The sequence below is a fragment of the Larus michahellis genome, chromosome 3 (genome assembly GCF_964199755.1).
Source record: "Larus michahellis chromosome 3, bLarMic1.1, whole genome shotgun sequence".
In the NCBI taxonomy this organism is placed as follows: Eukaryota; Metazoa; Chordata; class Aves; order Charadriiformes; family Laridae; genus Larus; species Larus michahellis.
In genome coordinates this window covers 129,982,183-130,215,599 of record NC_133898.1, presented here as the reverse complement: position 1 = coordinate 130,215,599, position 233,417 = coordinate 129,982,183, and the positions used below count along the sequence as shown (strand labels likewise).

The following is a 233,417-nucleotide window of genomic DNA, read 5'->3' as shown; positions in this document are numbered from 1 at the left end:
AATTAAAACTCTCCCTGCCAGCCGGACACGGTTGGGAAGGCGATGGCGTGGTACCCGACATCCCACCGGGCTCATCCTCCCCGTAGCATCTCCACGTGGAGCCAGGATTTGGGGCTGGGGGGGTCACACCACATCCCTGGGTCTGGCTTCTTGTTTTTAAGATGGAAGGAAATATTTCAGACCGATGCTGTGGTTTTATTTCATATCGGGAGCGCCGGCCGTTATTAAAACCAATATTGAGGGGGTGTGATGGGCGTGCAGAAATGGGCCACAGGGGAAGCCTCCCCAGCCTGGCTGATCAACATCGAGGGACTGGTCCTCGGGGTCGGCGCCAGCTGCGACCCTGGGTCCCCAACTCTGGGACGTCCCAGGGTGACGCGTGGGAGCACCGTGGGATTTTATTCGGTTGTAATTCCTAATGCAGGCGCAACCAGGGTGGACATCTCGAGTGTTTTCTCACCGAGGGATGACAACAGCCCATATTGCTGGGATGGAGATGGTCCCAGCTGCCTCTCGCCAGTCCCTTTTCCCAGCCCCATCAGAGATAAGGGCTTATTTAGGACACAGATATAGAACCATAGAATCATGGAATGGTTTTGGTTGGAAGGGATCTTTAAAGGCCATTGAGTCCAACCCCCTGCCACGAGCAGGGACATCTTCAACTAGGTCAGGTTGCTCAGAGCCCTGTCCAACCTGGTCTGGGATGTTTCCAGGGATGGAGCATCCATCACCTCTTTGGGCAACCTGGGATGGGGTCTCACCATCCTCACAGCAAAGAATTTCTTCCTCAGATCTCATCTCAGTCTCCCTCTCTCAGTGTAAAACCCTTCCCCCTCGTCCCATGGCTCCCCTCCCTGCTCCAGAGTCCCTCCCCAGCTTTCCTGGAGCCCCTTGAGGGACTGGCAGGGGCTGGAAGGTCTCCGCGGAGCCTTCTCTTCTCCAGGCTGAACCCCCCCAGCTCTCTCAGCCTGTCCTCCCAGCAGAGGGGCTCCAGCAGCTCTACTGAAAGCCCCAAAGACACTTCTTAAAATTGTGCTAAGTTCGGAAACGCGGCCAGGCAGAGTTAAACAGGAGCAGGAACAAAACGTGGGATGGCCTGAAGTACCCTCCCCCCTGAGAAATTTGCCCCTCCAGCTACGCAACCAAATCTAGTCGCTTTCTACAAATTAAAATACCAAATGGCTCCCTTTTCCGAGTCATTAAGGACTGTTTTGGTTTATGAATTTCTGCAGGTGAGGTGGGGACACCCCCCCCCAGCCCCGACCCGTGCTTCAAACCAAGAGAGATGAGCTGGAAACCAGCCCGCCCATGGTGACACCAGGTCCTCTTCCTCCTCCTCCTCCTCCTCCTCCTCCTCCTCCTCCTCCTCCTCCTCCTCCTCCTCCTCGGCGGGGTGCGAGCCCCGAGCCAGGGCTGAGAAGAAGGGGGTGACCCACCGTTCGGGGCGATCCTTTGGGATGGGGGGACAACATCGCGCTGCTGCCCTTCCCGAGGCGTTTGACGCCACCACCTCTTGGGGGGGAGGGCTTCACCAAGACCCTGGTTTGGGGGGAAGCGGGACCTGAGTGGGGCTGGGCACCCTCTCGGTGTCTGCCAAAAATTGCCCAAAAAATTGTTTGGTTTTTTTTTTTTTTTTTTACCATCGGAGACAAATGGGGGGCAGGGGGCGCAGGCAGGGGAGCGGATGCACTTCCCCGCGTGAATGGCCTGGCGAACCACGGCGGGGACGCGGGGACAGACCGACGGACGGACGGGGGGGACAATACGGACACGGCCGCGCCCCGCGCCGCGTTTCGCGGAGGTCTGTCCTTCGCGGGCACCCGTCGCCCGCCGCAGAGCCTGCTGGGAGTTGTAGTTCTCCCCCACGCTGCCACCGCCACGCAGGCGCAGAACTTCCCTGCCCGGCCCTCTTCAGCCGGGGAAGACGAAGCGTTCGCCGATTGGTCCGGCAGTGGCCTCAACCCCCTCCCTCTCCCCTCCTCTCTGACTTGTGATTGGTTCGTCCGCGACTCCTTCCTTCTGGTTGGCTGGCTGTGCCCAGTGGGCGGGGTCTCGAGGCCGTGGCGGGAATTCCGGCGGCGGCGGAGAGGGCTGAGCGCGAGCGGGTGGTGGTGAGGGGGCGTCGGTTTGTGGGGGCGGCTGGGGAGGGGGCCTGAGGTGGGCCAGGTGCTGGGAAGAGCTGGGCCTGAGGGAATGGTGGAGGAGAGGAAGGTGCTGGGGCAGGGATCCCAGGTGGGGAAGGGAAGGAATCTTAGGCAAGGAGCAGGGAAGTGCTGGGCCTGAGGAGATGGTGGAAGGGGGCTGAGATGGCCACGGGGTCTTAGTCGAGATGTTGGAAAGAGCTGGGCCTGAGCGGCTGGTGTAGGTGGGGAAGGGCTGGGGAAAGAGGCTGAAGGGGAGAAGGGCCTGAGGTGGGGCAGGGGTCTGAGGTGGCAAAGGGAAGGAGTTGTAGTCAAGGAGAAGGGAAGAGCTGGGCCTGAGGGGATGGTGGAAGGGGGCTGGGGGTGGGGAAGGGGGCAGGGGCTTGGAGGGGAAGGGGGCTGGGGAAGGGGGCAGGGGCTTGGAGGGGAAGGGGGCTGAGGTGAGATGCTGTGAAGAGCTGGGCCTGAGGGGCTGGTGGAGGTCGAGGTGGGGAAGGGAAGGAGTCTTAGGCAAGTAGCAGGGAAGAGCTGGGCCTGAGGTGATGGTGGAGGTGGGGAAGGGGCTGAAGGGACAGAAGGAGCTGGGGGCTGAGGTGGGGCAAGGGGCTGAGGTGGCGAAGGGAAGGAGACTTAGGCAGGCAGCAGGGAAGAGCTGGGCTGAGGGAATGGTGGAAGGGGGCAGGGGGCTTAGGGGAGATGCTCAGAAGAGCTGGGACTGAGGGGCTGGTAGAGGCAGGGGAAGGGGATGGGGAAGGGGCTGAGGTGGGGCAGGGGCCTGAGGTGGCCAAGGGGTTTTAGTTGAGATGTTGGGAAGAGCTGGGTCTGAGGAGATGGCAGAGGCGGGAAAGGGGCTGAGGGGAGAAGGAGCTGGGACTGGGGGATGAGGAAAGGGACAGGGCCTTGGAGGGGAAGGGGCTTAGGTGAGATGCTGGAAAGAGCTGGGCCTGTGGGGCTGGTAGAGGCAGGGGAAGGGGCTGAGGTGGGGCAGGGGCCTGAGGTGGCCAAGGGGTCTTAGTTGGGATGGTGGGAAGAGATGCGTCTGAGAGGATGGTGGAGGTGGTCAAGGGGCTGAGGTGGGGAAGGGAATGAGTCTTAGGCAAGGAGTGGGAAAGAGCTGGGGCTGAGGAGATGGTGGATGGGGGCTGGGGCGAAGTGGGGTAGGGAAGCGGGCTGAGGTGAATAGAGACGGGGAAGAGGCAGGGCTGGACCTGGGGAGGGGGTGTGGTTATTCCATGGGGCTATGGTGGGAGTGGGTTTGGGGGGAGGATAGGGTTTGGACTGTGGTGGGGGCTGCTTTGGAGAGGAGGGGTGGGGGCTGAGGGCTGGAGAGTGGGGAATAGGGTAGGAAGAGGGTTGAGAGGGCTGGGTGAAAAGATGAAAGATTTGGGAAAGGAGCACAGCTGGGAGATGTGGCTGGAGGAGGGAGGGGGATTAAGAAGGAAGCTGGGCTGGGAAGAGGGAGGTTAGGTTGGGTCAGCTGGACCGAGAGTTTGCGAAGGGAGAATTTGGGTGGAAGTGGGGGCTTTGAAGGCAGCAGCAGGTGGGGTAGGGTAAAGGGGATTGGGAAAGGAACATGGGGGGCATGAAAGCAGAGAAAAAATGAGTTGGGAGAGAAGAATTAATGTGTTGATTAAGGAGCTAAACTTGGGCTGGTGTTGAAGAGCTCTGCAGTAGGGAGAAGTCAGATGAGGGACTAAAATGGGAGTGGGATTATCAGGGGATAGGGCTGGGGAGGGGGATTGAATGAGGGATCACGAGAATTGCAGGGAGAGGCTGTGCTAGAGAGTGAAGTGAAGAACAACCTGGGGTGGGTGGCCTGGGAGTGGGACAGGGAGCTAGAGGTGGAGGCGAAGTGCAGTGTAAGGCTTGTGAAAAGGGTTGGAAGAGGGTGAGCTGGAGAAAGAGGGTGAGTATCGGGGAATGGATTGGTAGAAAATTGGCAGTGGAAGCGCAGGGACATGATGTGGCTGTTGATGGATAAGTACATTTACAAGGGGGGAAAGTGAGGGTGAAAGATTTGGTGCCAGACGGGTACTTCTGGCTAACTTTATTTCTTCAAAAGTCAATTCTGGTAACAGTAAGTTCAGTGGTTACCCAGGAGGTCTTGTCTTCCCTTTCCTGCCCTGCTTAGGAAACGTGTCTATAATAACTCTTTTTCTTTCTCACTAAGCTTTGTCCACTGTGGACAAATCGATGTCACTTCCCAGGTGGTTGTATCCCACTGTGCAGTCAGGATTGTACTTGATAATGTCTCAAAGTTGCCATGGATATAGGCTTTCTCTTAAAACCCCGTTTTAGCTGTCAGTCCTTGTGCAGCTGCACAATATAGCGATGGATATACTGCTAAAATTGATTCCGGTTGGAAGTATTTGCAGTTGATCGTTGGTAAGCTGCTTTGTTTGGGTGAGTTTTAAGCTTTTTATCCCCTTCTCTTCCAGGGTTTTACTGCAGGTGACAACTGCTTGCCATGAGTTCAAATATTTTCCTCTGATTTGCTGTTCACTGGGCCAAAGTGAGGGATGGCTACAGAAGCCAAGTACAGCATCGTTCGAGAAGTGGGCCGAGGGAGCTATGGGGTTGTTTATGAGGCCATCGTTAATCAAACTAGAAGCAAAGTAGCTGTAAAAAGGATGCACTGTAACGTGCCCGAAAACGTAGAACTGGCTCTGCAAGAGTTCTGGGCCCTGCAGAGCATCCAGAGGCAACACGAAAACGTGATCCAGTTGGAGGAATGTATCCTGCAGAATGGCCAAGTCTTTCAGCCAATTAGTCATCGATACAGAAAATCAGACAACCATTTGCTGCTAATTGAGACCTGCCTGAAAGGGCGGAGGTGCATGGATCCCAAATCGGCCTGCTTCCTGTGGTTTGTGATGGAGTTCTGTGACGGTGGCAACATGAACGAATACCTGCTGTCTCGCAGCCCGGATGCTCAGCTGAATAACAGCTTCATGCGGCAGCTCAGCAGTGCCGTGGCTTTCCTGCACAGAAACCAGATAGTGCACAGAGACCTGAAATCCGACAACATTTTGATTTCTCATAGACGTGGAAGTCCCATAGTAAAGGTAAGGGAATAAAACTTTGCTGTAACAAATATCTGATCTACATGCTTATGCATCATGTGCTTTGGAATGAGCTTTTGGTCTTGTGATACTTGTAATAAGCGTACTCAGGACATCTGATATCAGTTGCGGGCTTTTTTTTTTTTTTTTAGGAGTCTTGGAAGGAAGTAGAGGTCACGATTCACGATGATGTGTTTCTGTAACGTCTTTCATCCACTGCTTATCCTGTTGAGAGGAGCAGTTCAGGGCTGTTGAACTTGTGCACGTTAGATAATCATAGAGATCGCAATCAGTCAAAAATGAAGTAATATTTTTCTGTGCCCTTAAACTTTAAGAGTGTACTGCCCTGTTACAACAGCTAGTGCTTCCAATATTGCTGCCTCAAGCACATACTGATGTTTCAGGGGAGGTGGGGAATGTTTTCATGCTCATGTTGGTGCCCTATTGAGGTAAAGACTGAAAGTCTGTTCCAGTTCTCCAAAAAGTTGGGTCCAGCTCTCTTCTGAACTTTCAATCCCGAGAGTTCCAGTAGTTACGAAGTAAAATAATAGGTTGGCGCATTCAGATAATTCATGTCTTGACCATTCAGATCAATAATGGTATTTGTACTTCGACCTGTAGAGCCATCAAGGGACACTTAAATCAATGTCATCTTAATCGCTATGGGTAATAATGGTAATGCAGGAGATTCAGTGCACTCACTGTGGAACAGTAAGAGCCATTTCTTTGTAGATGTTGTTCAAGGTATGTTTATGCCCAATTAGATGTAATTAGAGTGAACTTCACAGAAAGATAACGATGCCCATCTTAGGAAGGGGAACAAACAACCAAAAAGGGGTTGGGGAATGGACAGCTCAGAGGAAATGACCAGCTCTTTGTTTCACCAGGGCTGCCACTCCACGAGTGTCAGTGCCATGCTCCGGTGGATTTCAGAGCAGATTCACTGTGCTGCTGTTTGTAAAGACACTTGTAAATGTGATGTTTGTGAATAAGTTATTTTGCTTTTCTTCTTATGCATTGCAGGTAGCAGATTTTGGCCTCAGCAAGGTGTGTCAGGGGAAAGGGAACGTGAACCAGCATCGCTTCTCCTCTGCGTGTGGGTCCAACTTCTACATGGCTCCAGAAGTATGGGAAGGTCACTACACTGCGAAGGCTGACATATTTGCCCTTGGCATCATTTTCTGGGCTATGGTGGAGAGGATCACCTTCCGAGACAGGGATACTGAGAAGGAATTGCTCGGTGAGGATCAGATCAGTGCTGTCCTGTTGTCAAAGGGCATTCTGGATCTGTAGGGAGGTGTTTCTCCCAGGCACAGTTAAAAATGCTGTGGAACATATGCTTTGGATGTGGCTTTTTCCAGGAATTTGCAGGCACTTTGCAACCCAAAGAAACCCAAAGTTGGAGGGTTTTTGGGTGTTTCGACTTTTTGTTTTTAAGAGAACTGCAAAGAAATCTTTTTCTTTAGCACGAATTACTCCTAATTTGGTTGCTTCTCATGCGGGGTTCCCAGGTCTTGAAGAGACAGACTAAGGCAGAGGGAATGCTTTATATATTTATAAATTGTTTTATTTGGAAGATCATTCCTTCTGCCAGAAATGCTCTGTGGGATTTAAAGGTTAAGGGAAAGATCGCTTCTGGCTTCTCTGCTGTCAGGCCTCCCTTACCCTAAGGAACGCTCTTCAAAAATGGATTTGGCCCTTATTGTCTCTAAAGAATTGTAGGAAAAAAACCTTGAAGCCGTTGGTGAGGCATTTGTCTTGCAGCTATGCTCTTGACAGAGGATTTAGTATCCGTGTGCCTCCATTTGCTCAGAAATGCTTTTAATGCTCTTAAAACCAAAACCTTTCTGGAATTGGGCTTATGGGTTCGCATGTATCCTTGACTTGGCATAACCAAGGGATGGGATCACTCGGAGCACTGAAAGGATGTTCCAAGGAGCCAAATAATAAACTGGGAAAGGATGTTTAGATAAGCTTCACTGCCATCTGGCTGAGTTTCCTCACAGTTTGGAGATGGAAGATCTCACAGGGATGACTCCTCCGATGGCCTGCTCTCTGCCTCTCTCCCCGCCTCCGCCAAATCCCCCACATATATCCACGCTTGAAATACTTTGTACTAAATGATTTCAGGAAAGTATATTGCAGTGGAAAATCCATCTCGAGAGGAGAGAATGCCAGTCAGGCACATTAGCATAATAATTGAAGACATCTACCCAGGCTCTGAGATCATAGTATACCTGTCTGTCTTCCTTTTAAATGTTTAAATTCTTAAAAGGAGTTTCTGCGGAGGAACTTTGAGACACTATTGTGCTACCCCTTTAATTTATTTTTTTTTTGTCTTCAAGTAGGCTCAGTTCTAATTCTATTATTTATTTCTTTTTTGAAATGCCAAATATTGATAAATGTTTTAGTTCCTGCCTACAGAAACAAGCAAATGGCTGCAGCTGAGACCAAAGCATGAACAGATTTCATTAAAGCAGCTACCCGCCAACTTGAGATAAGGAGTTTGCAGGGCCAACCTTGTCTATACACAGACAGGTCACTGCCTTTGAAACATTTATTCTTTGCCTGGTGCAGGGGCAGAACAGCTTGAGTGAGCAAAGCTGTTTTTACTGTCTGTTTTGGAAGCCGGTTAATCATTTTCAACAACCGGTGAAATTATTTAGATTACCAGGAGCAAATTTACATTTGCCTTCCTTAATCTTGCCGAGGAGAAGTTGGCTAACGGTAAATGGCATATGCTGTCATTTTAATTGAAAACTGTTTGACTAACTGAGCAAATAAGTTTCGTGTTTAACTCTTTCAAGTCATCTCAGCCAAGTACAGTCTCCCTCCCTCTCCTAGAGCTTAGGAGTCTGCCGGTAAGGTGAAACGGAGTAGGATGGAGGAAGTTCATTTCAGCAGCATGTTTTCTCTGCAGATGGTCCATATAACTGCCTGACGAGCACCCCGTGCTTAAACTTGCTCCCTCTGTTCCATGCATGGTTACGCGCACAGCCTTGTGCAACATCTCGATTACTTTTTGAAAGTAAAAGCCTCTTCTGATAACAACCTCTCCCAATGTTTGACTTGGCATTCACCTCTTAATAAGTGATCTTTCCGGTAATGGTTCGGATGTGGTTTTTTTTCCAGATTGTCTCTCTGTACTGCACATGACAGCATTTTGTGTAGACTTTTCTCTACCTGTATAACCTGACTCCTCCTAATCTGTGTTCAGGAACTTACATCTGCCAAGGCAAGGAGCTTATTCCCCTCGGAGAAGCATTGCTGGAGAATCCCAACATGAAATTAAAAATCCCCCTGAAGAACAAGAGGTCCATGCCAGATGATCTCTGCAAGCTCTTGCATGATATGCTGGCTTTTAACCCAAAGGAAAGACTGGATGCCTTCCAACTGGAAGTCCGAATCAGGCAAATCTCCTACGGCAAAAAGCGTCAACGCTCCGTCTCATAGAGACGAAGGACGTTCAGGTTAGTGTCTCTGCCAGGCCACTCCCTGTTTAGTCTGAGCTTACAGGGGATTTGCTGTTATTGACCTCCAGAGCAAAGCCCTCTAAACCAAATGTGACCTGTAGCGGTTCTGAAAATTCAATGATAGACAAGTACAGTCAAACTAGAAGAAGAAAAGACTTCGATAAACGTTTGGCAAAAGGAATTTAGTTGAAGTGTGTCTAACAAACTTTTGCCTCTTCAGTGGTGTTTGTTCAGGAAATTGGCTGTGTACCCGTATTTGGGCCAGCCTGTCCTTTACCCTAAACCTCATCTATTTCCACAAATGAGGACAGATTTCTGCCTTCACCTCCAGCTTATTTGTTGCTTTTACAATATATTTGCTAATTAAATACGAGCTGAAGTGTGCAAAGTTACTGTATATTTGTAGGTGTGCATCTTAAATATGGTATTCGGATACAATAGTAACTGTCAGATTAGAGACAGATTTTATTTTATTTTTTTAATTAAAAGCACTGTTAATGCTCAGAGCGTATCAGAACTGGCCGCACCAGATCACAGGGCAGCTTCCTGTCCTGAATTGTGTAAGGCCTTGAAGATTGTGTTGGAGAAGGCTGGACTGGAAATCTGGTGGTCTTGCCCAGTCCTGCAGTGAGACTGTTGGTTTTATGTGCCCGCTTTGAAAAAAGATTTGATCCCCTAATCATTATGAGTTCTTGATGGCTTCTTTAATATCTGCCTTGATGGAAATCTGAATGTCCAACATAAAATTCAAGATGGTCTGTCAGATTCCGTGTTTTTAAACAGAGCAATTAAAATACAGAAGGGAGTTTCCAGGATTTTCTAGGCCTGTCTTCTGCTATCATGGGCTTCATACCCTAGAATTTATTTGATAAATGCATCATAAGAAATAAAGGGTTTGGTGTCTGAGTCACCGAGACTGAGAGCATCTGGCCGTCCTTATAGCTAAGGACATTGTCCTTTGCAACACGAATGCATTTCTGATCGGTTTAATACTCTTGATCTTGTGACAGACTCGTGCTTTAGCTTAAAATGTTCTTCTTCTTCCTGGGTGTTTGCCCAGTTGTAACCTTAGCAGCATTTCTTCCCATCCAAGGTTTGCTGGTTCCATGAAGGTTGGCTTCTCCATCTCCAGATATTTTCTGCCCTTACTCTAGACGAGCCTCTTCAGGTCCTGGTAAAGCGCTCGCATTTACTATCTAGCCTGGAAATATTCCTCCTGATGTATTCCAGGATCGCATCTCTCCCCTTTCATACCTAGATCACTTAATCCTCTCATAATTACTTTGTATCCTAAAGCCCTTTTTGACTTGATTTGCTTCAAATCAATAACATTCTGGGTTACAGCAGTTACTTTTGTTCACAGATGAATGACCTTATGTTTTCTATTACTGAGTTTCATCCCCTGGCAGTTAGAAGAAACGGTGAATGACCCTGAATATTTCCTCATCCTTTTTTATAACCGTAATACCTCCAGCTTTGTGTCATCAGCACACTTCGAATTGTGCCAAGGCTGTTAGTGAAAATGTTAATTAAACAAGTCTGTTGCCAGTGCCAATCTTGATAAAACTCCACTCTAGCCTCTTCATTTCCAAATTATCCGTTTCATTTTTCCCTTGGGACAGGTTAACTGCCTTACATCTTCCTTTTTCCTAATCCCAGTCTTCTCCTGTCTATCTAATACTTTCCTGTGTGGTACTACATCAAATACTTTACCGAAATCTCCGTGGACAAGACCAACGCTTCTTTTTATCTATAAAAATCAGTTCTGTCGCTGAAAACTACTCAATGAGTCAGGTAGGATCTGGAGTTCGGGGACTCTGCCCTGAAAGAAGAGGCCTGGCATACTGTAATAGCAACAGTACCACTAGTTGGCAGGCCAGCCCTGAAGTGGTTCGCCTGCTATAGCGGAATTTGCAAGGATAAAGAGGGAAAAAAAAGCTCTAGCGGCACAGTGTCAGGCTTACTTCTGTTGACTTTCCTTTTTTATTATGAAACTGTAATGGTAAATAGGTTTGCAGACTAGGTTTGGAAGAAAAACGCCAACGCAGTCAGGACATATCCCTGAAAACCCTATCTGTCTCAATTCTCTTCATTTATTTTATTTTCCTGTTCGGCAGGAAGCTAGCCGAATTACCTACTCGCTTTTGGCATGTAATTGGAGTTGATGCAGGAATGGCTTGTGGCACAGCGCTCCACGCCATGAGGCGCTAGGCTCACGCTGTTGAAAATGCCGTCAGCTGCCGTGTCAGCATGGACTGAAACGAAAAGCAACTCGCCTTTCTAAAACGGGGTCGCCTTAAACACCGAGTCATGGAGGCTTCAGTCCAGAAAACAGCCCCATTTCATATCCGGCTTTTCCAATCTAAAATCGGGAGTAGCACAGCAGTCGAAAAGGGTTTCTCGCAATGCTAAATCTCAGTGCTTCAGAAGAAAACTTCCAATGGCGAGTCCAAATAAAATAGGAGATGCTTTTTTTTTTTTTTTTTTTTCCCCCCCCTGTAATGCTTTGTTATCACAGGGCAATGAACTCTACAGTGTAGGGCAGCCGAACTGTAAGTCTCCACAGAGCAGCGTGGAAAACCTCAAAAAGAGTTTTCTTTCATGAATTTAAAGACAAGGGTATGGATATAACATGTCATTTAGGAAGTCCTTAAGTTAAACGTTGCTCAGAACTGTGATTTTTTTACAGATGAAAGCCTGCTTGCGTACCTGCCCTGCGCTCTTCCCTCGGCGTGTGTATGTTAGTGATGTCCCCGAGGCAGAACAGTGGGACAGGGGACCCTTGGTATGGGCCAGTGCTCTCAACAAGAAGTATTTTTATTTTGCAACTTTGATGCGTTTCCTTTGCAGGTGTCGTGTCCCGCTGTGATCTGGAGGCCTCGGAGGTGGCGAACAATTCTGCCCTCCTTTAGAACAAGCAGATTGATCAGAAGACCGTTGCCAGCTTCTGGTTTTCCTGAACGGTTATATTTAAACGGACAATAATTTTATTTATTTGTACAGTAATTTTAAGAGAAGAACTACAAAAAAAAAAAATCTGTTTTTATGCAAACCTTCGGTGTTTTTACATTTGCGTTCTTTTAGGCAGTGGGTAGCGTAGGTGAAAACTTGGCTGAGGTGACCTTGACTGTCTGGCCACGCTCGGCAGAGTCGTAGAGGAGTTTCTGAACTTGCTCTTTTTAACCCAACCCTTGTGCATCCTTTTGTCGCATCTGTCCTGTGGCCGCCCTTTTGAAGGACGGCACAGAAACGTGCAGAAACCGTCAGGAGACGGGCTTCTCTGCCCCACGGCGTGTTGACTGCCTTTCCAGCCCTGGTTTCTCACTGATAATGCCGTGTTGCTTGTCCTTGGCACACAAGTTGACTTTTGGAGGTTTAATTGGAGCTTTTTTTGTACATGTTTAATTCTTCGCTCCGTGTTGCTTGGCCACGTAACGGAGTGATGTCTGCTGAATGAGCTGGCAAAGTGTTCCGTGTCTATTCTGAAAAGTTTGAGCAGAAACAAAAATGTATTTTCTTCACAGTAGCTTTTGAATATTCTTGCTTAGATTAACTAAAATGCTTTCTTAAAATAAATACAAAGAATGTTAAAGATGCCAACTCTTGATTAGAACGTATGCGTCACTAACACTTAAAGTAGTTTAAGGAATCATGCTTCCTGCTGTGTTAGCTGCTTGTGCCAGCTGTTCTTACAAGGGAAATGAAAAGGACTGAACTGGAATCTTGGCAGGTAAATGGGGAGTCTAATTTGCACCCTGTTTGAAAAATATTTTAATGTATCTGTAAACTACTGCTGATCTTCGCTTTTCTTCAGGGGCTGGGAGCTCCTGGAAAAGGTTCCTCCTGTGCTCCTCTGTTGTGGAGAGGGGAAACAGCCTCCTTCGGGGACAGCTTCCTTTTGTGGGAAAGGAATAAACTGCCAAAAGAAAGGGAAAATGGTGAGCCCCTCTGCGCCACCTGTGCCACACAGAGGACAGAAATACATATATTTCTCTTAAAAATAGATTATATATTTCTTCCTCCTGTCCTAGGCTCCGAAGGCTGTGGCTGCAGTGTAAAAGACTGTATCATAAGCAGTGTGTCATAAGCCAGATTCATGGAGAGGATCTTTCTTCCTGCCATGACTTTATCCGGAGGCTCCGCTGGCATTCCCTGGGGAAGCGTAACATTCTCTCACCTGTAAAGTATGTTTGTCCCGCACAAACAAGTGTTAATTGGCCTCTGTCCCTGTACCAGATAACAAATGGGCTACCCAACAGGAGTCATCCCTGAAAAGAGCTGTTGTGGGAACACAGAGAAAAAATAAGTTAATTCAAATTGTTAAATTAAACTTGACTTTTGCATTCGGCGAATCCCTAGCCTGACGGCAGTAGCGCACGGGAAGCGTGTGCGGTGATGATAGACACGGTTGCTTTGAAGCTCATTCAGCTCCCGACACCTCTGTGCAGACGGACCGCGGGGCGACCGGGAACGAGCTGGAACTGGGGGTCTGGGTCTTTTGTTGTTCCGAGCCACCGTCACCCCCTTCTGGAGAGCACTTCTGTCCTTGGGTGGGAGACGGGTCTGGCTTTGGCTGCAGCTCTGCACCAGCAGCACAGCCCGGCCTCGCCTAAGACTAGTTGTTGCCTTGATTTCTAATTCCTCTTGGAGTTCTGGGGGATCATGACTTAGGACTGTGGGCTGGTTTCCCTCTGCACAGCTTTCGGTTGCAAATACTCCTCTGCTTTGCAGAGCTGCTGGTCTGGAGTGAGGTTTCTTCATCCTCTTCTTTCTAATCCTGCAGCTACTCTTGTCCGCTTTCTGCCGCCTCTCCTCAGAGCACGCTGCTGGGCTTCCAGGGCTGTTTTCCATTGAGACCGGGTCCGTTTTTCTGGGCTACAGATAGGTTTGCCCACCCCCGCAACACCTGAGAAAACTGCAGGGCACAGGAATGGCTGTTTACTCATTTTCTTCCTTGTTTTGCCGTTAGGTGAGTGCCCTCACAGCTGCTAGATATTTTTGGCTAGTCTGTACGTTCGCTTTAATTGCTTGAAACTCTGTATTTTTATAAATTAATAAAATGTGGTGGTGTTTTTTACTAACGCGTTAAAAATGTGTGGTAATACCGAGCATCTCTTTAGAATCACATGTGACTTTTTTTTTTTTTTTTACATTTTTTTAATAGGTACCACAATTTAGTGACTCTAATACCTAGTGAGTAAGTCAATGGATATGCAGTGACAGGCTCTAATTTAAGTGACTACTTGGTAGGGAAAAAGGGGCGGGGGGGAGAATCCTGGAGCTGCTGCGCGTAGCTCTCTGCAAACAAGCTCAATATTCAAAAGCGATCTAAAGGGTAAATGTAATGTCTGTAGCCGGGAAAGGAACAAATAAAATGGAAGAGTGCATGAATCCGTGGCATTCTCCTGTTTCAAAAGCTGTAGGCAGCTCATTAATAATAATATAGCTGAGAGAAAAAAAAAAAAAAAAAAGAAAAATACAGAGAAGTTTGTCGAAGACCTACAGTTTGGGGATGGGGGATGGGAGGTTTGTTAAACTGTGTGTTATGGAGGAAACGAACTCTTGTTTATTGAGTGGGTGCTCCCCACCTTGTGCTATGAGAACCGGGGGTGGGTGTGTGTGCGGGGGATGTGCAGGTTTCAACAAACTCCTGGTGACCGCAGAAGAGTCGGAGGGCTTAAATCGTACCTACTTGTGGAAGAGAAATCCATCAGCGGTTCCTCAACAGTGGTTTAGAGCAACCTTTGCTTCAGGGAGCCCATAAACCCTCGCTCGGCAGCTGCCGGAGCCGCGCTCTCTGCTGCCCTGTTTGTAGACAGTTTTTCTTCCAGCTCCTGGGAAGAGATGGCGACGGTGCCGTCCCTTCTCACCGTGCAGGCTGGAGCGGGGCCAGAGAAGGGCAACGGAGCTGGTGAGGGGTCTGGAGCACAGGTCTGGTGAGGAGCAGCTGAGGGAGCTGGGGGTGTTCAGCCTGGAGAAGAGGGGGCTGAGGGGAGACCTTCTGGCTCTCTACAGCTCCCTGAAAGGAGGGGGTAGCCAGGGGGGGTCGGGCTCTTCTCCCAAGGAACAGGCCATGGCACAAGAGGAAACGGCCTCAAGTTGCGCCAGGGGAGGTTTAGGATGGATATTGGGAACAATTTCCTCCTGGAAAGGGTTGTGAAGCATTGGAAGAGGCTGCCCAGGGCAGTGGTGGAGTCGCCATCCCTGGAGGGATTGAAAAGCCGGGCAGACGTGGTGCTGAGGGCCATGGGGTAGTGGTGGCCTTGGCAGTGCTGGGATGATGGTTGGACTCAGTGATCTGAAAGGTCCCTTCCAACCTGGGCGATTCTGTGATTCTAAAGCGCTGAACCCTAAATATTGCTGCCTGTCACTCCCGTCATGGAAGAGTATCTGGCTCTTGGTGAAAATTGCTGCTTTGGTGACAGAAGGAAGACGTTTGCCAGTGACAGCTCCTCGTGTGGCTTCACATGGAGGAAGAGACCGGTGCCGTCAAGGGCCCAGCGCCCAGCTCGCGGGGCTTTGAGGACGATGATTTTTGTCCCTAGGTCAAAGCACAGGCAGTGGTGACTAAGGATGAACCACTCCATTCTCTTCCCTATGGTCATCATCTCTCCTGAAGAAAAGAACGGAGAGGAACGTGCATCCGTGATTCAGCCTTGTATTTTGAGTGAGCGGATGCCGAAAGTGAAGCTTTGTTGGGGAATAAACGTGTAAGTTCTCCATTTTCCTTCTCTCCCCTGCGATGAGCCTCATGTGCGTGGGAGCCCTTTGTTAGCGCGGCCTCTCTAAATGCCGGAGTTGTCCATCACGGCAGGCGCTTAAATTGATCGCTTTGGATTAAGGACGCTTCAGACTAGTTAATTTTTTTTTTTTTTTTTTTTCCCAATGGGACAAATAACATCACTCACTGAGACGCGAGAGAGCTGGGGGCTGAATTTAGCCGGGGAAGAATTAAATACTCGCTGCCGTCCCCAGTCAGGATCAAGTCAGTCAATACTATTCTATTTTTCTCTAAAATTAAGCATCGCCTCCAAATCATTAATTAGCAGAATCCTCCATTAATCATCCGTCCCAGCGCATCCCGCCAGCCAGCAGAAGCAGAAGGTCTTTTTTTTTTCCTAGGTCTCTTAAATACATCACCGTAGCTGGTAGTTTTACTGCTGCTGGGCAGCTTTTTTTGGAACTGAATAAATTCACAGGTCTGTTAATCACAAAGAGGAACGAAGGCGCTCCGGACGCCTGTCCGGGAGCAGTTATCCACAGGCACCCAACCCGCAGCCGGAGGTGTGGATGGTCCCGAGGGGGGACGGAGGAGCCGGTTGGATGAAGTGTCCCCTCTCAGCAGGGGCGCGGGATGAGATAAGGAAAGCCGATTTCCCGACCCGTTCTCCAGGCGTGGGGAGGAGGCGGGACGGCGCGTCCGCTGCTCCTGTCATCCCGCTTCGCCGACCAGAAACGTTCCCTTCGCGAAGGGTTCAGAGGAAGACTTTAATTTCTTCACGGCTGGAGAGGTAAGAGCGAAGTTCTTGACTTGCGGTGGGCGCAGAGGGGAACCGGCGTCACTCGTGGACTGATCGAATCCAGAGAAAGATTTTCTGCAAAAGAAGGAAAATGGGGAAACCTGCAGCTTAGCCCATCGGCGATGGCTACAGACTGTTTCCTAATTAAAACCTGTAGCACTGGAGCGCTCAGGTCACGTTCGTCGTTCCTCCTCGCCCACCCTAAACTTCTGAATGTGTCGCTCCTTTGTTCCATCAAACGGCTGCCGCCTTCCCCCCACCAAAGCAGCCCGTTTCCGCAGCGCAGAAACCGCGAACGCTGTCTTTGCATTCTGTTTGCGAAGCGTGATCCAGGTCCTCTCGCAGGCGAAACGCAGAGACACCCACGTGCCACGGCTGACGTCGCGCAGGAACATCCCAGAGAGAGAGGAGCTGGAAAGGTAACGAGCTCGTGCGGCTCAATCCATCAGTCCCTCTTGTTCTTTCAAGATTCTTCGTACACTCTTAATTGATTTTGCTGCGGCTTTTTGAAGCTGGAAGCAGCGGTTTGCTCCCTTTTAAGCTTCTTTAGCTTTCCTTTATTCTCAAAGAGCTGCAGGATCAGAGAACGTAGATGAAATTGTTTTTAAATGGAAACAACGTGCAGTCTACTGGCACTATTCACACCTCCCCGCAGCGCTCCTGCTCCGCACGGCCCTGCGCCTGCTCCCGACTCCACGGGCTCTGCGCAGAACGGCCTGGGGCACGAAGCGAGCAGCTTCCCTGGGAGACGGGGGAGAGGGAAGCTGGAAAGCACCACCCCGGCGGGTGCTGATGGACACCCCGGGGCGTAAAACCCCACAGCCATCGACACCTGCCCTCTTGCAGCTTCCCCGGAGTTTCAGTTTTTGAGAAAGCGGTTTTTCAAAGTGGCTTCGTGGGTGTCTTGCAAGCTGTGCTGAGCCGTGCGGTGGGGCCCAGCCCCATAGCGAGTGACGGGGGCACCCATGTGCCAGATCAAGACCCTGCTTTCAGTGCCCTGCTACCTCCGGATCCCCTAATCCCAGCAAACCTTCCGGGAGAGTCGGCTCCCAAGCGAAACAGAGGCACCGAGGTTCACTTAAAGGAACTATCCCAACAGGAGGTGAATTCCTAGAACCGCCCCGATACACGCGACGGGGCAGGAGCTGGAAATCCCGCGGCAGAGGAGAGGGAAGGGGCTCCTAAGGATGGTCCGGCATGAGGAGGTGTGTCCCAGGAACAGCGTACTGGGCTTGTGTTTCACCACCGCTGGCTGCCCGGGAAGTGATCGGAAAAGGCCGTGGGATGCATCCAGTCCTTCCGGGGAGGAAAATACATATATGTAAGGTTTGTATGGTGTGTATGTGGGGCTCGGCCCTAGATCTGGCGCCCAAGAACCATCAGTGGGTGCGTAGGACAACTGCTGGCAGACATGGCCAGAACAAGGCTTAAATTTAATTTTCATCACGTCATCAGCTGGAGTTGGACAAAAACCAGATCTGCACAGGTTCTGGGAGGAGGCATAAATGGAAACAGGCGCCTCCAGAGGAAGCTGCACCCATTGATTTAAGAGGTTTTGCTTTTGTTTTAACCTTTTCACTTAAACCAGCGCCGGCTTCTGCTGAGGACGTGCTGCAGGACTTCAGCTGTCAGTTCGTGACCGGGTAGTCTCAGCCTTTTGCTTACATCAAAGATTGAGGGTAAAACCGCCGCGTTTGGCTTTTTACCCCAACCATAAACAAACTGAAAGAGGGAGGAAAAAACCCCTAAAGCCAAGCGTGTTGCTGCAGGAGTTTAAGAACCACCGAGGGGGCTCCGTGGGTCAGCGCAGGGGCTGGCGGCCTGTGGAAGGGGACCCGGGGCGTGAAATCCCGCGGAGCCGCGGGCGCCCCTGCGCCAGCCGGCTGAGCCGGGGGAGGGACAGAAGGGGAAGCAGGCAGCGACGTCGATAAATCGATGCCAAACCACTTCTTTCCCCTTTGGAAAAGGACTCGAGATGAGCCCAAAGAGTTCGTGCTGCTCTTTACCCAAGGTCTGAGCGGTGCCGTTTTACCTCGACTTTGTTTTTCCCGAACCGCTGACTCCTTATGCTTATTAACCAAAGCTGATGAGCACAGCCGGATCGTGACTGCTGCGTTTTTTTAAAATCGGGCTCCTTTCTGGCTGCTGCTTCTCTTCATTTAATTTTCTCCTTTTCTTACAGATTCGCCGCAGATCCCCCGAGCCCCTGGCGTGACTGCTTATTGCACTGGAGGCGGGAGGCAGCCCCTGCTGCTGCCGCTCCGAGGATGCCAGCGAAGAAGAAAAACAAAATCCCAGCTGGCAGGGGGGGATCGATCCTCGAGAGCGGGTCAGATCCCCACCACCCTGCGCTGCTGGGCATTCCTGGCCCCTCACCAGAGCGGCTGCCCACTGTTGTTCAGTGTTTCTAGGTTACTTGGTTGGGTTTTTTTTTCTTTATTTCTCTTTGGGTTTTTTCCCCTGTTCACTTTTCTCATAACGAATAGAACTGCTGGGGCCTCGGGAAGCACCTGAGCTAAGGGTGGCTCAGGGTCAGCAGCCGGTGGCAGGATGTGTCGAATTAGAACCTAGAAACAGATATTCTTTTATTTTCCCCAAACTGAGCAGCATCTCTTCTGCTAAATTCATCCCATTCAGACGTAGAAGGGTCTATTGGATGTAAAAATTGCCATTAACACTGTTGACAGCAGAGCAGCTGAGCCACTCGTCCCCGGCTTTGCCATGTTTATCTGGGTGTTGGTGTCTTCTCGTTTTATGGCTCAGTTCCTGTAACGGTGACGCTTCACCTTGGCCATGTTAGGCTTGAACACCTCAAGATTTTGAGGTATCTCCCGGCTGCTCTTAAATTTCCAGCATCCAGCTGCTGTTAGGCTGTGGTCAGACATCCTTCTCCTGGAGCCAGCGCTTCTACCTTGTAGGAGCTACTGTCTGGAGTCGTTCCAAAAGCCATCGGCACATCAGATCCCCTGGCTCCCGGCAACAGCTTTTTCTTTTGCCTGCAGACGTTCACAGAATCCCAGACTGGCCGGGGTTGGAAGGGAAGGGCCCTCTGGAGATCATCCCGTCCAACCCCCGGCCACAGCAGGGTCACCCAGAGCAGGTGGCACAGGAACGCGTCCAGGCGGGGTTGGAATGTCTCCAGAGACGGAGACTCCCCCACCTCTCTGGGCAGCCTGTGCCAGGGCTCTGCCACCCTCACAGCAAAGAAGTTCCTCCTCATGTTGAGATGGAACTTCCCATGGTCAAGTTTGTGCCCGTTGCCCCTTGTCCTGTCCCCGGGCACCACTGAGAAGAGCCTGGCCCCATCCTCCTGACACCCCCCCTTTCAGTATTTACAAGCGTTGATAAGGTCCCCCCTCAGTCGTCTTTTTTCCAGACTGAAGAGACCCAAATCCCTCAGCCTTTCCTCATCAGAGAGATGTTCCAGTCCCCTCAGCATCTTGGCAGCCCTTTGCTGTCCCCTCCCCAGCAGTTCCCTGACCTCCTTGAACAGTGTTGCTGAATCCCTGTGTTCACCCGGTTCATCCTCCCTGAGCTGGGCTGTGTGTTCACTCGCGTCACTTCACGGGGCAGGAGCCACTTCTGTTCCACAAAGCTAGGGGCGGGGAGGACAGGTATCGCAGGGGGATGCTGTGGCCAGCAAGGCAACCAGCTGGAGGCACCCCCGGGCGCGTTTTTGCTGGGGGATACGGGACAGGGGGCCGTGCAGGTGCTGTGGCGGATCTTCGTGGGTTTTTTGTTAGACCTGGACAAGTCGGGTGATGCCCATCAGGTCCTCCAAGCTCAGGCTGAGCTCAGATACAGAGAGGACAGAGGGGTCCAGAGGTGCCTGAAAAAACGTAGGCATGGAATCATTTAGGTTGGAAAAGACCCTCGAGATCGTAGAATCCAACCGTTAACCCAGCACTGCCAAGCTCACCACTGACCCGTGTCTCTCTACATGTCTTAAATCCCTCCAGGGACGGTGACTCAGCCACTTCCCTGGGCAGCCTGTTCCAACACTTGACAACCCTTTTTGGTGAAAAAAGTTTCCTAATACCCAATCTAAACCTCCCCTGGTGCAACCTCGAGGCCATTTCCTCGTGTCCCTGCCCGTCTCCATGCTGCTAATTCAGAGATCGCTTGCAGCCAGGGCAAAAGCTGGGGGCAACAGCGTGTCCCCAACGGGCTCGTGGTACCCTTTACCCGAGCTTTGCCTTCTTCGCAGGTGGAGCCTGTGCTGGGTAGAGCCACCTGGATGCCTGCATGATCCAGGGCAGCATCTTTGATCCCTCCTGAAGCTTCCAGCCACCCCGTGCTGGTGGACGAGAGGCTCCACATGAGCCATCAGCGTGCGCTGGCAGCCCAGAAAGCCAATCGTACCCTGGGCTGCATCAGGAGAAGCATGGCCAGCAGGGCGAGGGAGGTGATCGTCCCCCTCTACTCCACTCTCGTGAGACCCCACCTGGAGCACTGCGTCCAGTTCTGGAGCCCCTACTACAAGAGAGATACGGACGTGCTGGAACGTGTCCAGAGAAGGGCCATGAGGATGATGAGAGGGCTGGAGCACTTCTCCTATGAGGACAGGCTGAGAGAGTTGGGGTCGTTCAGTCTGGAGAAAAGAAGGCGCCGAGGAGACCTTCGAGTGGCCTACCAGTATCTTAAGGGGGCCTCCGAGAAAGCTGGGGAGGGACTTTTTAGGATGTCGGGTAATGGTGGGACTAGAGGGAATGGATTAAAACTAGAGATGGGACGATTCAGACTGGACGTTAGGAAGAAGTTCTTCACCATGAGGGTGGGGAGACACTGGCACAGGTTGCCCAGAGAGGTGGTGGAAGCCCCATCCCTGGAAGTTTTTAAGGTCAGGTTGGATGGGGCTTGGAGCAACCTGGGCTGGTGGGAGGTGTCCCTGCCCAGGGCAGGGGGTTGGAAATGGATATCTTTAAGGTCCCCTCCGACCCTAACGATTCTATGGTGCTATGACGATGCCGCACGCCACCAGGAAGCAGGAGGTACGAGCTCCTCAGGGTCCATGAAGCAGCAGCCGGAGGCAGTCCCACATCCTCAGCAGGGTCCTTCTGCCAGCAGCTCTCCTGGGCGAAGACGGGCTTCCTCCCTTGGCCGTGGGGAAGCCACAACCCGCTCTGCAGCCCTTGTGCTCACAGCGGGAGAGCTCGGCAGGCGCTTTACTACTCGCTCCAGCACTGCCAAGGCAGGGCCAGGAGATAATTTTAAAGCAATAAGGAAAAGGCATATAAATAGAAGCAGGAGAAATATTGAAGCTGGCAGAGCTTCTTTTCACGTCACAGACACAAGAGCACAGCAATGAAATCACGGCGCGAGCCCCGGTGCTCCTGCCCCGAGCAAGTTATTACGGCTTGAGCCGCACCTGAGCTCCCGGCCACCGTGCGCCGCATCTCGGCCACGTCCCGCTGCAGGCAGGCAGACAGCGCTGGCGTCCCAAAAAAAGTGAGAGCGGGAGAAACGCGACAGGCTAAAATTAATGCAGAAATGAGCGTGACTCACCTTTTTCTTCTCCTTCAAAGCATTCGAAGCCGGTCACCGCCGTTTGCCCGGGAAAGGAGAGCGCAGCTTCCATCAATGACTCGCTTTCTTCACGCCCGCTTGCTTGTTTTCCTGACGGGCCGCGCAGGAGCTGGGCAGAGGCTGGGGAGCACGACCCTCGCCGGGGCGCTCTTGCTGGAAAGCATCGGCCTCAAAACCCGTTTGCCTGACGGAGGCCGCGACTATGGAGCGGGGAGGATGCGGCGCGAGCGCCCACTCCGCAGCAGTGGCCCCAGTCCTCCCTTGGCACCATTTTGACTTGGAACAATGAAATTTGGGGCCTTCCCAGTCCCGGATTTCATTTCCCTAAGCGTGGCACCGACCACAGCCCTTGGTCTGTTGGGTTTTACAGGCATTTTGCATTTTCTTGACTCTGTTCATTTTCTGGTCTGTGGGTTTTGGGTGGGTTTTTTTTTCGGTCTTCCATCTAGGAGGCTTCAATACCCTCCTCCTCGACCACGTCCCGCAGGAAAGATGCCGGGTTTGGCCACTGAAGGCAACGCCGTCTGCATTTAGCCGACCTCAGACTGCAGCCCCATTCACGGCTGTGCGAGACAAGACGCATTTCAAAGCCTCTCTCCCTTTTGCGATTAATTACAGCCCGTTTCCTACACGACAGCTCCCCAAGAATGAGGTACCTGTACGGAGACGGATGCTGCTCTCACGGAGGAGGAAAAAAAAACAACGCCAAACCTTAATATAATAATCCAAACTTCCAGAGTACCGCAAAGAAGAGGTGAGAGCCAACTGCGCAATCCCTTGGCGTGGCCGAGCGGTTACCAAGACCCTGCGACTGACCAGCTGGGCCAGGGAAAAGCCAACCCAAACCAAAGTTTTAGCCAAGCTAAACCGCAGCTGACAGTTTCTCTTATCATAAACTTTTTGGTGCTCCGCGTTGCTTCCTCCTCCCTGCACCCCCAGGGCAAGGCCCTCCGCTCAGCTTCACCCAGGGCCATGAACTTTAAAGCCCTGTGAGGGGGGTGGGGGGGGGCAAAACCCAACGAAACACAAAAAACCGAGACCGAAGATTTGTTTGATTTATTTCCTGGCAGGGACCGCAGGAGAGGTCAGCCATGGAGCCTGCCAGCACCGGGCCTGCATGGCGCCTGACCGCGAGGTACTCGTTGCAAGGCGGCACTAATGCCACGGGCACCGGCCGGGCCGACGAGCGTGACCGTGTCCGTCGTGTACAACCCCCTTCGGGAAGAGCCGCTGTCTGTACACCCGCGCTGTCACAGAGACGCTCCCCGGGGGCAGGGATACCAGTAGGAAACTGGCCGCGTGCCTCAAGCCGCATCCGCACCCTCTGGGCTCCCCAGTTTGTTATTTGGCTAGCTGGTCCCACGCGGTCACCCCATACTAACGAAGTCTGGCTCAAGGGGTGGCCACGAAGCTTCAAGCGCCACATGGGAAGGATCTCCCAGGAGGGTCTCACGTCTCCTTTCTGCCTCCCCTTTTCTGCAGCCAACGATGGCGCAAACCGTACCAGGCCTCGTGGCCGTGCGACTGTTCGTGCCCCGTGTACTTCAAACGCAAGAAAGCCTGGAGCCCTTCAGAACAGCTTTAGAGGGAAGCGTGGTTTTGCTTTTCCCGGCCATGCCACGGCAGCCACGCCGCAGGCGCCAGAGGGCCCCGCAGGGAAAGATCTTGCCTCAACTTATGTCCAGGCACCCGCAGACCCCCACCAGCCTCACTAAAACCCGCGGAGAATTCACACGCAGCCACTAACACCGTCCCTTCCCCAGCTTCTCCGTGGGCGCCTGACGCTTGCCCATCGGGCAGACACGCAAAGGGTGAGAAGCCGCAGCTCAGGCTGCCATCGCGGGACCTGCCCTCGAACCATCGCGTCCCCCAGGCCCTCCCAGCGTGGTTTGCTCGTGCCCTGGCAGGGACCCGGCTGCAGAACCAGCGGCCGAGACCCCCCGACCCCATCCCAAAGCCCAGGGGTGCGGCCGCCAGGAAGACGCCTCGGAGGAACTCCCTGTCCCCGACGGAAGCAATGGCTGGGAGAGAGGTACAAACCAGCGATTCACCTGGGCTGCATTTATATCCAACGGCCAAATCCATACATCCCGCTTCAAACCAAAGCCGAGCCTGTGCAGATAAGCCCGCAGAGTTTCCCAAAAGCTGAGCCAGTGCAGCATGAAATCACCCCAGAAAGAACACACAACGGGGAAGCTAAAAATAAGACACTCCCCCCCCCACCCCCAAAAAAAAAATCACTTTATTTCTTGATAAAGCGGCTAGTAAACTCAAAATGCATTGGCGCTATAAAAAAACCAAACCACAAACCATGCTTTCAGACGCATGGAAGCGGTGAGCTTTTCTGGCCAGTACCTGAAAAAAACCTGGGCTGTCAGAGCTGAAAGCGTCGGAGTGATTCAGAATTATGTCAGGGGTACCGGAACAACAAATTTGGCGGAAAATTTTAAGGATTCTGCGGAGAAATTGCATCCCCTCTCAATGCATCCCTTTCCACCTCCTCTGCTTTTACGGCGTCAGATGCTGAACGTGCCCCATTTACCAGCGTCTTGGAGGAGGAAAAAGAAACAGTTCAACAAATCAAGCAGCGAAAGGCTCCATCACCCTTCTTTAAACCCAACCTCGCAGGCGGCTCAAAGGCGCCCGGGGTGTAGGCACCAACGAGCTGGTCTGTGCTTCTGCGCTCCCAGCCCTTAAACCACCGGACGCCGGCGTTTACCTTCACTAATGAAAAAACTTTATTGCCAGGAATTCCGGTTCTCTCCAGCAAGGATGTGCTTTTTCCGCGCTGCCCGGGCAGCTTCGCCGCTCGTGCGTCAGCCGACGTCAGCGCGGTTCTGGCCGCTGACCCCGCGCGGCGCAGCAATAGATCACGGTGGCAGAATCGCATTTACTGCGCGGCACGGCGCCGCCGCCACGAGAGCCTTCCTCCCCGCGCCGCTCCTCCTCCGAGTTAATCACGTGTGTCTGTGCGCTCGTTATCGGCGAAGTTTCCAGAAGGCTCCTGACAGACTCATTTATTAGAGTAACACCCAAAATGTCAACTTCTCTACAAGCCGCTACTCTGGATTTCAACCCTATTTTTGATTGAAATGCTACAAAAATGAAGCGGAGAAGGTCAGAGCTCCGGCCGCTCCCTTCTGATTTTGTTAAGTCAAGCGAGCAGCACCAGCCCCGCTGCTTTTGAACCCCCCGAATCACTGGCACTGAAGGACACCCACGCGCCCTGGGCTGTCCCCACCCCACCGAAGGGCTGGGGAGAGGCGAGGAAGGTGCTGAGCTCTTCACCCAGGGTCACGGCTCACTCCTCTTGCAAAAAGCAGCTTTAATTTTATCATTCCTGATAGAATTCCCGATGCCGGGAAAAGGCAACCATCACACCTACCTCCAAGGAGGACCAGGGGGAGGATCTGAGGAGCCATGGGAAAGTCGGCCTTGCCTCTGTGTTGGGAGAGATGGGGACCAAACCCTCCCCAAAGCCCTCTCCTGCCGTGGAGGAGAGAGTTGGGAACAGCCAAGCGGGATCCCCCAGGACATCGTGCCTGAGCAACCCAACTGCCTGCTGGGAGGAGATGAGGGCAGCCAGGACAAGGGAGGGACATGGATCTTGTACACCACGACCTTGCCGAGACCTCTGACACTGCTGCCACACGGCCTCCTCCTGCCCAAATCACTGGGTTACGGGCTGGAGAAGCGGCAGATCGGGTGCTGGAAATACAGACCAAGAAGCTGGAGCAGAGGCCATGAGGATGGTTACGGCTATGGAGGACGTGATGTACAAGGAGAAGGTTGGAGACCAGGAGCAGATTTTCCCAGAGCTGCCCAGTGACAGGCCAAGAGGCAACGGGCACAAGTTGAAACATCATAAACTCCTATCGGATATTACGAAAAACTTTTTCAACACACAGGTGGCCAAATATTGGAACAGGGACCTAGACGCTGTGGACTCTCCCTCCACATCCATTGAATACTCAAGCATCGCCATCCTGATCTAATCGGACCTGATTTGTGTGGGGTTGGACTACAGACCTCAGAGGTCCCGTCTAACCTCAGTTACTCCACGCTTGTGTGTCACTGTAGAGAGTTTATGTCTTAATCTCAATTCCTACCCCCAGCAAGGTAGGAACGCCAATCCTCGTGGCATCCTACTGTAGAACCATCAGATGGTATCACTTGGGCTGGGCAGAAAGCAGCCAAGCCCAGCATAAATAAACACACGCACAGAAAGAACTGATCCATGTTGCAGAATAACCCGCGCAATTTCAACGCTGGAACATTAAAAGCCCGCTGACGGCATCGCGGAAACAATGCATGTTCTTAGTTCCACCTGCCCTTCAGTCCTCTATTGCAACGCAGAGCCCATCCCGCAGCTCCGGCAGGGTGACGCACCCTGTCCTGCTCAGAAACGCTCGCCCCAGAGGAGATGCCCCATCTGCTGCCATGGGCTCTGGCATCAGCAAGTCCTTGGCGGTTGGTGGGCTTTGGTTTTTAGCTTACGTCCATCACCTTCAGCTTTCTTTCCAGGATGAGTCTCGTGGTGAGGAGCTCCTGGGGCATCAGTCCAGCCTCTTCACCATGTAGGGTCCCTCCAGCTCGTAGCCGATCTTCCTGTAGTAGTTCCTCGTGCCAACGCCTGTGAGAAGAACGACAAAAAGGTTTAATTCAGCGCGATGACAAACGAGTTGGAGAAGCTACAGCCAGGCAGGAAAGTCACTTCCATGGAGGGACGGCGCCGAAAGGAGCTCGGCCTCTCCGAACAGTCGGTGCTGGGCCACCCCAGCCGCTGTGCTGGAGCGGGGGTGTTTACTCATTAGCATCTGGACCAATTATGGTGGGTTTTAAGGGGGGGAAATGCAGGAACATCGCTGTTCTATCTGCCCTGAATCACGCACCCTGTTCTTTATCCTGAGAAAGGCTGCGAGGCAGAGAGGAAGCGACACAGGAACAACGGTGAAACGTGAGTCAAGGGTTCAGAGTACCCCAGGTCCAACAAAACCCGAAGACAGGCTCTTGAGAGGAGGCGGCCCAGCTGCCGCCATCATTACCAGGAACTGAAGGGCTCTAAAACCCGACAAACTCTGTCCAACGGCTCCTAGAAATGAGCTCAGCTCCACTTCAGATAGACGAGTGGGCTCCGCGGCCGCAATCCAATTTCCTCGTTGAAAAGGAGGGCTTCCGAGCGCCTCAGTTCTCCAACAGCCTCTTCCCTTCTCCTTCCTCTCTTAATGAGACCCCGCAGCGGCCGCAGGCTGGGCCAGCCCGGCCCCACCGACCCCGGCTGCCTCGCAGGCAGCATCCTGCGGCAGGGCAGGGCAGGACGGGTCCATCGCAGCCGCCTCCCCCCTCACCTTATCTAATTACTCACAGATGCAGACATTAGTCATCGGGGGGGGAGGAGGAGTTGAGCATCATGGCATCATTGTCAGCGCAGCTGGTGGGTAGGGAGAGAAGGACAGATAGGACGCAGCTCTCCATCAAGAAAAAAGCAGCCCCTCTTTCCTCTAATCTCATCCCTCCGGCCGGTTCCTGGAAACTGCCAGGGCTCGAAAATGGCTCTCCAGGAATCGGGAGGCAGCATCTCCCATCTCCCGTGTGGCGAGTGACCCGGTGCAGCTGGTAACCCCTTCCTGCCCGCACATCGCTGCAGCAATTTCACCCATTGCTGCTTTGACAGATTTGTTTAAAATAGCGTTAATTTATTTTCTGAATGCACATTAAATCAATCACCGAACCACTTAAGGACCACAGCTCCGGGCAACCCCCAGCCAACATCCTAGAGAGGCATTATATTATTTAAAGTATTGAAGAGACACCTGAAACCCAGACCTGAGACGTCCTCGTGCTCCTCATTCCATCTGAAGCTGGGAAGAGCTTGAAAAACCACAAAGAACTACAAATTGGGGAAGACCCGAGCAAACACCCAAAGAAATTCTTTGCTGTGAGGGTGGTGAGCCCCTGGCCCAGGTTGCCCAGAGAAGCTGTGGCTGCCCCATCCCTGGAGGGGTTCAAGGCCAGGTTGGCCGGGGCTTGGAGCAACCTGGGCTGGTGGGAGGTGTCCCTGCCCAGGGCAGGGGGTGGCACTGGATGGGCTTTAAGGTCCCTTCCAAACCATTCTATGATTCTCTGATATTTACTTCTAAGCAGTGGCAAAGCCCCTGTGACATCGCAGCAGAGCACCATCCTCAACTAAAAACACCGTGAAGGGACCCAAATTCCCCCAGTTTCAGCAGGAACCTGAAGCCGAGGAGAAACCCAGGTCCGCTGCACACAGGTCCACTCCCTTTTCCTCATCTCTGCCCGGGAGGGTTGGGATCTCTGACCTGGAGTAAAATAGCCCCTTTATCAATATTGTGCCTAAAAGACATCCTCCGGGTCTGTTAGCAGAGATGCTGGGCTACGACATACAGATTTGAGCAGTCAAGCAGCAGAGCCACCCCACCCGTGGCGCTTAGAAGGATCAGTGAAATCTAAAGCTGGAGAACAGCCCTCTTGAAGCTAAAGGACAACGGAGTAATTCAGCTGACGGTGTTAAAAACACCTCGATCAAGAGTTATTTAGCACGTTTCCTTTTTTCCTAAAGCCCTTGGGAAACGGGGGGATTTTCAAGAAGGCAGTTTAGGTTGCGTCGGAGCATCCTGCGTTGCCTCCATTAATCTCAGAGCTATTAAGCGGCGCTACTTAAGCACCAACTCTTCCTCGTTTGAGGGCAACGGGTTCAAGCCATTAACAAGAATGATGATGGAGTTGGCCGGCCCCGTGCCCTAGCGGTCCCACGCTGTGTCACTTCGCGAAGCATCTCAGTCGTCATCTCAGCCCTGCTCGGAGCAGTAACGTCTTGCACAAAATTGCTGTCCTTCAACAGGAAAGTCTCCTATGAAGAGGAGGCAGGAGACGCCTCAGGCTGAGGGCTACAGGTGAAGACACGGGGTGGTTTCCCTGCTCTAACTCGGGATGTCTCGCGAGCTCCAGTGCTGCAGGAACATTTTCAAGGCAAGAGGCTTTGGAGGGGAAAAGCTCTCACCAAGACACCCCAAAAAGCAGCCACCGGGTTTGTGTCCAGAAGGGTGGAAGCCAAGCGTCCAGGCTCATTGTCCCCTGGACCACCAGCCCGTAACACCACGCTGCAGCGCCGCGGGACGGTGGCAGGCTGCCCAGGCACAGCACCAGCATCCACATCTGGAAGCAGGGAAGAGCAGGGAGATGCAGAGGCACAAGCCAACGGGACACGGAGGCACAAGCCAACGGGACATGGAGGCACAAGCCAACGGGACAAGGACTTCTTGCCATGTCACCTGGCGTAGCAGGAACGGATCAGTAGATGGAAGCACTTGGTGCTCAAGCCCACGCCTCTGCACTGTATGTGACTGTGGGGGGGACTTCAGACTAGATTTTTGGTACCCCGGACTGCACATCCCCACCTCACATGTGGTTTGAAGTTGGCCAAAGAGCCGCCCACTCAGACCCCTCTGCCCCCTTCAGAAGATGGGCTGAGTCTGATCTGCACCTGGAGCAAAGCTTGCCGTTTAGTTTCCTCTGAAAGGAACCGTGCTGAAACGCATCAAAACCTGCCCCCGCGCCAAACTGATGCGCGAGTGAGGATGAGGATGGGACTCCCTTCAGCTGCTCTGAACCCAAAGGCTAACAAACCCAGCCTGCGATGTTCGCTAGGATGCCATTAATACAAAGGTGTCTCCTTGTAGTCAGAGCACATCAGGGAAATCGCAACCCGAACGGGACGACGGGTGTTTTGAGATCAGCATGGCGTGACTGGAAGGGAAACAGGGTGTTGAAGCATGGAATTAAAAGCAGGCTGCCAGCCAGGAACCATCCGCAGCCCTCCTCATCCATGAGAGAAGAGCAACACAGTGGGCACTGCTAAATAGAATAAAAGAACCTGTGGGACACTAATAACTGCCTGTAAGTCATGCAGAAGGAATTCAATCTTCACAGACCTCTCCATTGTGAAATTACCGCAACTTTGTACGAACGCAAAGTCCAAAAAAGCAAAGCTGTGGGACTAGGCTGCTGGCTTCTGATCACAAGGAGAGCATGAACACGCAGTCCTAAGAAAATCAGAGCTACAGCTATTAAAACAACGCGCCACTTCGTCTGCTCACGAGGGTTAAACGCTGGAGAAGCCACTCGGAATGCCCAGCATGCCCTCAATACTTGGCCATCGAGCACACCTGGAAGGAAGGTCTCGACGGCACACGTTCTCTTCCCAAATCTCTGCTGCTCTAATTTACAGCAAACGTACGACAGAGCTGGTGGGACCTGTAGGGGCACTGCTCTTCCCACCGCTCCAGGTCACACCCACGCCTTCCAGTGAAAAGGAGCATCACCCGAGAAATATCACAAGGGAAACACGGCGCAGGAGCGGAAGAGTAAGCCCAAAAGCCGGCCCAAGGAGGCTTTTGACTTTCAGAGCCAGAATTGGCTGCGTTTCTCATTCTGCGTCTTTAAAACAGGGTTTTAAATTTTAAATATTCTGTATCACACTGGGCAGGAGAGTTCAGTTTGAACTCGGCGGAGCAGATTTCAACCAACCCCTTCCAGACTCACCGCCGGTGATCTGGTTGGAGGGCAGGGGCTCCGACCACCCCTGCCTGGACGGAAACCCATGGCCAGGGGCCAGCCAGGGCTTTTTGGAAGCGTCCCTCACCGCAATCTTCAAATGACACATCCTCTGGCAACGGCTGCTGGTTAATTTAATCGCCTTTTGTTCTCATCTTTTGGAAGATCTGAATAATGGCGAAGCCTACTGAGAAAAGCCCAAACCCAGCTTTCCACCGTCATATTCAAACCTCAAAATTAGTTAAAATAAATGTAAAAAGTCTGCCTGGAGCAGGAGATCGAGAAAGGTGACCACGGCGCCAGGGTTAAACACTCTTGTGGCCCTGAAGGACGAGCAGTTGGCACGGGACTGCTAGCCAGAGGCCGGCAGAAAAGAGATTTCACTGCTCACGTGCAGCATCCCCTGCCCGTGACCTTTTCTGTGCAGAGCCCATAAATACACCCTCTGACTCAGCCCTGCCGCACAGAAATATCGCCATGCGGCACCCGCGGCTGAGTATCCTCAAAGATCCCTTCACCACGGCTCACTAGTCACACAACTAAGTGAAAATGAGATTGTTTTCAGGATCATTAAAGAGCTACTAATAGTTCATAAAATTTCCATAGCAGAGACTTACTGAGGCACACGAGAGGCTTGTCTCCGCACGGGCCTCCGCATCTTTTGGCAACGACTGAAATCTTTTCCGAAGCCGCACGGTCGAGGCACATCGTGTCTCGCAGCTTCCGTCCCCCTCAGAAATATTTCTTAGAAGCGACCGGCGGGGCCCTGCGTGCAAGGCAGCCAACCTGAGTCACCTGAACTTCCCAAATTGCCTCCATCCATTAACGTGCCAGCTGCAAATTCTGGTGATAGCAAAGCCTCTTCCAGGTTTTTTTGGGAGTAATGACCCGGCTGGGAGCTTTGCCTTGGGAAGGGAGTGCCCCGGGCTCTCTGCGCGGACACCCAGATGGTCTGGAGGATCTCTGCGAGGAGGATTGTCCTTCAACGGTGCTGGGAAAAGGATTCCTGGTTAGTGCTGGTAACAGGACAGGAAAGGGTGATGCCATGTTCGCCAAAGCACTGTGGATTTCACCCAGAATGAGCAGAGCGTCTCCCGCCAGGCACAGGGATCTGGGATGGCCACGGCTGCTTCTCTTGGGATGAGAAAGGACGTTCCTCCCCCCGTGACTGCCAGCGTTGCTGCACAGCGATGCTCTACGAGGGCAACGCTCTGCCATGGCTGGAATATCATTTTTGTGGTTTCGAAAAGGCACAGAGGAGGAAGGAACAAACCCTTCCGCGGTCACATCCAGGACTTCCACAGACACCGGTAAAACACAGCGACGGCACAGAGCCGGGCAGGAGGCTTGGAAGCCGCTGCCGCCACGGGACAGACCATAGACATCTGCATTTTCAACCCAGCTAGAAAAGCCAAGAAAGAAAACAAGAGCTCTGAGAGAATCTCCTCGGCTTCCAAGCGTGTCTCCATGATCAGGCGGGGGCTGCCAAAGCATGAGGAGGATTCAAAGGCCGTCATTCAGAGATCACACAGGTCACATTTTAGAGTCCCTCAAGACTCGAGGTCGGGTGACTTGGAGCCCGACGTCAGCGGTGAGCGAGCAAACACAACCCTCTTTTTACCACGGGTCTCGGTGGAGCCTCAGCTACTGAAGACGAGTTTTAGGTTTTTCTTTATACTCCTTGCTTTGACCTCCAGCAACCCCTGAAGACGCTTCGCCAGCTGTGAAACAAACGCCTTGTGAAATCCACTGCTCTCCGAACCCCACACTCCGCGCGGGACTTCACAGCGAAGCCAACACTCACCGGCACTTGGCAGCCACTCGGGCAAGTGGCCAGAGCTGGCTCCGGAGCGAGCCCTTGCTCTTTTGGAACCGGCTGCCCCGGGCAGTGGTGGAGTCGCCATCCCTGGAGGGATTTAAAAGACGGATAGACGTAGTGCCTAAAGATATGGTTTAGTGGTGGGTTTTGTCAGAGTTGGGTTGATGGTTGGACCCAATGATCTGAAAGGTCCCTTCCAACCCGGGCAATTCTATGATTCTTCAAGTTGACCTCCTTAGGTGAGGAAGGGGCAAAACTCGGGTTTCAAATCTGTTAGAATGGTAGGAAAATAAGATGAGAGAATGTTTTCTTGTCTACCATGCACTGCCCAAAAAACCACACACCGCATTTCCGAACTGATGCAGGAGTTAAGAGCGCACAGCAGATCCATCCACCGACAGGTTTGCTTCGGCATTCCCACTTTTCCCAGCGCTGGATTTTATCTTCAGGGAAAAACACGAGGCCGTTTCACGTGAATCACTAGTGAATCACGACCAACCGACCGCAGAGAACCGGAACAATGGGGAAAAGGCAAAGGATTTGAGATAACCAAAACGCCTTATCAGCACCAGGGAAACGGAAAAAACCAGCATTCTTAACACTGCTGAGAAAACCTGGGCACGTCAGGGCAACCAGGAGAAAGCTGTTAAGTTAAAAGTTAGGGAACCAAGGAACAATCCTTACATCAATCCCTGCGGCAAAGATTTTTTTAAAATTAATTTATGGGTTTTTTTTTTTTTTTTTAAGATTAGATAATTTGCAACTCATTTCCCCAAAGTTCCTAAAGATTCTGGGAGATAAAAATCAGACGAAAATTAGAAGCAGGGGCTTTTGGAAATGTTACCCAGTGTCTCACAAATACAATACTCTCAATTTTCAAGTCAGCATAGAACACAAACATGCTCATTTCTCTTTTAAAACAACAGATTCTGTTGAGAATTACTGAGAACAACTAATACTTTGTCAGTCGTCAGAAAACATAATCCAGGCAACGCGAATGGAAAAGAGGAATACAATAATATTTTTTTTTTTTAAAAGATGATTGAAAATATTGTAATTTTAACAAATCTGCTTTAAAAAAAGGAGGGCTGGAAACTCTTTCTGGTATTTTTTTGCACCCATATGAACATCGTAGCGCTGGGGGCGGACGCATTTTCCCCGCAGAGCGACTCTCCCCGTGCGTTTCACCAGTCTCCGGAGGGACTAAATCCAGGGATGGGCGAGTTCAGCATTTCACGACCTCCCGCTGCTGCAGCAACCCCAAAGAGCTAATTAGCCTCGCAGTTAGAGTTGTGATTTAGACGTATCTTTATGTACTTAACATGATTGTTAATATCACTGCGTGTGAAGCACTTCATAATCCTTTCTCTAGCCAGGGCTAAATGATCGGCAGAATTAAACCCACCGACAGCAACCCGTGTTTAGTCTGGGCGTTGCTGTTTGTTGGACCTGGGAGAGAAATCCGCCCCTGAAAGCCTCTCTTTTTTCTGTCAAATCCAAGTTGTGCTTTCTTCCCACCCAGATCACTTCCCCCAGATTTTAAATTACTATTTTCACAACACCTCTGTCTAGCAGGGAGGTGCTGTCATCGCCACGTCCCAGAAGAAGAGCCAAGATCCCAGGCAGCCGGGTAATTTGTCTGAAATCACAAAGCAAGTCTGCGATAAAAAAAAAAATAAATACGAGTTTTGAACCCTTAATCAGCTCTCCAACCCACTTCACTACTGTAAAACGCTGACGGCCTTTCAGATTCCAGATTGGATTATTTTTGAAGCCATGACCCACAAGCAGAAAGCCCTGAATATCCCTAGCATCCCTCCCCCCCCGCCCCGGCCTCCCACGCAAATCCAATCCCTGCTCCGTTTAAATCCACTCTGGATTTGATGCAAACGCGAAGAGATGCCGTCCCTTCCTGACAGAGCTGATCCTTCCTCCGACTCGCGGTCAGCTCTTGGGCGTGCTAAATAAAAATGAAGGAAGAAGCCACACTACGTAAACAGCACAGGAGACCTTTGCTCTTTATACACTACAGATTTAATTTACATTTAACTCAATTTAAATCTAGAACGGCTTGGCATGCTCTAGGACCTGGCCGATTTGAAGAACTCTTTTCTTCCTCTCTTCTATCTCCCACGTGAAAGGCGGCATCCCCTCATTTACCTTCAGTCCTCTCAAATGGAGATCTCTAATGCAGCAAACGAGGTCCCCGCGTGTGCTCCCAGTTCAGCCTGTCGTCGCCCTGTCCCTGGCTGCAGAGCGAGATTCCGCAATCCCTTTAGAGGAACCACCTCAACTTTAAAGGTTAACACGAGCCGCGACAAATCCTTCTGGAACAGAGCAGCGACACTGACTCACCGGCGATTTCAAGGTGAAAGAGGGATGTTTGCGGACACCAGCTCCGGAGGCCAGCTCTCCCAACTCCCCAGGAGAGGTTTGTCCGACATCAAAGCACCAAATACAATTTAACGGGGACTTTCTGGAGTGATACCAGGCTGGGAGCCTTTGTGGGGTACGGACGCACCAGCCCCGCTCGGGAAAGGTATTTTGGCTGTAAGGGTTACAGTACCCCAATAGAATAATTTAGTGAACGGCTTATGAAGTTTTTTTGAAACAAAGCAGATCAGCACACTTCCTCCTGTCCCACTGCAGAGTTTGTGTCCAGAAGGCCCAGAGTAATACGGAAAACCACAGCAAAAGCTTTATCATGTTAACAAAGGGATCGCTCGGGGATGTTCTGATTTGTTCTTAGGGCCAAATCTCAAAACCAAGACTGTCACCAATCACATTTTTTTAAAAAAACCAATTAAATGGATGGTAGAATTAAAGAACTGATTTTACAGCGTTCCGCTTTTTGGGTGCCTCTTCGCACGCAGGAGATGCCCTGGCTCGAACTGATTTTTAAACGGCAAGTCTGCAGGTAAGACCCATCCTAGAGCTTCCAGATGGTGAGACTGCATCTCACTGATCTCTTTATTAGAGACGCAATATTTCATTAACGACCACGCAGGCCCGCCCAAACCCAGCTGCACTGAGCGCATCCGCTGTCAGGAGAGAGCAAGCCACCATGCCAAGACCGCCTTTAACCGCGACAGATGAAGCCAGAGCTGACAGATCTTCTGACTCCAAACCAAGCAAAATTAAATATTTAAGAGCTAATACCGTAACTTCCCTTACACTTTAACAAAGTGCTGCCATCAGTGTGCCACCAGGCATCGAGAGAGACAGGGACAATGAAAAGTGTCTGCTACTCAACCCCAAATTTGTCAAGTTATGCGTTTGTGGGATTTTAGATCTACAGGCTACGTAATGTCTTGAAGCTTCTTCCAGCGCCGGTTGCTGAAATATCCAACCCAGCTGGTAAGGAATTACTGAGGGACTGGGGATTTAGGATGACTCACCAAGCATGTGAGGCATTCGATCGATCTTCTTTCCTATGGGCTATGAGATTTTAAACGCCAATGAAGAAACACTCAGCAATTTTGAGAGCGAGCCTACCACTCGTTAAATCAGCAGCGTCCCCTCGCACCTACTTCATCGGAGAATCACAGAATGGTTTGGGTGGGACGGGACCTTCAAAGGGCATCTAGTCCAACCCCCTGCCATGGGCAGGGACATCTTCAACTAGAGCAGGTTGCTCAGAGCCCCGTCCAACCTGGCCTGGGATGTTTTCAGGGATGGGAAAGCCACCACCTCTCTGGGCAACCTGGGCCAGGGGCTCACCACCCTCACCATAAAAATACAGCACACAGCTTCAGGAATTTGTTTTGGTACCTCTCCAGTGTGGGAAGGTAGGGGACAAAACCAGCCTTCTCTTCTGAACTTCCCCTTTCACTCGTCAGAACAAGAAAGAGACCATTAGTGTTATAAATACGATGTCCCTGCACCAAAGAACAACTGAAAAGGTTCCTGTAGATCTGCAGTTTAACGGTGCAGATTGCTACATTAGATGTTAATGACTTCTGGTGAGTAAAAGTAGTGTGAGAAAAGAGGAAGAAGCCCCCAAATGCCTTGGGGGAATCCCTGCCATGTGTTCCTACAAGCGACAGCCACACTCAGCAGTTTAGGTGGCTCCACCTGAAGCTTATTACTGCATGTATTTTTTAAAAAAAGCATCAAAACACTCAAAACCCAAAAAGATACCGATTAAAAAGAAGTGAGAATGACCAGGCGGGGGAAAATCCTTTATGACCTCTTCTTGGTTTTGGATCTATTTGCTTTATTGTCCCTTTTTCAAGTTGCTGATGAGGCTCCTACAAGCTCGTGTGTTCGCCCGGACCCAGCAGCGAGCGGAGAGGGTCACTCGAGCATCGCTTACGTTTGCATCTCTGCAGTGCAACGAGGCCCTGAAAAGGCTCCGGTGTGGCAAATGATGAATTCATCCAGCTAATATAGGTTAATACCAGCTTGCCTCTCGCTTCCAGATTTTGCCGACAACACCCATTTACCTGCTCTGCACAAACAGTGCTCAGCTTCGTTAGGAACAAAGCACACCGAGGTGGGCGGCTAACCAGGACTGGGCACGCTACGGGCGATTTTTCTCCGTCTCTTCCCCAGCTACTCGACTCCTCTGATGATCTCCGGCTAATGAAGCGGGCCGGCGACGCTCGACATCACCCGCTCCTCCACGCCTACCATTCAGAAATCCATCCTGCCTTCCCATCGCCACCTTCAGCCTCGGCGCACTCAGGCGTGAAACATCCCTGGCCTGTGTCCATGTTAATTTTCTACTTGACAGAACACAAATAGAAACCCGGTCTGGGGGAAAACTGATCATCTTGCCGCATAGTAATTAGCTTATAGCAGGGAATGGCAGCGGTGCCAGACCTCCACACCGCCGCGATAAGGCTGCTACGTCACCGGGATGGAGCCAGGCTACAGTGAAATCTCGCTGCAGGGAGACGTTAAACCACCGCTTCAGAAGATGAGGCGTGCTGGTGCGGATTTGGCTGCGGTTCCAGACACCTCTCCAGTCTCGGGAGTAAATTACCAGCGAGGCTCGTTTAAAGGCTACCGGAGACGGCGGAGGCACGGGCGACAAAACGCCTGCGCTTTAAAGGAGAAAGGGAAGGGTGCTTATTAATGGACCTCGGTGCATTCGGTTTGAACAGGGCAAGCACCTGCGATAGGGGAATTCAATCTCATCCCCCACCTCCCCGAACCAGCGTCTTCTCTACAGAGATAAGGAGACAATCCTGTTGGTACAAGCCAAGCTAGCCCGCTTTCCCGATGCCGGCATAAACAGATAATGCTGACAGACGTCACAGCAGATACTGCAGCCGAAAAAGCTCTTCCGTGCAAGAGCACTGTATTTCCAGAGCTGGCTCTTAGCGTTTGAAAAGTAATTTGCAGTCTTAACAACGTATAAACATTTGGGCTGCGCGTTGCTGGTCCCTGCCCTCGGAGCAGCCAGCAGCCTCACCCGCGGCACCGCAGCTCCCGGATCCGCCATGCCACGGAGGCAGCTCACCTGCTGCCACCACGGATCACCAGTAAGACGCCAAGCCTTTACGGATGGCAGGGCAGTATGAAGGTGCTGTCGCCCTCCTTGCGGGAGCTGAGTTAGGCTGAGTAGACAGGGATGGAGACAGCTACTCAACAGCTGGATCCCTCCAATTCCTCCGCTGTCAATAAAGGCCGTACTCAGTGGTGGCCCCATCTTAACTTCAGACAAGAGGTTTGGGTTACAGAGGTAAAATAAAGAAGCCGTGTACTGGCACTGTTAAACGCCGCTGGCACTGAAACCACCAACCTCTGCTGTGTCCATAGAAAGTGAAGTTGGAGGCAGCTACCTGTGCTCTGCACGTGTCACCGGTGTAAAGTTTAGAGGAAAGTGACTTTGACACACTGAAGATGTGTGAAGGGCACGCAGAGGTGGACAGTACAACTAGGGTTTGGAGACGGCAACATTGAAAATCCACGTGTAAAGCCAGCGGCTATCCCTGAGACAGGAGGAGACAGATCCTTTTCCAAAAAACAAAAAACAAAAAAAAAATCCCCAACAAGAACAGCAACAGTTACACGCGGAGTCAAAGCGAGATATTTCGGTGCCAGGACAGGATGTCAGTTTGGCACAAGCCCAGCACTTCTCACAAAGAGGAGCAGGAGATTAAGGATTGGCAAGGAGCTAGCAAAGCACAACAGCCCGGAGCGTACCCGGAGCCAGGAGGAGCGCAGCGTAAAGACGGGCTGCCCAAGCTCTGACGCATGGATGTCTCGCGCTCGGATTGCTGAGCCGTGTGTCGGCACGGGCTGGCCGGAGCCACCCGGCTATCGGCCAGTGGTGCTCCAAGGCTTCAAGGTAGAGACATGAAGGCCACGAAGCCCAGCCGGAACGACAGCGGCACCTTGGCTGGCTCAGCTCTGGGCTGTGTCGCTTCCTCCCTCCTTGGATGAGCACCCGGGCTTTACATGGTGGTGTCGGGGGGCAGGTCCAGGGGCAGTAAGTCCTCATGAGCGACGTTGAACGTGCGCACGCTGCTGTCACCCTGTGCCGCTGCCTTCACTCACTCCCACCCTTCTGGCTCCGTAGACCTGCCGATTACAGCCTCCCTCCAGAATTCCTAGATTGCTGTAACACATGACGCATGCATTAAAAGAACAGAAATATTTGGGATGGAAACTTTCCCAAACCTGCACCTGCATAAGCATTATTTAAGTTCACAAAGACTCTTTCTAAAAGGAGGTCGGGAAGCATTTCTGCCACCGCTTCTTCACTATCGCGTGTAACTACGGTACTTCAAAAGAGGAAGGTATCAGCCTTGCAATTGCTGAGGTGCTTCAAGTAATTGTAAAGCACTGGCTTGAATCTCTCCGTTGTCATTGTCATTTTGGTGTAAGCACCAAAATCAGATGACGACACCAGAACAATTCATTTGCTGCTCAGAGGAAGCACAAAGGACCCACAACGTATGAATTAATTTGAGCACAGCCAGCCAGGAGCTTGATGCTTCTGTCATTTCGAGGGGGAGGACCCAGGACTTCGAATATTTCAGAATTTGTTGCATGTTACATTTCACATTCATCACTGGTGCTGTTTTGAAGAAACAGTCTGAAGTACTTGCTGCAGGATTAGGGTCAGAAAGGGCTAATTATGGGGTGTCAAGCAGCAAAGACTAAACAAGGCAATAGGAACCCTCAAGGAGACAACAGGAAAGGTTTTAATAGAGGACCGTCCTTTATCCACCTTCACCTACACCGACATTTACTCCTCCCAAGCTCACGGTAACACGGTGAGGCAGCACAACCAGCCCCACACAGCTTGTGGAAAAGGACGGGAGATAAGTTTTATCAGCTGTTACAGGCAGACAGACTGGCAAGGCAGAAAGATCCCCCGAGGGCTATCAGATACAAAGGCACCCTTCTCCCACTCTAGAAGTCCTTGGGCAACGAACAGCTGGAGGCCGAGAAGATGCTTGCGCGCTTACCCGGTATTTACTCCCTTCCCCAGGCCCCCAGCATCGGCACCGTCAGAAATGACATACTGATCCGACCCGCTGCCGCCCGCTCACGTTCTCCGGGCAGAGGCAGAGTCTGAAGCAAATACGCTGCGAGTTGGACTAAGACACGAGAGGTACGAGGGCTGCGTTGTACTCACGCCGCGGCGGGAATGCGGGGAACGAGTGGGTGTTTGTCCTAAATCATCCTCTGGATGCTGTGCAGTTTCTGATAAAAAAAAAAAAAATCAACCCTGTATTGCTTGAGTCATCGCGTGGGACCGCTCGCCACTGACTCCCAATGGGGACGACCCTGGCGAGTGCTGACACCTACGGACCGCAAAACGGCAGATACAGCCTCAAAATAGAGCTAAGAAAAACCCCATCCCAAAGAGAAAGAGATACAGGGCTGTAGACTGAATGGTAAAAGAGGAATGGAAGGAAGAGCTTCGCCAGGGACTGGAGTAGCAGCATCGCAGCAAAAGGAGAGAAAACCCTGAATACAGAATTCAAGCACCGGCTATTGCCAAAAAGGAAGACGTGATTATAAATTCAGCAAGCTTACGAGCCCATCCAGTAGCCTCAAACACCAAGGTTTCTCACATTTTCAGTGCCTAAGGACTTGTGGACATCAGAAGAATAACATGTTTAAAATTGCTTCAGTGTAATTTAGGTTGGGGGTAGGGGGGAGCTTTCTTTAAAGGGAAAAAAGATGCAAATTCAAAGCAGGTACAACGAAAAGCGAAAACCCCCCCAACAACAAACCACACCACATAATCAACAAAAGGCAAAGAAAACACAAACGCAATTACAAATGCTGGAAAATGGAAAAACAGACATTTCAGATCAGACCTCCCCAGAGCTCTGAATAATGGAGTGATGCCTCCAGGGTCTACCATTCAGCTACCCAAGCCTGCATACTAATATACTACTCACATCAGAAGAGTAGAAAGGCACCACTCATGCAGAAAATTACCTTAAATGAGCAACGACTTCATGATAAACAAGCCGCTCGCTTTTTTTACTTTGCTCTTTGATTTAGGTGGTGTTGGGGGGGGGGGGGGGCACCTCCTCCCTGTCGCTAAGGAGCAGACACGGCACGCTTCTGGCTGGGCACAGAAACCTGGCGAACAGGCCACAAAACCACCTCGGGATTTTTTGTGACTATTTAATTCTGGTTGGTTTGGTCAAATTGTCCAGATACGAGATTGCATCTCTGGGGGGAAGGATGTACCTTGCCATCTTGGCATCCAGGGTCCAAAGCATCCAGGATGGCTAGCATCACTTTAAACAGAGCAGAGAATCCAGCCCGTGGCAATACCAGACGTATAACTACGGCATCACACACAACCCGAGACCAGAATATCTATGGATGATGTTGTTTCCCATCCCATCGGGACCCTAATTTCCCCATGTGCTGCCAGAATCCAAAATGCCCGTCCTAACCTGGCTTGCAAATGGCTCATCTTGCCTTACAAATGCTCTCCCGGTGCGTTTGTCATTGACTCCGTTGTCGATTAAATGCACTTCTCCCACCGGTCCTCTCCAAATGAAGTGATATTTAACTAGACCCACCAGGAGGCAGCTGCTGTACAGCCTCGCCCGCCTTGTGCATCATTCCCCGGTTCATCGCCCGCGATGACTCCTGGGTGCCCCAAACAGGGGACCTCAGATTTTCCTTTGTTTGCGAGTAACCTCACGTGGGTTTAGGTACTGTCGTTATAAGCAACGACAATCCTCTTAAATCCTGCCGCACCTTTTTCCTTTTCTGTCCGTAAAGCGAACATCCCTAAGAGAAGAGCTAAAAGACTTAGGATGAGAGCACAGGTTCAGCTGAACCTGTTTACTCCAAGAACAGCAGGGAGAACAGAATGCTTTGGAAAGAGTCTGCTGGGAAACTCTGAATTACTTTATTTTTTTCCCTCGGAGTGCAAGCTAATGTGCCCTGAAGAAGCGCAGGAACTGATGGCATTCATTCGCGCAGTCCTAGCTGGAATGTGCTTTTAAAGGAAAAAAAAAAAAAAAAAAAAAATCTGCTCCCTGTCTGATGAATACCTCCGCTGGTGACGCAGGGAGAGGTCCTCACCCTGCTGCGGGCACGGCGGTGGCAGCTGATGAGGTGCACAATGTCACCCGGATCGCGGGGTGAGACCGGTTAAAGCAGGGAGGAACGTTGGTCTTTCTCTACCAGCCTTTCCAGAGGAACAAAGCACACCGGAGATAAGCCCGCCTGATAAACCAGAAGGAATTCTCAGCTAAAGCAGCAGCCGAAAAGCCGGACCGCAAGCGCGCATCAAATTTGGGTTATAAACATGACAAAGATGAAACCCACAACTCCACGAACTCTACGCTCGAAGCTTTGACTAAGAACAAGCTTTAAGCCTTTAACCCCTGGTGCCGCCTTGAAAAGGAGGATTACCACTCGTGGGCAGGGGAAGCGCAGTGCCGGTCAAACAGGAAGATTCCCATGAAAGAAAACGATATTTATTTTTAAATCCCCCAAAAGTGCTATTGCTGACAGTTCTGATTCAACGCTATTTATACTGCTGTGCGTTACAAGTCACTAGGAGGCGAAATCACCTTCATTTTGTCATTAATCTGGTTTCTAAATACCTCCTACCCAATCTAATTTCAGAATTTGTGGGGTTTTCAGATGTTTGGGTTTTATCAACTTGGCTTGAGATTGGGAAAAGGGTTTTTGAGGAAGGAAGAAGCACAGAAGAGGTTTCCCCATACGTTCAACTCCCCCTCAAGTAGATTTTGTGTAGGGTTTGTCTTATTGGTTCTCCTTCTGCCCATTCTAAGGAAAACTCCCGCAGATGGGGACCACACAAAGGCCTTAAAATAAATAAATAAATAAATAAATAAAAAAAAAATCAAGGCAGGTCCCCACTTTCCCAAACATGCTCAGCTGGGACAGACGCAAGACAGGTGGAAGTCTCTGGTCTGTATTACGCAGAAGTCAGGCCACATTATAAATCGTCGTAAGATGTGTTACAGTATATAATATATATAAAAATAGCTTCCTACCAGAACAGCCTCACAGAATGCTGGCTCTTGCAGAAATGCCCTTGCTTAAGGACAGCAATATTCCTGTTCACGCCTGCACCGAAATCCCAGTTAATACAGTATCAAGCCTGTTTTCAAAGCTGTTACATTATTAAACCATCAAAATTGAAGTTCATTACGAACTAGGGGATTGTACACAGCAGCTATTCCACAGCACCAATCCCCTCGTACGGGGTTTATCCTTGGCTTCTTCCAAATCCCCCTAATTAATTTCTTTTTTTTTTTTTTCAAAGGCCATCCATCTGCAGCAGACAAACATCAGAGAGTCAATTCATTAACATTCCCGCATTTCCACTCATCTTGGGCCGCTTCTTCTCTTATTAATAGCTAGCAAGATTGGCAGCTCTAAAAATAACCAACCAGCGCTGGAAGCCAAACTCCAGGGAGCCCTCCCGAACCCCATCAATCCTCCCAGCAACACTTCCCAGTCTTCCTAAGGTCTCCCGAGTACGCCCTGGCAGTCAGCAATCTCCGAGGCAGCCCATGAATCAACATCCAATATGAACTACGAGACGCTGATTACTCAAGTAATTCATTACTTCTAGGGTGACCAAAAGGCTGTTTACACGAGGAAATTAGGGTACTTTAGCCTACCGTCAAACGTGCCCTGAAACTTGCCCGCTGATTTATTTGCCGGCTCAGTTTCTCTCACCCTTAACGTTCTTCATCGCAGGAGAATTTAACACTGCTATGATGCATCGGATTCACTTTTAGAAAGTTCTGAACCCCCGTTTTCTCCCTAATTGCAAAAGGCGAAGGCAAGACTAGCACAGTTTCCTTAAACACATAAGACAGTGTGCTCAGGCAGCACCAACAGCCCGGGAGATGAGTCACCGGCTGTAATGAACGATTTTATCTCTCGTGGAGACTCCAGAAAACAGGTGGTATTAGTTTAATTTCTATTCACAGCCCCGCGATTGTGGATTCCGGGCTGCTGCAGCAGGCTTAGGAGAAAGATGTTGGGATCAGTCACCCCAATCTGATTATTATGGTCCTACCGATCTTAATCGGGAGGCAATCATGAATTACTCACTTGTTTCCCATTTACATGTTTGTATCAAGTGATTTTTACAGTACTGCCTGACAGAGAACGTAAAGCCGCGAACGCTTCCCACTGAAATATGCCACTGACTCAGCGCGGAGGGGGAAGGAGCTTTCGCCCTCCTCGGAGCAAGAAACGGGCAAGTACAAGACTCCACGCCTGACCCAACCAAGGGGACATCTGCATTCGCAGGCAAGTGAAATAATGTTTAATTAAGAGTATTGACTAGGTTATACGTGGGAAGGGAAGGAAGCGAGCAGAGGGGGAAAAGATTATGTCTGAAGTCCTCCAGGGAGTCTGGACAAAAGGAAAATTGGCTCTGGCAGCTGACATGCTCTGCCATGGGGGAAAGAGGTTTCTAATGAGTGAGGCTCTGATGGACACAGCCTGAGATGTCAGCAAGTGTTGAATACTGCCTTGATCAGGGTGGGCAGCAGATCAGCTGGACAGGAGAGAGGCGTTTCTAACGTAACCTCAGTAAAAGCGGATTAGTCATACAGTGTTTTTTTCCTTTCTTTCCTGTTTTTCACAGAATCCCAGACCGGCAGGGGTTGGCAGGGCCCTCTGGAGATCATCCCGTCCAACCCCCGGCCAGAGCAGGGTCACCCAGAGCAGGTGGCACAGGAACGCGTCCAGGCGAGGCTGGAATGTCTCCAGAGACGGAGACTCCCCCACCTCTCTGGGCAGCCTGTGCCAGGGCTCTGCCACCCTCACAGCAAAGAAGTTCCTCCTCACGTTGAGATGGAACTTCCCATGGTCAAGTTTGTGCCCGTTACCCCTTGTCCTGTCCCCGGGCACCACTGAGAAGAGCCTGGCCCCATCCTCCTGACACCCACCCTTTCAGTATTTATAAGTGTTGATAACGTGTTTGTAACGACTTGTAACGGCATTGCCTGTTTTGGATGCTGTCCACACATACCTTCATCTGAATTTACCTTAATCTGGCTTGAGTTAAATGCATTTCCAAACCAACTTCAAGTCACGCTTCAATCCAAGGCTGTGGCAAATAATCAGCCAGATGCTCTTGGACCACTCCGGACTTAACCAGCTCCCCAAATTCATTCCCCAAAACGGGTGAGCGGGCCCCCCGGCCAGCTGCATGAGCTAGAGATGGATGTTGGGCGTCACACGTCTGGGGAGACAGAAATATCTTCAGCGATCAACAGCGCCAAGCCAGGCTCTGCCATACAGCAGGATATAGGGGGCACCCGCTTCGGGGTCCCCAGGAATGGGCTGCCCTAAAACAATCAGTACGAGACGCCCCGACTCAACACCAGGCTAGGGAACGGCCACAGATGATCATGGAATCACTGAACGGGTTGGGCTGGAAGAGACCTTTAATGATCATCTAGTCCAACTCCTCTGCCATGCTGACCGCTGCTAATTTCTAACCCCAGCCGCTAATTTCTAACCAGAGCTGAACTGGAACTGATCTTAGAGATGAGCTCTGACCTTTAGCCAATAATTAAAAGCCCTTCATGCTGTCCTGTCTTAAAAATACATGTATTTCTTTTGGAAGAAAACAAAGAGAGAGTTTGCCTGGTGAGGGGCTTTGTAGGATGTCCAGGATTGGTAGGACTAGAGGGAATGGATTAAAACTAGAGATGGGTCGATTCAGACTGGACGTTAGGAAGGAGTTCTTCACCGTGAGGGTGTGGAGACACTGGAACAGGTTGCCCAGAGAGGTGGTGGAAGCCCCATCCCTGGAAGTTTTTAAGGCCAGGCCGGACGGGGCTCTGAGCAACGTGGTCTAGTGGGAGGTGTCCCTGCCCATGGCAGCGGGGTTGGAACTAGATGGTCTTTGAGGTCCCTTCCAACGCTAACGATTCTATGATTCTATGCTACTTAGACATAACTTTCCTAAAAATTGTTAAGAGTACAGGAATTCAACCATCCACCCCATCACTTTGCAGAGCGCAGGCATCAGCGTGGACCACGGACCATTCCCTGAGGAGTTTGAGTGTTCTGGCACTATTTAGTTGAGTAGTACTGATGTAGCCGTTAAGTGCAACACTGGAAAATACTGTTGAAGAAAGGCCACTGTCAAACAAAACACTGCAACAAAGCATTAATAAGAACAGGCAGTCCTAACGAGATAAAGCCCTGTGAGAGACATCTTCAAAGCAGATCTCCTTTACACGCTTCTCTCTAAAAAGCAGTCAAAATTTTGCAATATGTCGGAGACGCAACCTTGCAGTGAGTTCCCAGATTAAAAAAAAAAAAACAAAAACAAAAAACAAAACTATTTTGAAACCAAAATTAGCGAAACCAAGTTCATCCTCCAATGGAGAAAGAACTTCTGGCTGCATTTTTATTTCAGATAAAACCTAGAGGAGAACCGCAATTCAAGTGGTAACATCTCCAAGGAAACAGCTGGAAAACTTGTGGTCTTTGCAGATGCCGTAGTATTCTGTATTCAAAGACAAACTGTACCAGATTGTACTTTGCACTCCGGGGGAGAAAGAAAAAAATAAAATAATAAAAAAAAAAAAAAAATCACAGACAAGGTCTTAGTAAGATGCCACAAACTGTGCATGCAGCAAAACAAGACTTCTTGCACGGCATCTCAATGCAAAGGATGTATTCTTCACATCGGTTCGCTAAAATGCAGCTAAAATTAGCAACATGAATGCTTTCACAAATCGTTTGCTAGTAATTGCTGTACGTTTGCTGCTCTTGTCACCAGAAGTGTTCTTTAGCACAGAGGAACCGCGACTCCCTCTCTCCACGCATCCCAAGCCAAGATGCTACAAGCAAAACCGAATGAAACCAACCGAGGAGTGGCGTGGAATGGACGTTCCTTCGCCGTTTATGAAATTCCCAGTTCAAATTGACGCCCACGCAGCAGCTACAGGGAAACGGGACTGGCACATGTCTTAAGCAAACAAGAAACAGGGAATCCAGAGAATACCGAATTATCTTTAGGCACCCGGGCACTGCCTGCGCGCTGCCCTCGCTCGTGCTCTGGCCCTTGTCACAAGTACTCGTCGAGACAGTGCACTGCAGCTTTCCAACACCCTGGGACGTTACACGGCTGGAAATGCACAGAGAGGCTCTTCAGCACTCAGCAGCTTGGATCAAAGTCGAGGTTTTCTGCTTTTCAGGGTATTTTAGCGGGGTGGCACAAGATTATTATTATTTTTGAACAGTCTATACCACAGTTATTCTGTTTAAGTCCCCCAGGATACATTAATCTTATGCCAACAAGAGTTTCTCCTCCCATACAACTCGCCAGCTTCCCCAGCTATAAAACCTATACGCCTGCAAAAGCTTTCCACAGCTACCATAACTGCTAATGTAAGAGAAATTAAGGTAGTCCCGACCTTGACTTCACACGCACGCCATGAACCGATGCCACTCTCAGTCACAATGCCTTGAAAATGAAGTAGGAGAAAGGGCTGCAGCTCTTTCTTACATCGCTCCCTTCTTCATGATCATGCTTAATGTATCCTAAAAGCACATCTGTCCGCCCTAATGACGCTACTTGCAGAAAGACTCTAAAATGGAGGCTGGCAATTTTCTATCCTCATAAGCTCTTGGAAAGAAGCCTTCGACAATAACAACCTGCGACGGGGACAAATCAGCGAGGTCGGAAGAAGCAGCGTTTGGAGGAGGAAAAAGACACCCGTGGTCACGCAGCCCGTCTCCTTCGGCACCGAGAGCAGGACGGTTCCCCGCAGCGCGTCCTCTGGGACGCTGCTTACAATAATCGTATTGCCTGGACAAAGCTGTGATGGAATTTGACTCCATTACGAAGAAGCACCTGCTGATGCTCATCTTCCACCTAATACGATGAATGGTCACAGCGTTGGCGTTGGCTGCAGTGGGTTTATTTTCAGATTAAGGTATATATTAAAAAAAATAAGGGATAAAGCAAAGGTACCTGAAATTACAGCAATTTTCCACGACCCGTGCTCCTCCTTGGCTATTCTTTCTGCTTCTTCCATTAGCAACATACCAAATCCCTACAATGGGAGAAATAACAGGAAGAAAAGGTAAGTTCTGTAAGAATAGAAAGCGTAAGCAAGGTCAGAATGTAAGCATTAGTACGGTTTCAAGAGACCCATATTTTTGGCACAAGAATGATCAAAACCTGACTGCAGGAGAGGGCTGGAGAAGAGGTGTACCAACACTAAGCTTTACAGTGGAGCCCTCTCAGGGCTTTTTTCTGATCATGAAACTCCCCACGGGCAGTTCTAGTGCCTGAATGCTTCTCCATGGCAGGAACAGAATGAAGTTAAATCCACTGATGGTAAGGCAAGGTGGTACGAAATCCTCTAATTCCCAGCACTGGACAAGTCTACCCTGCTGAGACAACCGATCCTGAACAGCAATCGCCCATCCTAACGTCTGCGGTAGGGAACGAAAAAAACTCAGAGCACCAACTTCAGATGTGATTGCCCATGCTGTCACAGAATCACAGAGTGGCAGGGGTTGGCAGGGCCCTCTGGAGATCGTCCCGTCCAACCCCCGGCCAGAGCAGGGTCACCCAGAGCAGGTGGCACAGGAACGCGTCCAGGCGGGGTTGGAATGTCTCCAGAGACGGAGACTCCCCCACCTCTCTGGGCAGCCTGTGCCAGGGCTCTGCCACCCTCACAGCAAAGAAGTTCCTCCTCATGTTGAGATGGAACTTCCCATGGTCAAGTTTGTGCCCGTTACCCCTTGTCCTTTCCCCAGGCACCACTGAGAAGAGCCTGGCCCCATCCTCCTGACACCCCCCCTTTCAGTATTTACAAGCGTTGATAAGATCCCCCCTCAGTTGTCTTTTTTCCAGACTGAAAAGACCCAGATCCCTCAGCCTTTCCTCATCAGAGAGATGTTCCAGTCCCCTCAGCATCTCGGTAGCCCTTTGCTGTCCCCTCCCCAGCAGTTCCCTGTCCTTCTGGACCCGGGGAGCCCAGAACTGGCCCCAGTACTCCAGGTGCAGCCTCCCCAGGGCAGAGCAGAGGGGGAGGATGACCTCCCTCCACCTGCTGGCCACACTCATCCCAGTGCCATCCTGACTGGGGACATCAGCCGTAACCAGTGTGGCCAGACACTACAGACCCAGAGACGGGCCCTGCTGCTGTTCGCTTTTCTGATCCACATCTCGCCTTAGCGCCTCGCAATCTTTATTTCCACCGCCCCTGCAGAAGCCGGGAGCTGTTGCCGTGCTGGTTTCAGGATGAGGAATTGAGGCTCGCAGCGACCTCGGGGCTGGTGGGGGCTACATCAAACGGCTCGAGCTCTGCACCGCTTGCCCAGGCTCAGCTCCCGACACGGGAGATGCCAAATGACAAAGAATCGCAGAAGAACACGGCCACGTTCTGCACCAGATCCACACCTCTATTTATGGTTGGGAATCTCGCACAGCGGGAGAGCTACTGGAATCACTACAACGCTTCAAAACAAGGGAAGAGCCTTTCCACTCTATTTAACAACTTCGCCGTCCTCTATATCTGGGAGTAATTGATTGGATTAATTCGCTCCTGCCAGTAGGATGCAGGAATTCTACTGGGCTCTTTGTTCATCCGTTTTCCGGACAAGATGTACAGTGGCGACACTGAAGCAGATGTGATTTAATTCTAAAAAAAAGACATTTAACACTTACAGGCATTTTTAAATAACACACAGAAATCTTCATTCTAAAACATCCTCCTAATCAGAAATTGCCCCCACAACTGTGAAGAACACTTTCTGATTAACCTCTTGAACACTGACTATTCCGAACGAACATGAGTGCGTCATATGCCATGAAATTTCAATTTGCAGCCTATTTTAATGTTTGTAGTCAGCTATTTGCAATTGATTTTCTCTCTCTTTTTTTTTTTTTTCTTCAAATACCTAGGATTACTGCTTTTTCCTTCCTGAATTTTTAAGTGTTAACTATTTTATAGTGGAAACATCCACTTCTTTTTTCATTTTTTTTACTTTTTTTTTTTTTTTCCTCCCAGCCACTGCCTTATGGTCACACATCATCAGCGTCTAGCAAAACTGCATCTTAATGCATATACTCAGGGAAAGATTAATAAATAGAAGGGAGTTAATTTAAACCATCAGCCCCGAGCACTTCTGGCAAAGAGGACAAACTGATTGCTTTTTTTTTTTTAAAAAAAGCTCAGTCTAAAGATTCAAAACCTACCAGGGCAAAATTTAATTCGCATTTTTGCTCACCGCAAGCCACGGCATGTTATGCGCAGCGGCAGGATAAGGTGCAATTTTCATACGAGTCACCGCAAGGAATTAGAAACACAGCTTTCCACTCCATTCTCACATGCTTTAAGATATATATATATACGGAATGACCTCACAAGTGTGTCTGAAGCAAAAAAACTGTCAGACACAACTAAGAGATGTTGCTCGGGAGTCTCACCCATCACTTAAACCGACACATCTCAGAACCAAAGTTGGGTTTCTTCTGTTTCGGTAGGAAGAATGTATCCAATAAATGCTCCTTGGGAAGAAAACTGGGTAGTACCAAAGAAAATCGCACCTTCCCACACGTAATTATTTCAGATTTCAGAAGTGAAATTCATCTACCGAACACGATCAATTTCAGAAGGAAACAAAAAGGCACAACGGATGTATCTCCTTTGTTTTGCTTTTACTCAGGGAAGTCTGATGTGGCGCACAGGATATTAAAGGGAAGATACTTCAGAACCAAAGACGCTCAGTACTCGAAAGCCAAATTAGCACCAGCGTACAGGAGCTCGCATTGTACGGGCACGACGCAATGCCGATAGCGTTCAGGCATGCTTTTTTTCATCTCAGAGCAGTTGCAATTGCCTAAACACAATCACAGCACGATTTCAGCAGCCGAAATGCAAGAAGGGGCTCAAATTCAATTCTGTTTCTATTGCAGCGGGCTCTAATCCAAGCAACTGAATGAATCTCAGATATTAAATAAAACACTTCTCCAATTACGCTGGGGGAGGGAAGCAGGGCGCAAGGAAGAGGCAGAGATGACAAATAAAGATGGCTTGGGGTACCTGGTGCTGAAATTTTGAAGGATCCCGACTGCTGACAGGGACCACGCTCCCGTACACGTGCAATTCCCGGACAATGGAAACGCCTCCTTTCAGCTCAGGTCTGAACGACTCCTCCGAACACTTCCGCAGGCGTAGAAGGCCAACGAGAATATCCTGCTCTGGGTCTTCATAGGAGAGGAAGGTCTCCCAGCCACCATTAGCCACATAATCTCTTCTAACTAATTCAATCTGCACAAAGAGAAGCAGCGATGATGAATACAAAGAGGAAAAGAGAAAGGGAAAAAACTTCTTTAAAAATATTTAAGCAACATGTTGAACAGACCAAAACCAATTTCATGGATCCATAAACTATTATGATTCAGAGAAAACATGAAGGGCTTTCTTAAAGGCCAATTTAACTCTAGATGGATTTCAGCAGTACTGGGTAAGAACTGCTGTTACTGCAGTCCTATTAAAGATAAACCATGCGACTACTTTAATAGAAACGTATTTGCCAACGGGACAGACCTACCCTTCTATCCCTATTTGCAAGCGTTCCAGTAGCTTGGTAACCCACATGCTCACCCGTTTGTACCCGTTCAGACACCTAAAGCCTACGTTTCTTGAGTTACTCTGGTTTCATAATCACTGCAAGATCAAGGACAGGGGGTGGGATGGGCAACTCTTGCCACCAATCAAGGGACTTGCTCTAATTGAAATTCAGCTGCAGTTACAAATTCCCTGACGTAGAATGAGTAGTTTTGTATCTGCCTTCGCTACACTTGCATTTAGGTCCACATCTCTACTGCTTTGCAAAAGAGATGGCTTGAGATTTCTACGGAGCACGGGTCTCCCAAGCAGCTGTCAACTTCTTTAATAATTACCAGTTAGTTCTTTCGAGCGCCGCACAGGATCTACCTACAGGAGCAAACCATGTACTGCAAGAGGAGTGGATCTGAAAGAGTCGGTGTTGAGTGAGCATTGCGTTACGTGTGCCTTACAGAATCAGCGGGAAGGGTTTTTTACCCATTCAGACAGCACTGAAGACACCAAAACCATCCAGACGAGCACCCTGACAACTGCCCAGCAACAACATAATACTTGCCTCAACTCCCATTTTCGGTAACAATCTGGGCTAAGGCAGCTCTGAGGATCACAACAAAGTGGAAGGGAAAAGTGAAATGAGAGTTGGCTGGCTGTGGAGAATACGATAAAGACCGCGCTTGGGTAGAAGAAATGACTTCTGCAGAGCACCTAGAAGCTATGGAGAGTAACTGGCGGGTAAGAGGGCAGAAAGAAAACTTCTTTTTTTGGACAGTCCTGACCTACCATCACCACGGAGCAGCTCCAGGACCCAAGATGAGACTCCCTTATGCCAACATGAGACTCGATCAAATCTCACGTAACAGTAGCCGTGTTTATCTGTAGCAGAGTTAGCCCTGAGTTCATCTGATGTAACCTGTAGCCGATGATGATAATGTCACATCTTTGGTGACATAACGAGTCATTCTGCATTTTGAATTGCTCTGGTATAGCTGAAAGCCCATCCTTGCTGTAGGGACTCCCTTGCCCACCTGTAACAACCAGGTGCCATAAGCAGATCAAAACTATTTCCCAAATTTCCTGGCTCAAGAGAGGAGTGGCAGCAATGGTTCGCCATATTGAGAGCCCGATGACAACACAATAGGTGTTGGGGGGGTTTCAGAGGAGATTAGTTTTGGTGTCATCCCATGAACCAGGCACCCATCACCAGCTGCCGTACCTTAGGTGCACGCCCAGAAGGCGCTTTCTAAATCAATCTGAAAGAAACGAGGTTTCTACACTTCCTCATGCTTTCAAAGTGGGGATCAATTGGAAGATTCGCTTCAAAAGCACACCCCTGACGTGAACTAAACCCAGCACCCAGATACACCTGCCGTCATTTGAACAGACTCCTTTAACTTCAGGAATTCAAAAGCGAATGGAAAGCGTCAGCGGAGGCACTGGTGTTTCTGCCAGTTACATCCCGACAGCACAGCACAGGATTGATCCCTACGTACACCTCACCATGCTCTTCCCAGCGCTACTATGAAGACTGAAGCAAAGGACCTTAGCACTTTTTCTGCAAATTCTCTAATACCCCCAAATCCATGAATTAAAGATTTGTTTACAGAAAAGCCATGAGGGATTCTGTCGCCTGCCTGCTCTACTCCATGACGAAGCCTGGGTGAACACGGCTCACAATTAAATCCCTCGCTGACTACAGACGCAAGGCTCATTTCCAGGCTGACGTGCGGTGCCCAAGCAGACGTCTGCCGATGTGCCAAGTTCTCCAAGAGCAGAACTCCACTCCGGCTTGTGTGTCAGGACGGCTGACACACGCGGATCCAGATCTACCACTGGGTACATAACCCCACCACTGAAATGGAAATGTACAGGAAAATAAAAGAGTGTCACATTTTTTAAAATACGCAGATTCTGCAGTTGGTTTACCTATATGGAGAAGCAGTTAGGTTGAAGCTTACTGCTAATGCATAAAGAAAGCAGAAAATAGTATTAAACACTGCTATACCAAGAGTTCGAAATGTCAAGCTTGGAGAACTCCCCGTTTCTCCTGAGGACAAAAGAAAACAAGTAGAAAACATGGCTCCATTGCTTGTCCTCCAGTAGGACCACATGCCCTGTTATGCCCACAGCCAGTTTGAAACCCACTTGTAGAGAGAGATGAAGCAAGAGCACAGGAACCTCCACCAGCAGGCTTTATACTGTCTGCGCGTGCATTTTTACAGCACCATAAGCACGGACCAGAGATGCTGATCTGCTCAGAGAAGTCCCCACTGGATTGAGTTTTTTTTGTTCTCCCCACTTCCCTGGGCACAGGTTTCTAGGATACGTGAGACCCCTCTCCAAGGGTTTTCAGGGACTCATGAGATGGTCAAAGCCTTTTCCTTCTGGGATACTGGTACAAACGGGGCAAAAGCCAGCCTGAATGCCCTCCTGGGCAGTTGGTCGCCGCAGTCCCCAGTGTCAGTCCCTCGTCCATAAACCATCCCGTGCGCTGGGTAAGAATAACCCTCGCCAGCTTGGGTCACCGTCAAATGTCCAGCACAGGTTGTTTTAAACTTACTTTGACAAACAAAGGGAAAACCCAGTCGCAGATTACACTCTTAAACTAAACCAGCTACTCCCAGCTTAAAAATCGGCCTTATTCCTACTAAGGCTCTACATTGAGATCATTATCTTGATACAAACCCCCCGCTTTGCTTGAACAGCAGCTCCTACATCTTACACTTTCTGCTTTAACGCTACCGTAGGTTCGTATCCGTAACAGAGCTGTCATTGCCCCTCGCCTTTCAAAAACTGTCAATCCAACGTCTCTTTACAGCAACAATTCACTCGAGCGCTTTTAAGGCTCTTACGTAGCACTACGCAGCCTTAACCGTTCCGAGAGCAAGCACATACCTTCCGCTGCTGCGGAGAAACGCCGCTAATTGAAAAGGCAGCTCAGAGACAGCTCTGTAAACAACCAGCTACCGGCAACTAATCTACTTTAAACTGATTTTGTAAAAAAAAAACCCCAAATTTTTAAAAGCAGACACACCATCGCCATGATAAAAATACATAGAGCCCACTGATCCTTAACAGGAAGAAGGTGCAGAAAGTGTAACTAATTACAGCAAGCGATTAATTTACTTTAGATCTGACATGATAGCCTCTCTTATCAATAGGATGTGTTGTTTACTTATGGAGCCGAGGAAAACATCATACCTTGTCATTAGTCTAAAGCGCATGAAAAATTATACCATCTTCAGAATATTTCTCTTGCTTGCTGTCATGATAAATTTTGCGAAGACTACATAATGACATCCTCCTGCCACTCAGATAGATGAGTTTAACAAAGGGAATTTTCAACATAATGTTGCTTTGAAAACCCGGTGATAAGCTATTTGCTAACTACTCAAGAAATTTACAATTTAAATTAGATTAGCACCGCTGACAATAGACATCTTTGGAAGCAATTTCGTGAGATGACCGCAGACTAGGTACCAGGAGCGGAGCACAAAGACTACATGGCCTGTGTAAAAACAAGTCCGGACAGACTCAGCCCTTGCAGAAATACAGTAAGAAGATGATAATTTATTTGGGAGCGTTATACATTTCTATACGTTATACCCAGTTGTGCAAAACAGGGAGCATTGCACTCCATCTGAAGTCACATGATGGCAGGAGAAAAACAGACTATGACTCCTAGTAATCTCTGGTTTGCAAAGTGAGAACATGTTTCATGGGCTAAACACAGAGAATATTCATTCTACTTATCTTCTATCACCAAACTCAGAGCCTCCTTCAAGCCTAAATAATCAGTGGAGCTTCCAAAGGAAGACAGGACCTCTGTTAGGAACCTCCTTCTGTGCTGACACTTAGAAAGCCCAACCCCAGTTTAGTGGCTCACGTTTGCCAAGAATGGTTGGACCAAAAGATCCTTGATGTCCCCTCCAACCCGGTATTCTATGATTCTTTAATTTAGAACGTGGCTACGTGCCCATAGCAGAGAAGAGAGAGAGGGACGTCACTGTCATTCTGATTCAGCTTCTTATCTGGGGGTGGCACTATCTTCTGCCTGGAACAAAGAATCCTTGTTTCAAAGTAAAGGAGAGCTATGATGAACAAACTCCACAATCATTTCCAAGTCCTTCCTTAAGGTCAACAGAGGAAGAGGAAGAGAATACTTCGGGGGTATGATTTATTAGTCACAGTATACATATATACTAAGATGGATCTGATCCTGTATGATCTTAAAAAGTTCATCTCCTTGGATCATAGAATCACAGAATGGTTTGGGTGGGAAGGGACCTTAAAGATCAGCCAGTGCCACCCCCTGCCCTGGGCAGGGACACCTCCCACCAGCCCAGGTTGCTCCAAGCCCCCGCCAACCTGGCCTTGAACCCCTCCAGGGATGGGGCAGCCACAGCTTCTCTGGGCAACCTGGGCCAGGGGCTCACCCCCCTCACACCAAAGAATTTCTTCACAATAGCTCATCTAAATCCACACTCTTTTAGTTTAAGACCCTTCCCCCTCATCCCATGGCTCCCCTCCCTGCTCCAGAGTCCCTCCCCAGCTTTCCTGGAGCCCCTTGAGGGACTGGCAGGGGCTGGAAGGTCTCCGCGGAGCCTTCTCTTCTCCAGGCTGAACCCCCCCAGCTCTCTCAGCCTGTCCTCCCAGCAGAGGGGCTCCAGCCCTCCCAGCATCTCCGGGGCCTCCTCTGGCCCCGCTCCAACAGCTCCGTGTCTCTCCTGTGCCGAGGCCCCAGCGCTGGAGGCAGCACTGCAGGGGGGTCTCCCCCGAGCGCAGCAGAGGGGCAGAATCCCCCCCTCGCCCTGCTGCCCACGCTGCTGGGGATGCAGCCCAGGCTGCGGGGGGGTTCCGGGCTGCCAGCGCACGGTGCCGGCTCCTGTGGAGCTTCTCACCCACCAACGCCCCCAAGTCCTTCTCCTCAGGGCTGCTCTCCAGCCATTCTCCTCCCAGCCTGGATTTGTGCTGGGGATTGCCCCGACCCAGGTGCAGGACCCTGCACTTGGCCTGGTTGAAGTTCATGAGGTTGGCATGGGCCCAGCTCTCCAGCCTGTCCAGGTCTCCCTGGATAAATGGATGCCATACATGGCCATGGACCTCCTGACAGCTCCCTGGAAGGACTGATCCCTCCTTGTAACTACAGTGAACTGGAGGATTAGTGTCCTAAATTGGATGCTTGAAGTTCAGCACTCCCCTTTTTCTTTTCTATAAAATAAGCATAGCAATCTTTTTGTGGTCTGTTTTAGGAAGGAAAACCACAAGTTATGTCTCATATACTAAATGGATCTGCTCACCTATGTATATATTCATACATGTGCAGAAGCGTATTTATCTGTATACTGTTTGCCTATACAAACACGCACATTCACAAAAAAGGCTATAAATTCATCTTTCTAAACATTCATTCCTGTTCAGCACACACACATTGTGTTTTTGGTATTTTCTAAATCCCAATTTGTAATGAGGAGTGAGAAAAGGGCAGGCTGAGAAGAGTAAGAAAGAGCTGCTTATTTTGTTATAACAGTACAAATACCAAAATTACTGCTGGCTGTAGTCAGTTTACTGAACATGGTGGTCCATAAATTTCAACATGTGACTGCACTCAAACAAAAGACATCGAAAGCTGCTGCGAAAATAAATGGAAAATTGGATCCAGCTACAAAGGCAAACCGCAGGATTGGACGTGCAACAAATGGGTCCCAACGCCTCCACACCAAACCCATATGACAAATTGTGTCTCAAACAAGCTCCTAGAAAAAAAAAGAAGAAACACAAATCTTACCTGATATGGTCTCACTTTATGGTGAATTTCTTGAATTCCAACCTCTCTTGTCCTTACATCACGACACTACGAAGAGAAAGGAAGGAAAAAAAAAATTACAGAGGAGAAAAACATTAAGCTCTGAAACACACAGATTTCCAGCCACCTATTGGGTTCAAAACTAAACTGTAATAGCATGAAGTTGCACGGATGAATTTCAAATGGGTAGACTTCAAAATAAAAATGCTCACCGATCCATCCCTAATATACCTCAGAAAGAGGTCTTAGTGCTAAATGGAAAGACATGCTGGCAAAAATCAATTCACTAAGCAACCATTATGGCTCATGAGGAAACGTACCCTTTGATTCACAAACAGCAGGGTCTGGAGGCAAAGTCAACATACATGAAGGCACAACAGGGAAAAAAAAAAGACTTTGGCACAATCCGTTTTTACCCTTCATTGGGAAACACTGGCAAAATCTACCCTAAGGCACCAGAGAGGCCTTAAAAAAGCCAGTTTTTGAATCTCGGCAACCCTCTTCTTGCTTTTAAATGAGAACGGTTACAGAAGTCCTACCCAAATATCAGAAAGTAAAGCTAACGCTGATCTGGCACCCACAGAGCACCACTGAGGCTTGGGACCAACGGCAGAGAAAACAAAGAGAGCCAAAAGAAATCTTTTGGACAGAAGACAGAGGAGATGACAAGGCTCCAAGCTCAGCGCTTGGGAGATGGGTTATAGCTTGCACAAACTTGTGTGCTCCTCAGCAAAGCCAATGGAAGTCGAGTAATTTGGCACCCACTCACATAAGGGAAGGGCTGTGATAGCACAAGCACTCCCGCTGCAGAAGACCCTGTGCATTCACCTCTCAGCGGGTTGATCGTAAAGTCCAATGTTAAACTTAACCCAACATTTGTCAGTAAAGCGCAGCCACAATAGTTCTACCCAAAGCAGCTGAGTTGCAAATACTCATTTCATTCCACGAGGGAAGGAAGATAACCTCCAGCAACGGGCTAAAATTGCTCTAACAGCAACACCACCAACCTGCCCATGTATTTCCAAAAGCCAGACTTTTAGACAGGGAATGAATGTGTGAAAATCCAATTCACAGAGAGACTCAAGAGTACACAGAACAAGCACAGCTCTATCTCATGCCCTGGCCTCCTCTGAATACTTTTAAATTCCATTATCAACATAAAGTGACAATCTCCCAAATAGCATAAAAACACAGGCTGGAGAGCTGGGCCCATGCCAACCTCATGATCTTCAACCAGGCCAAGTGCAAGGTCCTGCACTTGGGTCAGGGCAATCCCCAGCACAAATCCAGGCTGGGGGCTGAAGGCATGGAGAGCAGCCCTGAGGAGAAGGACTTGGGGGTGTTGGTGGGTGAGAAGCTCCACAGGAGCCGGCACCGTGCGCTGGCAGCCCAGAACCCCCCCGCAGCCTGGGCTGCATCCCCAGCAGCGTGGGCAGCAGGGCGAGGGGGGGATTCTGCCCCTCTGCTGCGCTCGGGGGAGACCCCCCTGCAGTGCTGCCTCCAGCGCTGGGGCCTCGGCACAGGAGAGACACGGAGCTGTTGGAGCGGGGCCAGAGGAGGCCCCGGAGATGCTGGGAGGGCTGGAGCCCCTCTGCTGGGAGGACAGGCTGAGAGAGCTGGGGGGGTTCAGCCTGGAGAAGAGAAGGCTCCGCGGAGACCTTCCAGCCCCTGCCAGTCCCTCAAGGGGCTCCAGGAAAGCTGGGGAGGGACTCTGGAGCAGGGAGGGGAGCCGTGGGACGAGGGGGAAGGGTTTTACACTGGAAGAAGGAAGATTGAGATGAGATATTGGGAAGGAATTCTTTGGTGTGAGGGGGGTGAGCCCCTGGCCCAGGTTGCCCAGAGAAGCTGTGGCTGCCCCATCCCTGGAGGGGTTCAAGGCCAGGTTGGACGGGGCTTGGATTCCCGGTGGTGTCCCTGGGGGACTGGAGGTGGTGGGAGGTGTCCCTGCCCAGGGCAGGGGTTTGGAACTGGCTGATCTTTAAGGTCCCTTCCAACCCAAACCATTCTGTGATTCTCTGCTTTACAATTTCCTAGCTACACAAACAGCACAGAGGCAGAGAAAAAAGGTAGAGAAATAGGCAGAGAAAAATCTACTTTGCATTGAGAACCCCAGAACTGAGAAAGGACAACATATTCTGGGATGATGCTTTAAAATTCTGTGTCCCAACTGCATATCTCCACTTGCACTCAGTGGCCGGCAATCACAAAGGCCGGCATCTGGTCCCTCCAACAAGGCTCCTCAAGAATTTCTTTCCAACGACCGCAGACAGGAGCTGCAGTGTCGACAGGACTGATCCCCATCCCTCAAACGCACTCCTCCCCACGCCATTCCCCAAAGATGGAACTGCCAGAACTGGCTGATCTTTACTAGTGAGCCTGCAAATACATAAGATTCCTTCAAGTCCTTTCCTTGCCTTGGCCTTTCCCTCTCCTTTTCCAAGCAGAGAGACGAGAGCATAAAGCATATTTATAATTTTCTCCTATGACACAAGAAGAACACAACCGTACCTCACGTTTCAAGCTATATCGCAGCAGACTGTTTGGTTCCTCGTTCCACCAGCGGCAGTGTTTCTACCTCACTACAGTAAATTCTATAATCATCTGCACGGCAGAGATATTTACAGATTCGGTTCTTTTAAAAGAGATGACTGCCAGCCTGACAAGCCCTTTAACGGTTCAGCTCAGACCTGACGGCCGTGGATCAGCCATCCCTGCTTCTCCAGCTGCTCTCGATCAGGTTCAGATCAAACGGTGTGGTTTTAGTATCGAACCCAGGGAAGAGTTCACTAGTAGCCCTGAAGAGCTGGACTGAAAAGGCTTCACTGCGCCACGGAGGTTGTCTCCCCTGCCTGGTTTTGAAGTGAAAAGTCAGCAGGAGGGACGGAAGCTTCTGTGGCTGGCAAAGCTGCCTGCCAAATCCCAGCTCGCTACTGGAGAGAGACTGGGAGGAATGATTTAAGCAGAACATCCACGGCATCAGCTTAGGAGAGATTAAGTGGTAAGGAAAGCCCAGCTGGAAGGAAGACAGCCTGGAGTTTCTTTTCTGATCTTTGCACCGCAACGGGAAGATCCAAGTGCGACGGCAAAGGCAGTAAGGAGCTGGATGGAGCCTAGAGAACTATCCATGTTGAATACCAAAAAAATAGGTCAGCAGCACAAGCTGATGTGGGACTACAGGCACACATGCAGTAGCTGAAGACTTTACTATTGCTGGACGCTGTAATGCCTTAAAACCGCTTTAAAGAAAGGTGAGCTAGAAAGAGGGAGCGCTAAATCCCAACACGGACGCATGGAACAGTTGTGGTGAGGATCTGTCCCTGCCCAAACAGCAGGACACCGAAGCAATTAAAACCCTTTGGAATAGTCTCAAGGAGCATGGGGTTTGGGTGATGTTTTGCCTACGGAGAAACACCCCAAGAAAGGCAGAATTTGGGCATCATTTTACTGGCGGATTTGCAAGCTGTGGCTGATAACCGGGTTTCGGAGGGAGGTTCAGAGAGAGAGAGCGGTGTCAGCGCAGACCGTGGCAGGCACCGTGAATGACGACTGCTGCAGCGACCTTCCGAGGAAAATCAAGACTGGGTGGAGGTACCTCCTTCTGACTTCAAATACAAACGCAATTCCTCCCTCCCCCTCCTCCTCTCCACCCCCGCTCAGATTTTTATTTGACCTTAAAAATATCAAGAATATCAAGTCTCATTTGTTTGTGCTGAAATCTCTCTTGCAAGATTTCTCTGGCCTCAGACTAAGAGCTTCTCTTCCAATTGTCCAGTCAAATAAGTGCACGCGTGGGAAAAAGAAAGGAAGGAGAATTTCTAATAGCGTAAATTAAAAAGAAACCTTCCTGCCGTCTCTCTGATTTAATGGCTTCATTCCGCTAAAAAATGGAATATCACAAACTAGTTACCAAGTACCTTCAGGAACAGGGGGAAAGTGCTCAACTCAAAATCAGCCAAACAAAACCAGCTTTTCAGAAGTATCATCAAGGTGCTTTTTAGTCATTAACATTTATTTGAAAGACCTTCGCAGATTGTTTTAGTTCAGCAGCAAACCTGGCTTTTAGTGTCTTTTCTAGGCATTACTTTCCTCTCTGCTACTTTGTGTAAAGTCATCAAGCAGCTCTCTCTCCCTCAATACCAACCGACAAACGTTTTACCTGCGTCCCAAGATCTTTCATCCTGGCCAAGGCGAGCTCTCTCAGGTTCCCGTGCTCCACTCCAGAGCTGACGAGCGGCATTGGGATATCTCTGCATGTAAGAAGAAAAACAAAAACCTCAAACAACTGCATTAGCAGACCATACACCATAAAGTACGAGTAGGGTCACCTAGGCCAAGATCCCAAATAGCAGACCACAGAACTTATGGGAATTACCTTTGTTTCAAGTCTTTGGTTGAACATGAAATAACGCAGACAAAACACAACTAAAAGCAGGAGAAAAATGAGGGGAAAAAGCTACAGATTTTACTTCAGTAAAAAGGCTTTTACCATCTTGAGAAATAGGTTATAATTTTGCTCTCAGTTCTTTGCTTGGAAGTCTGGAAAAAAAGGGATCATCCAGCGGAGCCTGTGCCTCGCCCGGGACTCCAGGTCGGATGTTCTTCGTGGTATCTGTTGCTGGAGACCAGCAATTGGGAACCAGGCCGCCTCTTTCCGCAGCCTCCGAGGTGAATGTCCACCAGGGAAAACGCATCATAATCAGAACATTTTTATATTGGGACGCTAGCTGCTTAAAAGTGAAAAAGTTCTGTTCAGCAAAATGATTTGCGGCAAAGCCCGGCCAGAAAGTTCAGGGCCTTCCTATGGGAATGTAAATCATGAGTCTGCAAATGGCAGAACTCCTTCCCTCAGTTTTCCAAGGGAGCTATTACAATTAATTTTGAAGTAAGACCAGGTTTGGCTTCTCCACAGCCTTCCAGGGCAGTTTGTCCCGCTAGAGATTACGCAAGCCGGACACCATCCCTTAGGGAAAGGAGGATTTACACATCCAGATCAAGCTGAAAAAGAAACATGTGAGAACTTGAGCAACACCCACCTTCTATCTAATGCTGTACTATACCAATTTGGTGATTCCAAATGCTTCTCCCTCTCCCTGCTCAAACTCCATCCTGGCAGCCCTGATAACACACCACCCAAGTGTAATCCAACCCCCCCCAGATCTTCTAGAGGACTATACAAATATGAAAGACAACAGGTTGGTCTCAAAACAGCGCTCAAAGTTCCTTGGTGAGTATTCCTCCTTTTTCTTTATCTATGTGAGCATTCAAGAGAGTAAAGAACACAATATCACAAAAAAAACCCCATACAGAGAATGGAATGGTTCAGGGAATTGGTAATGTAATTAACTTAATCCATCTTGGTTCAGTAGCGATTGAAAGTCATCACCATCTAGCAGCTGTCTGATGACCTCTGTAAAATGTATTAATTGATCTACTCAGTTCCTTGAGGACTTGCATTCACACCATGGCCCCCATTAACAATGACTATTTTTGGCAGTAGCTGTATGAAAGATAAAAGGTCTTCAAGGGCCCCAAAGGCCTGATCCTTGCGCTGCTTCAGCCTTGTAGAAGGTCTGAGACACCGGCAAGAGGGGGCAAGAAACGGAGTTTTCCTTTACTGGTAAGAATGAAAACAAGGGCTTCAAGACTCCGATATTCTCCTCCCATTTCAGCATCGCCCTCCAATTTCGGTACAATATGCCCCAGCGTAACGGAGGTCCTGTGCTTTACTTTCCTCCCCTGTTTTCCCTGCTCCTCTTTCTATAAAGCCAAAGGGCGTACGAAAAATTCCTCGCCTCTTACACTCATGTGCCAAAAAAAAAAAATCGAGGGAAAATACAATTAGCTAACCAGTTCATTTATTCAGTGGATTTCTTTGAGTAAATAAGACACTGCAGAGCCAACACAACATACTTCAAAGAGCTTCAATTAGAGGAAATGAGCACTTCACATTGTGGCTAAAGGACACACTAGAGGAGAACGGCATTTTCGTCAGGGTATGTTAGATCTACAGTGATAATCTCACCAAACGCCTTTCTTCTAATTATGGAACAACTCCAAAAAGTCAGGCTGGATGTATTTTCCCTACAGGGACACAGATAAAACATCCTGACGTCTTCCAGTACCAGGTCTTTAGCTAAATCCACAGTCTGCTATGAAACAGTAAATGAAATACTGCAAATAAAAGACAGATTACAACACGCAGTAACTTGAGCCTCTCTCATCTGCCTACTAGGGAGCAAGCTAAATTAAAATATGAATGTGAAAAATAAGCTTTTAAGAAAAAGAAAGCACGAAATAGGTTTTCCATCCTCACTTCAGATTAGGGCAGAGCATTTAAATAAGTACCCTGCGTGCATCAGGAGTGCACACACTAACTGCCTATTTTGAGTAGCCACAAGACAGCATTGTACCAGCGATTTCAGGACTTGTTAAAATGCTAAACAAATTCAGGGATACGGGGGATTAAATCCTGACCTGATTAAAGTTAATGTGCAATTTGCCAGAAGCTTCAAAAGGGCCTGTTTAATCGATTTTTCAAACATTCTGCTTTAGGACACTCGTGAAGCAGTTGATTGAAGCACAGAGTGAAGGTCTAAAGACCTTGGGTCTGCTCTCAGCTCTGACTTACACGATCTCAGCTGAGTAAGATATTTTATTTCTTCATACCTCCAGCTCCCCATCAGTAGGGTGACAACAACATTAATACAAAACACCGAGATCCACGAAAGAAAAAGTCTCCAGGTGCGTGGCACTACTCCTGTCATTTCACACCTTCTCACGCACCAAAGCACCTCGGTGCTAATGAGGTTCACAAACACTGAGGATAAACACGGTATTAAGCATCTCTGACAGTGGCATAGAGTGCACCCTCAGCAAGTTTGCCGACGACACCAAGCTGTGTGGGGTGGCTGACACACTGGAGGGAAGGGATGCCATCCAGAGGGACCTGGACAGGCTGGAGAGGTGGGCCTATGTTGACCTCATGAAGTTCAACCAGGCCAAGTGCAAGGTCCTCCATCTGGGTCGGGGCAATCCCAAGCACCGATACAGGCTGGGCAGTGACTGGCTTGAGAGCAGCCCTGAAGAAAAGGACTTGGGGGTGCTGGTGGACGAGAGGCTCAACATGAACCACCAGTGTGCGCTGGCAGCCCAGAAATCCCCCACAGCCTGGGCTGCATCCCCAGCAGCGTGGCCAGCAGGTCGAGGGAGGTGATTCTCCCCCTCTACTCCACTCTCGTGAGACCCCACCTGGAGCACTGCGTCCAGTTCTGGAGCCCCTACTACAAGAGAGATACGGACGTGCCGGAACGTGTCCAGAGAAGGGCCACAAGGACGATCAGAGGGCTGGAGCACCTCTCCTATGGGGACACACTGAGAGAGTTGGGGTCGTTCAGTCTGGAGAAAAGAAGGCGCCGAGGAGACCTTCGAGTGGCCTACCAGTATCTTAAGGGGGCCTCCAAGAAAGCTGGGGAGGGACTTTTTAGGATGTTGGGTAACGGTAGGACTAGAGGGAATGGATTAAAACTAGAGATGGGTCGATTCAGACTGGACGTTAGGAAGAAGTTCTTCACCATGAGGGTAGGGAGACACTGGAACAGGTTGCCCAGAGAGGTGGTGGAAGCCCCATCCCTGGAAGTTTTTAAGGCCAGGCTGGACGGGGCTCTGAGCAACCTGGTCTGGTGGGAGGTGTCCCTGCCCATGGCAGGGGGGTTGGAACTAAATGATCTTTAAGGTCCCTTCCAACCCTAACGATTCTATGATTCTATGACAGTTACAACACACTCGGGAAGATATCTTCTCTTCCAACCAGACATTAGCAACAGCATCTCTTTTTTTTAAAAAAAAAAAAAAAACCAACAACATATTTAACTTGGTTTCCTGAAGCAGAAAGCCTTCTACAGCGTTTTGTCAGTGACACCTCTCCCATGCTCACCTGACTCATTAAACTGATTATTTTCAGCACGTGACGGACTACAAAAACTTCGGGTCCCTTATATTTCTGCAAAACCTGGTACTAGGGAACAGAGATCCCCAAAAATGGTCCTAATAAGGAGGGGCATTGATAGTTCAGTTTTTTTCTGGAAAACCTAAAGGCACATACCAAACGGCGAGTCCGTATGCAGAGAGCTCAGGATAAGCTGCCGTCTGGGGCACAAGCTGAATTTGAAAGGATTTTGGGAATAGAGCCTGAAATGCAAGACGTGAAGGATGGAGGACACGGGGCAGCAGATTGGAGGGAGACGGAAAGGGGCATCAACGAAAAAAGGGAAAAAAGTTGTTGTCCTCAGTGAAGCAGTGTTGGGAAGAGGCCACAAATGTTTTAAGAAATCTGGCTTTGTTCATTATTCTGTAACAGAGTCACACAATGGCCCTGAAAGCAATTTAGATGAAAGTAATAGCTTTTGGACTTTGCACTGGAGGTGTAAAAATCTGTAATCACCACGAACAAGTTTCACATCACATGAGCCGGTCAGTAAGAAAACAGCTATTCCACTGGAACGTAACAACTGACAACCGTGTGACAGCTGGATGGAGGCTGCTGCTGGTGACAGAATCATAGAATCACAGAACGGTTCGGGTTGGAAGGGACCTTAAAGGCCACCCAGTGCCACCCCCTGCCCTGGGCAGGGACACCTCCCACCAGCCCAGGTTGCTCCAAGCCCCGGCCAACCTGGCCTTGAACCCCTCCAGGGATGGGGCAGCCACAGCTTCTCTGGGCAACCTGGGCCAGGGGCTCACCCCCCTCACACCAAAGAATTTCTTCACAATATCTCATCCAAATCTCCCCTCTTTCAGTTTAAAACTGTTACCCCGTGTCCTATCATTACACTCCCTGATAAAGAGTCCCGCCCCGTCCTTCCTGTAGGCCCCCTTCAGGTACTGGAAGGCCCCTATAAGGTCTCCGCGGAGCCTTCTCTTCTCCAGGCTGAACCCCCCCAGCTCTCTCAGCCTGTCCTCCCAGCAGAGGGGCTCCAGCCCTCCCAGCATCTCCGGGGCCTCCTCTGGCCCCGCTCCAACAGCTCCGTGTCTCTCCTGTGCCGAGGCCCCAGCGCTGGAGGCAGCACTGCAGGGGGGTCTCCCCCGAGCGCAGCAGAGGGGTAGAATCCCCCCCTCGCCCTGCTGCCCACGCTGCTGGGGGTGCAGCCCAGGCTGCGGGGGGGTTCTGGGCTGCAAGTGCTCATTGCCTGCTCATGTTGAGCTTCTCGTCCACCAGCACCCCCAAGTCCTTCTCCTCAGGGCTGCTCTCCATCCATTCTCCGCCCAACCTGTATTTGTGCCTGGGATTGCCGTGACCCAGGTGCAGGACCTTGCACTTGGCCTGAAATCATAGTCAAGCTCAGGCAAATGAGCACACCAAGGAGAGACTTTTCCAGGCCCATGTTCCTTAGAAGGAGACCTGCTAGGCTACAAACTCAGGCTGTCCTCTAAGAATAACCCTCTTTGGTTTAGACAGCACCATGAATGAATGATTCATTGTGTCTAGAGTGGAATCGATGAGGAAGAAGATGTGCAGGGAGAAAAGGTAGGAGTTTGCCTTTAATAACGCTTCTACAAGTGATCAAAGTGTTCAAGACCAGGTTGGACGGGGATTGGAGCAACCTGACCTAGTGGGAGGTGTCCCTGCCCAGGGCAGGGGGTTGGAACCGGATGATCTTGAAGGTCCCTTCCAACCCAAACCATTCTGTGATTCTATGATTCTACGATGTGAAAAGTCTGGGGGGAATTTCTACTTGATAATGTCAAGGTGAAATTGCCCATAAGCCGTGGTTTGCCACCTTCACCAGCATTACATCCTTCTTCTCAGAGTTCAGCTACAGCCATCAGTTTCTCACAGTAACAAAGATCTGAAGAAAAGGTCTCCTGGTCACTGAAACGGCGTCTCGGTTACTACAGACTGATGGAGCACAATCACATTCAGAAACCTAATCAAGCTTCACCATACTCACGTTTAGCTTCTCTTCCTCTTTGGTAACTTCGGAAAGCTACTCCATAATCTCAGTCTTGACCAAAAATTCCCAGCTTCCTGCCTGGTTTTATGCAAGACTACTACTTATTTTCTTGTTTTCTGTCCAAATCAACGTTCCTATTTCTTAGAAGGTTATTTTCCTTCTCTCATTGATTTGCAGAGGTCATTTATGCCCACATCTATCCTTCAGGCAGAAGACTGACGCTCTTCTGCACATATTTCCACAGTTCATTTTCTTGAAGATGGGAATTATTCCAGACAAGGTCTTACCAAAGCCTTGTCTGGCTGCTGCATTAATACTTTCATCTCTAAGAAGAGTTTTCCTGAAAAAAAAATGCTTTTCACGGCTGCATCCACCAGACGCTAAGAACTTTTGCTCCTCGGCTATTTTCACATGGTGGTCTCATGGTCCACAGAAAAACTCCCTCTGAGTTTGACCTCCCTCAAACTTCCCTGAACTGCATCTCATCCCACCCTTACCACTCCAGCTTCACCACCACTAGGATCCTACTGGTGCATCCTCTCTCTGTCAACGATGCTTCCCAGCCCTGCAAGGTTTCCTCAGTGCCCTATAACTTTTTGTGTCGTCGTACATAAATACAATTTGGAGCAAGATCAGATTTTGAATGGACGTTTGAGAAACTCCACTAATAAACCTGAGTCCATACCTTTGGACTTTGTCAAAGCCACCTTGTGTTTCTTGCCTACAGCCACTTTCTTCTCTACCATGTTTCTCAGCCTATCTCTGCTCCATCATATTTCTGATAGGGCACAAAATCAAATGCCTTAGAGAAGCGCAGGCAGGTGATGTCTAATGCACAAGGCTTCCTCATTCTGCATGCTCTTGGAGAGCTAGGCATTGGCACCGTTTCCAGCTCGTGGAGCTGGAAGCCAACTGGGTATTGTCTGCACATGCAAAAATAGGCAAGTACGCTCTAGCCTCCCTTCCTAATATCAGTCAGAGGTAGGAGATAACAGAAGCAAATTAACCCAAGGAAGACCCCACACTGAAAATACAGTGCTAAACGGAAGTATTATCTATCGTCCTGGGAGGTGAGTGTTGGAAACAACGGCACGACCATGGTACATTTATGAAAACCCTGCAACACCCACGGGGAAAGAAAGGAAGTCTCTGTAGCCAAGAAAAATGACACACCTCGCAGCTCCTGCAATAAATATAGGAAACTTCACCCACAGTCAAGAGGCAATTATCCATCAATATCATTAAAGTCCTACGTATGCCACATCCTATGCTCTCGTCTGACTGGCAACGAAAGCGAGTCCTCCAGAAATCTTGAAGTTTCTGGGTGCATTAGAGAGGCAGTTCAATTTAAATAGCTTCTCGTTCTACTTGGCGTTTCCCATTATGAATAGAAAGGAAGCAGTTTTAAAAAATCTTTAGCGCATTAACAATTACGGCCGAAAAACAATAAAAGGTTGAGTCAGACCTTGCTGTAATTAAAGTAAGAATCCCTCCAAGTGCAGTAAATCAATATATAAGACCCACCACAGAAAATTACCTCTGAACACGGTACACACGTGTCCACGGTGGGACAAGGGCCAGGATTCTGGCCACCAGATCCACAAGAGTGCTGGGGGGGTAGCTCTTGTATCTTCCAGTCTTCCAGAGCTCGTAGAGACCAGTGCCTCGGATCACTAGTGTCGGATAGAGCTTCATGCCGTCTGGGCGAAAAGCAGGATTCTCAAAAAACTCCTGCAAAAACAGAACCAAAAAAAAAAAATGTGAGTCAGGGCAAAACAAACTACATTTCCTGGGGCTTCAGCGGTCTAGCAAAATGAATTTCAAGACAGATTTTGTAAAACACAATTGTAAGTACATTTTAAGAATTACTGGCTTACATTGAGTTGCCAGTATTTATGTGTTTACGACATTTTTTGAAATAAAAGAGCACGTTCTAGATTTAAAGAGAAGGCCACTAAAGAAAAAGAATCCATGTGAGAATGCTACGAATCAAATCTGTACATTACTTCTACCTTTCAGCATGAATTCAATAGATATCACACCATTTATTGTAACAGACTCTGCTCAGAATTAGAACAATAGAAATGAGTGTACTTATCTTCAATCTCAGCAGACCACATTTAGAGATTAATCAATGTGTCTGGGACACATCATTTGAATAGCAATGAAGAAAAACAGATTTATTCTACAATGATGTTCCGAACAATCCCGGCAAACGGGAGGACAAAACGTATCTCCTGCTAACTTCTATGACTAAATCCCAGCACAGAACTGCAAACTGAGCAGCACTAGCTCACATTACACAACAATCGCTTTGGTTTTTTTCGCAGATGAAATTTCAGTAGTGACAATTAAAATAAAATCACGTATTAAAAAAAAAAAAAACTAAAATCAACAACCAGGCAAGGCACTCCGAACAAAGCAACCGCTAAACTGACTTAAGTGATGACATGGCTCTCGTTATAAGAGAATCCACGGGCCAGATCTAATACTGGACCGGACTGTTGCACACTTGAAATCCACCACGTGATCCCTCTGCAGCATGGTATTCTCATAGTAATAAAAAAAGAAATAATGTAAGTTTGTTAAGCTGAGTTAATGGCATACTGTGGTCCCACCAGTTGCCACGCCAGCTTTGGGACTCACCACCATCACTCTGCTGAAGTGCTTCAACACATCCACGTGGCTCAGACCCACTCAGACATTTTGCTACGTTTCCAACCACTGCTGTGTGTTAAACCAGCTCCTGGAGCGCTCCAGTGAACCCCGATGTCGGAATAAAGTGCCATCAGCAGCCTGCTGGGAGCAGGACCTCCACCCTGGGCAGCACTAAGCGGTTTGCTGGCTCCCTCGGCTTCACAAACCCAGACTTCGACACAATAAAAAGCAGGAAATGGTTTGCTGCCAGCTTAAGCACACCAAAATCATAGAATCACAGAATGGTGATTGGAAGGGACCTTAAAGATCAGCCAGTGCCACCCCCTGCCCTGGGCAGGGACACCTCCCACCAGCCCAGGTTGCTCCAAGCCCCGGCCAACCTGGCCTTGAACCCCTCCAGGGATGGGGCAGCCACAGCTTCTCTGGGCAACCTGGGCCAGGGGCTCACCCCCCTCACACCAAAGAATTTCTTCCTAATAATCTCATCTAAATCTCCCGTCTTTGTTTAAAACCATTCCCCCTTGTCCTGTCACTCCAGTCACTGATCCAGAGTCCCTCCCCATCCCTCCTGTAGGCCCCCTTTAGGGACTAGAAGGCTGCTATAAGGTCTCCCCAGAGCCTTCTCTGCTTGGACTCAAAGGCACAGTAGATCCAGCACAAGGACGGGAAGAGACGAGCAAGGTCAGAGAAACGGCAGGACCACATCAGCCCAGGCCATTTCTGGCAGAATCCCTGCCTAAGCCTGGGGCCGGCCCCAGCGTCCTCTGCCCTGCGTGCCCACGCTCCTGTGCCACCCTCCCTACTCTGCCGCGACGGAGAAAAACGGGCCAGAGAGCTAATCCCACTGGAAAAAGTAACCAGTTTTTTTCTTTTCCAGGCAGACCAGCCTCCTGAGCCATTCACACGCATCCTCACAAACAGAGACAGGGACAACTGAGCTTAAGAGACAAAACAAGATCTGGACCGTGGATAACGCCCATGCTGCTGCTGGAAAATTAACTGTCAAATCCTGCATTCATGGTCTGATGAAGCTTCAGCCATCCCCGTCCCAGCAGCACTGCCAGCATAAGGAGCAGCACATCCTGCATGGCCCCATAAAGAAAAAAACAACACAATGGGGAGGTACCGCTTTTACATTTTGTGGTGTTGTTTTAACTCGGATCAACTCACTGACTCGAGTAACCTGCAGCTCTGCAAAACCGTTGTGCTGAGAGAACCCCGTCCAGGCACAGCCTCGTTGCCTTCACCTCGTCACAGAACTGCTAAATAATTTGGCTCACGCAGAAAGCGAGACCCACGTTCTCTAGCCTCAGCCTTCAGGAGGGATATCTAACTCATTTCTCCTCAAAGAGCATCCAAGACACAAGACCAACCATCCCAGAGGGGTAACACCCCTTGTATCCCATTAAGCTGTACAGTAAATGGTTTACAAAGAAGTTGGACAAAGGCAGATAAAGACAGATGACTCTGAACGCCGGTGTCTAGGTGGTCACTCTGAAGCGTGCATAGATGCAAGGTTGGTCTCCTCCTTTCTGCAGGTTTGTTTATGTGCTCTTTAAACACTCCTGTTCGTCATGAATTTCACATCACCACCACGAGATGAAAAAACGTACTTATCTTGCCAGCTCCCTGAAATAATAAAATCATCATCCTCACCTCTGAGGATTGGACATAAATGGCTTATTCAGAGGCTGGTTCGTGCTGCGGCTCCACAGGCAACAGATGTGATGGCTCCCTGCCCTGCCCATGCTTCCAGCCACGCCGCCCTGCTCCCAGTCTAGTGCCAGTGCCGATTCCTGATGGACCCTTGACCAGGATGACTCACCTCACTGATGTGAGAGAACCCAACATGCCTTTTGGGGAGAGCGCTTTTCTTTTGCTCCAGTGTTTCGGGGCGGTCTGTTGAACACCACTGGTGAATCGTAAAGCATCTCCAGTTGGAAGGGACCCATAAGGACCATCGAGTCCAATTCCCAGCAAGTAAGTAGGGTCAGAAGCAGGATCTGCCCCCACGTGTCAAGCAGGGAACCATTATGTCTGCTTAATGCATCTCTTGGAAGCGTGTGTCCTCCCTTCTGCCCCCACGGCTCAGTTTGACTTTACAGGTCAATACTGTCGCTGGCGGCTGTCAGAGAAGGTAGACATTGTAGTGACAGGGCGAAGGGGAATGGTTTTAAACTGAAAGAGGGGAGATTTAGATGAGATCTGAGGAAGAAATTCTTTGGTGTGAGGGGGGTGAGCCCCTGGCCCAGGTTGCCCAGAGAAGCTGTGGCTGCCCCATCCCTGGAGGGGTTCAAGGCCAGGTTGGCCGGGGCTTGGAGCAACCTGGGCTGGTGGGAGGTGTCCCTGCCCAGGGCAGGGCGTGGAACAAGATGATCTTGAAGGTCCCTTCCAACCCAAACCATTCTATGATTCTACGACCACTCTTACCACCTCTTCTGTGCTGGCCCTGGTGTGTGTCTGATGCTCAAGATGCAAAGAGGAGGGGAAAAAAAAATAAATCCCTGGACTCATTTTCAAAGCAGGCGGCTGAAGCAGGCGTGCAATCCAAAGTCATAGAGCACAGGAGGTAGCGTAGGGTCAGAAAAATAATTCCGAATCCTGTTGCCCTGGAACAACCCAAAAGGACGGACTTCCATCTTTTGTGGGTGGTTAGAGGCGCTCTAATGTAAAACAAAGCAACTGTGAAAGAAGGAATAAGGAAATCGCGTAAGCGGTGAGTGTTCTAATGAGAGGAGCTCTACGGCCAAGCGGCACTGAAGAAGAGAAAGACATTAAGGTAAGGAAGCAATGATGCTTCCCCAATGAGATATAGGAAGGTAAAGAAACCACTCCAGCAAGGAAAGAAAGGCTTCTAGTAAGGTTATGTATTAATATTCGCAACAATACTGAACCGAACACAAAAGCATGTATGATTCACCACTCAGAATATTTAAATATTCGCTGATTTACATTGCAGATTAAAGGCAGGCATCAACACAGCACTAAGGTTAACGCCACCCAGCAGTCAAAGGCAAGGTCAGAAGTACAGGTTTATAATCACAATGGGAATTTTGCCGCTTCGTACACGTGGCACATTTTACGTCAATATACGAAGCCAGCCGATAACGCTACTTCATACTTCAGCAATGCTGGCGTTAAAAAAAAACAACGTATTTTCATATTTATTTCTTCAACTATTTCTCAAAATCCTCCTCAAGTTTAATTATTTCAAAAGTAATTAATTTCAAACAACGTAACAAAGCGGTGTCTCCTTTTTTTCCAAACCCCTTTTTCCAGCAGTAAACTTTAAATAGCTTCTGTAAATCCCAATATTTAAAGGCTTAACCTTTTCCCATTTACAAACAGTTTTGATTAAGTCTCTCATGAAAACAAAGGAACTATAAAATGCTAACACATGCCAAGCTTTAGTAGGAATTGTAGCCTTTTCTTTTTTTAATTAGACACCTTAAAAGGTGTCTTTGACTGATAAAAACGTTCAGAACAGTTTCCTGCCAAAACAAATTCAATCCCTAAACCAACATTTGTTCCGGAGACCACCATCCATAGCGTCGCTGGAGTCAACAGGAGGCTTTCCATCAGCTCGAGCAACTCAATGGGGGCTTAAATCCACTTAAATGGCTTAAATCCAGTCTGCTAACGCGCCGTGAAGTTAAGAGGTTAAAGATGACCTAGAGAGAAAGGATCCTTACGTATTTCCAGTCTTTTTGAATCACCTGAGGATGCGGCATAGTGCTCTCGCGTGCATGAATATTCCAGAAGGAAGCACATGCAGCTTCAAAGCCACTAAACCAATTTTCTTTGTACTTGAAGTTTCCTCCCCTCCAGCTAAAGACCGTGAGCCAACTAGCATTTAACACGTCTCGTATAATAAAGATGGATGCTAGAGTAAAATTTTAAATTTGTGCATGTAGGCGACGGACGGGACGTGAGAGATTATTGTAGTGGTTTAATTGTAATTAAAAAAAAAGGTCAATTCCGATCAGCTGAAAATTAAAATGATCTGGAGGTCCATAAACACAGGCTTTTTCATACCCTAAAATAATGTTTCGCATAACCTTGCCCAATTTATGTGGCGTTAGAGAGAAGTTGAGTACTTTCTCACAGTAAATAATATAACGAGTAACCAGAGAATCCTGGAATTCACAATTTTTTTTGCTTCACCTGAGCTCCATTAAACATACTTTACTTGTAGGAACAGCTGCTCTGTGAACTACAAACAATGAATCTTAATAAGATCCCATCAACACACATTCAGTCTACAAGGTTATACAAGTTAGCCACTAACATGTTTTATGAGAACAGTAATTGATTTTAGTAGCATATGCCTTTGGTGTAGACGTTCCCTGTTATTAAAGCTAATGGCATCTATAGGATCCATTCATCCACCACCTCATAAACTCGGTGCCACTATCGGGGTCCAACGGGTGTAAAATTAGTCATTCAGATGCCAAGAAGCCACCGATTTTTCCATCAAGGCAGACGTACCAAAGCCCGTGATGGAATCCTTTTGTCCAACAACCCATCAATTGCTTTGAGTCTTAAAAATGGCATGACATCGTCATTACTGTCCGAGAAAACAGACATTAGCTGAAGCCCAAAAGTCAATGTAACGCTATGTGACTCAAACAAAGATCAGAATATAAGAGGAGACGGAACCAGGAGATGAAGTTCTGAACTCAAATATTTCACTTTCACGTGCATTTGCAATAACCTTTTTAAATAGAAACGCTGTTAGTCACCCTTGTATCTGTTCAGAGTTGCAACAGAAAGGTCAACTGACTTGGGCTCATAATGAGACCACGCAGCGGTTTGGTCCCATTTTCAAGTTCGGTGACACTAAAAGATCATACCTTGCAGTTTTAATCTGATTTTACTGACTGCTTTAAGTACAGAACAAATTAGAAACAAGTTTTGAAGACACCCAAAAGCTGCAGTTCTCCCCCTCACTCCAAATGGATAAAAAATAAGATATATATTTTATGGGATTGCACTTCATCTTTTTACAGACCAAAGACTCAGTTACCATCTTCAATCTTATCAGTTATAGGAGAAGTGCAGCAATTTTTTTAAAGTGATTTACTAAAATGTCAGGTTTTCTTAAAAATAAATGTCATAAAAACATATTTTTTAATGACTGTCACTAGAAATCAGGTGCCACTCAACCCGATTCTTGAATTGGTTCCTTTACTATAGTCCCTGCATTAAACAGATGATTAAATTCCTGTCCGACTACATTAAGATGAACATTATCGTAGCGCTCCATATTACAGCATCCCTTATCTCCATCAGCTGTATTATTTATAACTATGAATACTGGTAGCACTTGAAAGCTACTGCGTTGAATGACACTTCCAACTCTACAGGGAGCGAACAATCACTTAGTAGTTTAATTATATGCATTAACAGAAGCATGTGGCTCAAAAATGTGGCTCCGTTTTAACTTGAAATTTGCATTTTCCCCTCTTTCTTGTAAATGCCATTCTAATTAAAATGTAATGATAGGATCTGCGTTCACTGATACCGACAACGGCCTACTGACCGAGAAGCGTAGACTAAATTGCGCCTTTTTACTGCCTTCGGAGCAGCCTGGGAACACACACATCATCAAGCGCCAGTCGTCAACTGGGAAGTCAAATGCGGCGCCGACAGCAGGCGGAGAAGTGGTCATTTTAAAGTCACTAAACGTCAATATCTTCCAATTATGTGACCTGAGACTTCCTATTAGGTGACCAGAACATAGCAAGATACTACTTGGGAGCTGCGCTGAACACCATCTGTTTACAGACTCTGACTTGCGACAAACGAGAAGGTTTTAGATCTAGCTTATCGCTCAGTGGGATAACGATGAAAGAGAATGGTATTTACCATGATACATATTACACATGCGTATATGCAATCGTATACACGCTGGGTGCAAAACCAGGAGAGCCCACCTGAATGTGAACGCACTGCAGACCATCCAGGAACAATAAGGAAGAGCAGTGTCCTCTACGAAAGGGGAGCAAACTCTCCCGTATTTCACCTGCGGCAGCCTGGAGCTTGTTGTTGTGCTGACTGCGTGCACAGCCACTCTTTAGCTGACACTTATCTTAAATACACAGAATACAGGCTGGAGAGCTGGGCCCATGCCAACCTCATGAACTTCAACCAGGCCAAGTGCAGCGTCCTGCACCTGGGTCAGGGCAATCCCCAGCACAAATCCAGGCTGGGCGGAGAATGGATGGATGGAGAGCAGCCCTGAGGAGAAGGACTTGGGGGTGTTGCTGGGTGAGAAGCTCCACAGGAGCCGGCACCGTGCGCTGGCAGCCCAGAAACCCCCCCGCAGCCTGGGCTGCATCCCCAGCAGCGTGGGCAGCAGGGCGAGGGGGGGATTCTGCCCCTCTGCTGCGCTCGGGGGAGACCCCGCCTCGAGTACTGTGTCCAGCTCTGGAGTCCTCAGCGCAAGAAGGACACGGAGCTGTTGGAGCGGGGCCAGAGGAGGCCCCGGAGATGCTGGGAGGGCTGGAGCCCCTCTGCTGGGAGGACAGGCTGAGAGAGCTGGGGGGGTTCAGCCTGGAGAAGAGAAGGCTCCGCGGAGACCTTCCAGCCCCTGCCAGTCCCTCAAGGGGCTCCAGGAAAGCTGGGGAGGGACTCTGGAGCAGGGAGGGGAGCCATGGGACGAGGGGGAAGGGTTTTACACTGAAAGAGCGTGGATTTAGATGAGAACATTGTGAAGAAATTCTTTGGTGTGAGGGGGGTGAGCCCCTGGCCCAGGTTGCCTAGAGAAGCTGTGGCTGCCCCATCCCTGGAGGGGTTCAAGGCCAGGTTGGCCGGGGCTTGGAGCAACCTGGGCTGGTGGGAGGTGTCCCTGCCCAGGGCAGGGGGTGGCACTGGCTGGGCTTTAAGGTCCTTTCCAACCTAAAGTGTTCTCCATGAATTAAAATACAATTGGAACATTTTTCTAATATAACCTGGGGAATCCCCAAAGTTGCCTTGGGTTTATATAAATATGGTATATTGATACTACTCGAGCAATATATACCAGTGTTTCTGAGGTCCATCAGGTGTTACCTGTCCTCAATGAGCAACACTTCAGTAAATCCCATCACTGATGTCTGATACAAAGACAGCACAACAGGGCAACATTTTTAATTAGGCTCTTCTGAAACACGTATGTCACTCTATATGTGGTGTCATGAATCTCTATAAAACTGATTCAACGTTTAACGTACAGGAGAGATAAATCAAGTCATTTCTGCTTAATGCCTGCACTCATGACAAAGTCCCCTACAGATGGGACGACGGGGCAAAAAGTTTCTAAAGCAGATGATCCACATTTCCACCTCTCCTGAGAGCACCTGTAAAGCTCTCCTCCCTCTGCAATCGAGGGAGGAAAGACCATTTTTCAGTTAATTGTTATAAATTTCCTTCACTATTGACAACTACGGACTAAAATCCTTTTAATTCCTGTCACATTCAAGCTGTCAAATTTCACCATACAGTATACAAATATGATTACGGAAAATACCAAGACAAGAAAAGTGACACAAACCCTAACATTTCTGCCATAAGAAGGTCAGTTCTGTGACAATGACCAGTATCTATTTTTAGCCCATCTGCCGGCAAATTTTTTCAACGCAAGCATATATTAGCGTATAGAGGAAAAGCATATCAGGGACTAGCACGGTAATGCACGGGAGGTAAAACAGAAAAGTTTGTTTCGTATTAATTTTGCATATTCATTTGGCTAGTCCTTGAATTCCTAAATATTCAAAATATTGACGTTTATCAGTAGCACATCACCAAAGACCTTGATGGGTCTCACTGAACTATTACAATAGCACACATTAACAAAAACACATGGGTTTGGTTGTTACTTAACAGAATAATCTACACGCTTACTTTAGGATGTTCTGTAACGCCTCACATGTAGACTTGGAATGCCCAATAACCAAAGTGGATTTGCCTGCTAAAGTCCAGAGCGAAGAGGGAAAAGGACCTTGTGATTCACCCTTCAAGGTGCTGCTGTGTCTCCTCCCGTTCCCAACAGCCTCAAAGCCCCCAAATCCACATGCCAAAGGGAACTTTTCCAGAGCGTCTAACACAAGTGAGTCCTCACAATCTTCAGATTGTGAAGAAAAACTTCTTTGCTGTGAGGGTGGCAGAGCCCTGGCACAGGCTGCCCAGAGAGGTGGGGGAGTCTCCGTCTCTGGAGACATTCCAACCCCGCCTGGACGCGTTCCTGTGCCACCTGCTCTGGGTGACCCTGCTCTGGCCGGGGGTTGGACGGAATGAGGGCCCTGACAACCCCCACCATTCTGTGGTTTTCTATGCTTCAGCGAGAACCTTTATCACATCAAACCCAAGAATTAATTGCCTTTGGGGTGCAAAGCAACAATTGCGGTGGAGACAAACTAATTGACCAAGGGATTTAGGTCTGGAAAAAAGACGACTGAGGGGGGATCTTATCAACACTTGTAAATACTGAAAGGGTGGGTGTCAGGAGGATGGGGCCAGGCTCTTCTCAGTGGTGTCCGGGGACAGGACAAGGGGTAACAGGCACAAACTTGACCATGGGAAGTTCCACCTCAACATGAGGAGGAACTTCTTTGGTGTGAGGGTGGCAGAGCCCTGGCACAGGCTGCCCAGAGAGGTGGGGGAGTCTCCGTCTCTGGAGACATTCCAACCCCGCCTGGACGCGTTCCTGTGCCACCTGCTCTGGGTGACCCTGCTCTGGCAGGGGGTTGGACGGGATGATCTCCAGAGGCCCCTGCCAACCCCCGCCATTCTGTGATTCTGTGACAGGAGCATTTAGTCCACTGACATGAAGCTGTCCAGCGAGTTACCTACCAAGACCATGCACCTCAGCATCATAAACACCTTAATTCTCTACCTGGTATAGGAAACTGCTGCTGCCAGATGAGGAGGGAACATGTCCACCCCCCATCCCATCCCTCCCACGGTCTCTTTTTACCCCCGGACTGTCAGGATCTACAGGTCACCTCCTGTCTAACACTCTTGGATAGTTGCTCTCTCCAAGTTTGCAGAGAACTTAGCGCAAGGAGATCCTAGTCTGCGACTGTCCCCGGCACTGCTATGATACAACTCAATAATAAGAAGAGACATTTAACATTTGGAAGAGGCTTTGGGCATCGGCAGCATGACCTTGGAGCGTGGTTTTGACTCCTGAACACAGTATCTATCCGAACACCAAGACAAATCTCTCCAGATTGTGCTCACTGCACCGAGCAGTCCCATCTGCTTCGTCCTGCAGGTGCTCCAAGTGAGTCTCCATTTATTACGCAGTTTTGGAGAAACCCATGAGAATACCTCAATCAATTTGCTGTGAAGTTTCACCTTCACTTTTACCAAGTGCAGAACTCTGGTCTTGATGTTTCTGGAAGGGTCAGCTTTCCCCTAGGGCCAAGTACAGGAAATACAGCATTTTTCATTGATTCAAGCACACAAGTTTTGCAACACAGATCCCTGTAAAGCATGTCTTCTACCTTAAAAAACATTGCGACCAGCAACTCTATAATGGTTTTAATAATCTAATCCTCCTTCATCAGACCTCTCCTTTCCATAGGGAGCATCAATACAACCATGTGCTCTCTCCCACCCCACTCAGCCCTGCAAAAGCTTCTCTCATTTGTGTTCCCAGCAAAACCATTATGCTTTTCCAGTATGCTTTTTTTTTTTTTATTAAAACAACAAAACACCCCACACAAAACCAAAAACTAAGCCCTCAAAAACTTAATTTGGACATCACGGTTCATCCACTCTGATGACAAGCATTCAGTTATGCAGTTGCTGCTGCTGCTTTGTGTTAAAATACGTATTTTACTGAATGATGCTCTTTTTGCCTAAATGCCTGGCAAAGTTGCAGTCTCTATCCAAGACGCATCCCTTTATTCCTGCGCCCCTTTCCATTCGGCTGTAGGTTCCCAGCCATATGTTCATTATTGACTTCAGCAGCAAGGGGCCTTCGAGAAAGAGCCCCAGCGAACAACTTCTGATCGCCGGCTTGAAAAAACCAGCACTCGATTAGACAGAGCGACTGTACGAACCGACGCAACACAGCATTGTCGGAGGGTTGTTCAGTGCAGAAATGATCTATTGGTTCAGGTAGAAAAAGGGTCTCGATTGTACCTTTGTATTTAGCAGAAGCTTTTTCTGAATGGGAGGCTATTTTAAAGGTAGTTTATTGTTATTACCGTAACTTTTACGGCTGGCATGCTGGAAGAAAAGGTGCGTGCAGACAAAATGCTAATTCAGAAAGGCAAAGGAAGCAATCCGAAGATCCATAATAAATACAGTTTTTCCACACAGCCTTGCAATTCATCATGTCCATACTAATGGTATCGCAAGACGTACTGTTTCTACGCAGTACGGTGGGAACGCAGCTAATGAAAGCCCCATCCTTTGCATTTTCTGGTTTAAATTGTGACACCCTACCCGCATGATGCGTGGATCCCCAAACGATGCAGAAGAGAAGGGACCAGTTGTACCTGGACCGTTCAACTGGTTCAGCTACTCTGCTCCCGCACGCCGGCACACCGAGGGCTGCAGCTTTAACTTCCACTTCTTTCCTCTGTCGCACATACTCAGGCTGACCTGCTTCACGGGAAGCACACCCAGAGCCGCAGCCAGCACAAAGGCGAGCAAAGGAAAGTTATTTCCACAAAGACGCCGGAGAGGGAGAAGAGCACGGAAGCTTCGTGCGCACAATTCGACCATCTGCAGAAGCGGGCGCACACTGGGGCTTTATCTAGATATTTTATCCGCAGAAGTATGAGTGCAATTATCTGTGAAAATAGTTTCTAAAAATAGCCTGTTCCTTACTACCGCGATTCTCATTAACATAAAAATTACCACGGCGTTGGCCATAGTTCATGAAACTATAATTGTTTCCAAAGCGAAGAGCTTTTCAGCTCTAACGTTTACTAGGACTCCAAGAGAAGCTCTAGTAACTGAAAGACTGATCATTAAATACCGCCTAATCTCTTTCTGTAAATGTGTCCCTGAAAAAAAAAATAAAAAAAAAGAGACGAGAATTTTTCAGAGGTAATGCTGGCTACCTGCCAATAACAGGGTTTCAATGAGATCTTTAGCAGGAATTGAAAGGAAAATCATTTACCCCACTAAACATTTCAGAGCTATATTTAAAAACACAGATAACTGTCTTCCCCAAAGAGTGAAAATCAATGTAGATCAACAGTTTAACTGTCTTTTATTACAGTCATTAAAAGCTCCTGATAGAGGTGCAATATATTAGTTTCATTATGAATTTCATCTCCTTGATAAAAATGAGAGCCCTCGGGAAAAGTGTCTCCTTATTTACAGCTGGAGGTGATACAACAGTATTTAAAGTTTTACAACAACATCAAATACATTGCAAAGGGAAAGGACGCTCCTATTACCCGCTGCATGACTCAACCGTTATTTTTCTCTCTCGTGTTCAACACACCCGAGGAGGCCGTAGCCCTCCGCATCCCTTACACTCGCATCGTAGATGCATCAGACATTCCACTAAAATTAGCCTATTTCTGGGAAATGCTTATTTTACAATTCAGAAAAAAAACCAACCCAAACAGCCTGACACATGACTGTAAGACAAGGAACTTTCACCAGGCTAAGTCATTTAATGACTGCATTTTACTTAAAGAGCACAAGAATGGCTCTGCTGAATTGAACCAAACGTCTCCTCAGCCTGGTACTTGTCTCCAGTACTGACCATTACACGGTGCTGCCTATCCTTTTACCCTCATCATTTTATTTATGAGAGACTTTAGATGGACAGAGTGAAGCCACAGGACCTCCTCGTGGATCTCCGCCAGGAAAAAGGGCTTCTCGGCAACGGAAGGCCTATCTGATGTTCCTGGGCAGCACCCACCAGCTCCCACGCGCCTTCAGAGCTGGAGGGTTCCGCCAGCAACTTGCTATGACACTTCCTCTGACGCTCCCCACACTTCAAATTTCTAATCTTCTGGCTCTCCTCCCTGTTTCCTTTCCTTTTTTCTGCTCTCCAGATTTATTTCATCTATGAAGGGTCTTTAAGGTCGTTTGAGATGGGCTTACAGCTAGCCCTCCCGGAGGACCAAGAGGAACAGCAACAGTAAATCACGCTTAGGCAAAGACCATAAAAATAAAGTCAAACATAGCAATACCTTCTCAATTAATAAATGCTACTGGCTTCATAATATTTATACTAGAGCAGATACAGTTTGTCGATTACACTATTGCCACTCAGTGCCTCTGCAGAAACATAATGAGGACTTAGTAACAGCATCCCGGGAATTCTTTAGCCTCCTAAAGTTTTTGCTTAAATCCAAAGTTCTGCTTGGTAGCCCTGTTGGCAAGTGTGATTCATGAATCCTCCCAAGCATTTACCCCTAGAGTCACCTCATCTCTCTCGTGCCACAAGAGCAAAGCTGAGTGTTTATCGCGTTCCACAGAATGAGGTGTCTGCTCTGGTAACAATTCCATTATTCCCGCTGAGTCCTTGATTTATTCGAGCTATTATTCTAATTATTTTCTCCGACCACCTGCTACGTGAGGCACTGCGGAATCGGTCTTATCCGTTACGCTTGCGTTTGCCAACAGTAAGCGGCGGCGTGTGAGTGTGTGTACGCGTGCGCTACCTGACACCCCCGGCACAACCACATGGGTGGCAGGAGGAAGCAGAGCGCGCTCCCTCCCTGCAGCGCTTTCCCGGCTGTGGAATGGGGTGGAAAGATCTGAAGTAGAAAGGAAATCCTCCGAGGCTATAAAAAGAATCAATAAAAAAGGGAAGCAGAGAGGCACGACGCGGGGAAGGAGTGGGGAAGCACAACGTAACGGGGACACAGGACTAGTATATCCGCGCCGTTTAAAAAAAAGGAACTGTAATAATCTTCACGATGAAGGCAGGCAAAAAGCCAACCTTCGCTTACCGTGAAAAAGAATATATACTTATAACGAAACATCTAATACACTCACTCCTATCGATAAATTAAAGTTTTGAACCAATATTAATAAACTCTCCAGGAAAACTATACACACAGAGGTTCGAAGACCTAGACATGCTTGCAAAAGAGTAACCGCTGGGCATCCTAGCTGCTGGATGGAAGCAGCAGGAAACACTCCGAAATCAATAGGTCATAAGGGACAGAAGCAACGTTACTCCTGAAGCCGTAATTACCTGTTCAATTTGAAGAAGCACCCAGTATTTTTAGTCCGCAGTCAGCACAATCAGCAAGTTATTACCTTCCCAGGAGAAGCCCCTCTATTTAATATATCAACCGGTAATGAAGGCAAGGTGCTTAGACCTCCTTCTAAAGTAATTTTGGTTCCTTTTTGTCCTACCTTTCCCCAGTCTGAAAAGCAAGGCGGCTAGACAGGAGGTTAGTATCACAGCAACTGACTTATTTTTTCCAAACTACTACAAAACCAAGAATCTACAAGGATCCTTCATTAGCCGCAGGTGTCTTTGTCCCAGAAAGTCAGAGGTATCACATAGGAAGATTATATTTTTTTGTGAACTAGGAGAATAACGCCTAAAAGAGCACAACTGCTGCTCATGAACACCTTAGGAGTGTTGCAAGAACACACCACGTGCTCTCCACTTGGTTCCTCTCTTCCACGTCATTTTCACGTAGTAAAAGTGTCTAAATATTTACCAGCATGGACTAACATTTATACAGCACAACAGATAAATAAGCTGGTTTAATAACTCAGACCCAGGATATAAAATTTTAAGGTAGGAAATAGAAAACGTGCTATCTAGCTGAATCATGGGGAAAGAAGGAATCACTGCTGAATACTTTTATTATGTTCACCGGTGCAGGGCACTGGGAAAAAAAAAAAAAAAAAGAGGGTTGTTTTCACCCTCTTTTCTCCTATTAAAGACAAAAGTTCTTTTAAAAATAAATTACAAAGCATTTAAGATGGGATAAGAAAAGCAGAGGCAGAAGGTAAAAGGAAGAGGATAGCTGTCTCTTGTCTCCCATTCCACCTCGAAACATGTCACAGTGATCCACAACCTCTCCGCCCTCATTCCCTGCAGCTCCATTTGCTGTAACGCACAGTGATCACTTCGCCGGGCATCAACTCTGCAGCTGCCTCTTTCTTCTCTAACCTCTCTAACACGGGCATTTTTGATTCCTCCTTCTCTCCTTTCCCATACTTCCTTCTCTTTAAAAGAACACAGCTATAATTCTTCTCCAGGTTGATGTGATCTATCACCTCTTCCCCACCAGCCCCCCTCTCCAACTCCCATTTTTCTTCCTCACTCCGGAGCATTCACATCACTTCTCGAGGGCTTCATCCTCCACGCTGATTACTCATCCTCCAGCTCCTCATCGGTGCGTTCACTGGCATCAAATCCAAATTTGATCTGCAAATCCTGCTTGAAATTTCTGAATTCATTACCAGGGCTGTCACTTGAGCTGGTCTTCACCCCATCACCCTCTCTGTAATCTTGAATTCCCCCTCTTAAATGATCACCGGGTCTTTTTTCTCCTGCTCAGCATTTCTCTTTCCTGGCTCCCCAATCAGCCTTCTTTTTGCCAGTTCCAACCCATCATCCCCAAATTCTCATCTTGTCTTACCCTTTCCCTTTTGCTTTGGGCCTCATTCCCCTCTACTCTCACTTTTCTCATCCTTTTGCATCATAATGTGTGAATTCCTTCCCGACATGTTCCAGAACTGTCCCATTGTCAACACTTTTTTTCCCAGCTCCTAAAGCCAAGAGACGTCTCTGGCAGAAACAGTCTAACAGGTTGACCTTCTCTGCTCTGTTTTCTCCTTCTCTTGCTTTTCTACCCTCAACTATTTTCCCAGCTTTCTTTTAACCACGCCCCTCACAATTCCAGCCTTTTCATCACATTCTTGTCTCCTCTTTCTGAAAACTTTGCCTTCTGCCTTTTCTATTTCTGCAAAAATTGTCATTCATAAACGGACAAGATACAGGATGGCATTACCCTCCCCGTAACAACCCCGCTGGCCTGCAGAAATGGGAGGCACTTCAGCATCACTTGAAGTGACACCTTTTAAACAGACTCCTCAAGTCTCCCGCAATGAAACAGGAGCAACTCCAGACCCGACAGTGGAAAAGCCTCAGCCATTTATCATGAATAAGCAGCAAAGAATAATAACCACTAAGTACCTCCTATAGAAGCTTGTGCTTCTGCCTTAAATAATTCCTCCCTCTTCAAGTTTTACATCTTGCAAATACCTGAGATTACTGTCTCTTCTTTGCTGGATCTTGCCCAGGGTTATGGAATCACAGAATTGTTAGGGTTGGAAGGGACCTTAAAGATCATTTAGTTCCAACCCCCCTGCCATGGGCAGGGACACCTCCCACTAGACCAGGTTGCTCAGAGCCCCGTCCAGCCTGGCCTTAAAAACTTCCAGGGATGGGGCTTCCACCACCTCTCTGGGCAACCTGTTCCAGTGTCTCCCCACCCTCATGGTGAAGAACTCCTTCCTAACGTCCAGTCTGAATCGTCCCATCTCTAGTTTTAATCCATTCCCTCTAGTCCCACCATTACCCGACATCCTAAAAAGTCCCTCCCCAGCTTTCTCGGAGGCCCCCTTAAGATACTGGTAGGCCACTCGAAGGTCTCCTCGGAGCCTTCTTTTCTCCAGACTGAACAACCCCAACTCTCCCAGTCTGTCCTCATAGGAGAGGTGCTCCAGCCGTCTCATCATCCTCGTGGCCCTTCTCTGGACACGTTCCGGCACGTCCGTATCTCTCTTGTAGTAGGGGCTCCAGAACTGGACGCAGTGCTCCAGGTGGGGTCTCACGAGAGTGGAGTAGAGGGGGAGAATCACCTCCCTCGACCTGCTGGCCACGCTGCTGGGGATGCAGCCCAGGCTGCGGGGGGTTTCTGGGCTGCCAGCGCACACTGACGGCTCGTGTGGAGCCTCTCGTCCACCAGCACCCCCAAGCCCTTTTCTATAGGGCTGCTCTCAAGCCAGCCACTGCCCAGCCTGTATCGGTGCTTGGGATTGCCCCGACCCAGATGGAGGGCCTTGCACTTGGCCTGGTTGAACTTCATGAGGTTGGCATGGGCCCACCTCTCCAGCCTGTCAAGGTCCCTCTGGATGGCATCCCTTCCCTCCAGCGTGTTAGCCGCCCCACGCAGCTTGGTGTCGGCGGCAAACTTGCTGAGGGTGCGCTCTATGCCACTGTCCATGTCGCTGACGAAGGTGTTAAATAAGACCAGTCCCAGTACTGATCCTTGAGGGACTCCACTCGTCACTGGCCTCCACTTGGACATGGACCCATTGACAGCCGTTCTTTGGGTGCAGTCATCAAGCCAGTTCTTTATCCACTGAATTGGTTAGAACTTTCAATCTTTTAGTCAGTGTTGCTATTCTTCCACCAAAAATTCTCTCCAGCTTATATATTACTTCAGTAATGACACGCCTGTAAAGAACCCAGAACTACAGCTCCAACTTCATGAGATAGTGAGGAAGGGACTTGGGTTTTGCCGTACTCTGCATCCCAAGTAATTCTATGAAAGCCCAGGCAATGTGATGTCCACCCTCCGTCTCCTTCAGCATTATAAGGAAATAATCCAGGAGCAACAAAGTCTGGGGCAGGAATTTTGAGTTCATTTTCAGCTCTGTCACTGACTTCACCTCTAGTTTCGTGCACACCTCTTTGCGCCAGCCTCGCGCTTTGTCACACGAACATCATACTTGCTGAGAACTACGACATTACGTTTATGAAGAGCTCAAGGAATTCTGCACACAACCCCTCACAAAAATTGCCTACCACGGTTTTCAGAATTCCCTTCCCGTACTGTACGGCTGCCGTTTCCATTGCTTCTTTCTAGCTGTGCCTGTTTGCAGCGTACCAAGATAAACCACCGCCTTCTGCCTGTACTTCTAATCAATATATTCCATCGCATTGATAGTTTTTTTAGTGCTAGAAAGCACCTAGTCTGACCTTGCACAGAAATATCATATTAATATGATACAATAATATCAAATATACCCGTGATTCCTGTATCACGACTGCAATTTCTGCATTACTTTAAGACGACGACCAATTTTGACTTAAAAAAAATTAAATAATGAAAAAAAATATCTACCATGCTACCAGAGAGTGGTTAATTCCCTAACACTGTTTACCATTATGCTCTTTTTTCATTTCAATTTCTCTGGAAATAATCTTATATTTTCTTCCACATCATTGATACAGATATTGGATAGCAGCGAGCCAAGAACAGAGATGCTATCTAATACACCTATACACTCTACTTTGCAATTAACTACCTCCGAGATAGTATGCTTTTAACTTTGAATCATGTACTATTCTAAATCCAAGGAAAGAAAACCACCTTGGAAAAAAAAGTAAGAGCTCTAGTTAATATCGGAAGAGCTATATTCCACTGAGACCCGAGTGACTCAGTCTTTCATGAGGCAAGGATATAATTTTCTGGATGAAGTAGTTCAACAAATCTTTCTCACCCTCCACCTTCAAAAATGATTTTTAAATTATTTGTCCTTTAGAAACAATTCTGGCCTGGATCGTAACTAATACCTGAGCCCAGAAAGAAAAGCAGCATTAGATGAAAAGGCTGGAACACACTAGAAACTCCCAGTTATTTTAAGCCATACTCACAACAAACTGGTCCATGTCCCTCTCAAGCCCCATGTTTGGTAGATCAGGCATCATGTGCGCCACCACTTTAAACCCGGCATCCTTGGCTAAGTGAAAGGACTCGCACACAGCCTTCACGGTGTGACCTCTGGGAAGAGAAAAAAGAGGGTCAGGATCACACAGTAAAGGACGTATTTTGATACACTGATTTGAGATGGGTTGAGTTTTATTACCAATTTATCACCACTCAAGTCTTGGAACATGGCTGCTAATAAAGGAAACTACACCAGGGCTAAAAGTAGTCCGGTTTGCTAGTTCTGTAGCAGGTGAACCCCACCAAGGCCACAGCTATTCACATCACAGCCTGAGAAACTTTGGGAACCTGCTGAAATTTGATTTGTAAAGCAATGACAGAAGCTGATGCAGCAGCACAAGCTAGGACACACAGCACGGAACACTGTGTGCAATCAAAATGAAGCATAACTAGAAACAAACGCAACAAAAGAGCAAAAGGAGAAGGAGGATGAGGGCTGCATAAGACGAGCCACCTAGGAAATCATCCTGCAACACCCTTGCCAAACTCTCAAGTAGTCCCTTTAGAGAAACACAAACTCTTCTCAAGTTCCGAGAGGTGCGAAACCTCCGAAACATAGGCTGGACTGGGACTCTTGAAGGATTCCATGTTTCTTCTCCACCGACATCAAACCAAACCGAGTCTTGCTCTGCAGGAGCTCAGTGAGAGTGGGAGCACGAATGATTGCCGGAACAAAGGTTGAATCTCATATAACTCATTAGCCTCAAGCAAACTCCTCCCTCCTTCCATCTCCACAGTTCAGGAGCTGCCTTCTGCCTCCACAACAGCAATCGCTATCACTGCAAAGAGCTCCTAGGAGGTCCCATCACACGTGGCCAGTCTTCCCACAAAGTCCTTGTTTTGCTCTTCCCCAGCTGGGAGGGCTCTTCCACTGACATTTGTGGACATTTCCATCCTCTCAGCATCTGCCACCTTCTTCCCTTTTGAATCCCCGTTTTCCTCCCATCCCATTTTCACACCAGTTCACCCCATCTTTTGGAATTCCTTGCCAAAAGCTCAGCAGGTGACGACTCTTCTCCTCGATAGTCCTTTGGATGAAAAATTAACACCATCTGGGCATCTTTACAAATGCATGCCTTCTCTCGCGACCTAACATTAACCAAACCGAGCAGCTACATCCCTTGTTTTAAGGACCTCTTCCTTCCTCTCTACTGGAAGATTCCGCCTCTGTTCAATCCCTACACGTAGTTTTATGACTACAGTTTTATTTATGATTTTTTTTTTCCAGAAGTATTACGGTGTTTTTCTGAGACTGTTCAAGGACAGTATTACTCAAGACCTTGAGTAGCCTGAGGGGAGTAAATGGAGACTTGCTTCATAAATAAAAATTATTTTCTTATTAGAAGTGGAATTTGAGCTGCATCAATAACTTGATTATTTGATGCCTAGATCTGTTCTTGAATATTTTTCTGCCTCACAGCCACCAAAAGCACTCAGAAACCTCACTAATGACTTATGGAACATAATAGAAAGTAATTTCCAAACAGTTAGCCTAATTGGTTGTAATCTGACATTTTGCTACAAGCGAAATATTAAAAGTTTAAAGGCAAAACACATCCCCCACAAAGTAGAAGAAGAACAGAAGCAAAATGAGGTCATTTGAAAAGAAAGAGAAACTTGAATTATCCTTCTCTAAAAGTATATTCCAATTCATTGTCCTACGAAGTTGGAGGGAGATATTTGAGGGAACAGCCTGCGCTCTCCCTGCTCTGGGACAGCCTGCAGCAAAGCCTTTCAGGAATTCCGCAAGCGGCTTTGAAAAGCGCCCAAAAAACCCTTTACAAATATAATTCTATACAGAATTAACTTCTCAGTGAAATCAAGTCGATAATCTACCACTGCGTTCTTCTTCCGATTCTCCAGCAGGAAAGCAAGGGTTCATTAGCAAACGTACAAGCCAGGAGTGAGACAGGGCTTTGAATGATTTATGGTACCAGTTCTGACGTGACAGGCAACACTGGAGGAAAACCAAAGACGACTGAAGCGATAGCTACGCGGGGTTTTACAGTTCCACCTCAGGGTGGGACACCTCTAAAAGACCTGAGGTGAAAAAAGCATTTTAAAAGCTGAAGAGAAATTAATTGTTAAATTTACAATCTGCGTCAGAATTAACCAGTAATGAATACAGCTAGTCTAAGAGCGAGATTTAGCTGCATTCCCGAGTATGGATCTTTTCCTTTGGAAAGCTCTGACATCTAGAGGAGGAAAGTACCACCTATAAATATTAGCTCTTAACTCTTGGACTGCTCAATAAATGGCTTTTCCCACCTACTGAGACCTGGAGCCCGACCATTTCATAGCAGCGACATCCCGTACTTCCATGCACCAGCAATACTACAGCTAAACCCGCAGCGGGAAACTCATTTGGGATTCTTTAAGCCTCTGAAAGAAAGAAAGCGTCCAACATTTTCAGTTTTGCACTACTGCCTTTAAGGTAGGTATTAACAAAAATGTGCTTTGCTTATTGAACCATAATCTCTCTGTCATTACGTATGATTATGGTTATTAAACATCTTTGGTAGGTGACTGGAATACGCAATAAGGACGACGGCAAGTTGTACGAGTGTCAGAAGTGAAAAAAAAACAAGAAAAAAACCCCACTTCTTTCAAGATCTGAACAGAATTATGAGACTGGCAATAAAATAAAATTAAAAAAAAAAAGAGAGATTGTTCATTTCACTGCTTACAGGCAAGTAAGGAATTGTATTGCGCACTCTCCTACGTAGGACAACTGTTCTTTTAGCCATAGGTCCAATCTCACAAGGAATAAATCACCGGCCTCTTGCGCATATATTTTGCAATCCCTAGAGATACTGTATGCCTTAGAATGACTGTGGTTAATCCATCAACGGGCGTTGTTTCTGGCTACAGCTCACCCTCTGTACTTGCCAATGTCATCTCTCCTCTCCGATACTCAGCAGAAAGAGGTACCTGGTGCAGAGAACACGCTGTTTGCTGGTAAAGTGCCTCCAATGGATTATGCTGCGTGGTATCTATTCAAGGTAGGACAAGAACTATGAGGTCTCCCTGGGCACATGTTCTACTTCAAAGCTGCATTTATTTATGAAGCAGTTTAAAAAAAAAAAAAGAGAGAGATGTACGATGCAGGAAAATAATATGATTTTAAATTAAAACATCACAAATAACCCCATTTTCTCAAGTCACGGTCTACACAATACCACAAAGAAATCCGTGAAGCCACTGCATTTTATTAGTTTTTCTTAAGAGACATATGGGCACACAAGCTAGGAAGTGAGCTAAATGTCTCAACGTTCAACGTTAAGTGGGTGTTCAAGCAAACAAGTCATGACACGCTACTCAAAGAGTATTCCAGAAAGCATTCAGTGAGCAGCCACTGAAGCTCTGAAGCTTTCTTTCTTCTCACCTGTTGGTGTCCCTGGCCACGTCCTCATAGACGCTCTGCACTCCGATCTCCAGCCTCGTACAGCCGTAGGACAACATGTCACTTAAATGCCGCTTCAGGCAGTAATCTGGTCTGGTCTCTATCGTTATCCCAACGCATTTTGTCAGGCTTCGTTCTGAATACCTGCAAAAAATCCATCCTCTATTAAAATTCTGAAGTTGTCACAAGTGACTTCAGAAGAGCTGCCAACACCTTCCAGGTGAGAGTTTCTAAGTCACTACAAGAATTAAAATCCAGGTTAAAAACCTCAAAAATCCCAGCAAGGGAACCCTCAACCTTACTGCAATGTATGGATGAAACGATACACAAATATACACACTAATACAAGTCCAGGGTTTGCTTTGTGTAAAAAAAACTGGACCGTGGCAGCCTTGCAGGGCTTTTTTAAGCTGTACATGTTAGGAAGATGCTCCCAGACCAGACTGAGCCTTCAGTACTTGGCATCTGGAAAGGAAAACCTGGGAGAAAGGGGAAATCAGAGTAGGCAATGAAACACGTGTTCGGTTTTGGAGACAAACCAAAGGGAGAGCGTGGCACAGTCGGTACCTTTTCGTTTGATTCCCACGGTGTGCAGATAAATTGCAGGGACTGGGACAAGATCCAGCTGCGTTCTCACAAGAAAACGTACAAGACTGTCTATGAAAAATTCCATAAATCACAGCCCTTTGTGAGCAAGTGGCATGCTTTCAACTTCACTGAAGTCTAACGCTGAAACAAAATTCATTGTTAACCTTTTTCCCCCTCCTCTCCCATTCATCACTGGATGTCTAACAGAGACCAATTATTCCAGCTAGTAGAAAAATCCTCTACTGATGACAAATGGTAAGTTACTGACCTAAGAGAGAGTAAAACAAAAGAGAAAAGGAATCTAAAGCAGTTTTGAACCAAAGTTCACAAAGGAAACTGTCAATCAACATAACCTCCAATACCACCAGCAAGGATAATATTCCTTTCCATACAGGAATCATTTCACTTGAACGCCTTTCCTGCAGAATACGGTGGTTGTATAACTGAGAACTGCAGCGCGGGAGAAAAGATTTACAGCAGGAAAAAGGAAACAACTTCTTTTGAAACCATTTGAAACTGCAGAGATAACCTGGCTAATTCCCAAACTGGGACGGGGGCAGGATTAACAGCCACTGTTGGAGAGGAATATCGGTCTCTTTAATGGTCCCAAATGATGAAGACCTCAGTATTAATATTAAATGTCGCCAAAAAGAGGACACCTCAAGTACGAGAGAGATGTTACGCTGATACCTGGAAGAATATCGCACACCGAAATCATGATGGCTAACTTCAGCTCTTTATTAGGTGTTCTATAGAGATTCATCATCCAGTTTCCAGCTTCGGATGTCTGGAAGCTTCTGAACCAAAATAAAGCTCCAGAGCCTACCTCAGGTCATGACGGAGGTTCAATTTGACCAAAAAAAGCCCCAAAATCCCACCACCCTCAAAAAACCCAGCAAAAACACACAAGTGGCCTCAGACCCGCAACCAAAACTATTAACTCCCTTCAAACTGTTAAAGCCTAAGATCTACAAAGACCAAGATATTTGGGGGATAGACTGTAATGGCTGTCAAAATAAGCATCTTAAAAAACCCCAAACAACAAAAGCCACGTAAAACATTTCAGAGTTTGTGGCTCACTAATCTGACAGATTAACAGAACAATTGTTTATCACGGCAGGGAAAACATTGCCAACGTGTGATTCATTAACATCAGAGTGAAAAAACTGCTCATTTTTAAAGATGTGACTTGCAACAATTAAAAGAGAGACATTTTAGCTAAGGGGCGGGGGGGAAAGGCACCGAATAACGCACCCATCATGCCAGAGGGTACGCGCTCATATTAAGCCCCTGCAATCAGCCTAGAAATACTGAGGGGAGATAAAAATAATTATATCCCCCCCACCCCCACCCGGAAATTTATGGCTACGATATAAAATGCTAAATATAATGAACACCAACAGACCCTAAACTATAACATCTACTAGGGGCACCAAGAGGATTTCAGTAGGGTGTAAGGGCCATAAAGAGAAGCGTGTCTTAACGATAACTAGACAAGCAGGACAAAATTGAACCCAAACCAGATAAAGCAACAAAGACGGCGTTTCCAAGAAAAGTCACGAGTCTCTTCAAACCAGCACCTCTGCACGGGACAGACGTTTTCAACTCCAGCCCCAAGTCCTCCAGCTCTCCCCAGCAGTCCCAGAGACTCGGGGTGAGAAACAGAGCGCAGTCTTCTCTGTTTTATTAACGTGAAATAAAAGCTTGAATCACGTGGTCCACATTTAATAAAGACTACAGATTCCTTTCAACTAATCGGAAAGAGAAAGAAGTGCGTGACAGCCAACCTTCCACGGAAGATGATTCTGGCAACACATCACCTGATGTTCCATCAGGAACATCACGTTCCATCATTTCCTGAATAAAGAAAGAAAAAATTGACTTTTCTTCTGTCTTTTCTCAACTTTAAACTCTCATTTGGATACTCAACATTGTTCCTACCTGCAAAATGAGCAACTCTATTTCATTTGAAACCTAATACTAAAACTAAGGACAGGCACAAATTGTAAGATTAGAAGTTAAGAGGCCCAACACAGAGCACCAGCAGCGGACATCAGTTAAAAGCTTTACTAGATTTACATAACCTGACATTTTCTGGAAGGAGTTATCAAAGAGTACCCATAAAAGCTGCACCAATGATTATTATGCAGCACAAAGCTGCATTACGCAACCAAGTTGAATTTTTATTTAAAAAAAAAATAAATCTGTCATTGTTTGATGTTTAGTTTCAACACTTTCCTACGCACGGCCAGCGCCCCCTTCACTGACCAGCCCGATGGTAACCTATAAGAGAGAGTCCAGATACCCACAAAAAGCAGGAAATTCTATATAAAAAGTTATCTACTAAATACAGGATTTACATCAAGACAGACGCTGATTTTTTTTTTAATGATAGAACCATAGAATCGTTAGGGTTGGAAGGGACCTTAAAGATCATCTAGTTCCAACCCCCTGCCATGGGCAGGGACACCTCCCACTAGACCAGGTTGCTCAGAGCCCCGTCCAGCCTGGCCTTAAAAACTTCCAGGGATGGGGCTTCCACCACCTCTCTGGGCAACCTGTTCCAGTGTCTCCCCACCCTCATGGTGAAGAACTTCTTCCTAACATCCAGTCTGAATCGACCCATCTCCAGTTTTAATCCATTCCCTCTGGTCCTACCGTTACCCAGAGACCAGGGCATATGAGGAGAGGCTGAGGGAGCTGGGCATGTTGAGCTTGGAGAAGAGGAGGCTGATGGGAGACCTCATTGCCCTCTACAACTCCCTGAAAGGAGGGTGCAGAGAGGTGGGGGTTGGCCTCTTCTCCCAGGGGAATAATGACAGGAGCAGAGGAAATGGTCTGAAGCTGCGGCAGGGGAGGTTTAGGTTAGATATCAGGAGGAATTACTTTACTGGAAGAGTGGTCAGGCACTGGAACAGCCTGCCCGGGGAGGTGGTTGAGTCACCATCCCTAGAGGTGTTTAAGGAACGTCTAGATGTGGCACTTCAGGGCATGCTCTAGTGACAGAGATTGTAGGGTTTTTTTTTCTGTGTGTATGGTTGGACTCGATGATCTCAAAGGTCCTTTCCAACCACGAAGATTCTATGATTCTATGACCCTAAAAAGTCCCTCCCCAGCTTTCTCGGAGGCCCCCTTAAGATACTGGTAGGCCACTCGAAGGTCTCCTCGGAGCCTTCTTTTCTCCAGACTGAACAACCCCAGCTCTCTCAGTCTGTCCCCACAGGAGAGGTGCTCCAGCCCTCTCATCATCCTCATGGCCCTTCTCTGGACACATTCCAGCACGTCCGTATCTCTCTTGTAGTAGGGGCTCCAGAACTGGACGCAGTGCTCCAGGTGGGGTCTCACGAGAGTGGTGTAGAGATCTTGCAATCAAATTGGCAAGATCCCTTATTTTAAAGCACAGACAGGATCCGAGACAGGTATTTACCAGCCAACAGAGAAAAACACAAGAGAAAGTGATGTATGTTTAAGAGCAACACTCTTTTTAGTGGAGAAAGCTTTTGGATTATTTCGGTTTCTATTTTTTAAGTAGTATATCTGTGAAATCTGATCCTGATTTGTAGGTCTCAAGTCAGATTTGATTTTTTATTATTAATCAGTGATTTATGTAACAACTTATAGTGGATTGGCTATTTCAAGACTGACTTTGCTTATTTCTTACTTTCAGCGCCCAGGTTTCATCCTAACTGCCCACTGGAAATATGGTGGTTTCCCACACCTCTAGCAGGTTGGGCAGGCACCTTTTTGCCCTGGCAAATCCATACTGAATCCTCCCGGCCACCTTCCTGACCATGGAAACAGCTTCCACAAAGACACGCTCCATAACGTTCTTGAGGACCAAGATGAGGCTTACCAGCCTGTAGGTCTCCTTCTCACCTTCTTGAAGGCCCACAGGACATTTCCAGTCAGCTCTTGGTTTTCATGACCTCTCCAAGGTGGGATGGAGCTACCTCACCCATCCCCTTCCACAGACCTGCATGTGCCCAATTTGCCGGTGATGCCAATGCAATCCTCTGCCATGGGTACTACCTCTCACCACCTAGAAAGAGCAGATCTTGCAGATAGACTGAGGCAGAGAAACAATGCATACCTCAGCCTTTTCCTATGTCCTTCATCAGTGAGCTGCCTGCTTCATCCAGCAGATCCACATTAAGGACACAGACCTGTTGGAACAGGTCCAGAGGAGGGACATGAAGATGATCCAAGGGCTGGAGCACCTCTGCTATGAAGACAGGCTGAGAGAGTTGGGGTTGTTCAGCCTGGAGAAGAGAGGGCTCCGAGGACACCTTATAGTGGCCTTCCAGTACCTAAAAGGGGCCCATAGGAGAGACAGGGAGGGACTCTTTATGAGGGAGTGTAGTAATAGGACGAGGGTTTAAACCGGAAGAGGGGAGATTTAGATGAGATTATTAGGAAGAAATTCTTTACCATGAGGGTGGTGAGCCCCTGGCCCAGGTTGCCCAGAGCAGCTGTGGCTGCCCCATCCCTGGAGGGGTTCAAGGCCAGGTTGGCCGGGGCTTGGAGCAACCTGGTCTAGTGGGAGGTGTCCCTGCCCAGGGCAGGGGGGCTGGAACAGGATGATCTTTAAGGTCCCTTCCAACCTAAACCATTCTATGATTTTCTTTGGTCTTTCTTTGCTGCCTGATAGTCTTGTTGTCCGACAATCTCTTTGAGTTTCAACTTCAATTAAGGTTTTCTAATGTCCCCTCTGCCCGCCCGTCTCCCTCCTGGGCATCCCATACCTCCTTCTACTTCCTGCACGCACTCCTTTTTTCATGTTTGAGCTCCATCAGGACCTCCCTGTTAAGCAAAGCTGGTGACCTGTCGTGCCTGCTTTGTTTCCTGCACCGTCTTTGCAATTTGAGGCAAGATCCTGGAAGAACAGCTCAGCTCAGCTCACCTGGGCTTATTCACCCTTCAGGGTGTCCTCCCACGGGATCCTGCCTTTAGGTTCCCTGGAAAGGTTCAAATCTGTTGTCCTGAACTCTGACATCTTTATTCTGTGACTTGCTTCCCTCAGGATCTTAAGCTCTAACATCTCAGAGTCATTGCAGCCAAGACCGCATCCTTCCCACAACCAGCTCTTTGCGAGTAGCAGATCCAGGAAAGCGCCTCTCCTAGGCACTGGATGAGCCAACTATTTCAAAATACCATTATAATGCGCTCCAGAAATCCCCTAAATTAGCTGTGTTCCACCACGTTGCCCTTCTGGCAGGTATCGGCTTATCAGACTAGATTCAAGGACTTTTGCGTATTTTTCATTAAGTGTGTATATTCTAGTGTGCTTACATCATTTTCATACCTTTTTTAGCACCATCTCCAGTTTTTAAGCAATCTTCTTGTTGACTTTGATACCAAAAACAGCCACTACTTTGCAGACACACCAGTACTATATCCAGATGGAATATGATTTGCCTATTCCTATCCAATTTTCCACTATTTATACAGTCAAGGGTAATTTGGCTGCTGAATCATACAGAAAGCTCATGATAATGCGACTTAACTCCTAAGTATTTTCTAGATATTTCGCTGCTTCTCAGAATAGAATCCTGCACCATTCCTAGAAAAACAGCTTTACATTTTCCCACAAGAAAGTACACGGCTTGCTCGTATACAACTTACTATGGAATATAGGTTTATCCCTTATTTGCCCATCTCCAATATTGATAGCTCCTGCCAACCCTTAGAAATTACTATTTTAACACCACTATTAAACACAAGGCCCAGAGGCAAAACCAACAGAATCCTATTAGAAATCATTCAGGTCAATGACAATAATTTTCTGCTATGCCTGTTTTGGAAACCAATGTAATGGGTGACACGTTGTTCTAGTCTCTTTTTTAAGGTCAAAATATCTCACTGTAGCAGGTCAATTCTCTTGCAGAAGTTTATGCATATTACACTTCATTTCTCCAAAAAACCCCGTAAGCTCACTAGCAGGATACAGTGACTTATCATGATAACGGAGATGATGGATTTGCCTTCACTTAATCTTTAAAAACAACAGAAATCTAGTCACATATCCTGCAGGAACAGCACGCTAGCCAAGGCAGATATGAAGAGGGAACAGACTCTATCCAACTAGGCAGACAGCCTGAAAAGCAGATATCTAGAGCTCTGAAGAGAGTGACTCAGGAGCCACAAGAGGTTAAGATGACCTTGTTGATGACCAAGACAAGCAAAACTATTATTAACCGAAGACCAAAAGAAGTAAGATAGAGAAAGCCCTGAGGAATTAGATGAACCCAAGCTGAAAATTCTGCTCATGACAGTCTCGTATATACAAGTTCACCTGATTTCCACGCTCATTCTGACGTATTTGTGATGTGCATTTCATAGAATTATACAGTCATAGAATTGTTTTGGTTGGAAGGGACCTTTGAGATCATCGAGTCCAACCATTAACCCAACACTGACAAGTTACCACTACCCCATGTCCCTCAGCACCACTTCTACACATCTTTTCAATCCCTCCAGGGATGGCGACTCCACCACTGCCCTGGGCAGCCTCTTCCAATGCTTCACAACCCTTTCCAGGAGGAAATTGTTCCCAATAGCCATCCTAAACCTCCCCTGGTGCAACTTGAGGCCGTTTCCTCTTGTGCCATGGCCTGTTCCTTGGGAGAAGAGCCCGACCCCCCCTGGCTACCCCCTCCTTTCAGGGAGCTGTAGAGAGCCAGAAGGTCTCCCCTCAGCCCCCTCTTCTCCAGGCTGAACACCCCCAGCTCCCTCAGCCGCTCCTCACCAGACTTGTGCTCCAGACCCCTCACCAGCTCCGTTGCCCTTCTCTGGACACGCTCCAGCCCCTCCCTGGACACAGCCCTCGAGGTGGGGCCTCCCCAGTGCCCAGTCCAGGGGGACGGTCACTGCCCCACTCCTGCTGGCCACACTAGTGCTGACACAGGCCAGGATGCTGGTGGCCTTCTTGGCCACCTGGGCACACTGCTGGCTCGTATTCAGTCAGCTGTTGACCAACACCCCCAGTATCCCATTTCTTCTGGAACCTGAGAATGGAGATGGATTTTATCTTCCGAAGCAACAATAAACACCCTCCAGTATTTCTCCTCCTTCCCTGGAACAGTCTTATTTGTTATCTGTAATACAGCAGCGCTGAGGAACCCCATATAATCAAAAGAACAATCAGAAATCAAGACAAGTGTATAACATAAGATGACAGTGGGGCAATTTTAATAACAGACTGACCGCAGAGGTAAATTATGCAAATAAAATAGATGCTAAGCCATACAAACGGAGGAAACGAGACACAGAGAAACCTTAAGATTCGCGCAGACATAGCTATTGTGAAGTCAGTTCTTTTCTGCATGATTACAGAACTGTCTGAAATTGGGAGAAGTAAAGGAGAGATTATTAATTTTAATCATTAGAGAATATTTGACTGAGTTTTCGGACAGAGCTGGTACTTTAAGCAGACTTTCAAATCAGAGCCTGCCTTTAAAATAAGCTCATTTTTTTCAGATCAAAAAGGCACCCACCTCTCCAGCAGACACAGCAGTTTGACACAGAGTCTCAGAGACTTTCTCACTTCGAGAAAAAACAGACAGCTCTGGCATAAAACAACTCCTTTAACAAAGCCTCTAGTCGCTCTCGATTAAACTTTGGTCTACAGACAAAAGCCTCGCCAGCTAAGAGACCTGAACGTCAAAGGCTCAATTATTTACAATCCATACCACAGCAGCTTCCAAACGCCCTGCTTGGGATCAGGGTGGCAGGATGCCAGACGGCACAGAAAGACTTGCCTCATCCCAAGAAGCTCAGAAAAGATAAACTGTAAGAATAAAGCAGGTGGGTTAACGCAGTGGGTATACAGCCTGTTAATCACACGCCTTTACACCATTTATCTGTTTTAAACGTTTCAGAGTAGGAGAGTACATAAAGAGGAAGCATACGGAGAAGTAAAAGAGCAGAAAAAGGCACTAGAAACAGCAGAAACAGTTCAAAGGCAGCATCAAAGAGAACCAACCACCAAGAGCAAGAAGTTTTTAAGGGAAGGATCTAGAAGAACTCATCCAACCCAACAGTACCCAAAAACTTGCCTGCAGGACGTTCCAGCATTACTTCAAAAGCGAAAGAAAACCTTCTTGATGGTGAAGATGGACTTAATTATGAAGATGCTCATATCACTTGATCACGTTGCTGCCAAGGGATTATCCAACAGGAACAATTTCCACAAAATGTGGCCCTCCATACTCATACACATCGCAATGAGTGGTCACAGCTTCGCTGGGAAGGGGAAGGCATTGCTGCTCATCTACCCTTAGCCTAGCCCCAAAACCCAGAGCTGCAAACCTGCCTTAGAAGAAGAGGTGCTTGGGGCCTTCTGGAAAGAGGGAAGTGTCGGAGGGCTGGGTGGGAAAATGAAGAATTGTCATCAGTGACCAAAGGAATCCTCACCAGAAAGTTCCTGGCCTTAACTTTGTGAACGACAGTGGTTGTGATCATCCAGCATCTCAAACAAGTCTAATACCTTGAAAAAAAAACAAAACAACAAAACAACCTTCTTGTTGCCCTTGACTACAAGGAGCGTGGTCCTAGGTGTAGCACAGGTGTTCAAGACAGACAATGATGTCTATACAATAACTAAGACAAAAAGTGACACCACTGGTTCCTGAAGGCTAAACTGCCGATATAATACACTAGTATCTTATGTACCACATCACAGAATCATAGAATTGCCCAGGTTGGAAGGGACCTTTCAGATCATCAAGTCCAACAATCAACGTAACTCTGACAAAAACCACCACTACCCCATGTCCCTCAGCACCACGTCTGCCCGGCTTTTCAATCCCTCCAGGGATGGCGACTCCACCACTGCCCTGGGCAGCCTCTTCCAATGCTTCACAACCCTTTCCAGGAGGAAATTGTTCCCAATATCCATCCTAAACCTCCCCTGGCGCAACTTGAGGCCATTTCCTCTTGTGCCATGGCCTGTTCCTTGGGAGAAGAGCCCGACCCCCCCTGGCTACCCCCTCCTTTCAGGGAGCTGTAGAGAGCCAGAAGGTCTCCCCTCAGCCCCCTCTTCTCCAGGCTGAACACCCCCAGCTCCCTCAGCCGCTCCTCACCACACTTGTGCTCCAGATCCCTCACCAGCTCCGTTGCCCTTCTCTGGACACGCTCCAGCCCCTCAAGGTCTTTCCTGACCTAAGAGGCCCAAAACTGGACACAGCCCTTGAGGTGGGGCCTCCCCAGTGCCCAGTCCAGGGGGACGGTCACTGCCCCACTCCTGCTGGCCACACTAGTGCTGACACAGGCCAGGATGCTGGTGGCCTCCTTGGCCACCTGGGCACACTGCTGGCTCATATTCAGCCGACCAACACCCCCAGGTCCTTTTCCACCAGGCAGCTCTCCAGCCGCTCTGCCCCCAGCCTGGAGCGTTTATGGGGTTGGTGTGACCCAACATCCTCACCTATTACTTAAATGACCTCCTTTTTCTTGATCTCTAATAGCTCTGCTTTATCACAATGCCAATCTCTGAAACACAGCTAGCAAAAATTAACTCAATATCTACAATTTCCTGCTAGTAAACAGAACAGGTGCCATCTTACTCATCCGACATGTTTCCAAAGTTGCACGTTTGATGATTGCCCAGAGCAGATATTTCTGAAAGCTCAAATGCCAGTTATTTGGCTTTATAGTGCTCCCTTTTTATTACAACATTTCAGCGTTTTCTTTATCACCACTACCAGGAGTACAGCAGACCGCTTCGGTTTCTTAGCAGCATCACTTTCCCAAGGTTCAGTTTTCAAAGACTGAAAAAACTTACCAGTTACTTAAAATGCAGTCATTTATCGACTAAAATATAATTTCCCAACTTTGATAAAGTAACGGTATTTACACCTGCTAAAAGATAAGCGAGAATAAATCCTTTTTTTTTTTTGGTGAAATGCCACTAGCAGATAAGTCATATGTAATTATGCTGTGTCACTTGGTGTTAGAAATCCAGGATAGGATCTGTGTTCAAAACAGTACCCCTCCTGAAGCCAAAAAGCCCTAGAACTCACCAGTTTCCCCTCTTTCTTAATTTGTTTACCAAGTTGTAACCACAATGAATGGATGCGACATCTGAAAATCCTCCGAAGAAAAAGCACAGCACGAGCAGAAGCGGCGGAGTTATGTTAACACACTCCAGGCCTAATCAAAGTAGGGCTATTTGCAGGGACTAATTAAACGCCTGGCTGTAACGACAAGAAGGTAATGGCTATAAAGGGAAGGGGGTGGGGGTTTGTTTGGTTTATTTTTATATCATTCACAGCTTTCATAGAGCAACGTCATGTAGAGGACCTCCGGGCAAGGAGGCTGTAGCGGTGCTGGAGGGACCCTGCCGTTCCCAGCGGAGCCGTGCACCGGAGCTGCTCCGCTCTCCCCATGCCAGGCTAATAAATGCACAATTATTTCCAAAGCCATAATCACTGCCTGTTCTCAGAGGACATCTGAGCAAGCCGTGAAAGGTCTGGCTTAGCCCAGGAGGCAAAAAAAGGACACTGAACAGAAAGCCCCAACAGGACCTTCTAACACTGCAGGCTTTTTTTCTAAGCGCCCATCCATCACGTTCAAGGCAAGAGCAACACAGATAATGGTTTTTTTCAGCAGCATATTATTAGCAAACCACACCCGAAAACACCAGCATGAATAAGCATATGCTGGAGTGAAATATTTCAAAGAAGCAAAACACGTGTGCGTGGCTCTAACAGGAGCCGCGTAGCAACCCGTTTTTTACCTACCTCTGTCAAGACTAAAGGTTTAAGGGAAAAAGGCTAAAACAAGGCTAATATGGAGCGTACTTATCTCCTCCTCCCTTATGTTAGCCCTCTGCCTTTCTCAAACCTGTCTGTCTTGGTTTGAGGTAGAACAGAACCAAGTTTCGGTTCGGTAATTTTACTTCTTACCGGTGAGCGCAGCCAAATTATAGTCTTGGAGACCGAAGTCGTCACATTTTTCCCAGAACAGAAGCAGCGACATGAGCCACCAGCTTCCTGGCACCGAACTGGAGTGCCAGTAACAAACTGACCTGGTCTGGAGATGGAACAAGGGACCTGCACGCTCCAGAAACACAGGAACAGCACCTGGGGCAAGTCCAAAGGTCTGTTTAACCCAGTATCCCAAGTCCAAAGGTCTGTTTAACCCAGTATCCCACCCACAGCCATTGCAGATGCTTAGAGCACACCAGAGGGAGCAGGGCAAGCTGCAGCGCTGTTTTCCTTGAATGCGCTCACAGTTGCCAGTTATTTCCTCTCCAGGGGCAACCTGAGCCGGAGGCGATGTCTTCAGTAGTAGTGGGTGTCCTCAGGACTTAGCAGCTCTCAATGGATATTTTTCCCTACGAACGCGTCTGGTCACCCTTCAGCCTAACTGTGGACTGCACAAAGAAGCGCCTCCTTTGTGTTTAATTCCCATTTCATCTGACAGCCCTAGTTCTTCTGCTCTAGGAGATAATCAACGTTTATTCCTTTTTTTTTTTTTTTGTCTTCTCCATGCCGCTCAGGATTTCATACATCTCTATTATATCACTCTCAAACATTTTCTCCCCTGTTCCACAGTATCGTTTTCCTCCTCCCCTCCCTTATTTTTAAAAAGAACCGAGCGTAGGTTCAAGCTGTGAAGGCACTGCCGAATTACGTGGCAGCGTAACAATATTTCCCAGTTTGCTCTCTATTCCCTTCATTATAATTCCTCACACTGAGTTGGTTTTTTAACTAATACCGAGCATCAAGCCTGTGTTTCTCACAGTTATCTACTTGAAAATCTTGTTCCTGAGTGGCATTAACCAACTTGGAGCTCATTGTTCTGTAGTAAAATAAGGAAAAAAATTGATTATACACATCGCTCTGTATCTACATTAATTTTCACCTGCCCCTTCACACTCACCCAGCATGGTCAAGACCACTTATTCCAGCAGAGATTCCTCTGAGACACCACTAATGACTTTCCTCTGTTGTGTAAATTGATCATTTATTCCGTCTTCTAATATCTTTCTGTTATTTAAGCATGCAAAGCCTTCACTCTTATTCCCACAATCTTTACAGAGGCTTTGGTGAAGGACCCCATTTTTGGAAATCCCGATAAAGTTACACATATTTGTCAAACACTTCAAAGAAAATTACAACCTAGACGTTTCGTTGAAACATTAGCCCATTTCGAGTAGCCAGAGGAAAAGAGTTCATCTGCCAGAAGATGAAAACGCGTACAATGGAAGTAAGAATCTTGCTAGACTCGTTCTACGTAAAGAGGGAGGTGGTTTGCTTTTTTAGCAGCTAAAGAAAACAAAAACTTTTATCCCAATAAAGGCAACTGAGGTCCAACACAACAGCAAAACACAACTTTTTCCAAGATGTCTGAAAGAAGAAAATACATAAAGTGCTTGTAAAATGTCCCCTTCCTGAGCCCATACTCAATCTATTAAATGAGTGTACACAGTTTCCTTCACCATGAGCCAGACGCTTTAAATTTCAGACTAATACATGAATGCTGGTAAAAAAACCAAACATGCATCCATCTTACATGTGGAAGATGCCGGTAGTCCAACACACCGCGCTGATCATCCCAGCAGCCACGACAAGCCGAACAATGAGCCACACGTGGATGAAACGACAGGTTGGCTGCCTGTGCGCTCAACCAGCCATTCTACAACTCCCGTCCTTGCTCCCAGGACACTCGTACAGACTTTTCATCTCCTTGGATTACTGCTAATGGCATTTGAAAATGACAACTAAAGAAAAGTAGCCTGAAAGTCTTGATAAAACCGCAAAAAGAAGCGGTTCAGATGACCAGAAGCTTGAAGGCGCTGTGAAGCTCTGGGCTCGCTACAGAAGAGGGCAAGATATTCCATGCAAACAGCAGCTCCTCTCCTATTTAAGAAAAGAAAATAGTTTACTAGTAACTACATGCCCTCCCAGGCTACCAAACACACCAAAATCACTTCTGAAGTGGGAAAAAAGCCCACGCATGAGAGTTATCGAGCCCAAACAGTATTATTTCCAAAACCATTTGACAGTTTATGATGCAGAAGAAAAGCTTAGAAAAAAAAGTATGCTCAGCGCAATGCGAGAAAACTGGAGACACTTTAAGCTATGAAGTTTTAGAAAGAATCAAATGCATTTCTCAGTAACAATTTGGGAATTTCTGACCAGTCATCCAGGACAGGCACTAAACACAGAGTCTTTGCTTTAAGCATCAGTTCTGTGCAGCGCGGTGGCCTTAACCCCCCCAGTATTTCACGGGGAGAAAAGCGGAAGGCTGTAGGCTGCGTTTGGTTAATATTTCATTTTGGTCAATTTTTCCTTCCTGGTATCTTTTCACCAAGCAATATAAAAATCTAAAAAGCAGCAGCTCTGAGTCCCATTTCAGCTGTCCCTCGTGTGGATTCCAGTACAATTTTATTTGACCTTTAGTTAAATTCCACCTCTCCCAGGCAATCGATAGCAGCTATTCCCACAAGACAGGTTTTACTCTACGTCCCTTTCTCTTTTTATTCAAGCGTACAGAAGCGGATAACACACCTCATGAAAACAAACCATGTCGCCGCAGTGACAGCAAAGTGCCAGCAGCTCGTCAGCCTGCTACGTACAGCGAAACAAAGGCCACCAGAAAAACTTGCACGAGGGGATGCCCAAGATTCGCCCTTGATTTCTCACATCTTTGCTCTGCAATTTCGTTCAGGGAAACCTGAGAGAGCAACAATTTAAAAGTCTGATGCCAAATCAATATGATCGACGATTAGGTCATAATTATATAGACCGTTTACCACGGAAGAGTCAATATACAGTTATAAAAGCAGGATAAAAAGGGATTTGGGAGAAAAACACGACACAACAGTCTCTTTTATTAAATCTAAACTGAAGCTCAAGGTTTTCTTGCCACAGTTGATGAGAGAGTCAGCACTAGGTGAGACTTACATGTATTAAAAAAAAAAATATCTAGTTCCAATTTCATCTGATATTGACTCACTGTGGCCTAGGGAAAGTTGCATATTCTTAGTAACAACCACTTCCGAGCTGTTATTGAGGAAAATAACCGCTTCTGCTGCTGCGGTGCTGCATATAGTTCCGACAACTCAACGCCCTAAAAGCTACTGCTGCATAAAGGCAGTGTCCAGTAAAGACCTTGCTTTGTAGCTTCCGCATCTACTTATTAAACGGAATTCATCTCGCCCCCATCTGACACTCCGATATAAGCATTTAGCTTGCGGAAGGAAAAACAGCTTGACTGCTGTTTTGAGGAAACAAAGAAATTGTATCAATAAAATTATAAACAGAGCTAATAAAAAGCAGTCATCAGCCACAACTGCCAGCGAAAGCTACGGTTTCGCTCATCTTGTTCTCTTGCCAAAGCAACTTCCTCACCTCTAAAGCTGCAATATGAGCTCTCCCAAAAAAAAAGTGCTACAAAAACATACACGCACTTGTTTTCTCCGTGCTTGTAAAAGCAGATGTTCAGGAAGATGCTTCCTGCAGGAGACTGCCAAACTGATGGTGCCATTTCCCGGCTCCATTTGCCGTCCATCGCAGCTCCAACGCAGCGTAAGGTGCCGACAGCTACTCAACTATTAATGGTGATTGAGCTCATTGCTTTGGAAAAGTATTCCAGTTTCTAGCTGCTACAGTCACTTAAAACTGCTCAGACATCCCGCGCAACTCCAGTGAAGATGTGTTGGTCCCAAGGAGCAATTCCTACTAAAGAGTGAAGCCAAACATTTCCAAGCATGGTGGCAACCCCTGCGGATGACACAGCCTGGCTCAGATGAGACAAATCCAGCAAAGCAGAGACAGAAAAAGAGTACAGCCAAAGGTGAGCAACCACTTGGGTCTTCCTAAAGGTGGGGAAAAACAAAGAGCTGGAAAGGAGAATGGGACCAAGAACCAACACTAGAAGAATCAGAGTCACAGAATGGTTTGGGTGAGAAGGGACCTTAAAGGTCATCTAGTTCCAACCCCCTGCCCTGGGCAGGGACACCTCCCACCAGCCCAGGTTGCTCCAAGCCCCGGCCAACCTGGCCTTGAACCCCTCCAGGGATGGGGCAGCCACAGCTTCTCTGGGCAACCTGGGCCAGGGGCTCACCCCCCTCACACCAAAGAATTTCTTCACAATATCCCATCTCAATCTCCCCTCTTCCAGTGTAAAACCCTTCCCCCTCGTCCCATGGCTCCCCTCCCTGCTCCAGAGTCCCTCCCCAGCTTTCCTGGAGCCCCTTGAGGGACTGGCAGGGGCTGGAAGGTCTCCGCGGAGCCTTCTCTTCTCCAGGCTGAACCCCCCCAGCTCTCTCAGCCTGTCCTCCCAGCAGAGGGGCTCCAGCCCTCCCAGCATCTCCGGGGCCTCCTCTGGCCCCGCTCCAACAGCTCCGTGTCTCTCCTGTGCCGAGGCCCCAGCGCTGGAGGCAGCACTGCAGGGGGGTCTCCCCCGAGCGCAGCAGAGGGGCAGAATCCCCCCCTCGCCCTGCTGCCCACGCTGCTGGGGATGCAGCCCAGGCTGCGGGGGGTTCTGGGCTGCCAGCGCACGGTGCCGGCTCCTGTGGAGCTTCTCACCCATCAACACCCCCAAGTCCTTCTCCTCGGGGCTGCTCTCCAGCCATTCTCCACCCAGCCTGGATTTGTGCTGGGGATTGCCCCGACCCAGGTGCAGGACCTTGCACTTGGCCTTGCTGAACTTCCTACAGAACTAGAAATATTCAATAGAACTTCATATTGATCTAGAAATATAAGTATCTTGCAAGAAGTGATGCTGCATAAAAAAAACAGCACAAGCTCAAGGAGGCAGAGATGCAGAAGGAAACACCTGCAATGGAGCCAGGATTCTCGGTGCGGGATCCAGCTCTTGAATGCGAACATCCACATTGAGCCAGGGCTCCCATCTCCCGTGGGAGTCAGTGGTGGTCGCGTGAGTGGAGCCAGACCCAGTGCGGGTCCCTGCTTCAGCATGAGCTGGATCCCTCTCTGGGCTCTGCCGGCCGCATCTCGGCTGGCTGTAAGGGGAGATCAGGCACCCAGTTCACACAGAAACATCTGAATTGAGCTGTCTTAAACCACAAGCTGAACCCACATCTCACCTCGGAGCTGTTAGAAAAAAGGTAAATCTTATTTATATCAAAGGAACAAAGGCCTTTCCCACTAATTTTAGGATTTTTAGAGCAGCACACAATCTATCTCTGGAGGCGAACCAGGCAAACCTGAGGGATTCTCTTGCAGAAAGAGACAAAAAGTGGATAATTGTATAATGCCAAGCCCAGGCAGAGGGTGACCAAATTAAGGCTGTGCAACCACCCCCAGCGCTGCCAGCTCCCAGCTTTTTGAGTACTTGATTTCACAAACTGATGGGCCACGAGGAGGCACAGAGCCCCAGAGCGCATTAGCTGCAACACATTGCAGAAAGACGTATTTCAAAAGCAAACAGCCTCTACTCTGCCTCGTACAGCCTTCGCAAAGCACTCGCAGGAAAACCACTTCTCAACATCCTTCCATAAAAGCATGAAAATGAAACCTGCCTTTTTTTTTTTTTTTTTTTTTTTTTTGCATGCCTACTGCACCCACCATGTTACTAGAAAATGACTTTTCTTGCAAATTAATTTAGGGCTGCTGAAAGGCAGTCGATCTCAGTTTACAGTATCAATGAGGCAAGCACAGCACAGCTGAGGGAACCATAAACCGCATCTCACCATTTTACCAGCCTGTTTTCATTTGGGCTGGAAAGCAATCTCTGCCGAAGGAAGGAAAAAAGGTAGTGCAGGTCCCACGTTACCTCTCCAGGGCATGGGAGCATCAGTTGAGGATCGCTTGCATCCTTACGGAGCTCAAAGCAGTCGCTAATGTTTGATCTTCTGCCCGCTTAGAAAATGAGAATACAACAGCAACTAAGGCAATGCTTCTGTAATACGAGGATGGTGCAATACTTTCTGTGTCAGGGAGGAAATTAACCCAGAAAGCTTATTTAGTACACGCCACGCCGTCTCTTCGTGCCATTACCTTTGGATCACCAGCACAATTTGAACTAGAACCAAAAAATAACCAAGCCAGGTTCATACTCGTACAGGTGACCAAGCCATGAATAAAACTCCATCTCCAGTTTCCAATCCCCGTTGACCACTCGAATCCCATCCTAGCATTAACGTTTTAGCGCGGGTCACTGGAGAACTTGTTATGCTTGCCAAATTACACACGCACAGCAGCGAAGCAGCAAAAATGAGAAAAGTATTCCCTTTGGCAGGTGTTCAGCCGTAATTTGCTGAAAATGTACAAAAAAAAAAAAAAGGCACTGAAATTCATTATTTAGCTTTGACAATGTCATGACCGCTAGGGCCATCATGCTTTTCACCGGCGTAGGATAAAATACGGATCAATGGCATTTACAAATATTGCTAAATGTGGTGCAGCTCCAATTTCTGTTATGAATAAACACTACTACCTCATAAACCTTTGACAAAGATGTGTTTGGTTCCAGTATCCACCTTAGAAAACCTAAAGTCACGTAATATCAGACGTGCTGTTGGTATGAGGGTATGGCTTCTGCATACCCACCTTCCCTGCTCGGCTACGTTTAGTCACAAATCCGAGTATTTTACATGCAGGAGAAAACGCGGCGGAAATACTGAACAGGACAGATAACTGGGTAGGCAATCGCTTTCCATAGCTGCAGGAGGAAAAAAGATGAAGAGCTACTCATATCAAGATCAGGATCTGATGAAGTGACTTTCACTTACATATTTTCCAAATAAAACACACCGCAGCAGCTAAAAGTCGGGTCTTGCAGTAGAAAATAAGCAACGCAGAAGTAACAGTGTACCAACAAAGGCCAGCCAGCTTTGGGGTAAATTTCCTCAATTTCTGCAAGCTGGAAAGACATTATCCATACTGAAGGCATTTAGGGGTAAACACTCAAGCAATAAACAGGTTTTAATGGCAAACATGGCTCCTGCCCCATGGAAGAGCCGCATCCAAAGCTGGAAAACACAGAAAATCTGCCTGCTTCTCCAGAACATCAGGAACTGGTCTCCAAATCTCTGGGAACAAAAGGAAATTTAGGCAGAATCTCTGTTGTAAACGATCTGGCACTAAAACAACAGCCAGTTATCTCCTGCCTGGCACCGAGGCGCAGAAAAATCACTGCCCAGCCAGATGTCCGGAGGGATTTGACAGACAAGCTCTGATGGATACGGCCACAGCAATTTGCAATGTTGCTGCCTCCTGCTATTCGCTTCCTTCTCTGCCAGAAGCCGCTGCTGGCACAGGAGGGGATGCAGAACGGGATAAGTACCCACACACCTCGGCTGCCCAAATTACCCCTAGAACAGGAGCTTAAGCCGGCAATTACAGCAGTTTGTGCCGGAGCTGCTAGAGCTGCAAGAGCCTACCTGTCACAGTACCTACTCGTTACGGCGAGACAAGAGGTGAGATCTGACTATCAAATTCGGGCAATTTGTAGCGGGGCACTTTAATGGGTTGGGCTCCCCGCAGCCAAAGAAGTAGCGGATCTTCTTAAATGGCGATCCGTTCCAGATGACATTAATTTGCCACAGGGTGAACTCTGGCAGCTGAAGGGTGGACGACTGCGATTAGCTGCCTAGTTTGGAAGTGGTAACCTCAAGCGGAGGGTCAAGGTAGATAAAAGCAGAACAGTATCCTCTTAAATCGCCCCAGCATGAATCACTGGAGCTGGGGAGTCAAAGCCCTGGGTTATTTCTGCTGGAGTCACAATTAGTACTCCGAAAGCACAATTAAGATACATTAGTGTAACAAGCAAGCGTATGTCAATCGAGCCATCTGAATTGTTAGGAGAGCATCTTCTTTGCCTATACTCACCGCGAGGTAAAGCATGTTTGTTTAAATCTCTTTGCTTGAGATTCACCGTACCATAGAATTTCTCACGAGTGGGGCCAGAGAAATACATCCATCAGGCCCGTTGCAACAGCCCGGCATAACACGCCCGCTTGCGCCCCACAGAACTTCACTGCGGGTCTGTGCCCTGAAAGGCAAGCTGCCGGGCTAAATCTTGGTAAAATTACAGCAGCAGCAAGACCAGACTTACCTGCAGGAACTTCCGCCTTCTAACAAAACTCCTAAAGTCCTATTTGGGAAATTTAGAAGAGACTTACTTGGAAAATAAACCTTTTGAAAGTAGGTTTCTTCCTCGCCATTGAAAAGCAAAATTATGAGTTGCTTAGTTGTCAAGCTTCGCAATCACTGTATTTCTGCAGCTTCTGTTGGAAGAATTACTGACGCATGAGACCCAACGTGGATATTTGAGAATGGAATGTAACGGTCTTTCCAGAAAACACATCATCTGATAACCACCCAAAACACATTTTGCACGGGTCCCTCTGATCTGGCATGTTCGAGAACAGTGATTTCCAGCTGGGTTTTAAAATGCGTCAGGAGCTCCACATATCAAACCAACTGCTGCTGGAACTGCCAGTGCTTGGCGTTGTTTTTTTTCTTCCTTGGATGGGCTGAGAGGTCTTAAACTGGACACACAACAATCCAGCCCTAAGCAGCGGTTACTCAAAACCTGTGTCTTCTCTTTCACGAAGGCTCTAGAGTGGCTGGATCTGTCTGCTGACCGCTTGCCAAAAGATCAATACGGCTTTTTGGGATACCTGAAAGAAATTTCCTCCTGCGTAATGAAAACACTTGTGGCAGCGGGAAGCATTGCTGCCTGCTCACCGGCCCAGCAGAAGACACAGCTAAGGGTGGAAACACAAAAGGACACTTGGCAAAAGCGATCGATGAGAAGCCGAAGAAAAAGGCAGTCTCGGGGTGTCATCGTCGGGTATTAGGAGCTGCAATTTCTCCAGGAGGAATCAAACGCAGCCAACAGTACTCACTTTGGCAGGTTCTGGGCTTCAACGCACGATGCAAGTGGAAAATGACCCTTTTAAGAGGCTACTGACTGATGAGTGGATGCGAAGCTGAACCAGTCTTGGATTACAGACCTATTATGGAAATAGTTATTACGCCTGCTGTGCACCTGAATATTGGCTTATAAATATCAGGTACACAAGACACTTGAATTGCAGAACATGAGGTTCCAGCAATTTTATCCCCTTCTCACTTTGCCATTAACAACGTGATTTACGACCAGACTGAACATCAGACAATGCATGATACTGTTAGAATAATTTTTTAAAAAATAATTTCTGTGCATTTTTAAAGACACTAAGAGAAGCCAGGCTTGATGGTGCAGTCCAAGGAGCTGCACGGGTGCAGAGCCTGGGGGAAACTTTCTGACACCTGCCTTTCGCAAGACAGGCGAGTTCTCCTTCGGCCTCATTCACTAATTAAAAGTCAGATCCTGGCTCAGAGAAGAGGTGCTCAGCCCTTGGAGTTAAGTGGTGAGTCACAGTGGCAGTTAAATATGCCCAGCACCTTCCATGACTCACGGGTCAGGTGAGAGGAGCAGAAGGCAGGGGAGCAGCAATTCTCATTTGCATGTGTATTTCACACCTTCTTGGTTCACTGTCCTCAGGAAAGAGCAAAGGCAGCCGCAATCAAGTCAACGCTTTGGCTTGATGGGAACAACCCCCAGAGAAAGATGTATTTCTCTACTGTACAAAAAGAAACATCTTGTCTTACAGTGATTCTTTACAGTGATTCTTTAGCAGTAATTACAAATCCCCTCCTAAAGAAGGGATGCCTATCATCAAGTCCACAGCCTTGCCTGATAGGCATCCAGAAGCGCATCGAAATCTCCTTCGTGGTGTTCTCAGCAGCTAAAAAATGAAAGCTTCTCAGTCTCGTTGCACACCCTCTACAAAACAGATCCTCTCCGGCTCTGCAGTTCTTTACTCGTTCCTTGGCCAACTTATTTCTCAAGCATAGCAAAGCACCTCAAGCAAAGACTTCTGTCTGAATAGTCTAAAAAGTGTTTATTACCTCAATAGGGAGGTGCTACAGAAATATTAAACACCAGCAACACTTTCTCAGGGAAGCTGGTTCTTTCCTCCACTCGCACCAGAGTCGCTATGAAAGCCTAGCAGTTTCTGTTTATCTTTTTAAAACTCACACTTTTGGTTGGTGAGTTCATGTATATAAATACAGTCACTTCTACACTCACTTGACTTCCACTCATGCGGAAAGCATCTGCTACCGCTTTATAAATACAGGTATAAAGGGAGTTCTTTACACCTCCCCAGTGAGATGCCCAGTTTACCTGGAAACAGCGTAAAGCAGCAACCGAGCTTAGATGTTCTGAGCCATCCCATGAAGATCCTGTTCTCTCCACTGACTGTAAAGCCACAGTTTCAGCCTTACTTATTTCCCTGAGGAGAAGGACTTGGGGGTGTTGGTGGGTGAGAAGCTCCACAGGAGCCGGCACCGTGCGCTGGCAGCCCAGAAACCCCCCGCAGCCTGGGCTGCATCCCCAGCAGCGTGGGCAGCAGGGCGAGGGGGGGATTCTGCCCCTCTGCTGCGCTCGGGGGAGACCCCCCTGCAGTGCTGCCTCCAGCGCTGGGGCCTCGGCACAGGAGAGACACGGAGCTGTTGGAGCGGGGCCAGAGGAGGCCCCGGAGATGCTGGGAGGGCTGGAGCCCCTCTGCTGGGAGGACAGGCTGAGAGAGCTGGGGGGGTTCAGCCTGGAGAAGAGAAGGCTCCGCGGAGACCTTCCAGCCCCTGCCAGTCCCTCAAGGGGCTCCAGGAAAGCTGGGGAGGGACTCTGGAGCAGGGAGGGGAGCCATGGGATGAGGGGGAAGGGTTTTAAACTGAAAGAGCGTGGATTTAGATGAGAACATTGTGAAGAAATTCTTTGGTGTGAGGGGGGTGAGCCCCTGGCCCAGGTTGCCCAGAGAAGCTGTGGCTGCCCCATCCCTGGAGGGGTTCAAGGCCAGGTTGGCCGGGGCTTGGAGCAACCTGGGCTGGTGGGAGGTGTCCCTGCCCAGGGCAGGGGGTTTGGAACTAGATGACCTTTAAGGTCCCTTCCCACCCAAGACATTCTGTTATTCTATGACGCTATTTGGCAGCAGCTGGATAGAACAGTGCCCCAGCACCCCCAGGACAGACGTTCCCAGTCCCACATCACTTCTCTCATATAGGCACCACTGGGTTTGCAGCTTTGTGATTTACCATGAGGCAGACTTACCGTAAGACTCTGTTATCTGCAAGAAAGCCAGAAGCCAACTCAGAATACCAGCTGGAGCCCAAGGGCCAACACAGTTTGAGGACTTATTTCTTTAGTCAGCCTTGCAGTGCCGGTTCTTCCTGGTAAGGAACAGGATACACCTCCATGGCAGGCTACGCTCATACCGTACTGGTTGCAACTGCACAGAGTCACATCCTTTTTATCAGATTAACTGGGACCAGAAGCTGCAGTGGGCTGATCATGACAAAGTATTATATGAAGAAATTCAAACCTACGTCAAGCGGAGGATGCCATACTGATGAGCCTTTCGGTGCTGCCCAATTCAGACCGTACAGGTCAGCATTCCCACTGTCACCGGAAAGATAGCATTGGACATAGAAGCAGAGCTCAAGTTTATAACAAAGTTAAGAAATGATTGGACAAAAAGGGGAAAAAAAAAAACGTGTTTGCAGTTAGGTGGACCGAAGTCTACATAGGTAGATGCTGCACGGGTTTAATCAAAGGTCATGCTCAGAAAGACTTTTTAAGAAATATCCTGGCTGAAGTCTTTTTCCCCATTAGGGAATCACTGTACAAAATCTAAAATTAACTAACGATTTGCACAAAGAGGAAAAATTTCAAGGCTACCATAATCACATTCAAAATAAGGAAAAAAAAAAAAAAGGAGAAAATCCAGATCTCAGGTTACCGCCTAACGCGGTACCCGTGATATAAACCAAGTAAAATATCGTCAGTATTCCCCACGTAGCACGGCCTCTGTTGATGGAAGTAGTGAGGGGAAAGGGCTGAATCCGCATGTACAAAGAGAAATAAATTCAACCTTGAACATCTATTCCAAGTGTCATTGACCATCTCAAAACAGCACCGCAGTGACAGTTCAACAGCTAAACACAAGCAGCACAAAAAGCAAAAGGTCTGATTCATCTTGATCCCAATTTTCTCACCTCTAGAATATTTAGGAAGTGCAACTTGAATAACTCCCACATACCTCCATTTACTAAGCATTTCACATGAATTTCATGTTAAAAATATAAACCTTTATTTATGTGCCGGAAAAAAAACCCACAAATTGTTAGGGCAGGTTTTGTCACATTGCTCGATGTGCGTGCTTGCAGGGCAGCACACCGACTTCAGAGTCACTTCAATTTTGCATGCCCTTAAAATTACTTGGCCACACGGTCTGCGTCATAAATAAGTTTCCCCAATCTGTAGAGCAAAGGACAGGCTACTTGAAGAGCAATTTTAGGTCCAATAAAATTAGCTAGACACCTACAGCAGAAAAAGTATGGAATAACAACATCCTGAACCACCTGATGTACACACAAGCACAGCACTAATTTGAACAATGAACCTGCAAACACCACCCTTCTTCCATAATGGGCTGTGTCCTTCTGCGCTCACAACCAGGGCACTGGAGCAAAAGAAAAGCAACTTTTTTTTTTTCCTAACTTGTTCGCGATTTTACCTTGATAAAATCCACTTGGAAAGAGCAGCATAGCACTTTTTGTCTGGTCTTTGAATGACAAGAAAAAAAAAAAAAAAAAACAAAACCCAAAGAAAACCAGCTGTTTGCTGCCCTCCAGAGGAAAACAAAACGAAATTACAGCTTTGAAATACGAAGAAGCGAGGCAAGGGCTAGTCCTACTCAGTTTTAAAACCACTTTCTTTAGTAGATGATAATGGTACCAAGGAAAATCATCTGCACTGAATGATGACAAGGTATGACAATAAAACTGTCCGTAGGGATGCTCACCTAGTTTTAACAGCTCCAAAACGTCAAATCTCTCTTCAAATTTTTCTTCTCACTTTTATACTGCAAAACGCACTGAAACGTTATGTATTTAACGTTCCAAAGCACACACAAATAAATCAGCCTCTGATTTTCAGTTCATCAACTGCAAAATGAGACGAGGAGCATCTCCCTGTCACACCGAAATACTGCAAGGGTAACTGTGTTTGATGCTGGAAGGGGCCGGGAGCTCCTGAGCCCTGACGCTCTCGGGGGTGAGTCATCCCCTACAGGAGCTGACGTCTGGCCTCCCTCCAAGCCAGGATCAGCTCCCCTTCCCGGCCAAAGGAAATAAATCCCATGGCAATGGGATTCGTCACAACTCCAAATCAAGGTGATGAGGCATAAAAGGTAGAAGTCCAGATGGAACGCCAAGAAATTAGAAGCAGCTTAGCATTTCCTACACGAGAAAATAGATAAACCACCGCTCTATCTTCTGCTGGTGCTATGCTGCAAGTTGAGCTACAAATATTCTGTGCCTAAACACATATTTGGATAAACATTGCTTTTCAAAGAAGAAAAAAAAAGTCTGAATTTTTAAATTCAGTATTTTCTGGTTTTACATCAGTTAAAGAACACTTCTAAATAATTAAATTAAAGAAAACCAAGACACTTACCTGACGGCCTCTGCTACGTTGTTGGAAGTGTGACCTGATAAGGCATCGTGAAGGTTTCTGATGAAATAATCTCTGTACTCTTCAGGCAGGGCCATGAACGTTCCACCCATCACAATGAACTCTACTTTATCCACGCTGTGCCCCAACTGCTTCAGCTGTAAAATTAAAAGTACCAGGGGAAAATTACCAATCAGGGACTTATCTAAAAGACTTCTCCAAAGCCCCTGACATTCTTACACTGCATTTCCTTCTTTAGTTGTCTTCCCTTTTATGAATGACAAACCATTAATACTTTCATACGCATTTCTTATAATCCCCCCCCGCAAAAAAAATCTAAAAATTATTTTTCTACTACAAGAACACAGGACAGATATTGAGCCCAGCGTAACAGGTTTTCTCGACAAAGCAGAATTATTTGAGGCTAGCATCTTGCTGACGGGAGTTACACGGGTTCCAGTTTGAAGCTAGCTTAGATACGGCCAGTAGGAAAAGTTTCCTCACATTTGCTTCAATCTAACTAACTTTCCTTAAAAACTTGGGGGAGAAAAGGACTACACTGAATCCATGGAGAATTTTCCAATGGATTTGGATATGAACAGGAAACCAGTCAGAGCAGAACAGGACTGAGAAACTCTTCAGGTCTAATTCTCCAGCGGAGACCTCAAAAAAATCATTTTGGTAGAAAAGACACTATTTCGGTACTAAATTCTCCATGGAAGTAATTATCAAGAACTAGCGGCTGCCACAAAAGTTCAGTACAATTTTGTTATAATGGGGTCTCCTATCAGTAATCAGGTTATTGTTCAGAACAGATGACATGAGAGGTTCAAAACTTGTCATTTATCTAACAGATATGACTGTTAGACAATTAAAAGGTCTAAAAATAATTCTTCTACAGGGATCAAGTCAGGCTAACGTAGAATAATAGAATCATGAAACGCTGAGGCTAGAAGGGACCTCTGGAGATCACCTAGTCCAACCTCTCTTCTCAAAGCCGCATCGGCTGCAGTAGTTTGTTCGGTGCTGTGTCCAGACAGGCTTTGAGCATCTCACAGGATGGAGATGGCACAAACCTCTCTGGGTAGCCCGGTCCAGCGCTCGATCGCTCTCACAATTAAAAACTGTTTCCTGATGTTCAAATGGAATTTCTGATGTTTCAGTTTGTGCCAGTTCTGTCACTGGGTACTGCTGAGAAGAGCCTGGCTCCACCTTGTTAGTGTCTCCGTCTTCCTAGCATCTCGCAGCAGGTATTTATACACACTGGTAACATTCCCCCAGACTTCTCTTTCCCAGCCTAAGCAGTCTTGGGTCTCTCTGCATCTCCAGAGATGCTCCAGTCCCTTCATCATCTTAGTGGCCCTTTGATAGACTTGCTCCAGGATGTTCATGTCTGTCTTCTTCTGGAGCACAGAACAGCTCTCCAGACGGGGCCTCACCACTGCTGAGGCCAGAGGAATAGAATCACAGAATGGTTTGGGTTGGAAGGGACCTTAAAGATCATCTAGTTCCAACCCCCTGCCCTGGGCAGGGACACCTCCCACCAGCCCAGGTTGCTCCAAGCCCCGGCCAGCCTGGCCTTGAACCCCTCCAGGGATGGGACAGCCACAAGGGAAGGATCCCCTTCCTTGACCTGCTGGCAACATTCCCCCAAATGCAGCCCAGGAGGCTGCTGGCCTTCTTTGCCTCAAGGCCACAATGCTGCTCATGGTCAACTTGGTGTCCACCAAGATGCCCAGATCTTTTTCTGTCAAGCTGCTGTCCAGCTGATCAACCCCCCAGCACGTACCGGTGCCTGGGGTGGTTCCTCCCCAGCAGCAGGACTTGGCATTCCCCTTTGTTGAACTTCAAGAGGTTCCTGCCATCCTATTTCTCCAGCCTTGTCCAGGTCTCTCAGGTTGTATCATTAGAGACTGGTCTCCCGCTGGACTTAACGCTTTCAGCCCTTTCAGGTCACCAGTTCAGGGAATTAAAAGCATTATCATTATTTTCATCACAACCACAATGCATTCCCCTTTCACTGTAAAAATTTACCTGTTCCACTCTATGTCTTGTCTGGAGATAGGGGTCATATCTAGCCCGAATGGCCCTCATGGACGTTGGCTAAAAAACACGGAGAGATCCATTTTGTAAACTTTTTTTTTTTTAAAAAATCACAGTGAAAAAGAACAAAAGACAACTTTCAGCACTGAAATGCTTCAAATTCTTTAAATGCTAATGGACCCTACAGTCTTCAAACTTACAACCAGAGAATCCATCCAATTGTAAATTTGGATTTGGCTCCTTTTTTATCCGTAGATGGTAATAAGATATAAAGAAAATGACACAGTTTTTGAAAGTTTTAGTGCATTATGGGAGGATGGATAAGGAATCTCTGTCATGAGTCTCAAAAAACACTGTAAAAAAAACCCCACAAACAAAATGTTTTTCAAAATACAAGTTTTTCTGTCCTGTTCATTTCAGTTTTAATTCACTTGGACAACAGTTATCCAAGCAGTGTCCTCTAGAACTCATTTTAAACGTCAAATATTCTTTCATCTAAACGTATTCTTTCAACTGAAATCCCTAATAACTTACTTTTTATATTACTAGCTGATGTAAGCCTATTAACAATACTCTATGGTAAGGTTTTCAAGTTATCTTGTGTATCCTGGATTCATCTGGTGTTTCATATCTGTTACATTAAAAGCTCTAAAGGATGAGGACTCTTTAAATCACGCGTAACCGCCACATGCTGTTAGTACGAAACAAATGAACACAACATATCCAAACCAACATGAATTATAAACTAATATAAACATATAGAGGATTTTCCTACTTTGCACTAATGGGACAAGTTTCAAGCCACTGAAAAACAAATAACAGACAAAATCCATACTAAAAGGAGGCTGCATCACCGTTTACCAAACTAATCCCATTTGTATTTGACTACTTTATATCTATATAGCTACCTACAATAGCCATGAGTTGTTCTGTGAAAACCAGTCACAATAATTTAGTCACACCAAGATCCTTTGCTATCAAACTTTCAGCAGACAAGAGGATACTGCCATTTTGCTTGTATATATATATTTAGCAAGATATCACCGCAGATACAGACATATCGGGGCATAGATGTAATTTCAGAGGCACTAACAGCTGAAAAATGGGCTTTTTTCCAAAGCTTGACCTTTGTTAATTGACTGGGTCCTGCGGGCTGGACAGGACTGAAAACAGGTCCAGTTAGGGCAGGACGCTCAGGGCTGTGTCCAGTCAGTGTCTGACTACGTTTAACGACAGAGATTCCAAAACCTCTCTAGATCCCTACTCAAGTGTTTGACAACTGACATGTTAAAATATTCTTTTCTTACACTGAGGCACGATTTTCCACATTCCAGCTCATCTTTGTTGCCTCTCATCCTTCCACGGGGCAGCTCTGAGGAGTCTGGCTCTGCTTTCTCTGTTCCTTTCCCTTAAACCCACATTGAGCCTCAAGTAAAACTGTATGTTTCTGCGAGACTGTTCAGTTAGGAACACTTTGACGCAGATTGATAACTGCTGCTGTAGGAATCACAGCTAGCATTCATTTCAATAAAGTGCACGCAGCAGTGTCCCATGGGAGACAGCAATGTCACCTTCAACTGCTCTTATTCCCTCATCGCTTTCCACAGCCGGAGATTCCGATTAACGGCTGTTCCCCCACCAGCAAGTCATGGGGTACAGCCACGATGCTCGCTCCTGCTCTACAGCGTATTACGCGTATAACAACACAACAGCAGCAAGGTGAGGAGAAAGAAACAACTGCTACAATAATTGAGAAGAATTTCTAGTCCTGTAGTTGAGCTGCTTTAGATCTTGGAAGTTTATGAAGTCTGGTTTTGTTTTTTATTCTTGCAACACAGGCGAATTTGTAGAAATACTTGGCAGCCTAAGCCAAGTTTATAGAGAGTGCAGGCAATGCATTATGGCAGACCGAAATAATACCTCATATCCAGTGTAAGACTGTGTTGAATATTCAAAATCAGAATCGGGGCCACCTGGGCAGTATCTGCAAACAAAAAAAGACAGAAAACAGGCATCAAACTCATACAATTGAAACAACTTAATCCGTCTGCCTGAGGTACAGGTACACAGGAGGGTGCAGGCTGAGCAGACACTGCTCTAACTACCCCATCTCTCATCAGAAACGCAGGGGAACACAAATTCGAGACAGCCCAACCACGGCAACACGCTAACTGCTCTTGGGAGCTCTCCTATAGGCAAAAACGAACCCACAAAAGGAAGGCCTTATTAGCTCAAACACTACGGTACCTTCTTGCCGCGATACAGCCCCCAGACTAAAGCCAGCTCACGACTGGTTAGCTCAGAGCATGGGATGAGCGAATAAATACCCGTGCTCCTGCATCACTCGATGTAAAAACAGGTACAGACCCAAACACACGTGCTGGAGAGAGTGATTCTGTGATATCCAGTAACACTGACAGGAACTGAGCCTACGTATGTTTACAAACACAATACAGTGCAGAACAGTTGTTTCATCTAATTTTAATGAGAATGGGATGTCAAAAAGCAGTTCAGGCCTGCCAAATGACTACATCCACGTGAAACAACGTGATAAGACTTACTAGAAGCAGAACGTACTGTGAAGGTATTTCTGGAACACGGCGTTATCTTAGGGAGCTGCCATATAGTTTTGGAGCAGTCATTACAGACAGATTATCACATTTTAAAAAGTAACTTTACAACCATAAAAAATTTAAATATTTCAAATATTCAAAAACATCGCCTTGTTTGATGTAAAGTGTGATTTTTGCCTGGCATGGAAAGACATAAAGTAGAGATATCATCCTGTTACACAATCTACATTTCTTTTCCAGAAATTTATAGAATTTCAATATCTTCATGGTAAGAACGCTCATTTACATTTGTTTTCTGAATTTAGGAACACGTTATTTAATGAATACAGCATTCTAAGACAATTTCAAAAAAATACAGTCCATCCGCTCCAGATAACTGTGTGGCAGTTTAGTATTAAATGACAGTTTCTACATCTAGAGGCTCTTATTCCGTGACCCAGCAAGACAGACTTGCAGCTTCACAGTGTGCCTGCTAGCCAGGAGAGACGTGGTACACGGCAGGTAGCAATTAAAAGGAATATAAATTTATTCTGAAGGGTCCTTAGCTTTCTTTTGAGGCCTGTGGGATTAATGACCAACCTACAGCCATTCTGTGCTCAAAGATGACCTGAGACAGGAGGGTTGACAACCCCTTCGGCGTCAGCTGCAGGTGCCGAGCACCTCCAACAGACGAGGTAACAGAGCAGCCAGCGTATCGTTACTCACGGTGCAGATCTCAAACACACAAAGAGAATGCCATCTCTATCAAATCAGACACATTCGGTTCACAGTATAATTGATTAGTTTCTTCACTGCCTGCGCTGCAAACTCAACCCAAGTCATCTGTCACCATTAGAAAATTAATTACCAAATTACCGCGGCCAAACTAATTTGCTGGTAAAAGTTGTGCGATCCAATTGAAGACATTTCATATACGTAATTACCTGGAACATCTCAAAGAGAATAGCTGCTCATGCGAAAACAAGAACGCTCTCTGCTAGGCAGCTGGTAGTGAAACACACTGATGTTTCAGGGGTGACATGGCAGGAAAGAGAAGCTATGTCTTGAAATACATGAACTGACACGGTTGGGAAAAAATACAGATGAGATTTCAGGTGCACAGACTCTTAAATCCAACAGAGCTAATATACTTCAAGGTAAAGCCTGATTGGGTTTCTCAATTCAAATAAAACTCAGAAGCTATTCCCTTAATGCCACAAGCTTTTGGCAGCTGGAGGCCTTCCCCTCCATCTGCGCTCCCATTTGCTTCCAGAGCCGGGCAGAGCCAGACGGTCACACCGAGCGAGCCTGTGCAGATGCCACCTGCACCTCCCCAGGTGGGTCTCACTTCAGCAGTTTTCAAACTTTTCAGATTGAACCCTGTTTCTTTTCTGTAATAGTCTTCTCCAATCTGCTTAGGTACCCAGTCGTATGCGCAACACACCTGCACACCCTAATACAGTAATAACATAGCTTACGTTTATCATTAATATACTCTCCTGGTTACTACATTCACAAAAGCATATATCTACTAAAGGTAAGCAGGCTTTGGCCCACAGAAAAAAAAAAACAAAAACAAAAAAGGCATCCTCCTTGAAGAAAAACTGAAAACAAGTAGTTTGGTTTTTTTTAAATGTAACGTGCAGGTATCAGCAATCTGTAACTTTGCGCTTGTGCGGAAAGCAAGCCTGTCCCCAATACGATGCTACTGCAATACTAGATTTATACGGAAATACTGGAAAACAGTCCTCTTAGGTCATGTAAGCTGTCATACTTACACACATATGTTGCCCGTAAAGTTAATATGTGGACACCTGTGTGGTTTACACATCACAGCCACGACGGCAATCTGTAAGAAGCAAAGATACAGAGGAGAAAAATTACAGCAATTGCTTCTCAAGTTACTAAAATAAAGTGCATCTTGGAAGGCTATGTATACATGTGCATCTGCGAGAGACTATTTAAAGATGTTTTCCGCTTAGTCTGCCACCTAGAGTATCTGTGCCTTAACTCTTGAAGGAGATAACAAATATATCAAGAAATAGGAATCCTGTTGTTTAGTTAATCTTCACAATCCAGAATAAATTGGCAGCATGTTATGAAGAACCAGGTGTCTTATACCAAATCTGATTAACCACCCCGCTGAAAAGATGCAGACGGACATTCAGGTATTTACTAGGACCAGTTAACATCCATCTGAACCAGTGCAAGGGTAAGCGTGTGCCACCAGGCATACCAAACACCATCTGGAAGATGAAAATCAGGGAAAGATGAAGAGAAACAAAAAGATAGAAGCCAAAGATAATAAAAACAGCTTCCCCCCCCCCAACTGAGCAAAGCCATTTTTTCCCCAGACTGAGATCTCCGACAGCTTTTCACACACTAAATGCAAGCACAGTGTAAGATGCTATCTTCTCTTTTAAAAAGGACCAGAGGGGAGAAGAGACAGACACACTAAGATTTTCTAGTGTCTGCTAATTTGGGGGATCCAATTTGGAATAACTCTTTTCCAGTTTTCAGAAACCCTGGCTGCAGTAAGAGTTTAATGAAATAGTCTACAGGCAGAAAGAAGAAATTAAAGAAATGAAGGGTTTTTTAGGGGTGGGGTTTTTTGTGGGTTTGTTTGACTTTTTTTGTTTTTTCGGTTTTCTTTGTGGCTTTTTTTTTTTTTTTTAGCTATAAAAATTGAACCCTTCCTGAGATTTTGGTAGGGAAGCTTTAAAACACACAGCTGAATGTTAGCTGTACCTCTATTCCTGCTTTCAGCCTGAACTACCTTTCCAAGAAACAGGTTCAATGCTAACATTTTACCTTTGTTCACTGCGAGGGCCCGCAGATTAAGCTGCACTGTCTCTACAGCGACTAAAAAGCAAGACATGCTGCTCTGAAACAAAATCTCCAGATCTCCTCTTTCTCTTCTCCCAAATGCTTCAAAAGCAATAGCCCTGTGGGCACAACATCACAGGAAAGGCAACCTGGAAGCTGGCAGTGCAGCCAGCGCATCTATATTAAAGCTTCTGGACAGTCAATATCCCGGTCTTTGAAAACAATTAAACACAATTTATCGATGAGAGCGGGGAAGGATGGTGGTGGATGGAAAGGACAATGTATGTGCTTACCCCGCTCGCAGTTCTTATAGGCTTGGCCTTCAGCTTGGGTACCAGCACCTTGCGGTACTGTGGTGGAACAGCAGCGATGACGTCGACCAAACGTGGCTGCGCTGAAAGTCCATACTTCGCCGACGTCTTGGTTTTCAGCCTGAAAACAGAAATATCTCAAATTAACAACTCCATTCTGACTTGCACACCCAAATTAAACAGCAGTGCTATTGTGTCACTGTTGGGGTACATGGAGATTGAGGTAGATTGTCCCAGTTTGCCTTTCCAGGTAAATTGTTAAATAAACATACAGTAATTCCTTGCAACAACTGCACTGAATATTAAGATACAGGAAATAAATTCCAAAAACAGCTGATATGCAACAACTGCCAATGCTTTCGGTTTCCGTATATTTTTCTTCTAAATATGGTTTTATCAAAACATAGTGAAAGCTGCCCACAGACTCTGGCTTATCAGTTTTCAGCGATTTAATTATTTTCATAAGCCTTCCATGCAATTAACCCCTCATACACACACTTTCTTCACTTCTAAGACATTGCTAAGAAAATTTAATTTAAACTTTATCCCTAAATTAATCTTTCTCTTCCCTGATGGAACTGACTTCGGGACTACTGAAAGATGAACACAGGTAGAAACACAAAAAGGCAATGACAAGTTTCTTACAAGTTTTTCACAAAGACAACCCATTTTGTACTCTGAGTGTTGCCAACAAAGTACCAAGGCATGATTTCAAATCACCACACAATTTACAAATCCTGGTGGTATTTTTTAATCAGATAACGGTAAGAGAAATTACAATAGCCTGCGAAAATAAAACATTTTAAAATAAAGCCTGCACGTAAGAGATTGTACAGGACACGTTCATCACTGGTGGACCAGGTCTTCAGCGTCATCCTAGAGTGACTTGTGACTTACTTGTTCAGATTCACATCTTTCCCCTGTTCATGAGCCTCAATTAATTGCTTTATGATGTCAGCTATCGTCATCATCATCAGCTCTGCATGGCTGAGGTCTCCTGAAACGAGAACAATAAACCACGTGTATAGCCAGTGCTTTCTAACAGCTTGTGACAACCAAGGTGCATCTGCTCTGCAGTTCATTTTTAGTATTTCCTACAATTGTAGCCTACAGAGGGAATTTTGCCACTGTGTATCACTCTTGATTTGCAGCATTTCCCATCCAAATGACACCACTGGTTTTCTTTTACTTCTAGGACAAACTCCACCTTCTTGTATCAGATGAATCTGCACAACAGCTAGAAATATAAAGTCATTGGAAGTTAAAGACAATTAGGAGACTAGTCTGATGCTACCTGTACACTTGGCAAGGAAGAGAACGTGTTCTGAGGATGGTGGGGCAAGCCAAATGAAGAGGGCAGCTCTGTGAAGTCCCCTCCATTACAGAGAGGGTACGCTGCATCGGGCAGCGTATCAGTGCCTTAAAGCTTCTCCATCGCACCTCACAGACCCACCTCATGCTGCAACAAGGGTCCGCACTGTATAGACTATACACATTCCTTACATTTCTTCCATATCAGCCTTGGGAGAAGAAGGGCATTGCTATTAAGAGATTCATGACACTTCCTAACAACAACGGCCATTTATTTCACCTCGTGCAGCTCTGTCTACACCAGCAAGTGTTGGGACAGTAAAATACATGCGCCAAACTTGACAGAAAACCCACCAGCAGGGACGCAGCCAGATGCACAACCGCTCCCAAACAAGTTTTTGTTCCTGCCAGCTGTGCTGAAATCCGGCAGCATTTACACCCATAAGCACCGCAGCGACGCTCCCATACGGTCTCTCTCTGAAAGTAGTTTTGTGGGCCAGACCAGGCTGCTGCTAGCCCCGTGCTGCTCTGTATCATCTTTGCTGCCCCATATCCTTTCCCCTGTTTTTTTTTTTTTAACCTTTTGCCGTGAGGGAAAAGCCCAGCAACACCCGGACTGCCCTGTCCCCAGCACCCTCTGTGTCTGACAGTCAGGAGCAAGGCAAACTCCTGAGCACCCACATGGGTGCAAAGACTCTGCCTCCCAGTGACAGCGCCCCATTCAACAGCAGGGAGGGGAAACGGGTGGCTCAGGGAGGGGGGCCGAGGGGTGCAAGGTCCGGGCTGGACCTTCACCCGCCTCCGAAAGAACACGGAGAGGGGAGAGCAAGGTCTTGCCCCACGTTCCCACTCCACACACAGGCACAGTGACAGGGGAGGTGGTAAAGCCCTGCCACCCCACAGCTCCCACCCCCACAGCGCCGGGGGAAGCAGGAGGAGAAGCCCCGTCCCCACAGACCCCCCCCGCCATACCCAAACACAGGGTAAAGTGTGCCTCCTCGCCCCCCGCCTTACATACACACAAGGCCGGGGAAGGCGGCAAAGCCCTGCCGCGCTGCCCCCAGCGCCTGGGAGAGGGGCAGGGCCCACCCTGCCGCCATCCCCCGCGCAGTGCGAGCCCCCCACACCCCAATACCTTTCCTCTTCTGCTTCATGCTGGCGGCAGCCCCTCGGCCTCTCCCCTCACGGGCCAGGCCGGCGCCTCCTGCCGTGAAGTAACACCGCGCCTCGCCGTCGTGAAAGCGCCGCACCTCCAGCTGCGCTGCCGTAAAGCACCACCTTCCCCTCAGGACCCACCCCTCCCGCCGCCGGCCTTCGGGCCCTGCGCCCCTTCAGCGCTAGGTGGTAGCAAAGCGTCGACACGAGGAGGGGAAAACAAGGTGGATTTTCCTCACAAAAGGCTAAAAGTCCCTCCCCGGGAGGTGCTGGGAGAGCTGCGGGATCCTGGGGAGCACAAAGCGGGAGCTGGGGGGCGGTGGAAGGGGACGGGGGCGTTGAGCGGCTCCCTGTGGGGAGGCTGAGGGAAAGGGCTGGTTCAGCTGGCAGAGGAAGGGCTTTAGGGGGCCCTGACAGCAGCCCCCAGTACCTCCAAGGAGGTTATGTCTTCGCAGTGGTGTGTGGTGGGAGGACGGGAGGTAATGGGTGTAAGTTTTAAGGAGAGCGGTTCAAACTGGGTGTAAGGAGGAACTTTTTCCATCACCAGGCCTGCTAAGCGTCCGAGTGAGTTGCCCAAAGCAGTTGTGACATCTTCTTTGGAGGATTTGAACACCCAGATGGATAAAGCCCTGAGCAACCTGTGCTGATCCCAGAGTTGACCCTGCTTAGTGCAGGAGGTTGGACCAGAGACTTTCTGGCGTCCCTTCCGGCCCTAATTCTTCTGTGGTCCTATAAAATAGGGTCAAGATCCTTCCATGAATCTCCAGTGACTTCTAGAGCCCACATGAGCTTCAACATCTACAGCCTCTCCAGGCAGGGAGTTCATGGCTGAATTACATCTCGCTCGCTGCACCATCCTCTGCTATCAATGTTGTGGTTTTGGCCGGGTTGGCCGATCAGAACGACAGATGGCCCTCCCTGCCCAGTGTCTAAAGAGAGGAGAGGAAGAGATAAAGAGATTTACGAGTTTGGAAAAAGAACTAAACTACTTTAATGAAAATAATAATAAATAAGGAAATAATAAATAACAATTAAAAAAAAGTATACAATACATACAAAACCGTATCCAGCTCCCAGGATGACGATCACATCACCAGCAGGCACAGGGAAGGTCCCAGACTGGAGTCAGCGACGGACAGGAGCTGAGTTCCAGATTTGGAGTCATGAATGCTTGGATGGGGACTGAAAGCAGGCAAACAGACAGGGTCCTCATCGGATGTCAGCCATTGAAGAAAGAGACTTGACCTTTTGATCCCTTAGCTTTTATATTGAGCATGATGCATATGGGCTGGAATACCCTGTTGGTCAGTTTTGGGTCACCTGTTCTGTTCGCTCCTCCCTGCAGGTGGGACCCCTCTACACTTTTCCGCCTCCAACCCTCTAACGGGGCAAATAGCGAAGTTAGCTGACCTTGGTTGTTATAGCAATAAGTATAAGCAAGAGCCTGTCTGCATACCATTCAGTGGTATAATCAGGTCTTATCACTCTGAGAGTGAACAGTTTCTGAACTGTTAATTTCAGAGTTTAGTCAGTTAGAAGAGGCCCAGCCAAAACGTAAAATTACAAAACAGAAAATTGGTTGTGTTTTACCTCAAACCAGGACACATGGGGAACTACCTGCTTTTGTTTGTGGCTGTTAGCCAGAGCCTCGCTGGTGCCGCCAGCTCCCACGTCTCCTTGCTGGTGGCATCCTGGTAGACCAGTAGATTCTGGTGGATCTCTTTGTGAGTAACGTGAACCTAGCAGTGAGCAGAGGGGAGAGGCTGCCTGGACAAGAAAACAGGATTGCAGAGGTGGAGAAAATAGGCAGAAAGGAAAACCAGGCCACCAGAAAGAGAAAAAAACAAACACCAAATGACAGAAAAAAATGGAGAGATATCACCAAGTGACCTGTTCTTGTGATTTGTGAGCTGGTAAAAACCTTTCTTTGAAAACCTCCTGATCTAAGGGTGACATGAAGACTTTCGGCATCACACTCATGAGCGGTGCGCGCCTGGGGACTGAAGGGTCAGCAGGGTTTGCAGGGAGGGAGGAGGGCATGTGGCAGGAGCCCAAGGTTGGCTGTTCCTGCTGCGTGGGTTGGTTTATAAAGCAACCGGAGCCTGTTCTGGTGCCTGAGGTCAGCACGCGCAGCCTGGCAGGCAGCTTGGGTGAGGGTCTGTGTGCACGTGGTGTGAGACCATCCTGCCTTTCTCCACCTCGCTGGGTGGGTTTGGCAGCGTCCTGCCCTCACAAAGCAAGATCCCAGGATGGAAGAGGTTGCAAACATGGTTTAGACCATCTGCTCCCGTTGCTACCTCTCTCCTGCCTTCAGGGCTTTTTGGAGCTCGGTTTCCTTCCTACAGGATGTGCTGGGAGTGCCCTGCAATGTCTGGATCTGTCTCTACCTGTGATTTTACCTCCCCGGGGGTCTCCCAAGCATCCTGTGCCAACCAACAATTTACCCGTGGTTTGGAGAGTGGCTGTGATCAGGATACGGGCTGTGCAAACAGCTACAAAGCGTCTATCCAGACATGCATCTTCTGCCATCACTGTTCTCAAACCTATCGCAGCAGCTGCTGTAGAGCAGGGGAGATTTGAGATGCAGCCACGCAGTCGGGGGTTGTCTGTGTGCCAAGCTGTGCCCTGCTTTGGGCTGGCTGGGGTATGAAAGCAATTTCTTCCCCTGAATTATTTGGTGGTGCACATACTCCACAGCATCCATCTGGAGGATGTCTTTGTGTGTTGTTGGGGATGGCACAGAGCACAGGACAGGTAGGATGCCCGTGCTAGATGCACGGTAAGGCATCTGAGAGTCTAAGAGCATGCCAGCGGGGTCAGGGCGACTGATATCAAACTGATTCCCATACTGATTCCCTCCCCTTAATTCACACCCCCCTAAACACAACCCTGCGCACCGTGTTACTGCCTCCTCAGCCCTTCATTACGTGAGCTGAGCTGTGTTCTCCATTCGTTATCGGCTTCATCCACCTATTACAGCAACTTTTTATCTTGCTTTTAGCCACTATCATTAGCTGCTTTCCCTTTGCCGCAAGGTCTCCACGCTCTTCCGTAACCGTCCTTTAACCTATTATAACCCCAACGCTGCTACTGAGATGTCGCTCTCTGAATGCTCCGATTTCCCTGGCAACAGCTCACCTTCACTCATCTTCCATCTCACCGCACAAGTTGGATCTTTCCAAAAATCCTCAATTTTATCCAACTGTGATCCCACCTGCAACTCCCATCAACTTCAGTTACACATATTCCTTTTTCCAAGTTTCTGTTTCTTTAGCTCAGAAGAGCAATAATTAGGAAACCTTCATTTTGGCTACAAAGCCACACTACAGTACCAAACTCTGCCATTGCTCCCGGCAAGGAACACCGGGTAAAAGCAGGTGGAGTTTTGGGCAGAAACGGATGGTAAAGCTTGGGTAAGAGGGCGGCTGGCGTGTTTGGGTTTGTTCCCCACATCTGAGCAGGGCTGTAGCCTAGGGCACACATTCTGATCTTGCTTGTACTGGTGGAATTCAGATGCGGCGATGCTGATTCATTGGCCTCTGGGGTTTAAAAGGTATTTTCAGTTCTTTAATCAAAGGCTGTAGGTAATGAGTGTTGTGCAGGATCTGGAAATGCCAAGCTGTGCAGGGAAATGCACATCTACAAGGAAGGGCGCAGGCATAACAACCTTCCTCTGTACTTGTTTAGCCATTTCTTATCAGCGTATCTGGAAGCGCACTGTAAAGGTGGGGAAATAACCATCTGCCTCTGCAGATCAGCAGCCCGGGGCGCAGAGGGTGATACGGCTTCCCTAAGGCCAGCCAGCAGCTCAGCGGCAGAGGCGGGTGGTGGAGACTCTCTCTCTCTTTTCTCTCCATTTCAGATTCTGACCCGTTTTGCAACCTGAGGAATGATTGTAAAGTATGTTGTAAGTACATATGTTTTTATTCTAATAACTTAATTGGTAGAAATTACATCAAGGCGTTATGTCGGTCTGCAGTTTTGGCACTGGAGCTTGAACAGGTGCTGGTCGTATCCCGGCGTTCCACTGGGAGCTCTGGGCCAGGGCCTTTGCTGCTGCTTTGGAGGGCAGGTTCCCGACTGACTGGTGAGTGGCCCAGCTGGGACGAACTGGTGGTTTTGGAAGAGACTCAAGATCTGCAGAAAGCGATAGCTAGGAAGAGAAGGCAGTAAGTATCATATCATCCCAACAGCTTCAGAGGGACTGCAAACGCTGGAGTCCATTGAGAATTTCTATCGGTTCTATATATTCTATAAATTATATTCCTAAATGATACAAGCATGACCTGCATTCTTTACAGTGATCTGTGCTCTGGTATAAGTTTACCTGAAGGACAAAAGAACCCGATTAGAAATTGATGCTAGTAAAGCCAAACCCACATTAATTGATTCTCCACATCAATTCACACGTTGATGCACAACGTCTCCCCCGTGCATATGGCTGCGGCTGATCGCAGTCTTGCCTGCTGTTTGAAGTCTCGCAGTGTAAATGATGAAGTTTATTATAGCATACTGTTCAATGAACGTTACTAAACAGGATAAAAATTAAGCACAAAAAAAAAAATATCTTGGCAACACAGCAATTGTTTGTTGCTTGAGAAAGATCCCAAATATTCAAAATGGAAAGGTTCTGCAGACCAACAGCTTTGGTGGTTTTTTTTGACCGATACAAATTATTTGGTAAGAATAGTGAACAAACATCAACAAACCCAAACACTTACACAGCAACTCATTAAAAAGCAATGTGGGCAGATAGTCTTATGTGAAACTAGTGTCCCTAGTAAAACGGTTGTGCAGAAAAGTCAATGCTGTTCTGTAATTCCTGCCCGCCTGTTTCCCCCTTCCATTATTTGAACTGGCAGCAGTGGCAGATATATGGCGCTTCATGCCTAATTGTCTGGTTATAAATAAGTGAGCCAGCAACTGCCGAATATCAACCTGAAGATAGGCCGGTGATTATACAACTGTTGAAAGAGGTTTGGGTTCTCAGCAGTACTTGACGTGTGACAGAGATGGTGTGAGAAAAGCAGCTGCAGGTTTTTTGTCCTAGCGAGAAAAGCACAATATCATAAAAGCAGTAGTAGTTGCAGCACCATCTGACTGTTCCTTGCTTTTCATCTCCTGTGTTGGTGGCGGTTCTGTTTCAGAGCTCACAGGGACAGACAGGCATAGACTATTAAAGCCAGGCTATTCTTTTCAAATTAGGGTGACATATATAAGCTGAGTTTGAATATTCAAACATTATATTGAGTTATTTTCACTCTTAGGAATTGTCCTGTGAAGTTCAACAGGGTTTCTTGTATGAATAAATAAAATGCAAAATAAGGTTTGCAGAATATAAATATACACCAGACAGGACCGTGTCTCAGTGCCGAGAGCCCTGGATCTTCACGTGGGTTATACCCACATGGTACATAAATGCGATCCATACTCAAAATGTCAATTCCCTGTCAATATGTCATGGGAGAATTTATTCCTGACTTCAAACACAGCAGTCTTATTACCTTAGGATATAGGCAGTGAGGCAAGAATGGCTGATCCTGTCAAAAAGATGTTATTTAGTAAGTACTAAAAATAAGTCAGTAATTCAGGAACAGCTGTGAGGGTGGAGCAGGCTCTCGAACAGAAAGACGCAGACAGCCCGAGAGGCAAAACCAGCCCCTGATTGCTGACATTGCCATCATTTGCAAAGCTGTGAAAAGCATCAATCACATTTTACCTTCCTGATAAAGTACCTGGGAATTTTGACATTCGGGCATGAGGCTGCCTGTTTTGCTGTAGAAGACTCCTCGTTGGAAGCCCTCAAGGACTTTATAAAGGGCACTGATGTCCCTGCAAAGGGACCTGGGAGGCCAGAGCTCGGAAATGACAGCAGGGCAGCGCAGCTCCGTGTCGGAGTGAACAGGAGGGATGATACAGCGGCCAAATCCAGAGATCTGCTTTCCACGCCCAGCCTGGCAAAAGCTTGGAGAAGTCACCGAACCCCTTGCATTCTTCACTTTTCTCTAGATAATGCTGGGACAGCGGTCACTGAAGGCAACGTGAGCGTCGAGGTGGTGTGGACAAGCCCTAAAGCCTTGACCCAGCAAAGTGCTTAAAGAGATGGGTAGCACTGAAATTATACACGTCCTTAAAGTAAGGCGTTTCCCTGGGTAAAGGCAGAGCAGTTCTTCCCTCCCCGCTGGAGAGGCAAGGGGGCTGCATGTGCATTCCTAACAAAGAATGCGGCCCTTCGTTCAGAGACCTAATTAATGTATTGTAATTGACAATTTATTGTAATTTAGCCAATTTACTTTAATTTATTCTAAATTAAAGTGTGAGCCTGGTTACATTTTATGCCACTGTTTCCACGATTGCTAATAAACTCCAAACCCTCACAAGTTTACTAGGAGGAGAACTGATTCACCACATGCAAACGTGGAGTCACTGGATGCAAATCCAGGACTCAGGTCATCACCTTAATTAGGCGTTTCTTCTATTTTGGTGCGCCCTTGTTCAGCCTCCTGAGCTTGGAGCTCCAAATAATAGCCCTTTTCACGTCTTCATTGTTGGCTGTAATACACTTTATTCTCACCTACTTTCTGCACTTGGACCATTGATCTATTTAAGAGCTTCATTTTAATTTGACACGATGTTTGCTTGCTTGGGGCACTTACTCTTTCATCAGAGTCTATTCTTCTAGGGATTTACTAAAAGATTTGAGCATTAAGCCTCTTTATTTGGACTTGATTAAATGGTCTTCATTTCAACAAGATTTCCCAATGCTACCTTAATAATAAATGGAAATTAATTTTGGATTATTCCTAGCAAGTTATATATATATTCTATTTCTATGCATCAGCCTACCATAACCTAACCTTTACTGTCATGCAGTGCTGTAGTCATTAATGGCAAGCGTAACAGCAGGTTTATACATCAGAGATAAAGAAACACACCTCTTTTACTGAAATTTGGACAACTCTAAACTCAAGAGAAATACAAGCTTATTGTCAATTTAAAGGTCTAGGAAAGAGTGATGCAGCAACACAGACTACCACAGGTTTTTAACACAAATAGAAGCCAGCGCTGCCGTAATTGCATAGCACAAAGGCATGGAGCTCATTGTGGGCTCACGTCACCAAGGTGCAACCCCGTGGGGTGACTCCTGGGTTAGGCTGTCCTGTCCTAACCGCCTCGGAGGGACCAAGGAAGGCTGGAGGACCTGTCAGGCCTTGGCAGCAGGCAGCGGCTTGAAGACTCTTTCCAGGGCTTTTTGTGGGGCGAGGTGAGCCCGTGCCAACCTCGTGGAGTTCAACCAGGCCAAGTGCAGGGTCCTGCAGGTGGGTCAGGGCAACCCCAAGCACAAATACATGAAGAATGGACAGAGAGCAGCCCTGAGGAGAAGAACTTGGGGGTGTTGGTGGGTGAGAAGCTCCACAGGAGCCGGCACCGTGCGCTGGCAGCCCAGAAACCCCCCGCAGCCTGGGCTGCATCCCCAGCAGCGTGGGCAGCAGGGCGAGGGGGGGATTCTGCCCCTCTGCTGCGCTCGGGGGAGACCCCCCTGCAGTGCTGCCTCCAGCGCTGGGGCCTCGGCACAGGAGAGACACGGAGCTGTTGGAGCGGGGCCAGAGGAGGCCCCGGAGATGCTGGGAGGGCTGGAGCCCCTCTGCTGGGAGGACAGGCTGAGAGAGCTGGGGGGGTTCAGCCTGGAGAAGAGAAGGCTCCACGGAGACCTTCCAGCCCCTGCCAGTCCCTCAAGGGGCTCCAGGAAAGCTGGGGAGGGACTCTGGAGCAGGGAGGGGAGCCATGGGACGAGGGGGAAGGGTTTTACACTGGAAGAGGGGAGATTTGGATGAGCTATTGGGAAGAAATTGTTTGGTGTGAGGGGGGTGAGCCCCTGGCCCAGGTTGCCCAGGGAAGCTGTGGCTGCCCCATCCGTGGAGGGGTTCAAGGCCAGGTTGGCCGGGGCTTGGAGCAACCCGGGCTGGTGGGAGGTGTCCCTGCCCAGGGCCGGGGGTTGGAACTAGCTGATCTTTAAGGTCTCTTCCAACCCAAACCATTCTGTGATTCAATGATTAATTCAGTACCCGCTAACTCTGTGTGCTCCCCCAGACATCCGTCTATGAGCATTTTGTGTCAGCTAAATGCTTTCTGGTGACTATTTGCTACAGGAATAATAATGTCCCTTCTAAACTGTGAGCAGCCAACAGAAGGTGACAAACACATACGCACCGTTCAACCCTGTACTGCTGCAATTTGTAGCAATCAAATCCCACTGACATCGTGCAGGAGGGCTTGGACTTCATGGTGGGAGTCAGACTAGATGCTTGTGCCTTCCTGATGGGGGGTTGGCAGGTTAAGTAACTTCAAAGAACACATAACGTTTTTTTACCCTGGACTAAGATTCTTTCACTTCTGGACTGACAATAAAACAGCTTCAAATTTGAAACAGGAAGCTGTGGTGGAATGAAACCGTGTAAGGGCGCTCTGATCTAAGGGCTGCAGAGGAAGCCATTGGAGAATGGAAATTGTAAGACACAGGCTGAAGAACTTTAATTATATTTTCTGTTCTTTAACACCAGCTGAATCTATTTCCTTGCAAACAGGCTGTATTTGGGTCAGGAGAATGCCTCCCAATCTCGGGAGACAATGCCTCTCTTTTATGTAAACCATCTTTAGCTCAACTCACATGAGTTCCCTGGCTTTCATCACTTAGGAAACACGCTTCCAGGTCTGCAAAACCCCCCGATACGCTTGTGAGCACGTCCTTCTTCTGGCAGTTATTTATTGCTGTATCTACAAAAGCTTAGACCCGTGATGCTTTCTGGAAGCCTGACTTCCCTAGACTCCTTTCATGTGAGGATGCCCTATTTCACCCGCCACGAGCACAATGAATCCTCAGTATTAAGACCTTGGGGCTGCTTGCCCCGGCTCAGCGCAACGAACGGAGAATAAACTAACATCAAACTGCAATGATCAAAAAGTCGCGAGCACAGAAATGAAGCTTTGGGAAGAGACGCAAGCGTCACAGGAGAATTGATCCGGTGCTTTGTAAAGTGTGGAAAGGGGCTGTCGGGATAGTGGGCAGGAAGCGGCGTGAGGGAGGAGCGGATAACAAGGTCGCTGCCTGCACGCAGACAGTCCATGTCCTTTTCCCACCGACGGCAGAGGGACCGTCTCTAGGCTGCAATGAGGGATTGCCCCCAGAGCAGCCAGACATGGGGGACTTTGTGCCCTCCTTCTGCCCGGGAACCTCCCTCAGGATGCGCAGTTAAGGAAAAAGCTCTGAGCTAAAACGTTCCTGTGTGTACCTGGCACCGGGCCCCAGTTGCTATAATTACGAGCGGGTGATACTTGCCGGTGATTTTGTCTTCTGGAGCTTATTAGATCCACGACTCGCTGTCTTTCTTTTCGCAGCTGCCTGCCAGCTAAGGTCTGGGCTCTCCCCTCCTCCTTTCTTTCTCCTGCGGAGCAGAGCAGAATAGTATTAGCAAGGGCTGCGGAGCTGGTTCCCTGGGGTTGAGAAAAAGAAATCCCTTACGATATTGCCACCTGAAAAGAACATGGTTTAAGATAATACATTTTATCTTGCACCTGGGGTAGACCGAGAGCGCACAATCAGATACCATGGCTCAGAGGAGGGTGGTAACCTGCTATTTTTTAAGTTATGATAACTTTATAGCACTTAGCTCGAGACTTACTGATTTAAGCTAAATCCACAAAGCATGTTACATCAGCGTAGGGGAATTCACGGAAAGGCATGTTTAACTAAACCAATTTGAGAGTTTTCAGTGAAGTCCACGTAACTTGTAACATAAACAAGGCTAGAGGACTACCCCTCCACCAAGTTATTTATTCATTGTTTTTATAGCCAAATACTTCTTCTTGTATATGTATATAAATTTAAACACTTATCTGCAGCTATTATTAAAGTCAATACAATGAACTGTCAGAACAGGAATATTCCAGAGCATGAACATTAAATGAAGCAAACTGGAATACGGCCAGTTGTCACATTTTTGCAACACCAGGAGTAAAATCCATCCTATGAGGAAGTTGGTTTTAAGAACTCAGGCAGGTTCATTAACACGTTTGCTCCGAAGGTGTTCATTCCCCTCCCACATTCAAACTCTGCAATACGGAATAAGTGAATTTAAAGCAGGAACTGCGTGCTCTCTGCGTGCCTCTCCCAGCTCCATCACCAGTGTCTCTGGGCTCCAGGAAGGCATGTTAAAAAGCGCAGCATAAATACAAAATCATGAATATAAAGGGTGGAAACAGACTTTAAAAGCAACATTTATCCCATAAAGAAACAGAGCCATACCACCTAACACGCACGTCCCCAAAACCAGCCAGCACCAGCACGTATCTCGTATTGACTCGTCCCAGACCAGCTGCAGACCAAGAACCATAAAGACAAATCCGACATTATTTCAAATAGCAAATTGAGGCAAACCGCCGTCGGTTTAAAAACACTCCACTAACCGGTCAAGAGAGAAAATTTAATTCAAAATATTATTACAGGGAACGAACTGGTCATCTTGGTGGACTTGGCAATGTTAGGTTTATGGTTGGGCTGGATGATTGTAAAGGTCTTTTCCAACCTAAATGATTCTCTGATTCTCTGCTCTTTAGATAGATAGAACACAGATCAAGCCTTGTGGTCGTAAATGAAGACACTGATCTCTACTGCTGTATTCCAGTGCCCATGCTCGTGGTGTCGGAGCATCCCCCCGCAGCAGGTCACCACCATGATCTCACTTCAGGGTCAGGAAGATGTAAGCAGAGAGGATGAGCCTCTCAAGGCTCCAAAGGAAAAGGGCATCGGAGCCGAGATGAGGACGGCAGGTCTCTCGCTCCCGGTGCTGAACTCGGTGTTTCTCACCCCGCTTTCCTCTCTTAAGGAACGTTTTTAATTCCCACAAGCCTAACAGGCAGAGAGTACTGGGCTGGCTATTCAGAAACATGAAAAGCAAGAGACAAGCGTTAGGATTGGGAAGGACAGCAAAACACCATGCCCTTCTCACGCAAGCGAGCCTCTTTTTGTCAGAAACTGGGCCCAGGCTGCTGACAGAACAATTACCGAAAGTAATTATTTTCTCGTTGGGTAAACACTCCAGTACAATATGCAACTGTTTATAGAGCCGGCCTATGTCCATAAATTATCTGACTGAATTAGTGCTGGCTTCCAGAAGCTCGAGCTGGTTCGTGGAGGGGGGGGAAGGAGCTTGCATTTTGGCTGAGCTGTTGTCATGAGAAGTAGCAGGGCTCTTTCTTGAGGCACAAGGACACAATCCTGGCGGGGGTCCAGCGCTAGGCTAGAATCGGAATTCATTATTCATGATAAAGTGGGAGGCAAATCTTTTGATTTATTGGCAACAAGCAGCACAAACACAGATGCCTTCCAGCAGAACTGTACATGCACGGACTGAAAGCAACACCCCTCCTCATCCTTTTTAGGCAGATCAGAGTCCCAGGGAAAATTTGCTAACTTGGTTCCACACTTTAGATAAAAATCTTTCACTCTGCACCTTTGCAAAATTCTTTGTGCGCAAAGAGACAAATCCATCCTTGCTGGTCTCTGTTTTGTTTGTACATAAACAAAAAGCTACCTGGACAATTCAGGCAGAAAACAAACCAGACCTACCAGAAATCACCCTTATGATGAATCGCACACGTCCACGCAGCAGCACTGAAAGTCACAGCTATAATTCTGCCACGGGATTTTGATAATCCCTTCCAGGCAATTTGTAATTCAACCCCTGTCTGTATCTCTTCTCTTCTCCATCGCCTCACCACTCCCTCGACTACGCGTCTGATCGTTGCTATTCTTAATTTCACTGCTCAGTGCCTATGAAGCTTTTCCCACGCTATCCCATCTAAACCAAGTAACCTCTTAGGGAAGGCACTCCGGGATCTCTGTCCGTCCTTCATGCTGCAGCGAGGTTTGTCACCGAGGCTCTTGGGTGCCATTCAGTTTTTATGGTACAAGCTCACGCTTTTCTGAGCAAGCAGCAAAAAAATCCATCACAAAAAAAACCCCCACCCTGTCAAATCTCAGTTACCATCCAGATTGCAAATTAACACCATTCTGCCATTTTTGGGGCACCACCCAGCTGTGGCACAGTTTTATGGTTCTTCTGCGCAGTGACATGAAGCACCAGCTCTGTCCAGGCCAAGCCCTCACCCAATTGCTCTATAGAAATCTATTTATTTGTTTTTCAAAGGTAAATATCCAATTATAGTCTTATAGCCCAAAGTATATGTTTTGTGTTGCCTCTTCCAGGAGTCCCTTCATCTCCTCTCCCCTGCATAATTGAGAATTGACTGTAGCTTCCCATGTTTCGCTTTTTTTGGCTAAGCGAGGTTAAGTTCTCTGCTATGAATTCACAGCGGTGTAGTTTCGATACTGCTGTGGAAGGGAGCATGTGGCTAACGACTCCTCTCAAAAGGCCAACAAAGAAACAGATGACAACTCTGCCATTTAAATGCCAATATTTCAGCGGCAGCATAGACACCCTGTTAGGAGGAACAGGAGAGTCCTCACCTCTCCTTGGACCAGAAAGCAAGTGTAGAGTGAGGTCCAGCTCAGAGGAGCTTTTAAGCAGGTCCAAGAGCTATGAAAAACTTCATTTTTTCGTTACCTCTTAAATTCTGGAAAATTTAACCTGCCATTAGGCAGATTAACTTCGATTCAAAGAAGTAGCCAGTGACTAGTCTCACACATGGCTTTGATGATGGCGTCAGGTGTCCCTTTGATGTAATCTTGTTTATTCGCAAAGAATTTTCTACAAGTCCGGTTTTCCTCAGCACAGCAGAACTCAAATGGAAAGAATGGTTTGTTGGCTCCCAGCTTTCCAGTCAACCTGCTAGCCTACACGTGCCCCCTCTAGTCCTCCTCTCTCAGCCATCGCTTTGGCTTCCTGCTGCTTTTCTGCTGGTTCTGCTGCGTCTTTTCACACACGCTCATGACCTCAAGAAAATACTCGTTCCTCTCTATATGCATTCAGACTGCAGCAAAACTCATTTACTCTCCCAGAATACCTTTCCAAAACCCTGTATTTTGGGAAATCACTCCTATTGTTTTAATAATCTCATTTTACATAAATGTCATTACTTCTGAAATTCATTTTACATGAAGAGTGGTTGTTATGCCCTTGAGCTCCGAGAATTCATCTAATCTGAAGAATAACTAGACCTAACACAGCCTGGGGGGCCAGAGATTTTTATCTTGGTTCTCTGTTCTACTTTACAACCCTGTACGCTGGTCAGGCAGGGTCTGCCCCAGCCTGTAGGCTGCAGTGAGGTAGATCATCTTGCATAGCATTCACATGAGACTCCCGAGCTCAACCGACTAGACATTCATTCACAGTTGGCTGAGCATGGCCTTCATCAGCCATCCAAAACAAAGCTTGGCATCGCAGTGGGGCACTGTGACCTCTTTGCCATTGTGCTACCGTTGATAGGCACCCTGCACTTGCCCAAGCCACACATTAGCTGCCGCCTCCACCAAAAGCCTACCCTTGAGGAACACTCAAGCATGAAAGGTGGTCCCACTGTTCCTACTGCAGACAGGGAGCTGGGTGAAATGCTGAAGACCCAATCCCCAAGGAGCTGCCCAGAAGAAAAGGATGGAGGACGTAATATTTAGATGGAACATTAGGAAGCTTTATGAGAGGGTGGTCAAACACTGGAACAGACTTCCTGGAGAGGTGGTCAATGCCCCAAGACGGTCAGTGTTTAAGAGGCATTGGACAATGCCCTTAATAACATGCTTTAACTTGGTCAGCCCTGAAGTGGTCAGGCAGTTGCACTAGATGAGCACTGAAGGTTCCTTCCAACTTAACTTCTCTTCTTCTCTTCTCTTCTCTTCTCTTCTCTTCTCTTCTCTTCTCTCTTCTCTTCTCTTCTCTTCTCTTCTCTCCTCTCCTCTCCTCTCCCTCTCCCCCTCCCCCCCCTCCCCTCCCCTCCCCTCCCCTCCCCTCCCCTCCCCTCCCCCTCCCCTCTCCCCTTCCCCTTCCCCTTCCCCTCCCCCTTCCCCTTCCCTACAGAACTTTAGCAGGAGGACTTCTGGAAGGGGCTGCAGATGGGACTCTGTCGACCATGTGTCGACAGACGAGAAGCACCAGAATATCACTTTGTGAGTGGGAAGCTGGGTCGGCACCTGAGACGGCACACCTGCATTGCTGAATAATCATTACAGACGAGACTACACACTAGCAATTACTTTCAGCTTAAGCAATATTAAAGGGAGATCCTTGATAAACAAGCAAATCTCATAGAATTCATTTCTCTCCTTGCAATAATCCTCTATAATTACGGATAAATGCCAGATTTGCTAGAATACTAGGCATTAAAATATTCTCCATTGCACAAATGGATAGAGGCTCAAATCTCACTTAGGAGAAGAAAACAGTCAGTGTGCTTACTGTATCATTAGCAACTCGGGATCATTTGCATCTGGTTGTCAGCTGCATCTACAGCTCAATGCTGGAAGGAGCAACTTTTAAACTCTTCAAACAAGGCTTGTCCCACTTTTGACACGGGGTCACAGCCAGCAAAAGGAAACCCTAAACCTCACAGAAACCTCTGGGAACTGCTACAGAGAAACATTTAGCACAACTGAAAAATAATATCAGGACATCCATTTGTAACAAGAGGCATTTTGTCAAAATATTTAGTTAAAAGCCTCAAAGAACTCTGCCCAAAATGGTGCTAGAGTTTGGAAACACACCACAGAAAAGAGGGTGAGGTGGAAACTGGAAAGCTCTTTGAAGTAGTGCAGTATCCTAGGACTAGGGGACGCGGATTAAAAAATGATTCATAAAAGGCTTTTGCTCAGACACTGGGAACTTTGTGGAACACCCCGGAGGAATGGTGGGTCCGGCAAAGTTAATCACATTGAGAAAGAGCCTACGCGAGCGCACGACTGCTTAGCCAAATAATCACGCGTCTGGGGTAATTCATGGGTTGATTGTTCCTGTGCACAGGGCTAATCGCAGCTCTCTCAGTTATTTACTTGAAGTACAATCTGGAGACCTTCACTGTGGCTCAATTGGTTCCCAAGGTTTTTGTTGGCACGGTGAAGAGGAATCTCCTCCTCTCTGCACCTCCGGTTGGGTGAGAGCCTGAGCAGTCCCTTTTCACAGGGACTCGTGCAGCAACCAGGCAACAGTCAAGCTAACCCATTACCTGTTCGCCAGGCTCAGGTTAGCGATGGTGTTCCCAGTTGCACAAGTTACTGCACATCAGCTGAGCTGAGCTAACTGCTGTGAGCCCGTGAAAAATGAGAGGTGGTGTTACCAGAGACTTAAACGGGAAACGGGCCGAACACTGCACACAGGTGACTACCGCAGCCTCCTTGCTACTGCTCCTGCTGATGCTTGTTAATGCACAGAAATCTGACCACAGATCTAAGAGTCTGAAAATATCTGATGCCAGAAGCGTCAAAGGAAACCATGGGGCAGTCCTAACACGCGTTGGTGTGCAAAACTATATTTTGGGGTGGAAATGCCTTTCTTTTGTTGCTATCCCAGGCAGTGTAGATACAAATACTATTTATTACTTAAATGTTCTATAGTGCATACATACTCTTACACCTGCACCCCTATTCAGTCAACTAAATCTCTTTTCAGACAGAAACCCCTTGAAGTGATAGAATTATGTTCATCACAATTAATTAATTCTTCCTCTTCTGTGCAAAAACCGCAGATTCCTCTCAACCTTGGAGCTTTATTGAAAAACTTTTGAACAAACTCTTGTCCTGATTCTTCCCATTAGAGCTGTGTAACGTCCCCAGGAGTTACAGCCTATTTTATAGGTAGCCTCTCAGAAGCTGTGCCCAGCTCTGCGCTGAAAGGACATGAAGTAGTGCAGCTGCCACCACAACAGAACCAAGATCAATCCAAGAAAAGCCAAAAGAACAGCAAAGTGGATTTGCAACCAGGTTGGTGAATTATAAGGCTTCCGGGCAGCTTGGAGCACGGGCAGAGTGAGCTTGCAAAGGACACAGACATACCCTACATCGTAGAGAAAGCAAAAGGGAAGAAGAGATCAAGCTCTTACGCCTGCCTCGCCTGCTCGATGGGGTCGTAGTTGTTGAGGTAGTTGAATCGGATGGTGTCTGTAGGATTCTTGTCTGGAGAACGCCACGGTGGGAGCTCTTTTTTCTCCTTGTTTGTCCTCCTTCCTGGCACAAAAAGGTTTGCCTCTGGGATGTTGCTTCTTACTGGTTGCACATCAATAACTACAAACTCATCCTTTGAAGGAGTCTAATAAGAGAGAAGAAAAGAAGAAAATAATTTTTAGCTTATAGTGAAAGTGAGATTTATTTTGCCTGACTTTAGACTTCTAAGAATTGGGTATTAACTCAAAATTAGTCTCTCCAGGCTCCATTATGGTCAGTGGATAGAAATAGGCACCCTGACAGTCCATGTCATTGCCCATGTCCCAAAATCTGCACTAAGCTGAGCTGAACTGTTTTTGAGATGCTTTGGCATCTCCCCGTTGACTACAGAGAGAGTCTGTGGGGGAGTTTGGTTAAAATTAGAGGGCTGAGTTTTGAATTCAGGGCAGAAGAATCCCACCCTCCCAGCCCCACAAACCAGGCACGGCATCAATGAATCTCAGGAGAAAGCAGTGGCTACTGAGTAATGCTCCACCTCCTCAAAATGGCCCTGCTGCCCTTGAAGAAGAGAGAAAGAGACAACACCAAGGGCTATAACAGGCATAATGGGTGCTTTTTTCCTTTCCACCAGGTACGCTGACTCTGAAATTTCAGCAGGGATGACGCTGGTACCCCCCCCTCTGCTTCTCCGATTGAGGCAAGCTACCATATGCTCTATAAACTGGGGAAAAAGAGAGGGGAACAGCCTTGAGTGCTGGAGAGGGAAATGTAGAGGATTACTCCAGAACACCTTGAGAGGAGAGCAGAGGGAGACCTTGGTGATTGCTTCTCCTAACCAGTGAGATTTTCACTTCCCCCCTACCAGGGGTGGGTGATGGGAAAGTAGCGCACATGGCAACACACGAGTTCAGATTCTAATTTGAAATGAGGTATCTTCCATTTTACTAGTGGGAGATTACGGAAAGATAAAGAGACAAAGGGGTCAGGAACCCATCCACCCCGGTTTTCCCACTGGCCCCAGACATCTCTAGAGGTGGTAGGTATGTACCTTTGGTCTCGTGACTTGCAAATCTTTCACCATCTCAATATAATGTTTCTTCCAGATTCCTTGCTCAAAGGGAGTTGGAGAGAAGTTGATGTACCAGCCAAAACGCAGGCATTTCCGCATCCAGAGCTGATCCAGTTCAGACAGGTACTTCCAGTACCAGCTCACCTGTGAATGTCCAGTAAGTTGAAAACCTTGGGGTTTCAAGCACCCAAGATCGCAGCTAGAGACTTCTGTGCTGTGGGTGTAATTCCCCTCTGTCCTTTTACAGCTCTTCAGCACTATTTATGCCCCATTTAAACCTTTCGTTAAACCATCCAAAGTCTTCATGACACACTCAGCGCCTAAGTATTAGATGATCTCCAGCACAGGGTGAAATATTCCAAAAATCACAGATCAAGAGGAAAGATTTCAGCTTTTCTGGGGCAACTTCCCACACTTCTACTCAAGTACAGTAGCTGGAATAAACCCTTAATTTCCCCTGAGAAAAACAGCATCAATAAACTCCCCAAGTCTAATAGACCCATTCTGAACATTTCCTTCCTACTCGTGTTCTGCTGTTATACTCCATCATGCAGTCGTGTTGTGCGCAATGCCGCTTCCAGCTTAAGGACAAACATCATCTTTTGGCACTGCCATGCTTATAACAGCAGCTGTCCGACGATATAGAGTCATAGACTCATAGAATGTGTTGGGTTGGAAGGGACCTTTAAAGGTCATCTAGTCCAACCCCCCTGCAGTGAGCAGGGACAATATGACACAAGTAGCACTGGAAAGACCTTTCTTTCTAAGTAAGTCATTTCCTAACCTGTCCTCTCCCTGCCTGTGAATGCGTAGTGTGAGCCGCATCCACATAAAACGTGAAAGGCAGGAGAAAGATACCAGAGCAAGCTTTAAACAAGCTGAGATTTTGATATATTCATAGTATTATAGCAGGTACTATGTCACTATGACTGACTATAATGTCACCGATATCAACTTATTCGTTCAGAACTACTTTGGGCATCACCTCACAGCACCTTATCTCATGCAAACATACTTTTGGAGTCTTAGCCACTGTGTTCAACAGACTGAAGCCCAGGCCACTGTGCTCAAAAGTACATCTGTAACTTCTCTGCTTCTCCACATCCAACGCTTTACCCGCAAGCGTTTTAAAGGATCTGGTTTTCTTAAAGCTTAAATCTTTACAACTAGCACAAGCCGATACTTTTCAAAGCAATTAATTATTGTGCACACGGTACAAAGTACTTCAAAAGAACATGAGTTTCAGAAAGTACCAGGCCTCCTTCTTGGGAAGAATCAGTCTGGTAAAGTGCCACACGTTAAATGCCTTAAGACTGAGCATCTAAAATTAGTCTTCATTTTTGTAAATCTTGGCCAATCTGTTTTAATTTAGAATGTGTGGAAGAGCTGCGCTCGGTCTCATACGAGCGTCACCAAGCATTTGGCACCAGGCTGCCAAGTCAGAAGACATCTTTGCATTATGAAGAACAGCACTGGTATGGTTTTGCTGAAAAATAGTGCCGTTTCCTTTTTTTAACTAGCCTGACCCGACTTTCTGAACCTTAGGTACATGTTGGCTTTTTTACCTGTGCACATCGACAGAGGCTCTGTGGGTCCAGGAAGGAAAAGATGTATAAAGACAGGACTCTAGGGAGCCTTGTGGTAAAATCTAGAGCCTCGGTGGGGACTCGATCCTGTAGCTGCTTGGCACAGAATTTCCTCTGCGACAAGGAGCAGCGTTCCAACAGATCCACCAGGATCCTCCGCCTCTGACCATCTGTCCACTTGTCAAACTGCAAAAAGGCGTTTCAGATTCTGAGAAACCGGAGATTCAGCTTCTTAAAATAAAGCAGACATTCAAGGCCAGGGAAAATGCATAAGCAGCAGCTTCTGGTGACTCATTCAAGAGCAAAGCACGTAGGAACTGGGAGCAATTGGAGAGGTTACATTAAAAGAAACTCTGAAGCCACATAACATATGATTTATAATCCTCAAAAGATCCAGGATGGCCTAGTCCAGGACACACTCATGCTCACAAGACTCTGCTCCTGGGACCAGCTCTGAGACGTGGCTTCAGTCGTGGAAAGGAGGAGACTCAGATGTGTGTTTACAGGATCAGGTCCCAAATGACAAGTTCACTGCTTCTTCCTATCCTGACACTTATACGGCCCCCACTACTGCGATATTTGAGTGCTTCACAATTTAGAAAGTATTTATTCCCACAATCCCACTGCATCAGAGAGGAATCCCCAGCACAGAGAAGTGGAAAAAAGAGAAACTACATCAGCTGCCCATGTCCCACACGGAAAATCCACGGCGCAGATCCGCCAGCACAGGAATAAAGGTTGTTCACAGCATTTCTATGCTCGTGACAGGTATCTAAAGAGAAGGATTAAAATGGTTGTGGGACGAAATGAGCACTGAGGTAAGCAGACAAGCACGTATCCCTGTGCTCTGATGGCAACAACAACACTGCGTTGAGCGGAGCGGGGCAGAGCTGTGTAAACAGGGTGGGAGCAATGGTGGCGGTGGCTGGTGTTTAACTTGTGTTGATAGGAGAGGACGGAAAGGGCCCCGTCAGCAGGAATCTCCTGGGAGGAGACTGACCTCATCGCCACAATCTGCGCAATCTGTCTCAAAACCGGCAAGAGCAGTCCTGGCTGGGAGGGCAGCGCCGAGCGCCAGGAGGGAGGAAATGTCAGAGGACCACGGCGGCTGTGGGCAGGACCAGCAGGATGCCCTGGGGGGGTCTGCAGGCAGCAGAACCGCAGGGCTAATGGTGGCTTTCCAGGTGCGAAATCCGAATTTCAGAGAAGTCCTTCTTCATCCTCCTTCCTAGCACAGCGAGAGCAGCCGCGACCCAAACTCACCTTCTTTTCAAAGGGAAAACTGAACTGTTTGGGGAATTCCCCGCTTTGGGGAATGCTGCTTTTCCCTGTTTGTTTCTTTCTCACGCGTTGGCCATCCCCAAAACGCACACTCCGCTTTCACAAGGTTATTTCCTGAAGCCAGCTTTCCACAGCTGACAACTTGCTCTCCACAGGTCAGATCACAGCACATTAATTTCTGCATTTAACCTCACGGGCAGCTGAAGTCTTTAGTTAAACGTGACCTCCAAAAATTAAAAATAATAAGAAAAACCATGCAGTTCTTTCTTTTTTTTTTTATTGTGGGTAAACGGTTTAATATCCAATGTCGCTTCCTTTCTCTTTCGTAACAAAATAGACTAGAAATTCAGATTATTTTTTTCTCTGCTTCCCCCTCAAAAAAAGTCAAGTGGAGGACTGTCAGAATAATAGTTTAAAATATACTGTGCAGATGAAAGGTAATTGAGAAGTAATTTATTTGCAGATCATTTTAAAGAACGCTTTATTTCTTTATTTTTACTTGGATGTATTTAATTTCAGTGTTGAAGAATAAACTCTTAAGAAGCAAATAGCTCTTCTCCTTCTTGCAGACACCTCTGCAAGACCTCCAAGAAGGTCAGCAAGAAGAAAGGGTGGAATCGGCATTCCTGAGATCCCAGAGACAAAAAACCAAATAGAAGAAAGCTCCCAAATGTCCCTGCCTTTTCAGCCACAGACAGCGAATTAAGGAATACACCCTTTCCCTCCCATCTCTGTTTTGCATATTACTTTCACCTCTAATGACATTTAGCAGAGTACTACGGAAAAACTGAAGCAGGACCTTTGGATGTGGGGCTTAGAAACAAGAATAAAATCAGACCAAGGTGTACCAGAGGGGGCAGAGGAGGTTCTGCCTGTCCCCTTCTCACCCTCAGCTCTATAGGAAAGGCTTTCACGTGCTGAGGGGGGAAAGTTTCTCTGCACAGACCCCCCATTCATGATCACAGCTACATCCTCTTCTCATTAAAACAATCCACGATCACCAATTTGCAAAGATAAATTTCTCCCATGTGTTCCAGAGACAAGGGGTAACTGGCTTACGCTCTTCCACACCAAAGATAAAGTGAAGTAATCAAAGCAAATCTAGCTTCTCTTTCAAGGAGACAGAATATTTGCTCCTTCTCAACTCTTCCCATTCTGCCACGGGGTTTGCAATAAAGCGATTTCTTCCAGCATCCTCAGCCTGTGCTTACACTGCAAGGGAAACTCCATTAAATCAGCGCCACGCAGTCAGGAGCATGGGAACACACAGCTTCTTCTCCACTGCATTCAGCAGCAGCCAAGTAGTTAAGCAGGCATAATTTGTCTCTTTTCCAGTATTAACAAGCATGTCCCCATCCTACTTTTGGCTGCCTTTCTCCACAGTTCCTCCCCTTGCATCTGATTACAGCAACCCAACCAGTTGGACCGGATTCCCCTGGATTCCCCTTTTCAAGGTGCTGCACCTTCTCTAGCCGCAGCTAGGAATACTTCTTTTCCTTTTCTGTGCCTTTCTCCGAGCCCTGGGGAACAATGTCTCCCCAGGGACTGTGTGACATAAGGCTACGCTGGCAATGCAGAGCGCTCAGTCCCTGCTTCTGCGATCAGTTTACAATTAATCCATGAGTGCACACACACAAATAACGCAGCCTGACACTAAGGGGAGAGCCCAGGACCTCAGCGCCAAAGTACAGAGGCTCCGCCGCTTAACCTAAAGAGGCCCCTCTGCGCTGTAGGAGACAGGTTGTTTTACTGACTTGACCTAGTCACTGAAATGGGACATAATCCTCATCTCATAAAATCATAGAATCATAGAATAGTTTGGAAGGGACCTTAAAGCCCATCCAGTGCCACCCCCTGCCCTGGGCAGGGACACCTCCCACCAGCCCAGGTTGCTCCAAGCCCCGGCCAACCTGGCCTTGAACCCCTCCAGGGATGGGGCAGCCACAGCTTCTCTGGGCAACCTGGGCCAGGGGCTCACCACCCTCACAGTCAAGAACTTCTTTCTAATATCTCATCTCAATCTCCCCTCTTCCAGTGGAAAACCCTTCCCCCTCGTCCCATGGCTCCCCTCCCTGCTCCAGAGTCCCTCCCCAGCTTTCCTGGAGCCCCTTGAGGGACTGGCAGGGGCTGGAAGGTCTCCGCGGAGCCTTCTCTTCTCCAGGCTGAACCCCCCCAGCTCTCTCAGCCTGTCCTCCCAGCAGAGGGGCTCCATGAGTTCACAGGATTACAATCACACACAGGCATCCCTGTGCTCTGCAAATCTAGGACCCAATTTGTTAATCAATGAAACTCTTTTGCAGAATAGCTTGCAAGTAGATGGAGGTCGTTCACCCAGGCAGAAGCAATTTTCTCCTCCCTCCCCAGCCATCTTCTCCTGATCCCGACGAAAGGATTTGCTGAAGACCCAGAACCTGGGTGAGAAGAGAAGGGATGAAGTAGACAGGCACCTGGTATCCATAAGATATACTCGTCCACCCTACAAAATCCTAAACATCTCTGCTGTCAGCTGCTCCTTGTCAGCAATTAGTAACTAGCCCCTGGGATCTGGTCCTTTTTGCTTTCAGCACTGTAGTTAAACAACTAAACCTGAAATTTTGCAAGAGGGGGCTCCTGGGAAGACTGCTGAGGAAGCCAAGCCGGCAGCCTGGTGACAAGAAGCACCACTGAGCAGGAGCCATTGCTCCCGCACCTTGGCACCAAGCATGGGTCCAGCCCCTGGCTAAGGAGGTGTCTATAGGTGGGGGTCTGCAGTGACTGGGGATGGATTTCAGCTGCCCAAACACCGGGGCCCTGTGCTGTGGGGTACCCTGCAAAGCCTAGAGCTGCCACTCCAAGGGTGACAGTTGTCTGCAAGTCCTGCATCATATCTGCCATGATATGGGAGACCAAGAGGTAGACGATGCGTGTGTCCACACTATCACACCTTCACCTTTCAAAACAAGGTGGTTGGATCCAAACTGCGTATTTGGCGTGGTTCCTGGCCCAGGCTAATGTCCAAATTGCGTCTGAACAATGGCTGGAAGAGTGCTACCAGCCCAGGCCAAAATCGTGCCAGGGAGCGTGCTAACAATTTCACAGTGCGGATGAGCAAGTTCCAGTAGCTGGGAACGCTCAGCTGTGCTGTACAAACTCCTAGCAGAAGATGTAGCCCACAGGGTGAGCTGAATGCCTGGCTGGGCTCCCCTGATTTGTCTACATCTCATTTGGTTATAATGGAAGCCGAGAGGCTCAGATCACCTGGAGACACTGACGCTTAGGTGTCTTAATCTACAAGTACAACCCCAGCTTCATTGTCAACATATTAACCTGGGTGTCAGCAGGATGGCAAGGAGCATTAAGGCAGAGCAAAACGCTTTTATGCTTTTTAAATTAATGGGAGGAATTTTTGGCTTGCAGAACACAGCAGACAGGGAGGCTGAGAGGCGGCACGTCAAGGCACCTGCCCTGGGTGCAATAGAGAATAAAAGCAACTAGAATAAAACAGAAAAATTAACAGAGAGATGTTAACCCTTTCACAGTTTAACCATCAAAAGGGTTTTAACTGAAAGACAGCAGCACAATTTCTTTTTTCTATGTATCTGGTTAGCATTTGAGTTGGTGTGAGGGAAATTAATCGCAAGTGCCCCCAGCAGGATCAAAGCCGGCAAATACTCATGCATGGGAACAGCCCTGTAAGCCGGGCAGCCTGCTGTCGCTACACGCCACCGCTGCTTCCACTCTGTGCAGCACAGAATCATAGAATCATAGAATGGCTGAGGTTGGAAGGGACCCTTAAGATCATTGAGTCCAACCTTTAGCCTACCCTGACAAGAGCCATTTCTAAACCATGTCCCTCAGTGCCCCATCTACCCTTTTTTTAAACACCTCCAGGGATGGTGAATCCACCACCTCCCTGGGCAGCCTATTCCAATGTTTAATAACCCTTTCAGTGAAAAAATGTTTCCTAATATCTAATCTAAACCTCCCCTGACGTAACTTGAACCCGTTTCCCCTCGTCCTATCACTTGTCACCAGGGAGAAGAGGTCAGCCCCCATCTCTCTACAACCTCCTTTCAGGTAGTTGTAGAGGGTGATAAGGTCTCCCCTCAGCCTCCTCTTCTCCAGGCTAAACAACCCCAGCTCCCTCAGTCATTCCCCAAACAGCAATAACACTTTGCAGAGCGGAGCACGATCCGAGACAGCCAAAAAATTGTAGAGGGTCCCGTCGCCCGTCTTGGATACCAAAGGTGACAGCACTGCCAGTCCCGTGCCCTTTGGGGCTGCCCAGCAGCGCAGATACAGAGAGATGAAATCCCTTCGGGTCAGCTCGTTCATTGTTTCTCAACCTGCTTTTTATGGACCGCGACAGCCTGGGAGACATCAAAGATGTCCCGTGACAAAATTGCAAAAAAATAACTAAATGTAAATGCCCACACATAGTCCGTGAACGCAGGCAAATAAAATGAGGAAGAATAAAATAAACGGTGACCACCCAAAGCTTAATCTAATCTTCATCTGGCTGTAAAGGAAGACCACCATGGCAGCGCTGCGCAAGGCAACCTGGCGGATGGTCCTTCAGTGTAAAAAGGTTGAGAAACACTGAGCCAGTTCATCTCCTGCTGCAAGGCAGGATCCACTCCACCTAAACCATTCCTGACACGTGTTTGTTTAACCAAAAGACTCCAGCGATGGAGATTCCACCCCTAACCCTTAGGCAAGCTATTCCGGCAGTGAATTATCTGTAGCATCGGATTTTGCTAGTGTCTAAATTGTGTTTCCATTATTGCAATTCAAGACCATGATTTCTTGTCCTATCTAATGTGAGCACAGAGATTAGATCATTCCCTTCCTCTTTTTGGGTATCTTTTGTGTGTCATTGGAAGGATGTTACTAAATCTTTTCTCCATCTTCCCTACAGCAAAGGGATTTCTTTCATATTTTCTGCACCTGAGACTATTCTCACATACGACTTGTTCTCAGAATTATCTCCAATTGCTCCTCAGCATTCTCAAAATGCAGGGACCAGAGCGGCGCTGCCTTTCAGACAGCCCTTTGGGATATTTCCCTTATTACAATTATGAGACACTGTCAGCTTATATTAAGTTTGTGATCCACCATAATTCCCAGCAATTTTTTATGCAAAACCGCCGCATACTTGGGTTTTCTCAGATCTGCAATTTTTTTAAATGTCATTCTTTCACACAACACTTTTCCCTTGTCCTTATCAAACTGCAGATCATTTCAGTCTGATTTCTTATCTCCAAAGTCCATGAAATCCCTCCAAGCCTGGTATCATCTGCAGATAAGTATTTCCCATTCCATCATCCAGATATTACTGAAAACACGTAACGGTTCTGGACTTAGGACAGACTTCAGCCTTCCAGTTTCATAATAAAGCATTTACAACGACCCTGAATATGGGTTCCCAGCCACACAAACCCACCCTTCAGCAGTTCCATCTAGTCCATGCTTCTTGAGAGCACCATGAAAGGGTCATGTGAATCAATATAAAACATCCTGCCACGAGCACTGCAATTTCTCCACGCAGTTTCTCCCAAACTCAAAGTGCTCTAGGCTTTGCATCCCACATAGTATAATGCCACAGGCTTTGAAGGGAGTTGAGAGCAGCTTTTGTGCTTTCTGCACCCTTTTCATCGGTATGATGGATGACAGAAGCGCACGGAGAATTAGCTCTGAAGGAGCGTGATGAGAGCGACTGATCTAGTGTCATATGAAGGGTCAGAAATTTAACCTTTCGGAAGATGATTCAGCACTTGCGTGTGTTTGGAGGAAGGCTGTTGCCAGATTTTAACTCTTTCAGTGGGGGTTCTAATGAAAACATTTTTGCCCTTTTGCCGTGGTATATCCCATGGGCATTTTAAAACATCCAGCAATTTTCAAGAGACGGGTTTTAGGTCTGTCAGTTCCCGACTATCCCGCTAAAAGGTGTTTTTTGAACAATAACATTCAATCATTTTGTTTTCTTAGTGTCCATGAAAGTCCCTGCTATCAAAATGCATGCACGTCAACAAGTTATAGAAAGCATATTTCCTATAAAGATGAATAATCCCTATGAGCTTAAAATCAAAATATTTGTCTGTAAAGGCCAGTTCATATGCAAAAAATTTCCATGAGTGGCCTGCTGGCCATAAATAATAAGCATCATAGTTCAAATAAAGTTACCATGCAAATGCACTTTATCAGGCAAGGAAGGAGAGGCGGGGGTGTGGCTCTGTACACCAGGGAATGTTTTGATTGTGTAGAGCTAGATTCCAGTGATGATAAAGTCGAGTGTTTATGGGTAAGGTTGAAGGGGAAGGGAAATAAGGGAGATCTTGTGCTGGGAGTACGCTACAGACCACCCGACCAGGATGAGGAGACAGATGAAGTATTCTATAAGCGGCTGGCTGAAGTCTCGCAATCGCCAGCCCTTGTTCTGCTTGGGGACTTCAACCTCCCGGGTATCTGCTGGAAATATAACACAGCAGAGAGCAGGCAGGCTAGGAGGATCCTCAAGTACGTGGAAGATAACTTCTTGACACAACTGGTAGGTGACCCTACCAGGGGAAGTGCCTCACTAGACCTACTGTTCACAAACAGAGAAGGACTAGTGGGAGATGTGGTGGTCGGAGGTCGTCTTGGGTTTAGTGATCATGAAATGGTCAAGTTTTCAATTTGTAGTGAGGTAAGGAAGGGGGTTAGCAAAACCTCCACCTTGGACTTCTGGAGGGCAGACTTTGGCTTGTCCAGGACACTGGTTGAGAGAGTCCCTTGGGAGATAGTCCTGAAGGGCAAAGGGGTCCAGGAAGGCTGGACGCTCTTCAAGAAGGAAATCTTAAAGTCCCAGGAGCAGGCTGTCCCCAGGTGTCACAAGTCTAAAGGGCGGGGAAAATGGCCAGTCTGGATGAATAAGGAACTTCTGATGGGACTTAGGAATAAAAGGAGGGTTTACCGCCTTTGGAAGAAGGGACAGGCAACTCAGGAGGAGTACAGAGATCTCGTTAGGTTATTCAGAGAGAAAATTAGGAAGGCAAAAGCCCAGCTGGAGCTCAACGTGGCCACTAACATTAAAGACAACAAAAAAAGCTTTTATAACTACATCAACAAAAAGAGAGACAGGGAGAATCTCCATCCCTTACTGGATGCGGGGGGGAAAGTTGCAACCAAGGACGAGGAGAAGGCTGAGATACTGAATGCCTTCTTTGCCTCTGTCTTCAATAGTCATGCCAGCTATCCCCAGGGTGCTCAGCCTCCTGAGCTGGAAGATAAGGATGGAGAGCAGAACAACCCACCCATAATCCAGGAGGAAGCAGTCAATGATCTGTTTCTGCACCTAGACGTACGTAAGTCTATGGGGCCGGATGGGATTCACCCAAGAGTACTCAGGGAGCTGGCGGGAGAGCTCACCAAGCCTCTCTCCATCAGCTATCAACAGTCTTGGTCAACAGGGGAGGTACCTGATGACTGGAGGGTGGCTAATGTGACGCCCATCTACAAGAAGGGTCGGAAGGAGGATCCGGGGAACTACAGGCCTGTCAGCCTGACCTCGGTACCAGGAACGATCATGGAGAGGATCATCTTGCGTGAGTTCTCACGGCGAGTGCAGGGCAGCCAAGGGATCAGGGCCAGCCAGCATGGGTTTAGGAAAGGGAGGGCCTGCCTGACCAACCTGATCTCTTTCTATGACCATGTGACCCACCTTCTGGATGCGGGGAAGGCTGTGGACGTTGTCTATCTGGACTTTGGTAAGGCCTTTGACACCGTCCCCCACAGCATTCTCCTGGAGAAGCTGGTGAATCATGGCATAGACAAGAGTACTCTTCGCTGGGTTAAAAACTGGCTGGATGGCCGTGCCCAGAGAGTTGTGATTAATGGGGTGAAATCCTCTTGGCGGCCGGTCACCAGTGGTGTCCCTCAGGGCTCAGTCTGGGGGCTGGTTTTGTTTAGTATCTTTATTGATGGTCTGGATGAGGGGATTGAGTGCACCCTCAGTAAGTTTGCAGATGACACCAAACTGGGTGGGAGAGTTGATCTGCTTGAGGGTCGGAAGGCTCTACAGAGGGACCTGGACAGGCTGGATTGATGGGCCAAGGCCAACTGTATGAGGTTTAACAAGGCCAAGTGCTGGGTCCTGCATTTCGGTCACAACAACCCCAAGCAGCGCTACAGGCTTGGGGCAGAGTGGCTGGAAAGCTGCCCAGCAGAAAAGGACCCGGGGGTGCTGGTGGACGGCCAGCTTCACATGAGCCAGCAGTGTGCCCAGGTGGCCAAGAAGGCCAACAGCATCCTGGCTTGTATCAGGAATAGCGTGGCCAGCAGGAGCAGGGAAGTGATGGTGCCTCTGTACTTGGCACTGGTGAGGCCTCACCTCGAGTGCTGTGTTCAGGTCTGGGTCCCTCTGTACAAGAGGGACATTGAGGTGCTGGAGCATGTCCAGAGGAGAGCTACCAGGCTGGTGAGGGGTCTGGAGACCAGGGCATATGAGGAGAGGCTGAGGGAGCTGGGCATGTTGAGCTTGGAGAAGAGGAGGCTGAGGGGAGACCTCATTGCCCTCTACAACTCCCTGAAAGGAGGGTGCAGAGAGGTGGGGGTTGGCCTCTTCTCCCAGGGGAAAAATGACAGGACCAGAGGAAATGGGCTGAAGCTGCGGCAGGGGAGGTTTAGGTTAGATATCAGGAGGAATTACTTTACTGAAAGAGTGGTCAGGCACTGGACCAGCCTGCCCAGGGAGGTGGTTGAGTCACCATCCCTAGAGGTATTTAAGAAAAGTCTAGATGTGGCACTTCAGGGCATGCTCTAGTGACAGAGACTGTAGGGGTTTTTTTGTGTGTGTATGGTTGGACTCGATGATCTCAAAGGTCCTTTCCAACCATGGAGTTTCTACGATTCTGTGATCAAAGAGCGCTGACACGGAGCATCATTTCTATAGTTCTATGTAGTTTGTGTACCGTATGTGACCACGTAGCTGGTTCTTTGGTTCTGTTTATAAAGATGTGTGCAGGGCTCAACCATACAGTTACTACTGAGCCACATTAATACATTCAGCTGAATTCACTCATTTATTGCAATAAAGTCCCTGAGTCCGTATTCCTGTTTGCATAGGAGACTGAGCAGATGACAGCTGCCTTCCCGTAATGGCCTGTAAGTGAATTTTGCCTTATAAAAGAGAAAGCGCAATGCGATATATTTAAGGGGTGAGCTTAGGACTAGGGCAAACCTTGTGCCATTGCATGCTCTGCCATCAGCTTCCTGGGTAGGTCAATTAGAGTTGTATTCCTTTCCAGCAGCCAGCTAGGACTCCCTTCACAGGCTACAGAAAGAAATATGCATCTCTAGGGGGCCGTTCTTTTATCCTACATGAAGTGAGATGAATTTCTCTCTGGAAGTACTGCTTTCTCTCTGTTGACTGTACAAGGAACCTGTGATGACCAAACCAGCCAGGCTTAAATATTGTTTCAGACATACACACCCAGCCAGAGAAACCCCGTCTCCAATGTCTAACTTGCAATCCTTTCTGGTTGGGGCAGACAAATCCTATCTCATGTCTTTCTGTGCCTCAATTTTTCATCTGCAAAACAGGGTGACGGCACTTCCCTCTCTCATCTAGGAGCTGGGAAGATAACGACAGTACGAGATTGTGAGGTGCTCAATGATTGCAGTATTAGGAGCCATATGTGTGCACTTGGTAGATAACACACTATATATTAGTAGTTTCAAAGACCTGCTAGCAGGCAATGGCAAGACCTAAACATCCATATCTTCTTTGAAGACTTCACAGACTTTTCCCAGGGCTTCTTATCATTTCAGATCATTCTGATGATGGAATATAATTTCCCAAGTTCAGAACTTACAGAATGTGGGAATTTACACCTTTACCTTCCTCAAAAGTAAAGCAGTTACAGTTCACTCGCTTTCACATCCACATCAGGAAAATGAACACCTTTTACAAATTAGAATATGCTTTACATTCCCATTACAGTAATCTCTTGATCAGTTCAGAAATCTAGCTGTATTTAAATATATATTTAAAGGGAAAAGTTTACCCATTTTCCAAGTAGAGCTCTTCTTTCTTCAAATACCTACAAAACATACACATACAAATAAAAATGAATGCTTAAAGGGGATTCAATATATCCCAAGAAAAACACAGTTTGAAAAACAGTCTATGTAACCTACAAAATATAAACAAAATCACTGATTGGAAGAGTTTGGAAGGAACCTGTGGAGATCTTTTAGTCCAAACTCCCTGCCAGGGTCACCTAAAGCAGGTTGCTCTGGGCCAGATCCAGACGGGTTTTGAATTTCTTCTTGGATGGAGATGCCACAACCTCTGTGGCAACTTGTTACAGTGTGTGACCACCATCACAGCAAGAATGTTTTTTCTTATTTTAAATGGAATTTCTTGTATTTCAATTTGTGGCTATCGTTTCTTTTCTTTTTACTGGATGCCACCAATAGGAGTCTGTCTCTGTCTTCTTTACCCCTCCCATCAGATATGTATACACATTGATAACATCCTCTGTGAGCCTTTTTTCTCCAGGCTGAACAACCCCAGATCTCTCAACCCTTCCCTATCCATCAAATTCTCCAATTCTTGAAACATTTTTGTGGTCCTACACTGGCTTTGTTCTAGTAAATCCATGTCTTTCTTGTACTGAGGAGCCCAGAAACGGACACAGCATTCCAGATCTGTCCCCACCTGTGCTGAGTAGAGGGCAACAATCACCACCCTTGACCTACCACTTACACTCTTCCTAATGAAGCCTAAGATGATGGTGGCCTCCTTTGCTGGCTCATGATCAGCTTGGTATTCACAAGGACTCCCATGTCATTCTCTCCCAAGCCACTTTCCAGACAATCATTCCATTTCTCCAGCCTGCCAAGGTCCCTCTTAATCACTGGAACAACCTGCTCAGGGACATGGTAGAGTCCCCATCACTGGAGCTTTTCAAGACACAATTGGACAGGATGCTGCATAATCTCATCTAGGCTTCCTGTCCCATGAAAGGTTGGACCAGATGATCTTTTCAGGTCTCTTCCAACCTGGGCTGTTCTACGATTCTATGATTAATGACAGCACACACACCTTGTCTATCAGCTACTCATCCCAATTCTGTATCATCTACAAACTTGCTGAGGGTGCACCCTGCCCCATCATCCAAGTTGTTGATGTAAATGATCCTGGCTCCAGTGTCAACCCCTGGTGTACTCCACTAGTGACTGGCCTCTAGCTGAACTTCATCCTGCTGATGACAATCCTTTGAGGCCAGTCAGTCAGTTTTCAATCCACCTCACTCTCTGTCCATACTTCATCAGCTTGTCTATGAGGATGTTACGGTAGACAGTATTGAAAGCCTTACTAAAGTCTGAAATCAATCCATTTTCCTGGACCTCTGTTCTCTCCAGGACCACATCCCATGCACTTCTTCCACATAGATCCCTGAAGAGGTCAAAGTCTGCTTTCCTGAAGCCCAGGGTTGTGATCCTGCTATTTGTCTTGCTCTTTCCTCTCAGTATCCTGAACTTCATCATCTCCTGCAGCCAATGTTGTCCCTAACCTTCACATCCCCAACCAGTCCTTCCTTCTTTGTAAGTATGAGGTCCAGCAGAGCATCTTCCCTCGTTGGTTCCTTGATGACCTGTATCAGGAAATTATTACCAATGCACTCCTGAAACCTCCTGGATTGCATGTGCCTTGCTGTGTTGCCCTTCCAGCAGATATCAGGGTGGTTAAAGCCACCCAGGAGGACCAAGGCCTGTGAACATGAGGCTTCTTCTAGTTATCTGAAGAAGGCCCCATCTACTTCTTCCAGATCTTCTTCAACTCTCCAGGCTGGTTCCTGGGTAAGGTTCCTTTCACTGAAGAAGAGTCCCTAAAGTTCAAGGGCTATGTATGCATGACTGTGAAGGAAAGCTCTGCAGACCAGCTGCCATGTGCTACCTCCCATCTCCACCTCCCTTCTCTGCAGCTACTGCACACACGATGTGCCAACATAGCATTCTGCTCTCTTGGGCATACAGTGATGTGTGGTGCCTCACATGCTTTGGTGAGACCAGAAGCTGGGCTTCTCATCTCTTTATTTTAGAAATTTCATTTTTCCTGAGGTGAAGACATTGGGTAGCTATCATATCGCCCTGGCAATGGCTTCAATCTCTACACAGCAAGACCATCAGGAGTAAGATACTGAGACCAGTCTTTGTTCCCTGCCCACTTTACAATGACAACTAACAAGAAGGATGATCAGTATCAAAATACAGCAGAGGATTTATGATGCTGACCTTTATCCATAGGGAGCTAGACCTGAGAGCACTAGCACGTGGCTTCCCACTACCACAAAACTGCCTTCTGTACGCAGGATTGTGACCTGGGACGTGAGGAAATGCTGTAGATGTTTTTTCCAGAAGACAGATCAAAGAGGAAAAAGCCCAGCTTATAACCGCACATAAAACCAGCTATTAACCACAACTAGGAAAACATGCTTGATCGTTATAAACTCCAAACATGTTATCGCTATGACAGCCTGCGAAGAAGGTTCCTGCAGAGAAAGACATTATCAGTGCTGATGTCTGGTACAGCAGTTGACAGTGTTAGCTCTGTCTCTCCCAGCAGGAGTGTCTCTTGCAAGGGGTGGAAAATGACATTTCTTTTATTTGTATGTTGACAGTTATTATTTGCTTTATTTGCTTGTGGGACACTTGGCAAAGTAAAAAAAAAAAAAAACCACCCAAAAAACCCCAAACCCTAACAAGCTGAACTTGGAAAAGGATTTGCCACAAGCAAGTGATGAATAGTCAAAGATCTAAGTTTTGGGTTGGATAATTCAAATGAAGCAGGGATGTATTTATATAACTGAAAGCAATGTTAATGGTCTTTGATCAAAGAAAGACACGTTATTTGCTCTCAGCATTCTTGGAGATACATCTGAGCCAACTCTGTCAAAAAGTTCTGCCTACTCCAGGCACTTGGAAGCATTAATTAGCAACAGAATGGCCCAAAATTGGTATAATCATCCACTGCCTTAATCAAGCCCGTGTTTACTGTCCTCTCCCCCAAGGCCTTGGAGTTGTACCTAAGCTGGCTGGCTTTGGACGCAGCCTGAAGCCTAGGTTGCTCTTGAGACCTGCCATCTCACATCCACGTCTTCAGGTAGTTTTAAACAACCTCAAGTTCAAGGCTGCTTGGCCAAGTCCTTCAGCCCTTCCTGCAAATGCCACCGGGGGCTCTTCTACCCCACGACTGAGTCACTGTACAGCAGAAGGCAAACCATCTCCTGACTTCCAGTCCTTCCTTAGTCAGCAGGACTGACACTGAAGTCTGTTTGGTTTTGCTGCGGGTGAGCAAGCTGTCCTATCTCCTACCTTTGCTCCATCCTCAGCTGTAGCACAATGTTGCCATAGCTAAGACTCCACCTCTGGTTTTCTGACCATGAATGCTGCATAATTCAAGGTTTCCCAATTCTGATTTCTTGACTTTGGTCTGTCCCTGATGGTGATGCTGGCTCTGAAGCGATCATGACTGCCCACGTTCCAGTAGTAACACGCTGGACACTCTTTTCTGCTCTAACAGCTGCTGTAAAGGCAGAAAACCACAGATGGAGGCAGCAGGACACAGGATGTACAATAGGTAGGAGAGAGCTGGGACCTTCGAACAATGCAGACAAGTGTACTCTCCAGCATGTTTGAAAATCCAGGGAACTCTACAGGAACTACTAATGGAGTACCCCCAGGATCACCCAAAATTAGACAGGTAGCAAATTTATGTTACTAACTGTCCTTGGGTCTGCTCCTAACAATGGTTTAGATGGAGCTTAAACACTTCTGCCTTGGATCAGCTATGAATTCCCACCACTCCTGCCCCTCATGGCCTCTTCTACTAACAAGTACGTCACTGAGCACAGGTCTGGGAGATTATGGTAAGTTCTTTCTTACCTGGAACATCATTAAGCGTTGGAGTATAGAAGAATCCTATACGAGTTCCTAAAGGTTTTGCTGCAGCCCAATGCAACATCAGACTGCCCAAGGAGCAGAGGAGTAAGAAGGTGGGGAAGGGTGGTTTTACCCACGTACTTATTTCTAGTTAGATCATACTTTATTGCACAGTGATGTGCATCTGTAAAAATATGTTTTAAAGAGTGTAAGAAACAGACATTAAAATGATTCAAAGGCTGGAGAATATGCCAGATTGAAAGGACTTCAAAGAGCTCAATCTGTTTAGTTTATCAAAAAAAGTTCAAGTGTTGGCTTGAAGTAGGGTAAAAGTCCTTCCACAAGGAAAAAATACTGGTTACAGAAGAGTTTAATAAGCTAGCAGGGGAAGATTTAAATGATGGAAGGTAATGCTAGAGGTATTCAGACAGGAGACAAGGTTTCATCTTTTCATGGTATAGGGGATTAATCATGAGAAAATTATTAGGGAAGTGATGAAATTTTCATTTCTTGATAACCCAAATGAAGTCTACATTCCTTCGTAGAAGATATATTTTAGCCAAATTCTAGTTACTGAGATCAAGACTGGGAGAACTGTGAGAAACAAGAGGGCTCAAGAAATCCAGGAAGCCAGACTACATGATGTAATGGCCCACGCTGGATTAAATTCTATGAATCATCAACAGAAATTTAAACTGAATTCTGAGGGAGGAATATGGTCCTGGTGATACCTGAGCCAAAACCCCCTCAGTTACGTTAGCAGATCCCCGATATAGTATACAGAGTGGGAGGCTAGGAAATGCATCTTCTTATTTATAAATTGAGTGCATCACTTCAGTTTCCAAAATATCAAGCTAGCTTCAGCACTGCCGGCCTCAGCAGAGAAGCCAGAGCATGGGTACTAAGGTCTCTCCTGCGAGCTAAGATGGAGCACGTAGGCCACTTGGAAACCTACGCTGACATTCAGTTTGCTCTGGAGTTAAACTAAAGTCTTCTGGAGCAGAAAAAACAATAATTTGGTAACTTCCACCAATAATTTAATAAACTTTTTTGTGTGGTTTAAAAGCAACTGATTTGGTAAAGTAATAATGTTTGAAGTAAATACTTGTACACTTCAAACGATGTATATTAGAACTTTCAGTTTTTCAGTTTTTACAAAATCTTTACATTCTTATTCCATCACTCATGACCTATACAAGCAAAAACATCAGTTAAATTTTTCTAGGACTTGAGAATTTGTGAAGTGAACCTGGGAATTTGTCTTCAGATTTGTGAATATTCAAAACCCGACTGGACAACACCCTAAGCAAATGCTCTATCTGACTTGCCTTGAGGGACTGGACTAGATGTTCTCCAGAAGTCCCTTCCAACCTCAGCGATTCTGTGATTCTATGAATCTGACCCATCTGCACGGAACTTGCCTTGTCATTCATGAGTTGATTGTTCAGCGGAGTCCATGTGCTCATCTTGGTCTGTAGCTTGAGGCCATCCAAGTTTCTAGGAGGTGCAAATGCCATAGATACGGGAGATAGTGGGTCCTCTGATGTCTTGTCTGCATCAGTGGGTACAGCAACTGAACAGAACAAAGACCAACATTATCTCTGTGCTACTCCATCACACTATGTTAGTGAAAAGCAAATAATTTTAAGAAGGAATCCAATGATTTCATAGCACAGCAATGATACAAGTAAAATTACTTGAAAGTCAGTTAGGGTAAAAGCTTTTATTTTGTGTACCCACAGTAACGGTGACAGTAAAGGCCAGATTTTCTGGTGGAGCCTTGGTGCACTAATGTGGTATAAATACTTAAGAATTAAGCAAGTCTTCCCCATCACAATTCTTGTTGCATATGCCTTTGATTTTTGCTGCATCAATGACCACAACAGGATATTTGCAGCAAGCTAGAAAGTATACAGAATTTCTCTTTCCAGTTGTTGGCACTGGAAATTACAGATAACTTGTGCATCAGCTTAAGTGACACTAGCCAGGTTTTTATTGATTTTGATGGGCATATAATGCCAAGTCTCAAAGGGCCAATTTGTTTCTGAAACACTTAACTGAAAGAATGAAATCCAGAATGGTTCAGAACTGACTGAAATCTCTCAGGGTCCTGTGTTCAGGTAGATTGGTTTTGATGGTCTGGACTGACCGTGCTGCTCTTTTAAACAAAAAAATCTTGTGTGAAGTAAATAGGACATTTCACAAAATTTTACTTTCCCTTTTGTGACACCAAATAACAGGACCACATTCAGACAAAGCCATTTCTTCATAAATTTTTGCCCAAACATAGCAAAGGCCTTTTTTCCTTCATTTTCTATCCTGCAGCTGGATGCAGGAGGATAATGCCATTGCTCACCTCAGGCATCCAGTTTCCAGACTGGAGGCTTAAGCTGCAGCAGCCTGAAAACCAAGTCATTTCTTTACCACATTAAAAAATATCTCCGTTCCCTGCACATAGTTATTAGGCAATTTTTCTGTGAACACTACAGCTGGCTTTAAAGCTTCATGGTGGCAAGGTGAATAATAGGACTTTTGGAACAAAAGAAAAGGCAACTCCATTAAGTAACGCCCGTATTGTGTTGCCAGCCTACCCTGAACGCAAGCACCTCAAGACCAGCCAGCAAATGGACCTTTCTAGCTAATACAGCTCTGAGGCTCCCCAGACACATCTTCATGAAAGCCCATTCCCCCATTCCTCCCCCAGACAAAATTCCTGTTTATATCAGTGGAAGATTAACCTTCGAAACCCACTGCAGGATCTGTCTGGGCACATCAACTCTTTTGATTAGTTTTTCCTTCCTTTCTTCCCTAAGTTATTATGGAATCAAAGAAGTATAAAGAAAAAAATGAAAAATCGGTTATATCTTGCTCTCTGCATCTGGTGATGGTCTGTGGTTAGGAAATAAGTTCCTTACAAGAGTCTGAGTTATTTCTCTCTTCTTTTTTTTTGGCTAGAGATCCTTAAATAATTTATTATCTGCACACTGAAGTTTCAACTTCCCACAGAGAAGCCACTGAAACCGAAAAGAATTCGTAAGGTTTCAAAGCCTCACATTCTGTAGTTGGCCAATGTTAGAGGCTTCTTGTGCAACTGAGTAGGTGCATTTGGGATATGCATTACGATGGCATCACTTACCGGGTTGTTTTGTTTTGTTTTGTTTTGTTTTTATGCAAGGCCCCTGCCCTTTCCAATGCACAGAAATACAACATTACAAGCTAGAGAAACCTCTCCAATGCCAAAAAAACAGGTTCAGGCAACCATGTCCTGTTTTTCAGGGACAACCTTCTCATTAGTCACAAAAACATCAGTTGTCACTGGAGCACACTCCCAGCCCTGGATTCATGTTCCAGTTTCCCTACGCAGACACTGCTTTCTTGGGGCTGGAGAAGCTGCGTTCATAAAGCACCTCCGCGAGCTGGCGTGTTAACAACTCGTATCCCAAAGAGATAAACGTGCCTCTGGACCCTCTTGTGCTCCTTCTGTGCCAAAAATGTGGCTCACAGCAGAAGTCATATGATTGTTTAGCCTAGAGAAAAGGAGGCTGAGGGGAGACCTTCTCGCTCTCTACAGCTCCCTGAAAGAGGGTGTAGCCAGGGGGGGTCGGGCTCTTCTCCCGAGGAACAGGCAATGGGACAAGAGGAAACGTCCCCAAACTGTGCCAGGGGAGGTTTAGACTGGATATTTGGAAAAATTTTTACACTGAAAGGATTATTAAGCATTGGAAGAGGCTGCCCAGGGAAGTGGCTGAGGCACGATCCCTGGAGGCATTTAAAAGACAGGTAGACATAGTGCTTTGAGACATGCTTTAGTGATGGTTCTTGTCAGAGTTAGGTTGAAGGTCGGACTAGACGATCCAAAGGTCCCTTCCAACCCAGGCAATTCTATGATTCTATAAACTGCCTGAATTGCACTTGATGTTTAATGCACTTGATGTATAAACAGGGCTGCAAAGGCAGGTGCCATCAAGCAAAAAGGTGAACGTGGCCAAACTTTTTAACTTCGTACGTGATGTGCCAGGTTGCCATCCCTCCCTGGCTGCCCCTTTGCTAGCACAGTCACACAACCACCCTCCCTGCTGCTCCTCATCTCCCCAGCTACACTCAGAATCGCGATGAGGGGAGGGAAGCAACCCCATTTCCAACCTCAGCAACGTGCATTTACAGGATGAATTCTTTGGTGAAGTCAGGACTGTGCAGTGTCACTTCAGAGCACGTGTTTCCCTTGGTTGCCCAAAATAACATTCCAGAGATTGCTCCAGCTTCTTCTTCACGTATCCTGGAACGAAATTCATCAAGCTCAGCTGATCTGAAAACATCCAACTAGCAAGAGATGTGAGATGAGGCTAATAAGAAATCAAGCTTTAAATATATATAAGGAAAATGCTGGTTCACTACTCAGAGAGGAAAAGCTACTGACACATGATGCTTAAAAAATATTTAATATCCTTCTCCTAGGAAAAATAAAACGGCAATGTAGGAGCATAATAAATATCAGTGCAAAAGAGATTTGGGGGAAAGTCTGGGGAAAGACCAAGTTTTATGGGTATATCCAGTGTTTTCAAGCTGGTCGTGTTTGATTAACTTCACACCAAGTTGGTCAGAGATCTCCAGCTGTTTCAAAGCAGTTATCTTACGCGGTTTGCAGAGAGCAGGCGAGCCTGGCAGAGCAGAAATGTTAAAAAAGAGCAAAACTGTCTGGGTTAATACAGCCAGACCTAGGAATGGTTCACAGTTTGAACGAAAGGATATACTGAGTGGGGATCCAAGAGATTTATGCTTTTTGAGATGTTTGAAGAAGACATACATTAATTTCACAGGGCAAGGAAGATGAATGGCGCTGTCTAACAGCAAGACAATTTCTAGACCAATTGAAATCTTCCTGAAGCCAATGGAAATACTTTCACTGATTTCAGTACAAGTTGGGTCAAGCCCTGGGTTTAAAAAAATGTGATTGCATTTAAGAGAGATTAACAATACATAACGATCATATCATATTAACTAAGGGCATTGGAATCATTTCCTTTAGCTGGGTTAATCTCTGCTTAACCCTCTGGAATGGCATTCCAGAGGTTTGTGCGAACCATACTCAAAACAAGTCCTTCAAAAATAGACCCGCTTTATTAATGTTTTTGACCACATCTCTATAGAAGTAAGCCCTTGTGGTTCAACAGAGCCTGGTGCACTCAGAGGTTTAAGGATGCATTTTTGCAGAGAGAGCCTAATCACATTAACCCATGTGACGACAATGGCAGAGTCGAGGAGTTCAGTTGCAAATAAACAGAATTTAACTGAATCAATCTCAAGCTCGGACAGGAAAGTAATTTTTATTGTAAATTATTATATCGACAATAGACAGTGTGATGATTGATGCCACGGAAGAAATGCTTCAAACAGCAGTAGGAGAAAACCACTCTAGAATGTAGGCCAAAATAGGGCATTCAAAATGGAAAAATTCAAGAGGATAGCTCTGGGGGGAAAAGATAATGTGAAACAGATCCTCATATGTAGGAGGACAGCCAGAAAGATGGCAAGAGGAGAAGGGCGGGAGGCTAAGTGCACATTTGCAACGATTTACAACAAGGAGGCCAATACTGTCCTCCTCCTTTCCCACTAGCTAGCCCTTAACGCACAAGCTGCAGAACACTGGTATCACCCAGGCCTTCCCCATTCGTCACCTGCACTTTGCACAGTGACGCCCTGTCCTCAGTTACCACGTCTGCTCTGATGGCATGATATCACCAGTGTTGCCCACTACCACATCAGTCTTCTCACAGCCGTCCCCAGTCCCGTGGAAGGCTCTGTGACCAAGGCACTGATGTTTGCCCAGCTGGCTTCACGGATCTCTGTGGTACCAATGCTACGGCATCAACAAACCCCAGGGCATGGCATCACCACAGTACTGATAAACCTGGACACCTGCAGCACCTTGTGCCACTGATATTTCTTCCTCTCCCCAGCACCATCACCTCTGTGCACCCTGCACTGCACGAGCCACACTTACCCCTGCCAGGGTGTGCTCTACAGAAGAATCATAGAATTATTGAATCACAGAGTCATAGAATAGTTTAGGTTGGAAGGGACCTTAGAGATCACCTAGTTCCAGCCCCCTGCCCTGGGCAGGGACACCTCCCACCAGCCCAGGTTGCTCCAAGCCCCGGCCAACCTGGCCTTGAACCCCTCCAGGGATGGGGCAGCCACAGCTTCTCTGGGCAACCTGGGCCAGGGGCTCACCACCCTCAGAGTGAAAAATTTCTTCCTGATCTCTCATCTAAATCTCCCCTCTTTCAGTTTGAATCCATTACCCCTTGACCTATCGCTACATGCCCTTGTAAGAAGTCCCTCTCCAGCCTTTCTTGTAGGCCCCCTTTAGATATTGGAAGGCCACTATAAGGTCTCCCCCGAGCCTTCTCTTCTCCAGGCTGAACACCCCCAACTCTCTCAGCTTGTCCTCACAGCAGAGGGGCTCCAGCCCTCAAACCATCTTTGTGGCTCTGCTCTGGATGCGCTCCAACAGGTCCACATCCTTCTAGTTCCAACCCCCCTGCCCTGGGCAGGGACACCTCCTACTAGACCAGGTTGCTCCAAGCCCCATCCAACCTGGCCTGGAACCCCTCCAGGGATGGGGCAGCCACAGCTTCTCTTGGCAACCTGTTGTGCATCCCTCTGCAGAAGAACCCAAGGTCTTAGTACCCCTATGATCGCCTTTATGCCAGGCAGTGAATAAATAACTCTGCATTCCTCACTGCTCCATGTTGCCCACCAAGGCATCAGTACCTCCATATACCAATCTCAGAGGCGATATTCTCCAATGACAGACCCCAAATCCCTTGTGCTCCTCCATACCATTGCTCCCTACCAATGCCTTTGCTGTGCTGCTCTAACTTCTATACTCATTCTCTTCATAACCATGGCTCAAAGTTGCATCAGGGAAGGTTCATACTAGATAGTACAAAGCATTTCTTTAGCAAGAGGGTGGTCAAACACTGGAACAGGCTTCCTAGAGCGGTGGTCAATGCCCCAAGCCTGTCAGTGTTTAAAAGGCAATGACCTTAATAATATGCTTTAACTTTTGGTCAGCCCTGAAGTGGTCAGCTGGTAGGACTAGATGATTGTTGTAGGTCCCTTCCAACGGAAATATCCTATCCTATCCTATCCTATCCTATCCTATCCTATCCTATCCTATCCTATCCTATCCCCTTTACCCCACAGCACCACTCAGCTCTGAAGGACTAGTACCCTCTTTGGTCTCCAATAAACCCAGCCATCTCCCCTCCCTAGTGGTATCAATACCTGACTGCTCTCCTCTGTGTCCACATTACAGATGTTCTCCAGGATCTGCTCAAAGCCCAGAACCTCTAACTCCCTCTCCTGCTCCCCATCAGTCTCCTTGTGTCCTGCAGGGCCAACATCCTCCCAGGAGCTGTCACAGCACTGCATAGTCCCAGTGACATTACACCCAGGGGAACTGATCAGTATTGATCCCGAACACCTTTTCTCCCCTAAATAAGACAACAGCAAGGTCCCTTTTATCCCTAGAGAATAAAGCATTTCCCTTTCTACCCCAAACTTTGCTGGGTTTATATTCCTGTTATGCAGTTGGATGACCTATGATGCCCTTACCTCAAAGTCCACCAGAACCTCCCTAGTCCTACAGCACATACAGTTACACTGCCCAGCATCTCCATCTCCTGTGATGCCCTGACAGCTTTCCCTGCCCCACTCTAAAAGCCACTAGCAAACCCCAGCTGCTCAGTACCTGTGTCAATATATATTAGTGCTTCTCCCACACATTTATCCTCTTTGCATGATGTCTTTATGCCCTGTCCCTTTGAGCATTTATAGTTCTAAGTACACTCACGCACTGAAATCTCTCCTGGGACCCAAAAGCAACACCAATCCCCGCTGGGAGTGCTGGCAGATGGGCAGACCCCAGGCTCTTTGTGCCTCAGTGTCCCCCACCGTAGCTTTCATACTTTCTCCACTGGGTGCATCAGAGACCCTCTCTCCTCACAGCATGAGCACGCTGGGGTCTTCCATCTTCCCATCAGACCCCCTCCCTGCATCCCATTGAATCCGTTACCCCTTCCACGTGCCCTATGGAGGTTGTACTCCCTTCTCTTTCCACTGTCCCTCTCTGTCCCACTGCGTTTGTATCCCCCTCCCCATGCCACACTGCGTTTGTTCTCCCCAGTGTCCCACCGTTGAGTTGTATATCTCAAATAAGTAAGTTTTAATTAGAATAAATTACTTAGGGTTATAATTCGGTGTGATTCATGCTGTTTGCCTAACTTAGCATGAGTAGCTAGGTTTGCCGAAGCCTTTAGGCCACAATAGAGTTAATTTTCCTATTAATTTTTGTAGCAGCTGGTACAGTGCTGTATTTGGTCTTTTAGTATGAGGTAAATGTTGATAACACACTGATGTTTTGGTAGGGTTTTTCCCTAGGCCTGGGACTTTTCAGTACCCCACCTTCTGCCAGCGAGCGCAGGTGCACAAGGAGCGTAAAGCAGAAGATAAGGAGGTGACAACCCTCAGAGACCGCAGATCACCGAGACAAGAGCAGTCAACGGCTGGCCTGCCCAGACGCCAAAAAGAATCCAAGGTGTTAGCGAGACCTCAGATCAAAAAGAAAACCACCATTGGACTAAATGTGATGCATTTAAGGCCACAGCATTTGCCCCCACTGCGGCTGTCCCCCCTCCCCACGCCCCCCACGCCCCCACCCCGTGTGCCCAGGGGATCCGTCCACCCCCGTGTCCCCTCGGACGCCGTGTCCCCTCACCCCCAGCGCCGGGCCGGGCCGCCCCTCACCTTCCTCCTCCTCCCCGCCCGCGGGCGGCGCGGCCTCCTCCTCCCACAAGGTCGCTTCCCGTCGCTATGGCAACCGCTTCCCGCGGCCCCCCGGGGAGGCCGCCAGCCAATCAGATCCCCCCAGCGCTGGGGGGAGACGGAGGTTCCGCTCTACCTAGCAACCTGCTGGGCGCGTCCTGATTGGCTCGTTGGCGCCGGCTGGGCGAGGGGCGGGGCGCGGCAGGGCGTGACGGCGCGGAGGGGGCGGGGCGGGCGCTGCGGCGGGAGGAGGAGGCGCGGCCGCTGCCTCCGCCGCCACCTGAGGGAAGGAGCCGGGTTGGAACGGCGGGACCCCGCGCTGAGGTAACGGTGGGGGGACCCGGGCCCTGGGGAGTGAGGCGGGGTGTGAAGACGGGCAGGGGTTTTCCCTCAGGGATGTCGTTCTTTCAGCCCCGCAGCGGCCGCTTCACTCGCCAAGGGCAGAGACACCCGCTCCCGGAGACGGCGCTGTGGGGGGCGGCCATGAAGCGTCCTCTGGGCGGGGAGCGAGCGGGGCGGAGGGTTAAGTCTCCCGCTCCGATGCGGAGGGCGACAGGAGGAGAGGGGATGCTCGTCCTGTCCTCCGCTGAACGACATGGAGGTGCCGGATCCACTCCCTCTTCCTCAGCAGCGCCTCGGGGCCGGGAGATGCTGGTCCCGGCCGTTCCCGCTGCCCCCCGTCCCTCCCAGTGGGAGCCAGCAGAAGGGGATGATGCTCATCCCCATGCGATTCCCATCCCTTGCCATTAGGGACCCAAGGGGAGGGGGGTGCTAGTCCCGGGTACTCTCCCCGCCTTCTCCTCCGGCGGAGAGGGATGTTGGTCCATGTGCGCCCTCCCCCTCTTTTCTCCTTGCTGTGCGGGGGCCCAAAAGGAAAGGGGACCCACTGTCCCCCTTTCCCCCAGCAGTGCAGTGGGGACCCGGGGAGGAGGGGGTGCCATCGCCCCCCCTTCGCAGACGCCCACCTTTTCTCCTGCAGTGCATTGGGCACCCAAGAGGTTGTTAGTCCCATGCTTCCCTCCTTTCTCCTTGCAGTGCGGTAGCGGTGACCCAGGAGGAAAGGGACGCCAGTCCCACACATGCCTCCCTTGCCCTTTTCCCTTTGCAGGGCAGCAGGGACCCAAGGGGGTGCCAGCTCTATCCCCACACACTCTCCTTTTCCAATGGATGCAGAGACCCAGGAGGAAGGGATGCTAGTCTTACGTACTTATATCCATCCTTTTCCTTTGCAATGCGGCAGGAAGCCAAGAGGATGCTAGTCCCGTGTGTGCGCTTGTTCCTTTTGCCCTTAAAACACAGTGAGGATTCAAGGGGAAGGGGATGCTAGTTCAGCTTGCACCCTACCTCCTCTCCCAGTCTAAGGGATGATAGCTAGCTCCCTCTCCAGTTCCTTTAGCTTGCCATGAAATATGAACTCAAATGGAGGGAAATGCTAGAGCTGTCCCTCCGTACGCATAGAGAAATCTCACCAGAAGGTGTTTCTGCCTTTCCATCCTCCCTGTGCGGAGCAGAGCAGGGACTGTCGTGGTGTCACCGTGTGGAAGGAAAGGAGACGAAGAGATACTCAACGTCTTCATTCTGCCCTGTAGTATAGTGAGGAGGAGCATGGAAGAGTGGGAGACTGTAGCATTTGCCCTCTTTACTCCATGGTCTCCTAATTGAAATAGAGGATGTGGGGGATTATAGTGTGGTTCTCCCTTAATACACAACAGAACTGAAACAGGGGAGTACAGCACTGGAGTTTCTTTCCCACTGATTAATTAAAATGGAGTTGGGAGAATAATGTATTCTCCTTTTGTGCCTTCATGTGGGTGGGAATGGGTTGGGGAAATGCTGCCAGTGCTTGTATGCAATGAATGAGTTCCTTTCCTTTCTCCGTGATCAGAATTGGGTGGGGAATGACTAAGGTGACATTCTCCTCTTGTCTTCTCACTTGTAGAGGAGGAGTCTGGTTTGTTTTATCACCTCATTTCTCTGGGACAGATAACCATGAATTAATCCACCTACATGCTTTCTTTCCAAAGTCTGATGACTTTTTTTTCATTGCCCCCTTAGTAACTTTAACATTTATTTGAAAAAAAAATTTCACTTGTGGGAGTCATCCCTTTCATTTTGCGTTTTTCACTCTTTATAATAGTCATCTATGCATGCCTTAATTTATCCTTTACAGCAGGAATTGGATGAACTTCTTACGATTATAAATAATGTATAAATCCATAACCACCTAACAAAATAGCTGTTTCCTACCCCTTTTGCCCACAGTTTTTTGCAGTGCCTTGGGGTAGATGGGTACGTATCCCCTCCTCCTCTTTTATCCCCAGTGTCATCGAAAGTGTTTTGTTTTGTTTTCATATACATATAAAAATAACCACAACATTTCATATGTAGAAGCTTAACAAAGAGTATACAGAACTGGATCTGTGGTAAGAAACTATCTTGACACTGAAGATTGCTTATTACAGCATTCGTCTGTCTACACCAATTAATAGGTTATCTATATGCTCGTCTGCAAAACTTTCCTGTCGTTTCGCAATGATGTAGTTGTCTTTTTTCTTCATTTCACCTAGTTTGGGTTTGTTTTGTTTTTGTTTTTTTTTGATGAAAGGGCACTGTATGACTAGGCTATATAATTTGACATTCTTTTCTGGCTCTAGTAAATATATTCTTCATCTCCTTTATGATACTATATAGTAATAAGATCTCAAGCTTAAAATGGAAAAGTCCCAAGACGACATGATGAATGTTTTTTCTGCTTTTTGCAGAGTTAGAACTTTTCATGGCTTATTGAGTCTGGGTTTTTGCATGTTTTTTTCAGTTTGAGGTTGTGAAGAAGTCAGAGGATGGGTGGATTTGTTTGGAGTCTCTACTTTGAATGTCATTAATATGATGATTTTTGTGAAGTGTTCTTGGAGTTTTTCCAAAGACTCTAGATCCTGACCTGGATTTGCCCAATGTTTGTGCTTCCAACTTTAACACAATACTTAGTGTGAGTACAGTTCATCTTATAGAATCATGTTGCTTCTGAACCTCTCATATGAAGCATTATCTACAGATCACTGCTGGAATGGCACCTGAATTATAGAAAGCATGCTAAAAAGTCAATCGCTAATCCACTCTACAAGTTGACTTTGTTGAAGTTGTTGAATAAAGTTTCTTGGAGTTGGTGGCCAAAGTGTTTGGGGAAAAAGAAAAAACATTGCTTGAAGCCAGTGTTTTGGAGATGACAATGAACTGGAAAGGCTTCTTTTCCTGAGTTTAGGAAGCTATTAGTAAAATGTCAAAATCAAAAGGCTAGATTTAAAGAGGATTAGGCATCTTGTACAAAACTAAGTAGGAATTGACTTTGTATGTAACTTGAAATTTTCTGGTCAGGATGTGAGAATATACAGAAACCTTTAGAGTTAAGTAATGCTGGCCTGGAAGATGGGATAGTTCAGGTCTTTGGGTATTTTGTTATGTTTTGAAAGAGGCACCAAGTTCTTGAAAAATAAGTCTGAGAAATGGCTTCCTTAGATGAGAAGGACATAGCTTTTCAAGGCAATGTGAACTTGAAATTGGACTGAAATCAGGTGTGGTTAGATGTAGCATGTCTCAAACATTGTGGCTAATTTTTATCATTTAAATTCAGAGTGTGTACTGCTCTTCACAGCAACACTTGCTTGTTTCAGAATATAAGCAAGACACTGATTTGAGCTGTGTTGTTTGGTTCTACGACCTCACTTAAGGTGTAGATTATTCCCTTTTCTGCTTTTCTATGTCATGTTTTATTTTTCTAGATTTGGAACAGTTTTACTATTTGTGTTCCTTTCTTTATATACTTCAATGCTGCTTCAAACATGGGTTCCCCGTCAATAGCTGTGAGAGGCAGCAGCTTGTGAAAGCAAGTTGTCAATGAACTTAATTTAATATGGTTATGTTTAGCATCTCGGTCTTTTTCCTATTTGCATGTTTGTTTTTACCAGCCTGTCTTGAACAGCTACAGCCAAAAACATTGCCGCACATGATCTTGAACAGAAGCACAGAATTGTTTAGGTTGGAAGGAACCTCTCAAGATTATCTAGTCCAACCCACAAAGTATATCAGGGTTTAAAGAGGTATATGGTATTTAATTTTTCTGACCATAAGATGGGCCTATGTAAACAAAAGTGTGCACACTTAACTTTTTTGATTGGATGATACTAGCAGAAGTCTGGTAATTAACTCTTTCATATCTCTCACTAAGTTTGCATTAGGGAGGAAGGAAACACTTTTTCCCTCTCTGACATGTAGAATTTATTTCCCTTCCTGAATATCTAAGGAAAAACATTACTCTCTCAAGATTGGAAGTCTGTTCAAATTTGTGATTGCCTACTCTTGGAAATATCGATGGAGTACTTAGGGTTTTCTAGTTCAAACAGAATTTATAAATTTCTGTTAGCTTTTTTTAACCATATTTTTTAAAACAGTTGGTTAGAGACTGAATTTTGCAAATTGCATTGCTGTAAGACAAAATTGTTATAAGAGAAGGGCCTCTTTGTACTCTTACGGCTCTGTCAATTTTTTCCCCTGCTTTAGCCTCCAATTTCAGAGTTTGTTTCTCCAGTCGATGAGTACAAGATGCTGAGTCCCCGTTCTGCTTGTTTCACTCCAGCCCCTTAGTGCTGAGAAAATGCAGATCCAACCCTGAGGAATGACTGCTGTTTAAATTGGCTCTATAGGTAGGGTGGAACTGGCAGAGCAACCATATGTAGCTACCTTTGCAATTTCCATCTTCGAGAGTGTGTGGAGAAAGGGGTGGTCAAAGAACGCTGTGTTCTGGCTTATCCTTAGCTGCTGTGACAGCTTCTGGAAAGCAAGATGTGAGATGTGTTCAAGGAAAATGCATTAGAGACAACAAAAAAGCTGTTTACAACTGGACTAAAATTACATATTTGTACACAGGTAGCCAAACCATGACTGTAGCTTGTTGGGCAGAACTGTAGTCTTCAGTCCTGCAAGTTGGGACTTGTGTATTGGTGGTGGTGACTGTTTTGTTTTTGTTTTATAATTATTCAGCAGAAGTAATGAGGCCGTGCAACTAAAGAGATGCTATCGATGTGAATGTACCAGCGGAGATGCTGAGTCATAAATAGCTTGGTTTCAGTGTGGTCAACAATAGTAATGCTTGCCTGGTTAAATTAAAAGTGTGGGGTTTTCTAAAAATATTTTCTTCATAGTAAACACATTCCCCCTTTTCCCCATCCTTTTTGGGTAGTTTTACAGCATACTGGCTTTTTTTCCATCAGAAATAGTCTGGATTAAAATTTACCAAGGGACCCTCTAGTCTTGCACATGAGAACTTGAAGCAATTTGTATGCCAGGCTATTTAGAGCTAAAATCAATTACAATGATTTTGACTGTGTTTTATTTGTTGTGTTTTTTATTCTAGGTTACCTAACAAAAGAACGTAACTCGACTGCTGTTCTGTCACGATGGGGTCAATTGTGTGGGAATGCGGTTAAACATTTTAATACCTTAATGTAATACATGCTATATAATACTGAGAAAAGAAAAGGCAAGATTTCTCACACATCGGTCTCGAATACATCACCTTCTGGACTGAGCTAAGAATGTCGTATACAAAGAGTATTCCAATTTTGAAGAATCTTAAACAAGGGCTGAAAATATCGCCACTGAAGTGAAATCTGAAGGTGCATGAGGAGTTCAAAGGGCTTTCTGACTGGGCTCAAAACCTGGCCCCATTCCCATTGTGGAAGGATGGCTGTTAGCTGGATGTTCTGGTACCTTTGGCTTTTGGATGTTTTGGTGGGGCACACAAGAGGGCACAGTTTATTTTCTTGTGAGCCCATCATCTTGCGGATGTGCCAGGATCTGCCTTACAATACCACCTTTATGCCTAATCTTCTGAATCATTACGACCAGCAAACCGCAGCATTAGCAATGGAGGTAAGGCTATTTTTTTTCAGCAGTATATATGTTCTTGGCCTTTAGTTGACAAATAAGTGGTAACAGAATCTGGGAAGATATTTATATTAGAAATAAAAATGAAAAAAAATGAAGATAATTAATAATTTAAATATAAAACCAAATACCACTTGCATAAGATGTATTGTAATATATACTAAAATATTCTATGACTACAAAATTTGCCTAATTTAGTATAACTGAGTGTGAAATACTCTGGACATATTTTTATGTTAGTCTGTTACTTTAAATATTTAGACAGATCAAGAACGCATATTTTGAGTGGTCTGTCGCTTAACTAAATGCCAGAAAAATAGCATACTGAACAATGAATCGAAAACTTTTAGTTCTGAAGACTGTGTTCTTTGGTGGCTTTGTGATATTTGGCCTTTCCTTACTCGCCTGAAATTTGGTGTGAAGAAAATAAGAATAGTACGACATACCATGAAAATAATGGAAATTGTTCACTTATTACTACTGCTTTTCTCAGCTGCAAAAAGTCTGTTGTCTTGCAGACAAATAAGCTTTTAGAATCACACTTTCTTTGTTATAACAGTATCTTATTACTGTTACCATTATCCCCAAAACCTAAATGTGTACTAATTTTCTCCTTTTAAAAAAACCCAACACATTTCCACTGATATCTCTTTAAGCTTTTTTTGGAGAACTGTCCTGATGGGGCTTCAGCCACACACTTAGTCTCTTTTTATATATAGTCTAGTTTATAGGAGACTTTTAAGTTCACTTCCGTCTGTTCTCTATCCTTCTACCCTGCCTAAGGAGTTTCCTTACTTGGTATTCTGCAATATGACTAAAATTGATGAAAATTCCAAATATGAGGCAAGTCTTGCTGTCAGCCTGTTCAAATTTTCATGAGAGATTTGTGCAGATTAGGTTTATTTATACTTCTTAAAGTGCTTGGGAATCCTCGCTGGTGGATATGCTGTGCGGTATACTGAGAACAGAAAGAGTAATCATATGCTTTCATCTTTGAACGTTCTTCCTAACAATATAGAAACTTAATTTAATTGTTCTTCTTAAATAGTATAAAACCAAGGCTTTATATAGTCTTTCTATGGAAGAGCTGTAAACCAGACTCGACAAGCATTTTACTGTAAGAAGAAAACAGATTCTTTCCATTAATTTTTCTTTGTTTGAAAGAACTAAGGACTTGCATTTCAATGGCTCATTTGGATGTCACCAGGGATTCCAATTATACTAAATACATAGCAACAGGAATGAATTTTATTTTAGAATTGGTTCTGGTAAGTTCTGAGGACCTTTGAAGATCTAACTGTAAGGAGGAAAAATGAAGCCCAAGCAAGTAAGCAAGTTTAATAGGATAACAGTGTGAACAACTAGGTGTGTACAAACTGTGTATTTCATCTTTGAAAGGTGGAATTTAGGATATTAAAGGAATCAATGAAACCAACTGGACTGAAGACTCCTGAGACTTGACTGGCAGAGGTGTGGAGATAGTGGCTTTTGGTTTTGTTGGGTGGTTGCAGAAGTAGATGGCCACCTCTTGGAGTAGAATTAGTTTATCAGTGAAAGTCTTTTGGGATCTCTGCAGTTAGTTATTTTCTTAAATGATCTAGAAGAGAAGACTAGCAGTAAGATGAGAAAGCCTATTGCCACTATTCTAGTGGCAGAGACTGTAGGGGTTTGGGGTTTTTTTTGTGTGTGTATGGTTGGACTTGATGATCTCAAAGGTCATTTCCAACCATGAAGATTCTATGATACTGTTGGGAGTAACTTAGAGCTAAGGTCAAATCAGAATGAAGAATTTTAAAGACCTTGATATTGTTTGAGATACATTGAGCCATAAAATTGTTGAGGAAATTCAAAGTGATAAATATGTATGCATTGTGGGGGATACTATTCTTCATATCAGTGGTGGTGGTCAGCTTATTTCGTTGGATTTATGGTGGTTTGTTCTGTTGAAGTGTCAGCTGAGAGCTTGACTGAGCAGTAAGAAAGCCAAAAGGCAAATCAGACATGGAATAATTAGGAAAGGAATAAAGACCAGAGATTACAGTGGTGGTATATAATCCTCTGGCTCACAATTAGCTGGAGTGTTGTGTGAAATTTCGAGCCATCTCAAAAAATGTGTTTGAACTGAATAGAGGTCCAGAGGAAGAACAGACTGAGCACAGGCTTATGGAACGTATCCCATATGAGGAGTGCTAGACTATGGCAGGGTGCTTTAGCCTATGTTTAAAATAGAAAAAAAACAACAACAACAAACCCACGAAGAACAACTGCCATCATAAGTGACGTGCACAGGGCTATAGGGATTGACTGTACACTGACTCTTCCAGCGCAGGAGCTAAGCTCCATCAAATGAAGTTGCTAGAAGCCAAGTCAGAACAAAGAGGAAGAGGCAGTTCTTCAAACAGCTGGCAGTAGAGCTGTGAAACTCTTAGACAGTGCTGTGGATGCAAAAAATTTGAGGAGACTGGACCAGAACTTGGAAGATAATGCCAATGAGGGTGACTAGGTAGAAAAAACCCACTTCAGTCTCTTCCCCTCGTCAGAAAATTGTGACAGGCTGGGAGAGTATTTAGGGAATGTAAGAAATACCCTGCTAATGGTCTTTTTTGCCAAGTGTTCTGTATCTGCGAATGGCAGGAGGATATACTATTTAGGGAAGGGATGCAAGCCTGGCCTCTTGTCTGCGGGCTGCTGCTTCCCCAGTATCCACAGTCCCCAAATTATGGATGTTGGAGGGTACCTCCCTGCCTGTTCCCTTTAGTATCATTTAATGTATCTGTTATCAATTAATTGCGCTAAATTATTTTATGAATACAGTACTGTTAACCAGTTCACTAGACACTACGTGAAGAAGTACTTATTCTCTTACCTGTTTTATACTAGTTTCCTGCTAGGTTCATTTAATGCCCTTTTGTTGCAGTATTGTGCAATATTGTGCTGCAGTTAAATCCTCTGTTACACTTGTGATTTTGGAACCCTCAGTTTTGTCCCCCAGGCTTTTCTGCTCCAAACCGAAGTGTTCCAGCTGTTTGGGCTTGCTCCTTGCAATTCAGCTGCTTTGTTCCTGTAATAATTTTAGTTACCTTTCTCTGTCCCTTTTTCTAGCCTTGTCCTTGCTGAGGTGTGGAGATGAGAATGGCACACCACTCCAGATGTGGGCACGCTAGAGATTTATTTATGAATAAAATCATGCTTTTCGTCGCTAACAGCTTTCTAGTAATGGCCAACATTATGTTCATTTGTCTGGCTTTTGTTGCATGTTAAACCAATGATTTCGGAGAACTATCAAAAATACCACTTTCACTGAAAGTGTTTATGGCCACTGTTGGAAGCAGAGCCATAATTATGTTGACTCTCAGTCTGAGCCAGAATAACTGGTGTAATTGCTCTTATCTTCATAAAATAGCTTTCTGCTACGGAGAGAGAAAACCAGTTGAGAAGCAAATGTTACTTCTCTGCACTCTGTGGTATAAAGCTCAACTTAATAGCATAAATTAGCTTGCATGAAACACTGTGTTGCTGCAATTCATACAGTAGCTTGATGCCAAAGCCATTCTTCAACTTAGCGTGGGTGCGTTGGAGTTGTGGGTGTATGTATAGTACTCCCTTCTGCCAATATAATTAGCACACAGGCCAGTGGTTTCGGTTTGGGGATGGACTATGGGCTACTTCTGAATGCTTCATGAAAAATGGTGAAGGCTGTGCAAGGAAACAAGGCTATTATCAAGCATAAATTCACTATGCAGGGGCCTGTGCCTCCATTGCAGAAGTTTTTAGGGGGTTGAACAAGAAAAAAGGAATGAAAAGCCACAGGTTTGCATAAGTATATTTCCACTCCATGTGTTAGCCTAGATTGCCCCTTAAATCTGTACTTAGCAATGTGGAAGTTCTTATTGTTTGGCTTTTTAGACATTATTTAATGTTGCAGTCAAATGGATGGCGCACTCAAATTCTGAACTGAATGAAGTCTATTAAAAGTTGCATTGTGTCATTTTCTGGTAAACATCTCTCATCTCCAAGCCCTCCCTAATTGCTGTGAGCATAAAATAATAGAGCAGCAGAATCAGTGTGATTCATCTTGTGTATTGCAGGAGGAAGGCCTTATAATTCTCACTTTTTCAGTACCGCTTTCTCACAACAGTTCCTAATAAAACCCATAGGAAAAATTCAGCTTGCTTGTACTGAAAATGCAATACAAGATAGAGTGAATGTGAAGCAAAAAAGAGAACTACTACAGCTGTTGTCTTACCATCGATAAATTCAGTGTACTTCCCTTCCCATACCATTGATTGCTTCATTGAAGGAACTGTTTAAAAAATTATTTATCATTATTTCTTGAAAACTCAAAAAATCAGTAAATTGCCTTTTTCAGACTTTATGCCAATATGATTCCTTCATAATTATAGTAAAGGCTAATAAGTCATGCCATCAGTGTTGTCTTCTTATATTGCAGCAATATTGGTATTAACCATCTTGATTAAACAAAGAAAAACAGAATATTACATGAGGAGCCCCTCTTGGTGTATCAGTCCGTACCGTAATCGGTTCCTATGCCTTTATTTACTCCTAGGAAAGATAATGCCTTAAGCTTTCTGCTGTGCTACATCAGCAAGGCCTGCTTTAATCCAGGAAGGTTGAAGGGAGTGCTCTCTGCATTCAAGGGCCTGGAGCATTATTTTATCCCCGAGTATCTCTAAGAAACTTACTCCTTTTGATAGGGGACAAACACCAGTTGCAGTAGTCCGATGTCTGTTAACATCCACTTGGCTATAGCCGAGACTAAAATGAGAATCATTTTACATCTGCTTCTTTTTAAAAGGAGAAGTGCTGATTAATATAGAGTAACAGACTCATCATGATAGAGTATGGAGATATGAGATGGTAGGTGTAAAGGGCGAATATTTTCCAGAGCCCCCTCCCAGGCCAGGTGGGAGGGAACCGAGAGCCATCCTGTCCCGCAGTCCTGCACAGCTGCTGCCCGTGTCACACCGCCAGGCTCATGGTTCTTCTCTCTCTGGGGTCATGCCTTGTATCTGCTCCAGGCTCTCCTGTAAAGCATGCAGTAAGGTATTTTTAACATTTTCTATAATCTGCTAACAGGTTGTTTTATTACAATCGCCATCTAGCATAGTCTGTCTCAGCTATGCTGTTAAAACTCCCCTCTAAATATGTTTTGTGATGATAGCGTGACATTGAGATGATGTTGCAGTGTACTGCTGCCACAGTTCTGCTGTGTTACAGGGATCGTGTGCTGAATGAGGCAATGACAACGGAGAAGTTAAATTACCCCCGTCCCCCTGAGGGATCTGACCTTATTTACCCATCTTTTGGATTATTATTGCTACAATGTGAAGAATTATCTTCTGTCTCTTTTTCACTTTATATTCCTTTGGCCTTGAAGGATTTGCTTATGCATATGATTAGCAAGCAGTATTTTTTATCTGCCTTAATGCAATTTTTTTAGACAAACATTTTTATCAGAGAACATGTAACTTGGTAGCCTGCTGTAGCCTGGGAGTGTGCTATTAAAGCTTTTGTCACCGATGAAGAGAAGTGGTTTAATATGATGATTGCCAGCCTTGTTGCAGTTAAATATACTGCCAGCACTTCCTCCTTCTTAACCTGATTTTATAGGACCTCACAAATGATGCTAGGGATCAAAGAGGCTTTAAAGGACAGGAACCAGACATAGTTGAGGGCTAAATGGGTCCCTCTGGGTGGACGGAGAAGCGCTGTCTTTTGGGATTATACCAGAGGTCAAACGCTCCAGCAATGAGATGATACAGTCACCATATGGGCAGGGGAGATAACATGCTATTCCTTTGCACTCCCTCACAACTTCCATTCCCGTTTTGCATATCAAAAAAGAGCAGTGGTAGGGTCTTAGGGATGTACCATAGCTAAGTTGGCTACTGCGTAGGTGGGAGATGCAAAGGGGGGAATAGAGAAATAATGTTATCCTGCAATTGATTTTTTTGCAGGGTGAGGGAGGTAGCTGGAAGGGGAGAGGAGTAATGTTGACTCATATGCTCCTACTCCACCAGCGTGGCAGGGCTCACCAGCTGGTAATCATGGGATTAATATAAATAAACTACCCAGTCATGGAGTTTTGAATATTTAGAAGCAGAGCTGGTGAATAGTTAATGGCCTTTGTCGCAGAATATGCAACTATAGATGTGAAGACACCTGATTTTTCTTATCCTATTTCGAATTTAGTGGTTTCTTGCTTGTACTGATTCTTGCAGAGGATGAAGCCATTGACTTGCCGCAGAGCAGAGTGCGTGCTGCATGATTGCATACCCTTCCTAACTATATAGCACAGTTACTTTTTTGTGGCGATATGTATTTTTTTTCTTCTCCCAGCAATGATCTTTGGAGTCTTTGTTCATTTTTTGGTGTTTTTTAACTGGAAAAGAGACAGAGTATGCTTAAAAATGGCATCAATAGAAGACATAGCTGTACTTATTCCCAGCCTGGTCTTAGCATCTGGGATAAGAGTTAGGCATTTTTCAATACAGGTAGGTTAAGTATCAAGTGGCTTATTTTAGTGGTGTTTCTCAAATAGCTTTTCTGTTGGGCATATGTTACTACAAATTTCAAATAATCAGTATTTGGACTCCATATGGTACATTGTCTTTCAGTTCTTGATTTTCATAAGGGTGAGAAATTCACTGATCTTGGTTTATGTGATGGTGATTCCTCCCTTCCCTGGAGCTGGGAGGTAGTACTGCCCCATCCCTCTTCTATTTCTGAGTGATAATTTTGGGATACAAGTGGGAAGCATCTTTCTTTGGTTTTGAGCAGCAAGGATGGGGAGAATGTAGGGTGGAAGATCCTTAACTTGTTCCCCCATTAATTCCATCTTTATCCCCCTCTACCCCCCATCTTCTTTTGCCTTGCCCGTGCACTATACCCTCCTAAATCTCAGCAGTTTTCCTTGGCTTTCTCTATTATTCATTTCTGCATCTGAAACTCAAAGAAGAATATAAAGCTAATGGAAAAGCAGGTTTTAATCAGATGGTGTTTTGTAAGCATTCTAATCTTAGACACTAATTTGCAGTAAGGATTAATTTTCTCCTTAGTGCGTAAGATTATGATGCCTACAGAACAATGGAACCGTACGTGATCATAAGAAGGCAAACTGTGCACCAGCTGATTAAAGCCTACTCTTTCATTAACTTTGTATTCTCTTATTCCCACTCTGAGTTTTCACTTTAGAAATAGCCACATAAAGATGTTAGATTTTTTTATTGTTAAAACGGACTGTCTCAAAGCTAGAATTGCAGAGCTGATTCTGCAGAGTGCAGACAGAGTAAAGGAGTGCATGATAATGTACTGCGTAGGAATTCTGGCTTTAGGAGTACCTGGGGCTTGTCTGTTTGAAACACATCAGCTTGTGGTTTCCCCTTGACCTGTAAAGGGCATGAGTAGTGTGCAAAGGTGAAATCCTAAGTGGGTAAGAACAATTTGGGAAGAACTAGAGCGGTTACATCCCCAAGGAGATCCATACAAAAATTGGTATGATCTGACAATTTTGTAAAACGAGGCTTCTGAGGAAGCTGTTTCTTGAACACAGCCTTACATGGTCTCATATTAGGACCATCAATCCCATCCTTTTCACAGTGAGGTCCAGTGAACTTCAAGATAATCTGAATGAATATTGAATATTTAATAAATACTGAAGCCTTTAGACTCATAAGACAGGAAGAGCAGCCATGTGAGATAATCATTTGTGTTCAGATATAGCATAGAGCTATCCGTATGTATCTGCTTTGAAATTGATACAGGCTTAAATAAGGAAGGTATATGTCAATATGGAGGTACCCAGAGCCAGAATTGAAAACTGGATGGAGTTGTGGACCTAGATTATACCTGAGCACATGGTTCACCCTAATACAACAATCAAAGGGAATATAAACTCTGACTGGCATTTTAAAGTGGAATAGATGCTTGCTTAATGTGAGCAATCACGATGGTGAGTCTCTGATTTTTTTCCTCCAGGGGCCATATCGTTGCACTTCAAGAAACGAGATAAAGGTATTACAGTGCTATGCTGCACAGAGCAGCATGAAAGAATAAAGTACTAAAGAGATGCTTCTTTCCAAAAGGAATACAAATAACACAAGGTTAAAACTTCTGCATGTAGGTCATAGGTGCTCAAATAGTTGCACTAGATAGCAGGTGTTAGAAACCCTTACTTTCTTTTGCCTGACTAACAGCCGTTCTCCAGGGAATCATTTCAGAAATACTGTTTTTCTAGTCTTTTATGTTTGTTAATGAGAAACAAGGTACCAAAATGCAGACTAGTAGTGAGAGAGGAAATGGAGAAAAGTAGGGTTTGGAGTTTTTTTGTTAAATCGATAAACTACTGCTTGCCCATTGAAGATGAACTCTGTCGCCATGTTCATATTTTCTTGAATAAAAGATTAAATCTGAATGATGATTCGACTGGAAATATGGAAACGAAGTTTAGCCTTAATAGTTTACTGCAAGCATATGAAAAAAACATTAGTTTTATGTAATGATTCAGTTTAAAGTGAATGATCTACATCTTAATCAACATCTATTCACAGTGGGCTTGTTTTCAGGGTCATGAAGGCAGATGGCTCTGCATTGTGGCTAATTCTGTAGCATCTGGTGGAGGCTTAAAGAGGAATTATTAGGAAAGGTGGTACACACATGAATTTATTTTGAATAGTTAAGTGACAATGTACTTTATAGTCAGTTGTAGCTTTTTATCTGCAAGCGTAAACTCAGAAGCAAAAGAATTTTTGCTTCTGGAGTGGAAAGCTGGAAATTTTAATGGAAATTAATGGAAATATTAATCCTTATAATTTACCATTCCTCTTGCCTACCCCAAGCATACAGATATTCATTCCTATCTTTCTGTGCTTTTTTTTCTACCTTAATCAAAATCAGCCAGCAGTTTCTCTTAGATGCTTCTACTGTGGGGCAAAACCCATGTTCATATCATATATTGTATGCTGTAGTAGTACAGGTTAGGATTTGTTACAGTGACTAGGCTTAACCTTATATCTGGTAGTATGTGTAATTTAGAGGATATAGTTCTGCCATATTATTACTGAAATAGCTGCCTTGTATTCTGCACATACACACATTAGATTCTGTCCCTCGTAAGGCAGAGATTTAGCGTGCCCACTGTAGAATCAAGTCACCACTTCTGTGTAGTCCAAGTTAGTAGCAAGACCTTTCTCTTCCCCCTTTTTGCTCTTCTGATACAAAGATTATTTAGATATCCCAGTTCTAACTTGTAAGCTGGCTTAATAGGTTGGAAGCTCTTTAGTTTTCTGTCCTTTCAACTTACCATTCTTTCCGAACATGTTTTTTGTGCAAAAAGTTGGCAGTGATGTAAATAACAGCGGACTACTTAAAAGTTGTGTGGCTTGGCTAGGATGTGCTTTCTAGTTTGCTGGTCACTTGGAAGTGATGGTTTCTTCCTTGCTTTCTCTAGTCTGTGATGATGGTTTCAAGTGTAGGATAATCGGATTCAAAAAGAAAGCCATAGCAGACTGACAAGATGAGAATAAGTATGCAATAACAACTTAAGTACCAAGGAGCAGTTGTCATAAATTTTACCGTTTGTCTTGCTTGTAGGGCTGTAGTTTTCTTCTTTGTCTTGGGAGGCATTTGTGGTGATTTCAGAGAAAGTGAGGATGTTTTTTATGGATTTGAATCACTTTTGTATCAATGGAATATTCCTGTGTGGCTGTGAAGCTTTTGTGTTCTGTGGTATGAGAAGAAGAATAATTCACCAAAGCATGTTTTTAACATTCAAAGGACAAATCATCTTAAATTCACACGTGCCTCACTTGTGCACTGCCACCTTACTCCCCATTTTGTATCCTGGTCATTAAGAGATGTAAATGCATGAGGGTTTTGTGATTTTTCTGAAGGAAACTGAGCCAGTGTTTGTCCTACATATAGCTCCAAACTGGTACTGAGGTAAGCAGCCTGTGGGCTACAAACTATCCCTAATGGCTGAGGAACCCAATGCTCTTGAACTGAGTTCATTATTCAGTCTTGCAACACTTTGTACCTGCAAAACAATGACATTTTTATAAAATACGCCTTTAAAGAATATACTTGGTGTGAGAGACAGATTAGTAGAAATGAAATTGGGGAGGAGGTAGATAAATGTAAGAACCTAAGTGATACGAAGTCAGAGCAGAGATCTGTTTAGCCTGGTCACCCGACGGTGGCCCACCATGGGTGGTGTATGGAGCAGGTCAGGTATGTAACATGCATCTACCCTGGCTGCTCTTCTCTGTTCAGCAATTTGTGGCTTGGAAACAATGTCTTGCATTAGTATTTTGATGTATTGTTCTACAAATTTATCAGTTTTCTTCCTGAACTCATACATTCTTTTAGCATCCACACAAATCAGTGGTAAGGAGTTACGCAAGTTAAATGTGTTGTGTGAAGAATTTGCTTGTGTTGGTTTTTTCTCTTTTTTTTTTCCTTTTCTTTTCAAATGAACCACCTGCTGGTTTTATGTTCCCTACTTTTTGTGCTGAGGATACGGTGAACAATTGCACCATAATTTTCCTTTATGTACCATTTGCGATTTTACAGAGCTGTTCCATGCCTCATCCTCCTGCTGTCTCTTTTACAAGGTACAAGAATAAAAGCATGCCATATCTATATTTTTATGTAGTATACAAATGCGATGCCGTGTTAATATACTGTATGTAAATCTGCTCTGTCAGATTGCTGTTGCAGTAACAATAATGTCTAGGCTATCTTTCATATTTTGCAGAACTGTTAGTGTATAGTGGCTCTGCATGGTGGAAGCCATAGCTCAATAGCAATCTTCCTGAAGCTGTGTTGTTTCTAGGTATCTGTGAGGCATTTAGAAAACATCTTCAGAGCCCATCCAAATCGAAGGGGAGCATTCAGCATATTTTCAGGAGAATATTAAATACTTGTGCCGGATTTGAGAATCAGATCTGCCCCGTTTCTCTGTAGTCTGATAGAAATTCAGTTGATGCTATTATATTAAAACAAGCACTGAGTTGGCTACTTGGTCCTTAAAAGTTGTGTTGGGTTTTTGTTTGTTTTTTTTTTTTTTATTTGTATTACTTATTTTTTCACTGTGGGTTCTAGCGTTGCGTTTTTAACGCCGCCTTTCCCATTTTGCTTCCCATGTTGTGGATTTGGCCATGATGCTCCTTCTCCCCGCCCCTGTCCCGCAGAGTTAGTTCCTATGGTTACCCCCCCGTTTTGTGGGGTGACAAAGGTTGGCATCTTGATTCTCCCCGAGCCAAATTCTGCCCTTTGACTCTCTCCCCTTTTCACACCCCTTGCTAAGCCTGGCCTCTTGCTCTGCTCGGAGGTTTGTCAGCCAGGGGGTTCCCATGGAAACGAGGAAGGAAATTTGAAAAGAGGAGAGGAGAGAACAGAAGCACAAAGGGCTGATTAATTTGAATTTGAACAAGGAAGGAACGCTCCTTGTAGTTCATCTTTGTGTGTTGTAGAAACCTGAAATTTATCTTTTAAAAGTTGCTTTCAATTTGTAAACTTGTTTATATTCCCTGTTTCTTGATTTATAGAACAAAAGTTGTCACGTTTGTGGCACTGAGCAAGGAGAAACATCTTTCTTTTAAAATTCAATGAGAGAATTCTAGTCAGCCATTCATTTAGCTTTTTTCCCCTCACGTGTCCAAAAGCACCATTCATGTTTTTAATATTTTTCTCTGAAAACTTACATGTGTTACATTTTTTTCCCTTCGTAATGATTCAGCTGTACTGTCAATTATCTAACATCTGTACACCTCTTTTTTTTTTTTTTTTTTTCTTTTTTTGAGGAGTGGATGAATATATGCCATTCGGAATTAGCAGACCCATTAGTTGAATCCCTGCTCATGAGTATTCCTTCTGGTTTCTTATTATACATTTTTAGTATCACGGTCTTATCTGGGCAGGTGCAATATGGAAATGTAAGTGCAGAGAAGAATATGGTAGCAAAGTTTGACCTTGGATTTCAGTTTTGATTTCAGTCAATAATAAAAAAATCAAGAAAATAAAAATGTGTGTCATAATAAGTGCCTTTTGGGGCATTTTATCTGCATATTTAACAGATGTGTTAATTAAAGTTTGATACAAATTTGTTAAAGAACAGTGAAGTTACTTTGTCTTCTGATTTTCCTCTGTAGCTTTTTGAATGACAAATAGTCTTTCTAGTTCTTACAGAAAAATCATCTTTACCTCATGTAGAAGAAATACCATTTAAATGGTTTGATTAGAAAATTTGTCCTCCAGCTGCACTTTTACAAAATCCTGTGGCTAAAATACTGAAAACTCTCAGACCCTGAAGAGTACACGGACATTTTCCTTAGTCTTACTTCGCAACTGCGGGCAAATTATTCCTGTTACTCAGAATAACCTTAATTAAGTGGCATCACAAAAAGGCAACATAATTCTTCAAATCCGTCAGTTACTTTTTTCTGACACAACGGGAGGCAGTTGCTTTTGTCTGGAAATAGTAAGTTTCCAGGCTTTAAAAATTTAGGCTTCGGTTCCCCTCCCACTTTGTAGTAGTTGCTATTCGTAGCCAGGGTCACGGAGGGGACTCAAGAAAGGGGCGTTGAATTGAAGCCAGGACTGTAAAAGATCCACGGCTTGCGGTTTTCTTACTGTGGTAGCCAAATCCTCTGACATAACCTGTTGTACCCATCAGAGAGGAGCCAGTGTGACGGATTAAAGGACACGGGTGTGATCTCTGGGCGTTAGTCCTCATCCATGAGGTGGGAGCCAAGTACAAGTGAAATCAGCAAAGAGCTATTGAGCAGAACTCATCATGAAACATTAACAAATGCACTCCTCTTCACTATCCCGTCCCCATCCTGCTGCTTTTGAGGTTGAAGAGACAAAGGGAGCTGGAAAGCTAGCTCTGCTCTATGAACTTCCTATGGTTCCTCAGAGCAGAAACGCCCTCTGACTGGTCTTCTGTGGGCTGCCAGATGAGCCCTGCTGTGGCTAACCAAATGGGGCTTATCGCAGCAGGCTTCCAGCTCTTTTCACCTCCCCTACCTTATAGACCCACACCTGGTCTTTGCTCAATTGCATTTTCCATCCTTTTAGACACAGATATATATAAAAGGGATTTTGCAGCGTTGGGGAATTATTCATAGAGGCAATCAATGGGAAAAACACTTACCCCCTGTCGTCTCTTGCATCATCCTCAAATGCTTACATCTCCAAGCAATTCAATGCAGTCTTTCCTATTTATCTGACCTGCTCTTTTATAGCTTGATCCCACTGATTGCATTCTCTGTCGGTTCCCCCGTTGCGGACACCCCTGCAGTGTGTTCCATACGGAACCTGACACACGGAGTACATTTACAGTGCTTGTGAGTGTCACTTACTGTTTGAGATATGTTTTTGAAGAGGTACTTCTTCCACTGCACCCATAGATATTTGCTTCTCTTTATTCTGTTTAACTGGAAAAGAATTTGGGTCTATCATCCTGCGTAGGGGCCTCACAGAGTAGTTGCGTAATCTTTTTGTCTCCCCTTGTTTCCTTCCATCCATGTCCCTTCTCTCCTCTCACTGTCTCGTTAATCCCGTTATTGTGTTGGGTCTTGTCCTACTTGTCTAGAGTGTTTCAAAGACACACAGGATACACTGTGGGAGCAATTTTTCCCCAAACCATGTTAGTGATACAGAAGAGAGGTAGGCACAAACTTCTGTCCGCAACAGGGAGAAACTTCTGGACCTTTGAGGGCAAAATATTATTTAATCTCTTTTAAGAGAAGCAAGCACGCTTTTAGGGTGCCGCAGAAACAAATAAGCGGAGGCACTGTGGGAATTCCTGTCAAATATTTATCTGGTAAATTATTAACTGTAGGGAAGAAAAATCAACTTTGGGGAGCTTGGTTTTATTCTTAATGTGATAGTTTTGGTGAAGCTTTCGGAATTGGTCATTCAGACACTTGTGAGGGAGATAACGGCTTTCTGTCCAGTGCAAAAGTGTACAAGTGCAGTTGTTTTTTTTTTTAATTCTCTTTCCCTATCCTCCCCTGTAGAGTTCATGTGTGACCTCATTAACTTGGCACTGAATGGGAGGGATAGTATCCCCTGATGAATCTTAAATTTTAATTTACAGCTGCTATGTTTGGACGCGTTTTTTAAAAATGGTTCATTATTAAAATTAAAGTCACCAACTAATTATCTTAAAGCTTCTATTTCGAGCAGAAATGAATTTTCATTTAATATGTTGGAGTAAATTGAGATTTTTCTCAGTCTTAGCTTCTCTATTAAGGAGAGAGGCCCGATTAATGACCCTCTTGTAATTCTGTAATTAGGTAAAAGAAATATATATTGGGATGGTAATCTATTTTAAAAGTTAAAAAAGCCGTCCTAGTAGATGGAGTCAATGTTTGGTCAGAATGTATAGACTCACTGTAAAATTATAATAATGAAAGAAAAATCTCTTCCCAAAGACTAAAAACTTCCCCCAAAGCCCCCTCATTTTCCTGTTGTTTGTGTCCAGCTGCACATGCTATACAGATAGCGCATGGGAAGAATTTCACACCTAATACCAAAATATAGAAAGTTGATCCTGAGATTAACTAGCCGGGTCGTCTTTTATTTCGTAATGGCTTTATTGTACTTGCTTGTAGTAACAGCAACAGTACGGGATGGTTCTGCATGGAGCCCCTGGTAACACTGAGACACGCTGTTGGTTTTTTACGCAAACTTCCAGGTAAATATACATGTTTTCCTGGATAAAATCTGCGATTATATCATCATCTGCCCACATCTACCCAATTAATGCATGTCAAGAGTACTAAGTACTGCAGCTTTACTTTTCTTGCATTAGAAATTGGCTAAAATAATCGCAAAAACAAATACAATCCCCTGAGAATCCTTACAATCAAAATAGTCTGAACAGTAAGTGGTATATGAGAGAGAAAAGAAATAGTAACTGTTTCTTTGTAGTAGAGTAAGTGGAAGGTGCTGTTAAATTGAGATTTGGAGACGGAGCATCTTGATTTGGGTTGGATCCTTCTCTAGTAAATATATACAGGGGCCAGCAGGGCTGTAGGGTTTGTAGAGCGTAGACCACACACCCAGGAAAACCATCCCACGTTATTTATCTGTGTGAAACAACCTGCTAATTTTTAGAATTAACTATGCCAAAAGACACCTTAGGATACTAGACTGAAAGACTGAAAGTGTAGCCTTCCTGGAAATTAAGCATGAGGGAAAGAAAAATACTTGTCAAGCCAGTAGACAATATGCTTTAAATATTGCCCTGTGAAATACCCTTAATTTTGAGGCCCAAAGATGCAAATCTTCTATCCAACTGTTGACACGTGTGTGTATGTCTCTCTGTGTGTGTATATCTGTGTTTTTGCTGGTATATAGATATAACAGATGGTTTGTAATGTTAGATTAAGACGCAGCTGTTAAAATATTAGCATTCATTTTACAGATAGGTTTTGTTTGCTATTCAGAATAACTTTTATAGCATTAATCCAACAGATTATGTTCTTACTTCAGTTTGCGTCATATTATTTATGGACGTAGTTGTATTGGATCAGTGCCATGCTCTGCTTCTTTCCAAGCCACATACACCAAATAAAATGACTCTGCCATTCTTAGAGATGCATTATTGTATTACCTGAGTATTCCTTTTGATTTTCAATTTGGACAATAAATATTGGGCAGAGTCAAGAAAAGTTTCAATATGTAGCCAAACGCATCTGTGAAATCATTTGGCACAACTGGTTTTTTTGTGTTTTTTTTTTTTACATAATAGTACGTGACAAAGTAACAGTTCTAGTGGATATTGCAAGTTCATTCCCTGAAGTGTTTAGGTGAGATCCATTATGGGCTTTCACAGGAGCAAAATTGAGTCATTTAACCTATGTCCAAGGAGATGTTGATCCTAATGTAGACAGGTAAGACACGAGAGTTTTTGAATGGTAATTCATTGTTGGAGAACACTGTCTGATGTTCATAGCTCAAGCAGTAAGTTTATTTATTACGATGACTGACTCTGGCGTTGTATTCTCATATATGAAACCAGGTGTTTTGGCTAGTAAGAGAATTTTGTGAGACAAGTTTGACAGCAGACTGGCTGCCAAGGGACAAGCAAATAGAACTTCCTGAATTCATTTAGTGTGTTTTTTCTCTTGCAGCCTTCTGTCTGCAAAAGCTTACACTCCTGGGTTTTCACAGCATCCACGCCTGTTCTCTGTCATAGCATGAAGTCTTTGTCTTCTGTGTTGTGGAACTAATGCTATACCATTCTATGGAACCATTCTATGATTCTATAAAACTCAAGAGTTTACCTTAAACATATCATAGAATCACAGAATGGTTTGGGTTGGAAGGGACCTTAAAGACTGTTCAGTTCCACCCCCCTGCCCTGGGCAGGGACACCTCCCGCCAGACCAGGTTGCTCCAAGCCCCGTCCAGCCTGGCCTTGAACCCCTCCAGGGATGGGGCAGCCACAGCTTCTCTGGGCAACCTGGGCCAGGGGCTCACCACCCTCAGAGTGAAAAATTTCTTCCTGATACCTAATCTAAATCTCCCCTCTTATAGTTTGAAGCCATTACCACTTCTCCTATCGCTACATGCTCTTATAAAAAGTCCCTCTCCAGCTTTCTCATAGGCCCCCTTTAAGTACTGGAAAAGGGGCTTGAGGTCTCCCCAGAGCCTTCTCTTCTCCAGGCTGAACAGCCCCAACTCTGTCAGCCTGTCTTCATAGGAGAGGTGCTTCAGCCCTCGGATTGGCTTCGTGGACACAGAGAAGTTGTGGATGCCCCTTCCCTGGAAGTGTTCAAGGCCAGGCTGGACGGGGCTTGGAGCAACCTGGTCTAGTGGGAGGTGTCCCTGCCCATGGCAGCGGGTTGGAACTAGGTGATCTTTAAGGTCCCTTCCAACCCAAACCATTCTGTGATTCTATGACCCTCCTCTGGACCCTCTCCAATAGGTCCGTGTCCTTCTGTTGTTGAGGACTTCAAAGCTGGATCCTGTATTCCATCCTTGTAATGTTTTTTTGGGTCTGGCGGGGTGCAGGGCAGTTGAGCTCTATTTTAGATGGTTATGAACACACCAGATGTCCTGAGCAGCACAGCTTAGGGTTCAGTGTTAACTAGCTGTGAGGTCAGCCTAGCTGTGCCCTGTTCTTCATCCTCCAGTAACACCCGCTCCTTTTGCGCCTCTTGCACTGGCACCAGAGTCTGCCCAAACCTATTGTAAGGTCATTAAGGAACTAAACCAGTAAAAAACAGCTTAAAAAAATTGAATTGATCAACCTAGGTGTATGACACAGGAAAGACATTTAGATGCTAACACTCAAAGGTCTCAGCATTCAGGACTTTTTACACTAGTAGTGGTCCAAATACAGGATGTGTGGCTTTGAGGTTGGTTTCATGGGCAATTTAAATCAATCTTAAACCCAAGTCAGTGTGAAAGAGGTGGGAGGCAGAGGAGAGGGCAGGGGTCGGTAAACTTAGGCCCATTGTGAAGCTGCACCCTGAATTGCATTAGATGACAAGTGTAGTTTGCCCTCACTTCACAGCCATATAGGAGGAGGAAGATGACAACTCTACAGTTCACATTTACTTTTAAGGGAGTCAGCATACTGTACGTGCCCTTGCTTAGTCTGTCAAGAAGCACTTTGGCTTGAATATCAGAATTCAGAAAACAGAAGCTGCCTTCCATCCTCATCCCAGTGGAAAACATGGAGCTTCAAGTAGTCTGCATTGGCTTGTAATATTAAGGTCTCTTAGGTATTCTGCAACATCAGCTGTGTTAAAAAAAAAAAAACCAAAACAAAACAAAAAAAACCAAAACAAAAAAAAGACCAACCCACAGTTAGCGAAGAAATAAAAGTAAATTCTCTTCAATAGGGGTATTCAGCGTTGCTTTCATTGTATTTTAGAAATCCAACTTGTCTAATTTTATTCTGCAGAGTGTTAATGTTGTTCATGATGTGGCAGATGCTGTCATTCTATATGTTGATGGCAGTAAAAATGAAAAGGTGAAGCAAATCTGATTGGTGATTTTGAAGTTTGGCTATGTCTTTATCTCCATCTTCCGTCAAGTTTCCTATTATTAGAAATTCCCTTTTTATGAGCTCTGAAGAACTTGACCTGGCTACTGACTGCATTGTGTGCTCTCAAGTTAGCGTCAAGTCTTCTAACAAATCATCGTACCGAATGCTTTTCCTCCTTCACTCAGCAAGATGAATTCTTGAGCACCGTGCCAACAGTGAACTGTTTATGCTCTTCACTCCTGTTATTCTTCAAGGAGACAGGCCTCCCTTGAGTGGGCAGAAATAGTCCATGAGTCCCTGACATGCAGATCAGCCTGTGGTGGCAGAGTTGAGGGAAAGGAAAGGTTGTTATCGCTAACGCTCCACTTCTCATAATGGATATCTTTCTCCTTCCCACAGTGACAACAGCGCTGGAGCACTTTTTGGCAGGCATCAAAGCGGTGCTCGCACTCAGTTTGTACTTGGAAGGTTGTCTTTGCAACCACAGGAGACAGAAATGTGTCATTTAAATGAAAAATATTATTTTGTCAGGACTTGGAGCTCCTGCCCAGTAGTCTCTTGCTTGTCCAGGCAAGTGTGCTTTTTAGCGTCTTAATAGTATCTAAAATATGGTCCAGAGGACTATGTATTTATTTGTCTGTGATACTTTGGAATTCTCCCAAGCCCATCACAGCAGGCATATGGAGAAGAAGGAGGAAGTCCAAGCAGCCTCAGCTGTCTTATAAAAACTAACACTTCTTGCAAATGGAAATTGTTACCAGGACCACCCATCTGCACTCATCGGTTCCTAAAACATAAAGATCACATTTAGGAAAAGTGCAAATTGACAGATGGATGCCATCTTTTCAGCGTCTTCCAAAGGAACTTCAGAATTTAAAATGAAGCAGGAGACCTCTTTAAAGAACAAGAGCAGATGGCTCTGCTTTTTAGTCATATAGACAAAGATTAATGTCACTTGCTGTCTTTTAAATACTTTCATCTTTATCCTACTTTTTTTTCCCCTGCAGTTGAGAAATTAACCTCAGCTGTCTGTTTACAGACCAGAAAGCTTAGGCTGGTTTGCATGATTGCTGCCCTTTCACAAGTCAGCCAGGTAACATAATTGGTCTTAAGTTTTAAAGTAAATAACAGGGTGATTGTCTGGTTCAACCTATAGCATGAGAAAACAATAATTTAAAACCATACTAAGTACTTGACGTTTTTATTGTTGGAATTACTTAAGAGCTATTGTGGACATACACATTTAGGACTAAGGTAAAACAATCTGAAATTTTTTGCTTCCCAGTCTGTAAAGTAGTACAGTATCAGTCTAATCCTCATTGCAACCATAATTTTTCCAGCTAACATGGAATTATGAGACATGGGATATTGGAAGGCAGTGGGTTATGTGGTTCATAAGGGTTCACACAGATGATGTGAGAGTAGCTTTTTTCCATGCTGAAGAGGTGTCCTGGTTTGAGGAGAGGAAAGCTTAATTAATGAGCAGCCAGAATTGTGACCCCCTTTGGCTTTTCATACCTGCATCACTGTGCAAAGCTAAAAATAATTACCAAAAAAAAGTATACCTAAGTTTCTCCAGACAAGGAAGTTAATCATGAGGTAAGCTTTAAATATACGTTATGCTAAGTATTCTACACTAAATTTATCTTGGCACTGTGCATTAAAAGCAGGCTTGGGCAAATTAGCCTATTGCCTTTTGAGAACAGAATAAAGTGTCTGTGCAAGAAAACTGTGCCTCCATAGTCACAGTAAGTTGAGCAAGCGTGGATTGGTTCCAAAAGAAATGGACTTTTACACACCTGTCTCTGTGTTTCTGGCCCTTTCTGCAGCCATTACTTATCACAGAATGGTTCAGGTTGGAAGGGACCTTAAAGATCATCTAGTTCCAACCCCCTGCGCTGGGCAGGGACACCTCCCACTAGAATGTGGCACTATCTAGCTCAAGGTCAAACTGGGTGGGAAAAGGTAGCTTTCTGTTGGATCTGGCTATGGTTTTTGCTTTGGTTTTTTTTGAAGAAGCTAGTGCCCCAGCTCACTGCTCTTCGCAAACCGCCAGTGCCTGTGCGCCTGTGTAAGCACTCCTGAATCTTCTTTAGGAATCACCAGTTAGGCTGAGGTAGGAGCCTCAAGTTCAGCCTAATTTGAAGTTAGCATTAGCACTTGAAGTACTACAGCAGTTGTTCAGCTCAGGATATTAACTTAGAACAAATATTTTCAAGTGAAGTGTGTGTACCAGCATGACCATGGGCTATAGGCTCCAGCAAACCTGGCAGGATTCAGAGGAACGTTGCACGTCAGAGCCATTGGAGAACAAATTTCCACTGTCTCAAGAAAACCAGTTCTGCTTTTAACAGTCTCTTGAGAGCTTTCACGTGAACCGTCAGAGCTGCGAGAGCCGTTCAATTGGAGAAGACATGTCGTTATCAGAGGCAGGAGGCAGTAATATGTTCAGTCTAACTTGCTGCTGGCTGAAGAGTTAAATCGAGCTGCAGCTCCTTGGGAGGTAGCCTGGAAAGCATTATTGCCCATGCACTTTGAGATACAATTCAAGATTTTTCTCCTAATGAAGAGCAAGCTAAAATCAAACATAGAGCAACGCAGCACAGAAAGAGCAGAGCATGTGGCTGGCCCGAGACAGGATACGCCCTGAGGCAGTTTCTTCCACCAGAGAATTGCAACAGTAATTGATAGTCATAGCATCGCGCTTTTCCCGTGAGCCCGAGGGAAGAAAACTTCCCTGCTTCCGTCTATGAGTTTGTGAGAACGCTTCCTGTTCGGGTTTCTGTTAAAAGAAAGGAATATATAAACAAACAGAACAGTGAAAGATCACCAAAATTATTTCGTTTAACTCTTGCAATAATGTTAATTTCCAAATAACAGCCAGCTAAATGGCTACTGCTGTGTAAAATAAAAGGTAGAATTTGGTTTATTAGCTCTCAATAATATGAGAAGTCCGAAAATGTGGTGCATTTCCATGGTGTATTTATAATTACAGTTATAACTCTTGCTTTGTAACCAAAAGTGAGAATTTGTTAAAAAAAATTGTCCTTCGTCCCCTTCTGAAAAAAAAAAAAAAATCCAAAAGAAAAACAAAGGTAAGCAGGAAATTTCTAGTCTCTGTTAGAGCCTGTCTGTTAAAACATTGCCCAGGGTTTGTCTTTTCAGCAGGTAGGAATTGTAGGCAGGGAAGAAGGAGCTGGGGCCACGCTGCTGGGAGTTGGGAAATTTCCTAAGGCAGGTTTGCTACCGGCGAAGAAAATTCTGGGGAAGAGGGAGAGAAGACATGGGTAAGGTTGGACTCCAAATTGGAGTGCTCCGAAGAAAGCAGCGATACAGGATTGCGGTGTGTTATTTGGTCCACAACACCTGCGTGGCAAAGCAACAGAGGGATGAGTGTGTTCTGTCTCAGCCTGAAGAAAGTCAAGTTCATAATGCTGCTGTTATCACTGGGCTTGAAGGAATTTCCGTGGACATAAAGATTGTTCTCAGAGATGGAAGGACCAGTGGGTGTACAACTGTAGATATATCATACAGTTATGTGAGCTGGCATATTTTAAATACTTAAATACCTTCAGGAGCGAAGAAGAGTTTATCTCTTCTTAAACATTTATCTCTTCCCCTTCTTGGATTTCCCAGGGCTTGGCATGAATTATTGAAATCAGTTTGGCTATCACATCTTTTCTTGTCATTGTCCTCTTCCTTTTTCCTCTGTATGTTGAGTTGTTCAACAGGCGCTCCTCAAAACCACGTCCCGTTAAACAGAGAGCCTTTTGTTATGCACTGAAGAGGAATAGGGCTAAATGTCATAACTTGCACTGCATCCTTGGGCAAGAGCATAAAAAAAGTCTCTTCGTCTCGCTGGCTTTATTTTTAATAGTGAACAACATAATCAGTAGGTGGAAGTGACTTTTCGTCTTAGGAGCTGCAAGGAAGTAAGATAATTTTAGAGACAGGGTGCTAACAGGCTGAGCTGCTCACACGCACAAATGCTGCTGTTACGGGTTGAAAGCAAGCGAGTCTCTTCTATCGCATTACAAGGAGTAGTTGTAGGGTTTTTTGTTCTTCTGCTGTCTAGCTTAGCCTCTTCATGATTTGAAAATAAACTTATCTGATATAACTCATAAGAGAGTTTTTGTCTGCCTGCAGTTGCTATTTTGAGAGAAGGGATGGTGTGAGAGGGGCCTGGAGCTGCTGAGAAACAGAACAGCCAGCACTAGGGGAACAGTCCTATTAAATTACCCCGATTGAAATGTATTTCTTCAGTGTTGTTGGGGTTGCATGTTTTCTTCAGTGATAAAGAACCCTAAGTGCATCTAACGTGCCCTCCAGGGTCTGGGGGACTTTGTCAGGGAACATTCAGTTACACAAGTGTTGCTTCAGATGTTTCAGCGTCTTCAACCCAGCCTCCAGCTGCCATGCCAGAAGGGAGCGGGTCTCTGCATAGACCCTGTGCCGTATCTGTCAGGCCCAAGAGAGGACAGACTTGATCGTCCAGGCCCATGTGGATGTCTTGGAAAATGAATGGCATCTTAGCCAGCAGGAGAAGGCAGTGTTTAGGCAGCTGTCTCGCAGCCCACATATTTGAGCACCCTGGGGCTGCTGAAGGGGACAGCCTGCTCTTACTGAGAGTGCTCTTTCAACCCCCGAGCCATTGCCAAAGAGCACCATCTGCATCCCCGTTTTTGGACGTTTCTTGTCTCGCTTCCAATATTCCCTCGGACACCATTGCCCAGTGTCCTTTGGAGTTGGCTGAAAGCTGTGGCAACAGCCACCTGCCCCTAGCAGGATCAATAGGATACAAGGAAATACTGGTACTTTTCTGTTCCCTTGAACTTGCTTTACTGCTTTTCCTTTGCTTTGCAATAGCCATGATCTGGAGCTCTGTTTGCACAGTTTTCTACGTGCACACCCTGAGGGAGCCTGGGGTCTTCCTAAATGGTACAGCTTTCTGCGGATCAACCAAAACCAAACAGAGCTTTTAATGAAGGTGAAGTAGCAGTAAAAGAGAAACTTCTAAATCATAGAATGGTTAGAAGGGACCTTAAAGATCATGTAGTTCCAACCCCCTGCCATGGGCAGGAACGCCTCCCACTAGACCAGGGCATCCACAACGTCTCTGGGCAACCTGGGCCAGGGTCTCACCACCCTCACAGGAAAGAATTTCTTCCTAATATCTAATCTACATCTCCCCTCTTCCAGTTTAAAACCATTCCCCCTCATCCTATTGCACCATTCCCTGATCCAGACTCCTTCCCCATCTCTCCTATAGGCCCCCTTTAGGGACTGGAAGGCCACTATAAGGTTTCGCCGAAGCCTTCTCTTCTTCAGGCTGGACACCCCCAACTCAGCCTGTCTTCGTAGTAGAGGGGCTCCAGCCCTCAGATCATCTTCGTGGCTTCCTCTGGACCCATTCCAACAGGTCCGTGTCCTTCCTGTGCTGAAGCATCTTTTTTTTAATGGAAGGCGTATCAGAGGACAGCGGTAGAGCACTTGTCAGGAGAACTTGAAATTTAGCTATAGGTACATGCAAAACTGCAGTGGCAAGAGGCAAGACTTTTCGGGGGCAGGCATTAAGCTAGTAGCTCTTTTTTAGAAAGATATAACTTCATGTTCTTATTTTCAAGGTTCTTTGAAAAGAAGGAAAGTTAAACACTTCCCAAAATAAAAGTGGGGTTTTATTTTCCCTTGCTGTCAAATAAAGGCAGACTATTAGCTTACGCTTTTCCAGTGAAGTCAGGTGTTATAACTACTTAGAATCAATTTCTTGGATCCTTGTTGTCAAACAATATCTTTAACTGTGTTGTAGGCAATAACTATTTAAAAATAAAACCATTTATGCATCTGAATGCCCAGCCAAATAGAAAGTGTTCCTTGAGTAACAATGAGCTTGTAAATGTAAATACTTTCCAACTGTTGCTTCATTTTTCCTTGTCAATACCTCTGAAGGCTTATACTGCCCTTCATACAAGCTGTTGCCAACTTCCACGGCTCTGTTGTCAGATAACAGCATTTTCAAAAATGCGTAGTGCTGAAGAGAATTTAATCAGCTCTGTAAATAATAATTATGTTTTAAAAAAAAAAAATCAGTAAAATCACAGCATGGTTGTGTCTTATATTCTGAAAATGAACCTTTTGCAAGGGAGGCGAAGAAGGATGGAAGAATTGCAAGAGTACGGAGGTGATAAGGAGGAACTGAAACGTGAAACTTTTCCTCATCATTTCTAGTAGTTGTCATATATATTGCCATAGAAGATGACCTATTTTTTGTTATTGGGTCTGTTCCGTTCTGTAGTTTGGGAAAAGAAAATGTTGAACTGGCTTAAAATACTTCTCAGGAAATTGCTGTTTGAAAATGTAATCTTTCTACAGCTTACTCTTCAGCTTTGGCTGTAATACGATTTAGGTTTTTTAGATATATATATATATAGCAGGTTCATTTGTGCTTCTGCTATTGCGCCACAAATTCTGAAGATTAGACTTCTTGCTCTATAATCCTGCTAGGCTGGGGAGAAGAGGAAACTCTGGTATCAAGATAATGGACTTTTTATAAAAATCTATGTAGAACAGAGCTCGTGTAAGCATTGCCATCGATCAAGCAGCAGTCACCTTTTCCCTTCAAGCTACGATTTGAAAGATAAGTCAAGGAAAAGAGGTGGGTTACTAAAATGCCACTGCTGTTTCTCCAGTCTGGAGGTAGCAGAGTAATTCAGCTTTCACAGGCTGTTTTGTTTTATTCTAGAGTTGTAAGTTCTAATGTATTTTGATATTCTGTAGTTCCACTCTTAAGAGAATATAATTGACCTTACATTAATATCCGAAGCTGTGGTGAGGCTTTGTATAGTGGTAGGTGCCACACAAACTCGGAATAAGATATTGATTGACTCCTGGAGAGTTTTAAAGACAAGCCATAACAAGCAAGAACAAAATGAACCCATGCTGGAGAGTAAGAAGATAACATGGATTATCAATGTGCACCAGTTTTTATTAAGACATAAATCCCTGTCCTACTTTTTTTCCTTCTTTTTCGTCTTCAGAAATACTCAAGAACAGCTATATATTGGCTGATGGTGATTTTCTGTCAGTGCTTCCAAGGAGCGTTGCTATCACTGTTACTTAAACCTGTTCTAGTAGCACAAGACACCAGTTATTTTTTCTGACTAATTTTTTTCAGGCTTTGATTTCACTGTGCTTTCTGGTGGTTAGTCAAGAAACGACATAGTTAATGTGATTTTGTTGTAATTACAGCCCTGTTCTGTAAGCTAGAAGGTTCTATGTCCGTATGAGAACTTATATAATGATGATAGCATGATAGAACTAAGATTTTAACGGATGGATTCTCTTCAGTTGGACAAGATGCTGTAGGAAGAACACAGTGGAAAACGTCCTGTGTTTGCATTTTGTAGAAAGATATGAAGAACGCTGCCCTGCTGGAGAAATTCAGGAAATAGAGATATTATTTACAGTCATTATGTCACGCTCTGAGAATAATATTTGAAAGATCACAGTATGCTATATTCCTGTATCGTCAAGGAATCTTGCATTATCTGACATTTCTCAGATTGTAATCTCATCAAGCAAATGCAAGTTTTTCATAGTATCCTACTTAATAAGCAGCTAGCCATTCGGGATGTGTCTGTCAGCTGCACAAGCACTAAAAGGAATCACGTTTATGTGACTGTTATTGGAAATGTGAAGCTAAGCCTGAATCCTCAGAGGTGGTGAGCTGTCTAATTCCCATTGATCTTAATGCAAATCGAGTACATAGATGTCCCTTGTGACTCTTTGTCATTGTCCCCGGGCTTCTTGATTGCCTGTCTTCCTAAGATCACTGCTTTCAACAGACAAATTTCAGAAAATGAAGGTTGTGGTTATGGTTGTGAAAGCCCTAACACCTCATGAGACAAATTACACCTTCCTGCTGAAATGTTCTACAAAACTGCCGTTTGTAGGTATTGAATTCTCCTTTTTCTTTTCTAGCCATTTCATCCGATGGTGAATTTGGAATGCTCCAGAGATTTTCGACCATTTCTGTGTGCCCTCTATGCTCCTGTGTGCATGGAGTACGGCCGCGTCACTCTCCCTTGTCGCAGACTCTGTCAAAGAGCATACAGCGAGTGCTCCAAACTCATGGAGATGTTTGGGGTCTCTTGGCCTGAGGATATGGAGTGCACCAGGTGAGCAAATCTGGTTTTTTTCAGAATCCCAGGATAAAATTTTGGTATGGTCTAGGATGTTTTATGATCTGAAATGGACGTTTTAAATGTGTTCCATTACAAGTGCCCTTATTTTCCCTTCCATTTGTGTAACAGCCTGTTTCCTGGGGTGGAAATTGAGTTCATATTTCTATCATCTGCCCAGGAGATAAGTTGAAAATTTCTGTGGGCAATTACTGTAAACTGCACATGCGCTTTCTTAACTGAATGAGTATACCCCTCTATTTTTCTTCTTCTTTGGCATTTATGCTGACCTGGTTTTGTCTGCTATACTGAAGTTTAATAGGTGGTACTGCTATAAATTTCTCTGAGTTAGGCAAAATTCCATACGCTAGAGATTAATAGTCTCTTTTTCTGAGGGGGGAGCTGGCTGGTTTTGATGGGTGTACAAAATCTCAAAGCTCTGTTTCCAGAGCATCTACCTCTTGTTGAGCTTGTGTGCAAATCGATGTTTTCTGCTTTACATTATACGAATAACTTCATAGAAAAGTATTTGATGATGTTCTAATCTATTTGAAACAGAATATACATGAAATTGAAAACAATATCTTTATGCTTTATTTTTTGTAAGTGACTCCAACAGTTAATAAAATACAGGAGCACAAACAGGATGAAATAGTCTCTTACAGTTGGATTGGAGAGAGTGAAAAACAGTTAAAACTTCTTTTAGGAAAAGAGTGTCAGAAGATGCTTCTAGGTCCCGAAAAACTGGATCAAAGATGGCTCTAACTCCCTACTCCAAACAGATGCCTGGGCCTTTAGGTCCTCCCATCTCCTCAGTAAGGCCCAGGTAGTGAAATTTCAAAACCAGATCTAAAAATATTGAAACTTTGCTGGTGCTGTGCTAGTGCCATTGTGCCAGAAGATGCACTGTGGCAGAGGAACAGGCACACTTAGCTTATACTGCACTTGCTGAGGTGATAACGTTTAGCAGAGGGAAGAATGGGACAACTCCGCATGGAATCCCTCCAGTCTCTCCTGCATCTCCAGCAGCCCTTAGCCTCCAGCCAGAGCTTTACTTAATTACAGAAATAGCTTCATCGTAATTCCAATGTATTAATGCTAGTAGCAGTGCTAGGTTGGATTTTTGGCCTAACTAGCTCACCGTCCTGTCCGATAGCAGCTAGTACAGTTGCTTATGGAAAGGTTTTTAAATGTTCTTATAAAATCATGTGTCCTTGGGCATATAGTCTCAGTTTACAGTAAGCCTAAATTTATAGACTTCCCGAGATGTATTTTCTATCCTCACCTTTATTCTTAAAGCCCCAGTGGGCCTCTTGTCCATTTATTTCTCTGGTTTATTTTTAAACGTATTTTATAGTTTCAACGTCTGCCGCATTCTATGACAATGAGTTCTAGAGTTTGTTTAAACATAGTGTAGTATTTCATGGGTTACCCATTATTTGGATTGTCTTTGGTTTCGCTCTGGTTAGCGTGTCTAAAGTCAGACATATAAATAAGGTTGCTAGTCTTTGCGGAGTATGTGTTTATTACTTGTAAATAATTCTTTTCTTACTTTTTAGATTCCCAGATTGTGATGAGCCATATCCTCGTCTTGTGGACCTCAATTTAGCTGGGGAGCCCACAGAAGAGGCCCCAATGGCAGTACAGAGGGATTATGGTTTTTGGTGTCCTCAGGAGTTGAAAATAGACCCTGATCTGGGTTACTCTTTCCTGAGGGTACGGGACTGTTCCCCTCCATGCCCAAATATGTACTTTCGGCGTGAAGAGCTCTCCTTTGCTCGCTACTTCATCGGAGTGATCTCCATCGTCTGCCTTTCCGCTACCTTGTTTACTTTTTTAACTTTTCTGATTGATGTCACAAGATTTCGCTATCCAGAAAGACCGATAATATTTTACGCTGTCTGTTACATGATGGTGTCATTAATTTTCTTCATTGGCTTTCTGCTTGAAGACCGAGTAGCGTGTAACGCATCTAGCCCTGCCCAGTACAAGGCTTCCACAGTGACCCAGGGCTCTCACAACAAGGCTTGCACCATGCTTTTCATGGTGCTCTATTTCTTTACCATGGCTGGCAGTGTTTGGTGGGTCATTCTTACCATCACCTGGTTCTTGGCAGCCGTGCCAAAATGGGGCAGTGAAGCCATCGAGAAGAAGGCATTGCTCTTCCACGCCAGTGCCTGGGGCATTCCAGGAACTCTAACCATCATCCTCTTAGCAATGAATAAAATTGAAGGTGACAATATTAGCGGCGTATGTTTTGTTGGCCTCTATGATGTGGATGCATTAAGATACTTTGTACTTGCACCTCTCTGCCTGTATGTTGTTGTTGGAGTTTCCCTTCTGCTAGCTGGCATTATCTCCCTCAATCGGGTTCGCATTGAAATCCCATTAGAAAAAGAGAACCAGGACAAACTAGTGAAGTTCATGATCCGGATTGGTGTGTTCAGTGTTCTGTACCTCGTGCCACTGTTGGTTGTAATTGGCTGCTATTTCTATGAGCAGGCTTATCGAGGTGTGTGGGAGACGACGTGGTTTCAAGAACGCTGCAGAGAATATCACATCCCGTGTCCCTATCAGGTGAGGAAACCGATACGACGTATTCAGGAGTGCAGAAAATGGGTAATGAGGGGATATGGTAAGACTTATTTGTCATCCCTAACTGAAAGTGCTCCTATTCCTACAAGGGGAGGTTCTTGCCATACTGAAATTATTTGGATAATGCATTAGGCCTTCTGAAGGACTAGATATTACTGGAAAATGGGAGGCTTGCATCAGCTGCCGCGTGTGTTTTTTGTGGAGTTTCTGGCCTGTATGGGACCTATACAGAATATAAAGATGCTGTTTTAAACCAACTTCAAGAGCAGGACTTAATGAGGTTTTTTTTGGTCATTAGAGACTTGTTAGAAGTTTTGCTCTGAAGGAATTTTGGCTTTTAAACTGAGTTGTCATCAGCCTGATTACTGCTTTTTCTAGTTTTTTGTTGTTCATCTGTAACAGTTTTGTTGCTTTGCTTAGCCTAGAGTTTTGTGCTCGTTTTAGGGCAGTCTATGCATGTGTCAGAAATGTCTGTACAAAATCTTACTTGAAGTGCCTTCAGAAGAAAACCAGAGCTTACAGCTTATCAGTTTTGGTTTTCAAGAAAATTACGCTCACCCGCTCAATTTGTTTAATTGAGTTATCCCAGGAACAGAAGCCTCTAAGAGCAGTAGGTATCGAACTGTCCACTGTTTACTGCAGTATTGTGCTGGTGCAGTTGCAAAGAAAGTATTGGGAGTATTAATTACTTGAAGCCTACTTTTCTTTTTGAGCCAAAGTGGCAAATTGTTTTTGGAATGATATTGCATAGATATTTTCCGCGACTTCTTTGAAGGCAGCTTTATTTCAAGCAGGTTGTACAGCAAGCATCTATTACGTAGCCGCGCATACAGGGGTATAAAAAAAGTTGATATTTTGGCTCTAAGGCAGTTAAAACACCAGCTGGATCATCAAAGCTCACATTTTAATGCAATAAAATATCACTAAAAGGTTTGGCTGAGTCTATATAGCTTGATAATAATCCTTTTATTACCTTTTAACCCTTTTTATTGTTTTTTTTCTGTTAGATTTTTATTAGGGTGTGACTCTTCCCTCCATCCAATGTGTGAGCGTTTTTATGGCAGGAAATATCTGTCAGTGGGTGTGTTTGGTTTCATTTGCTTGATTGAGTCTTCATTGCTGCAGGTTTTAATATGTTAAACTGTCTGATGCTTAAAAAGAGAGAAAAAGAGGGATGTGCAGTTTTCTATCAGTTAATATCAAATACCCACCATATGCCAATCTAAAATTCGTGTAAGAATCTATAAAATTAAAAGGATATTGCTTTCTCAACGAAAACTATTTTAAACTTGGAAACTTCTGATGTCTAAGGGCTAAAATCCTGGCTAGTGGAATAACGAAAACATGAGTAAAATGCTACTCAAATTTCTAGAAAACCGTTAGCATAATGGCTCAGCGGGAGTCAAAAGAACAATAATGGTTTCATTCACATCAAATTGGGTTGAAGGACCCGTAGACCCTAGGGAGTATTAGAAGGGGTTTTCTTCTAACCCATCCCATTTTTTTTCTTAAGCTAAACATGCTTCCTTAATTAAACTATCCAGACTTATAATTGGAGCAGATTTCCAAAGCTGTGGGGAAAAATAATTTTGTCCTCAGATCATGCTAGTAAAATTTATTATTAAACTGGGGGAAAGTTTAAAGCTTTGTGGAAGAGTATCACTCACTTGCAAAATAAGACTACATTTTTTTTTTCTAAGCCTTGATACTATTTAATTTAACGTCAGATATTTGAATATCAGTGTCTGAGATTAGACTACCCTAAATTGAGAGGTGTAGTTGATTCCACAGTGGACGTAGGTTTTATGTGCACAACTTACGCAGGGTTGTGTGGTTGGAATTTGCTGCTTGCATAGGCGCACTTTTTCCAATCCCAGCAAATCTGAGGTTAAAAATTCATTAGTCTGTTGAACAATTACATCATCTTTGCCATCAGAGGATGATGCCACAGTAACTCATTCTGGAAAATTGCTAATGGGGGAGTTTGATCATGCAGCTGCTACAGACATGCCTCCCTGCCTCCCTCCTGTCTGCCTGCTTCACCCGGCAGATACCGCGGGGTTAATCATGTGCTGCAGATTCTCCTGGCTGCTGCGAAACCAAAGAGAGCCTCCTTTGGCAGCTGGTGTTCAAATGAAAAATAGACATCGTGTTTCTTTGACTACCTAAAGGGCTAAATACTCCCAAAACCACAAAGACGACATTGAGGGGCTGGAGCGTGTCCAGAGAAGGGCAACGGAGCTGGTGAGGGGTCTGGAGCACAAGTCTGGTGAGGAGCGGCTGAGGGAGCTGGGGGGGTTCAGCCTGGAGAAGAGGAGGCTGAGGGGAGACCTTCTGGCTCTCTACAGCTCCCTGAAAGGAGGGGGTAGCCAGGGGGGGTCGGGCTCTTCTCCCAAGGAACAGGCCATGGCACAAGAGGAAGCGGCCTCAAGTTGCGCCAGGGGAGGTTTAGGATGGATATTGGGAACAATTTCCTCCTGGAAAGGGTTGTGAAGCATTGGAAGAGGCTGCCCAGGGCAGTGGTGGAGTCGCCATCCCTGGAGGGATTGAAAAGCCGGGCAGACGTGGTGCTGAGGGCCATGGGGTAGTGGTGGGTTTTGTCAGAGTTAGGCTGATGGTTGGACTCGGTGATCTGAAAGGTCCCTTCCAACTTAGGTAATTCTATCATTCTGTGAAAATGGAGAAAGCAACAAGGTACCTTTATGCTTCAATCTTGGTTTCTGGCTACCTGGATGTTTCCTGGGTTTACCTGGCTACGTGTTATTATGGTCGGTTGTCAGATCCGGGAGGCATGTGTTGCTTTCCTTGTGAAATAAAAACCTTTTTTTTTTTTTTTTTTTTTTTGCCACAAAGACAGGAAATCAATATCCCGGTATTCCCTGTCTCTGAGGAGTAAGTGCAGAGCAAAAAGGAGCTCGTGTTAGCTTACCTTGCCTTCAGTGTCCTCCGCGCTCCAAGTTTCTGGGAGAGACTGGGAAGGAGGGGAAGGGTTTGTAAGAGCCGGCAGCAGCTCTCTCCCCACGAGCACATCCCCATCCCCAGTTTTCTGTAGCATCACGGGCTGCTGTGGTTCAGGCAGCAGCTTTAAGGTGTTGCCTGGGCCACAACAGCAGGTAAAACAGGCAACATCGCCTGTCTCAGCCGGGGCTGTGAGGGCTCAGATGAGCTCTGAGATGAGCCATCAAGAGTTGAGTGGAGTGAATATTGTTTCCTTGAGTCTCCTTTAGTAAGGAAAGACTAACTACTCCACTGAGAGGCGAGGTTTCTTTACGGTATATACAATGTATCTAATATGTTTAGGAAATTTAATTGTACTTTCCCCACTACAGGGGAAATGCTTTGGTTTTGTGTATGTCAACTTAAACAGGCAAGTCAAGGAGTTGCGTTTTGTATCAACCTAGACAAATCTCTTAATTTAGTTAAAAATATCAAGGTTGCTATATTAGAGCATCCTTTTTCATTATGAATAATGGCAAATTGACTAGAGGTGTTATCACAAGTAATTATTTTTATTGTTTCTGATGCTAGGACTGTTTGCAGTCGTGGCAGTGACATAATCTATTTCCAGTCAGTGTTACTGCTCTGCGAAATACCAGCTCGCAGCAGCCTAAAAATGTCTTAACCCATCCACCTCCACTTTCACCACGGTCGGGACATTTTTCTTCTTCTGGAGGGGGACGCGCTGCCTTTGTCATCTGCTTTCAGCACAGTAATGCTCAAATGAGGAGCTAAATTTTATGTTGGTATCCCGCTTTCAGTCATTGCCTTAAAAAGAGGAATTCATGCTTGGCCTGCAAAAATGGATTAATGTTTTTGTGCAAGAGGAGTTCATGCAGTGGAAAATGAAAGTAATTTTCACTAGCTATGGAACCTGGTACCCCCGTCATTAATACAGCATTTCAACTGGGCTGTGTGCATGATGTGTTCTTCAGGGCAGGCTTTTATTTCATATGTAATCTTCTTTATGAGAGTATAGCGCAATTTTACATCGAGGCAAAAATGCAGAAATGAAGAGGAAAAAAGCAGGGGAGTGTGACACAATCCAATCATAAAATAATCACCTCTAGCGGTCTCTTTTGCTATGGTTGAAAATCCATCCTTTTCTGCTCCTGCTTCTGTGTCTAACAGTGGTGGTTCTACCAACGTCATGTTGTCGCTCAGAGGGCAGAGCCTTGGAGCAGAGAGCTGGACTTCTGTAATGTTGGGCTCAAGGAGGGGCATTTGGGGAAATAAGATTCTGTATGCTCCTAATGCTGTTCAGCGTGGCTACCGTCATCGTTATCTCTCTAATGATTCTACCATTCTTAACAAGTGCTTGGTCCTGGCTTGGCTTTTTAGTCCGCAGTCCTGACCCAATGGCTACATTTCAAGGTTTTGTCTCTTTCCTCTCCTACTTTGCAATTTCTGCCTTGTGTGTTGATGGAGCCTGTCGTGCTGTGGGAACCAATTCAGATGAGGTGGTGGACTGGGATGAGATTTTGGTCAGTCTCTTTACAGGAGCGTGGAATCACGCAGGTTGAAGGGACCTCTGGAAATCATCTAGTCCCACCCCCGTGCTCAAGCAGGGTCAGCCCAGGACCCCATGTCCAGCCAGGTTTTGAATTCCTGTTGCTGTAGAAGCTACAAATTCCTTTCTATCAGACTTCTAACCTCGGATATATCTGATGTAAGGTAAAAAGTAGGGTAAAAGGGGGGAAAAAAAAGTTTGAAGTGCATTTAGCTGTTGTTACATCTCCTCCTCCTCCAGGCAGCGCGGTGTTTTATTCTTTACAAGGAGAGTGTCAGAGTTTATTTCCTCTTGGAAATTACAAAGGCAGTCAAACAGGGACAGTGACCTGCCCCAGTCTATGAAAATATGTCTCAAAACTGGGATGAATCTGGCTACAAAGTGAAACAGATACTTAGGAAAGTCAGTCTCCAAAGCTGGTTGTAATGTACATTTCTCTTATGAAAAGTAGGAGTTCAAATGGTCAAATACAGCTTTTCCAGCCTGGAGGAAAGGAAAGAGCTGCATCAAGCCAGAAACATTCAAAGGTGGAAGAAAGTGATAATTGTTGTCTTCCCAAGATAAGGAAATGTGTCTGCTTTCTTGGGATGGCAGAGTATGTTGTTAAAAGCTTTTACCGCTTTTTTGAGTCCCGTATTTGAACTGTGTACGGTAGTTTAGGCCTGGAGAGGTTTATTGGGCTGAACCACAAAATCAGATTTCCTGAAAAATAAAGAAGGTCCTGAGTTAAGATTCGTTTCTTTTAAATCCAAACCTAAGCAGACTCTCCACAGTTTTCACAAATGCCTCAGAGCCAAGCTGGGCACTGTGCTGATGGGAGAGATGGCTAATTTAGATATTAAAGAGAAGAAAAAAGAAAGAAAAAGAAACTGTTTCAAAAACATTTGCTACCCTAGTGGGAGTCCTTGAGAAATGAAACGAAGCAGTATGAATTATCTTTGCTTGTGATCTAATATTCATAATTTCCCTACTCATGTGGCTTCACCGGATTGAGAGACCATGGTGCTAACTTGCTGAGAGTGAAGGTGGTGCTCCCTGCTTATCTTTTCGATACTATTTAGTGGAATAGAAGCAGATGTGGGTAGCACATTTGATTTACTGCCGATGGGGAAGACCTGAGAGCAGCGTGAGTTTAGAACAAATTGCAGACTCTGGGTTTGTATTGGAAACTCTCTTTTATTTTTCATTAGGAACTCGGGTTTGTGCTGGATGCTGAATATCCATCCAGTCTCGCTCAGTCATCGGTGTAATGTGCTCCAGGTAGATTCCTGAGCCCAGAACCAGAAGTAAAAATAGTGATGAGTACGTTTAGCCATGGAAGGCATTGAAACGTGTAGATCCAGCTGCAGTCTGTTTACAGCCGACCAAACCAATGTGCCTGTGCAGTCTCTTCTTTACTGTATCATCTGTTTTTTAGCTTTGGGCTCAACCTCATATAAACCAGTGGAATTTCAGAGATAAAATAATGGACATATATTAGAATGAAAATGATGTGAAAGTCAAGAACAGCTACTGAGAGCAGTGTTCATTTATCTAATTTCCGATGTCTCCATCTGAGCCAGGCATCCTAGCCTCCTTTTCTAGCTGAAGCAAAGAAATGGGCATTTTTATAGTCATTCATGGGACATTCAGATGAATCGTACCCTGCCTTAATTTATTTTCTGTTTGAAGAGGTCACATTTGCTCTTATTGGATATTTTTATGTTAGGATTTTTGCTACAAAATTCTGGTGAGATTTTTTGGGGGGGAAGGGGTAGGAGAAGTTGGGTGGGTTTTTTTTGCAATCGGTCTCCTTCAAAAAATCAGAATATGCCTCAACACCTTTTAAACACACTTTCTAGATCCTGCCCGGTCTTGGCTAGAATAGCAGTCATTCCAGAAAGAAAACTTGGTAACGTGGGTTTTGCTCATTTCTGAAGGAAGGACGTAAATAAGCAGCTAAGACCACAGTGCCTGGAAGGGCGCAGGCCTGCATTTGGGAACGCCCTGGACAGATAATTTTGCTTTGCTGAGCATCATATAAACTTGCTTCAGTTCCTGGTGGAGAAGACTTTTTCTGCAAGAACAATGAGCACGACACAACTATTGTTGCAAATGTAATTTTAACCAGCTGAGTTATTGAAGCAGTCCCTATGCTTATCTCTTGAAATCTTTTCTATTTTCCCTCTGATCTTTGCTTTAAAAAAATTAAAACTGCCCTGGTATTTTAAAGGGGTTAATTATGAAGAGCGACGCTGTAAGATGATGTAATACCGAATATCATTTCTATCGTCAACAAAAATAGACGGTCGATCCAGCCGATATTTTTTTCCTGTCCCTCCCAGCTGAGGCCTCAGATTTGCTGTGTAGTAACGTCAAATGGGTTTTTACTGGAGATGGGAGTTCTCACCCACTCACTTCTCTTCATTGCTGGTGTCGGGTAGAGAAGAGAGGATTAATTGTGGTTGCCTGAGATACCGAAAGCGTAAATGGAAAGAATGTTTTGTTAACAGTGCTTCTTGTCTCTCAGTGGCAGTTATATGTATCTACTACAGGCACAAAGGAGAACAGAGTACAAGCTTGCTAATATATTTCTGTTAATATTGAAGTTATACCAATTTACGGATTATTTTAATGCGCTATTTGACAATTAAGATCGGAGAAGTTGATTTTAATATTAGGATTAATCTTTGTCACCTGGTGGTAATTTTGGCTCAAGAATTTGTCAGTTTTCTTGTTTCCCATTTTCACAAACGTACTTTTTGATCTAATCGCGATTAATTTTTTTACTATAGATTTTCAAGATCCTTTTATATGTCTCACAATTAACACCGTTGGGATAAAAATCTCTTCATTTCAGACTGCTTTGGATCACTAACAACTGTAAATGGCTTTGTTTGTTTTGCATCCTTTTTAAAGGTTGTTCACGTCACAGGGCTCGGGGTGACATTTTTCAAGTGTTTCGTTCCCACTTGGCTTTGTCCTGCCTTTACTTTCTGCCTGAACAAACGTGGCAGGAACGTTACGGAGAACAGAGAGCACGCGGAGCCGTCTCACGGGGCCGTTTCAACCCAGGGCAGCTTTCTTATGAACAGGTGCCAGCTGAAAAGCGACGATGGTGGTAAAAGCAATGGCAGGCTGAGAGCCAAGAGAATGGGAGTGTTCAGTCATCTGCTCCGCTCTTACTTCGCTCTGCTGAATATTAGATCTCGTGGTGCCTACATTTAAATAAAACCGGGCCGAAGTAAAAGCGACACACAGACTGCTGTAAATTCGAGCTCAGGTTTTGCAGCTACGTCTCTTCATTTCTCCCCCATCCCCCCAAAAAGAGAAGAAAAAAAGCCTTACTGCATAAATTGTATTTGTATCCAGTTTTTACAATACTTCCCCTCCCCCAAATCCTTGATAGACATTTTAATTTCCTGTAGAGATTTTAAATTTTGTGGTGGCAAAGTTGCCTCGCGTGCACTTAAGAAATGCTCTCGTAGCAGACTGTCTTTTCCCATGGCTGCGTTATGGGTGAAGTGTAACCCCTATTGACACGGGCTTTATTTTCATGCACAAGTGCTTTAGAACAATTGCCCACGCGGACCAAAGAGAAGAAAAGATGGGGCTTGCAAACATCTTGCCGAAAACAGTGGCAAAAAGTAACTGTTGAGATGTAGAGTCTGCGTCTTTGGTGTGCTGATTAAGTTGGGATGGAGTTTCCCCATTTTTATTGGCTGCAATATGTGGCGTTTTCAGGGGGGTTTTTTGGCCATTTTCTCCATTAATCAGGGGTGTTGCCACTATCTTTTTAAATACAAAATGTCTCAGCTGTTTTACCATCTGTGTTACAGTGGGGCTTCAGAAACACGCGGGGGAGCGCACTGAGCTGATGCAGAAAAGAGCCTTTGTTAGGAAATGTCTTCGCACTGTTTGTGTGTGGCAGAGGCATAAAGAGAATATATTTAGAGATGTCTATAAATCTAAATTTTTTTTTTCCTCCTCCCTCTTTTTCATTAGTTATTGTTTAGAATTCCTCTTAGAAGAGGTAATGGATTTGCTTAAATCTGCCCTAAGGAATTGCTTCTTGTTGAATGTAATTATTCTGTCCTAAAAAAAAAAAAAAGAGGTTGAGATGAAAACATATTTCATAGAATGGTTAGAGTTGGAAGGAACCTTAAAGATCATCTAGTTCCTTTTTTCCATATTGCTTCCTATTTTCCATCTTGCTGTTTATTCAGAAGAGACTGAGCAAATCTAAATTATGAATTAGGATTCTTTCAAAAAACAGAAGTCACGTCAGCTCAGAACGACGACGTTAATCACAGCATTGCAGTGTTTCCTAGCAGTGATTCGCTTAATTTCTCCCGGTTTAGATACTTAGGAAAAAGAATATTGAAGGAAAAGAATACATTCAAGTTAATTTCTCGGAATCCTCCTTTTAAGCAGTAGTAATATGAGTCCTGTCTCCTCCTTGCACACCCAGGACTCTGATAAATCCCTCACAGGATGCAATGTGTTCTCTTATCTCACCTTGGCACGTATGCAATTTCCAGTCAATTAACATATTGAGCGAAAGCAATCATTTCGTTCACATGACTCATTTCTGGCTGGTTTTTTAATTGGATTGACTGAGCTAGAGACAAAGGGAAATGTTGATTTCTCAGCCATTATCTTCAGACAGGTTGATGTGTACTTGTACCCGAGTATGACTCCTCGAGGTCATCTTTTTCTTTTTCTTTTTTTTTTTTTTTTTTTTTTTTTACTTTCTTATTATTCAGTATTTTGCTGAGGGTGACTTGCCAAAGGAGGTCAGATCTTGCTATTTTTGAGTTCTCGGTTTCATTCCATTCTCTTTTTAATAAGCACGCTTTATATCTAGAGCAGCCTTTAATTCTGATTATTAAGGAAGCTCTTTTTCCACTGACTCTTTTAATTGCTACTAAAATGGCAACAAAAACTAAGTTAGGAGGTCTGATTTCTTTGGTTTTGAAACACCAGTCACTCTTCAAGGTCAGAATTGAATGTTGCAGTACATGTGTTAGGAAATCAGTCACCTAAAAAAAAAAAACGACTTAACTTTTAATTTTAATAAATTAAAGGAAGTTGCCTGTAATTTGCATTTGAAAATTCTGACTAGCAGTGGATCTGTTAGTGATTATGACTCTTGCACTGGGTTTCAGAGTTGCTTTGAGATGTTGGCCAGTCGTGTCAAAACAGCTGCAGACCAGCTCACAAAGGGAGAATCTTCAGTGGGCTGTTAACTGTAGATCTCTGCCAAAATCTCAGTGAATGCTGAACCTCGATGTTTATAAATCCAAATATTCTGCATCCGAGTGAATTTGTTTTGCTCTCTGTGGCATTCCTTGGCTATTGAATGACCTGTCCCGTCAGCACAGAAACACAAGGTACAAAAAATTTGGGGGATACTGCATTTTTGTGCATTTATTCCTAGTGATTCCAGAGTATCATTACTATTTTCAATAAATTTTAAAAACTTCAGTCCTGGAAGGGTACTTACATTTGAATATTGTTGTTCTCAGGACTGAGCGGCTCTGACAGTTACACTGCTGACAATAGATTTTCTTCTGAAAGCTTCGGCTTTTCAGGAAATTGTGATTGCAGTCACCGTATCTCTAAGGCCGCCGGGCATAACGTGGGCAGCCAGCTCCCACGGTGAGTGTGTCGAGAGGTTTGCTTAGTGGTGTAACGTAAAGCAGTTCAGAATACCAGCTGTAAATACACAAACGTGGAAAGAAGTTCTCTCTCTCCATTAAAACAATTTGTGAGATCAGTGTTATTAAGTAAAAGCTATACTTTGAAATAATAGTTCTATTCTAATGATGAAATATAATGAGATACATGAATTCAGTTCACCTACAAGACTGGTCCAGATCTCTCAGACGTGTTCTGTATGTGCCTTGATCTTGGTAAAGATCCGCTTAGCTTAGCCAGAGCTGGGCTAAATAACATGATAATGTAACAAATACTTGCACATTTCACGTTTGATTTTTCTTTGGCATTATTTGTATGAACAAACAGTGCTCCCCAGCATCATCCTTCTGTTAGTTCTTTTTTCTTAACAGAGAATTATCCTGTTACCCGGAAAAGTAAATGCAGAGTACGGTATCTCGTCCCAACATGTATGAAGGTTTGCTTTCCTCATGAGCTGAGCTCACTCAAGAATCAGGTGCAGCTTCAAACTTCAATTGAGGAACATAAAAATACTTTTCTTTTTTTTTGGTTAATAAATAAGGATGATTTTATACAAAAAAGACTATATTTGAGTTATCTAAAGAGCTGGGTTATTCATGTGTTTTTCATTAGCAGTTTATATTCTTCGTAATACAGGTATATTTTTACTTGTGTTTTATGTATTTTTTTTCTTTTTAATAGTTTCTGAAGTCATTATAAATAGCCTTTAATGCTGAATTGTGCTAAAATAGCTGTTATGCTCAAAAAAAGACCAGTGCCTATTTCTTATTTTCACCATGAAAGAGTCAAAGTATGAACTGATAAGCAGTATCACGAACTGATGAGTATCAAAACTGATAAGCAACATCCGAACTGACGAGCTGCCATGTCTTCCAGGATGTGGAACGTTCACAGATGAGCGTTAGAGTGCTTTGCCCAGAGTGTGTTACTCCTGTTTGGAGCTTGGGACTTGTCTTTCTGAAAATGCAGTATTGTATAGGTTTAACGGCTCAACTTTAACACATGAAAATACTTTCATCCCTAGTCATGAAGTGGTTCTTCCAGAGACAACTAAGAGGAGTTTTAAGTAGAAATAGGGCATTAATAACTCTTGTTATTATATTTGAGTATATTATTTTGAGTATATCATACTCTTGTATTTATTTGCGAATAGCTGAGGATGGCAGGGACCTGTGGAGATCGTCTAGTCAAATGGGGTCACCTAGAGCAGCCGAATTTTGAATATCTCCATGGACGGAGACTCCGCAGGCTCTACTGACAACCTGTTCCACTGTTCCGTCACCCTTATGGTATTACAGCATTCGGTATTACACTGTCAAATTTTCTCAATTGATGTAATAACCCTGACACCAAATTATTTTTCAAAGCTTCAGTTGAACTGATTTTTTAAAATCAAATCATGTAAATGATCATTAACCTTATTCTGTTCACACTATAAATTGAAAAAGGCGGCCTTTAGACTAATGAATGTAGTATTTCTGTCTGTGGAGAATAAGAAATATTTTGTAAATACCATGTTTGCTAAAATAGCTATTTGCTTCTTCTCCCCTAAGTTCTGCACTTTTGCTTTAAGCTGTGGTTTGGCTATTATTTGCATCTTTACAAAATTACACTAATCTGTTTCCTATGACTTCATCTCCAGCGATTTCACAGTGGGGTAATTACTCGTTCCGAACCATTATTGGAACAAATATAATCTCATGCGCAACTAGGTGTTTTTTTCTGTATGGCTTTCTGTGACTGACTGCGTTGCGTTGGATCAAACAAGACTGTAAGAAGAAAACAAAAATAAATGAAAAGTAATGAAAGGGTGCCAGGAATAAGGTTCTGTTAGAGCTTGTCTTTGGAGGGGGAGGGTGTAAGAGTGTAGGTTGCCTTGCAAAAGAAGAGTGAGAAGGGATGTAGTTGGAGTTCTAGAAACCCATAAAGGACATTAAGAAAGAGCTGTTCAAAGTCAAATGGCAGCGCTGGCAGAATGATAACGTGGCCATGAATAACCTTTGGTTGGAAATTAGACAATTACTTGTTGAATTGAGGGGTGGAGCTCATGATTTCGGGATAAAGCTGGATCACTGAATAGGCTTGTGTGCTATTGCTGGCTGCAGCCGTGGAAGGCTTGACTTGAGCGAGGATGTTTCTTTTGTTCTGTGTTCTTAATGTCGAGTGTCTTCATTCAAGTAGTGGGAGTTTATTAATGGGGACATATTCCAAGCCTGGGTTGTAGTAAGCTTGCTAAATTGTGCCTTGCAAGAATTTAAGACATTCAAGAAAGAATATCTACTGCCAAAATAGATATTAAGGCTGCAAAGATTTTAGTCCAAGTATATTTTTAGCAGCAGGGTTGACAGAAATCGGATTTTCTGTTTCATTAGCATTTTTTTCCTAACTTATTGTTTAATTCCCAATGAAGTGCTAATATCTAAAGAAAAAAAAATGCTATTTTTTTTATGAATGGCAACAGGGAGCTTCTGGCTCTCTGGCCATGGGACGAACCTGCCAAATGTGACCTACTGCGGTGACCCCTCAGTATCCCTAATGTGACAGATTTGCCAGTAATTCAGGTGGGCATTTATTTAATCTTGTCTTACTCTCTGTGAAAGATAGGTATATCAAGCAGTGTGATGTGGCTGCCAGTAAAGAAGCATTTGCTGATAAAACTTTGTTTCAGCTGTAAGTTTATTGACCCGTTTTAGCCCGGGCCAACCGCAATCCCTGTTTGCACAAAGACAGAGAACAACAGTAACGCTGTCTGGTTCCACAGCAGGGGTAAGGACAACTGTGTGACATTTGTTTTGGTGAGCATTGGGATTTAAGTGAGAGAAATGGTAGTAGATCGGGTTTGTTTCACCCTTTGTGTTGAACGCCTTTGGGCGAGTCGTGCCTTGACTTGAAGTGAGACTTTGTCATTTTGATCCGTGCGTTAGTCACAGGTCTAAGGGGAAAAAGAGTTCCCGGGTCCTTGGACCTGTTCTGTCAGACAGCTCCAGTCATCCAAAGCGGGTAGTTAGGAGAGGGGCTGAAACGGTCCAAAGGGAGGAATATGGTCAGGAATTGTGAGGTGAGTCTTTGATTCCAATGGCAAGAGGAGAGATCAGTTGTGTTGGAGAAAACAACTGTGCGGCAGGTGGGGAGCCGTTTGCTTTTTTGTCTCTGCAGAGGACACCCCACTTCAGCTTGTGCATGTCCGCAGGAAAAGGAAAGACAAATCCAAGTCTCTGATGGGTCCTACGCTCAAGTAGACTTGCTTTTCCCATGCTTAATACCCGGCGTTAGTGCTACGAGACTCATGATACCAGTTCCTCGTAATGGTAAAACAGAAGGCAGGTGCTGGGGCAATCTCTGTAATTACAAACTGTGGCTAGCACTTAAAAAATTAGTTGCTGTGATTGAATGCTGTGTTCCATTCCAAGATAAAGGCACAAACTACCAGACATCCTGATAGCTTAATTGAGCTTCGACTTGCCCTTGATAAACAGGGTGTTCTCCCAGTAGTTTTCTGAAGCTGCAGAATCAACCTGTCTCAAGACTGTTGCGAGATCCCCGTAAGGTGATCACCGAAGCTGGAGTCCTTTGCGTTCCTGTCCCATGAACGCAGGAGCACGTAGCATCAGACTTCTTGATGACTGCTGGCTCCCGACGCTGTGACTAACGGCAGGGCCTGAAGGGCACAAGCGTTGAAGGCGAGTTATTAGGCTCTAGTCATGAGTCAGGACCTTTTTAGTTGTCCTCTGGGATCCCTTTTCAAGAAGGAGATAGATGAGGAGAACCCTGCAGCATTACCTTGTGAGAGGCCACTCTCTGTTCTCTTATTCTTTATTCAAGCTGTTTTTCCAGTGGATGATTAGACTCCAGTGTGTTCCCCTGGCACAATGCAGGCAGGAGACGGGTGAAAATTGGGGCTGTTCTTCCATGGACCAAATAATTTCTTCCCTAATATTTATTTCCCATATATTTATTTCCTATAACCTGACAGAGAAACTCAAGAGGAATTCTTCTAAAATATACAGCATTGTGTTTTAATGTTCTGTAGAGGCAGTTTCCATAAGGATGTATTTTTTTAGACACTTTCACAGATTAAATTATTGAAAAAAACGTTGTAGGTGAGTTCAGCACGGTGACGTGGATCTGCAGTGCCAGGGCTAACACTTAACTTCTGCGGTGAATAAGTTTCCTCCAGAATAGCCTGTATCCCATTAAGATGTTAATTTTATAAGCTTTTATTACAGTGTCTTATTTATTTATTTTTAGCTTGGGTTCGGTTTCGAAGCTGTCTGTTACTGGCCCAAGTCTCGCGCAGGCTGATCACTTTGCTTTAATTCCACTGCGGGTGTGTGGCAGCTCAGTAGTTGTTCAGTCAGGCTGGAGAATAGTTAGCAATGCTTTTTCATAATTGTTCTAACAATTTAATTGTTTTACTGTGAGCCAATGGGCAAAGTTAATGCACAGTGCTTTCATGCTCCTGTGGCTGAGGAGCGCGACCGAGAGCCAGAAACAAAGAGCATCCGTGTTCTCACAGATCCCCTGGCCTGAATGATCCTATTTATTCTGCTTGGAATAGTCGGGATATCTCGAGAGCCATGTGGCTTTTGGTAGTTAGAGCCAGAAGAGTTTCCTTTTGTTTCTTTTGGATGCAGGGAAGTTTCCTGATCCTGTTGAGACTGTTTCGCGCAGCCTTGAGCTACTCTGAAGCTCCCGAAGTGTGTATTGGCTTTGTCATCAGCTCTTAAATGAGGGCTAAAATCAGGTTAGCCGTTACCTTTTTTTTCAGGTGCTTTTTGTTTCTCGGTTCTTTGGCTTGTGCAGCCAGAATGATGGCACGGATTTGCTTGTTGGATAAGAGTAAAACAAGCAAGCTGCAAGATTTTAATAACCTGGAGAAAATAATTTTATTTTACAGTGACAAACGCTACTACATTTTACTGGGAAATGAGCAGTGCGAGTATAATATTCTAAATCTCAAAGCAATGACAGTGATGGAAATGGTTATGCAAGTGAGACTGTTGGATCGGATTCCCTTTGGTCTTTCCCCCGCTTCTCCCATTTTCAACAAAAGGATGAGTTAATTTGAATTTCATTGCTTTTTTATCCTTAGGGAAATATCAGATGATCGGCGTTATTGTGGAACCGTGCCCCAAAGGAGGGGGACAGGTGTTGTGTTTGTGCTTTCACTTCACATGTGCAGCGAGCTCATTAATTTGCGATTTCATACATCTTAGTGGGAAGAGGCCACTGGTCTCTGTCACTAAAAAGCAACCGTGATTGATCGTTCAGGGGCAGAAGGGGAAAATATTCAGAAATTAGTTATATAAGCATCTTAAATTAACAGTGTGCCTACAAAGGAGCGTTGTTTTTCCCCGGAGGAATGCTGAAATTGATGTTTTAACCTCTTTTCTGAACACCTGCCACTGTGTGTTCCGGGAGGGAAACAATGCATTCAAACTCCTCTCTTTTCGGATTCACGACGGAAAGTACGTTTCTGTTGGATGATCTGCACCAGCCCAGCTGCGACGCCAACCCAGCAGATGGGAGGGAAAAAATAGGTTAGAGAAATCTCGCTATCGCATATGCAATCTTTCTATCTGACAGAACTTGTTCGTTGGTCTTCACTAGGTGAAACGCCGGTGCCCGTGCTGCTCACGAGGCGTGTCTGGACAGAATAGAGCGGAGTGTAGAGCACACAACCTTGTTGCTTATTTTTTCTCATTAGTTGAACGCCTCTGAAAGTCTAGAGCTGCACAGCAGGACAAATTCTGTTCAGGGACTTAGATCTGTGCAACCCAGCGTCCACTCGGGTGTCTGCATGAAGCCTGTCAAGGCTTTCCAATCCCGGCTTCATCCGTGACTGCCTTTGCAGCAGTTCCAACTCAACGTGCGATGAACGGGCTGTCACTCAAGAGCGACGCTAACTGATTCCTGCCGGCTTTGCTAAATTGCCAAGCTCTCATGTTGCTGGAGTGCACGGGCCCCTCTTGCATCTCCAGGAAAGCGATCGGGTATGAAGGAAAATGGAGAATCACCACCAGTATTATCTTTCCTCTAGGAGAGGTTCTCATCTTGAAGAACATTGCCACCGGCTGCCTTCTGGTCTCTCTTTCCTTGACACTGTCTGCCCTCATGGAAAGGCAGCTCCTGGTGTTCAGAGCAGACTACCGTGTTTGTGAGACAGGCTTTTATCTAGAAAGAAAGGTATTATCCCAGTTTTTTAAGGCCCAGAGATCTGTGGTGTCTCTAGATCTGAGTCGGTGGCTTGCCAATACATAAGAGGTCTTTTGAAAGCCTTTGATCCATGATAAAGAGGGGAGAGCTGAGGTTAACAGACACAAAGAAGGGTCTGGCAGCGGTGCCAAGTGGGAGACAGAAGAAACAACTGAATTAACTTACTTAGTAGATGTTCACAGTTATTGTTTCAGCTGATAACGCGAGTGTCGCAGGCCGGAACTGTGGTATTAGTTTTAAGAGGTTGGCTGCATGTGCAGTGGAACTCAGTCTCTGGTGTTAAAGGGCTGGCTTTTCTACGGGGATTCATGCTCCTCCGTCTCTGCCAAAAAAGTAATAATATTTGAGAGCTGTTACAGCTGAAACAGTGTTCGCCTTCTATTTTTAGATGCACATTGGGGCTTTTTATTAGCATTTCACAACTTGGATTACTTGCAGAGCAGAACTGAAAGTTGAAGTTAATGCTCATACAGAACTAATTTCCAGAATTACTGTAATGCACAATCTGCAGTGAAGATTGAAGTCCTAAAATTGCCAACTAAGGTGAGCTGGATGGTGCTGCAGTTGCAGAGGGTATTTTGTGATCAAGTACCCGTTTAGGTCCCTACTTTGAAAGCTGAATATCTAAAATTTCTCAGTGTTTAAGCCCTTTGCGGAGGACCCGAGGGTGTCCCACATCTCTAGATGAAGGGTAGAGGGACATAGCATCTTACTGTATGAAAATTATTGCAGTACATCAATAACCTCTTGTAACCCAAAAATGCAACAAAGAATGCCTTCAACATGCCTTGCTAAAATACTCTTAAATCTTTAATTATAGTTTCAGGAGCTTCATACCACGCACTTAAAATCAAAGCACAAAGAATAATAGAGTGTATTCCTTAGGCGCTTTTTTCCCTTGTGCCACTGAGAATGTGCTTTTTATGATATTTAACAGTCTGTCTCCTGAGAAAATTACAACATAATCATGATCAGCAGTGCTTTGCTTGCATTGCAGTTCTGTAAAAGAAGAGGAAATGCTGCACGGGGAGTTCACGTTAGCGATTTTTACTCCTTGTTATTACAGTATATGTGGTTTGTTACAGGGAGCTCAGTGTAAGTCAGCAGCTGTGAAGGGTTTTGTAGAAAAATCAGAGATGAAAATACATTTTAAATTCGTAGTAACTGCATTTCAGTTTCTTTTCCTCCTTTCAGTGATGTCAAGAGTTTGGCTTCTGGGGATGTTTCTTAAACAAACTTTGATGTTTGTAGCAAACAGTAGCAATGATGTGAGTTTACCCTTTTTGTTGTTGTTCTCCTAAAAGCAACATTTTCATTCAGAACTTCGTACTGCGGAGAGGTTTTATCCAAGAATACAATTTTAAAAGGAAAACTTGTCTTCCTGTTCTTGCTGTCTCGCCATTTCCAAATTTTATATTCTACCACACTTTGATTTTAGTAGTTTTAAAATTGCAACCATTTTTCACTCAAAGTTGAAATATTTCTGTTAGAACAATAAATACATACTGTTTCTTCAGGTGCTTCCCTTCGTCCTCACTTTTAAGGAGCTGTATAGACCCAATTGGTGTTTAAAGAAGTTTGCATTTGTTTAAGCTCAAAAATATTTGTTTATATTCTGAATTTTTAAAAACGCAGGTCACAAATGCATCAAATGACCTTACTACAGAAGCGCGAATGGCATCAGACCCGAGTGGCTCATTTGTTGATTAATCAGTCTGCCCATTTTTCCTCATTTCTGTTATACCCAAAACTTGGGTGACTTCTCTCTTGCCTCAAATTTGCAAAAGGCTTTCTGCAAAGAATCAAAGCTGAGCTGTGGGCTGGAGAAAAGGAGAAAATTATATTCTCTGCAGGCAGGGGAGGATGGTCTTCTCCAGCATCTAGGACTGCGTCATCTATTCCCTGATCATCTTATCTCTAAGAAGATAAATAGAAATTGTCCGGTTTTCACGGTTGTCTTCAGAGGTGGTTACACATGTAGAAGTCATATGGTTTTATGGAAGTCTGGAATTTAGTGAAGTGTTTTGTCTCCTCTTTTAGTCATTTAAGTGAGATAAGTTGTAAAAATTAAGATGCTGATTATTGTAGAAGTGTGGACAGCATTAGAGTTTTGTCTAAGCGCTCCCTCCCTGAAAATTATTGAGGTTTCATGCGTTGGATAGTTCTGGAAGAGGTCGGGTCTTGCACAATGAATTTGTCGAGAAAAGGAAGAGCCAGGGATTTTGTAATGCTGGAATTGCTGGCATTGATGCTTCAGCCGGTCCACGCTTGCCTCGGTAGTCCCAGTTACCTGGATCTCCTCAGCAGGAGGCGTAAGCAGCAGTAGCCGAGCTGAGCGTTGGAAGCTGAGGGTATATAAAAAATGGTTTTAAAACAGCAGAAGTGCTACTGAAACGGTTTCAACACTGTACTCGCGCTCAGGGAGGATTTACTATAAATAAGGACCCTTCTCTCTGGAGCTATCAATGCTGGAGTTGTGTAGCAAAGCGGATCCCATTAGCAGATGCTTTTGGAAAATGTTTTGCGTTTGAGTAAAGTGGTGTGTGAAGTTTGGCTATTCCAGGTCAAATTATAATTTCATGTATTGTGAATGTATCTAGCGATGCTAAAGTCTGCAACACTTCCCTGTTGTAAGTTGTATTTTTTATCCTTCCTAAATCGCCGGGCAGTATAGCAAAAGTGAAAATCTCCTGGGCTTAAGTTTTGAGGGTGAACACGAGTGAGTTTTTGCATAGATTTACTGCTTTTAAAAAATGTCCAACCCCTTCTCTGTCCTAATGAAAGAAAACGGCAGTGTTTTGGGCTTGGAGTGACGTGAGTGCCAGCCATGCTTCTGAGAAATGGGCTCGGAGGCTTTGGGTTTAAACACCTGGTATTCTCAGTTCTATAAGCCTGGAATAGTAATTTTGAGTTTTATTTTCCCTATGTTAATTATTATAAATGTCTCATAATCTGTGGATATATGTTGTTTAAAACAGGTGCAGCCACTTTAGTATTAATGATCAGTGAGTCTAATATGCATTACTGCTTGAATTGCTCGCTTTGTGCAAAGAGGCTTATTTTCAAGAAATCTGTGTAATGATGTTTAATAACCAGCTTTGCCAAAGAGTAGGGTGTTCTCCTGTTCACCTGAAAGTATTTGGTGTGTATATTTATTTTAATTTTTGCTTGGAATTATTTATAGCACCCAGCATGAATATGTTGAGCCAGAAATTTTGATATCAAGTGATGTACTATAATATCTTCATGGAAGCAATACCATTTCCTGAGTGCAGTAGGGATTTGTGCTATGTTCAGTATGGGCAATAGTACACATCACAGCGCCGGATTTCTCTTGGCTCTGGCATAAAGCAGTATGACTCAGTCAATAAAATAAAGATGTCCCGTAGTACAGTGAGCAACCGAGAGCTTTAGCGCTAGAACTGTTGTTTTATTCTTAATGCAAGAATCAAAATTAAATTCCCTTCAGGCTGGTAGTTACACCAGGGAGACTTGGCCCAGCGGACAAGCGTTATATGTAAATATAAAAACTTACCCGAATATTACCTTAATTAAGAAACAATGAATTTCACCATTTATTCCACTTAATGCCACATTCGCACATTATGAAATGAGATAATAAGGTTAATTTTTGAGAGCTTAATTTTGTTGGATAATTTTTTATTGGATAATTGTTAATGCGTTGGGGTTTTTTTGAGTGGGATCTCACAGGTTGACTACAAAACCACCTAGAAAGCGTCCATAGTGTCATCAAAGACCTTCAGTATCCTTCTTTTTCCTGGGAAAGAGCTTGATGGAAGCAGTGCTGAGGAAAGAACTGACACGGGGAGAGCCTTGATCCCACTTCATGTGAAGATGAACTCTCGGAAACATCTTATAATGACGCTCATTATGTTTCTACATGTAATTGAAAGATGGGCGTGTAGTTCCTGAAGACCAAAATCAATGGCCCTGATTTGTGGTCATGTGCTAGTCTGCCACAGTTGTGCTGTGCAATTTTGGGCAAGGCACTTACACTCTCCTAATTTTCCATCTACAACGGTGATAGTATTTGAAAATGTGTAATAATCCAAAGTATTAAAACAATGAATGCTGTGTTTTTGCTGCTCCATAGAGACGCTGTGCTGCCCGTCAGCATTCTATGGTTGCGAAGTGTCGGGGTGTGAGCCTGCTTCTGGCAAATCATCTTGACACAGTGACTACATTGAATTCAGATTTTCAGTTTGGGGAAAAAAAATGGTTCTTGCTGTTGTTTTAGGAGATTGTATGCATGTTTCTACATTAATATAGGCTTGTAGGATCAGAGGGAAACTCTGCCTGTCACTGTCAACATCTTTTGTAAACTGATAACCTTAAAAGATAATGCTCAACCTTAAAAGATGCTTGTCACCACCCTTCCTGTTTGAAAGCTGTTCTAAAGTCTTGCTCCTGTAAGGACGGCATTTCTTCGTGGCTGATGCAGCCGTATTTTTTTCCTATTGCTTAGCTTAAATACTCCTAGGTGGGTTTTTTGCCATTTAAGTGTTTAGATATTTCATGTTAGGCAGCGATTATTTTTTTTCTCTCGCCTTTGAGTGTTTATAGGTCGCACAAGGTTATTGGAAGACAGGCTGGCTGTTCCCTTCTCTCTACCCCTCTGCTTGCCAGGAAGGTGGACTCAAACTGGATTCCCAGAACTGTACCAAATATTTGAGTCTCACTCTTGCTGCACAGATCAAACAGCTCGTTTGGTATTTTCTTCTGTTTTAAACAGGCCGGTAGATACCCGATTGCTTTCTTAAGTACAACTGTTTTTACCAGCTGCATCACCATCGGTCTCAAAGCTGTTGCTGCAGAAACTCCTTGTTGGAAAGAGACCTAATTTCATGAGCATCCCCCACGATTAAACAGTCACAAACCCTCCCGCCATATATTAATCCTTGAGCCATCTGTGGATCTTTGTTATCCTATTACGTGCCTGCTTTATTTCTGCTGGCATCAGGAGAATTTAGCGGAAGATCAATCAAATTTCCACTTTTTTAAACATCTTTTCCAGCCTTAGCATTGCACATCCTAAAGCCATTCTAGTGGGAACGTCGTGCTGTCACATGTCACGATATGAGACAGGCACTGACATCTTCCCCTCGCCTGTCAAGTTCCTCCTCTGCCTCACGTCTGCTGCTTTTAGCCGTGCTCCTCTCGGGCAGAAGACCCTTCTGCTCTGGATCTGCTCTGGTAAAAGGCCGGTCAGGCCTTACCAAGGAGTACCCCGCTACGGGATCTCCTTCCGTCCCTTCTGCTCTTGCCATCACGTCTCCCGTCCTTTCACATCATCTGCTGACCATTCGCATTCTCCCTTGGTCCCTGGCTGCCTTCATTTTCTTTCTCTGCTTACAGCACTACCTGTTCTTCTCCTTTATCATGCCATCTCTGTTCAGAGTCCTCATCCCCTGTTACAATGGAATTTTTTAGAGGTGTTCTGCAGACCCGTTCCTTCAGACTCAGCCTGGCTGTCGGCACTTTTATTGTCTTCCCTGGTTGCTGGTTTTATTGTCTTCCCCGGTTGAGTCTCTTGACTGATCCCTCATGTAGGTTTTCTGACCAACTCTTCCTCCGCTGTGATGAAAAGTGGGGAACCTCTGCCTACATGCCAAGTCATTTAATGGCCAGTGGATGTTTGACATCTAGAGTACCTTCCGTGGTCGTAGTGTAAGTGATAGTGTCACACAAATGCTTACAGAGACTTAATTACACTAAAATAAGATAATTCCTCTCCTCTACAGCCTTCTTGTAAGAAGATGGTGATGTCTTTCAGGCTTGCACTTGAAGGTCTCTGTCCTTGAAGGTTCAGTGTTTGAGTTGGGTTATCAATTCAAGAGTCCCCAGATGCCTATTTGTTTTAAAACTACTCTACAGACCTTCCTAGAAATAGGATCTTTGCATCGTCTCTGCACCTTTTCCAAACAAACCCTTTGCATATCAAAATGTTTGTAAAAAATAGACATGGAGAGGTTTTTCAAATTCAGTTGATGCTGTTGAATAGCTGGGGAGAGGTGGGAGTTTTGCCGGGTGGGTAAGACTCGGGCAGTCGCACCTCGCCAGCGCCTCGAGCTCTTGAGAGAGGGAAGCTACGGGTACAACCCTCCACTGAAGGGTAAGGAATAAAGGATCGGCGTTGAACATCCCATGAAGCATTTCGCTGGGCTTTTTCCCAACCACACCTGGTTTTATATAGGTTAATTCCAGCAAAGAAACGAGTCCTTATAATTTGTAGACTAGAAAATATTTCACAATTATTCAGGGCACAGACGAAAGACCAGAAATACAAATAAAGGCCAGGACCTCACAGCAGTTGAATCTTTTGTTTTCCTCAGCAGTGGGCTGCACAACGCACCGCACTCACTTGTGCTCTCTAGAACCACGAAACAAAGGAACCCTGTTGATGTTTACTTTGGCTCAAGGCAGAGATAGTTATTTTAAATGAGTTAATAAATGCAGTAATGAACTATGGTTTGTATAATCTTCTTTTCTCTTATTTGCCCTCTCTAGGTCACTCAGATGAGTCGTCCAGATTTGATTCTCTTTCTGATGAAATATCTCATGGCTTTGGTCGTTGGGATACCCTCAGTCTTCTGGGTTGGAAGCAAAAAGACCTGTTTCGAGTGGGCTAGCTTTTTCCATGGGCGCAGGAAAAAAGAGTGAGTATTGATATAGATAAACTGGTTGAGAACTGGCAGATCATCTCCTCTCCGCTTGTAGTCCTGGAAGAGTATGTGGTTAGTTTTTCATGGAGGCAAAGACAGGAACAGGCAGGGGCAGCTTTATTAGAAATGTCTCACTATCCAAAATGGAGCAAGGAAGGACAAGACAAGTTACAGCTAAAAAAAAACATGAAGAATTGCTTATTTTTCCATAATTATTCTTTGGTCCCAGAATCAAATAGACATTGGTCCGTGTATTTCCAAATATTTTTTAACAAGAATTGGGTTTCGGTTGAATATTATGACTTCTTTGCCATTGACTGAAAGGTGGAATTGAAATCTTTTATTTATAAATGTGCTTATCTAGTCAACTGAATCACACCTTTAAACTGAAATGAAATGTAAGTTCTTTTCACCATGATTGCAGTTAAAGTCAATTGTCTCTGCTTTTAATCTTCCCTTATGCATTAGAGCTAAAGCCCAGTGCGATAAAATGACAGTAAGAATGCCTTACAGCTTCTGGGAGACTGAAATTAATTTATACTTAGGTATGGCATAAATTTGAGACAGTCTATATGATTATGCGATAGCTATGGATAGCTATTCTCATAATCGTAAATACTGTCGTGTAAGTAGATGTTTCAAAATAGATGCCCACATCCAGCAAGCCTTTAAGTGACTGGCCCAGGACTTTGACTTCTCCATCCTCAACAGAACTGGCCTTCTGCTGAGGTTGAAGTGAAATTACCTTCCGTAGAGTTGAAGTAAATTTTTCTTTCTCCCAAAGATAACCTACTAAGATATGCAGGGGGTTAACAACAACTTAATATGGTTTTAATACATGTGCATACATTTAGATAGGATTTACATCGAGGTGACGTACGAGTTTGGTGGGTAGAGGACAGGAATGGAGTTAACGAAGGCGGAGGGAGCTGTTTTACAGGACTGCCTTATCTTGGACGCGCTGTCTTGGGGAGAGCTGGGTGGCTCCTGGAAGATGCCGTCCTCTCTCCTGGTGCAGCAGCAGAGCAGCTCCCGCGCACAGCGGCGTCTGCCTGGAGCCAGCTTCCTTCCCCGGCCCCATTCGCTGAGCAGTATGGGGCAGAGCCCGTACAAACCTCTCTCCTTAAGCAGCTCCCTGAGCACAGAAATTAAGAGGAGCTGGCCAGGCGGAGAAAACGGAACGTGAAAGAATAATATAGAGAATGGGAGGGGAGGAAAAGGCGTCCCCAAAAAAAAAAAGAGATTTTTAAAAAAAAAAAAAAAAAAGAAAAAAGGAATGTGGAGGATGTGACAGCACCTCCTTTCATCACGCTATGGTAGAGCGGCCACGTGTGCACCCCTCTGCCAGTCCTTCCCAGCAAGGGATTTCAGCAAACAGGGAAGCTGGGGGACTGTAACCACTGAGCTAACAGCTATAGGCCAGTTGCGTGTGTGTTATTAGTTATGTCATATTGCATCTGGTGTTCTTCTCCTGCTGCCAGTTTTAACCCAGATTTTAAATGCTCGTTTGAGCGAGGATGCAGCTTCCCGTGTTCCCTGAGAGGCAGTTCCCCGGGTAATCTGAGCTTGCTGAGCCACAGCACTATCTCAAGGATTTTCAGCAATATTATCACAGAATCATAGAATTGCCCGGGTTGGAAGGGACCTTTCAGATCATCGAGTCCAACCATCAACCCAACTCTGACAGAAACCGTCACTAAACCGTATCTCTAAGCACCACGACTGCCCGTCTTCTAAACCCCTCCAGGGATGGCGACTCCACCGCTGCCCGGGGCAGCCTCTTCACTTCGGCAGTATTTGTAAACTAAGGCCATAAGCAAATACAGGGCCGTTATTCCACACGTCCAGGCTAGAGGGTCAGGTACAGGGAGCAGGAGGGAGGCAAGAATATGAACTTTGCTAAAATATGCAAATGTAGAGGCGCCTCAAAATTAGGCAAATAGAGATATTACAATGTAAATAAATGGTCTTATTTGCCAAGCTGTAATATTTGTCTGTTCCATTTGTAAATAGTTACGGTGCTGTTGCTGTGATCACTTTTCTGTTGAACGTTAACTATTCAAATTGCGTGTCGTCTTCAGGGTTGTAAATGAGAGTCGCCAAGTACTGCAAGAGCCAGACTTTGCTCAGTCTCTTCTGAGGGACCCCAACACCCCCATCATCCGGAAGTCAAGAGGCACTTCCACCCAGGGCACCTCGACTCACGCCTCCTCCACCCAGCTGGCAATGCTGGACGACCAAAGGAGCAAGGCGGGCAGCGTCCACAGCAAAGTCAGCAGCTACCACGGCAGCCTGCACCGCTCGCGTGACGGCCGGTACGTGTCTCCTCTTTAAAATCTTGTAGAAAATTGGACAAGCCTCTGCTAGTCGCATGTTTGGCCATCGTCTTACGAGGAAAGGCTGAGGGATTTGGGTCTCTTCAGTCTGGAAAAAAGACGGCTGAGGGGGGACCTTATCAACGCTTGTAAATACTGAAAGGGGGGGTGTCAGGAGGATGGGGCCAGGCTCTTCTCAGTGGTGCCCGGGGACAGGACAAGGGGTAACGGGCACAAACGCGAACATGGGAAGTTCCACCTAAGCATGAGGAGGAACTTCTTTGCTGTGAGGGTGGCAGAGCCCTGGCACAGGCTGCCCAGAGAGGTGGGGGAGTCTCCGTCTCTGGAGACATTCCAACCCCGCCTGGACGCGTTCCTGTGCCACCTGCTCTGGGTGACCCTGCTCTGGCCGGGGGTTGGACGGGATGATCTCCAGAGGGCCCTTCCCTTCCAACCCCGGCCAGTCTGGGAATCTGGGATTCTGTGATCGTGTTGCTAAAACTGGAAGTTCTGCTAGTATTTGCTTTCTCTCATTGTGTCTCCTCTCCCTGTTAGCGTCTGGATTGGAAAGGGGAAAAAAATGCCATGATGTTTTTCAGAGTCTTTGCTAGTCTTCATGAATTACATGGCGTGAGTGTGTTTGTCGTGGGTTTTCCTGCAAAGGCGGTGGTGATCTGTGCTACGTCATCTCGGTGCGTGGGAAAACACCTCTCCCAAAGTCAGTTTAGTATTTTTGTGGCTGCTCTTGTCTGTGTGTAAATTGGTTTTTGTTTGTGTAAGCAGTCCCTGCCCTGCTGAAGTGGACACCAGTAAACGTTACCCGCTCAAACCTGAGGTGTAGTTAAGGTTTATAACATAATTTATCATTACTTTACTCACCTAACGATCAATGCTGTCCGTAGCGCTGCAGTAAGAACCAGCCTGGAGAAGGAGTTGAAACACTTTGCCTGGGGGCTGTGTAAGCCAGAGACCGAGCTCAACAGACAACGACGTTTTTCACAACAGCGGAGTGTTGGTGTGCGTGTGCGTGCACATGCACCGAGATTTATTTACATTCTTTCCTGACTGCGGCGGCAACAATAGTAATAATTGTCCTCTCTTTTTATAAATTAGGTACACTCCCTGCAGCTACAGAGGCGTAGAAGAAAGACTACCTCACGGCAGCATGTCACGACTGACTGATCATTCCAGGCATAGCAGTTCTCATCGGCTTAACGAACAGTCGCGTCACAGCAGCATCAGGGATCTCAGCAGCAACCCAATGACACACATCACGCACGGGACCAGCATGAACCGCGTCATCGAAGAGGATGGCACCAGCGCTTGAGCCGCTTCGGTCGGAGAGGAGCAGTCGATGTGGTGGCACGGCTCGCGGTCCCTTCCTCCGTGATGTGATAACGCTCAGTATTATCATGCCTCTCATCGGGTGCTGATTTTGTCCATCAGGAAGCCGAAAGTGGCTTCTTCCTGTTGAAGCCGGCGGTCTTGTACTTGTGTCAGAGCTAGAGTGTTCAGCAGTCTTGAATTATTGAGTAAAAAGCTGGTTGCCTCATTTGAACCTATCTGTAGGTAATTATTTATTCGATAACTGTTACTCATCAGACACCGTTGCTGAATTTCTTTGCTGAAAAACATCTCCCCCCTCCCCTCCAATGGCTCTGCATGTCGGTAGGTGTCACCCTCGGAAACTCGCTGGCAGGGTCGCGCTGAGATTTTGTTCTTACAGGCATAAGGGGACTCGTGAATATTGAAGGAATTCCTCCGCGCGCCTCCCTGATCAGATAACAAACTGATAACTTGTTTTCAGCAGGCGCAGGGGGCGGGGGACGGATGTTCAGTGCTGTATCAAGGACGGCTGTGCGAACCGGCGGGCGGTTTTCATGATTACACTGGAAATGCAACACAGGAATGAGCGTTCTGGAGAAGGAGAGGAAACTCCGCTGATGATCACCAGCTCTTAACCGGAGCTGTTCAGGCTCCGTTGCTGGGATGGGGTGGGGGGGGGGTGGGGGGGAAGAGAGAGGCAGGGAAGAGTGATTTTTGTATAATTGTATTGTCCTTGCTTTTTTTACAAAATACTATTTAAATTTTCTACTTGTTTACAATTTATGTAGGAAGAGATCAATTTTAAAACCAGTTATCTAGATAATATTCAGCCACTTATTTTTTGGATTAATGTACAGAAGCTGAGACTGCCTGTTCCTGATCTATTTAAAAAACAATAATAATAGAAAAGCTGAATTTGTCGCCCAAACTGGAATGAACAACCTTTTCCTTAGAAACGGAAGAAATCCTGTTTACAAACCCCGCAGCCTGGGCGAGGAAGGCGGAGGCCAAACCAGACAGGAGGAGTTGAATCGGGGATGGCCCCACCTTCCTTGCCGTGCCATGGCTGTTTCTTGGGAGGGTTCTCCGCCCTGAGCAAGCGGAGAGTGGGAATTTAGACACAGGTGGGAGAAATGGAGGCAGGAGCTGCCCGCAGGTGGGGAAAAAAGCGGGATGCAGCAGCCAGAAGCCCGCTGCATTTGCTGTCTTGAGGAGGAGGAGGCAGGTGTCCACCGTAAATTGTTGGCTCCTTCCCAGCCAGGGAGCTTCCCACCCATCGACCTCTGCTGTAAGTTATTTTCTTTTCATTCCCCACAGATTCACAGTAGAGAATTCTCAGTTTGGGCTTTTTTTTGTGTGTAAATAATCTGTTGGGGTACAGCAAGTCTTCGTTGACGCCGCAGGCAAAAGTCAAGGCACGTCTTGGATGGTGCAGGAGATCTTCTGAAGCATCTCCTGTGAGGTTCATTCCGCGTGAGGAAACACTGATTGCATTTAAACCTACCTCAGTAATTACTACAGATCATTGCTGGGAAATGAATACTTATTTTTTCATTGTCCTTACATAATTCCCTTTTTGACCCGTTTGAGGCATGTTGAAAAGCCTTTGTAGGCGCTTAGGTGGCACAACCTTGAGGGCAGGAATAGGGCAACAACCCGTGGTGCGAACTTCAGAGGCCTTCGCCCAGGGCAGAAACGGAGCTGCGCTGCAATTACTCATTTTAATTGTAGCTGCTGACACAAAGCAAAGCACGTAACCGTGCGCTCTGAAATCAAAGGTTGCTCTGGGAGTCACCGTGTCTTACAAATAGATTTACCGTGAACTGTCTTTCTTGCTTCCACCAGGCTTTTGCTCCAAAGGAGGAGCGCAAACCAAACCCAACAGGGAATAACAAAGCTTCGCAGCAGCTCCGCGCTCTCCGTAGTGGGAATCCAGGGCTGGAGGCTGCTGCACCGACCGCCCCGGGGCAGAGCAGACTCTGCCGTGCCGTTTGCTCAGCAAACAGCGCCGGGGGACGGCCGCAGGGATGACTGTCCAGATACCAGAGATCACCCCTCTCAAAGCAGATGGGGAGGAAAAAAAAATAATAAATCTTTTGAGCGACTGAACCTGGCGAAACTACAATTCCCCGTAAGCCACAAAGGTGAAACCCTTTATTATTTTTTTTTTTTTTATTTTCAAATTCAGCTTCTACTAAATAACTTGCCGCTCCAAAGGGACGATAGTTTTAGGAATCTGGATCTGCAAAAGGAGCCGGGTAGCTGAGTCTTCCTGAGCACTGTAACAACTAAATAAGCTCAAGTGTTTATGTTCGTCTTCTTGGCTCAATTTCCAGTACTACTTTTCTTTTCTTTTTTTTTTTTTTTTTTAAATCGTAGCAATGCTTTGACTTGTTTAGAGTCAGGGAGGGGAATGATGATGGAGGTTTGAAATACATCCTGCTGGAAATTTTGTTAATTTGTGAGGTTTAGTCCCCATATTGTTTCCAGATGGGAATCTCCGAGCTGCTCCTTGCTCGTGTATCCCGTACGCGGGGGGCAGACTCCTGTCACCCCGGAGAGGTGGTTAAAGTGTAAAACTCGAGTTCTGGCTGGGTTTGATGCCCCCATCCCCACCCCTGTAATCCCAAACCCTCCCTTTTATCTTCAACACCTGAATTAGCATGCCGCCCTCGATCTCTGCAAAGCGTTCCTTCCCGGGATTTCAGAGCCCTTTACCAAGGACTGTTCCAGGTTTCACGTGTAAGATTCCCCGGCCAGGGCACTCGCGGGGCTTCGGCTCCCGACTCATCGACTCAAGCGTCCCCAAGCCTGACCGCGGCCCAGCCGCCCTCTCTGGCAGGGGTACCGAAGCGTGTTTTTGGGGTGCTTTCCTATCTGGCACCCCCTGCTAACCATCGAGAGCTCCAGCCCAGGCGCCTGGTTTCCGGGACTGGTGCCAATCTTGAAATTCCTCCGGAGCTTCAACCCCCAGCCGGGACGGTAGTTCTGCAGTTGTCCCAACACCCCGGTTGCTTTGGGCTTGGGCCGACCTGATGTACCTGTGGCTGAACGCGCGTCCCTCGGGGTTGAACGGCGGTGCTTTGTCCCTCCCCAGCAGATGCATGTGCTAAAAGCCCGACCCTCTTTCCCTGGAAGCAGGCAGAGAAGTTGGACACAGCCCAGCTTGTCCAGCTCCTCCCGACGGCAGGTTAAGGTCCCTCCATCCTGCACGCACCACGGCCGCAGCCCCCCAGTACAGCTGTGCGAGATGGCGATATCAGAGCTTCCCATAA

The 233,417-nt window shown here is 46.1% G+C and overlaps 4 protein-coding genes across 12 annotated transcripts; 2 read left to right on the top strand and 2 right to left on the bottom strand.

The window, feature by feature from the left end:
* Positions 1–1,429: 1,429 nt before the first annotated feature.
* Positions 1,430–11,771, top strand: LOC141740164 (serine/threonine-protein kinase PDIK1L-like). Of its 2 annotated transcripts, XM_074578395.1 has the most exons (5): positions 1,430–2,111; positions 4,655–5,206; positions 6,227–6,443; positions 8,421–8,673; positions 11,527–11,771. In XM_074578395.1, exons 2-4 carry the CDS (start codon positions 4,661–4,663, stop codon positions 8,654–8,656), a joined length of 999 nt encoding a protein of 332 aa, XP_074434496.1. In that variant the 5' UTR covers positions 1,430–2,111; positions 4,655–4,660; the 3' UTR covers positions 8,657–8,673; positions 11,527–11,771. The 2 variants fall into 2 exon arrangements, with proteins under 2 accessions (XP_074434496.1, XP_074434497.1); XM_074578396.1 differs by lacking the exon at positions 1,430–2,111 and having other exon boundaries at positions 4,599–5,206.
* A 14,172-nt stretch (positions 11,772–25,943) lies between these two features.
* On the bottom strand, positions 25,944–127,283 carry ELP3 (elongator acetyltransferase complex subunit 3). 4 transcript variants are annotated; one of them, XM_074582253.1, is made up of 16 exons: positions 126,958–127,283; positions 124,333–124,432; positions 123,418–123,556; positions 122,077–122,147; positions 119,667–119,730; positions 117,738–117,806; positions 115,707–115,861; positions 90,621–90,782; positions 87,163–87,289; positions 68,446–68,639; positions 61,115–61,205; positions 56,941–57,006; positions 50,628–50,855; positions 47,543–47,624; positions 39,710–39,777; positions 25,944–26,355 (listed from the first exon to the last, which is right to left on the bottom strand). In XM_074582253.1, exons 2-16 carry the CDS (start codon positions 124,407–124,409, stop codon positions 26,293–26,295), a joined length of 1,656 nt encoding a protein of 551 aa, XP_074438354.1. In that variant the 5' UTR covers positions 124,410–124,432; positions 126,958–127,283; the 3' UTR covers positions 25,944–26,292. The 4 variants fall into 4 exon arrangements, with proteins under 4 accessions (XP_074438354.1, XP_074438352.1, XP_074438355.1 ...); XM_074582251.1 differs by lacking the exon at positions 126,958–127,283 and adding an exon at positions 125,882–126,010; XM_074582252.1 differs by lacking the exons at positions 25,944–26,355; positions 126,958–127,283 and adding exons at positions 37,686–38,683; positions 125,882–126,010.
* A 2,178-nt stretch (positions 127,284–129,461) lies between these two features.
* On the bottom strand, positions 129,462–168,831 carry FBXO16 (F-box protein 16). Of its 4 annotated transcripts, XM_074582152.1 has the most exons (9): positions 168,659–168,752; positions 163,991–164,123; positions 161,269–161,420; positions 155,965–156,000; positions 144,641–144,847; positions 143,055–143,219; positions 141,946–142,151; positions 135,239–135,344; positions 129,735–130,054 (listed from the first exon to the last, which is right to left on the bottom strand). In XM_074582152.1, the coding sequence occupies exons 3-9, from the start codon at positions 161,362–161,364 to the stop codon at positions 129,857–129,859; spliced, it is 1,014 nt and encodes a 337-aa protein (XP_074438253.1). In that variant the 5' UTR covers positions 161,365–161,420; positions 163,991–164,123; positions 168,659–168,752; the 3' UTR covers positions 129,735–129,856. The 4 variants fall into 4 exon arrangements, with proteins under 4 accessions (XP_074438254.1, XP_074438253.1, XP_074438255.1 ...); XM_074582153.1 differs by lacking the exon at positions 163,991–164,123 and having other exon boundaries at positions 129,462–130,054; positions 168,659–168,831; XM_074582154.1 differs by lacking the exon at positions 144,641–144,847.
* A 58-nt stretch (positions 168,832–168,889) lies between these two features.
* FZD3 (frizzled class receptor 3) lies at positions 168,890–231,067 on the top strand. 2 transcript variants are annotated; one of them, XM_074582151.1, is made up of 8 exons: positions 168,895–169,000; positions 174,084–174,601; positions 200,622–200,818; positions 202,381–202,537; positions 203,324–203,398; positions 226,347–226,495; positions 228,583–228,816; positions 229,930–231,067. In XM_074582151.1, the coding sequence occupies exons 2-8, from the start codon at positions 174,350–174,352 to the stop codon at positions 230,141–230,143; spliced, it is 1,278 nt and encodes a 425-aa protein (XP_074438252.1). In that variant the 5' UTR covers positions 168,895–169,000; positions 174,084–174,349; the 3' UTR covers positions 230,144–231,067. The 2 variants fall into 2 exon arrangements, with proteins under 2 accessions (XP_074438251.1, XP_074438252.1); XM_074582150.1 differs by having other exon boundaries at positions 168,890–169,000; positions 202,381–203,398.
* The last annotated feature ends 2,350 nt before the right edge of the window (positions 231,068–233,417 follow it).

Bases quoted from the DNA above. Each gene is read 5' to 3' on its own strand.
- LOC141740164 (XM_074578395.1), top strand. From the start codon at position 4,661: ATGGCTACAGAAGCCAAGTACAGCATCGTTCGAGAAGTGGGCCGAGGG. The intron at 5,207-6,226 runs GTAAGGGAATAA...TATGCATTGCAG, and splicing joins GTGGAAGTCCCATAGTAAAG to GTAGCAGATTTTGGCCTCAG. The intron at 6,444-8,420 runs GTGAGGATCAGA...ATCTGTGTTCAG, and splicing joins TACTGAGAAGGAATTGCTCG to GAACTTACATCTGCCAAGGC.
- ELP3 (XM_074582251.1), bottom strand. The intron at 117,807-119,666 runs GTATTATTTCGG...CGTGTTTTTTAG, and splicing joins AGTCTTACACTGGATATGAG to CCAACGTCCATGAGGGCCAT. The intron at 68,640-87,162 runs GTGAGTATGGCT...CTGTTTTTGCAG, and splicing joins GGGACATGGACCAGTTTGTT to GAGTTTTTTGAGAATCCTGC.
- FBXO16 (XM_074582153.1), bottom strand. From the start codon at position 161,364: ATGGCATTTGCACCTCCTAGAAACTTGGATGGCCTCAAGCTACAGACC. The intron at 143,220-144,640 runs GTAAAAAAGCCA...GGACATTCACAG, and splicing joins GCCTCTGTCGATGTGCACAG to GTGAGCTGGTACTGGAAGTA. The intron at 135,345-141,945 runs GTAAGAGCTTGA...TCTGCTCCGCAG, and splicing joins ATCGAGCAGGCGAGGCAGGC to GAGAAAGAAAGGAGGAGGGG.
- FZD3 (XM_074582150.1), top strand. From the start codon at position 174,350: ATGAGGAGTTCAAAGGGCTTTCTGACTGGGCTCAAAACCTGGCCCCAT. The intron at 174,602-200,621 runs GTAAGGCTATTT...TTTCTTTTCTAG, and splicing joins CCGCAGCATTAGCAATGGAG to CCATTTCATCCGATGGTGAA. The intron at 200,819-202,380 runs GTGAGCAAATCT...CTTACTTTTTAG, and splicing joins GAGGATATGGAGTGCACCAG to ATTCCCAGATTGTGATGAGC.